This window comes from Bos indicus, chromosome 7 (genome assembly GCF_029378745.1).
Source record: "Bos indicus isolate NIAB-ARS_2022 breed Sahiwal x Tharparkar chromosome 7, NIAB-ARS_B.indTharparkar_mat_pri_1.0, whole genome shotgun sequence".
Lineage (NCBI taxonomy): Eukaryota > Metazoa > Chordata > Mammalia > Artiodactyla > Bovidae > Bos > Bos indicus.
In genome coordinates, this window is record NC_091766.1 from 21,449,925 (window position 1) to 21,687,072 (window position 237,148).

The 237,148-nt window shown below is 41.1% G+C and overlaps 4 protein-coding genes and 1 long non-coding RNA gene across 5 annotated transcripts; 2 read left to right on the plus strand and 3 right to left on the minus strand.

Annotated features, from left to right (window-relative positions):
- Positions 1-2,808: 2,808 nt before the first annotated feature.
- Positions 2,809-10,621, minus strand: IL4 (interleukin 4). Its single transcript, XM_019963604.2, has 4 exons — positions 10,444-10,621; positions 10,111-10,158; positions 5,232-5,357; positions 2,809-2,943 (listed from the first exon to the last, which is right to left on the minus strand). Exons 1-4 carry the CDS (start codon positions 10,576-10,578, stop codon positions 2,845-2,847), a joined length of 408 nt encoding a protein of 135 aa, XP_019819163.2. The 5' UTR covers positions 10,579-10,621; the 3' UTR covers positions 2,809-2,844.
- A 17,418-nt stretch (positions 10,622-28,039) lies between these two features.
- On the minus strand, positions 28,040-31,011 carry IL13 (interleukin 13). Its single transcript, XM_019963605.2, has 4 exons — positions 29,865-31,011; positions 28,858-28,911; positions 28,511-28,615; positions 28,040-28,173 (listed from the first exon to the last, which is right to left on the minus strand). The coding sequence occupies exons 1-4, from the start codon at positions 29,994-29,996 to the stop codon at positions 28,066-28,068; spliced, it is 399 nt and encodes a 132-aa protein (XP_019819164.1). The 5' UTR covers positions 29,997-31,011; the 3' UTR covers positions 28,040-28,065.
- On the plus strand, positions 28,147-69,430 carry LOC139184112 (uncharacterized). The gene is made up of 2 exons (XR_011567582.1): positions 28,147-28,286; positions 68,527-69,430. It is a non-coding gene; the product is annotated as an uncharacterized lncRNA (long non-coding RNA).
- On the minus strand, positions 69,277-178,718 carry RAD50 (RAD50 double strand break repair protein). The gene is made up of 25 exons (XM_070793195.1): positions 178,288-178,718; positions 175,692-175,775; positions 142,944-143,095; positions 137,295-137,480; positions 136,753-136,957; positions 129,439-129,567; positions 129,057-129,222; positions 126,946-127,139; positions 126,333-126,539; positions 125,086-125,268; positions 124,127-124,284; positions 117,545-117,720; positions 116,824-117,061; positions 110,558-110,747; positions 108,062-108,188; positions 107,226-107,419; positions 104,890-105,000; positions 104,356-104,448; positions 104,158-104,271; positions 97,291-97,418; positions 95,170-95,394; positions 73,909-73,994; positions 73,217-73,359; positions 71,023-71,156; positions 69,277-69,622 (listed from the first exon to the last, which is right to left on the minus strand). Exons 1-25 carry the CDS (start codon positions 178,414-178,416, stop codon positions 69,436-69,438), a joined length of 3,939 nt encoding a protein of 1,312 aa, XP_070649296.1. The 5' UTR covers positions 178,417-178,718; the 3' UTR covers positions 69,277-69,435.
- Positions 178,719-192,841: 14,123 nt separating this feature from the next.
- IL5 (interleukin 5) lies at positions 192,842-196,075 on the plus strand. The gene is made up of 4 exons (XM_019963606.2): positions 192,842-192,979; positions 193,186-193,218; positions 195,242-195,370; positions 195,478-196,075. Exons 1-4 carry the CDS (start codon positions 192,842-192,844, stop codon positions 195,574-195,576), a joined length of 399 nt encoding a protein of 132 aa, XP_019819165.2. The 3' UTR covers positions 195,577-196,075.
- Positions 196,076-237,148: the final 41,073 nt, after the last annotated feature.

Consider the following 237,148-nt stretch of genomic DNA (forward strand, 5'->3'; position numbering starts at 1 on the left):
TATTCAGTAAGTATTTACTATCTACAGATGCCAGTTGGAGAGAGACTGTGCTCATAGTTAGAAGGCGGAGATAGGATCAGCCTGTGCCGTCAGTGTCACACATTCCATGTGTGGACAAGACGCACGTCCCATGGAGTAGGTGTGGGCTGTAGCTAAGTTTCCTAAGTGAGCGTGCTGAAGCGATTACATCTCAACTTTCACTTAATCCTGACGTTTCTCTGCTTGCCCTTCTTACGTGTGTCCTCCCCGGTTCACGTTCTCTCACTCCCTTGGTAAACCCCAGCGCTTACTGTTGGATATTTCCATCCATGACAGACAGATGTGCCTGGAGCCTACGTGCGACCCTTCCGTGGCCTGTTCTAACTCTTTGTTCCGACTGCCTTTCTTTTTACCATCCTGGCCTCATACACAAACTATAACCCACAAGTCATATCCTGTGGCAGACTACAGCTCACATTAGCCATTGAATGCAAATGAATTAAAAGTTTTCATTGTGGCCTTAGAAGGCTCCATGACTCTGTTAGTTACTTGTTGCCCTTGGCATGCTGGTATTTTATGTGGGCAGGGTGAAACTGGCTGTGGTCAGGGTGAGACTTTAAGCTTTTGATTTGTTCCCTTATTTTGAAAGGGTTAAAAAGATGTTACATGTTTTGGTATAATTTTAGTACTAGTATTAATTTTTGTCATATGTGTGTGAGCAAGAATGAAAAGAGAATGCTCATTCACTGTTACTAGATCCATATTCTTGCAGACATGTCTTTAAAGGCAAATTTCAATGACTTGACATTTGGTTTTTGCCCTTTAATTGCTTAAAATAGCAACTTTATTGAGATGTGTCACATACTGTAAAATTCATCCTTTTAAGTATATAATTTAGTGGGTTTTAGTAGTTTCACAGAGTTGTACAGCCATTATGACTATCTAATACCAAAGCATTTTCATTACTCTCAGAAGAAAGCCTGTGTCTGTTAGCAGTCATTCCATCTTCCTTCATCCCCTCAGCCTCTAGCAACCAGTATTCTTACTTTTTGCCTCTGTGGACTTGCCTCTTCTGGGCATTTCTTATAAATGAAATCATACCATATGTGGCATTTGTGTCTGGCTCCTTTGAATTAGCATAGTGTTTCCAGGCTTCATCCATATCGTAGCATATGCCAGTACTTTTCTTTTTACTGCCAAGTAATATTTGTATGGCTATACCATATTTCGTTTATCCATTCATCAGTTGATTGACAGTTGTGGTGTTTCTACTTTTTTGCTATAAATGAATAATGCTGCTGTGAACATTTGTGTAGAGATTTGTGTGTGGGCATGTTTTCAATTCTCTTGGTGTAGATGCCTAGGATTAGAATTACTGGAGTATATGGTAGCTATGTTTAATCTTTTGAAGAATTGCCGTACTGTTTTCCAGAATGGCTGTACCATTTTCCGATCATACCAGCAATGTGTGGTAGTTCAGTTTTTTCACATCTGCACCAATGTTTGTTACTGTCTTTTTAATTTTAGTGCTTTAACTTTTAAACTTTTATTTAATTTGTTTTAATCTTCTGGCTGCACCTCACGGCATGTGGGATCTTAGTACCCTGACCAAACTCAAACTCCGTGCGTTGGCAGTGCAGGATCTTAACCATTGGACTGCCAGGGAAGTCCTCTAACTTTTAAACTTTTAAAAGCATTTTCTTACTTGTGCACATGGTCAGACACACAGACTTCAAGTAGAAAGCCAAGAATCTCCTGCCCTTTCACTGTTCCTTATTCCAAGTCCCATCCTCAACAATCCACCTTCCCCACCTTTTTTTAGTTTCTCTGGTGGTTACCATTATAATTCCAAGGATTTCTTGATTTACTCACTATTGTCCCCCCCACACACAGACTTTTCATGTAAAAACTTTCAAACATGTAAAAGCAGAGTAATGCAACCAAACTTCACGTACCCTTCTCCACCTATAATGTTCATCAACTCATGATATTTTGTGTTGGTTCCTCCATTGAAAAATGAGAGTCTGCCTTATTTATACTACCCTTTTCAAATTTTTATAGTAAGCTATTTTTACCTCTTCTGTTACTTTTGCAATTTTGAATAAATATTTGACTTGTTCATGTTCCATCAACCTTTGACAATATTGCTAACCTCTCCCTGAGTGGGGGGTATTTGTGCCTCCACCTCTCTTTCTCTTCTTTTGCTCTTTACCTCTTAATCATTTTCAGCTTATTTTTATGTTGTCAGTTTGATAGCATTTACAGTCTGTTCTGTAAGCATAATTAAGTCTTCCATGTTTTGTCTATTGGTTGGTTCTAAGACTTGAGAATCAAAAGAATTTACATGATTAGGACTTTAACTCTTGTTTACTGTAGTGCCGTGTAGTGTGCTAGAATTATTCCCGCCACCCCCATGCTCGTGGACTAAATATAACAACCCTTGTGCCAATAGGAGAAGAACGTTCTAAGCATCCAGTTGACACCTTTTCAATTCAGAATTTTTCAATAATCAGTGTGACTTGTGGACTTAACCTGCAAGCTCTTTTAATTATCATTTACATCTTGTGTGGCCTTGTATTCTTTAATCATACCATGCGTTATGTCCCCAGTGAGAAAACTTGAGAGGAAAGTAGTGTTTCCTTTTTGACTCTCACATCAAGTCAAAAAGGAAACACTACTTTCCTCTCAAGTTTGGTCTCTTCAGTAAATTGGTTTTCCCAACAGTTGGCAAGGAAATATAGCCTATGCCATTAAAGTGACATAATGCATCAGACTCTACATATATTTTATTTTATGATGAGTTATAAATATATAAATATGTTTAAAATAAGGCTATAAAAAACTCATAAATTAAAATATTCAGCTTCAACACTTGGAGTATTTCTCCTTCATAATCGTCTTTAGCCTTTCCAAGAGGTCTTTCAGCGTACTTGTGCTCGTCTTGGCTTCATTCACAGAACAGGTCTACAAAAAAAATATTTCATTAGTTTGCATTGCTAAGTATTTGAATCTTGCTTGTGCCAGTCTACCCAGGTCAGCCTGCGCTTGCACTTGCCACTTGCCACTTGAACAGTGATCAAACCAAGGCTGCCAGTCTGGCTTGACTCTGCTGCTAGGCTAACAGGGTTTAGCTGTTTTTCGTGCATGCTACTTACATTCCAGAAATGGCCACTGTAAATCCGTAACTGTCTACCTTCAGGGTGTGGCCATCCCTGGACAGATGTGTCACAGCTAGGTGCTGCGCAGGGGCATAACAGGGATGTGGAGGCTCAGACCTGCCCACTGCCGTCTTGGGCCTTTTGTGTGGCCACCTGGACTACTGAGAGACAGGTTCAGTCCATTTGCCATCCTGCCCATTAAACAGCAACATAACAGGTTGGCCGCACTTCAGTTGGGAAGGATTCCTGCTGCCTACCACCTGGCCACTGCTTCAGTTTGAATCTCAGCTCTACCAATTTATTAATTGCATTGCTTAAGACAAACTACTTAGTTTATAAAAGTTTCAGTTTCCTCCTTGTATAAAATGGCAACAATAGTGCCTACTAAAGATCATTAGGAGGGTCAAAAGAGACAATGAGTGTAATATCTGCTCCCTGTTCTGTGACCTTATAAATAAAGCAGCGTGCCCAGAGAGAGGATGAACGTCCCCAGTTCCTCTACTTGGCATTAGGTAACATCCGCTCTTGGCTCTGCCACTTTTCCTACATCATCAGTTCTCCCCTCTTACTAGGTCATTCCCACTAGGTGTATTGACATGCTCCGTATAGACCTCATCTAAAAGAACTTCCTTCACTTCATACCTGCCTTCAGCTATTGTTCCGTTTCTCTGCAATCCAATAGAAAAATACCCTAAAGCAGTTTTTCATACTCAGTACCCCTTTCTTTTCACTCCTCCCCACACCTGGTCTCTATGGAACCCACTCTCCTCAGACTTTCATTCCCACATCTCGATCTGTGTCAGCACCATCAGTAACCTCCATCACGCCGAGTTCAATGACCATTCTTAGTGTTCATCTTACTTGACCTTTCGGTACATTTGACACACTCCCTCCTCCTTAAAAGAGTTTCCTCACTTGCCTTCTGGGATACCGCACACTCTTTGATTTCCTTCTACTTCACTGGCTACTACTCGGTCTCTTTTGCTGGCCCCTCCTCTTCCTGACTCCTATATGAGTGCCTCTGGCTCAGTCCTTGGATCTTGTCCTTTCTCTGTGTCATTCAGGTCTGTGACTTCAAGATCTTTCTGAGAACTCTTCACTTAATACCATAAGTTCTGACATCTCCCTTAAGCTTCAGACTTTTTCAACAGTCCTGTCAGTATCTTCACAGCCTCTAGCCTTGATCACCCCTAGTCTTCCATATCTGTAAACAGCACCAACCATCCACCAAGGGGCCCAGGTTAGGAACCAGGAGGCCATCTTCTACTCTTTCCATTACCCCGCACCATAGATCTGTCAGCAAGTCCTTCTGGCTCGATTTTTGATCATAGCCAAAATCCAACAATGTCTGCCACTCTTACTCTGCAACACCCACCATCATCTGCAGCTGGAGTACTGTGGTAGCTTCCCAACAAGCCATCTTACTTCTGTGCTTACCCCTACTCAGTCTGTTTACCACACAGAAGCCAGAATGATCATTTAAAATCACATAAATCAGGTGGTAGTCTCTGCCCTGCTCAGAACCCTGTGGGAGTTTCCCACCATGCGTGGGGCAGAATCCATAGGCCCTGTGTGGTCTCCTCCTAAAAGCCCCTCACTTACTCAGATCCAGCCACACTGGCCCTCCTGTTGATCTTTGAACACATGAAGTTCATTTCTACCTTAGGGCCTTTGTACAGCTGTTCCCTCTGCCTGGAATGTTCCTTCCAAGTTAGTGATGTGGCCAACTCTCTTGCTTAATTCAAATAGCTGCTTAGATGATGTCGCCAGCTACTATATCAGCCCTCTCCCTCTTGACCCCTATGCTCTTTACCCCTTTATTTTTCTTCATAGCACTTATCACTACTAGACATCATGCTGTATGCTTGTTTGCTTTTCTCACTGACCCATTACAACATTCTCTGAGAGCAGGAAATGTATCCCCAGTGCCTAGAACAGTACCTATAAGCAACACGCACAGAGTCTCAACAAATAGAATTTGTCAAATGAATGAACAAGCTGATTAAAAGTGTACTGCTAGTCATAAGGAGGAATATTTTAAGAAGTAGTACTGCCATCCATTGGAAGGCAGGCTGTTGCCATAGCACAGCTTACCTTGCTTGCCAAGCTGTTGAGATTCCTGTCAAGTCCGCCCAGGAATTTGTTCAAGCACGTGTGGCTCCTGTAGATACGCCTAAGCTCAATTCCAACCCTGCAGAAGGTTTCCTTCTCAGTTGTGTTCTAGAAAGAGAAATGCTACAGATAGCCATTGGCCAGCTCGATTTTGAACACTGGAGAGAGAGATTTCCTTTTGATTTCTTCTTTCCAGGGGGACAAGTGGAGAAGGTGAGTTTGCTCACCTGTGGTCCAGCTATTCAGGTATTCCTGCCGTGTGAATGGAGGCTGCACAGTAAACAGCCTCTCCCAGTTACTTGCAAATGCAGTAGGCTTTTACCGAAACCTCCCAATGTCTTTTCCATTGGAGGGTTTTATCGAAAGGGTACCTGAAGCAAGTCACTCAACTAAGTTAATGAGAGAGTGGGGTTTGAATGCAGGGTTACCTGTCTATAGCCCATGTCTATTTCTTTACCCCATGCAAGCTGTTCTCTCTGTGGAGGGAATCTTAGGTACATGAGCTCATAATCAGAGTCTGCTCTTAACTTCTGTAATTTATAGTTTTTGAATCTAGGTTTCTCTGGAAATCCCACATGCTTACTAAGAAAATGAGTGTCCATCCTTTAGCCTGGACAGTGCTGCTTTAGCCTCAGCACTCTCCCATTTAGCCCTCCTCCTGAAAGGTAGCCGTGTGAGGAGACAGACACGTCCCCACACAGCTGGAGGTGAGTTCCTGGATCAGGGCCAGGTGCCCCAGGAGGTGGGCCTGGGAAGATGAGGGGCAGCTTCTGAGAAGAGTGCTGGGCCTTGGACAGAGTTTCTCTAAGGGGCCTTTGGCCTTGAATGTGCAGGGTCAGAACCTCTTTGGAATGCTGGCAGCTCTGATGTGGGTCTGGCCACATGGTTCTTCTTTTTTTATGAACCTGGAAGAGGGAATATGTCTCGGCCGGGTCAGGCCTGGTGTGTCCTCTCATTCTCCTGTAGGACAGAGTCATGGAGCCTGGATGGTGTGTCTTAAGCTTGAGCCCAATCCAACTCAGATAAACCTGTCTTCAGCCTCTGCCAGGACCTGTTCTCATCCCTTGCCACTCAAAGTGAGGTTCGTGAAGCAGCAGCAAGGACATCACCTGGGAACCTGTTGAGATGCAGAATCTCAGGCCTCCCTCTGGACCCACTAAATCAATCTGCGTTCACAGGATCTCCAGGGGATTTATATGAGGAGCTCTGTCCAAACAGCTTTTTTGGTTCTCCCATATTTTTTCTGATTATCAAGGCTGTTTACTATAAAGGTTATATGCAGTCAACAAAAATGGATTTTTTTTCATTAACCATCAGCCAGAGAGAACTACTATTACAATTTTGGTAACTATATGTCCAGATTCTTTTTAATACTTTTTTTTTCTTCAATAGGGACCGACTAGTGATATTCTTTTCTAACCTCTTTACGCTTAACATATAGTACTAGCAATTCCTTAAATCATTCAGTAGTATTTTAGAACATGAGATTGAGAGCTGTGGAGGAACGTAGGGCATATTTGTGCCACAGCTGATCAATCCCCTACCTTTGCATTGTTTTTACTTATAGCAGTACAGGAGCAGCAAGTCATCTGTATAGATCTTTGAATTTATCTCTCATTTTTTCAGGCTGAGTTCCAGGAGTGCTGTTGATTTTTTTAGGGTTTTTCTAGGAAAACCTTGACCCAGACCGAGGCACCAGAATCCCAGACTACAAAAGCTTCCTCTTTGCACTGTGGAGCTTGATGGCCCGTGGTCAGGGCCTTTAGAAGGACGTGTATATAATGAAGAGCCGTGAACTCTCCTGGGTCCCGACTCTAATTGAAAGTTTAAGAGTAGCACCAGTGTCTCTGGGCTCTGGGAGTCAAGAAACCTCCCATAAATCACCATATCTCTGTGGAGCGTTGTGGGTGAACAGAGGTGATGAGGCCGAGAAGACAGACACCAGCTGTGTATGCAGTTGGAGGCAGATGCCTGTGTTGTTGGGGACAGAACAGTGAGGTTCAAGAATGTCAAAAGGAGAAGAGATCCTTTGCTTATTTTTCCATCAGAATCTAATGAGACTTTTCTAAAACTTTGACTACTTTGACTAGGGACTTAGAACTTAACACTGCCTCGGTTTTGAGAAAACATCTTCTAAAGAACTTTCAAACGATTTCTAAAGATGATTAGGATAAGTATAGAAAAGAGTTTGAATCAAATGGAAAACCTTTAAGAGAAGAAATTCTAAAGGCAGTTTTAGTTAAAGGCCTTAATGTTTTAGTTCCATTGGGATTGTAGCAATAGGATGACACTCTGGACTGCCTGCTTTTTCATCTGTGTATCCAGCTTTCACAGCCTTGAGTATATCTTTGGTAGTTCAGGGGCCACACTTTGAGGAGCCATGTGGACTCTGCAGTTTAGAACTGCTCAGGAAAGAGGCTCAAAGGGAGACCTGGTTTCCTGCCAGAAAGAAGCCTGCCCCTCCTGGGAGTGTGACAGTGGTGGCACACCATTCGGGAGATGTCTGTGCAGGGTTTCGGCCAGAGTTCTAACTAGGGTCTTGACTAGCTTCTCTTTGGGACAGACAGATCTGTCCTATATGTATTGTATCCATTATCTCCACTTATGCACAAATTTAATCAGCCAGTGCTATATGTGGAAAAAGTCCTCTGCTTTCACTTTTGAAAAAAGACTTGATGTTTGGCATAGAGCTCTCTGAAAAATTATAAACTTTTGCACCTTTTGGTAGTAGAAAATGCCTCCAACTAATAGTCCACCAAAGAAGTCCTTCCTAGACCTGCCAGCTTGCTTGCTTTCTACCTCGCTCACCTTACTTCAGAGACACTGGAAACACTGCCTGCGGAACCCAGCATTTAGATAAGCACGTTGTTCCAGCATCTGCCAAGAGCAGGATGTCACCTAACTTGAGCATAATGGACCTCTGGATCTCTAAAAGCACTAAAATTAATATGCTCGATTTTGGAAAGATATTCTTGAGAACACAAGAAAGTAACTTTTCCTCCCATATAGCACCCTTGTGGGTTTTGAAAATAACAACCTTTCTTTGTTCTGAAGTATCTTGAAAGGTAAGTAAGCAGTGCTGAGTCTTTGAGGAAAAGAGAATGGAAAAACGAGATTGTTAATCCAGGAGGAATAGAAAGCAGTTCAGGAAGGCATGAGATAGGTAAGAGTGAAGGAAGGTAGTGGGAACTGACCTGCACCTTGGCTGGGGAGAGGATTGGCTGTCTTCTAGAGCAGCCCAGAGTGGGGTTGCCCTGGGCTCACAGTCATGGAGAGTTGATGATTTCAAACCCCTGGCCCCTCTCTCTTAGAATGATTGCTTCTCTACAACCAGTTTTTGCCTTTAATCAAGAGTTACATAGTAACATTTTCCACTAACTCAAGAGTTGGATTCCAACCAACTTTCAAAATTGCTTTCATATCTTCAGATGTAGAAACTGAGGCACAGAGAGGTGTAGAGGCTTGTCAAAGGCCACACAGTTAATAGCAGAGCTGGGGCTAAAGCCACCAGCTGTCTCCCTTCCAGCCTCACGGTGCTTCTGCTGGGCCTTGCCCTTGGCTTTGATAGCACCCTCTCAGCAGTGAGCCACCCACTGGAGAACCCAGAGCATGACTCAGTGACTCTTGGCTATTTTATTTCTCTATATATAAAATATTAAGATAGATAAAGCATTATATATAAGATATATACATAAAATATTAATAAATGAAATATATAAAGTATTATACACTAGATATGAAATTTTATATATACATATATATGAAATCCTTCCAACCTGCTGTTACAGGATGTCTGATACAGGATGAGATTCTGAAGGATAAAATTATACAATATGTATTATACAGTACATATGTTTATATTATATGCTATTATATAATTATTATATTTCCGACTCCTGGAATAATCTTTAATGAAAAATGAGATAGTCTGGATAAAGGCCCAAAGAATAGTTTTGCTCACGAGCAGGACAGGCCTACGCTCTGGCCCTGGCCAAGTTACCCTCTGGTATACATGGAAAGCAGGTGGTTAGGAGACCACTGGTAAATTGAAGCTTTGGGTTTTTCATTCTCACTTGTGTGTTTCCATGAAAACAGGAACTGATGTGCTGAAAGCTATTGATATGGCTGTAGTCATGTGTTTGTCAGAGAAAATGCACTATCAGCTGTCAAATCTATCTCCTCCCACTGAAGATCGGGGGGCGGGGGTGAGGCGCAGGAGGAGGAAAGGTGAGATGCCCTGGCAGGAGCAGCCGGAGGCAGGGATATGTTGGCCCCTGTCTGACAGGATGGTTCTGGACTGGCCAGAGGGGAGTTTGCAGGACAGAGAAAGCTGAGGGTCTCCAGACAGCCGTGCCCGGAGCTAGTGGGCTGTTAGGTGACCAGGCTGCGGAAGAGGAGGGGCTCTGGCAATACATTTTCTGTTGCCATAGGAAGTCTCTTAGACAAAATGAAAGCTCTCTCAACCTGTAATCTCAATATCTGTTTTTGTGAGAGTATTTGGTTTTTCAGAAATGTATGGGCCAGAAAAATTCTCTCCTTCAGCAGCATTAATTGAGTGCCTCCTATATTCCAGGTACTAGACCTGGGTTGGGTAAAATCTTAAAGAGCTTTTCCTTGATTGAGGTCTAAATTATGACTATAAAACCCAAGCTTTCTACTATATATCTTCTAAGTCAAGTGAAACTAGAAACACTAAAATGCATTTGAGAATAAAGATCAGAATTCTCAGTCTTTGAAAATATTTCATACATTATAGTTAGGTTGAGCCTGTTTGCTTTCTGTTAAATTTGTTTAAACACTTGTGATTGGCTCTCTTCACCAAGTCACCCATCTGCCAAAGTAGACCCAAGACGGCTCTTACCTTTGGGGCAGCAAAGACGTCTGCTACAGGCAGCTCCATGCATGAATTCTTGGCCCAGGCAGGAACAAGAGAACACGAGAGTGAGTTACGTTCAACTGCACAGGGTAAGCCATGCTGAACAGCTCTGACCCTCTCAAACTAAGAAAACTTCCTACAGTCCCTCAGGGGGAAAAAACAAAAAACAAAAACACCAGGAGGAAAATCTCCACAGTGCTCACCATCCTACCACCAACCACCAAGTCTCTAGGAGCTGTTGTGTTCTTTTCACAGTCTAAGAAATAGGCACAGCATCACCAGAACATCTGGAGAGATGGTGCCAGATAGCTTACTCACCTTTCTCGTTGTGAGGATGTTCAGCGTTCTGATGATCTCTGCTAAGGTAATATCACACTTGTGTCCATGGACGAAGTGACTGGTACATACCAGTAAGCAGACCAGCACTGGGATCAGCTGGGAGGTGAGACCCATTAATAGTATCTCTATTTGCACTGACAATGTGAGACAATTAGTTTACCAGGAGACGCTAACAATGCAATTCTGATAAAGATATCTCTATATATAGATTTTAAAATTGCTGAAACTGAGGGAAAATAAGTTTACATTGGAAATTTTCATTACACCAGGTTGTCAGTCATTTGGGGCCAATCAGCACCTCTCTTCCAGGAGAAAAAATGCCTCACAAAAACAGGTAAAATGTTCCTGTGAAATCAGACCAGTAGGAAAATGAAACCTTTTTTTAAAATTAACTACAAAGTATCAGCATAGGAAATTACACCATAATTTTCTCTTTAGATTAATCTTATCAGCTTGGGGTTGCTGCTGGCTTTTTACTTTGCATAGAAGGAAGAGGCCACAGGTGTCCGAGTTTGTTTTAGTGCAGCCCTCCTGGGGAAAGATAGAGTAATATCAAGAAAGTTTGACTTGATTAGTATTTCACCTTGGCTTCTTCCAAGTATGGGTGGCATCTGGGAAACTCTCCTTTTGTGGAAAAGCTGATCTGTGGTTCTTTTCTCTGGGTAGAAGGAAAGTAACGGGCACAGATTCTCTCCTGTTGTAGCACTTAAACATGCCTTTCTTCCACATTTAGGATTTTGGCCAAGGACATGTAATACATGGTGGAGCTTCATTAGGACCATGTCAGGTCCATAGGTCTTTAACAATAAGGAGGCTCTAGGCAAAGTATGCCTATCCCGAGGTTTCAGGAATGACTCCTTTGAGGGACTTTCCTGGCAGTCCAGTGGTTAAGGCTCTGCACTTCCACTGCAGAGAACGTGGGTTCAATCCCTGATTGGGGAACTAAGATCCCACATGCTGCTACTGCTACTGCTAAGTCGTTTCAGTCGTGTCCGACTCTGTGCGACCCCATAGGCGGCCTCCCACCAGGCTCCTCTGTCCCTAGGATTCTCCAGGCAAGAACACTGGAGTTGCCATTTCCTTCTCCAATGCATGAAAGTGAAAAGTGAAAGTGAAGTCACTCAGTCTACTGTGCGGCAAAAAAATAAATAATTTTTAAAAAAGGAATGATCACTTTGAAAATGGATTTGAAATACAACCTCAGCTAATTAGGGGAAAAGAGTGATATCGAGGTGCTACCACTTGCCCTGGCACCTCACTGTAATTCCTGTGGGTGCTGCACACCCCTACCACTGACTCAGATGCCTGCGTCCCAGCACACCACTGGTTATTCCTCCCTGAGCCCTTCTCTTTCCTCTCTGCTTCCTTTCTGTTGGTTTCTCACCTTCCTCTCCAATGATTTCCTCTGGAAGGTCATACAGAAATGATGACTGCTAAGGTCATTCCTGAACTTTGGCTTTTATTTGTGGTGACTTGTAGTCCATGAAAGAATCTGGACAATTGTAACAGGAAGGTCCTTGGACCATATTTAGGATCCTTCCATTGGGACTGTGCAGTGAATTTGCCGGGCTCAGCGCAGTGACGTCTGACAGCAACTGCATGAAGTCGGGCCAGGCTTCCAGGTTAAGGGCACCGCCTCCACAGTGCTGTCCTCACTTCATCACTGGCTGATCATTCAGGGGTCCCCATTCCACCTTCACTTTGTCCAACTGGCTGCAAAGTTGAGTCCCCACTATCCTCTCGGATTCATAATTTGCTAGAATGACTCACAGAAATCAGAGAAGCACTATATGTAAGGTTATAGTTTTATTACAGCAAAAGGATACCAGTCAGACTCAGCCAAAAGAAGAGACCTGGAGATTGAGGTCTAGGAGTGTTGCAGATACGAAGCCTCCTCTGTTCTCTCCCTGGAGTCAGAACGCATCGCTTCCGCAGCACTTTGATGTGTGACTCCACACAGATCGTGCCAACCAAGGCAGCTAATCAGAGCTTTGGTGTCCAGCTTTACTGGGGTGTCATTCAGTAGACGTGACTGATTGAATCCATGGCCACTTGGTTGACCTCATCCTCCAGCCTCCTCCCTGGAGGATGGGCTGATGACTCAACAGCTTAATAGTGTTACTGGTCTCCATCTTGAGTGGCCTTATTAGCATGAACTGTCAGGTTCTGCCACAAATAGCAAAGACACTCCTGTAACTTGGAAGATCCCAAGGATTTACAGCCTACCTCCAGGAACTGGTGACAAAGACCTGTCAAATTCTTTATTCAAAGGTTTTAGAGGTCACCTCCCAAGAGCCAGGACAAAGGTCAAACTTCTCTGGGTAAGTTTTTTTTTTTTTTTTTTTTTTATAATACATCTTTTTTCTCCCAGTTTTATTGAGATAAATTGACATGTCACTGTATAACATAATGATTTAAATTATATATATCAATATATTGTGAAATGATTACAGTAAGTTTAGTTAACATCAGTTCTCTCATATAGATATAAAAAAAGAAAAAATATTTTCCCTCATGATGAGAACTCTTAGGATTTATACTCTCAACAACTTTCAAATATTCCATACTAGAGTATTAACTATAGTCATCATGTTTTATGCTATATCCCTAGTTCTTATTTACAGCTGAAAGTTTGTACCTTTAAAAAAATTTTTTTTTTTTTCTTTCTTTCTTTCTTTGGGCTTCTCTGGGTGTTAGTTTTGGCATGTGGGATCTAGTTCCCTGACCAGGAATAGAAGCCATGCCCCTTGCGTGGGAACTTGGAGTCTTAGCCACTGGACCACCAGGGAAGTCCCTAGTTTTTACTTTTTGATTCCCTTCATCCAATTCCCCACCCCTCCTCCCCCCACCTATGGTAACTAAAAATCTGATCCCTTTTTCTTTGAGTTTTTTGTTTTTAGATTCATAGTGAGATTATATAGCATTTGAGTTTTCACTTCAGCATCTATCTCTGTTATCATACATGGCAGGATTTCCTTTCTTTGGGTGAATAATATTCCATTGTATATGTACTGCAACTTTTAAAAGTCATTTGTCCGTGATGAACACAGGATGTTTCTATGCCTTAGCTGTTGTAATAATGCTGCTTTGAATATGGGAAGGCAGGTATCTTTTTGAGTTAATGATTTTGTTTCCTTTGGATACATTCCCAGAAGTGAAATTGCTGGATTATGTGGTAGTTCTTATCTTTTAATTTCTTGAGGAACCTGTATAACTGTTTTTCATAATGGCTTTGCCAGTTTGCGTTCCCACCAACAGAGCATGAGGGTTCCCTTTTCTCCACATCCTTGGCAATGTTCTTGTCTTGATGCTGTTGTAATAGGTGTGAGGTATTTGTGGTTTTGATTTGATTTCCCTGATGACCAGTGTTGTTGAATACCTTTTCCTAAACTTGTTGGCCATTCATATATCTTCTTTGGAAAAGTGTGTATATGAGTTTTAGACATTATAAAGTTTGATTATTTGTGTTTTTTTTCTAGGGTATGTTTATTTTTTGCTACACAAATAGGGGGAGTTAATGAGAAGGGCAGACTTCCTTCTAGAATAGATAGAGACTTCAAATCCAGATTAGCTATCATTTGGAGTAAAATGGTAGTCCTTTTTTAAGAAAAGGTTCGAGGGGTGTAGAGCACACCTCTAAAGCCTTGAGGTTTGAGGCAGAGCTGGAGAGGAGGAGAGTTCACCAGAATCCCAGCATGTGTGGGAGGCAATAGAAAAGCTGTCTATATATTGAACAGTTGTTTGTTTTTTTAACCTTTGCTGAGGGCCAAACTTTGGGCTTGGGGTTCTGGGATTAAAGATGTGAGTCAGAAAAGGAATATAATTTAGTATCCATAGCTCAGAAGCAGAATACAGCTTCTTCTTTGCTGTTTCAGTGGTTGGATGAGGCCAGAGAAAAAAAGGATAAACTCTCTAGACTATCAGGAGTGACCAGAAAGTCCCCTCAAACAGTGGCAGTTAAAAATGGTCACCCTGCCTGCAGGGTGGAACCATGGCAGCTATGCATGTGGCTGGGTGTTCAGAAGCTGGGAAGGTGGGGACCTGCATGTCAGAGACAGCAGCCAGCACCTAGCCATGTGAGACAAGGGAAGCTTTCCCAGCCTGCGGGAGCTATGGGGCAGGATGGTGAGGCAGGTGGGGCAGCACTGGAGTGCCATGTTCCAAAGGGCAGCATTTGAATCTGCACAGGCTGGGGAATCTGTCTGCCTCCCCCAGTGTTGGGGGAGCCATTAATGCTGTGAGTGGACAGAGGTTGTGCCTTGCAGGTCTCAAAAAGAAAACAAAGTCGAGAGCGAGAGAAAGAAAGCAAGAGTGAAAGTTAGTTGCCTCAAGCCAAAACTGGGCGAAGCTTGCAGGTTACCTTGACTTCCTGAATTCCTAGGTTTCGGCACCAAATATGATCTCAGATGGCATCAGCTTGCAGCAGCTTGGAGCCAAGCTTCGGTTTCCCACCAGACTGAGGTCCAGTCTTGGCAGTGAAAGCATCAAATCCTAGCCGCTAGACCCAGTGGTCAGTGACAAGGCCCTGGCCATTTGGCTTTTCAGAAAAAGAATTCCCACAGAGATGGAAAGTAGTGAAACAAGTCAAGTACTTATTAGGAGGAAAAGAAGTATAGTATGTGCAGATAGACACACAGGCGGTCTCAAGAGTGAGTCGCTGAGTCTTGCCCTTGTGGTAAAATCATTTACCTCAGATTGGTACTTGAACCTATGTGCTGGAACTCTAGCCCAGCCAAATCCAGTTTGGGACTTGAATCCACATGACTGGGACTCGAACCTGGCCACAACCCACAATCTTCCAATGAAGATCACACACCTGGTTTCTGGACTTAATAAAGCTCAGGTTCTTTGTGTCTTAGTGCATAAAGAATTTAACTAGAGGCAAAGTGATAGGCAAGAAGTAGATTTATTAATATAGGATGCTTGTAAGAGATGCAAGAGGGCAGGCGAGGGAGCTATGCCCTGAGGATTAAGTGAGCTACAATTTTATGTGTGTGCTTAATGCTCAGTCCAGTCCAACTCTGTGCAGCCCTTTGGACTGTAGCCTGCCAGGCTCTTCTGTTCATGGGATTTTTCAGGAAAGAATACTGGAATGAGTTGGCGTTTTTTTCCTCCAGGGAATCTTCCCAACCCAGGAATAAATTTTATAGTCAAAGGAAAGTGGGGGAAGGGAAAAGATAGTCTTCTTTGAGTAGATGTGAGGCTTAAATTGCTAGCTTCTCCTTCATATCAGGCAGGAAAGTATCTGACCCTGTGAGGTCAAACTAGGATTTTCATAGTATTTATTTGAATCAGTAAAGAGAGGGTAACATTTTTCTTTCACTTAATGGCCTGAGGCATATCTCATACTTTTTATAAGCAGGCTTTACAGTTAAGCAAGCCTGCTTCATTCAGTGACATTCCAATAGATCATTAACTTACAGTAGTCTCCCAAAGTTTCTTAGGTTTCCCTCTATCTACAGTCCCCTACTGGGACTTCTACAGCTACCTGCATAATTGACCTATCCCTGTCAGAGATGGTTTGAATTCCTTTTATGGGGCATTTCTTTCAGGTTTTCTTTGGCCAATCATTTTGATTTGTCTGGTTCAGAGTCCATATTTGGCATATCTCAGGATCTTCCCACCTGTGCACACACACCAGTTATCCAAAGAGGCCTGTGGGTAGTCTGGCATCAGTTAGCATCACTCCTCTTCTGACCTCCAAGGAGGCTTTCTGCTGATGTGTAGTTGGGGAGGTCTCCTGACTTCGAGTGAGAAAAGTGTTTTTGGAAGGGCCTAGCCTCCTCTCTCAGTTGTCCTGCTATTCTCATCTTGGAGTTTTGGCCCATGGGGGATGAATCTCACGTCAGTGTACCCAAGTGAGGGGCTGGTGCCCATCTTCCTGCCTCTAAATAGATTAGAGAAGCAAGGGCTTAAGGTCAGTAAAAGACTGTTATAATCAGAGGCTCAAGCACAGGTGGGAATCTGGTTGTACAAGGTCAGCATATCTTTGTTATTTTCAGGCTTTAAAATTTAGTATCTATTTCTATTTCTATAATAGAAGATCTGAACCTATTGGTCCCAGACCTCATTCTTGGACTGAAAGGTCTTAGTGCAGATGTCTGAGAAAAGAGAGGGTTATAAGAGAATGGAAACCTCCTCTCAGAAAGTTTTTAATACCTTGTGGGATCCAGGAAAACAAGTTAGAGAAACCATTTTCAATTTCCCCACCCATATTGATTGGGTGGATTGGTGGTGAATTGTCTGTTGAAGCCAGGTAGCTTGCTGTCAAATTTTTTCCATGTCAATCTCTACCTGGGAAGGAGTGTTAACATATGTACAACAAGAAGTGTCAACAGCTGCACAAATGGTCAACAGATAATCCAGGGCCAGACAGTTGTCAGGTACCACCTTGACCAGCGAATCTAGAGACTTCTGTAAACTAGTAAGAGAATTAGCTGTAGCAGTAAGAGAAAAGTTTTGAAGAACATGTTGGTGGGGGTGTACTCCCCACCATGGTAATGAGGTGTACCCAAAGAGATAGGCATGTCCATCTGGGATACCAACAGGTAAATCTCGAGTTAGTTGAGTAAACAGTTTAATGAACTTGCCCATTGCTTGGATTCATTTAAGGAGTGGATTGAGAAAGGAGTAATCAAGGCTCCTAGCATACACTGTGTGGACATGGAGTTATTGTGTAGGCAATTAGTGGCCCATGGTTTCTTATCTATTTGGCATATGTTTGCTGGCAGGGCTCAGCAGACTAACTAATGGGCTTAAGAATTTAAGACCTAGCCATCTAACTGGACCTAGCCAACTCATTGGAAAAGACCCTGAAGCTGGGAAAGATTGAGGGCAAGAGAAGGGGGCAACAGAGAATGAGATGGTTGGATGGCATCACTGAATCAATGGACATGAGTTCAAGCAGACTCTGAGAGATAATGAAGAACAGGGAAGCAAGGCACGCTGCAGTCCATGGGGTCACAAGCAGTTGGACACGACTTAGCGACGGAGCAACATCCATTTCTATTGTTATGGAAATGTTTTCCAATCATATACTCAATGTGTTCCATCCATGTCCATCCCAATACCTGTTCCTATAAGGTGGATCCTTCTTCCTTTGTTCAGGTTGTGAGTTAGAATTTGAGACAAATAGGTTGCTGGAATTCTGACTTAGGAGGATCCTTTATAAAGTGCTGGGGTGCTTTAATGCCAGTTCTTCATCCTCCCAGTTTGATTTCATGTTCTTCTGTTGCTAAGGGGAGGATTAGGGAAGAGGCATTAGAATTTTCTTTAGTAGGAAAATGAACAGTTCTAATCCTGTACATTACTGCTTCAAGCCTTGGGTCTCTGGTAGAACCAATTTCCATCAGGAACTTGGCTAAAATTCCTCATGGGATAGACAGGTTGCCATGGCCCATGATGAACTTAACTCGGCGTAAACAAATCCAGCAGTCAACCAAGTGGAGGAAGCGTGAGTTTGTGCAATGTGAAGTAGAGAGTTGTATGTCCGTCCTATAGGTTAAGGGAAATAGGCGTAGAGATGCTAAGGCAGTTAGTAGTTTCATAGTAGCACCAGTCAGGGTCAGTCAGTCAGATAGTAGCTATGGGCACTTAGCCTAGGGTCTCAGAAGTATTTTTTATCCTTTTTGAATAGTAGCTTCAAGTCTTGTAGTGGCTCACTCATCTGCCTGGAACTTTCAGGCTCTTCGGGGTCCTCTGGATCCTGTAGAGACTTGGAGGGCGGGGTGGATTCACAGGGATGGCTGGAATGTGGGCCTTGAGGTTCCTGTAATGTATCAGTGGAGACAGGTTTGATCCTGGATGGATGAACCCGGTTGGTGACCCCCTGGAGTTTGACTACCGTAGAGGTGCTCAGCAGGACTTGGTAAAGACCCTTCCATTTTGGGAGTCGCTGGTCACCTGGGAACTCATTTTTCCAGGTCTTTAAAAGTGCCCAATCTCCAGGTTTTACAGCAGGGTAACTGGGACTGTCATCTGAAAAGGGCTTTATTACTCTTCTGCCATATTCTTATATAGCCTTCTGGACCTGGCCTAAGTTTATAATGTATTTAAGATGAGCCTTGGTTTCTGGGTCAGCATATCTAGAGTAAGGAATGGTCATCTGTATGTCATTTTGAAAGGGGTTAATTTAGTGGTTATTTTAGGAGCTGCCCTGACCCTTAAGAGAGCTGTTGGCAGCAGGCAGTACTGCAACCCTGAGGCAGGAGGTAGATGGGCCCTGCTTCCGTGGAAGAATGATAGGACATTCATCTCCTATGGACGGAAATTCCTCAATGAGAATAGCAGGGCAATTGAAAGAGGAGGCTGGGTCCTGCCCAGGCCACATATTTATTACTCTCGGAGTCAGGAGAGCTCCCAAACTACACATGGGCAGAAAGGCTCCTTGGAGGTCAAAAGGGGAGTGATGCTCAGGCTACCCATAGGCCTCTTTGGTCAAATCCATCTTGGCTAAGAGATGCGTACACACTCATGGGAGGGCCCTGAGATATGCCAAATATGGACTGTGACCCAGGCAAATCAAAATAATTGGCCAAAGAAAACCTGGAAGAAATGCCCCATAAAAATAATTCAAACTGCCACAAGGGCACAGCTCGGCGACTCTCTCTATGAGCCCACCTGTGTGTGCTGTACTCTGTTTTCCTCCTAATAAGTACTTTACTTGTTTCACTACTTTGTGTCTTTGTGGGAGTTCTTTTTCTGCAAAGTCGAATGCCAGGGCCTTGTCAGTAACCTGGTTTAGTGCCTAGGACTCTGTGCTCTTACCCTACGACCTGGCCTCAGTCTCTGGTGGGGAGCCGAAGCCCTGCTTCAAGCCGCTGCAGGCCGAGGCCACCCGAAATCAACTCCATGAAGGGTGGCTGTTCTGGAGGCCCCCAGAGCACATAGTGGGTCAACTCTGGTCCTGTTGGTCCTGGCTGCTCTGCTTTCTTGCTGTGTGGGCTTAGGCATGCCCCTCAGCCTCCTCTGTCTGGTGGGGATCATAGTGGAACTTGTCTCTGAGGTTCTTCTGAGGAATAACTAAGTTAATGTTTTTGAAGTAGTCAGATTAGTACCCAGCGCCTAGTGAGTGCCCTTAATTAATGTTAACCATATCTTTGGTCATCTGGACAACTGTGGTACTTTTACCTGTTAGGCAGACTTGAGTCCGAACAGCACCAGTGGAGGTTTCGCCAGTGGTCACTTCCCTACCCATGTCCCTCTTGGATGCGTCTCCTCCTTTGAGGCTCCATTCCTGTTTGGAGAGTCACTCCTAGCTGCTCCACTGTGGCCCTTAGGATTATTTATCTGGATGCATTACAGGAAACTAATACTGCAGTGGCACCTTATGCAGAAAGCTTGAATGCAGGAAGGTAGGTATTATAAAAATGTTGGGAGGTTAGAGGGAGGGCTCCAGGCTGAGTTCAGAACTCTAAAGAGATGGCCCGCAGGGAGGACCACTACCCGTGAGGCTGCCATTACAGGCTGGGAGCCCAAGAACATCCTCGGGCTGCCATCCAGGGATCCTAGGGCTGCAGCCTCCACTGCCTCCTAGCACCCACAAAATCCTCCATGGGGACCCTTACCTCCCCACCCCTAGTCCAAGGGAATGGAAAATGGTGTCTGCACATACCCACCCCCCACCTCTCTCTAGGAGAGCAGTTACACCCAGACTCTCACTAACTTCAGGGGTGTCTGAGATCTGTAGTTGTGAACATTCAGGGGAAAGGCATGGAGGGTGAGCAGAGTAGCCCTGTCTCTCTGGACCCTGGCTGGTGATTCCTGCCTCTCCCACCATCCTCATGGCTCATCCCACCCCAAGCCCTGCTCCTCTTCTGTCAGCTGTGCCGGACAACACCCACAAAAGCCCTTCCAGCTCCCCATGGGCTTCTTCCTGGAGACAGGTGATACTCTTCCAAGGGGGTGATGCTTAGTAGAGACTGGAATACATAGGGGACTGGAGTGGGGGAGGGTGCTAGGGCAGGGGTAGCAGTGAGAGGCCTACCAAGGCAGTGGCAGCGGGCGGGGCGGGCGGGGGAGCCAGTTAGAACACTGCAGTCATCGTGAGGGAGGGAGCCAGCGTGGAGGGTGAGACAGTGAGTGCTGTGGGTCTGGGGTTACTCAGCAGCAATAGAATATTCTGGACTCAGCGGGACCCAAGTCTCAGCTCTGTCACTTATTCTCTGGGTGACCTTGGGAAAGGGTGACCCTGTCCAGGCTTCTCTGTCAAACCGGGAAGATTATCTGAGGTAATAAAGTGTTTGGTGTGCCTTCTATGTGGGAAACCCATAGATGCCAGCTAGCATTGTAACCTTTATCATTGTTATCATCATCATCATTACTATTAATAGCACTTAGAATTGGCTGAATATGGGGAAGAGGAAGAGGACCCCAGGATTCTAGCTTGGGGAACCACTGTTTGCAGAGATGGCCATTGAGGGAAGGTGGGTGGGAGGTGGCCGTGGATTGAGGCCCCTGCCGCTGGGTCTGCAGCTCTGACCTGAGGAGGGGCTGCATGGTAGACAGAGAGTGAGGGGATGCCAAGGGGACAGTCCTGCCAGGGTGGGGCAGAAACGGAAGAGAGGGAACTAGAAATGACTGTGGCACTTCAGTGACTCTGGAGGGAGGGAAGGAAGAAGAGAAGTTAGGCAACCAAGCACCCTAGAGGGAACCCAGGCATGAGGGCCTCGGAGGACAAGTGAGAGGTCAGCGGTGTCGCGTGTTCCTCAGGGCCAGGTGAGATAGGGCAGAAGGGCTTCTGCTAGATTTAGTGATGGGAGATAATCAGTGACATCATGGAGGTGGCTTCTGGAGTGTGTGGGCTCATGAAATGGAAACAGCAGCGTGGGTACATTCTGGAAGGTGAGCTATGTTGGGGTATTAGCTGCGAGGGATGGGGGACAACACATGATCAGTAGTTATTTTTTTAATGGGGCCACTTGAGCACAGGCCTCCTTTGTAAACGGCAATTCCATTCTTCAGGGTGGTTGTGTGTGTGCGCATGTGTGGTTATGCATGTGTGTGAGTTGCTCAGTCATCTCCGAGTCTGTGTGACCCCATGGACTGTAGCCTGCCATGCTCCTCAGTCCATGGGATTCTCCAGGCCATTCCCTTCTCCAGGGGATCTTGCCCACCTAGGGATGGAAGCCAGGTCTCCCACATTGCAGGCAGACTCTTACCGCCCCCAGGGTGCTCATACCCTGGTGCACACCTGCTGTGCCCTACACCCACTTTGCCACCAAAGCCTTCAGACTGCAGTCAGCATTGAATGATGTGCTGGCTCAGAAGTGGGACAGGCAGGGCAGAGATAGATGAGTTGATAACTTTTTTTCCCTAAGGTTTATTTATTTAATTACCTTCGTGGGTCTTCGTTGCTGCATGCTGCCTTCTCTAGTTGCAGAGAGTGGGGTCAACTCTTGGTTGAGACGCGTGGGCTACTCACTGTGGTGGCTTCTCTTGTTGCTGAGCGCAGGCTCTCGGCACACGGGCTTCAGTAATTGAGTGTGTGGACTCAGTAGTTGTGGCTTGTGGGCTCTAGAGAGCAGGCTCAGTAGTTCTGGTGCACAGGCTTAGTTGCTCCACTGCATGTGGGGTCCTCCCAGACCAGGGATCGAACTGGTGTCCCCTGTGTTGCAAGGGGGATGCTTAACCACCGGACCACCAGAGAAGCCCATGAGTTGCTAAGTGTTGAAGTTGGGCAATGGATATCTGAGAGTTACTTTTGTATATATTTGAAAATTTTCTATAGTAAAAGATTTTTAAACTTTTTATGGATAGAAAAATTAAATATATATTTAACATATACAATTATGTACTATATAATATACATGTATTTATACTGACTATATCATATGTAATATAATATGTAAATGATATATACAAATAAGTATGTATCAGTGTGTATCTGACTCTGACCTCCCCTCACAACATGGTAGCCCCTGCTTGCCCCCTAACTACTCTTTTGCCCCTACAACACTCACTGCCCCCTGCATGTCCTGTGTTCTCTTGTTTGTGCATCCTGTCCCCCCAGTAGAAGTAACCTTGTTTTTTTCACCATGAGTCCCCAGCTCCTAGAAAAGTGTCTAGCACCTAATAAAGGCCTCAGGAGATCTTTGAATGAATGGAGCTCCATTTCACAGAGGGGCAGCTGAAACACTGCCTAAGTCACAATAGGGGAAGTCAAGGGCACAGCTGGGACTTGAAACCAGGGCTCTTTGGATGCTGAAGTCATTGCCCTGAACCCTTGAAGAAGGTAAGGGGGATGGGGTTCTGGGTATAGACCCAGGAGGACCCCTGACAAGGGGACAAGGAAAGGAGGGAGGCAGGCTGTGGACTTGGTCTTTGCCAAGCAGGTGCTAAAGCAGTCCCTTCTGAAAGAGAGGGAAGCCGGCTGAATTACTGAAGCCAGCTCTAGGCACACGGCTCAATTACTGAAGCCCGTGTGCCGAGAGCCTGCGCTCAGCAACAAGAGAAGCCACCACAGTGAGTAGCCCACGCATCTCAACCAAGAGTTGCCCCCACTCTCTGCAACTAGAGAGCTGTCCTGCAGGAGCTGTCCCTCTGCCCCCAGGGCACCTCAGTCTCAGAGCTGGACTGGCAACCCACCCTTTCCTCTCTCTTCCTGCTCTGATCCCCTTGGCCCCACCTCCAGGCAGGTTGGGCTAGGTGAAGATTCCCAAGAATAGGACATCTTCCTCTCTGTTTGGCAGTATAGGATCTGATTGGTTCAAGAAGATCCAGCCTATGTGGGGAATAGTGTAGGACCTCCTGCGTCTCGGCCCCTACAGAAGGCCCCCTCCTCTCTCGAGTCAGCTGACCCTAGGGAGCAGTTGGACCTGAGTGGAGGGGTCCTGGGCTCTGCCTTTCATGTGCACTGCTGGCCCTTCCCAGCCCCAGTTTTGATCAGCTCCTTCATGGACGTGGCATCAATTCCATGTTCTGTTGCTTTATTTTTCTAATTATATTTGTCTTTGTCCCCCAGTGGGAAATGAACGTATGCTCATTATTCATAGAAAATGTGGGAAGACAGATTAGAAGAAAGAAAAGGCAATGAATGAGAAACTGCTTTTCTAGTACCATAACCCCTTCTGGCCCAGGGCCCTCTGGCCCACCAGAGGCCATCAGCTCAGCTCTACAGGGGTCGCTACAGCCAGCTCAGGCCTTTCCACCCTCGTAGGTTTCAGGAAGAAGCCCTAGGGCCCCCACGCTGGTCTAAGTGATGCAGAGAGCGGAGCTGATGAGAGTTGCTATATTTAATTTTGGCGTCTGCGTCACTGGTGACCACACAGCAGCATCTGCCCAGGCAGCGCGGGCTGGGGGCGTTTCTGAACGATGCTTTGAGAGAATCACTTTCCACAAGAGAAGACACTCAGGAGGGGAAGGGAGAGAACGCAACAGAAAGTGAGGTCGTAAGTAGAAAATTGCTTCTGGGATTTCAAATGGCTTCGTCATGGGGCCTTCCCTTGCTGCTGAGAAATCACTTGATCTGGGAAAGTTTGTTGCAAACCCTGTGCTCTGTTGCTTTTGGGTGGAGCCGAGAAATGAGTGAAGATAATGAGGCTTTTTGACTTTTATTTTTCAGAGTAGGAGTGGGCAGCGTGTGTGGGAGGGGTGATACAGCCAACAGTTCTGACACCAGCTTGGACCTCTGGAAAGGCTGGCTCCCTGGCCTGTGTATGCCAGGCCAGGCCGCCCTGGCTGGACACAGTCAGCCTGGACTTGTCCAGGTCTTCTTAGAAGGGAGTCAGCTCAGGGGAGGAGTGGGTTTTGAGTTTGTTCAAACTGACCAGCAAATTCAGATCAAGAGCAGAGGGCACTTCCCCATTGATCATAATGAAAAAGTGATAAGCTGATGGATTCGATAAACCCCAGCCTTCAAGCTTCTTGGTCACAAGGAGACAAGATGCAGGCCCTTGTCCCCCTGGGTCCTGAGCAGCTCAGACGGCCAGCCTCAGAGAAACCCCCAGGTGACTCGGAATGTTTCCTGACACCTCATCTGAGCAGCAAACAGAGGTGTTTGGCACCAAGTTCACTGGAAACCCGAGTGTGTGTCTCACTTCTCACTTGAGTCCCAGCCCCTCTTCTAGTGAAACCTCCCAGGCCTGGGGTTCCTGGGGTGCCAAGGGGCTCCCCACCCTGGGCCCCACCACTGCATCTCCCTCCCACTCACCAAGCATTCTATCTCTTCCGATGCCCCTTGTCTCTGGGCCCTGCTTGGGGTTTACCTTGTGCATGAAAGATGTGAGACCACATGGTTAGAGAAAACTTCCAGCAAGTACCCAGCGGGTCAGTCCCCAGGTGGTAATGCTCCCAGCCACAAGAGCTGACACATACCTTTTATTTCCTCTTCCTTATCTCATTCCTGACTGGCCCACCTTCCTGTTGCCCGCAGCAGAGACTTGATTCTGTGGCTCTGTGAAGTCTGTCATCCCTGGAAGCCCCCAGCCCCCTCCGGCTCACCACGCACCCCTGGAGACCACAGGCCCTTCTAGGAGGTGCAGGCAGGGAGCTGCGGCGGTTGAGGATGTGGCGCACTGTGGACCCCTAGTGGTGGGGTCCAGGCAGGCCTGTCGGGACTGTGCATCCCACAGCCGGGCCCTCCTGAGTTATGTGGTGTGGGAAACCCTAAGGGGTCCTCCCCTATGTCAGCCTCTGTTCCAGCCTTTGCTCTCGAAAAATTCACGTGGAATTTTCACTGGAAGTCTTTTTATCTTGGACAGACAGTACAATGCCCTGCTTGAGCAGGGATGATGTGGGTCAAAGGTGATGCCACCAGAGAATGGATCACTAAGTATTGTGTTAAAAAAGAAAAAGAAAAAAAATTACACTGGAGAAGGAAATGGCAACCTGCTCCAGTGTTCTTGCCTGGAAAATTCTATGGACAGAAGAGCCTGGTGGGTTAAAGTCCATGGGGTTGCCAAGAGTAGGCTGCTATCAGCACATACTGTGATGTATTTGTATTCCTACCAGAAGAGTTTGGGGCTTCCAGTTCTTCCATATCCTTGCCAATATGTTTAGTCTTTTTTAAACTTTCAACTTTTAAATAAATGTGTAGCATTAAAAAGGTCAATCTTCCATAAATAATACTCTTTTGACTTTAAAATCTTCAAATTTCTGGATGAAGGAGGGTGGCAGAGATCTCACGCCTACTCCCACTCTGACGTTTGCACTACCCGCCCCCCCCCCCGCCCCAGGGTAGAGCACCCTCCTCCAGACGCCGTTGTTTTGTTGTTCCATTGCTCAGTTGTGTCCGACTCTTTGCAACTCCATGGTTTGCACCCCGTTCTTTAAAGACTTATTTCTGCTGCTAAGCTTTGAGTATGTGTGGTGTCTTGGTCATCACTGTCCCAGGCTGGGGAGGTGCAGGCCTCAGGCAGTCCTCCGCAAATGTGGTGGCTCTTGACAGGTACTGAGACCTCCTGGGCGCAGAGACTGTCAGTTCCCACCTTGGACAGCCCATGAGATACTCAGCTCCTGTGCCACTCCTAGGTCTTCCCTCTCTGGGCTGAGCATCCCCAGGTCCCTGCACAGTTGACTGTGGCTTCCTCCCTCACCTCTGTCTGGGTGCAGATGAGGGGTTCACTCTATTTGAGAGTGGTCCCCGAAGCAGTGCACTGTGGTCATCTGCACCCTGGACAGGTCCTGCCATGGTCTCTGTTGCCTGAATCACGCACGGCATAAACTCTCACTGCTCCTGAGTGACTGTCTCCACTGACTTGTGAGCATCACTGTAGATGTTCCCACAGGGTTCTGGGCTCCGCAGGAAGTGTGCCTGCCTTCCACTCAGCATCTGAGACTGGTCTCTGATGACCCACCACCTATTGCAAGAAGCATCCTGTGCTTCCAAAGATACACAGTGGAAACCATGGCTGATGGGTATGCCCATTAGCTGTGGCTTGCTGTGGCTGGCTGCTTCCTGCCTTCCATGTGCTGGCCTTGACTGAAGGAGAAGCAAACAGACCTGCTTAGGGGAGCAGTCTGACCTTGGCTCTCCACCCCGGTCACTCCACAGTCCAGGGGCCACAAGTCAGTGGTGCTGTGTTCACAGAGGTAGTGAGTGTGCACTGTCTCACGCCAAGAGGTGTCCAGACATTGAGTGGGCTGCCCCCAGAGAGTAAGTGGCCTGAATCCACGACCTTTATGATATTGTCACCAGCTTGTGTGGGCCCCTCCCCTGACGGGTAATTCATTACTTACTCTTAATTACTGAATTACCCGTCAGGGGAAGGGCCCGCACAAGCTGGTGACAATATCATAAAGGTCGTGGATTCAGGCCAGATGGCATTTAGACAGAGGAAGGCAGGGTAGTTAAATGTGTGAGCTATGGAGTTGGAGTAAGTTTGGGGTTCACACCCTGGCATTGCTCCTGCCAGCTGTGGGACCTTTGGTAAGCCACCTGCTCTTCCCTGAACATCATAGGGTGATACCAGAAGGCGAGTGGGTGGTGCCAGACACAGGCTGGCCACCCATCAAGAGCTGTGGTCATAAGACCACTTCCGAGGTCTCTGCCTGCTCCAGACATCCTCTTTGAACCCCGACACCCTGGCCCATGCTTCCTCCGCCTCCCTGTGGGTGGTGGTGGCGGGGAACTTCCTCCTGGCCAGGTCTCCTCTCCCCAAGGGGTCTGCTTCTTTTCTTTCAGCCTAGGTCTCGTCCCTTACTCCCCCTCCACTCTATCCTAGGCCCCCTCCTCCAGCTGGCCTGCTTCCCGGAGAGCTGCTCAGAGTTTTAAGAACACAGGCCAGTATCCCCAAAAGGCCAAAATAAAATGCAAACACCATCAGGTCTCTTGTCATCATTTTTATTTTAGCTTTCAGCTTGACAAAGTCAATGAAACAGTTTCTTCAGTGACCCCCCCTCAGTCCACACACACCATATGCAGTGTTCTAGACTTCTATATATTATTAACTCTTTGATAACATATTTTAATACTTAACTTTAAATACTAGGAAAAATAATAAATTATTTGGCTGAGGGCCCACTGCTGGCTATCAGACAAGAGTGGCTACTCTGGCTCTCTCTCCTGTCCCTTGCCTTGGCCCCAGGACCCTAGTGAGGTAGCAGAAGTTTGCATACAGTACTTACTGCCAGGGATTCCTAATGCCCACTGCTTTAGTGCTGGAGCCCCAAGTCTCCAAGCCCTTGGCTCCAAGTTCTGGCAGTAACAGTCCCTCCTAACCCCAGTACAGACAAAAACACTTGTTTAAATAACACACAATAATAAATAAGGCCAAGAAGGAATGTGCCTGGGCTGCGCTCTGCCTCAGTTGCCCCTGTGTAAAGCAGGTGTCTCCTCCACCAGGTGTCTAATAAACACTACAGTTTGTTCTGAGGAGGGGAGGTCATGTGGGGCAAGGTCCACCCTTGTCCACCGAGCTCGGATTCCTGGATGGAGGAGACCTGCTGGGCTGAGTCCCAGATATCAAGACACAGGGCAGCTGAAGTTGGCTAGGCTCAAGGAAGGCAGCGCAGGCTCAAGTCTAAGCTAAGGACATCTTATCCCCCCTCCCTAACCCTCCTTTAGTCTCCCCAAGAAATTTCTGACATCTGAAAGAAAAATAAATCTGCAACTTAGATGGTCAGGATCTGCCTCTGCAGATAATAATGCTAGCTTTTCATGTTTCAGTTGAATCTTTCATTGCGAAAAACGATCCTTGAATGTCTGAGCAGGTCTTTTAAGAACTGGGCCACTTCAATTTTGGTGTCTCGGACGTACTCACTGGAAACCTGCTGCAAGGCAAAGAGGCCAGCATGTTGGTGGGACGCCAGAGTGAGGACGATCAGCATCCATCAGGGGCTTCCCACTCACCAGCTGGTTCATTCTTCACAAAAGCCCCCATGAGGTGGGTACTGCTCTCACCCACATTTTACAGATGTGGGACTGAATGAAGCTCAGGTAGGAGTTGGGAGCCCCCAAGCCCATGTTTTGGAAATCCCAAAGCCATGTCTCTGCTTCCACAGTGGGCCCACCCCTTTGTGGACACATGTCTCAGATGCTCTGGGGCTCCCAGGGTGAGCCCAGGGCTGGCAGAAGTGGGTGCCAGGTCAAAGGACAGGGGGGCCTTACCTTAGCTGAGGGCTTGTGAGGACAGAGTGCATTCAGCATCCTCTTGGTCCTTTGGATGACACTGCAGTTGGAGATGCTGATCAGGGAGTCCAGGGCTGCACAGTACTGTGGGGGGTGGGGGGAAACACCAGGGAGTCAGGCAGCACGTTCAGTGAGTCTGTAGGAGGAGGGGAACTGAGCGGCCCGGCGGAGACAGGTCTGGGTGGTGGGGGAGACCAGATTATGAGGGGGCAGAGAGTGGCTCTTAAAGCTTGCTTGGAACCCCCCAGTTGTGTGAGTGAGGCTCAGACACGACCTCAGAGGGCTGCAGCCCTGGACGTGTCCCCGCAGTGTTGGGGGGTCCTCACCATGCTGCTCGTCAGGTTGAGGCTCCACACCATGCTGCCATTGCACAGCGGCACCTGAGGGAGCAAAGGACAGCGAGCTAAGTGCTGGCAGGGTCTCAGGCCAGGCCTCCACAGGGATCAGGCCCCACAGGCATTCCCAGGACTGCAGACCTGGGACCTTCAGTGTTCCCGAGCTTCATTTTCCACTCTGCACAGTTGCGGAGACCCACTGTCCAGGGGCTTAGAACTGAGAGAGAAATACTGAGTGCCACAACCAGTAAGGGACAGCCTTGTGTGAAGCTTGCCAGAGCCATAGTGGGAGGGCAGGTGACACTGGCTGACAGGGGGCCTGCAGGGAAGGCCCAGGGCAGGGTGGCCAGGCCAGTCTGATGGGAGGTGATGGGAGTCTAGTCTAGAAACAGCTTGCCTTCTGAATTGGGGATGCTGCAGTTCAGAGCATGGGCACTCTGGTGTCACCCAGTACTGGCTTGAATCTGACTTTTGTCATTTAACCTCACTGATGTCAATAAAATGGGGTATCGTACCTGTCTCTTGAGGTGGTTGGCAGCGATGTTATAAGATGTAAAGCCCCAGAAATGGGCCTGGCACATTATAGTGCTCAGAAAGTGTGGGCCGTCACCACTGGGGAGAGGAGCTGACCCCACTCATGGATGCTTCCATAAGAATGGGCTTAACTAAGATGCTGTGAATAATGGCTCCATTATGGTGTTCAGATCTAGTTGGCAAATGCCAAAATAGTTCTAGGAGGGTGCCAGCTCTTCTCTTCTTTCCTCTGTTCCAAAACCACTGAGCAGGAGCTGACCATGGCAGGCAGGGCCAGGCCAGGGGAGCAGGTGGTCGCTGGGGGCTCTGCCATATTCCTTCATGGGTCCATCCATACTGCTGCACTTCACCCCTGGCTCCTCTCCCTCAAAGCCAGACTCACCTTGCAGTCCTCAGGGCTTCTTCCTTGAGACCCCCTCACCCCTGCACCCTCAGAGCTGGGACCCTGGCCCACAGGCACTCACCTTCTGGTTCTGGGTGATATTAACCAGCTCTTCAATGAGCTCCTTGAGGGCTGTAGCAGAAGGCACAGGGCTTGGGGAGGTGAGGCCACCAAAGCAGATAAGAACAATGACCGCGGTCAATAAGAGCGCCATGGAGCCTAGAACAGCACAGGAAGAAATTGAGGAGCAGACGCATAGGCTGGCCTAAGCTGCGTGTCTTGTGGCCTTAGGCACTTGTGGCAGCTTTTATAGGCCCAAGTGGTGACGCCTCACACCCTGGTCTCTGCTTTGTCGGGCACTATCTACAAACCACATCTTTACTCATCTTAATTTTACTTTGTGGAAAATCCAGTGTCGCATAAAGGAAAGAATTTGATTTCTTGTGGACTTATTACTGAGAAGGGTCTAGGGCAGTTTCGAGATCTGGATGAACTTACTGCAGGGGTGAATGAGAGGACCCCGAGGGCAGCCCGATGTCAACTATGCCAGCTGGAACTCCAGCACTTTTAGCGAGTGCTCACCCAGCTCCTGTCCGCAGATCCCTTTGGGTCACCAGAAATGCTGGAGAGACAGTGCTCTGATCACAGTCTATCAGATGTGGGAATCTGGAGGGATTATTTTTTCATTGAACAGTTCTGTTACATTACCAAAACAATGCTTGCTCTGGATACAAAATTCAAACAGGATAAAAGAAGAGTGATGTTCATGTCTTTTAACCCATCTGGTTCCCTGTTGCCCCAGTGTGGGAAGGACTGTGGAATTTCAGATTCCCAGGTCTCCATTGAAAGATCCAGTCAGATTCAGGGATCCTTGCAGGAGCTTTCCTTTGGAAGGTTGTTTTGCTGATAACTCTCAGTATGTGCAGCCTGAACACTGAGTGCCACACCCAGCCTTCACTGTGGGTTCATCTTGCTGGGAAACCTTCAGAGGGCAGCGCTGGCAAGAGGTGGACCCAGCCTTCGCCCTGGAGAGTAGCTGTCCCCACTGCCACTGAGACCTGGGGCGACCCCCTCTCTGCATCATTATCTGTGAGACCATCCTGTGCTCTCTGAGTCATCAAGTTTCCCTTGCAGACTGAAGGCTGTGGAGGGTGACTCCTGGGCCTGCCCCCACTCCGGGGTCCCCTGTGGGCAGCCCACCCCCTGAAGGGACACTGGAAGGGAGCCACTTCCCTGTTCTCCCCTCATTTCTCTAGAAGTCCTTCAGAAACTTGGCCAACCGAGGCCCCAGTATTTGCCTATCGGGTGCTGATGTCAAGCTTGCTGCTTCACCCATTTCCTCCCCTAAGCCTGTGCCTCCCCCACTAGGCCCCCTCTCTGTCTGCTCTGGCTGCCTCTCTGTCCTATGCCAGTGGGGCTTAACCTCCTCACAAGTGTCCTCTAAGGGACACTGGGGCTACCGCTCCTGCTCAGAAGAGAAAGCCCAGCCTCACCCACCCTCTCCTCTCACTGGTAACATGGTTCTCACCCTCTCTTCTCTCCCAGCCCCAGGCTTCCCGGCATAACTGCAGACCCTAAGGCCTGGAAGCCAGGCCCTGCATTTTGTGGCTCGCGCATGCCTGGAGTGCTGCCACCTGCTTGTGAGACCTCAGTTTCTTCCTCTGCAGAACAGGGTCAATAGCATCTCTTGGCGGAGGGTGGGGGGGGGGGGGGGTCTCTGTGTTGGGGGAAGGAGTGGGGAACCACCATGGCCTGCTCCAGGATGAGTGGAATGCCCCCTCCCCCCTACGAACAGCACAACCAAGCGGGGAGCGGTGGGCAGGGGCGCCCCCGCGCGTGGGAGAAGGCCCGCGGTCGCAGCGATGCCCCGGAGATAGGCGCCGCCTTATGTAATGGGAGATGGGGCTGATAAACGGGATCCGCGTAGCTTGGGTCCCCTCTGGCTGCAGATGTCGGCCGGTGAAGGAGGGAGGGGTAGGAGTGCAGACTTGCTTCTCCGCGGAGCCGCGAAGCACCCACTCCTGCCCCCGGCCCTGGTCCACGCGTGTTGGAGGCCCGACGAGAGAGTGGCAAGGGTGGGAGCAAGCGGACTGAGCGCCAGGCTGGGTCAGGGTGCCTGTGCGCACCAGCTAGGGGATGGCGCCTGTGTCCCCGGGGCAGGGGATCTTGTGGGGACACAATCGAGCTGCCCGCCCCTCCTAAGCTGGCTGGCCCTCAGCCCCCGGCGAGCCCCTGCTGGTCAGTCAGTCGGTCAGTCAGTCGGACCGTGATGCTGTTTTGTTTTCAGCGGCGCTCGGTTCACATCCCAAATCGTTGCAATAAACACAACTACAGAAGTGCTGCTCCGGGCACTTGACACAGGCGGCTTGCAACTCTCCACCAGCCACTGCGTTGGGCCGCCAGGTCGGCTCTTACAGGAGCAGAACCCCGCGCTCAGGGTGTGTAGGAGCCAGCCCAGATCCGTGGCCAGGAAAGGGCAGGCTCACGAGCCTCACTGCCCTGCTCTCGCCACAGATGGGACTGATGGGGTTGCCTACCCTGCGCGAAGTTTTGAAAAACTTCCTTTAACAATCTCCACTCCCACCCCCCAATTTTGGTTCTGCGTTAGTAGGAATAAGGGTTAGGCAAGTTGTTTTAATAATGTAAAACTCCTAACTTAATAGATTTTCTTTTTTATGAAAGTTATATGTGCATGTAATTTTTTTAATCAAACAATTTGAGGAGGTTTATTGCGAAAAATGGCACTTTGGAGAATTTCCCCATTGGTCTGCACATCTGGTGAGTGAGGCACTGAGTGCCCTACTTTGTTCCCTGCAATCTTTTTAGAAGTGTTTGCATAGCTAACAAGCTTGGAAGAGATAGCATCTTCTGAAGCAAAAAGCAGGCAGGCTTAAATATCCATTATTAGCAATTCAGGTTGTCTAAGCTCAGACTTCTTATCTTGTAATGCAACTCACTGTGTGTACAGGTACCATATGGCTCTCTTGACATTACTCTGTGAGAACTGGGGTTCAGGTAACCTAAAAAAGATAATACTCTAGGAACTTCCCTGGTGGTCCAGTGGGTAACACTCTGCCTTCCAATGCAGGGGGTGCACATGCCTTGTGGCCAAAAAACCAGAACATAAACCAGAAGCAATGTTGTAACAAATTCAATAAAGATCTTAAACATAGTACACATTAAAAAAAAAAAAGATAATACTCTAATACTTGCGCTTCGTCTAATAAACTGTTCTTTGTCTCTGATCTGGGAGTCTTGTCTTCTGCCAGCCTCCATGAAACCATGGCAGGCTGACTGGTTAGCATGCAAGTGGGATAAAAGTCTCAGAGCCGCCAGTTCTGACAAGCAATTCCCCGCCGCATCGTTGGCCTCCAGAGGAATCGTGACCTTAACTATTTCTTTTGGTGTTTCCCTCCTCCATGTTTCTAGATTTCTTGGTTTTTAGATGCAGGTATTATCTGTGGTTTACAGTGAATATTTAATTCTTTCTCCTCCTTGCCATCTTCTTCCATTGCATCATTCCTTTTTTTTTTCTCATTATACCAGGATACATAGATCATAATTTGGGTTGGTCAGAAGTTTTCTCGTTTACATAATTATGCTAATATATTCTCTGCTAAAGCATATCATTAAGATTAATTTTCTCTCAAAACTTTTTTTTCTAATAATAATAGTCTTTGTCCATTTGCTTAGTTTGCATAATGTCCCTCTCAGTGATTTAATCTTAAATTCTCAGCCACTTAAATAAATCTCCTTGCAAAAGATTTGGGTAAATCAGTTATTCTCACAATTTCATCTTCCCAAGAAAGTCTCCTCTAGAGCCTGCTGACCTGCCCTGACGTGGACACTGCCATTTGCAATGGGAATTCCCTTCTCCTGTTTCCTTTGTGGCTCTCCTATTCCTTGTTTCCCTGGTCTTCCTCTTTCTTGGGAGGAACACATCCAAAAAAACCACAGAATTTCAGAAAAGTAATTTTCCTTTAGAATTTTGAATACCTGTGCTATTGTGTCTTAGCTTCCAATATTGCTGTTCAGAAGTCCAATAACATTTTGAATCCAGATCTTTTCTAACTCTCCTTCTGGAAATTTGTAGGAAAATTTCTTGGTTCTCATGCTCCAAATTTTACAATGATGTTTCTTGATGTGGCTCTGTTTTCATCTGTGATGCCAGATATAGTGGGCTCTTTCAAACAAACATGTCACTAAGTTTTAGGAAATTTTCTTTCTTTAAAATTTTTTTTAAAAATTGATATAGTTGATTTACCATATTTGGTTAGTTTCAGATGTGATTTGGTTGTACATATAACCTGCTTAAAATCTTTTCCATTATTCTATATTTAAAGATATTGAATATAGTTCTCTGTGCTATACAGTAAATCCTTGTTGGTTATCTAATTTATGTATAGCAATGTGTATCTGCTAATTCCATACTCCTAATTTATCCTTCCCTATCCTTCCACTTAGGTAACCATAAGTTTGTTTTCTGTGTCTGTGGGTCTGTTTCTGTTTTGTAAATAACTCATTTGTACTGTTTTTTAGATTCCACATTTAAGTGATGTCATAATATTTGTATTTCTCTGATTTACTTCACTTAGTGTGATAATCTCTAGGTCTGTCTATGTTTCGACAAATGGCATTATTTCATTCTTTTTAATGGCCCAGTAGTATTCCATTGTATATATGTACCACATCTTCTTTATCCATTCCCTGTCCATGGACACTTAGGTTGCTTTCATGTCCTGGCTATTGTAAATAGTGCTGCTATGCACATTGGGGTGCATGTGTCTTTTCAAATTAGCTTTTGTCTTTTCTGGATGTATGCCCAGGAGTGGGATTGCTGGACCATCTGATGACTCTATTTTTAGTTTTCCATAGTGGCTGCACCAATTTACATTCCCACCAACAGTGTAGAAGGGCTCCCTTTTCTCCACACCCTCTCCAGCATTTATTATTTGTAGACTTCTTGATGATGGCCATTCTGATAAGAAATTTTAAACCTTTTATTATTTTACTTTTTAAAATTATTGTAAAGCCATTGCTGTTTTGAAAAATAATTTTATTTTTTAGAACAGTTTTAGATTCTTGGCAAAATTGAGTAGAAAGTATAGAAAGTTTCTGTATACTCCTTAATCTCACACGTATGTCACCAACATCCTCCATCAGAGTACGTTCATTACAATTGATGAACCTACAGGAACACATCATTATCACACAGAGTCCGTAGTTTACTTTAGGGTTCACTCTTTGTGTTGTACATTCTATGGGTTTAAACAAATGTATAATGTATACTCACTGCCACACACACAGATAGTAGTTTAATTGCACTAGTCACCCTATCTTCACTCTAACCCCTGGCTACCACTGATCTCTCTACTGTTTCTATAGTTTTGCCTTTTCCAGAATCATATAGTTGGAATCATACAATATATAGCCTTTTCAGATTGTCTTCCTTCACCTAGTAATATCCTCCAAGTCTTTTCATGGCTTGACAGCTCATTTCCTTTTAGCATGGAGTAATATTCTGTGTCTGGATGTACCAAGTTTATTTATCCATTTATCTACAGAAGGATATCTTGGTTGCATCAAGTTTGGCTAAATATGAATAAAACTGCTATAAACATCCACCTGCAGACTTTTGTGTGGACACAAGTTTTCAATTTATTTGCGTAAGTACAAAGGAATGAAGTTACTGGATCATATGGTAAGAGTATGTTTAATTTTGTAGGAAACTGTCAGAGTGTCTTCCAAAGTGGCTGTACCATTTTACATTGCCACCAGCAGTAAATGAGAATTCCCATTGCTTCACATCCTCATGAAAATTTGGTGGTATCAGTGTTTTGGATACTGACCATTCTTATGGGTATGTAATGGTTCAGTTCAGTTCAGTTGCTCAGTCGTGTCCGACTCTTCATGACCCCATGGACTGCAGCACGCCAGGCCTCCCTGTCCATCACCAACTCCTAGAGTTTACCCAAAATCATGTCCATTGAGTTGGTGATGCCATCCAACAATCTCATTCTCTGTTGTCCCCTTCTCCTCCTGCCTTCAATCTTTCCCAGCATCAAGGTCTTTTCCAATGAGTCAGCTCTTCGCATCTGGTGGCCAAAGTATTGGAGTTTCAGCTTCAACATCACTCCTTCCAATGAATACTCAATAGCAGTCCTTCCAACGAACACTCAAGACTGATCTCCTTTAGGATGAACTGGTTGGATCTCCTTGCAGTCCAAGGGACTCTCAAGAGTCTTCTCCAACACCACAGTTCAAAAGCATCAGTTCTTCAGCACTCAGCTTTCTTTAGAATCCAACTCTCACATCCACACATGACTACTGGAAAAACTATAGCCTTGATTAGATGGACCTTTGTTGGCAAAGTAATGTCTCTGCTTTTTAATATGTGTCTAGGTTGGTCATAACTTTTCTTCCAAGAAGCAAGCATCTTTTAATTTCATGGCTGCAGTCACCATCTGCAGTGATTTTTGAGCCCAAGAAAATAAAATCTGTTACTGTTTACACTGTTTCCCCATCTATTTGCCATGAAGTGATGGGACCGGATGCCATGATCTTAGTTTTCTGAATGTTGAGCTTTAAGCCAACTTTTTCACTCTCCTCTTTCACTTTCATCAAGAGGCTCTTTAGTTGTTCTTCACTTTCTGCCATAAGGGTCATCTGCATATCTGAAGTTATTCCAACACAATGAAACTATGAGCCATGCCGTGTAGGGCCACCCAAGATGGTCAGGTCATGGTGGAGAGTCAAAATATAGTCCACTGGAGAAGGGAATGGCAAACACTTCAGTATTCTTGCCTTGAGAACCCCATGAACAGTATGAAAAGGCAAAAAGATAGGATACTGAAAGAGGAACTCCCCAGGTCAGTAGGTGCCCAATATACTACTGGAGACAGTGGGGAAATAACTCCAGAAAGAATGAAGAGACGGAGCCAAAGCAAAAACAATACCCAGTTGTGGATGTGACTGGTAATGGAAGCATGGTCTGATGCTGTAAAGAGCAATATTGCATAGGAACCTGGAATGTTAGGTCCATGAATGAAGGCAAATTGGAAGTGGTCAAACAGGAGATGGCAAGAGTGAACATCACCATTTTAGGAATCAGCGAATTAAAATGTAGTGGTATCTCCCTGTTTTAATTTGCATTTTCCTGATGGCATATGATGTGGAACCCTTTTCACAGGCTTGCTTGCTATATGGGTGAAGTGCCTATTAAAGCATTGACCTCTTTTTAAAATTGGGTTGTTCATTTTCCTGTGTTGACTTTCAAGAGTTTTTTGTGTCTGATGTCTTTTTTTTTTTAATTGAAGGTTAATTGCTTTATAATATTGTGTTGGTTTCTGCCATACATCAGCATGAATCAGTTATAGGTGTATATATATATCCCCTCCCTCTTGAATCTCCCGCCCCTCTTCCCCTCATCCCACCCTTCCAGGTTGTCTCAGACCCCTAGTTTGAGTTCCATGAGTCATACAGCGAATTCCCACTGGCTGTCTATTTTACATATGGTATTGAGTGTGTTTCCCTGCTACTCTCGCCATTCGTCCCATCCTCTTCTCCCTGCCTTCCCATGTCCGTAAGTCTGTTCTCTATGTCCGTGTCTCCATTTTTGCTCTGCAAATAGGTTCCTCAGTACTATCTTTCTAGATTCCATTTATGTGTGTTAATATACAGTGCTCATTTTTCTCTTTCTGACTTACTTCACTTTGTATAATAGGCTCTAGGTCCATTCATCTCATTAGCATTGACTCAAATGCATTCCTTCTTATGGCTGAGTAATATTTCATTGTATATATGTGCCATGGCTTCTTTATCCATTCTGTCAATAGACATCTAGCTTGCTTCCATCTCCTAGCTATTATAAATAGTGCTGCAGTGAATACTGGGGTACATATGTCTTTCAGTTATGGTTTTCCAAGGGTATGCCCAGTAGTGGGATTGTTGAGTCATATAGTAGTTTTATTCCTCGTTGTTTAAGGAATCTCTATACTGTTTTGGCCACCTCATGCGAAGAGTTGACTCATTGGAAAAGACTGATGCTGGGAGGGATTGGGGGCAGGAGGAGAAGGGGATGATAGAGGCTGAGATGGCTGGATGGCATCACTGACTCGATGGACGTGAGTCTGAGTGAACTCCGGGAGTTGGTGATGGACAGGGAGGCCTGGCGTGCTGCGATTCATGGGGTCGCAAAGAGTCGGACACGACTGAGCGGCTGAACTGAATAATGAGTGATGTTGAGCATCTTTTCATATATTTATTAGCCATCTGCATGTCTTCTTTGGAGAAATGTCTGTTTAGGTCTTTTGCCCACTTTTTGATTGGGTTGTTTGTTTTTCTGGTATTGAGTTGCATGAACTACTTGTATACTTTGGAAATTAATCCTTTGTCAGTTGTTTCATTTGCTATTATTTTCTCCCATTGTGAGGGTTGTCTTTTCACTTTGTTTATAGTTTCCTTTGCTGTGCAAAAGCCTGTAAGTTTAATTAGGTCCTGCTTGCTTATTTTTGTTTTTATTTCCACTCTAGGATGTGGGCCATAGAGGATCTTCCTGTGATACATGTCATAAAGTAGTCTGTCTATGTTTTCCTCTAAGAGTTTTATAGTTTCTGGTCTTACATTTAGGTCTTTAATCCATTTTGAGTTTATCTCTGTGTATGGTGTTAGGAAGTGTTCTAATTTCATTCTTTTACACACAGCTGTCCAGTTTTCCTAGCATCACTTATTGAAGAAACTATCTTTGCCCCATCGTATATTCTTGCCTCTTGCCTTCTTTGTCAAAAATAAGGTGTCAGTAGGTGCGTGGGTTGTTGTATCTGACATCTTTTGCAGATATATTTTCCTAGTCTGTGGCTTGTCTTCATTCTCTTGACAGTCATCTTTTGCACAGAAGAAATTTTTAATTTTAATGAAGTTCAGTTCATTTTTTTTATGGCTTCTGCCTCTGCATGACTCTGGTGTTGCATGTAGAAAGTCATCACCAAACCCAAAGTCATATGTTTTCTCCTCTTCTAGAAGTTTTATAAATTTGTATTTTACATTCAGGTCTGTGATCCATATGTGTGTGTGTGTGTGTGTGTGTGTATCTATATCTATATATATTTCACTTGCAGATGTCCAGTACCAGCATTGTTCATTGAAAAGATTTTCTTTGCTCCACTGAATTCCCTTGCTCCTCTACCAAAGATCAGTTAACTGTATTTACATGTCTGTTTATGGGCTTTCTGTTTTGTTCCATTGATCTATTTTATTCTTTTGCTAGTACCACATTGTCTTAATTATTATAGCCTTACAGTAAGTTCTGATGTTGGGTAGTGTCAGTCTTCCAACTTTGTTCTTCTCCTTCAATATTCTGGAGCTTTTGCCTCTCCATATAAACTTTATAATCAGTTTGTTGATATCTGCAAAATAACCTGTTGGATTTTGATTGGGATTGCTTGAATCTATAGATCAAGTTGGGAAGAACTGACATTTTGACAATATTGAGTCTTCCTATCCATAAACATGGACTTTTTGTTGTTGTTCAGTTGCCAAGTCCTGTCTGACTCTGTGACTGTATAGACGGCAGCACCCCAGGTTTCCCTGTCCTTCACCATCTCCCAGTTTGCTCAAGTTCATGTTCATTGAATCAGTGATGCCATCCAACCATCTCATCCTCTGTTGCCTTCTTCTCCTGCCTTCTGTCTTGCCCAGCATGAGAGTCTTTTCCAATGAGTCAGCTCTTCGAATCAGGTGGCCAAAGTATTGGCACTTCAGCATCAGTCCTTCCAATGAGTATTCAGGGTTGATTTCCTTTAAGATTGACTGGTTTGATCTTCTTGCTGTGCAAGGGACTCTCAAGAGTCTTGAAAGCATCATTTCTTTGGCACTCGGCCTTCTTTATGGTCTAGCTGTTACACCTGTATATGACTACTGGAAAGACCATAACCTTGACTGTACAGATCTTAGTTGGCAAAGTGATATCTTTGCTTTTTAACACACTGTCTAGGTTTGTCAAAGCTTTCCTGCCAAGAAGCAATTGTCTTCTAATTTCATGGCTGCAGTCACCATACACAGTGATTTTTAAAGCCCAAGAAGAGGAAATCTGTCACTGCTTCCACCTTTTCCTCTTCTATTTGCCATGAAGTGATGGGATTGAATGCTATGGTCTTAATTTTTTTAATACTGAGTTTTAAGCCATCTTTTTCACTCTCCTCCTTTACCCTCATCAGGAAGCTTTTTAGTTCCTCTTTGCTTTCTGTCATTAGAGTGCTATCTCTCCATTTATTTAGTTCTTTCATCTCTCTCATCAGAATTTCGTAGTTTCCCTCTTATAGATCTCATACATATTTTGTTAAATTTATACTTAAGTAGTTCATTTTGGGGGAACTAATGTGAAAGTATTTCAAATTCTACTAGTTCATTGTTTGTGATCGACTTTCGTGTATTAAACTTGTGTCATGCAAGCCTGCTATAATCACTTATTTGTTTCAGAAGTTCCTATTGATTTTTTTGAATTTTATACTTAGATGATCATGTCATTGACAAAGTTTTCTTTCTTTATTCCTAATCTATTTTCTTTTTTATTTCCTTTTTTTTGTCTTATTACTTTAGCAAGGACTTCTAGTATGATGTTGAAAGCAGTGGAGGTATCCTTGCCTTGTTTCTGATCTTTGTGAGAAAGCTTCATTTCTCACCATGATGTATGATGTTAAGTATAGGTTTTTGTAGACATTCGTTATCAAGGGAAGCTCCTTTCTATTCTTAGTTTACTGAGAGTTTTTTTATCATGAATTGGTGATGGATTTTGTAAAATGCTTTTTCTGTATATATTACTATGATCATGTGATTTTTCTTCTTTAGTCTGTTGATGTGATGGATTATATTAATTGATTTTTTAAAATATTGAACCAGCCTGCCATATCTGGGATAAATCCCACTTGGTGGTACTGTATAATTCTTTGTATACATTTTAAATTTAGTTTGCTAATATTTTGTTGAGAATTTTTGCATCTATGTTTATGACAGATATTGACCTGTACTTTTCTTTTCGTCTAATATTTTTGTCTGTTTTTTTTTTGTTATGGTAATGCTGGCCTCAGAGGATGAGTTAGGAAGTATTCTGCTTCCATATTCTGAAAGTTATTGAAGAGAATTTCTACATTTCCTCCTTAATGTTTGGTCAAATTCACTGGTGAACCCATGTGGGTCTGGTGTTATCTGGTTTGGAAGGTTATTAATATTATTCAATTTCTTTGATAGATATAGGCCTATTCAGATTGCCTGTTTCTTGTATGAATTTAGGCAAATTATGTCTTTTAAGGAATTGGTTTATTTCATCTAGGTTATCAAATTTGTGGCCATAGAATTGTTCCTATTGTTCCTTTATTATCCTTTTAATGTCCATAGAATCTATAGTGATGTCTGTCTTTTTCTGTTATTAGTAATTTGAGTTGTCTCTTTTTCCTTGGTTTGCCTGACTAGAGGCTTATTAGTTTTATTGATCTTTTCAGAGAAACAACTTTTGATTTTATTGATTTTTCTCTATTGATTTCCTGTTTTCAATTTCATAGATTTCTGTTCTAATTCTTAATATTTCTTTTCTTCTGCTTACTCTGGATTTAATCTGCTCTTTTTCTAGTTTCCTAAGGTAAAAGCTTAGATGATTGATTTTAGATCTTTCCCTTCTTTTCTAATGTATATTTTCAATGCTATAAATACACTAAGCATTGCTTTCACTACATCCTACAAAATTTGATGTTATGTTTTAATTTTTATTTCAAAACATTCTCTTGAGATTTCTTCTTTAACCCCATATATTATTAAGATGTATTTTGTTTAGTCTCCATATTTTTGGGGAGTTTTCCAGCTTTCTTTCTGTTACTGACTTTTAATTTGATTGTAGTTTAAGAAGAGTAGGCATTGTATGCTTTCTATTCTAAATTTGTTAAGGGATTTTATGGCCTGAAATGGTGGTCTGTCTTGGTGAACTTCCTCTGTGAGTTTGAGAAGAACATGCATTCTGCTGTTGTTGGATGAAGTAGTATATAGATGTTTTTATATATGATGGTGCTGTTGAATGTCCTTATTGAAGTGTTACTTGTTGAATGTTTCTATTTCTGATAGATGGGTATTGACGACTCCTAGTTATAATACTGGATTCATCTATTTCTTTTTGTAGTTCTAACAGTTTTCACCCCATGCACTTTGATACTCTGTTGTTAGAGGCATACACATTAAGGATTGATATGTCTTCTTAGACAATTGACTCCTTCATCATTATGTAATGCCTCTTTTTATCCATGGTAACTTTCCTTTTTCTGAAGTCTGCTCTGAAATTAATATATTATTAATAAAGCCATTCCTTTCTTTTGGTTAGTGTTGTCATAATACATTTTTCTCCATCAGTATACTTTTATTCTATATGTATCTTTATATTTAAAATGGATTTATAGTTAGGCCCTGTTTCTTGACCTACTCTGAAATATTTGGTGCATTTACGGCATTGATGTTCAAAGTGATTATTGATATGCATGTGAAGTGAAAGTCACTCAGTTGTGTCTGACTCTTTGCAACCCCATGGACTATACAGTCCATGGAATTCTCCAGGCCAGAATACTGGAGTGGGTAGCCTTTCCCTTCTCCAGGGGATCTTCCCAACCCAGGGATCAAACCCAGGTCTCTGGCATAGCAGGCAGATTCTTTACCAGCTGAGCTACAAGGGAAGCATGATTATTGATAGAGTTGAATTAATTGTCGTTGAATTATAGTTGAATTAATCTATCATAATTGTTACTGTTTTCTAGGTTTTGCCCTTGCTTTTTGTTGCTATTTTTGCCTTTCACTTTTTTCCTGCCTTTTGTGGTTTTTAATTAATTAAGCATTTCAGATGGTTCAATTTTCTCTCCTTTATTAGTAAATTAGTTATACTTTTAAACTTTTTTAGTGGTTGCCCTAGAGTTGGCAGTATATATTTACAATTAGTCCAAGTTCACTTCAAATAACACTATACCATTTCCTGGGGAGTGTGATAGCAAATAACAAAATAATCCTGATTCCTCTCTTCCATCTCGTTTCACTGTTGTCATTCATTTCACATATATATAAGCCTGTATGCTTATGTATGTATACCGTTATCCATCAGTATCCATCAATACAGGGGATTGGTTCTAGGACCTTCTCTAGATACCAAAATTTACAGATGCTGAAGTCCCTTACAGTCAGCCCTCTGTATTCATGGATGCAGAACTCATGGATATGGAGTGTGTATGTGTGTGTGTTTATCTATAACCGTATATAATCAAATACATTGTTGCTATTAATTTGAAGAAATTGTTATCAGATCAATTATGAGTAAGAAAAATAAGTGTTTTTATTTTATCTTCACTTATTCCTTCTCTGATGCTCTCTTTCTTTATGTAGATCTGAGTTTTATCATTTTCCTTCTCACTAAAGATTTCTTTTATCATTTCATACAAGTTTAGTCTACTAGCAGTAGATTACCTTAGTTTTCACTTGAGAAAGTTTTAATTTATCCTTCAATTCTGAAGGATAATTTTGCAAGGTACAGAATTTAGGTTGGTGGGTTTTTTTTCTTGTAGCATTTAAAATATTTCACTTTACTCTTTGCTTGCTTGCCTGATTTCTGAAGAGAAAGAGGTGTAATTCTTATCTTTATTCTTTTATAGGTAAGGCATCCTTCCCCCACCCCCAGCTTCTTTTAGAGTTTTTTCTCTTTTTTTTATTGAAGTATAGTTGATTTGGGGCTTCCCAGATGGCTCAGTGGTAAAGAATCCACTTGCCAATGCAGGAGATATGGGCTTCACCCTTGGGTCAGGAAGATTCCCTGGAGGAGGAAATAGCAACCCACTCTAGTATTCTTGCCTGGGAAATCCCATGGACAGAGGAGCCTGGCAGGCTACAGTCCATGGGGTTGTGAAAGAGTTGGACACAACTTAGTGACTAAATAACAATAGTTAATTTACGGTGTTGTATTAATTACTTGTATTCAGCAAAGTGACTTAGTTAAACATATATGTGTATATATATATTTTCATATTCTTTTCCATTATGGTTTATCATGTATATTGAATATAGTTCCCTGTGCTGTACACAGTAGGACCTTGCTGTTCATCCATTCTATATATACCAGTTTGTATCTGCTAATCCCTAACTCCCACTCCATCCCTCTCCCACCCCCAACCTTGGCAACCACCAGTGTGTTCTCTAGGTCTGTGATTCTGTTTCTGTTCATAGATAGGTTCCTTTGTGTGTGCTCCCCATGACTGGGCCCCCTAGAGTTTTTAGTCTCTCAGATTTGACCATAGTGAGCTTCCAGCAACTCATCAGTTATATTTTATATCCCATATATAAGTGAGATCATATGGTGTTTGTCTTTCTGAGTTCACATAGTATGATCATCTCTAGTTGCATCCATGTTGCTGCAAATGGCATTATTTCATTCTTTCTTTTATGGCTGAGTTGTATTCCATTGTATATATGTACCACAACTTTATCCATTCATCTGTCAATGGACATTTATATTGTTTTCCTGTCTTGCTTACTGTGAATAGTGGTTTTAATCTTTGACTTTCTGTATTTTGAAAATGATATGCCTAGGGTATTTGGAGAGAGGAGTTTGGGATGGGGCATTTATCCTGCTCTGTGTACTCGGAGCTTTCTGAAATTATGGTTTGGTGTCTGACATTAATTTAGGAGAATTTTTCCTTCATTATTGTTTCAAATATTTTTCCTGTTCCTTCTTTTCTTCTTCTGAAATTCTGATTATACATATGCTTCACCTTTAGTATTTGTCTCACAGTTCTTGGATATTTTGTTCTTTTTTCTCTCTTTTATTCTCTTTGCTTTTTTCAGTTTTTGGTGGTTGCCACTGAGCTATCCTCAAGTTCAGAGATTTTTTCCTCAGCTGTGTCCAGTCTACTAATAAGCAAAACAAAGGCATTTTTCGTATTGTTTTTTTATCTCTAGCATTTTTTGGGTTCATTCATGGAATTTCCATTTCTTTGCTTACATTGCCCATCCATTCTTGTATCTTGTCTATTTTATCCATTAAAGGCTTTAGCATCTTAATCATAATTGTTTTAAATTCCTGATCTGATAATCACAACATCCCTGCCATATCTGAGTCCAGTTCTCTTGCTTGCTGTCTCTTCTGTGTTTTTTTGCCTTTAGTATGTCTTATAATTTTTTTATAAGATAAAAAAGATAAAAAGAACTGCTGTGAATATGCCTTTAGTGATGTGATGCTCAGTTGTGTATGTACGGGGCTGGGTGGTTTTCTGTAGTCCTGAGAGTAGTGCCTCTTAGTCTTTTAGTGAGCCTGTCCCTCTGGAACTTCACATGTGCCTGTCAGTCCTCTCACCCTTCAGTGGGACAGAGTGCCTAGAGCCAGCTGGAGATGGGAATTTCTCTTCTGTTAAACCAGTTAGGCTCTGATAAAACTCCAGCAGATTAGACTTTGATGTTATAGAAAAACCCAAATGAGTTTTGGTTAACCCAGTAACTTTGAATAGGTATTCCATTCACATGGCTCAAAGTCAAAATGAAATATATGAAAAAATTAAATGAACTGCCTCAAACTCCCCCACAAATTTTGTTGTTGTTGTTCAGTCGCTCAGTTGTGTTCAACGTTTTGCAACCCCATGGACTGCAGCATGCCAGGCTTCCCTGTCCCTCACCATCTCCCAGAGTTTGCCCAAATTCATGTCCATTGAATTGGTGATGCCATCCAACCATCTCATCCTCTGTTGCCCTCTTCTCCTTCTGCCTTCAGTCTTACCCAGGATCAGGGTCTTTTCCAGTGAGTTGGCTCTTTGCATCAGGTAGCCAAAAGATTGGAGCTTCAGCTTCAATATCAGTCCTTCCAATGAATATTCAGGGTTGATTTCCTTTAAGATTGACTGGTTTGATCTCTTTGTTGTCCAAGGGACTCTCAGGAGTCTTCACCACCACCACAGTTCAAAGCATCAATTCCTTAACACTCTGCCTTCTTTATGGTCCAGCTCTCACATCCATGTATGACCACTGGAAAGACTATAGCCTTGACTAGCAGACAAATTGATGTCTGCTTTTTAACACACTGTCTAGGTTTGTCAACGTTTTCCTGCCAAGAACCAGTCACCTTCTAATTTCATGGCTGCAGTCACCATCTGCAGTGATTTTAGAGCCCAAGAAGAGGAAATCCGTCACTGCTTCCACCTTTTCCCCTTCTATTTGCCATGAAGTGATGGAACTAGATGCCATGGTCTTAGTTTTTTTAATATTGAGTTTTAAGCCGGCTTTTTCATTCTCCTCCATCACCCTCATCAAGAGGTTATTTAGTTCCTCTTTGCTTTCTGCCATTAGAGTGGTATCATCCACATATCTAAGGTTGTTGATATTTCTCCCAGCAATCTTGATTCCAGCTTGTAACTCATCCAGCCCAGCATTTCACATGATGTGGTCTGTGTACAAGTTAAATAAATAGGGTGACAGTAAACAGACTTATCATACTCCTTTCTCAATCTTGAACCAGTCGGTTGTTCCATACTGACAATGCGGGTCCATGTTCTTGACCCACATACAGGTTTCTCAGGAGACAGACAGGATGGTCTGGTATTACCATCTCTGTAAGAGTTTTCCATAGTTTGTTATGATCCACAAAGACAAAGGCTTTAGCATAGTCAATGGGACAGAGGTAGATGTTTTTCTGGAATTCCCTTGCTTTCTCCATGATCCATTGAATGCTGGCAATTTGATCTCTGGTTCCTCTGCCTTTTCTAAATCCAGCTCGAACACCTGGATGTTCTTGGTTCATGTAATGCTGAAGCCTAGCTTAAGGATTTTAAGCATAACCTTACTATCATAGGAGAGGAGTGCAACAGTCCAGTGGTTTGGACATTCTTTAGTACTGCCCTTCTTGGAAATTGGGGTAAGGATTGACCTTCTCTGGGGCTTCCCTGGTGTCCCAGCTGGTAAAGACTCTGCCTGCAATGCAGTAGACCCCGGTTTGATTCCTGGGTCAGGAAGATCCCCTGGAGAAGGGAATAGCTACCCATTCCAGTATTCTGGCCTGGAGAATTCCATGGACCGTATAGTCCATGCGGTCACATGGACATGACTGAGCAACTTTCACTTTGACCTTTGCCAGTCCTGTGGCCACTGCTGGATTTTCCAAATTTGCTGACATATTGAGTGGAGTACTTTAATAGCATCATCTTTTAGGATTTTAAATAGCTCTGCTGGAATTCTGTCACCTTCACTAGCTTTATGGCACCAGTACTTCCTAAGGCCCCACAAATAACTAGTTTTTATTAGTTTTTTGGTGTATCCTGCATTTACATAAATATAAGCAACTATTAATATATGGCTTTATTTTTCTCTTGTTTGTACACAAGAGGTAGCATCCTACAAAACCTTTGCACCTTGCTTTTTCTCACTTTTTATAAGAATATATTTCTATATTCAAACTTAGATTAGGATATTTTAAAATGCTTTATAATTCTATTATCTCTCTTCTTTCTTATTGAATCTACAAGTTTTGATGATATACCTCTTGGACTGGTACTCTAATTTTATCTTTCTCTTATTTTTTTATTCAAAATTTTCTCTTCTCTAGGGTATTTCCATAACATTATCTTCCATGCCAAGGGTGTTATACTCTTCTCTGAATATGTATATGTCTAATAGCACTAAGTTCTTATTTTCATTGATGACTGTCTTTTCTTAGCAGTCTGAAATGTTTACTGATAATTGTATTTTTTTAAAGTTTCTTTCTCCATACGTAGTCTCTATTTCCTCCATGTTTTTTAAGTGTGTTTTGATTTTTTCCTTTCATGTTATGGAATTCCCTGATCATATTTAATAAGAGTGGAGGTCTAAGAACAGATTTAAAGCCTTCAGTGTGTGTGTGTGTGTGTGTGTGTGTGTGTGTGTATGTATGTATGTATGTATGTGTGCTGGTGGTGGCAGTGTTCACTAGAGGGCTGTTGGCTTGTTTCATTGGGGGCCCTCCCATACCAGCTTCTTAAGGTCATTTTGTGGGAGGTGGGGCAGCTTCCCCAGGAAAATTCACCATGTCTCCAGCTTGGCTGACAGCATTTTGGCAGCCAAGGGTGGGTAGAGGGCTGCACCTGGGGGGTCCCAGTTCAGTCACTCAATTGAGTCCAACTCTTTGCGACCCCATGGACTGCAGCACGCCAGGCTTCCCTGTCCATTACCAACTCATGGAGCTTGCTCAAACTCATGTCCATTGAGTTGGTGATGCCATCCAACCATCTCATCCTCTGTCATCCCCTTTTCCTCTTGCCTTCAATCTTTCCCAGCATCAGGGTCTTTTCCAGTGAGTCAGTTCTTCGCATTAGGTGGCCAAAGTATTGAAGTTTCAGCTTCAGCATTAGTCCTTGCAATGAATATTCAGGACTGATTTCCTTTAGGATTGATTGGTTTGATCTCCTTGCAGTCCAAGGGACTCTCAAGAGTCTTCTCCAACACCACAGTTCAAAAGCATCAATTCTTTGGTGCTCAGCTTTCTTTAGAGTCCAACTCTCACGTGCATACATGACTACCGGAAAAACCATAGCTTTGACTAGATGGACCTTTGTTAGCAAAGTAATGTCTCTGCTTTTTAATATGCTGTCTAGGTTGGCCATAGCTTTTCTTCCAAGGAGTAAGCGTCTTTTAATTTCATGACTGCAGTCACCATCTGCAGTGACTTTGAAGCCCAAGTTAATAGTCTGTCACTGTTTCCATTGTTTTCCCATCTATTTGCCAAGAAGTGATGGAACTGGATGTCATGATCTTAGTTTTCTGGATGTTGAGTTTTAAGCCAAACTTAAAACTTTGTTTAAAGATTTAAGGTTCCAGCATCTGTTAAGGAGGTCCCAGCATCTGTTAATTTTTCACTTAATGCCCTGATTTCAGCAGAGCTAGGGCACACTCAGCTGTGCCTAGTGTTTCTTGGTTTAGATACCCTCTCCACAGAAAAATGTTGGTGTGGCATCACTCAACTTTGAGGAGTGGAAATGGGAATTTAACTGTTTCTTTAACCAAGTTCTGACTTATTTTCACCACTCCCTGTCCAGAGGTACTTGGTCTTCTGTCTGTTTCTGAGCATCTGAGGAATCCATACATCAGAGTAGGTCTCATCTTCTCTGTGGTTGGTTTAGGATTCAGTATTTTGGGGTCAGCCAAGTAGTGTGTCTGCTTCAGTTTGGTTTATACCTTCAAAATGCTGTTGTTGTTACTTTCTCCCATTTTTGTGGGTTTAAATCTTTTAAAAATTCAGTTACTGTCAGCTTACTGGATTATCAGGTGGGAGTTTTAGGTGTTCGTTCCACAGTTTTTATTTGGAATATATGTTTTTAAAATAGAGAATTTAGTAAGGACACAAGCAATGAGTAGGAGACACTAACCCTGCACCTTTTTGACCTGGCACTGATAACACCTCAGTATCTATTAGCAGTCCTTTTTCTGTGCACATTTATATTTTGTTACAAAAATGGGATTATATAATTTTTGCATTCTTTTTTCAGCCAAAATATATGAAGAGCATTCTCCAATATCAATATTCTGTATTTTAGAAAATACACAAAATACTGTGTAAAGTGCAGGTTGCAAAGAAAGAAAAGTCCCCCATAATCTCAGCATCCAGCATCACTGTAGTCATTCTATGGGTGTATGTGTATATGAGGAGTACCTCACTCCTAAACTAAAAATGAAATCTTTGCCTTTGTAAATATTCAGCCTAGTGTGGAAGGCATGTTTTAAGCATATAAGTCACACAACAATGTATGTGTATGTCATACTGTACAGAATAATCATAGTGCAGCTGTAACAAAAATTAACATTGGTTTACTATTATCAAGAAACTACAGACCTTATTCTAATTTCAACAGTGTTCTCTAATGTTCTTTTCCTATTCCAAGATGTAACCCAGGAGTCCATACTGCATTTAGTATTAGTTCTTAGTCTTCTGTGTCTGTAACAGGTCTTTAGTTTTTCTTGTCTTTCATAATCTTGACACTTCAGTATTGATCAGTTATTCTGTCAAATGTTCCTCAATACCACTCTTGATGTTTTCTCAAAACTGAAATAAAGTTATACATTTCTGGCAAGAATATCACAGAAATGAAAGTGTGTCCTTCTTAAGTACATGTCATGGAGTTCATAATGCCAGTATGTCTTATTATGGTGGTGTTGACCTTGATCACTTGGTTAAACTGGTTTCTACCAGGTTTTTCCACTATAAAGTTACTTTCTCTTCTTAGTTAATAAATATATTGAGATAGTTTGAGACTGTATAAATTATTTTTCTTCAAATTTGTGTCCACTAATATTAGCACTCATCAGTCATTGGGTTGTTGTCGTTCAGTTGCTCAGTTGTGTCTGGCTCTTTACGACCCCCATGGACTGCAGCATGCCGGGCTTCCTTGTCCTTGACTACTTCCCAGAGTTTGCTCAAACTCATATCCATTCAACCAGGGATGTCATCCAGCCACCTCATCCCCTTCTCCTCCTGCCTTCAGTCTTTCCCAGCATCAGGGTCTTTTCTAGTGAGTCAGGATCTTGTTGGAAATAATTTTTCCTGTGGTATTTGCCTAATGGTGGTTTTTCTATTTCCCTCTTTCCTTCTGCAATTGTCATTTGTAATTCTGCTATAAAGAAGAGCTGTCCCTTGTTCCTCTTTTCATTTATCTAGTTAAGTACTTTATATCAGTATGACCTCATGACTTCAGTTCATTTGGATATGGATCCTGAAGTGAAATTGCTGGATCATATGATAATTCTGCTTTTAATTTGGGGGAACTGTTGTAGTGGCTACATCATTTTACATTTGTATAAATACTGCCCAAGTGTTTGTTTCTCCACATCTTCATTAATACATTTTCTATTTTTTTGATAGCCATCCTAATGGATGTGAAGTGATACCTCATTGTAGCTTTGCATTTCTCTAAAGATTAGTGATGTTGAATATCTTTTTATGTGCTTATTGGCCATTTTTATATTCTATGGGTTGTTATATAAGCATCCTACTCTTGGTACTTATTTCTATCTTAACTGATTTGGGCTGCTGTTAAAAAAAATACCATAGACTGGTATTTTTAACATTAGTGAGTGACTTAAACAAGAATAGCTTATTTCTCAAAATTGTGGAGGCTGGGATGTCCAAGGACAGGGAATTGGCAGATTTGGTACGTGGTGAGGGCCAGCTTACTGGTTCATACATGGCCATCCTCTTGCCGTATCCTCACATGGTGGAAGGAGCAAGGGAAGCACTCTAGGATCTTTTATATAAGGGCACTAATCCGATTCACTAGGGCTCCACCCTCATGATCTAATAATCTTCCAAATGCACCACCTCCAAATACCATCATACTGGTGATTAAGTTTTAACATACGAGTTTTGAGGGATACAAACATTCAGTGTGTAGTAGGAAGGTTAGGTCACTGATTTGAGATCAGTTTTTTCTTTTGAAATGTAAGCATTTACAGCTATAAATTTACCTCTAAGCACTGTTTTCACTGTCTCCCATAAATTTGGGTGTTGTGTTTTCATTTTCATTCATCTCAAAATCTTTTGTCTTTTCCCTTGCAATTTCTTCTTTGATCTATTAATTATTTAATAGCGTGTCTTTTAATTTCCACATATTTTGACTTTCCCAAATGTCTTTATGATTTCTAATCTCCACTGTGGTAGGAGAACATATTTTTTACAATCCCAATCTTTTCAAACTTATTGAGACCTGTTTTATGGCATAACATATGATGTATTCTGGGGAATGTTCTGCATCACTTGAGGAGAATGTGTATCTTGCTTTTTTAGGATGGAGTATTCTATAGGGGTCTGTTTAGTTTGTTTATCGTGGTGTTCAAGTCTTCTGTTTCCTTGTTGATCTTCTATTTCTATCCATTACTGAAAGTGGGTTAATGAAGGCTCTAACTCTTACTGTTGAAATGGTCTACTTTTTACTTTAATTCTGTCAGTTTTTATTCATACATTTTCCATTCATGTATCTATTGTTACCTGCATATATGTTTGTAATTGCTGTGTCTTCCTGATGGATTAGGGCTTCCCTGGTGGCTCAGATGGTGAAGAATCTGCCTGCAATGCAGGAGATGCAGGTTTGATCCCTGGGTCAGGAAGATCCCCTGGAGAAGGGAATGGCTACCCACTCCAGTATTATTGCTCGGTGAATTCCATGGACCAGAGGAGTCTGGAGGGCTGTAGTCCATGGGGTTGCCAAGAGTCAGACATGACTGAGTGACTAACACTTTACCTTTTCCTGATGGATTTACTTTTCATCATTATAGAATGCCCCTCTCTGTTTTTAGTAGTAATTTTTATGTTAAAATCTATTTTTCCTGAAACTTCCCTGGCAGTCCAGTGGTTACAACTTTGTTTTCATGTGGGTTTGATCCTTGGTTGGGGAGCTAGGATCTCATATGCTTCACAGCCAAGAAACCAAAATATGGGACAGAAGCAATGTTGTGGCAAGTTCAATGAAGACTTCAAAAATGGTTTACATAAAAAATATTTTTTAAAAATCTATTTTTTTCTTTTGAGTACTGTTTGTGTGGAATTTCTTTTTCCATCTTTTATTTTCAACCTATTTATATAAAACATCTAAAGCATGTCTCTTACGGATAAGGCAATGGCACCCCACTCCAGTACTCTTGCCTGGAAAATCCCATGGATGGAGGAGCCTCGTGGGCTGCAGTCCATGGGGTTGCTAAGAGTCGGACACCACTGAGCAACTTCACTTTCACTTTTCACTTTCATGCATTGGAGAAGGAAATGGCACCCCACTCCAGTGTTCTTGCCTGGAGAATCCCAGGGACGGGGGAGCCTGGTGGGCTGCCGTCTATGGGTTCGCACAGAGTCAGACATGACTGAAGTGACAGCATTAGCAAAGCATGTCTCTTATAGACAGCATATAGTTATTTTTTAAAAACTCATTCTGCTAACCTTTGCTTTCTGATTGGAGTCATTAGTCCATTTAGTGTAATGACTGCTAATATATGATTTATGTCTTTCATTTTGATATTTGTTTTTTGTCTCATGCTTTTATTGCTTTTCTTAGTCTTCCTTAACTGTTTTCTTTTGTGTTAGGTAGATAAATTCAAGTACACTGAAGTTCCTTTTTTTCTTCTGCTATAGGTTTTTTGAATTATTTTCTTAGTGGCTGCCTGGGGGTTGTAAATTAGCATTTTAGTTTAGATGAATACCAACTTAATTTCTATTTCAATAGCTTCTGTATAGCTCAGTCCTTCCCCTTTCCCCTGTACGATTATTGTCATATAAATTACATCTTTATACAGTATAAGTCCATCAGCACAGTATCTAAATTTATTCTTTTAGTTTTTTAAAATCAAATAGGAAAACTGAATTATAAACCAAAGTACATTTATACTTGTATATTACCTGTGTATTTACCTTTACTGAAGCTATTTTTCCATGTGGATTTAAGTCTAGTTTTAGTTCATTTCAGTCTGAAGGATTCTCTTAGTATTGCAGGGCCAAGTCTGATGGAGACAAATGATCTTAGTTTTTGTTTATCTAAAAATGCCTTATTTCCTTGTGTTTTTGAAGGATAGTTTTACTGGATATAGAATGCTTGGTTACAGTCTTTTTCATTCAGCCATTTTAGTATGTCATCCCAGTATGACTTTTGGTTCCCACTGTTCCAAGGAGAAGTCAACTGTTAATTTTACTGAGGCTTCTTCACTGCTTTCTCTTCTCTTTCCAAGATTCTGTCTTTTGTTTTTTGACACTGGCTATAATGCATCTAAGCTTAGATCTCTTGAGGGGTTTTTTTTGAGGTATAATTGACATATAACATTGTATTAGTTTCAGGTGTACAACATAATGATTCAAAAGTTGTGTATTTTGCAAAATGATCACCACAGTAAGTCTAGTTAAAATCTGTCACCATATATAGTTACAGTTTTTTTTCTTATGACAAGAACCTTTAAGATCTAGTCTTTTAATAACTTTCAAATATGCAATACAGTATTATTAAGTATAGTGGCTATGCTGTATCTTACATCCTCATGACTTATTTTACAACTGGAACTTTTTATCTTAGACTCTCCTTCACCCATTTCACACACACCTCCATCCTCTACCTTTGTCAACCTGAAATCAGGTCTTTTTATCTATGAATTAATTTTTGTTGTTGTTTTTTTTAAATAAACTCTTATATTCTATTAAACATTTTTTGGCTGTGCTGGCTCTTGTGACATGTGGGCTTCTCTGGTTGTGGCACTCCGTCTCCAGTGTGTGGCTCAGTAGTTGAAGGGTGCTCTCCTGTTGTGGTATGTGGGCTTGGTTGCCCCACAGCATGTGGGATCTTAGTTCCTGACCAGGACTGAACCCATATCCCCTGCACTGGAAGGCAGATTCTTAACCACTGGGCAACCAGTGAAGTGCCTGTTTTCATATTTTAAGATTTCATATGTAAGTCAGATCGGTATTTGTCTCTGACTTATTTCACTTAGCATAATGCCCTCAAGATCCATCCATGTTGTTGCAGTAGCAAGATTTCCATCTTTTTTATGGCTGAATTACACACAAACACACCCCACATTTTCTTTATCTGTTTATCTGTTGATGGAGATTTAGGTTTCCCTAAATAAATAAATGTCTTTATTATAAATACAATGAACAGTGAACAGTGGGGGTACATATATCTTTTCAAGTTAGTGTTTTTGTTTTCTTCAGATAAAATACCTAGGAGTGGAATTGCTGGATCACACAGTAGTCCTATTTTTAATTTTTAAAGGAACTGCCATACTGTTTCCCAGTGGCTGCACCAGTTCACATTCCCACCAACAGTACTCAAGGGCTCCCCTTTCTCTATATCCTTGCCAACACTTGTTTCTTCTTGTCTTTTTAATAACAGTCATTCTAACAGGTATCAGTGATATCTCATTGTGCTTTTGATTTGCATTTCCCTGTTGGTTAATGAAGGGCTTCCCTGGTGGCTATTAGGGACCTTTTCATGATCCTTTTGGGCATCTGTTCTTTGGAAAAATATCTTTTTAGATTATCTGTCCATTTTTAAAATTAGATTGTTTCACTGCTATTAAGTCTTATGTGTTCTTTGTATATTTTGGATATTAACCCCTGGTCAGATACATGATTTGCAAATACTTTCTCACATTTACTAGGCTGCCTTCTCGTTGTGTTGATGGTTTCCTTTGCTGTGCGGAAGCTTTTTAGTTTGATGTAGCCCCACTTGCTGATTTTTACTTTTGTTGCTTTCACTTTTGGTGTCAAATCCAAAAAATCCAAACTGCCAAGACTGACATCAAAGAACTTACTGCCCATGTTTTCTTCTAGGAGTTTTTGGTTTCAGGTCTTACGTTCAAGTCTTTAATCCATTTTGGGGTCATTTTTTGTATGGTGTAATAGAGTCCAGCTTCACTTTTCTGAATGTTGCTGTACTGTTTTCCCAGTACCATTTACTGAAGAGACCATCCTTTCCCCATTTTATATGCTTGGCGCTTCTGTCATAAATTAACTGACCATATATGTGTGGATTTGTTTCTGGGATGTCTATTCTGTCCCATTGATTGATGCATCTTTTTTGTTTTTGGCCATGCCACGTGGCATGTGGGATCCCAGTTCCCCCGCCAGGGATCAAACCCACGTCTCCTGTGTCGGAAGTGTGTAGTCTTAGCCACTGGACCACTGGTGAAGTCCCTTGATACGTCCGTTTCTGTCAATACCATACTGCTGTTTTGATTACTATAGCTTTGTAATACATTTTGAGATTAGGGGGTACATGATGCTTCCAGCCTTATTCTTTCTAAAGACTGCTCTGACAATTAAGAGTTTTTCATGGTTCCATACAAATTTTCGGATTGTTAGTTCTTTTGCTATGAAAAATGCCTTTGGAATCTTGATAGGGAATACATTGAATCTGCAGGTTGCTTTGGGTAGTATTTTAACAGTATTAATTCTTCCAGTTCGTGAACATGGAATACTGCTGCATTTACTTGTATCAGCTTCACTTTTGTTTTGCCAGTGTCTTATAGTTTTCACTGTAAAGATCTTACATCTCCTTGGTTAAATTTATTCCTGGTCATTTTATTCCTTTTTACTGCAATTGTAAATTGGATTGCTTTAGTTTCTCTGATAGTTCCTATACAGTCCATGGAATTCTCCAGGCTAGAGTACTGGAGTGGGTAGCCTTTCTCTTCTCCAGGGTATCTTCCCAACCCAGGGATCGAACCCAGGTCTCGCACATTGCAAGTGGATTCTTTACCGTCTGAGCCACAAAGGAAATCCAAGAATACTGGAGTGAGTAGCCTGTCCCTTCTCCAGCAAATCTTCCTGACCTAGGAATTGAACTGGGGTCTCCTGCATTGCAGGCGGATTCTTTACCAACTGAGCCATCAGGGAAGCCCTGGTTCCTTATTAGTATATAAGAACGGCACAGATTTTTGTTTACTGCTTTTGTATCCTGCAGTTTACTGATTGATTAGTTCTAAGTTTTTTAAGTGGTGTTTAGTGTTTTCTATTATTATACGATCCGCAGATAGTGACAGTTTCACTTTTTCCTATTAGATTTGGACTTCCAATATTATGTTGAAAAAAATCAGCAAGAGTGGTTACCCTTGTTTTGTGCCTCATCTTAGATGAAAAGCTTTTAGCTTTTCACTATTGTGATGTTAGCTGTTGGGTCTTTGAGTTTATTCTTCTTGGAGTTTGTTCAGTTTCCTGGACATGATGATTAATGATTATCATAAAAGTTCAGAACTTTCTGGCCACCAGTTCTTCCAGTGATCTTTCTGCCCCTTTCTCTGTGCTCCTTCTGGGATTCCTGTTAAGCTTGGTGGGCTTGCTATGTTAGTATGCTTGACAGTGTCTCATAGGTCTCGAATTTTCTGTTCATTTTTCTTCATTTGTTTTCTGTTGCTCAAACTAGATAATCTCAGTTGAGCTGTTTTCCAGTTCACTACTGTTCTGTCAGTTTAAATCTGCCATTTAGCTCCTCTAGTGTATTTTTATTTCAGTTATTATATTTTTGAATTCCATAATTTCTATTTGGTTCTTTTAAAACGAATTTTACTTCCTTAGTAGCAGTCTCCATTTGGTGAGACATCATTCTCATTAGTTTATCAGTCGCTCAGTTGTGTCCGATTCTTTGCGACCCCATGGACTGCAGCACGCCAGGCCTCCCTGTCCATCACCAACTCCTAGAGTTTACCCAAACTCATGTCCATTGAGTTGGTGATGCCATCCAACCATCTCATCCTCTGTCATCCCCTTCTCCTCATACCCTCAATCTTTCCCAGCATCAGGGTCTTTTCTGGTGAGTCAGCTCTTCGCATCAGGTGGCCAAAGTATTGGAGTTTCAGCTTCAACATCAGTCCTTCCAATGAATATCCAGGACTGATTTCCTTTAGGATGGACTGGTTGGATCTCCTTGTAGTCCAGGGGACTCTCAAGAGTGTTCTCCAGCACCAATTCTCCAGCATCAGTTCAAAAGCATCAATTCTTTGGTGCTCAGCTTTCTTTAGAGTCCAACTCTCACATCCATACATGACTACTGGAAAAACCATAGCCTTGACTAGATGGACCTTTGTTGGTAAAGTAATGTCTCTGCTTTTTAATATGCTGTCTAGGTTGGTCATAACTTACCTTTCAAGGAGCAAGTATTTTTTAATTTCATGGCTGTAGCCACCATCTGCAGTGATTTTGGAGCCCCCCAAAAATAAAGTCAGCTGCTGTTTCCACTGTTTCCCCATCTATTTGCCATGAAATGATGGGGCCAGATGCCATAATCTTAGTTTTCTGAATGTTGAGCTTTAAGCCAATTTTTTCACTCTCCTCTTTCACTTGATCAAGAGGCTCTTTAGTTCTTCTTCACTTTCTGCCATAAGGGTGATGTCATCTTCATATCTGAGGTTATTGATATTTCTCCTGGCAATCTTGATTCCAGCTTGTGCTTCATCCAACCCAGCGTTTCTCATGATGTACTCTGTATATAAGTTAAATAAGAAAGGTGACAATATACAGCCTTGACTTACTCCTTTTCCTATTTGGAACCAGTCTGTTGTTCCATGTCCAGTTCTAATTGTTGCTTCTTGACCTGCAATTGTGCGGTAGTTTGAGCATTCTTTGGCATTGCCTTTCTTTGGGATTGCAATGAAAACTGACCTTTTCCAGTCCTGTGGCCACTGCTGAGTTTTCCAAATTTGCTGACATATTGAGTACAGCACTTTCACAGCATCATCTTTCAGGATTTGAAATAGCTCAACTGGAATTCCGTCACCTCCACTAGCTTTGTTTGTAGTGATGCTTCTTAAGACCCACTTGACTTCACATTCCAGGATGTCTGGCTCTAGGTCAGTGATCACACCATCGTGATTATCTGGGTCGTGAAGATCTTTTTTGTACAGTTCTTCTTTGTATGCTTGCCACCTCTTCTTAATATCTTCTGCTTGTTAGGTCCATACCATTTCTGTCCTTTATCAGGCCCATCTTTGCATGAAATGTTCTCTTGGTATCTCTAATTTTCTTGAAGAGATCTCTAATCTTTCCCATTCTGTTGTTTTCCTCTATTTCTTTGCTCTGATCACTGAGGAAGGCTTTCTTATCTCTCCGTGCTATTCTTTGGAAGTCTGCATTCAAATGGGTATATCTTTCCTTTTCTCCTTTGCTTTTCACTTCTCTTCTTTTCATAGCTATTTGTAAAGCCTCTTCAGACAGCCATTTTACTTTTCTGCATTTCTTTTTCTTAGGGATGGTCTTGCTTCCTGTCTCCTGTGCAATGTCATGAACCTCTGTCCATAGCTTATCAGGCACTCTGTCTATCAGATCTAGTCCCTTAAATCTATTTCTCACTTCCACTGTATAATCATAAGGGATTTGATTTAGGTCATACCTGAATGGTCTAGTGGTTTCCCTACTTTCTTCAATTTAAGTCTGAATTTGGCAATAAGGAGTTCATGATCTGAGCCACAGTCAGCTCCCAGTCTTATTTTTGCTGACTGTATAGAGTGTCTCCATCTTTGGCTGCAAAGAATATAATCAATCTGATTTTGGTGTTGGCCATCTGGTGATGTCCATGTGTAGAGTCTTCTCTTGTGTTGTTGGAATAGGGTGTTTACTATGACCAGTGTGTTCTCTTGGCAAAACTCTATTAGCCTTTGCCCTGCTTCATTCTGTACTCCAAGGCCAAATTTGCCTGTTACTCCAGGTGTTTCTTGACTTCCTACTTTTGCATTCCAGTCCCCTATAAGGAAAAGGACATCTTTTTTGGGTGTTATAAAAGGTCTTGTAGGTTTTCATAGAACCGTTCAACTTCAGCTTCTTCAGCGTTATTGGTTGGGGCATAGACTTGGATTACCGTGGTATTGAATGGTTTGCCTTGGAAACAGAGATCATTCTGTCGTTTTTGAGATTGCACCCAAGTACTGCATTTTGGACTCTTTTGTTGACCATGATGGCTACTCCATTTCTTCTAAGGGATTCTCGCCCACAGTAGTAGATACAATGGTCATCTGAGTTAAATTCACCCATTCCAGTCCATGTTAGTTCACTGATTCCTAGAATGTTGACATTCACTCTTGCCATCTCCTGTTTGACCACTTCCAATTTGCCTTGATTTATGGACCTGACATTCCAGGTTCCTATGCAATATTGCTCTTTACAGCATCGGACCTTGCCTCTGTCACCAGTCACATCCACAACTGGGTGGTGTTTTTGCTTTGGCTCCATCCCTTCATTCTTTCTGGAGTTATTTCTCCACTGATCTCCAGTAACATATTGGGCACCTACTGACCTGGGGAGTTCCTCTTTCAGTATCCTATCTTTTTGCCTTTTCATACTGTTCATGGGGTTCTCAAGCCAGGAATACTGAAGTGGTTTGCCATTCCCTTGTCCAGTGGACCACATTTTGTCAGAACTCTCCACTCGTCCATCTTGGGTGGCCCTACACGGCATAGCTTAGTTTCATTGAGTTAGACAAGGCTATCGTCCATGTGATCAGATTGGCTAGTTTTCTGTGACTGTGGTTTCAGTCTATCTGCCATCTGATGCCCTTTCAGTGCCTAGTGGGGTTTCTCTTACCTTGGACGTGGGGTATCTCTTCATGGCTGCTCCAGCAAAGCACAGCTGCTGCTTCTTACCTTGGACGTGGGGTAGCTCCTCTCGGGTGCCGCTCCTGACCTTGGACATGGGGTAGCTCCTCACAGCCTCCACTCCTGCCCTTGGACGTGGGGTAGCTCCTCCCGGCCTCCGCGCCTGCCCTTGGAGTGGGGTAGCTCCTCCCGGCCTCCGCGCCTGCCCTTGGAGTGGGGTAGCTCCTCCCGGCCTCCGCGCCTGCCCTTGGACGTGGGGTAGCTCCTCCCGGCCGCCGCGCCTGCCCTTGGACATGGGGTAGCTCCTCCTGGCCGCCGCTCCTGCCCTTGGGCGTGGGGTAGCTCCTCCCGGCCCTCGCTGCCCCGGCGTTGCGCAGCCACTCCTGTGGGCGCTGCCCGCCCGTGTCCGGGACGTGCGAGTGGACGCTCTCAAGAAAATGCTCCAGTAGCAGTGCTGCTCCAGCCGATGGGCCACGCCGTCTGGTACAGAGTTCGAGCTGCTGAAGTTCCGGCTGATTCTGAAGTCAGCAGTCTTTCCCTCCTAGTAAAAAAAAGAAAGTCTTTAGTTCCTAAGAGGACCAAAGCGTGGGAAAGCACAGGGCCCACTAGCCAAGTAGACTAGTGGCAAGCAAGACTCGCCACACTTGCCCAGCGTGCCCTCTGAAAATCTCATTCTCATACTTTAATTCTTTAAAAAAGAGTTATTTATTTGGCTGTGCTGGGTCTTAGTTCCAGCATATACAGGATCTAGTTCCCTGACCAGGGATTAAATCTGAGCCACCTGCCTTGGGAGTGTGGAGTCTTAGCCACTGGACCACCAGCGAAGTCCCTCCTTCAGTTCTTTAGACATGGTTTTCTTTAGTTCCTTGAACATATTTATAACGCTGATTTAAAGTCTTTATCTGGGCTTCCTGAGGCACAGTTCCTATTGATTGCTTTTTCTCTTGTGTATGGGCCCCTATATTCCTGTTTCTTACCATGTCTTATAATTTCCTATTGGATATTTAAACAAATATAATGTATTGATTCTGAAAATCAGTTTACCTTAATCCCCAGGGTTTGTAATTGTTACTGTTTGTTTAGTGACTTTTCACAAAAAGTAAAGTTTAGTGACTATCAGTTCAGTTCAGCCGCCCAGGCATGTCCGACTCTTTGTGACCCCATGGACTGCAGCACACCAGGCCTCCCTGTCCGTCACCTGGAGCCTGCTCAAACTCATGTCCATCGAGTCGGGGATGCCATCCAACCATCTCATCCTCTGTCTGTCTCATCCTCCCACCTTCAATCTTTCCCAGCATCAGAGTCTTTTCCAATAGTCAGTTCTTTGCATCAGGCGGCCAAAGTATTGAAGTTTCAGCTTTGGCATCAGTCCTTCAATGAATATTCAGGACTGATTTCCTTTAGGATGAACTGGTTGGATCTCCTTGCAGTCCAGAAGACTCTCAAGAGTCTGCTCCAACACCATAGTTCAAAAGCATCAGTTCTTCAGCACTCAGCTTTCTTTAGAGTCCAACTCTCACATCCATACATGACCACTGGAAAAACCATAGCTTTGATTAGATGGACCTTTGTTGGCAAAGTAATGTCTCTACCTTTTAATTTGCTGTCTAGGTTGGTCATAACTTTCCTTCCAAGGAGCAAGCATCTTTTAATTTCATGGCTGCAGTCCCCATCTGCAGTGATTTTGGAGCCCACAAAATAAAGTCTGTTACTATTTCCATTGTTTCCCCATCTATTTGCCATGAAGTGATGGGACCAGATGCCATGATCTTAGTTTTTTGAATGTTGAGTTTTAAGCCAACTTTTTCACATTCCTCTTTCACTTTCATCAGAGGCTCTTTAGTTCTTCTTCACCTTCTGCCTTAAGGGTGGTGTCATATGCTTATCTGATGTTATTGATATTTCTTCTGGCAGTCTTGATTCCAGCTTGTTCTTCATCCAGCCTGGAATTTCTCATGATGTAATCTGCATATAAGTTAAACAAGCAGGGTGACAGCGTGCAGCCTTGACGTACTCCTTTCCCAGTGTGGAACCAGTCCATTGTTCCATGGCCGGTTCTAACTGTTGCTTCTTGACCTGCATACAGATTTCTCAGGAGGCAGGTAAGATGGTCTGGTATTCTCATCTCTTGAAGAATTTTCCAGTTTGTTGTGATCTACACAGCCAAAAGCTTTGGTGTAATCAATAAAGCAGAAGTAGATGTTTTTCTGGAATTCTGGACTTTAAATAGTGACTTTTAATCACTGACTTTAATTAGTACATTAGTGACTTTACTTTTCTTTAAAGCTGTATTCTTTCTCATGTGTGGTCACAGAAGTCTTAGCTTAGTGGTATATTGATGCTTTGACAGAGATTTCTTTTAATGCCTTGAACTAATAAATTCCCAAGCTTTTGTTGGAGGGCTTTGTCTGTATGAGACGGTTTGTTCAGTCATGTCTTCAGTGCTGCAGAAGGTAAATTACAACTGGGTCAGTATTCTTGCTTGGGAAATCCCATGGATGGAGGAGCCTAGCGGGCTATAGTCCATGGGGTCACAAAAGAGTGGGACATGACTGAGCAACTAAACAACAACAACCTCACCTTCACTTCTTTTTTGTAAAATACATGTATCTTACGAAATTGTTAAAAATTTGGTTGGCTGCTTCAAGTCTTAGCTTCAGCACATGGAATCTTCAGTCTTCCCTGCAGCATGTGGGATCTAGTTCCCTGACCAGGGATCGAACCCGGGCCTCTTTGCATTGGGAGTGTGAAGCCTTGGCTACTGGACCATGAAGGAAGTCCCACTGCCTTCGCTTCTTGTATAAGTAGTCTCAAGGTCAATCAGAGGTCAGAGCTTAGGGTCTTCTTAGGTCTTTCCTGAATGTGCACAAAGTTCTGACATACACGTGAACTTCTAGACTCCTAGGAATTATGTTCAAGCTTGTTGAAGCCCCACAGACATGGCCTTTACGTTTTTTGGTTACTCTCTTGTTGGTCCCAATTAGTAATGCTGCCTTGGCAGCTGCAATGTCAGCCAATCATCACTGGTTGACTACAGCAGGCAGGGATGTTTGCAGAATGAGCTGGAGTCAGACTGAATAAAGAGTGGAGATTTTCAGTAAGCTGCCAGACAGGTCAAACACTGGCACTTCTGTTCAGCTGAAGATTTTGGGGAACTCCGTATCTATTCTGCTCTTTCCGGTTGTTGCTGCTTTCACAGGTACTGAAGTTATGGGGCTTTTGATCTTCAAAGCTACCACAAAGACAGGGCGAGGGGAGTGGGTTTAGGGCAAGTTAAAATGCCACTGGCTTTTCTCCCTGAAATTCAGCTGTTTTCCTTGAACAAACAATCCTTGGCTTGTTGCAAGCCTTAATTTCCAAAATTCTGAAAAAGTTTGACAGTTTTTGATAGGGTTTTCATTGGTTTTATGGAGGAGCAGAGTTTTGGCAGACCTTACTCTTCCATTATTCTCCCTACTTTCTTCCCAGTTTCCCCTTCCATCCCTGAAGAAAACAGAACTCTTTTACTAAAACCATACATTTATACTGATACTTCGGATTCAATGCAGCACTATAGGGTTCTTTTTATAACCTTCCCCTTTCTTGATATGCAAACATCTTTCTCTAATAGTGAGAAACTCAATTATCTACAAATGTGTATGTATTTATTTTCGTATGTAAAGTGGTTTCAGAATTGCTAACCCATACTCCAGTGAGAAATGCATTTACTTTTAAAAAGATGACTGACTGACTGCTGTGTTAACAAACTGTGAGAAGAGGGCCCAAATCAGCAAGAACAGCTAGGTGACTCCTGATTATTTGGCTTAGACGGTGATGATGGCTTGGACCAGAGCAGTGGTGGTTTAGATGGTGAGGCATGGTCAGATTCTGGATATAATATTAAAGTTGAGTCCATAGTATTAAGCTCTGATGGGTTGAATGTGAGATGAGATAAACAGAAAAGGGAAGATGTCAAGATTTTTTCCTAAGTAGTTGCAAGACTGGAGTGGTCATTCCTCCAAGGCTATGGGAGCTGCAGGCTCTCAGGGAAGGCCTGGGCCGTTTTAAGTTTCAGGTGTCTATTAGATGTCCATCCAGGTGCAACCAGATATCCAGTTGTTGTTCAGCTGTGTAGTCATGTGTGAGTCAGGAGTTTAGACCACTTTGGACTGGAGGCAGATCTCAGGATTCAGCTCCACAAGACTATCAGAGGGGCAGCCAGCGCCCGCCCTCTGTGCCAGCAGCACCCAGTGTGCTCTGGCCCGCTTCCAGATACTGCTGTTCTCTGTATCTCTGTCAGAAAGCTTTTTTCTCACCCCCCTTTTTTTTAAACTGTGGAAGGCAGCTCTGTGGAAGATGCATATGGAAAGCCAGTAGCTTAACAGGCCCTGAAATAGCCCTCAGCTAGTGATTCTTGGGAGTTGGTATATAAATACCCCAGCTGTCTTGCTCCTGGGTTGGGATAATTCTGAGGTGCACGCTTTGCCAAATTTCCCACTCTGTCTGTGGGATTAAACCCCAAATTGCCTACTATGGTAGCTGTTTTAAGAACACACTATTCGTTGGATGCTTTCTCCTCACTATATATTGTGATTCCCCATCTCCTTCTGTTGGACTATAAAGCTGAGTGCCGAAGAACTGATGCTTTTGAACTGTGGTGTTGAAGACTTTTGAGTCCTTGGACTGCAAGATCATCAAACCAGTCAGTCTTAAAGGAAATCAGTCCTGAATATTCACTGGAAGGACTGATGTTGAAGCTGAAGCTCCAATACTTTGGCTACCTGATGCAAAGAACTGACTCATTGGAAATGACCCTGATGCTGGGAAAGATTGAAGGCAGGAGGAGAAGGGGATGACAGAAGATGAGATGGTTGGATGGTATCACTGAATAGATGGACTTGAGTTTGAGCAAGCTCTGGGAGTTGGTGATGGACAGGGAAGCCTGGAGTGTGGCAGTCTATGGGTTGCAGAGTTGAACATGACTGAGCGACTGAACTGATCTCCTACTGTTAACTTTGCTTGAATCACTGTTTCAGGTTTTACTTCTGGGAGAGCTCAAACTAAGATAATTTTAAAGCTGTGCAACTGGATGATGTCACCAAATAAGTCAGTATAAGAAAAGAGATGCAGATGAAGAGTGAGCTCTAAAGCAGGGCAGCACTAAAAGGTCAGGGAAATACAGAGCCAGCAGAAGAAACTGCACGTGCAGGGTAAGGGAGAGCCCTGTTTTGCCAGGGTTAGGTACCGTGAGAAAAACTTGTGGACGGAAGAGGGAAAAGAAAGTTGAGTTTTTATGCAAGACAGTGATACTAGGATGGACCATGGAATTTAAAGACCATGAAATTACGGGCATGAGGGAAGTGAAGAACCGAAAAAGTGGTAGAATCAATGGACTGAAATCCTGGTGGGCTTCCGGTGCACCTTTCCAGCACGGTCCTTGTTAAGAATGCTGGCAAGGACACAGCTGGGACTTCATTGAGCTTCATGAACGGTTTCGTGTGACCTCTCTTGTTTGTGCATGCTTGCTAATAAATGTTTTATGGATAGCAGAAAAAGAAATCTTGGTGGGCTTAAAGAATTGCTGGAGTTGGAGATCCCAGGAGTGAACTGAAAAGATACCAGAGGTTACTGTAGATGCTTAAAATGGAAATATGGAGAGTTGTGGTTATTGTTGTTAAAGGGCTGGACTCTGGCTAAAACTGTGGAGTATCCCTCACGGAGGAAACAGCAAGGAGCTGAGAAGTCTAAATGTGTTAGACCATCATTTGGATTCTGAAATCACCAATGGTCATGAAATTAAGTTTGGAGAATAATTCTCAACTGAGAGCTAAAATTGTTGCTAAGTGGGGCTGGGGCCTAAAGATAACTGCAACAAGGTGATGGTTCTTTCAAATACATACACACTTACTTATGTGCCAGGGAGTTCTAAGCAGTTTTAAGTCGCTTAAAACTCATACCACCACCACAAGATAGGCACCATTTCAGCTACTTTTACATATTAGGAAACAGGAGCAAAAGAGGATAAATGACTTGCCCAAGGTCCTAAAGCTAGTCTGGCTCATATTCTTCACTTCCATATTGTGATGTCCATTCATCTTCAAGTGTGTGTGTTTGTTTAGGGGGTAAGGGGTGGAGAACAATGTAGAAGCAGCAGTGAAAAGCTTAAAAAGGGCACCTACGCGACCTCCAAGCCCAGTGACATGAGGGAAATAGGACAGAAAGTCACTCAAAAGGGCTGTGAGGGAAGTCACATCCTCAGAAGAAACCAGACTCGAAACTGGGAGTCCTGTTTTAATTTGTAAGTAACTTTGTTTCATTGGCTGTATTTATTTTGTGTTGCCTTTTTATTTGTTTCAATGACTAGAGCTTTCAAAAATATGTTGATGGAAGTTACCTGGTATTTTCATTTAATGGAAAATATTTCATCTTTTACTATTAAGATGACTAAACTAACTCAAATTACACTAAGAAAATATTCTTTTATTCTTTGCAAAACTGAGTTTACTAAAGCTAAGAGGTGTTGAATTTTATCAAATAATGGTCAATGTTGGGTATCTTATCACAATTTTTCCCCTTTGGCTTTATTGTGGTAATGATTTGTGACAAGAGTTATCCTCTGAAATATCCTTACATTCTTGGGATAAAGATACCTTGGTTATTACATATGTTTATTTTAAAAGATAACTGGAATTGCTTTGTTCTTTCTTAATTTATGAATTCTTGGATGTGTCCTCTGAGTGAGGATTGGTCTGCTGTTCTTTCCTCATGGTACCACTCTTGATATCATGCTAGCCTGGCTAATATAGTAATTTTAGCTTTTTAAAAAAAATCTATTTAATTAGAGGCTAATTACTTTACAATATTGTAGTGGTTTTTGTCATACAATGACATGAATCAGCCAGGGTGTACATGTGTCCCCATCCTGAACCCCCCTCCCCCCTCCCATCACTCAGGGTCATCCCACTGCACCAGCCCTGAGTACCATCTCATGCATCAAACCCGGACTGGCGAGCTGTTTCACATATGGTAAAATACATGTTTCAGTGCTATTTTCCCAAATCATCCCACCCTCGCGTTCTCCCACAGAGTCCAAAAGACTGTTCTTTACATCAGTGTCTCTCTTGCTGTCTCGTATACAGGGTTATTGTTAGCATCTTTCTAAATTCCATGTATATGTGTTAGTATACTGTATTGGTGTTTTTCTGGGTTACTTCACTCTGTATAACAGGCTCCAGTTTCATCCACCTCATTAGAACTGATTCAAATGTATTTTTTTTAATGGGCGAGTAATACTCCATTGTGTATATGTACCACAGCTTTCTTATCCATTCATCTGCTGATGGACATCTAGGTTGCTTCCATGTCCTGGCTATTATAAACAGTGCTGCGATGAACACTGGGGTACATGTGTCTCTTTCCCTTCTGGTTTCCTCAGTGTGTATGCCCAGCAGTGGGATTGCTGGGTCATAAGGCAGTTCTATTTCCAGTTTTTTAAGGAATCTCCACACTGTTCTCTATAGTGGCTGTACTAGTTTGCATTCCCACCAACAGTGTAAGAGGCTTCCCTTTTCTCCACACCCTCTCCAGCATTTATTGCTTGTAGACTTTTGGATCACAGCCATTCTGACCGGCGTGAGATGGTACCTCATTGTGGTTTTGATTTGCATTTCTCTCGATTCTAGTTTTTCAAAGCTAACTGGGATGACTGCACATAGTGGACAAGCAGCAGGTGGCTGGAGTGGAGGTTCTGCTCGGCCCTTTCCTCCAGGGATTAAGCGAGGATCCAGACCAGACTTCCTCAGACAAGGTTCTTTCTGTGAACCACAGAACAGAAAATGAGTTTTTCATCTGAAAACTGAAACCTTTTTCAGTTTTCTCAAGGTAGTATATAATCACCATCAGATGCACAGAAATTGGTTCTCTACAGTGGATACTGTATTAGTTCCTGTTGCTGCTGTACCAAATTAGCACAAAATTAGCAGCTTAAAACAAGTATTATTCTCTTACGTAACTCTGAAGGCCATAAGTCCAAAAATCAGTTTACTGGACTGAAAGTGAGGTGTCGGCAGGGATGGTTCCTTTTGGAGGTTCTGAGAGAAGAATGTGTTTGCCTTTTTTCAGCTTCTGTGGTTGCCCATATTTCTTGGTTTATAGCTGGTCCTCCACCTTCAAAGTGCATCACTCCAGTCTCTGCATGTCTCAATACAGTCAGGACCTTCTCTTCTGCCACCCACTCTCTGCCCGCTCCTTACTAGGATACTTGTAATTACATTCAGCCCACCAGGATCATTTCCCCATCTCAAGATCCTTAATTTTAATCATATTTGCAAAGTCCCTTTTGCCATATTACTAGGTAACATTCACAGGTCCCTGAGATTAGAACCTCAGTATCTTCAGAGGCCATTATCCAGCCTATCACAGATGCTGAAAACCTTAGGGCTTCTTTTCTAGACTTGTGTTGAAAAAGGCTGTCTGTACCATATGCTCATTAGAGCTGCAGATGGCACAGAAGTGACTGTGCCATGTGACTGACACTCTGAAAGTCTACTTCAGAGTGCGTGATTCGGTAGCACTCTCGTGGCCTGCTTGTGACAGGCTTCAAGTTGTCAGCTCGTAGTTCCAGGGAAAGGGTATGACTGGGCTCGTATTAGAAACAACATCTGGAATGAAAACGGGGCCGGCTTTTCCAGGGTTGCTCGGATCCCGTCAGGAGCAACTGTGAACTCAGAGCAAGCCCTGCTTCCTGTCCCCACCAGAGCTGCACACTGGGAGAGCAGTCGGGACACACGGTAAGGCTAAGCTGATGAAACAGCACAGACATATGAGAAAGTTAGAGCTCCTGCAAGAAGGCGGGTCAGGTCCCCAGTGAGGAGGCGGCCTTGCTCTTGGGCAGAGCTTTCCAGAAATGGATGGTGCACAGTGGGGAATGTCCTGTCTTCAGACAGCCCAGGTTTGGGGACTACCTGGTAGGGATATGTGGGGATGGAATAGAGTGGGCATGGAAATTAAATTAAGATTCCTTTCAAACTTTGAAGCCCCCATTTGACTACTGCAAATTTTAGTTGGAGAAACTGAGGTCCCAAGAGGAAGAGGTCACTTACCTAGATTTATAAAGAGCAGAGCCAGCTATTAATAATCTTTCATCTTCAGATATTAATATTGATAACTCAGTTTTTAAAACCACATCCAACAAACTAAATTTAGAGGTAAATCTTAACACTGACTTTTTTTTTTTTAATGCCCAAACTGTAGTTTCCAGGCAGAGAAACTACTTCTCACTAATGCTTTGGGAAGTGAACATTTAGTAAGAAGCTTCAGGCCCTATAGACTCCTTCATTAGTGCTAGGGAGGGGAGCAGGGAAGCTGAGCATATCTTCGCTGCTCTTGAGGCTTGTCAGATGCTGCCTGGAGAGGAATGAAGTTCAGAGAATCAGCCCAAATTTCATGTGAAACACTTTTAATGATTTTTGAACCTCTTAGACATTAAAAACGCTAGACACAAGGCTCATTTGAAAGAACATTTTCATATTGTCTCAATACCAGAAATAAGCAGTTGCCAGAGGATCAGTGTTTCTAAAGTATGTAAGTCTTGAATGTTTTTAATGAACATAAGATCCTAGGGAACTAACACTGCATGTCACAATCTGTGAGCACTGCTCAATGTTCTTCTTAATCCTGTAGAATTTCTCCACATATTCAGAACGCCCTAGGAGCTCCACAAAATCTTCATCATGAGTGATTACCAGAAGCTGGAAGTTCCGCTGTTGTGAGCGACTTTTTATTATCCTGAAACAATATAACATTTTATTACTAAAGAACATACATGACTCTCTTCTTTATTTGCAAAAGCCACTGAGAACCCTGTCAGACACAAAGTGTGTGCTGTGTGTGATGACCAGGCTTTTCCTGTGTCGTGTGAGTATCAGGGCCCCTGACAGCCCTGCAGGAAGTGGCAGGGGGGAGGGGTGGGTGGATCCAGGCCTTCAGGTCAGCCAGGTTGCAGTCTCATCTCCTCGCTAGACAGTGGGGATGCGTAGCCTGACTCTTCGCTGAGGTCTGGCTTAAAGACTGGTGAGAATACATGAAGAACTAGTTTTATTCTTAAAGCAGGTAGAAATGTTTTATTGCACTTTCTTTAATAATCTGTGCCACTCAACTTTAGGAGTCTGACTTATTCCTGGGGTTTTCTTGACCTGATATTAGTTTTCTCTGGAAGAAAACTATTTAAAAAGCCTACAGGCAAGGGGAATAACACTGTGAGCCCCACTGCCTTCTCAGGAGCTGGGTCTACTTAGAACTCTGCCACCACCAGTCACTAGATGCATCACTGGTATGACACAGGGGGCCTGAGTGGGCGTACTGAGAACGTTTCTGCTTGTTATCTATATGCTGAGGTAACTAGTTATGAGTCTGAGACTTAAGACTTTTTCTTTAAACTAACCGCTTATTTATCCCTTGCCTGGAGCTGGATGCACTTAGGTTTCACAAGCACCAACCCTTACTTGTGGGTCACACGGGACTACTGGGAGAGATGGCTGGAGACAGCTGGCTCTGGGGCCACTCAAGTCTCCTATCACAGGAAACGTTCTCTCTGCTAGGAAGAGTCTGTCTGGAGTGAAGACCCCCCAGAAGAGCTTCTCTATCTCATGCAGACTGCCCGTCCTCTGCTGGACCGTGCAGAAGCAAGGGCTCTCTACCCCCAGACCTGCACCACCCCAGCGGTGAGCTGTGATAAGCATGTCTGCAGTCTGGAGCCTACCTAACCACACCACTAATACACTTTTTGAGTAAGAGCCGTCATTCCTCATAGACGCTGACACATGTGAGCAGCTGGGGAGAGAGTTTAAAACCCACTGTCACCACCTAGAATGCTTTAGTGGAGCACGCTAACTCCTGTCTGAGACACATGGGCCCCTCTGGTGGGTTTACAGGAAAACCAAACCAAGCCAGGAAACCCTCACTGTGAACACTCTTGGGGAGATGTAGGATGTGTCTGGGGCATGTGTTCACCAGGTAGTTCTTTTTTTAAGCATCTGAAAAATTACTATCAAGGTAAAGCCTAAGGTCTGGTAAAACCAGTTTCCCCAAGGAGGACCCACCTACAGAGGATTCTATTTTCACCATAGAATTCTCTTAATCTTCCTTTAAAAACAATCATAACTTGGCCCCAAATTTGAGATACTTACTCAACCAGAGCATGTGCAAGAGATTCAATGTTTTCTCGGTCAAGATTTGTCGTTGGCTCGTCCAAAGCAAGGATGCCACAGTTTAAGCAGAATGTTTCAGCCAGGGCTAGGCGAATGATGAGTGAGGCTAATACCTGGAAAAAGGGTGCCAGAACTCAGCTGCACTGCATACGTTTCTCATTCACCTGAGGAAAACAGGCAGACTGGCACACTGGCTTTTGAAGGGAAAGGTGGGGCAATCTCACAGGATCACTGACCTCAGGTGTACATCATTAAAATGCCAGGCCACACCTCAAATCAGCTATAACAAAGCTTCCAATTAGAGACCTGCATCAGAAATGCAGTTAGCACTTATCTAATGTTACTGACAATTTTAATAGTGGTATAAGATGAACAACCGTAAAAATTCATAATCTGGCTATTGTCCTGATGATGTTAGAAAACTTGGATATAACACGTTTTCCAGAGCCTCACAGACACCTTTTCCCTTGGAGACTCTCTCACTCTCTCTGTTCTGTGGAACCGAAGTGGCACCATCGCTCTAACCCGAACTTAAATGTCTGTGTGTATGATTCTGAGAGGGAGGGAGAGGAAAGCTATGAGTACACAAGTATGGTTCTATTTAAGCTTGACTGTGGAAAATCCAAGCAACCAAAACTATGAGGAACTTTTGTGGATAACAAACCTAACGCTGAGACCGCCACTGAAGCCCTCTGCGGGCACAAGGGCCACAGAACCAAGAGGGAGGGACGAGTCCAGGAAGATGCACGACTTCTGTGGGGGCTGTGATGTCCCCTCCACCCCCAGACTTGTGAGCAGAGGTGTGTCAGTGAGTGAGCGAGTGATCTCAGAGCACTTCATAGCTTTTCTCTGATGCACAGGGCAGGCTGGCAGATTGAAGATGCCAGGGCCACAGGCCAGCCCTGCTCTCCTGCTGCCACCATCACCCATTCAGAGTGGAGTCGGAATGGAGCTCCTGGCCCACTTTTACACAGCATCTGTCTGTCCTGTCACTCAACATCAAGGAAATGCTAGCACTAATTTTTGTAATTTATAGTAGCTACAGGAAATCCGCTTTTGTTCAGAAAATATTTTTAATCCAAATAGACATGTTTCAAACTCAAGGGATATTGATTATAGATCACAAATTTGTCATTTTTGCAATCTGATTAAGATAATAATCTGCAGATGCCTTATAAATTGGTATCAGCTATCTGGGTTGATGACAAAAATACATGCATAGAGTGTCTTTAAAAAACTGCAAACTTTTTTATGTGAATGACTCTGATATGAGCATCCATTTACAGAATTATAAAATTTTGTTAAGAATCAGGGGTCCAGAGGTAATATTGATAATATTCTTCTAATCTGCAAAGGAGGAAGACCAAAAATCGATAACATTTTGGGGACAAACCAGTGCACAGTGAAAGAACCCAGCACCGTTCCCAAGGATGCAGGTCCTACTTCCCAACTTGTTGATATGAGTCCTCTATGCATCCAACCTCAGCTTCCTCAGAGCTCCCTGCAGAGCCAGGTGGCCTGGCCCAGCACTGAGTCCCTGTGGTGGTGGGGGCAGAGGCCCTGTGGCTTTCACAGCCTTTGACTCTGGCAGGCCCGCTTTCACACGGTCCCCAGGCCCCAAGGCTAGGCTGGGGAGTGGTGGTGGGGACTCAGTCCTATGGCGAGAGACTCTTAGTTACTGTAATGCCTCATGTGGCTCAATCTAGGGTCTGGTTTGCTAATACTGTATGTCACTGACTGTAAAACATACCGTTCCTTATCCTTTGACTTCTCTGAAATCAAGATGCAGCTTAGAATTACTGTTGAATTTTTTCTCTCTTGGTGGCACATAAATTAGTGTGGGTCTATAACTGATGATCAAACAACCTTATTCTCATAAGGAATGCCATGAAACAATGAATGGCCTTCAGCTTTTTGCTCTACATTTAGGCTATCCTGTCAGACTGTTTCAGGCCCTTCTAAAAGCCTACTTTACATAATGTTGCAGGAAATGCTGGTTAGAATTGAGAGTATAATGAGAGTAACTGAGCCCGGTTCACTTCATGTGGCAGCAATGATGCTATAAGGAGCTTCCCACCATTCAAGGGCACCTTGGGTGCTTCCTCTGCACTGACAATCATTTCTCCGTCAATTTTCTGTGTACAAGTGGTTTTACGTTCGTGAAAATACCTGCCTTTTGTCCGGCGCTGCAACGCCCTCTCATATCCAAGGCTGTGTCTCCCTTTAGCATCACCACTCGGTAGTTGTAATTCCTCCTTTTATCAGAGGCTGATACATTTTCATCGGCATCTGATCGAATTTCTATGTACTCAATATCTGATACAGAAAGAAGAAGATTTTAGGAACCTATACTCTGCAGCCTTTTGTCATTTGCAAACCTTATCAAAGAACGTTATAAGCAACATGCGAGGCTGACATTCCCAGGGGAAACACTGGGTGGTTTGGAAACTTTTCCCTGGTTATGAGAATCCCTGGTCAGAAGCAGCCAGATACCCAACCAACCGTTGCTCTCAGCTGTGCCCTTTTCTTAGTTCCCCTATTAAGAATTTCCTCCTAATGGTGTTCTTCTTCTTCTTATCTCATTTCAGCTTATCCCTATCTGCACTTTAACAGAACCTATTATGTCATCAGCTAAATATAATGTGTATCATAGCCAAATTTGTAAGTCCTGTCAGGCTTTGGAATAGAAAACTTTGCATTTTTTTCTTTCTAAAAGATATTGTCAAGATAAGAATTCTTAGAAAATCTGAAAGAGATGTTCAGAAAGGGGTCTAGAGGCAATACTGGCATGATGAGAGGTCATATGAAGCAAGAGCTTGACACAGGGCTTTAGAAAGAGCATTCATGTTACACCATGTTAATTACCTTGTCCACGATAGGTACTTCGCCAAAGGTCACGAATAATTTTGTTGATTTCTTCCATTTTCATACTGTGAAATTTCATTATTGCTCTGGAAAAAGAATCCACTGGTAAAGGTAACATAATATTTAACTGGAGTGGGTTGCCCATTTCCTCCTCCAGGGGATCTTTCCAACCCAGGGATCGAACCTGGGTCTTCTGCATGGCGGGCAGATTCTTTACCATCTGAGCCACCAGGGAAGACCAATATATTTAACAGTATATATTAAAAATATACAAAATGTTTAATAATATATATAGTAAGTAACATCATAACAATGAGATAACTTCCCCCATATTAATAATAAAAGTAGAATATAGTATGGAGAAGGCAATGGCACCCCACTCCAGTACTTTTGCCTAGAAAATCCCATGGATGGAGGAGCCTGGCGGGCTGCAGTCCATGGGGTCGCTGGGAGTCGGACACAACTGAGTGACTTGACTTTCACTTTTCACTTTCATGCACTGGAGAAGGAAATGGTAACCCACTCCAGTGTTCTTGCCTGGAGAATCCCAAGAACCGGGAAGCCTGGTGGGCTGCCGCCTATGGGGTCACAGAGAGTGGGACACGACTGAAGCAACTTAGCATCAGCAGAATATAGTAAGAGCTAGAAAAAAATAAATACAACCAAAACCTTGCTATTGGCTAGTATTGCAAACTGTCAGGCATATATAATTCCAGCACTCCAGGGTCCTTATCCTTCTCCACTTTCACTCTCTAGATCAAACCCTGGTCTCCTGCATTGCAGGCAAATTCTTACCATCTGAGTCACCAGGGAAGCTCCATGATAAGACAAACATTCCCTTAAATGCTTAAGTACTGTGAAAACTTCTGAAAAGAGTTTTTTATGAGACTTTTCCTTAGGTTTAACAGAAGCGCTCTTTCTACTGATACCAACTGGTTATATACGAAGCTCTGCTGAACGGATGACAGTGAGTTAAAGAGGGGATAGAAGGTGTACAGGGTCCCTTAATCCACGGGAAAACAGGTGAATCTCTGGAACTGCTGTCTTTTTTTTCCTCTTCTATTTTATTACAGTTTACCGAAGTCAACCTCTGAAGCTGCTTTTGTCTCAGATCTGTGAGCTTTTTACCAACCAGAAGTGCTGGTTCAGAGAGGAGGATATAGAGACTTAAGCTCACCTGAACTTCAAAATTTTATTTTCCCTTCCTAAAGATTCAAAAATCCTAACTCCAAATATGTGCATTAACTTTTGTGCATCCCTCTACCCCCCCCAACACTCTTGAAATACTAGCAGTTTTGAAATACGAAAAAGAAAAGAAATGTGTAAAAACAAAAGTAGCCTGTCAAAATCTAACATCGTTTTTACTATAGTCACCTTTCGCCAAAAAGCCCTTAGGTTCTTTGGAAGTGGGTTTATGAATTAATAAATGTTGCAACAGTCACAAAAAGGCAAACATCACTGCCATCACCATACAAAGGATGTGAGGCGGACATACTTCCATTTGCAAGTCTCTTATCTGATATATACAAAAAAAGAAACTGAACGTAATGCTACTGCCTCTGCAGAATCATTTCATGATCTTCTGGTTTACCAGCAAAAGAGAAAGAAATGACTCAACATAAATACATTTTAAATATCAGATGAAGGATTTTTAAGTATAAAGCCCGGAAAAAAACCATATTCTGCCTGTTGATGAGAATGCAACAAGTCTCTATTTTCTACTTTTATATATTTATCTCAGATTTTATACTTCTTTCAAAAGGACAGAGACACAACTTCTAAGTATTTGTTTAAAACCAAAAAACCTCAGAGAATGTTCTTGAGATGAATCATGTGATCCTTAGCTTTATACGTTATGATCTTGATTCTTCAAATGACTTTTAAAAAACGTCATCTTTCCATTCAAGTTAAAAATCGTCCATAATTAACATAAATAAGCACTCTCAACATGGAGAACAAGCTCCAGGTGGGGCACACATGTCCAAGATGCATACGTATGGTCTACACCATGGCTCCCTGGGACATCAGAGGTGGCGCATCCTCACCCATGTGTAGGTCTGCTGAGAGGAAAAACTCCAGTCCTCACACTGACCAATGAGTGTGGCAGACAGAGCTGATGTCAACAGTAGTTGGACCATTCACTTTGTATCTTGCATGCACGCTCAGTTGCTCACTCACGTCTGACTCTGTGGCTCCATGGACTGTATGTAGCTTGCTAGGCTCCTTTGTCCGTGGGATTCACCAGGCATGGATACTGGAGTGGGTTGCCATTTCCTACTCCAGGGGCTCTTCCCAACTCAGGGATCAAACCAGCGTCTCCTGCATTGACAGGCGGATTCTTCTACCACTGAGCCACATGGGAATCCCACTTTGTATCTTCTCTCTCTGTTAATATGGAGTTTATAGCCCCACTATGCAAGGATTACAGTAACTACATGGGTTTGATCCCTGGTCAGGGAATTAAGATCCTACAAGCCAGGCAACATGGCCAAAATGAAAAAAAGAAATGGAAAGGTAATCTCTATGTTCATGATTGGAAGGATTAATTATGTTAATACTTCTCAAAGCCATGTATGTAATACAATGCAATTCTTATCAAAATTCCAATGGTAGTTTTTATAGAAATAGAAAAAACACTCTTGAAACTTACATGGAACTACAAAAGACCCAAATAGCCAAACAAACCTGAGAAAACAACAAAGCAATGGTACTGTATTTCCTGATTCCAAGTTATACTAAAGCTATAGTAATTAAAACAGTATTGTACTCCCATAGACAATTAATCTATGACAAAGGAGGCAAGAATATACAATGGAGAAGAGTCTCTGCAATAAGTGGTGCTGGGAAAGATGGACAGCTACATGTAAAAGAATGAAATCAGGACATTCTCTAACACCACACACAAAAGTAAACTCGAAATTGGCTAAAGACCTAAAGATAAGACTGTACACTGTGTAATTCCTAGAGGAAAAACAGGCAAAACACACTTTAAAATAAATTGCAGCAGTATCCTTTTGGATCTATCTCCTAGAGTAATGAAAATTAAAAACAAACAAAAGGGACCTAATTAAAAAGCTTTTGCAGAGCAAAGGAAATGATAAATTGAAAAGACAACCCACAGAATGGGAGAAAATCTTTGCAAAAGAAGCAACCAACAAGGAATTAATCTCCAAAATATACCAAGAGCTTACACAGCTCAAAAAAACCCAAAAAAGACAACCCATCAAAAAATGGGCAGAAGATCTAGACATTTCTCAAGATATACAGATGACCAAAACACACATGAAAAGATCCTCAACATCTCAAAGAAATGCAAATCAAAACTACAATAAGGTATCACCTCAAACCAGTCAGAATGGCCATCATCAAAAAGTCTACAAACAATAAATGCAGGAGAGAGTGCAGAGAAAAGCAAACTCTCCTATATTGTTGGTGGGAATGTAAAGTGGTATGACCATTATGGAGGACAGTATGAAATTTCCTTTAAGAACTAAAAATAGAATTATCATATGATCCAGCAATCCCACTCCTGGGCTTTCCCAATCCAGGGAAAACAAAACTTGAAAAGATACACGCACCCTGATGTTCACTGCAGCACTGTTTCAACAGCCAAGACACAGAAACAACCTAAATGTCCATCAACAGATAAATAAGATGTGGTGCATGTATATAATGGAGTATTAGTCAGTCACGAAAACGATGAAATGATGCCATCCATTTGCAGCAACCTGGATGACCTAGAGATTTTCATGCTAAGGTGAAATAAGTCAGACAAAGAAAGACAAAGATCATATGATATTGTTTATATGTGGAATCTGAAAAAAAAAAAAAAGATTAAAATAAACTTGTTTAAAAAACAGAAATAGACCCACAGACACAGAAAACACTTATAGTTAGCAAAGGGGAAGAAGGGAGGAGGGGGATAAATTAGGAGGTTGGGCTTAACATATACACACTACTATACATAAAACAGATAACCAATAAGGACGTACTGTATTGGCACAGGGAATTATACTCAATATTTTGTAATAACCTATAAGGAAAAAATCTGTAAAATAATATATACATATATATAACTGAATCACTGTGCTGTACATCTGAAACTAACATGACAGTGTAAATCAACTATATTGATCAGATCAGATCAGATCAGTCGCTCAGTCGTGTCCGACTCTTTGCGACCCCATGAATTGTAGCACGTCAGGCCTCCCTGTCCATCGAGTCGATGATGCCATCCAGCCATCTCATCCTCTGTCATCCCCTTCTCCTCTTGCCCCCAATCCCTCCCAGCATCAGAGTCTTTTCCAATGAGTCAACTCTTCACATGATACTTCAATATAAAAAGAGACTTAAAAAAACCTAGTATGGCAGTGGCATAAAAAGACAAATAGACCAACAGAACATAATCGACAGCCCAGAAATTAACCCAGACACATAAACTAATATTTGACAAGGGAACCAAAAACACTCAATGGAGACAAGACAGTCTCTTCAGTATGGTGTTGGGAAAACGGGATACTCACATGTAAAAGAATGAAACCAGATCCCTATTTTAATCACTCGTAAAATGAACTCTAAATGAATCAAAGGCTTAAATGTAAAACCTGGAAGTATGAAACTCCCAGAAGAAAGTTCCTTGACATGGGTCTTGGTACTGATTTTTGGAAATCATAGCTAAAGCACAAACAATAACAACAAAGTGGGGGTCTGCATTAAACTAAAAAGTTTCTGCACAGCTAAAGAAACAAAGTAAAAAGACAACCTATGGGATGGGAAAGAATATTTGAAAGCCATGAATCTGATAAGGAGTTAATATCCAAAATATATAAAGAACTCATACAACCTGGGGGAAAAAAACCTCAATTTAAAATTGGACAAAGGACCTTAATAGACATTTTTCCAAAGAACATACACGAAAGGTCCATGACCTTTTAGCAGCTAAAAGGTCCACGAAAAAGATGCTGACAGTCATTAGGGAACTGCAGATTAACACCACAATGAAAGAGCACCTCATACCTCTTAGAACATCCATCACCAACAAAACCTAACAAATGATGGCATGGATGTGGAGAAAAGAAAACCCTTGTGCACTGTTGCCAGCATACACTGTAAACTGGTACAGCCACTGTGGGAAACAGTATAGAGTCCTAAAAAACTAAAACTACAAGTAACATATAGCCTAGTAATTCCACTTTGGGGAATGTATCCAAAGGAAAGGAAAACACTAACTTGAAAAGTTATCTGCACCCTCCTCCCCCATTCACAGCAGCACTGTTCACAACAGCTAAGACAGAAACAACCTATGTCCATCATGGAATGAACGGATAGAGAAGATGTGAGATATATATCTTTATACACATATACATATCATATCTATACACATACACATTTACACATATAATGGAACATTATTCAGCCATAAAAAAACAAAGAAGTCCTACCATTTGGAACGACGTTGGATGGACTTTGAAGGCAGGTTAAAAGAAGTCAGAAAAAGACAAATACTGTAAGATCTCACTTACATGTGGAATTTAATTTCCGCTTATAAATATGTACTAGGTCTGTAATATACAATATGTTAACTATACTGCTGTATGACATAAGACAGCTAGGAGAGTAAAGCCTAAGAGTTCTCATCACAACATGTTTTTTTCCTTTTTATCTACATGAGATGATGGATATTAACTAAACCTACTTTAGTAATCTTCATAATATGTGTATATCAAACCATCATGCCATACACCTTAAACATATACAGTGATGTATGTTAACTATTTCTCAATAAAATAAAACAGAAGCTGGGGAGAAAACTGAGATTTAATCAAATTAGTAATGTGCTCAAGATCAGAAAAATGGGATATTAATAGCCCTTGAATATAATCAAAATTATTTGAACAGGCAGTCAAAATGCCATCTTTCAAGCCATCAGGCTCAGATAGTTTTACAAGTGAATGTTTTCATATCTTCAAGGTACACCTAGTTCCGAAGTATGTAAATACTACATAGCAAGGAGAAACATAAGAAAAAAAAAAAGGATAGGCTTATTTTGCTTATAAATACAGATTCAAACATTCTAAATAAAACCAAATTTAGGGCTGAGCATATTAAAACCAGTGTATTACAACCAAATAGTGTTTATCTCAAGAACCCAAGAATGGTACAACAGAAAATTAAGATAATTCACTTCATTAAAAGATTGCAAGAAAATATTATTTAAACAGATGTCAAAAAGTATAATACTGAGTTTTGATAAAAACTAAATACAGAGAAATAGAAAAATTTCTTAATTAGACAAGATGACTATCAGATACCCACAGCAAGCATCAAACTTACTGTTAAAATATACAAAAGTGTTCCTCTTAAAGCTAAGAACAAAAGAAGGAGAACTTTTATTATTGCTACTCTAAAATAATGTCCTGGAGATCCCTAATAACTGAGCAAGACAATAAAGAGAAATGAAGACTAAATGAGGGGAACAAAAATTAGAACTTGCTATCGTTTCTGCAGATGATATAACTATACACTCAGAAAACCTAACAAATCAACTGACAAACTATTAAAGACTGATAAGTAGTCAGAAATAAACATACATTACTGTGGCAGAATTCAATATGAAATATAATAGACAAATGGGTCCTATTCATGATGGCAATAAAAACTAAGAGATACGAGGAGAAAAAAGGTACAGAATCTAAATGAAAAAGTTATAATACTTTACAAGAGAACAAAACCATCCTGAATAAATACATTACAGGACTCCAATGGGAGATTCAATATTAAAAACATTTTCCCTCGAGTAATCCGTAAATTAAATGCAATCCAAACAAAACTCCCAACAAGATTAAATAATTTTTTAAATAAAACCCACAAGATGACTCTAAAGTTCATATATGAGAGATAATGTGATTGAATAAAATCATGGAGGACAAGAATAAAAATTAAACCAACTATATACAGAACTTTATAACTGACATTTCAAGTCAATGGGAAAGGTTTTAATAGTGCTTAGAAGAGGGAAAAATTAAAATTATATCACTATCTTTTATCAAATTTCAAATGAAGTCCAAATAAAAGATTAAAAATAAGTAAGGCTATTAAAAGAAAAATTTTTGTAATCTTAGGATTGGGAAGGCCCTTGTAATTGAGAAGTCATACATTAAAATTCCAAAAATTTATTGACCTAAACACTAAGCTACAAATAAATAATACCATCAAGAAAGCTAATGGACAAGTGACAAACTAGGAAAAACTCCTTGCGCTGTATGTGAAAAGGATTAATATCCAGAATCTATTTTAAAATAATAACACAAATCACTTAGAAAAAGACAACCTAATAGAAAACTTGGCAAAGAGATATGACTGGACAATTCCTGGAGAAGAAATACAAACAGCCAACATATGAAAAGACATTTAACCTCACTATTAAACAGGGGAATGTAAAGTGAGAACATTTTGTGTGTAAGACTCAAAAATTTTAAAAGTTGATAATGTGTAAAGCAGACATAAAGAAATGTCATACATTTAAGTAGGTACTTTCATACACTACTGGTAGAAACAGACCTTGTGCTTCTGGAAGGCACATACCCTCTGACCCAGCAGCTTTATTTCTAAGTAGCCATCTTTCTGATGTATCTGCACAAGTGTGAGAAGACATACACTGTAGCACTATCTGCAGTAGCAAACATTTAAAGGCTTCCAATATGTCTATCAGTGGTCAAATAAAGTAGGTAACATCCACCTTATAGAATATTATGCAGACATTAAAAATAATGAGGTATTTACCTATACAAACATGAATTTCATCACATGGTAAACTGAGAAAAAAAAGTATCTACAATGTGATACTATTCACACAAAGCAAATGTGTACATAATGCAAAAGCACTGTGAAGACAATGAAAAGGTCTCATCAGTGTAATTCTACTGAACTGCTGAATAAATGTCAGAGCCTGTCAAGGGAATTTCAAGTCCCAATCTGAACCATGTTCTGTAATTTGCAGAATAATGATACAGAGGAAATAAAGATATCTGTGATACAAGGCTGAATGGGTTAAGTGGTACAAATATTATGATATACAAAGGAAGAAATTACAGCACTTGTATGTTACAGGGAGTTAACACTTAAGAATCACCTTGAAGGTCCATGACATCTAGTAAACTCTGATTCTGCTTAGGCAAAGATATAAATTTCATGGGCTGGAAACTACTGTAAGTAGATGTCATTGGGCTAGCTGCATCAGCCCCACCTGTGCCTGGAGTGTGCCTGTCACTCAGTTAAATGCATATAATACTGACGCATGTTATGTGTATGTTTTGTGAAAAATGATTTCCCAAAATGAAAAGTTCTAAGAAAACAGTGATTTATAAATCAATCTTATATTGAAATATTCTTGGTAATCTGAAAGATTGTCTTGAAAATCTCAGTAACAATCTATTGCATTTTATGAGGACAAAGGATGGTTTTAGTGGTATTTAAATTCTAGTGATCCATGAAAGTCTTACAATGTGACCCTCAGAGATGACAAAGGCCTAGCATATTTACTGTTTGAAAGGGGGCACAATGAGGCCAAAAGACAAAAGGACTCGTACAGGTGAAACTATTCCATATGATACTGTACGGGCAGTTGTTCTTCAGTCGCGTCCAGCTCTTTGGGATCCCATGGACTGCAGCACGCCAGGCTACATGGCTAGTTACATGTCATTAAACATTTGTCTAATTGCAGAGAATGCAGAACACCATGAGTGAACCCAAATGTGAACTACAGATTTTGGTGAGTATGATGTTCATCAAATGTACCACTCTGGTCAGGGATGATTGTGGGATAGGCTATGGTCAGGGAAGGCTGGAGACAGAGGTATATGGGAAATCTCTGTATTTTCTGCTCGATTTTACTGTGAACCTAAAACTGCTCAAAAAATAATCTATTGAGAAAGACAGAAAAAGGAGTATGAACTAATGTACTCTGTAGAGCTGTTTCCATACATGTCCCTCTTGCTTCTTCACACACACAACTCTGAATGCCAAGCTGACCGTCCTGTCCGTCAGCACCTCTTTGCACTATGGCTTCTGCCCCAGCAGTTTCTAGATGATTTTCCTTTTTGTTCTAAGCTGTCAAACTGTCTCCACTCTTGGGCCTTTAATAAAAAGCTTCTGTAAGCCTTGGAGCTGTCTACTTTCTAAGCACACATGGGTTCTCAATGTCACAAGTGAAGCATGTTAGGCATCCCCAGGACAGTAGTTCAGAGTTTTTGCTGCTGCTCTCTGGCCACTTTTAAAATCATCACAGGACTTGGTCATTAGCAGAGAACTGAATGCCTGAAATGGAGTGGTCAGAAAACAGGTAGACTAAAACCTAACCTGCCAGACAAACATCTTTTCAAATGTTACACCTTTCATATTTAAGCCATCTCCAGGGCTCCAACTACCGACGAAGGTTAGTTACCATTTTGCTATTCAAAGTCAGAAATGCATGTACAATGGCAAATTTTGAACTGGATTTCCCCATAACTCAAGCTATTTCAGTAAATATTGAAGGGGTCAAAGACGAGCCTTCCTAATAAAAGCAGAGAAAAGATAATACTTACAAAGACTTTTTCCAACAATACTATTCTCATCCTCGCACATAAAATTGTACCAAATGGAGGAGGAAATGGCAACCCACTCCAGTATTTTTTTTAAATTAAGAAGTTGAAATATTTTATTATTAAATTGTTTCTTATTCTCCTGCAAGGCTGTTGCTTCACTGTGTAAAAATAGCACCAGCAAACACAGTGTATTGCAAAATTAAGATAGTAATATTCTTTACTGGATGCTATACAACAAACAAACTTTTCTCTCCTGCCAGTTATTTCTAGTGGGAAGATAATTCTGACCCAAATCCAGGGATGGCTGTAAGCAAGTTACAAAATTATATAAGGCTTAAGATAACTGTGTTATCCTTGAATTACATAATTTTTATAACTAGTTTTACCACAGATAATTTCAGGAGTTTTGAATATTGTAACTGGCACCTAGCCTAAAAATCATAGGGTGCTGTCAAAAAGATGCAGTGTTTCTCTGAAGTTATTAGGAAGTTAAGGGGTATTTTCTTCAGGAAACATTGTTACAAGTGGTTTCTTTTCCTAAAAGTTGCTTTTAAATACATATCCACCCCTAATTTTAAGACAACTATGCTAGATTAAGTTGTTTCAAACTAGTTTATTTAGGGGTTCCATTTTCTCTCAATAGATTTTATGTATTTCTCATATGCTTCTTCACTTATTAGTTCCACACTCTGGTATTTCTGCCCGGAGAATTCCATGGACAAAAGAGCCTGGTGGCTACAGTTCACAGAGTTGCAAAGAGTTGGACACGACTGAGCACCTTTTACTTTGCTTCGCTTCACTTCCTGAGATATACAGGTTGCCAGAAAACTGGCTAAGATCAATTTTGTTGTTCATTATTATATTGAATACTCTTCCCTACTGTAGTTACCACCATGAGAACTTCCTGTCTTCCTACATATAGGCCAGCGGAAGCCCTCTAGTATAAGGGAAATGATATGATGAGTATCACATTCTACTGAGTATTGTGTTCCAAACTAGCAGTGAGTTTTATTACTTAGCACACTTTAAAATCCCTAACTTGCCAATCCTAAGCTGCACATTTATAAGAAAAATGTCCTCTTTTTCTAGAAAAAACCTTTAAGACTATTAAACTAATTTCCTAAAACCCTTGAAATTATTGAACTGCTGTAATTTCCTTTGACCAGACTCCCAAATATCAGCTTTTAAAATTCAGGTAATGGGTCAACCACTATTGCTACAGTGGTTGATAAATATTTGGTTAAAAAACCTGCAAGTCATTGTGAAATGCCACTAGCTATCATTGGGTTTTATAATCTACTTGTTTGATGCTATGGGGGCTGATGTGAAACCGTGCTGTATTTAAGATAAGAATGAGAATGATAGCCATGAGGTGAGTCCTGCATCAAGCCCTCATTGAGTGTAAGAAGCCGGGTTCTGAAGAGACTCAGAGAGAGTTGGCTGCCCTGGATATAAAACTTACATGTCTCCACTGAGTCTCAGAAGAAGTATGACTTAATATTCAACACTCCACATTTGGGGGAAAATAGTGTAACATTTTGGGGATAGGGCAGAACAGTGTACTTTGAATGATATATTCCAAAATCACTTAATTTTAATTGATGGCTCTTTTAAGGGAGTGGATAAGGGACAGTAAATTCTGAATAATGGATGTTTTCCCCTTGTCGAGTGTGTCTCTGACCACTGGTAATGCTGACAATCAGTGATGGTTTTAGATGATTACTAATAACAGATGGTAATCAGCTTTTCTTGAAAATGCACTGTTAATTTCCTGTGTTATCTTAAATAGATAGATGAATGCACAATTACGACGACTGCATGCTTCTTCTAAGAGGTGAGACAATGAGGGAAATTTTGGACCTTGCTTTCTTCTTCTAGGTGAGAAGGCAAATTTAAGGCTCCTAATATAAACCTTAAGAAGAGTTGCAAGCATAAGCCCACAAACACTCAATTTTGGGGAAATCTGTACCACTTCTTTTCTGCTCATTTAGAAGAATCCATCTAATTGCCAGACAACAGGACTCAGTAAACAGCCTGCCTTTGTTTCTGAGGCAAGCCTAAATTGCTGGGAAGCACCCCTGTACCTCCCCAACCCCACAAGCTCCCACATATGCCCGCCCTCTGCTCAGTGTGATGCCTCCATGATTGAGGCTCTTTTCTCTACTGAAATGCCCTTCCTTCATTATTCATGGCCCAGGTCAATACAGCCTGTGGACCACCTACCATGGTCTCCTACTGAGCAGTTACAACTTTACAGGAAAAACAGGGCATATTTCTATCTCCCCAGAGAGAACAGAACAGGGATTTTTTTTTTTTCAATCAACAGGTGCCTCACTGAGGGAATTTTTGTTCCTGCTGTCAGTGCTCTCAGGGTCTTGCAGGGTTAGCTGGAGGGCTTCTAGGTACAGTTTTCCATTCAGTTAACATCTATGAAACCCCAGGTCTGCAAGCCAGTGTACTAAGAGGAAGAGCTACTTTGTAGCAGAATTACCTAAACTTAAGATTTAGGATTAAAAAAAAAAAAAAAAGATTTAGGATAAAAGCAGTCTACATACCTAACCCCGTTTTCCTGCTACTCTTCACAACGAAGTTGTTTTTTTTTTTTTTAATAAAGAGTTTACTGTACTCACTGTCTTCATCTCTTGCCACCTGCTGTCTCCTCACTCAACTCTAAGGCTTCAGTTCCAACCATGCCACTAAGTTTGTTCCTCAAAGTCATGAACATTCTCCATTTTATCCAAATCAAGGGTTACTTCTTGGTCCTTATCTCATTTGATCTCTCAATAACATTAGATTCCTGAAATAGTTTCTTTCCTTGGTTTTCAAGCTACTATGCCTTTTAATTTTTTTTTTTCTTTCTTTCTTCATCAGCTACTTCTTCACTCCGTTAGTAAACATGAGTTTTGGGACCCTTCCCATCTCTATCCACAATTATTCCACACTTAGTAATCTCATTCCATGGCTTTAAATACTACATCAGTTCAGTTCAGTCGCTCAGTCGTGTCCGACTCTTTGCAACCCCATGAATCGCAGCACGCCAGGCCTCCCTGTCCATCACCATCTCCCGGAGTTCACTCAGACTCATGTCCATTGAGTCGGTGATGCCATCCAGCCACCTCATCCTCTGTCGTCCCCTTCTCCTCCTGCCCCCAATCCCTCCCAGCATCAGGGTCTTTTCCAATGAGTCAACTCTTTGCATGAGGTGGCCAAAGTATTGGAGTTTGAGCTTCAGCATCAGTCCTGATAATTCCTAAATGTATAGCTTCCCCTTGAACTCTAGACTTTAAATTATAGATCCAACTGCCTGCCTGACATTTCTACTTAAAGTGCATCTCAAACTTCAAGTGTCCAAAACACTTTCTCCTCCCCAATCCTGCCCATTTCAGGGAGTGGGAATTTGCTCCCCCAACATCCTCAGTTCAGTTCAGTCGTTCAGCCACGTCCAACTCTGTGACCCCATGAATCGCAGCATGCCAGGCCTCCCTGTCCATCACCATCTCCTGGAGTTCACTCAAACTCACGTCCATCGAGTCAGTCATCCCATTGCTTGTGAAAAAATATGTAGGATCAGTCTTCCTTTCCCCGCCTCTTTCCTCCCCTACATTCAGTTCAGAAGCAAGACCTGTCAATTCTATTTCCAAAACAAAAATTGAGCCCATCTACTTCTCTCCATTTCCACTGCTACCATCCTAGTCCAGTCCACCACTCTCTCCTGGGTGCCTCCACAATCCATTCTCCACACAGCAAGTGTGATTTCTTCCAATTATGAATCAGGTTATACTACCTCCCTGCTTCAAACACTCCAGTGACTTCTCATCACACTTAGAATAAAACTGAACTATTAACCAAGGCTGCAAGGCATGGCATGCTCTGGGAACCATTCCCCTCTGACCTGATTCCCCTGCTCACTGTAGCCAGGCACGCTTGCCTGCTTCCTATTCCTTGAACACCTCATGTTTGTATTGGTCTTAGGGCCTCTGCATGAGTTATCTCTCCATCTGGAATGCCTGCGTCTCCGCTTTCTGCATATCTTGCATGAATCACATTCCAGCTTAAATGTCACATTCTCAAAAAAGATCCTGCCTTAGAAAAGGCCTAAAGTAGACCCTCAGTTATTCCCATCATCATGGTTAATTTTCACCATTTACGGATTTATTCCTGAACTTTCTGTTTCTTCATCTCTACATACTTAGTACACAACATCTAAACCTTACCAAACGTACAAGCACTCAAATCTTAATTGAACAAAGTCCTAATGCACACGACAAGACATATTTTGCACATACATATATACACAGTTTGCTGAGGAGGTATAAAATATATAAATTGACTATTGTGGCTCTTAACCAATAAGTGTGAGTTAAGTAAAAGGAAAATTCTTAATATAAATATTTGTTTTTTAAAGGTTAAAAAGGGGGGGATGGATGGTGGTAGCACAGCACAGTGGGAATAGAAAGGCCTTAGTTCTGAGATCTAATTTTATCGCTACCAATATTTTGGTAATTTTGGACAGTCTGCTTGATCTCTCTGATGAATACTTACTCTTTACAGGTCTATACCAGTAGTTCAGTCGCTCAGTTGTGACTGATGTTTGCAACCCCATGGACTGTAGCATGCCAGGCTTCCCTGTCCACCACCACTAACTCCCAGAGCTTGCTCAAACTCAAGTCCAAGAAGTTGGTGATGCCATCCAACCATCGCATCCTCTGTCATCCCCTTCTCTTGCCTTCAGTCTTTCCCAGCATCAGGGTCTTTTCCAACGAGTCATTTCTTTGCATCAGGTGGCCAAAGTACTGGAGCTTCATTCAGCTTCAGCATCAGTCCTTCCAATGAACAGTCAGGACTGATTTCCTTTAGGATTGACTGGTTTGATCTCCTTGCAGTTCAAGGGACTCTGAAGAGTCTCCTCTAATACCACTGTTCAAAACCATCAATTCTTTGGCACTCAGCTTTCTTTATGGTCCAACTCTCCCATCCAAAACTGACTACTGGAAAAACTGTAGCTTTGACCATATGGACCTTTGTCAGCAAAGTATTGTCTCTGCTTTATAATATGCTGGCTAGGTTGGTCAGAGCTTTTCTTCCAAGGAGCAAGCGTCTTTTAAGTTCATGGCTGCAGTCACCATCTGCAGAGATTTTGGAACCCAAGAAAATAAAGGCTGTCATGGTTTCCACTGTTTCCCCATCTACTTGCCATGAAGTGATGGCTTTCTGCCATAAGGGTGGTATCATCTGCATATCTGAGGTTATTGATATTTCTCCCAACAATCTTGATTCCAGCTTGTGCTTCATCCAGCCAGAATTTCTCATGATATAACCTGCATATAAGTTAAATAAGCAGGGTGATAATATACAGCCTTGACATACTCCTTGCCCAATTTGGAACCAGTCCATTGTTCCATGGCCCGTTCTAACTGTTGCTTCTTGACCTGCATACAGATTTCTCAGGAGGTAAGGTGTTCTGGTACTCCCATCTCTTTCAGAATTTTCCATAGTTTGTCGAGATAGAATTCAATTAAATTATGGCTAACACAGATGACACCACCCATATGGTAGAAAGTGAAGAGGAACTAAAGAGCCTCTTGATGAAGGTGAAAGAGAAGAGTGAAAAAGCTGGCTTAAAACTCAACATTCCAAAAACAAAGATCATGGCATCTGGTCCCACCACTCCATGGCAAATAGATGGGGAAACAATGGCAACAGTGATAGACTATTTTCTTGGGCTCCGAAATCACTGCAGATGGTGACTGAAGCCATGAAATTAAAAGATGCTTGCTCCTTGGAAGAAAAGCTGTAACAGACATATTAAAAAACAGAGACATTACTTTGCCAACAAAGATCTGTAGAGTCAAAGCTATGATTTTTCCAGTAGTCAGGTATCGATGTGAGAGATGGACTATAAAGAAAGCTCAGTGCCGAAGAATTGATGCTTTTGAATTGTGGTGCTGGAGAAGACTCTTGAGAGTCCCTTGGACTGCAAGGAGATCCAACCAGTCTATCCTAAAGGAAATCAGTCCTGAATATTCATTGGAAGGACTGATGTTGAAGCTGAAACTCCAATACTTTGGCCACCTGATGCGAAGAACTGACTAGCTGGAAAAGACCCTGATGCTGGGAAAGATTGAAGACAGGAGGAGAAGGGAACGACAGAGGATGAGATGGTTGGGTGGCATCACCAACTCCATGGACATGAGTTTGAGTAGGCTCTGGGAGCTGGTGATGGACAGGGAAGCCTGGCATGCTGCAGTTGCAAAAAGTTGGAAACAAATGAGCAACACATATTAAATATTTAATTACTATTAGTATCTCCTCTGCACAGCCCCTGCCTGAGAAATTTAGTCTTAAAGCACGTTTAGATAGAAACATACGCTTTAGATAAAACCTACGCTTTCTTGGTCAAGTTCCTTAGTGCCCTTAAGAAATAGAGAATTTAACAATATACATTAAAGACTGTAACATGACAAGGAGAGCCGGACTAAATGGCCTGTGAGTTTCCCTTTTAATTTTGACTCTACAATGACTGCTATAATGGACTTAAAAAAATTCCTGTTTTATAGATAAGAAAACGGAAGCTCAGGGTATTTAAATAATTTGCTAAATGTCAAGTCACATTCAGATAATCTCTAGAGACTAGAGACAATACTTTTAACAAATTATGGATTTTTTTTCAGGCCTCGAAAAGGTACAATTTATCAACTTTTATACAAACAGTTCTTGCTGTTTAAGACTCAGCTTAATTTTTTCATCAAAACCAAGTTAAGTTATCCTATTCTGTACAGATTTTTACTGATAAAAACCTGTTTCGATTTTTGTCTCTTCAAATAAACTTGCCAGTAAGGATTGGGTTTCCTATTCCTTAGCACTCAACAAATGTTTGGAACGTTTACCACACACATAGCATCAGCTGTTAAAGAATTCAAAAAGTAAAAAGCCTTCTACAGGCATATATGCCTAAAGCTGGATATACTAAAAAGAATTATGGAAGTTTTTTTAAAAAAAGACAAATGTTGTATATGTAATAGTCTACCAGGCAAGGACTCTTTAATAATGTCCTGCATTTGCTCTTATTTCAGAACATGAAATCTCAACAACTTAAACTGCTGGACCTAAAAATCTAGGGGAGATTTCAATATTTGAAGATGTTAAAACCAAAAGTTCCTAGTTGGTACAGACATACATATCCATGAGCCTTTCTGAACCCAAGGAGCATTGTAATGTTAACCTATTCGCTCACTGAGAACGAGGACAAAAGATGTGTTCCTTCATTACAGAAGCCGAACTTAATCCAACAAAAACCTTACTAGTATTTATTTTTAAAAATGACTAACATAATTGGCTCAGTTCCAGTTTTCGCTTATCTTAAAAGACTGTGTACTCCCCAAAACCTGTACATGCCAGAGTTACAGCTAAGTGATTCTGGGGCCACCCTTGCTATCATCATCAACTAGAAGAATCCTCATACTGAAAAGTGGGGTGTTCCTGTCCTCCTGAGCCTTGTGGTCTGATTCCCAACGCTGAGGCTGGTCTGTTCACTAGGCTCTTTCCAGAAGAAGCCTTAAAACATAGAAGATTCTATCGAGGAGGATATATTCCTTTTTAGAAAACAGTAACAAACAAAATCTAAGGTAACTGCTCATTCTCTTGATAAAATACTTAGAAATCCTAGACAAATTTAGAACAAAAATTATTTTACAGTATAGCTCAGTTTACAAGAAAGGCAACTCTCTATGTGGTGGAAACAGAGAACTAAAAACCAGAATGGTCAGTGTGTGATATGATAACTGCAGCTGAATTTAGTTATTATTTTCATAACCCAGGGTTTAGGTATTCTCACCTAGGACAGAAGATGAGGTATAGGGCCCAAGTGAGGCAAAGACAGGTGACTCCCAACATAAAGGCTGAGACTCTTGAATAGTAACTTCAGTGAAAAAGTGGAAAATTAGTAATCTGAGAGTTCAAAGTCCTGGCAAATCCCTTCCAAGAGTTTAAGGTCCTTTATTATACCACCAGTGTAGTTCAGGAACTTCCAAATTGAAACATTAACATAAAAACTAGATTCAGACCAGTGTTAGCCCTAGAGTGCCTAATAGATAACAAAACAACCAAGTGGAAGGACATCCACATAAAAAAGTCACAGGGGCGCTTCATAGAGGAAAAAAAGTCACCATTAAAGATGACTTTACAATTAAATACTACATGAAACATAAGAAATAATTCCCTAGAGCTAGAGTCAGCACAGAATACAGCAGAAATAGACTCCTAAAAGTGTGAAATAAAAAAATGACTGTGAAAAAGAATATAATCTATATTTAAAATGAGTCCGACTCTTTGCGACCCCATGGACTGTAGCCTCCTACGCTCCTCCGTGCACGGGATTTTCCAGGCAAGAGTACTGGAGTGGGTTGCCATTTCCTTCTCCAGAGGATCTTCCTGACCCAGGGACTGAACCCAGGTCTCCTGCATTGCAGGCAGACGCTTTACCCTCTGCACCAGCAGGGAAGGCCCAAAAGACATACGAGAAGGAATCAAAACACTAAGGAGAAAATACATTAAGAAAAATAAAAATTTCTGAAAATGAGTAAAATAAAACTTACAGAATTGAAAAATGTCTTGAAATATTGAAATGAAAAGCAGATTAAAAATGGACACCTCAACAGGCAGTATAAGCAGCAGCTAAAGAATCTGTGCACTGGAAGGTCTTCATCAGGGTGTTACCCAGGGAATTACCAGTATATGCAAGAGGCATTAAGCAATGTGGAGGAAAGAATAAGGTTTATTTATGTCCAATGACAAATGAAGGAGGTAAGAAATAGTTAAGAAATGGGGAAAGGATAATATCTGAAGAGAGAATACATGAGAATTTTCCAAAATTAATGAAAGGTATCAATCCTCAGATCAATAGGCATAATTCTTAAATAGAACTAGTAAACCTACATCTAGACACACTCCAAAAAAATGCAGAATACAAGAGATAAGGGAAAACTCTTAAAAGGACCAGAAGAAAAAGGCAGGTTACTTCCAAAGGAATAATTAGAATGATTTCTCAACAGCAATCATGGAGATCAAGAAGAAATGGAATATTTTCAAAGTACTGAAAGAAAAAAACATCCTTTCAATCTAGAACTCTGTGCTCACCTAAAGTATCAAGATTGAGAGCAAAGATTTTCAGACTGAAAAAGAATTTACTACTCACAATTCTTCACTGAAAAAACTATTAAAGGATATACTTCAAAAAAAGAAAGAAACTGAACCTAAAGAAGGAGGGAATGAGATTTGTAAGAAATTGGTAAACATGTGGGTTTATGAATAAGCACTGACTATGAACCACATTAATTATTTTCTAATCTGACATATAAAAATGAGGTTAAATGAAAATACCAGGCAATAGAAACACAGCAGATAGGAGAAATGAACATTTTGGAAGAACGTAAAGCAAGTCATATCAGAGCCATGGTTCTTAAACTTCGATGTGCATTGTAATCACCTGGAAGGCTTGTTAAAGCACGGCGTGCTAAGCCTTGTCCCTAATATTTCTAATGTAACAGATCTGGAGTGGAGACTGAGAATTTTCATTTCTAGTAAGTTCCAAGGTGATGCTGGTAATGTTGCTCTAGGACCCCTTTGGGAATCAAAAACACTTGATTTTTAGGTCGAATATGAATATTAAAAAAAAGTAAAGGGAAACATAATAACTAAAGCATATTATTTACAACCCAAAGAAGGGGGAAAAGATGAATAAAGAAAAATAAACCAATCCCATAGAAGTCAGGGAAGTAGGAAAAAAACCAAATAAATACAACTAAGTAATCAATCACAATGAAATGAATGGACTAAATTCACTAGTTAAAAGACAAAAATGAGTTGATTCACTTTGTTGTACAGCAAACACAACACTGTAAAGCAACTATATTCCAAAAAAGACAAAGATGGACAGACTGAATAAAAAATAAAATTTTCCCATGCACTAAAATATACTGTAAAGTTATAGTAATTAAGACAATCTTGGTAACGGCACAAATTGACCAATGAATTATGAAACCCAGAAATGACCCATGCAACACATGGTATAGTAGCCAGGAAACTGGTATCCATAGGAAAAAAATGAAATTGGATTCCTACCTTATACTGTACACAAAATTCAATTTAGAATTAGATACTTAGATGTATTTGAGTGTGAAAGCAAAACTTTAAAACTTTTAGAAGAAAATATAGGAATAGGGAAGGATTTTTTAAAAAAGACACAAAAGAGCTAACCTAAAAAGATGAGTAAATGTAACTACCTAAGAATTAAATCTGTTTATTAAAAGACACTATAAGAAAGTAAAATGATAAATATAAAAAACCTGATAATTATAACACCTATAACAAAAAATTAAAATTCAGAAAAGATAAAAGAACACATGCAGATCTGTAAGACCATCAATAATACATTAAAAATGGGTACAAAATACAAATATTTCAAAGAAAAAACATGATCAGAGATGTTCAGCATCATTAGAAATCAAGGGACAGCAAGGCTTTCCTCGTGGTTCAGTGGTAAAGAATCCGCCTGCCAGTGCAGGAGACACAGGTTCAACCCCTGGTCCAGGAAGATCCCAGAGCAGTAGAGCAACTAAAACCCATCTGCCACAACTAGAGAGCCTGTGTGCCACAATTACTGAGCCTATGCTCTGGAGCACAGGGATGGCAACTCCTGAAGCCCACACACCCTAAAGCCTGTGCTCTACAACAAGAGAAGCCTACGCAATGAGAGAAGCCGCACAACACAACTGGAGAGTAGCCCTCCACTCCCCACAACTAGAAAAAAACGCCCCACAGTAATGAAGACCCAGCAAAACCGAAATAAATTTTTTTTTTTAAATCAAGGAACTTACAAATGAAGACTATAATGATTTATCATTTAAAACCCATTAAACTGCAAAAACAAAATCGGCAAAATCAATGTCACAATATACATCAAAGGTAACTATTATATCCTGTTAGTGGTATAAATCATTAAAACTACTTTGGAAAATAATTTAACATTATTTTGTGAAACTGAGCATACCCTGCAACCCAGCAATTTTACTCCCACGTGTACTCCAGAGAATCTCTTCATTTTTACTCCACAACACGACAAATGCTCCTGGCAATAAGGGTTAGATTAGCAAAGGCCTGGCAACAACCCAAACTCCATCTACCAGAAAATGGATACATTACGGTATATTTCCACAACAGAATTCTGTACAGCACTGAAAATGCATAAACCATAGCTATAAGCAACTTAATAAAAGCAAAACAAAACAAAATCATTTTTTAAAAAAAGCTAAAAAAGTGATACACTTTCCAAAATTATTTTTTTAAAGGCAGAGATAGGAAAAATCTGTGTCAGCAGTTACGGGGAGTGGGGATGACAAGTGATTGAGATGAGGAGGAGCATCTCAGTGGACAGTAGTTAGTGATAATGGTAGAGTTCTCAGATTGGGTATGGGGGTGGGATCATGATGCTCGTTAATATTAATATGCCTTATAACTTAATTTCGTAATTTAAGTAAGCATGCTTTACTTAACATACATACATATATTTTTCTATTCTCTGCTAGGTATGAAATACATTAAAAAAGTTAAAAGGGAGTGGTAAGACTAAATTATGCTAGTTGATACTGATTGCAGTAGGAACCAAATCCCCAGTACTTACTGGTCAAGGGTCTTATAATAGATGTCCAGATCCTTGTTCACAAGCTCTGTTGTTCTCATAATAATCATCATTTCCCTGTACTTTTCCTCAGCATCCCGAAATTGAGGTTCTCGAAGTTCTTTCTTAAAATGAATAATTTCTTCCTCATAACCTTTCTGTCGTCCTATTGCCAAACTGTGATTTCTTTTTATATTGTCTATTTTTTCTTCCAACTTCTGATGTTCACTAGGAGGGAAAATAACAAATGAGGACCATTTTTAGATTTTAGCAGCCTACAGTAGAAAAGCCCGATTTCTTCAGCTAGATCAATAAACCATCCTCTTTGCAGCCAGAATACAGTCTTCCCTTGCTTTTTCTTTACGGCTTCAGTACCACAGAAAACTTTCTTCTTTTCACGTCTCTGAAGCATCCAGGTTTCTAAATAGCTGATTTGTGTGTGCTGAATAAAGTACTCTCATAACACGTGAACACTGAAAAAGTTCCTGATGTTTACACATTAACCTAAGTAAAGTACTTCTGGCGATTAATATTGCAAGTTTACGAACTTCTCATTGTGAACTAAGTGCACAACTCTGAGCAGTTACTAACAGGTTTCATCAGTTTGTTCACAGTATGTTAGACAAAATAAAATTTTATCTCAAACTATTAATTTATGCAGTAATACTACTAATAGTTTATTTTCCTCTATGAAAACAAAATTTCTCTTACATAAGTATAAAAAGCATCACACTGATCAAAAAGTAAAATACTTAAACTTTTATCATAACTTGGTAGGTAATGCAGATTTTAACATATGCTTTAAAAATTTTCATTCAACAATTACTTATTAAATGTCCTCTTATTTGCCAAGCACGCCTCTCAAGTTTATGAATATACTTAAAGAACTGGCCTGATTTCTGTTTTGTTGACACTGCTGTTGTGTCCTGGTTGAAGACAGGTTTGAAAAAGAGCAGTTGTGCTTAGCAGTCTGAATGAATGTGAAAAGCACTTTTATGTGCCAATTACAGAAGGAATTATAAAAATATCTGATTTTGGTCTTTAGTAGCAAGGAATATACGGTTTCATTTAAAGGCTTTTTCTATAAGCTTTCCCCCCGCCCAACTTGGCACCAAGAGCACCAACATTACAATGTTAAATAGTGCAGCCTGGAAGCTAGGATATCTGGGTCATGTTCCTGGCTTTCATTCTAATTTCCTATTATCTTTTTTTTCTGGGTCTCAGTGTCCTAATGCATAAAAAACAAACAGGCTGAAAGATAAAGAGCTCTTCTAGTTAAGTCTTATTTCCTTGATATATGAGATTGAAAATGGCCAAACTAAGAGAACTTACAATAACACAGGAGTAAATATTTGTTAGGTTTTAATAACTAAATTAAATTTCAATTTATTATATCTTTCAGAAAAACATAAGCATTCTTTGATCCAGATTTCTTTGTGAAGTCAAGAAGAAAAATGAAAATTCCATAAGGAATGGCTGAATGAATGAGTATATCTAACCAGCTGAGGTGGGACCAAAAACTCTGGCTAGTACAACCTTTAACACCAGACTAATGCCTCAGCATCAACCAGCTTCCTACAGAATTCCTAAGGCAAAGAAACCAAGAATAAAATCTTTTCTGCTGTAGCAGGAAGATAGCAACTATAGTAAGTACCAACAAAACCAGATGAAAGAAGAATCTAATTAATCAAAGGCTCTGGCTGGCACATAATTATACCCGGGACCATGTACAATGGGTCACCAAGGACAAAGAACTGGCTGTAGCTCCACTAGCAATTACAGAATGCGTAAGCACTGACCCAGGCAGGGTTCAGAGGCCAGATAGTCTTTCTATCATTAACTTGTGAAGCAGGCTTGCTAAAGTCTGTGAAGTAGGTATTTTTAATACTGGCTATCACTGCATAGTTACAATGTGACTATAAATTCTGTGTTACTACTTCTTCAGTAATTTGGTTTATAAAGCCATTAAACATATTTGTATGCAAGTGCCCACCTTCTTTCAAGTTTGAAAGGACACTTCGGCCACAGGTTTAAATTCTTTAAAAAAAAAAAAAATGCATTGAATATATTTCACATGTCAATAATAAGGACCTTTATTTAAACTAAATATTTTTAAAAACGTACTTTTTCATTTGTAAAACCTGCATTTGACCCATTTCCTTCAAATGTTGTTTTCTTTCTTCTTCAACTTCTTTTAGTTCTTCATTTCTTTTTCTTAAAGTAAGGTTATCCTGTAGCCACCTTTCTTGTATCTAAATGTAAATATTAAATTCATTAACAAAAACAATCAAGTTACCAACATGTGATTCATAGCAGGTAACACCTGCTATGAATTCTGAGTCTAATGAGTCTAATTCTGCCTTAGACTCACGTGTAACTCGGCAGAGGGAGAAGCCAGTGTAAAGGGACCTCCAGGCCTAGACAAATCTGGAAGGCCCATATACACACAAAACAGACATTTAAATGATGAGAGAAAACGCTACAACTAGATCTTCAGTATTTCATACCTAGGCCCCATAGGATCATCTTTCCTAAGAACCTCAAAATGGAGCCCACTGATCTAAGAGATACAAGAGAGCAAGACTACTATCGAAGACTCCCCCACTTTTTTTCCCTAGTTGTATTTGTCTACTAACATGTGCCAAGACCATTATATACTGTATGTCCGATAAGATCTTTACCTTCAAGCTGACAAGGCAGTAAGAAATTTCACAAAAATAGTATGTCTATATACTTGAAGACATTTTTTTCTGGCCACTGAATGGAACTGAAAAACTTTAAATTTAGCTGTTCTTGTTGAGTAGTTTTGTCCTTAAAAAGCAACCATTAAATCATCTGGTGGCAGCACCACAATTATTTCAGTAGTTTCCCTGGTGATTATAATGGACTATGTTGTCAAGAGATGAACAGAATACAATTTATAAGTTGACTCTTTGCAGCTTAGGGAGAAAAAGTCTTCCTGCAAAAAAATGGTGGCTTGGCCCAAAAGAGCCTGAATATAAAAAATTTACCTTAAGTTTGGAGTCAGGCCTTTTCAAAGAAGACCCTTCTACAGCAACCTGAAAAAAACTCAGTGTGGAGGGAAGTGGGGGTGAGGGGAGGAGGCAGATCTTTGATAACATTTTGTTGCCAAAGTAATGACACCAGAGTCACCACGGTTTTGGGAAGTGGGAGATCAGAAGGGAAGCCACTTCTCTCACATGCTTAATGTTCACATCCAATCCTGCCCATCTATAAATCACTATTCCGAGTTTTGCTGGTTTTTTTTTTTTTTTAACTTCATTAAGGCTCCTTTCAGTCTTCCTAGAACTAATAATGTAAATTATACATATCTATTAAAGGCATCATTATAAGCTAGAGACGACGAAAATGATATAGTTGTAAACTACCTTTTGTTGCCAAGGCAACCTAATGTACCACCACAGCTGCTATGACTCCCTAAGATTCTTCCATGGGGGACTATGCTTATACTTCTTCCTTATTAGGAACAAAAGAATGTGGCATTGCTTGCTTTTATCTAACAGAACAATGGAATTTGCTTTCATGAATACCTGAAAGGATTCTCTGAAGGGCTATCACATTCTTAGGTGAGACTGATTTTTTGCGTGAAATAATGTTCCTGGTCTGTTAGCCTGCATGGTCACCAGAAAGCTAGAGATTTCTTTCTTTCAGGTCAGCTTCTGATTGCTTTTTCATTCAGGAAGACAGTATACAGCACAGTAGTTAAAGAGTATATAGGCTTTGAAGTCAGGTATACCTAGGCTCAGATCTCAGCATTGCAACTTTCAAACAGGATGACTCGGGCAAACTAGTTTAAATTCTCTGAGCCTCAGTTTACTTGTAACATAGGGATAATAATACCACCTGTCAAGAGAATTACTTTGAATATTAAAATAGTTATCGTATATAAAAAGTACTAAATACAGTGCTTAGCTCAATAAGCTAGTGAAATATTTTTTGGGTCCAATCTGTGCTGTACTTTAAGCAGTAAAAATTCCAGTTACAGTCTTCAAAATATAAAATATCAGAGGAAGGAGATAAAGTATCAGAGAAAACTAGATGCAGTCATAAAACTGTTTTTCCATTATACTAGCAATTTGACAATGTAGGGTCAACTTCGACTCTGTTACTTTTATGACCTTTGGCAAGTCAGGTCACCTCCAGTTTCCTTCATCTGAAAAATGAGGAAGATTATTAAACTTCCAAATTTTTAAATTCTGTGGAGTAAATTAACAGGGCTTAAGTACATAAATATGCTGTTAGGTTCTTCAACTGTTTGATAGTAATCCCAATCACTCAGTTCAGAGAGTAGTTAATGCATAGGGTTTGCCACCTAAAGGAAACATGAAAATTAGCTGCATTACAGGTACCTGTGATAGAGTCATATGCTGAATAAACTACATTCCAAAATTCACCAAAAGTCTAATTGGGGAAAATGTCACTTATAGAGCAATTTCCTGAAAGCTATACAGTGCTCTGACTCAGGAATTGATATATAGTTAATGGGATACATCGGAACCCCTGAGGACCTTTAACAATACATGCCTCTGCCCATGCCCCAGAGGTTCTGATTTACTGATGTGGAATGGAGACAGATGTGTATTTTCAATAACCCAGGTGATTTATTTTTTTTAATTGAGGTGTAATTCATATACCATAAAATTTGCCACTTTAAAGTGTACAATTCAGTGGTTTTGGTGTATTCATAAAGTGCTAATTCCAGCACATTTTATTGCCCCCCCCAAACTCCACACCCATTAGTAGTCACTCTCTATTCCCTTTTCTCTCCTTCCCAAGCAACACTAATCTGTTTTCTGCCTCTATGATTTGCCTATTCTATACATTTCATGTTAATAGAATCATACAATATGGTCTTTTGTGACTGACTTCTTTCATTCAAGCATAATGCTTTCAAGGTTTGTCCAGATTAGAGCATCTGTTATTTCCTTACTTTTAATGGTTGAGTAATATTCCATGAGGACTTCCCTGGTAGCTCAGACGGTAAAGCGTCTGTCTACAATGCGGAAGACCTGGGTTCGATCCCTGGGTCGGGAAGATAACCTGGAGAAGGAAATGGCAATCCACTCCAGTACTATTGCCTGGAAAATCCCATGGACAAAGGAGCCTGGTAGGCTACAGTCCATGGGGTCACAAAGAGTTGGACACAACTGAGTGACTTCACTAATATTCCATGACGGTTAATTTTATATGTTAACTTGACACCACAGGGTGCCTAGACACTGGTCAAACATTATTCTGTCTATGATTCTGGGTGAGATTAAAATTTAAATTGGTAGACGGAATAAAGCAGACTGCCCTTCCTAATGTGGATGGGCCATATCCAGTCAACTAAAGACCTGAACAATCATCCTGCCTGACTGTATGAGCTGGGATGGTTTTTTTTTTTTCCCTGTCTTCATATTTAAGGTGAAACCTTGGCTCTTCTTGGATCGAGAGAATATTTTAGCTCTCCTAGTTCTCAGGCCAGAACTACACCATCAACTCTCCTAGGTCTCCAGCTTGCCAACCACAAATCTTGGGAATTCTCAGCCTCCACAATCACTTGAGTTAATTCCTTACGATAACTATCTTTGTCTATATCTTTATCTGTATTTATCAGTCTCTTATTGGTTCTGTTTCTCTGGAGATTCCTGGCAAATATATATGAATATACCACATTCTGTTCATCCATTCATCAGGTGATAACCACTTTGGGCTGTTTTCCATATTTTATGCAAATATATTGGAGCGGGCAATGGCAACCCACTCTAGTACTCTCGCCTAGAAAATCCCATGGATGAGAAGCCTGGTAGGCTGCAGTCCGTGGGGTCGCTAAGAGTCAGACACGACTGAACGACTTCACTTTCACTTTTCCGTTCATGCACTGGAGAAGGAAGGCAACCCACTCCAGTGTTCTTGCCTGGAGAATCCCAGGGACGGGGGAGCCTGGTGGGCTGTTGTCTATGGGGTTGCATAGAGTCAGACATGACTGAAGTGACTTAGCAGCAGTGGCAGCAGCTTGCAAATATATATTTTAAGTTCTTGGTTATATACTTAGGAGTGGGGAAAACCCATGTGATTTTGATAGGTGCCTATAGCTAACTCCAATACTTTGGCCACCTCATGTGAAGAGTTGACTCATTGGAAAAGACTCTGATGCTGGGAGGGATTGGGGGCAGGAAGAGAAGGGGACGACAGAGGATGAGATGGCTGGATGGCATCACCGACTCGATGGACGTGGGTTTGGGTGAACTCCGGGAGTTGGTGATGGACAGGGAGGCCTGGCGTGCTGCGATTCATGGGGTCGCAAAGAGTGGGCGACTGAACTGAAATGAACTGATAGCTAACTTTTGCTCTCCAAACACTCTAACGTTTATTTTAGGCTCCAAGCATACCACCTTCTACAGAACCTTCCTCAGGGGATAATAAAGGTACTGAAACACACTGTAAAAAAAAAAAAGGCCTCATGAAGTTTGTTGAAGACCTGGTTTCCATTAATCTATACAGTGTCTTCCTTTCTTTCCATGAATGCCTACAGAGACATTTTTCTCTGGTCTCAGTCCAAGAAACTGGTTTGTTTTTAGTTTTGAGACAATGTGAATCTTAATTATGACTTTCTCTTTTCATGTGACTACTGAGATCTTCAGCAAGCATATCAGATTTCATGGCCTACATTTTATATACTTAGTACTCTCCTGCTTCACTGCCTTCTTCTTATCCTTATTTCTACACTGTTTCATTTTCTCATTATTACTTAGCATTGCTTTATGTAAATAATTAGTAAACAACTTCTAAAACAAGGTAGGTTATAAAAGTAAACTAATTTAGTCACATCTACTAAATTTAGACCATCAACTTGAAAAGGGTCACAGACTGGTATTATCTTAATTATCTCTATATAGTTGTATGGACTTTATTTATAGATTGTGATCTTAAATAGAAAACACACATAATAAGCTAATGGTAACTATTATACATGCAACATGAATTTATATAGCATTTATTAGATAGCAGAGATTCGATTTACCTCTGACTGATACTCATATGGGAAGGACTGATGCTGAAGCTGAAACTCCAATACTTTGGCCACCTGATGCGAAGGTCTGACTCATTTGAAAAGACCCTGATGCTGGGAAAGATTGAGGGCAGGAGGAGAAGGGGACGACAGAGGATGAGATGGTTGGATGGCATCACCGACTCAATGAACATGAGTTTGGGTAAACTCTGGGAGTTGGTAATGGACAGGGAGGCCTGGCATGCTGTGGTTCATTGGGTCACAAAGAGTCGGACACGACTGAGCGACTGAACTGAACTGATACTCATATTTAACATTCCTGGCACTATGGCCAGAGAATCTGTAGATATGGCTAATCTTTAAAGAGATTTTAACCATTATTTATAACCAAGTGTTTAAAGCATTCAAACATCAAATTTTGTTCAAAACAGCAAGAACAGAGAAATGGTATAGTTTTTAAGGATATTAACCATTATGTTCATATAAGACATGTTGAAAATTTTCTTCTCAATGTGATTTTAATTATACAGTAGAAATTAACTTCTTTAATAGAGAAAGCAAATAAAGGAATCAAATGAAAAACAATATAGTCTACTTACAACATTTAAGAATAACATAGAGAAGTGAGACTGTCAATTGTCAGCAGGGGAGGGAGACTTTTATGTTTTTATGTTTAAATTTTTACCAAGGAAGTCTCTTACTGAAAACAAAAAAGGAAAGAAGAAATCACGATGTTATTAGAATTGCTTTTCTCAGGGAACCCTCCTACACTGTTGGTGGGACTATAAATTGGTGCAGCCACTGTGGAAAAATGGTATGGAGGTTCCTCAGAAAATTGAAAACAATTACCATATGAACCAGCAATCCCACTCGTGGGCATACATCCCGATGAAATTATAATTCAAAAAGATACATGCAGCCCCACCTTCACAGCAGCACTATTCACAATAGCCAAGCCATGGAAGTAACCTAAACGTCCACTGACAGATGAATAAAGATGTGTACATACATATGGAGTATTGCTCAGCCATTAAAAAGAATGAAAATAACTATCTGCAGCAACATGGATGCCACTAAAGATTACACTACCTGAAGTCAGAAAAACAAAGACAAATACCATATGATATCATTTATATAGAGAATCTAAAATATGATACAAATGAACCTATGGTGGCACAGTGGTAAAGAATCCGCCTGCCACTACAGGAGATGCAAGAGACGCGGGTTCAATCCCTGAGTCAGGAAAATCCCCTGGAGAAGGAAATGGTAACCCACTCCAGTATTCTTGCCTGAGAAATCCCATGGACAGAGGAGCCTGGTGGGCTACATTCCATGGGGTCACAAAGAATCAGACATGATTGAGCATGCATGCACACACATGAAACAGAATCATGGACACAGAAAGACTAGTGGTTGCCAAGGGGGAGGGATGTGAGAGAGGCTGGGGACTGGGAGTTGGGATTAGCAGATGCAAACTGGTATACAGAGAATGGATAAACAACAAAGGCCTACTGTACAGCACAGGGAACTACATCGATATCCTGTGATAAACCATAATGGACAAGAATATGAAAAAGAGTGTGTATGTAATACATAACTGAGTCACGTCACTGTACAGCAGTAACTGACACAACATTGTAATCCAAATATAGTTCAATAAAAAAAAGAATACAATCAGAAAAAAAATGTTATGCTCAAAAAAATCACAATAACTTAAGTTACACCAAGTATACTTTTTTTAAATTTCCTTTTACAAATGAAAATGTCTCTTTTTATCATGCCACAGGAAAATTTGCTTTGTCTCTTAATAACGTAAAAGAGAAACATATTTTTTATATAAATATATACATAATAATTGCTTTTCCCTACTGTTTTCATATCTACTCAATGCAAGTATTGAAGAGTAAAAAATAAAGAAGATAAGAATGTTACTGGTATAAAAACCACCATAAATCATCAGCAAAAAAAGGACCTACCTTCTGTGTATCAATATCTTGTCTCATGATTCCCATTTCCTTATTAATCTTTTCTTTGTGTTTATCGCATTCACTTAGTTGAGCTATTACTTTATTAAGTTCAGTTTCTTTTTGCTACAAAAAAGAAAATTTAAGTATAAGAAATAAAAATATAAACAAATCATTTTAAATTATATTCAATTAAGTAGTTTTAATTACCTTCTTATAGTCATCTTTTCCATCTTGAATATAATTCTCAATGTCTTTCATGTAACTGTGAATATTTTTAACCTTCTCTTTGATTTCATTTATCTGTAGAAAAATGTTTATTAAATATTGGGCGTAGGCATTTAGGAAGATTTATTTCCAAGGAATATCTTATATTAAGGTAACAAAAACTTAACAGGAGCATACAGTGAAACATGGGCTTGGAAGTTAGAAACGCTGGGTTCCAGTTTCCATCACTGACACATTTTATCTCAAATCAAATTTTATGACCTCCCTTTATTACCTATGGGATTAGATTAAAAGCTCTCAATTCTCAAACTTCTATTAATAGTTTAAATCAAGAAGCAAAATAATACCAAAAAAGTAAAATAATTTACAATTAATCCTTATTTAAAAAAGATTATGTCACAAATATCATTTTATCATGCTTTTAATTTCATGTGAAATATCAGTGTCCAACTTGGTGCTTTTAATATAATAATTAAAAAAATGTTTTTGATAAATATATAATAAACAAAATCTTACTTTATCTTGTGCTATTCTGTGGCTTGTATTTTTTTTGTTGATTAATTCTTCTTTCTCCTGCTGAAATTTTTCCAGTGTTGTTTCCAAAGGGCTTAGCTGCTCTTTAGCATCCTAAAGATATAAAAAATATAAGACCTTATATAATAGCATTACATTATCATATTTCACACTTCATAGTTATAATAAAACCACTTTCTATGTACCAGGCTTTAAAAATCATTTAAAAGATTAAATCATTCATTTGCTCCTTTCAACAACCCTATGAGAAAAGTACCATTATTTTCATGCTAAATTTCAGATGAGCACAGAAATGATTTGTCCAGGGTCCCCTAAACCAGTAAATGAAGGAGCCAGGATTCAAATCTCATTCAACTCCAGAGTCACTCTTTTAGCCACTATGCTATACTGTGTCCAGCAAGTATATATGCTATACTGACTTCTTTTTTTCTTTTCAAAATTTTAATTTTGTCTTGGGGTATAGCCAATTAACAATGCTGTGACAGTTTCAGATGAACAGGGAAGGGACTGAGCCATACATGTACATGTATCCATTCTCCCCCAAACTCCTCTCCTATCCAGGCTGCCATATAACACTGAGCAGAGTTCTGTGTGCTACACAGTAGGTCCTTGCTGGTAATCCATTTTAAATACAGTGGTGTGTACATGTATATCCCAAACTCTCTAATTATCCCTTTCCCTCATCCCTCCCCAGCCCGGCAACCATACGTTCTTTCTCTAAGTCTGTGAGTCTCCTTCTGTTTTGTAAGTTCATTTGTATCATTTCTTTTTAGATCACTGACTTGATTCTTAATCTATGCTATGTGCTTCCAGTTATGAGCATGTGGCTTCAGGTACACATTTTCCTGAGTTTGTAGGGGTCCATATCAGCTCTGTGTAACTGAAGAACAGGAAAGCTCTTTCAGTTCAGTTCTTTCTTTCACAGATGGAAATATGATCATAAAGGAACTTTTGACATTAAGCTTAGCTTGCTGAAGCTAAGTAGATATTTTATGGTAATTTTAAACCATACTAGTACATTGATGTAGGTGTGTCCTGACTTATTTTGGAAAGAAAGGGGTTTTCAAAAAACTTTTAATCAGAAGACCACATCATTTGGCCTTGCAACATCTCTATAGCATAATATAACCATTGTTCAAAACCCTGATCCTCAAAAGATCCTGAAGTACCTAGTGAATTCATAAAGGTAGAAACAATTGTTCAGAATTAGTTCAGTTGTGGTATATTTTATATTAGGAAGTGGTTAGGTATGGTAGGAAGTCCAATGTCTTACATATCATAAGATATATACCAGTAAATTAACTCTGTCTCCTTCTAACTGTATGAACTTGGACAAATCATGGGATATCTGGAAGTCTCAACTTCTTTTTCTATAAGAAGGAAATTTTGTCACATTTACCAAAATGATACACTGAATGCAAAATGAGATACAATAGTTTACATGTCACAATGTTTATTTTTTATAAAAAATAAAAAAGGTAGTACTACTATTTATACGATCCTCTAAGCCTCTGATATTCTGTAATCTAAAACTACTTAAGAAACATTTATAGTAACAACAGATTCAGTAATATACTTAGTTCTTACTGAATGTGCATGGTTATAAACCTAGATAAGACTATTTTTTATAAAACTGTTCAAAAATTTAATTGGCTGAGTCTTAGGTTTGATTGGGGGCTTCCCTGGTGGTTCAGCTGGTAAAGAATCCACCTGCAACACAGGAGATCTGGCTTCGATCCCTGGGTTGGGAAGATACCCTGGAGAAGGGAACAGCTACCTACTCCAGTATTCTGGCCTGGAGAATTCCACGGACTGTAGAGTCCGTGGGATCGCCAAGAGTCGGACATGACCAAGCGACTCTCACTTTCACTTTTTACTTAGGTTTGATTAAACTAGATGAGGGATGCCAATTAGGTTCCATTCCATGTGTCAACTCAGTGCCTGCTGATTGTAGTGGGAAGTACGCTGAAATTACATCTGGAATCAAAAGAGTGCTATGTCTGAGAGGCAGTAGCTGCCATCCATGTGGGATTTTTAGATAAGACAAATCTCCAGTACAAGTAGGAATCCTTATATGGAGTTAGCAGCCACCACCAGACCACCCCCAGTAATAGGAAGTTTACTACTTAACCAGGCAGCCAGTTCTTTCTTATTATGGCCAGTAAATCTTCTCCCAGAAGTCTTTTCCTATTAGTACAAGTTCTGTATACCATTTTGATTTGATTCTCACAATAACCATATTTTGGCCATTGTCCCAAAAAGAGCATTTCATATATCTGAACTAATTTTAAAAAACAAATATATATGAATGCTTTTACCTTTATTTCTCTGTGTAAGGACTGAACTTCAGTGGATAATTCCACAGTCTGTTCCTCTAGCTGCTGACGACGTTGTAAATTAGTGGATATCTGAAGTTTCTCTGATTTAAGTTCATTTGTTGTGCTTTTTAGGTGTTGAATCTGTTCCTGCTGGTCCTGTATAAGCTTACGGTTCAATTCTATCTTACTAGAAACTGCATGAGAACACATCCATACAGTGATTAGTGGAAGGGCACAGAAAATACTACAAGTAACATCTTTCCCGTTTATAGGTCTGTGGCATTCACAAAGGCTGAGTTTCTGTGGGTTCCACCCACTGCAAGAAAAATGCCAGAACAATTTATCCAGCTCCCAAACCCGCCTGCTGCCCCAACAGTCATGCGTGAGCTCACAGGACAGGTATGACTGAGAAAGAGAACAGCTTATCTATTATTTGGGGTTTCCTTGTGGCTCAGCTGGTAAAGAATCCGCCTGCAATGCAGGAGACCTGGGTTCAATCGCTGGGTTGGGAAGATCCCCTGGAGAAAGGAAAGGCTACCCACTCCAGTATTCTGGCCTGGAGAAATCCATGGACTCTATAGTCCATGTGGTCACAAAGAGCTGGACATGACTGAGCGACTTTTACTTTCCATCTATTACTAATTATTTAAAAGTTCCTATTATTCAAAGTCTGTTCTGGACAGAAAGGAAACAAAGAAGTGATGCTTTTGAGAAAAGAAAGTGACTATACCATTGACTGGAAGACTGTTCCTTGTCCACATAATAGTTATAAAATTAGTGGTAAAAACCATATGCTTGGAATGTTGAAGTCTTTATAAAGAAACACACTCTATTACCTGTATCTAATTTGTGTTGTTTTTCTTGTTTTTCCTGGTTTACTTGCTGAACACTTCGATCCAAATCTAGTCCTTGGAGTTTAGCTGCTTGCTGTGCAATTTTTCTTTCAACATCTTTTAGTTCCATCTTAAGAATAAATAAAAGTTATTTCCTTTAGGAAATTTATGGCATTATCAGTATTCAAAATCTTTAAAAATTAACTGCTTTTAATTATTTTAAAAATCTAATTTGTAACTGTTCTCAGACGTAATTTTAACAAATTTTAATACAATAAAAATGAAATTATTTTTATGCTTCAGTCAGTCAGTTCAGTTGCTCAGTTGTATCCAACTCTGCGACTCCATGGACTGCAGCATGCCAGGCTTCCCTGTCCACCGCTAATACCTGGAGCTTGCTCAAACTCATGTCCATTGAGTCGGTGATGCCATCCAATCATCTCATCCTCTGTCGTCCCCTTCTTCTCCTGCCTTCAATCTTCCCCAGCATCAGGGTCTTTTCCAGTGAATCAGTTATTCACATCAGGTGGCCAAAGTACTGGAGTTTTGGCTTCAGCATCAGTCCTTCCAATAAATATTCAGGACTGATTTCCTTTAAGATTGACTGGTTTGATCTCCTTGCAGTCCAAGGGACTCTCAAGAGTCTTCTCCAACACCACAGTTCAAAAGCATCAATTCCTCGGCACTCAGCTTTCTTTATAGTTCAACTCTTGCCTTCATACATGATTACTGGAAAAACTACAGCTTTGACTATACAGACCTTTGTCAGCAACGTAACATCTCTGCTTTTGAATATGCTGTCTAGGTCGGCCATAGCTTTTCTTCCAAGCAGCAAGCGTCTTTTAATTTCAGGCTGCAGTTACCATCTGCAGTGATTTTGGAGCCCAAGAAAATAAGGTCTCTCACTGCTTCTCCATCTATTAGCCATGAAGTGATGGGACCAGATGCCACGATCTTAGTTTTTTGTATGTTGAGTTTTAAGCCAGCTTTTTCACTCTCCTCTTTCACTTTCATCAAGAGGCTCTTTAGTTCTTCTTCACTTTCTGCCATAAGCGTGGTGTCATATGCTTATCTGAGGTTATTGATATTTCTCCTGGCAATCTTGATTCCAGCTTGTGCTTCATAGAGCCCGGAATTCCTCATGATGTAATCTGCATATAAGTTAAATAACAGGGTGACAGTATACAACCTTGACGTACTCCTTTCCCAATTTGGAACCAGTCCATTGTTCAATGGCCGATTCTAACTGTTGCTTCTTGACCTGCATACAGATTTCTCAGAAGGCAGGTAAGATGGTCTGGTATTCCCATCTCTTTCAGAATTTTCCACAGTTTGTTGTGATCCACACAGTCAAAGGCTTTGGTGTAATCAATAAAGCAGAAATAGATGTTTTTCTGGAATTCTCTTGCTTTTTCGATGATCCAACGGATGCTGGCAATTTGATCTCTGGTTCCTTTGCCTTTTCTAAATCCAGCTTGAACATCTTGAAGTACAGGGTTCAGGTACTGTTGAAGCCTGGCTTGGAGAATCTTGAGCATGACTTTGCTAGCAGGTGAGATGAGTGCAATTGTGCAGTAGTTTGAGCATTCTTTGGCATTGCCTTTCCTTGGGATTGGAATGAAAACTGGTCTTTCCCAGTCCTGTGGCCACTGCTGAGTTTTCCCAATTTGTTGGCATATTAAATGCAGCACTTTCACAGAATCATCTTTTAGGATTTGAAATAGCTCAACTGGAATTCCATCACCTCCACTAGCTTTGTCCCTAGTGAAGCTTTCTAAGGCCCACTTGACTTCACATTCCAGGATGTCTGGCTCTAGGTGAGTGATCATACCATTTTCATTATCTGGGTCATGAAGATCTTTTTTGTATACTTCTTCTGTGTGTTCTTGACACCTCTTCTTAATATCTTCTGCTTCTGTTAGGTCCACACCATTTCTGTCCATTATTGTGCCCATCTTTGCGTGAAATGTTCCCTTGGTATCTCTAATTTTCTTAAAGAGCTCTCTAGTCTCTTAATTTTATGCTTAAGTTAATTTAAATGATGAAAATAAAGGCACCTTCCCAGGTGGCTCAGTGGTAAAGAATCTGCCTGCCAATGCAGGAAACAAGAGACGCGGGTCTGATCCCTGGGTCGGGAAGATCTGTGGAGAAGGAAATGGCAATCCACTCCAGTATTCTTGCCTGAAAAAATTCCCATGGAGAGAGGAACCTGGTGTGCTACAGTCCATGAGGCCACAATGAGTCAGACCCAACTGAGGATGCAAATTAAAGGAAGCAGACTAAAAAAGAAAAATAAACATAATTCTCCTAACTTATAGATAAAAAGAACTAAACTCAGAAATGTAAGTTAAGCAGTTACTCCCTAAAACTACCTGATATTCAGAATACGGAACTCTAAACACAATCTGTACCTGAAAACTAGCTACTGAAACACTCACACGTCATTTTCAAACCACCATGAAACAAGTTTTATTCTGCGTTAAACTGCAGTAACTGTACCTGGAGCCTCTCCATAATTGTAACATCTGTCAGACACACTTTAGCACTTTCTTCCTCTGGTATAATTGCACCCAAGAGTGTTTCCTGTTCTTCTATGTCATTCTTGAGGCGCTGTATGTCTCTGTTCACATTCTGCAGTTTGTTTCTTAATTCTGGTATTTCCTTCTCCTTCAAATCAATTATGCTTTGCCTTCACAGAAAACACAATTAAAAATAAGCAATGTAACGTTTCTTCATAAGGAAATGGAGGTTACATATTTTTTGGCAAGAATACCATAGAAGTGATGTTGTATCCTTCTCAGGGCATCTTTAGTGGGCACATGATGTCAGTATGTTACTCTTACTTAGAAAAGACAGTGTCAGCCAGATTTATCCACTGTAAAGTTACTATTTTTCTCTATGTAATCAATAAATATCTAGGAGAAATACACTGAAGACAATGTAAACATTCTGTTTTTCCTCAAACCTTTGTCCACTGATTTTATTACCTATTGAGAGATCTTCATAGCAACAATTTTACCATGCTGTCTGACAAATAGAAAGATATTTTACAAATTACCAGACCATACTCATCAGAAGTGTCAAGATCATGAAAGACAAAGAACTATGGTAGACCACACAAGAGCCTAAGGACAAATATTAATAACAAGCATAATACATGCAATGTGGAGATCCTAAGTTGGATCCTGAAATAGAAAAGGGATATTAACAGAAAGACTGCTAAATCTCAAATGTGGTTTGTAGTTTAATAGAATTATACCAAAGTTAATTTCTTGATTTTGATAGCCATATTATGGTAACATAAATTGTGAACATCAGGAGAAACAGAGTGAAGGATATATGTGAACTCTCTGTACTATCTTTGTAAATTTTCTTTAAGTGTAAAATTACAGAATAAAAAGTTTTAAAAGTTTAAAACTTAAAAAAAAAAAAACTTTAAACATTAAAAAAATGAAGGATGGAAGAAAAGAGGAAGGAAGGAAGGAAACCACTCAGTCAAATGCTACATGGGTTTATGGTACAAAAGCTGTTGAACCCACTTTACTACTGCTACTCTAGCTGATGAGTTATCACCCCCGTGGCAGGTACTGGCCCCAAACCTGTTTTTGTTAATACCTCGGAAACAACAACACTTGTATTTAATCTGAAAAATAAAAAGCTATTAAGCTTATTTCAGAAAAGTTTTAAATTCTTAATCAAAATCAAATTAGTATGATAAATTAAACTGATTTCTAATGAGAATCTTGTAATAAACTAGAAACTCAAGCATTAGCTATTACACTGTTATTACTTAATGATTTTTTAAGTCCACACTATGACCAAGAAAAGCCAATCAACCAATCTGTGGTGACAAAAGCCCTGTAATCTTTTATATCAGAGCAATGAAAAACTTTCCTGAATAAATATGAACGTATTCAGATTATGAATAAGTCATGCTTACATTATTTCTTGATGTTATGGACCAGAAGTTTGTCTTAAGTTATGTGCCCACTACCTAAAAACTGACAAAGTTACAAAAGCCTAATGACAATCAAGCATTCACTTGACTGGGTCATCTTTGTGGAGAACTATAGGCATCCATTAAATTTTAACCCCATTTTTACATCTGCATACACACACATAGATGTGGTCTCTGTAAAAAAATAGCAGTAACACTATGACCAATAAAGGAGAAGGCAATGGCACCCCACTCCAGTACTCTTGCTTAGAAAATCCCCTGGACGGAGGAGCCTGGTAGGCTGCAGTCCATGGGGTCACTAGAGTCGGACGTGACTGAGCGACTTCACTTTCACTTTTCACTTTCATGCATTGGAGAAGGAAATGGCAACCCACTCCAGTGTTCTTGCCTGGAGAATCCCAGGGATGGGGGAGCCTGGTGGGCTGCCGTCTATGGGGTCGCACAGAGTCGAATACGACTGAAGCGACTTAGCAGCAGCAGCAGCATGACCAATAAAAAACAGAAGTAACACTATGACAGTTTCTGGGCCCAGGCCTTAACACATTTGCTCTTAGAATACTTTCTGTGGTAATCTAGCCACTATGCTTCCAAAAGCCCAAGACACAGGTGGAAGCCTCATGAAGGCATTCTGCGTGACAGCCCAGGTAAGCCTGTGGCCAACAGTCAGCATCACTGCCAACCGTATGAGTGAACCATCTGAATGCCCAGGCCAGCAGAGCCTCAGATGAGCTCCCAGCCAACAGTCAGCATCATCACCAGCCATATGAGTGAACTATACTGAATGTCCAGGCCAGTAGAGCCTTGAAATGACTGCAGCCAATATCTGACTGCAATTGCATGAAAATACTCCAAATAAGAACTACTTAGTTAAGCCCAATTATCCCACAGAACCATGGAAGATCATAATAAATCATTGTTGTGAGGTACCAAGTTCTGAGGGGGGTTTGTTATGCAGCTATAAACACAGTTACTACAGTTCTCATTCATTCAGCAAATAGTTACCAAACTTACAAAACACAAAGAATTATGGAGGCACAACAATGATTAAGATATATACCTTACTCTGACAAGGGGAGCTGTGTTGAGTGTTGATTTCTGCTCTTCATAATTTATCAGTTTAACACAGAACTACATGTACTTTCTACCAACTACTAATTTTATCTTTCACTTGATGTCTTTCTTTTTAAGATCCTGCCTTATTCCATTTCATTCTCAAATTATTGCTTTTGTCTCAATACGACATGCTCTCTGTAGCCCCTAATGATCTGGTTTTTATTCTTGATGATTATATTAGTTATCTATCGCTACATAACACAACACCCCAAAACTTAGCAGCTTAAAACACAATAGCACTTATTTCCCACAGATAGGAGGATTAGCTACTATCTGGGTATTTTTGACTCAGGGTGTGTTACTGAAGGTGCAGTCAAGCTGTGAGTTGCAGTCATCTGAAGGTATTACTGCTGGAGAATCTGCTTCCAAATGGTACATTCACTCATGTGGTTGTTCAAAAGCCTCAGGTCCTCACCAAGTGGGTCCCTCCAAAGGGCTGCTCACAACACAGCAGCTGGCTTCCCCCAGATCCAAGAGAAAGAAAAGGAGAGCAGGAAGCTACAGTGTCTTCTATAATCTGATCCTCGAAGGAACATGTGATCACTTCTGTTGTATTTTACTGGTTACACATCCTGGAACCCATCCTGGAACATGAGGGACAACCATGCAAGAATGTGAATGCCAGGAGGCAAGGATCGCTGGGGACCATCTTACAGGCTGGCTACCACAAAGCACATCTTCTTGCATCTTTCCTTCTCCTTTTCCTCGCACTCCTCTTCAGTTTTCCAAGTCAACATATCGTCCTTATTTTTTGCTTTTAGAGTTTTTCTCACTTTAATCTATTCAATGTAGGCTTTACAAATAGCTGTGAAAAGAGAAGTGAAAAGCAAAGGAGAAAAGGAAAGATATAAGCATCTGAATGCAGAGTTCCAAAGAATAGCAAGGAGAGATAAGAAAGCCTTCCTCAGCAATCAATGCAAAGAAATAGAGGAAAACAACAGAATGGGAAAGACTAGGGATCTCTTCAAGAAAATTAGAGATACCAAGAGAACATTTCATGCAAAGATGGGCTCGATAAAGGACAGAAATGGTATGGACCTAACAGAAGCAGAAGATATTAAGAAGAGGTGTAAAGACTACACAGAAGAACTGTACAAAAAAGATCTTCATGACCCAGATAATCACAGTAGTGTGATCACTCACCTAGAGCCAGACATCCTGGAATGTGAAGTCAAGTGGGCTTTAGAAAGCATCACTAGAACAAAGCTAGTGGAGGTGATGGAATTCCAGTTGAGCTATTTCAAATCCTGAAAGATGATGCTGTGAAAGTGCTGTACTCAATATGCCAGCAAATTTGGAAAACTCTGTGGTGGCCACAGGACTGGAAAGGTCAGTTTTCATTCCAATCCCAAAGAAAGGCAATGCCAAAGAATGCTCAAACTACCGCACAATTGCACTCATCTCACATGCTAGTAAAGTAATGCTCAAAATTCTCAAAGCCAGGCTTCAGCATTATGTGAACCGTGAACTTCCAGATGTTCAAGCTGGTTTTAGAAAAGGCAGAGGAACCAGAGATCAAATTGCCAACATTTGCTGGATCATCGAAAAAGCAAGAGAGTTCCAGAAAAACATCTATTTCTGCTTTACTGACTATGCCAAAGCCTTTGACTACATGGATCACAATAAACTGTGGAAAATTCTCAAAGTGATGGGAATACCAGACCACCTGACCTGCCGCTTGAGAAGCCTACATGCAGGTCAGGAAGTAACAGTTAGAACTGGACATGGAACAACAGACTGGTTCCAAATAGGAAAAGGAGTACGTCAAGGCTGTATATTGTCACCCTGCTTATTTAACTTATATGCAGAGTACATCATGAGAAACACTGGGCTGGAAGAAGCACAAGCTGGAATCAAGATTGCCGGGAGAAATATCAATAACCTCAGATATGCAGATGACACCACCCTTGTGGCAGAAAGTGAAGGAACTAAAAAGCCTCTTGATGAAAGTGAAAGAGGAGAGTAAAAAAGTTGGCTTAAAGCTCAACATTCAGAAAACGAAGATCATGGCATCTGGTCCCATCACGTCACAGGAAATAGATGGGGAAACAGTGGAAACAGTGGCAGACTTTATTTTTGAGGGCTCCAAAATCATTGTAGATGGTGATTGCAGCCATGAAATGAAAAGACACTTACTTCTTGGAAGGAAAGTTATAGCCAACCTAGATAGCATATTCAAAAGCAGAGACATTACTTTGCCAACAAAGGTCGATCTAGTCAAGGCTATGGTTTTTCCAGTGGTCATGTACGGATGTGAGAGTTGGTCTGTGAAGAAAGCTGAGCACTTAAGAATTGATGCTTTTGAACTGTGGTGTTGGAGAAGACTCTTGAGAATCCCTTGGACTACAAGGAGATCCAACCAGTCCATTCTAAAGGAGATCAGCCCTGGGTGTTCTTTTTGGAAGGACTGATGCTAAAGCTGAAAACTCCAATACTTTGGCCACCTCATGCAAAGAGTTGACTCATTGGAAAAGACTCTGATGCTGGGAGGGATTGGGGGCAGGAGGAGAAGGGGACGACAGAGGATGAGATGGTTGAATGGCATCACCGACTCAATGGACATGAGTTTGAGTGAACTCCAGGAGTTGGAGATGGACAGGGAGGCCTGGCGTGCTGCAATTTATGGGGATGCAAAGAGTAGGACATGACTGGGCGACTGACTTGAACTGAACATTAGATTAATTTTCCTAAAACACATTTTTCAATAAATCCCTGAGGATGGCTCCCCATCACCTAAAAGACAGAGGTGTAACTAGGAATGAACATAATGCAGCTCTGTCTTCCCTACTTATGGGAATCAGTCACTACAAACAGGTTCTCAAACTCCAGATAATGTTTCTACTACAGCACATGTCTCACTCTTCCCTGTCCTTTATACACACTGGTCTAATTTCCCTCTCCCCTTTCCTTCTCTTAAATGAATCAAATCTATTTTTCTATGCTTTACAGTCTTCCTTCCCTCAAAATTCTGTAGTCCACTGGCTTCTTTCTTCCTAACTAATGCATTTGTTTGAACCAATTAAGTTCTTTATCAAGTCTAACTTTCTACATCTAATTCTGAGAGCTTTTTTCCTTACAAAGATTATCAGCTCCATGAAGGTCATGTCTTATTGGTCTCTGTGACCATTTTTGTGCTCTATGTTCTGGGAAATACCAAGGCAATCTTCACATACTTTCTGACTTGATTTTATTTATAAATAGACCATCATCTGGATTTCTTATAGAAGAGAGGGAAAAATAAACAATAGAAATCATCTATAATTCATTCTTTCTGGAAATGAGAAAAACATAAGTATAGTTTAAAATTCGTCTCTTAAGGGGGGGCTTTCCAGTACTTTAATTCTTCTGCTGGTTTTAGAAAGTGACACGTCAGCAAATAGTCTGAAAATTTAGATTTAAAAATTTCTGCCCTCAACCCAAGTCTCAGGAATGAAACTCATACACACACTCACACAGAGTAAAGAATGTATCACCATCCTGTGAGTAGTTTAAGAAACAAACTTATTTTGAAACAAAACAATTCTTTCTTATCACATAAATTAACACGAGAATAACATTCCGGCTTAGATTCCCGACTTTAACCTCTATTCATTCAACTCTTGCTTACTGAATACCACCCTATGCTAGGAGGTAGACAGGTTATCTCTTACAGTGCTGCTATACAGGCACGGTAACGGGAAATTGCTATTCTCACCTCATGGGCACCAGTCCCAGCATTTCATCACGCCGCTTTTCTTTTTTCTTTAACTCTGATTCTGTCGACTTGAGCTTATCTGGAGCAAGCCTCAGCTTGGACTGCAAATCACTGATGACTTCTTGTAATTCAGCTTCTGTCTGAAAACCTCTCTGACAGACAGGGCAACACGACTGGTTTTCATCCGTCAGCTGAGTAATGAATTGGGAATAAACTGCTGTAGCTCCGGCCAACATGGCTATTTAAAAAACATATATATATATTCTCAGTGAGATGCACATAAAATATGGTTTTAATATATTTCTATCCTTTTCTGTAAATACATGATAGTCTTCTTGCTTTATAAACACACTATGAAAGAAATAAAAATTCTGACATTTAAATCTTCTCAAGGGCACAATACATTCAGATTTATATATTTTCTGGTAACACAAAAAGTATAACAAAACTTATAGAGAGTGTTACGTGCCAGACACTATAATCTCATTTACTCCTCCCCAACATCCTGAGGCAATTATGTCCTCAGGTAATGAATCTGGAGTATAAAAAGTTTTAATAATCTGTCCAAAGTCATAAAGCAAGTAGGTTGTAGAACCAGAACTGAAACTTGAGCCACCTGGCTCCAGCAGCAAGTTTTTAAATCTCCCATCCTTAATAGCTACCTGTGAACAAAAATTCAAAAACATGAAAATGCCCTGATAACGTAAAGATCGTAACTTACCTCGTTGTTTTGACGATTTTTCAATTTCTTCTTTAAGTCTGTCCAAGTCACTTTCAAAATCCTGGCTGCCGCAGACATCAAACAATTTGTCTTCATAGCTGGACAACTGCTCTTCCTTCCTTTTTAGCTCAATATTTATATGATTTTTATTTTGCTCAGCTGAAGCTAGTTCCTTGCTAAAATAAGAAAATAGATTATAATTTTAAAATATGAGAAATGAATTCAAAGTGTGAAGGCAGATACAAGATAAACTCTGCCAGAAAATACTACAAAAGTCTGCTGTGACCAGGTGCTTTTTTTTTTTTTTTTTTTTTACAAGTCATGGCAACAGCCCACTACTGCCTGCACTCTAGCCCTACAGTACACTGACGCACTCTGGTCAGACGCCGGCTCCCAGAAAAATGTGTACAGACCGAATTCTGCTTGGTTTGAGGGGGATCATGGTCTTAGATCTTGCATTAAGAACCTCAGCAAGGAGAACATGCTTCACAGATCTACTGGAGGGAGATTAGAAAAAAGGAGAGCATTCACTTAACTCTGTGTGAATCCTTTCAAAACTGTACTTCCATTCCTCCAGCAAAAAATGTTCCCTGTGTTCCCTCTTTGTTGCTGTCATCCAGTGAGTTGACCAAAAGGTTCATTTGGTTTTAAAGTAAAAATAAAAGACATTTTTCATTTTCACCAAGAACTTTACTGAACAATGTATTCACTGTTTTGTTCCACTACCTTCTGCCATTTTCTAGGCAACTCTTAATTCCATCTTCCAAAAACTTTATCTTTTTGAGCAAAGAACTAGTTGTTCCAGGTGCCTTTTATGGTCTTCCAAAGAACTGAAATTTTTTCCATTAAGAGAATTTCAGTTGGTCTAATTTGCAGCTGTACTTGTTGGAATTGTTTGGTTTTTTGGAAAGAGTTAATAGTAGAGGACTCACTTCCAATCCCACCATATACACAATATCAACTTCTTTGGATGAAGACTGGTCTTTGGTGTATGGTTGGTGGGTGTTCACTTTCCTTGACCCACGATCTCTTCCATTCCACATTATTGTACAGTATCCACTCTTCATTGCCTGTCACAATTTCTTTTAAAAATGGAACTTTTTGTTATGTTTAAGTAGAGAACTGCATGTGGAAATATGGTCAAGAAGGTTTTTTTCACTCAATTTATGTGGAAGCCAAACATCAAATCGATTAACACAACCAAGCTGGTGCAAATGATTTTCAGAGCTCGATGTGGATATTTTGAGTATGTCAGCTACATGCCGTATGGCATAACACGGACTGCTTTCAACCAGAGTGCCTTCTCTATATTTGGCACAAATCTTTGTGTTTCAGGTGCATTTTTACTTTTCTTGAAGTAACAAAGCATAATATGTGAAAATGTTGCTTTTTTCTTTCATCTTCAATTCTAAAATGGCTACACAAAATTCACCAAGTTGGGGACGTTTTATTTATTTATTTTAAAAAGCATGCTGACGGGACAGCTGTCATAATACAATCGAACAAAACTGCTCTGAATGAAGTTAAAGACAACTAGTGCTGCCAGAGTCACCTTAGAGGAAAAACCGAACACACACCTTGGCCAAACCAATTTTTACAACCTGATCACTCATTCCCTCTCATTCATCAAAGACTTTGCTCACTAGTACAATTAATTTTCACTCCAACTCTTAAATATCATCCTAGCCAGCCTCCATGCCCATACAAATCAGGGGTTTTCGATTTCCAGGTTTTGATACATTAGGTAAGTCATGTAATCAATTTAATGTATCATATTCAGCATATTTTAAAAAACTGAACATACTATGTAGAATATATTGGAGTGGATTGAGCGTAGTTAGTATTGGTACTATTTTAAGAAATCTGTTTCAGATAAATATGCATGAGTGCACACATGCCTCATCTTGATACTTTCCATTGTGAGTTGCAGTAAAAATTTGGAAAAAAAATAACATGCAGATGATGCTTTCACCATTCTAGCCATCGAGCACTGCTCATTAAGATCACTATTTTAACAGCACCACATACATGTGGGCTCCTCCTTGGAAGAATATTTTCTCAAGGCAAACCAGACAACACTCCTCTCTTGCTCTCACCCTCGCTCCCTGGGCATCTGGTTCTCTTGCTCCTCTTCCTCTGCTTGCCTACAGTTTAAATGTTGATGTTTTCCAGGATTTCACTACAATTCTTTTTCTCTTCTCTTTGAATAACTCCAAGTTGACATGTACTACTGACGCCAATATCATTTGCAAAGCAACAACTTCCAATCTACTAAACCTCAAACTCTAATATCTTATTCCCTAACAGACATTTCCACAAGAAATACAAATTTAACATGGCCAAATTCACCATCTTCCTCAAAAATGTGTGGGATTTTTGACCCTCCTATCTAAACACCACTCAAGGTGATATTTCAAAAAAATTGATCACTTTTTTTAAACTGTGGAAAAAACAAAATTTAACACCTTACGCATTTTAAATTGTATGGCATGGTGGTGTTAACTGTATGCACATTTTTGTGTAACAGATCTCTAAAGCTTTTTCATCTTATAAAACTAAACTCTATACCCAATGAACAACACCACACCCCACCCCACCCCGCCCTCATCCTCTGGCTACTCTGAACCTCCAATATATATACTTTCTGTATCTAAGAGTTTGACAGCTTTGAATACTTCATTTAAGTGGAACCATGTAGTACTTTTTTGTGACTAGTATACTTCACTTAACTTCACTTAATATCCTCAAAGTTCATCAACACACAGAGGATTTCCTTCTTTTACAAAGATAAATATTCCATCATACATACACCAAATTTTATTTATCTATTCATCCATCAATAAGCATTCAGGTTTTCCACCTGTTGGCTATTGCGAATAATGCTGCAGTGAACATGGACTACAAATACTTCCTTGAGATCATGTTTTCATTTGAATATATATCCACAAGTGGAACGGCTCAATCATCTGGTTATTCTTTTCCTAATTTTTGAAGAACCTCCAAGGTTTTCTATAGTAATTGCACCATTTTACATTCCCATGAATAGTGCACAGAGTTCCAATTTCTCAACATCCTCAACACTTGTTTTCTGGGTTTTTTAAAAACTTATTTTATTTAATTGAAGTATAGTTGATTTACAATATGTTAGTGTTAGCTGCACAGCAAAGTGATTCTGTTATATACATACTGCTCTTTCATTTTCTATTATAAATTATAACACACTACTGTATTTCCTATTGTTTTGATAACTGTCATCCTAACCGGTGTGGAGTGCTATATCACCATGGTTTTGATTTGCATTTCCTTAATGATTAGTGATTCTGAGTATTTTTTTATATGCTTGTTAGCTAGTTGTATATCTATTGGAGAAATTGCTCTTCAAGTCCTTTGACATTTTTTAATCTGAGTATTTGTTTTTTCATTACCAAATTGTAGGAGTTCTTTATATATTCTGGATATTAACCCCTAATCATACTGTTCATATTGTTCATGGAAAAGGCAAAAAGATATGACACTGGAAGATGAGCCAATCAGGTTGGTAGGGGTCCAATACGCTACTGGGAAATAGTGAAGAAATAGCTCTAGAAAGAATGAAGAGGCTGGGTCAAAGTGGAAATGATGCTCAGTTGTGGATGTATCTGGTGGTAAAAGTAAAGTCTGATGCGGTAAGGAACAATATTGCATAGGAACCTGGAATGTTAGGTCCATGAATCAAGGTAAATTGGACGTGGTCAAGCAGGAGATGGCAAGAGTGAACATCGACACTTTAGGAAACAGTGAACTAAAATGGACAGGAATGAGCAAATTTAACTCAGATGACTGTTATATCTACCACTGTGGGCAAGAATCCCTCAGAAGAGATGGAGCAGCCCTCAGAGTCAACAAGAGAGTCCAAAATGCAGTTGATGTTGGTGTTCAGTTGCTCAGTCGTATCTGACTCTTTGCAACTCCATGGACTGCAGCATGCCAGGCTTCCCTGTCCTTCACCATCTCCTGGAGTTTGCTCACACTCATGTCTATTGAGTTGGTGATGCCATCCGACCATCTTATCCTCTGTCGCCCCCTTCTCCTCATGCCCTCAATCTTTCCCAGCATCAGGGTCTTTTCCAATGAGTCAGCTCTTTGCATCAGTGCAGTACACGGGTGCAATCTCAAAAACAACAGAATGATCTCGGTTTGTTTTCAAGGCAAACCATTCAAGATCACTGTAATCCAAGTCTGTGCCCAACCTCTAATGCCGAAGAAGGTGAAGTCGTACAGTTCTGTGAAGACCTACAAGACCTTCTAGAACTAAAACCAAAAAAAAAGATGTCCTTTTCTTCATAGGGGATTGGAATGCAAAACTAGGAAGTCAGGAGACACCTGGAGTAACAAGCAAGTTTGGCCTTGGAGTACAAAATGAAGCAGGGCAAAAAATAATGGAGTTTTGCCTAGAGAATGCACTGGTGATAGCAAACACCATCTTCCAACAACATAAGAGATGACTATACACATGGACATCACCAGATGGTCAATACCAAAATCAGATTGATTACATCCTTTGCAGCCGAAGATGGAGAAGCTCTATACAGTCAGCAAAAACAAGACCTGGAGCTGATTGTGACTCAGATCATGAACTCCTTATTGCAAAATTCAGAAAGCAGGGAAACCACTAGACAATTCAGGTATGACCTAAATCAAATCCCTTATGATTATACAGTGGAGATGATAAATAGATTCAAGAGATTAGATCTGGTGGACAGAGTCCCTGAAGAACTATGGATGGAGGTTTGTAACACTGCTAAGTCACTTCAGTTGTGTCCGACTCTGTGCGACCCCGTAGACGGCAGGCAGTCCACCAGGCTCCCCCGTCCCTGGGACTCTCCAAGCAAGAACACTGGAGTGGGTTGCCATCTCCTTCTCCAATTCATGAAAGTGAAAAGTGAAAGTGAAGTCACTCAGTCGTGTCCGACTCTTTGTGACCCCATGGACTGCAGCCTACCAGGCTCCCCCGTCCATGGGATTTTAACACTAGTGGTGACCAAAACTATCCCAAAGAACAAGAAATGCAAACAAGAAATGCAAGGAAGCAAAATGGTTGTCTGAAGAGGCCTTACATATAGCTGAGAAAAGAGAAAAGAAAGGCAAAGGAGAAAGGGAAAGATATTTCCAATTGAATGCAGAGTTCTAGAGAGTATCAAGGAGAGATAAGAAAGCCTTCTTAGGTGAACAATGCAATATATAAAAGGAAACAACAGAATGGGAAAAACTACAGATCTCTTTAAGGAAACCAGAGATACCAAGTGAACATTTCAGGCAAAGGTGGGTATAATAAAGGACAGAAACAGCAAGGTCCTAACAGAAGCAGAAGAGGTGTCTAGAATACACAGAAGAACTACAAAAACAGGTCTTAATGATCCAGATAATCACGATGGCATGGTCACCTAGACAACGTATTAAAAAGCAGAGACATGACTTTGCCAACAAAGGTCCATACAGTCAAAACTGGTTTTTCCCTGGTGGCTCAGATAGTAAACAGTCTTCCTGCAACACAGGCGACCCAAGTTTAATTCATGGGTTGGGAAGATCACCTGGAGAAGGGAATGACTACCCACTCCAGTATTCCTGCCTGGAGAATTCCAAGGACAGAGGAGCCTGGCAGGCTAGTCCATGGGGTCGCAAAGATTCAGACACAACTGACTGACTTTCATCATTTCATTTCATAGTTTTTCCAACAGTCATGTATGGGTGTGAGAGTTGGACCATAAAGAAGGATGAGTGCTGAAGAATTGATGCATTTGAAATGTGGCGCTAGAGAAAACTCTTGAGAGTCCCTTGGAGAGCAAGGAGATCAAACCAGTCAGTCCTAAAGGAAATCAACCTTGAATATTCATTGGAAGGACTGATGCTGAAACTGAAGCTCCAATACTCTGGCCACCTGATGCAAAGAGCAACTCACTGGAAGAGACCCTGACGCAGGGAAAGACTGAGGGCAGGAGGAGGGGGCAACAGAGGATGAGATGGTTGGATGGCATCACGAACTCCATGGACATGAGTTTTAGCAAAGTTCGGGAGATAGTGAAAGACAGGGAACCCTGGCATGCTGCAGTTCATGAGACTACAAAGAGTTGAACATGACTTAGTGACTGAACAACAACCCTAAACAGATATATCATTTGCAAATGTTTTCTCCCATTACGTGGATTGCCTTTGCCCTCTGTTGTGTAGCAGTTTTTAAGTATGATGTAGTCCCATCTGTCTAGCTTTGCTTCTGCTGCCTGTACTTTTGGGGTCATAACCAAGAAATCATTGCCAATTTCAACATAATGAAACTTGTCCCCACATTACCTTTTAGGAGTTTTGTATTTTCAAGTCTCACTTTTTACAGAGGAATATTTTAATTCTTTCTCTTAGTTCTGCAAACTTTTAAGGAACAAGAAGCTCAAATCACTGTTGCCATTTTACTTAATTTGTAAAATAGAGGAGAATCAAATTCAATCAATAAGACATACCATTTCATGACAATAAATGATTTCAAAACAATTAAAAATGAAAGCATGACATGAGACTTCTACTACAACTTCAAATGTTATAACTACTTACTTCAACTTGGCAAGTCTGTCCCTGGTCTGATTAATTTCTTTTGATTTACTATGAAGCCAGTCTTCAAGCTGTTTTTTGTTGGGAAAATATCCTAACAACGAAGTTAATTCATCACTATGCCTATATTTTATTTTTCTGATTTGTTCATCTTTGTCAGCCTAAAGGGAAAAAAAAAATCTTTTAAAAATAAAACTCAGTATCTCCACGTTACATAAAGAATAAAACCAAATTTTAGATTGATTACAGCTCTAGGCTTAAAAATAAAACTGAAAATGCAAGGAGAAAAAGAAAAAAAAAATCATTTCTAATTCTGGCTGTGCTATGCAGCTTGTGGGATATCTCAGTTGCCTCACCAAGGACTGAACCTGGACCATGGCAGTGAAACTACCAGTAATACTTGGCCACCAGGGAACTCTTGAAAATTTCTTACAGTATTAGAGGAAAGAATAACAGGTCTGATGACACAAAAATTAAAACTTCTGTACGTGTATGCTCAGTCTCTCAGGCACGTCTGACTCTTTGCAACCCCATGGACTTTAGCCCGCCAGGCTCCTCTGTCCATGGAAGTCTCCATGGAAGAACACTGGAATAGACTGCCATTCCCTTCTCCAGGGGATCTTCCTGACCCAGGGATCGAACCTGAGTCTCTTGGGCCTCCTGCACTGGAAGGCAGATTTTTTACCACTGAGTCACTTGGGAAGATCAAAATTTCTGTATGATATATGATAAAAATTAATAGAAATGTACACGTGTGTTTGTGTAAACACTTTTGTACACTTTTTGTAATTAGAGTACAGTTTTTAAGCCTGAAAGTTTATTTTATAGAGCATAAAGCTCACTTAACCCTTAAAATATAAAGCCAATACCAACTAAATACTTCATAGTATAACAATTATGAATGTAAGATAAACTGTTTTAAACACCAGAGAGTATAATTAGAATAAAAAGAAAGGTCATACTTTGTCTTTGGTGAGCATCTCCATCTGGGTACGTGTTGCTGTATGATGGTTTAATTGCTCCATCTCCTGGTCCAGTTTACGCAGGGTCCTGTCTAGGTCTGCTTTCTCATTTTGAAGGCTTATTACTTCTGTTTTTAGAGTTTCTACATTGCTGTTTTTCTCAGCCTTGCTTAGCTCACGTTCCTTATTGATAATTCAAACAAATGAACAGGTTTATACGTTTTGGGTTAAAATGATGGCAGAAATTAGAAATCAGCTACTCCTCAGAATGGTCAAGATATTAGTTTGATTTTATTCAACAACAGAAAAACAGAAGGAATAAACTTTTTAAGAAATATCTTACAAAGTTACCTTACTATAAGAATAGAGACTTAGTAAATAAATCTACAAGAGTCCAACAGGAGTGAAAATGAAAATTAGTGCAAAATCAAGAAAAATATGCCTAAGTATACAGTTCAGTGACTCTTCAGTCAATAATTAAGCATTTATCAAGGAAGTATGTAACTCACTACACATTGCCTAGCATACAGAGAGTGTGATGTGGTCCCTGACCAGTATCTCTCCATCACAACAGAGCAATATTGTGATCAAGGGTTAAACTGACAAAAATATACGCCACTGTTAAGTTTGGGAGCAAAAAGAAACATTTAAATTATCCAGATGGGACCTAAAGGGGGGATTTACCAAGTTTTAGGATGCTTATTTTGCTAACAGAGACGCGAGGGAAGGGAACAGATTAGGAATGGAGAAGAAATTTTGGAAATTCACGGAAGGAAGAAGTGGGCTAAGAAAGTTTCTACCACAGAAAAAGTGGTAGCATGGCAATAATCATATATCTAATCAATATTTAATCATAATATCTACAGTGTGTGGAACCTAGCAGGAAAATACTACTTTTTGTAAACTGAGACAAGTAGTTCTCAACTAAGGTACTCGTAAGAATCACCCAGTTCTGTTTTGAACACACATTTCCACATCCCACTCTTAAGAGACTTTTATTTGGAAGGTTTAAGATGTAAGCTTAAGTATTTTTTTTAAACTTTCCTTAGATGATTCTAATTTTCAGCACACCAGGTTTCAGGATTAGAGATGGGTGATTAAGACAGTCAAATAAATTCATTTTATAGGAGACTGATAGACAAGGTTGACATTTTTATTAAAATGCCATAATCTTAGGACCAGCAAAAGATAAAGTACTTCCAAATATCTTACACCTTAAAATTATTGGATTACACAGAGTATCTTACAGCTTTTGTGAGCTCCTGGTCCAGTTCAAGAATCCTGTCTGAAGAGCCTTCCAACTGCTGTAGTTCGTACTTCACATTTTTCAGCTCATTCTGCTTCTTAGTTAGGATTTCTGACTTTAGCTCAATTATTCTTCCCAGTCCAGTTTTCTTATCCCTTATCTCATCTATTTGTTTTTGTTTCAGAGCCTCTTTTCGTACGAAGTCATTCTAAATACATAGCAAGAAGCATAAGCATTAATTTTTCACAAAAAACACCACTAAGGAAAAGCTTCTTTGATGCAAAAGCAATATAATTTGAGGAAAATACAGAAAAACATAAAAAATGTAATGATGATCATTCAGAGATGATTATTATTAACTATGAGCAAACTTTTTCAAAATTAAAGAGAATTTTTACCTAAAATCAAATAAGCAATGTAGGTCTGTATTTCCTTTGTACTTTTACAATTATAAAGTTTACAAAATTTGTTTCCATAAAGGTTTTAATTTTACCTCATAGCTAATTTTAATGGATAACATTAATCCAAAAATATGACAAAATAAGATCCGCTCAAAAATTAAAACAATTCAACTAGACAATGTGATACAAACAAAAGAAAATAACAGTATTTACCAACAGTTGGCTGGCAGTTTCTGCTTCCTTTTCCTGCCTCTCTCTCACAAGCCTGTGAAAATTTTTTATCTGTCTTTCACTGAATGGTCCAAGCTCAAAGCCATCCAATTCTAGCTGTGTTGCCAGAGACTGAATTAATGAATCTCTAGCTTGCATATGTTCCTGATGACGATCTGCTTGTAGTTGTAGGCGGCCTTTAAAAAACATAATCATAGTAATTCTTTTATCAGTTGATTCTTTTAAAAAAATTGAAATAATTGTACATTACATGCAATTGTAAAAAAAATAATAGAACAAGATCTCATATCCTTTGCTCAGTTTTCCCAATGGTAACTATATTATTGAGATACAGTAAGAAATCCATATTTGGTTTTGTCCTTGGTTACTGATAGTGAAGTGAAGTGAAGTTGCTCAGTCGTGTCTGACTCTTTGCGACCCCATGGACTGCAGCCTACGAGGCTCCTTCGTCTGTGGGATTCTCCAGGCAAGAGTACTGGAGTGGGTTGCCATTTTCTTCTCCAGGAGATCTTCCCAACCCAGGGATTGAACCCAGGTCTCCCGCATTGCAGGCAGACGCTTTCCCATCTGAGCCAGCTCCAAAAACTCTTAGAATTTCCCAGTGATAGGGGTGAGAAGAGTATCTTTGGTTATTCATTGTAAGCCCTTTTCAACTTTACCTGAGTTTATTCTAATGAGGTGACCCTTGGAGGATGGGACGTGGTCATCAGAGGAACCAACTATGTGATTAGGGAATCCAAAGTTTCAATATCCACCCCTCCCATTTCTGGGGAGGGGCTGAAGTCTGAGTTCAATCACCAATGGCCAGTGACTTAATCCATCAGGCCTACGTAATGCAACTTATAAAAACCCTAAGCAATGACACCCTAAGAGCTTCCATTGAGGTGCTAGGCAAGTTGCACATGTGGAGAAGGCATGGAAGCTCAATGTCCCTCTCACGTATCTTGCCCTATGCATCTCTTCCATCTGTTTGTTCCTGAGCTCTATTCTTAATAACCTGGTAATAGTGTTTCCCTGAGTTCTAGGAAGAGTTATAGAAAATTACTGAACCTGAGAAAGGAGTTGTGGAAACCTCTGATTTATACAGCTGGTTGGTCAGAAGTACAGATGCTAGACAACCTGGGACTTGGGGAGTGGCATCTGAAGTAAATTGAGGGACAGTTTCATGGGACTGAGCCCTTAATCTGTGGGGTCTGTGCTAATTTCGGACCAGGAATGTCAGAAATGAATGAAATTACAGGACACCTGGTATCCACTGATAACTGGAAAATTGCTCGGTGTGGAAAAACCTACACATCTGATGTCAGAACTGTTGCTGAGTTGAAAAACAATGTTCTCTTTTAGTAATTCTGAAAAACTATAGTATATCACAATAAGGATAATGAGACTAATACAATCCATCAATCTTTTATTTCCCCAGTTTAAATTTCATCTCTGTGTATAAGTTTATATGATTTTATCAGCTGTGTTGGTTCTTACATTCACCATGACAGTCAAGATATTGAACAGTTCAAATACCACAAGAACCCTCTTCTTTGTTTTAAAACCATAACCAGGGCTTCCCTAGTGACTCAGTGGTAGAGAATCAGCCTGCCAATGCAGGAGACATGGGTTTGATCCCTGACCTGGGAAGACCCCCATATGCTGTGGAGCAACTAAGCCTGTGTGCCACAACTACTGGGCCGGTTCTCTAGAGCCCGGGAACTGCAACGATTGAGCCCACATGTCCTGGAGCCTGTGCTCTACAATAAGAGAAGCCACCTCAATGAGAAGCCCAGGCACAACTAGAGAGTAGTCCCCACTCTCTGCAACCACAGAAAAGCCTGTGCAGCAATGAGGACCCAGCACAGCCAAAAATGAATAAATAAATAAATACAATTATAAAACCATCATCATGCTAACCCTCCTCCCATTCTTCCTCCTACTGGGTAACCCTGGCAATCATTAATCTAATCACATAAAATGGAAACATATGATATATAATCTTTTGAGACTGACTTTTTTCACATGGCATACTTCCCTAGAGATTCATCATTCATACAGAAAATGCATAATATTATAATACAGAAAAAAACAAGTAAACACTGTCCTACCCTGTTCCACAAGTAGTTCTGATTTTTCTTGATTGAGAAGCCTAGATTCTTTATTTAATTTTTCCAGTTCACGCTGACAGTCTACCAATCTCCTTTCTTTCTCCCTTACTGTTCTCTGGTGATTGTGATATAAATCATTTAGTTGCTCATCAGACCCTTGAAACACCTGTGTAGAACCAAAATAAAGTATAACAAGGTATCACACTGAGGTACAAAATATGAACCAGAGCTTATTCAATATCCTTCCTTTTAACATAAACATGGAAGTACCACAAACATCAAGATTTCTAAGTTTGGAAATGAGTGACAAAATGGGATCAAATGAGGTTCATTACAATAGTCTCAAAATTCTGAAGTAGAACAAAATTCCACCACCACAAACCTTTTCCATTTTCTGTTCCAGTTCACTATTATCTTTTTCCATTTGCTTCTTTCGGCTTTCCAAAGCTTTAATTTCATTGTCGAGTCTCATTATTTTAGAGAGATTTTGTTCAATTTCTTTTAGACGATTCTGAAAATAAACACCCTACATAAGTAAAATTCACTGTAGTTTACACTGCAAATAACTGAAGATAAATAATATGTCCCAGGGCCAGTCACTTAGTCACATTGCTATAAAGAGAGCACAGAGAAACTGAGGATTTTAGACATTAAGTAACTCATGCAACTCCTTATAGCTCATAAAGAAAAGAAGAAAATAAACTCCCTTCTAACTCCAAAGCCCATGCTCTACCTTCAACACCTCTCACAAAAGTCATTCACTCACTGGGTAACTGGAGTCACATTATGTAAAGTACCACATTTTAAGAACTTAATCCTTAAAAGGCTATTTATTAAAAAAGAAATTAGAACTATTGAGTGGACTAGAAACTCATGCTGCATCACAAGTGAAATGTGACAAATGATCTCAGGGGCCTGCTTCTAGCAACAGCTGGCTGCCTCAACTCCTAGGAATATGGGTGACCTGGCTCAGAAAATTCCCTCCTTGGATGATGCTGGGGATATTCTCCTGGTGTTTTCCTCTACAATTCTAAGGCTGACCCATTTCTCTTCTAAGACACCTTTTAAACTAACATATTATGGGTATCAACTGTAAGCTTCCATACCTGTACCAAAATACATCCTCAACTTCATTTGCCTGCAATGCAGGAGACCGGGTTCAATCCCTGGGTTGGGAAGATCCCCTGGAGAAGGGAACGGCTACCAACTCCAGTATTCTAGTATTCTGGCCTGGAGAAGGACATGGACTGTGTAGTCCATGGGGTCGAAAAGAATTGGACATGACTCAGCAACTTTCACTTCACTAATACCATATCTTATGATTTATGTATTAGTAGGTAATGTTATCATCATAGAAACATCATTCACTTTGTTCACCAACGCTTCCCCAGCACATGTAACAAGTGTTTAGTATGTTAGCTGAATGAGAGATTAAAAACAATTATCAGTAACAGTCAAAGCTATCAGCAATTGAAGACTTGCTATATTGCAGACCCTTTACTAAGTGCTGCTATATATTCCCTCTAATCATTATGACACCTCAGGCAAAGTGGGTTCAGTTCCAGACCACTGCAATAAAGTGATTATTGAAATAAAGTTAAGTCACACAAATCTTTTGGCTTCACAGTGCATATAGAAGTTGTTTACACTACCATGTAGAAGTGTGCAATAGTATTACGTCTTAAAAGAAAACAATGTTCATATTTTGATCTGTTCCCATGAATCATGAATATTCTTAATGGCATCTAGAATGGTAAATCCTTTCCAGAAGGTTTTCAATTTACCCAGAGCCATCATTGGAATTACTGTCTATGGGCAACTACAGCCTTATGAAATGTATTTCTTAAAAAGACATGAAAATGAAAAATGACTCCTTGATCCATGAGCTACAGAATGGGTGCTATGTTAGCAGACATGAAAACATAAATCTCATTGTACATCTCCATCAGCACTCTTGGCTGACCAGATACAAGGTTGATGAGCAAAATTATGGAAATTTTGAAAAATAAATTTTTTTCTGAGCAGTAGATCTCAACAATGGGTTTAAAATATTCACTGAACCACATTGTGAACAGATACACTGTCATCCAGGTTGCTCCATTTATAGAACACAGGCATAGTAGATTTGGCATAATTTTTAAGGGCTCTTAAGATTTTCAGAATAGTCAATGAGTACTGGCTTCCACTTAAAACTCACATGCTATGTTAGTCCCTAACAACAGTCAACCTGACCTTTGAAGCTTTGAGGCCAGGCATTGACTTCTCCTCTCTAGCCATGAAAGTCCTAGATGGTATCTTCTTTCAGTATAAGGCTGTTTCATCCACAGTGAAAATCTACTGTACAATGAAGCCAACTTCACTCATGGTCTGAGCTATGTCTTCTATATAACTTGTAGCTTCTCTATGAGCATTTGCTGCTTTACCTTGCACTCTGAAGTCTTGGGAGACAGCATCTTTCCTTAAACCTTAAGAATCTCTGGCTACTTTCAAACCTTTCTTCTGCAGCGTCCTTACCTCTCTCAGCCTTCACAGAATTGAAGAGAGTTAGGACCTGGCTCTGGATGAGGCTTTCACTTAAGGGAATGTTGTGGCTGGTTTGATCTTCTATCCAGACCACTAAACTCTCCACATCAGCAATAATGCTGTTTCACTTTTTTATCTTATGAGTTCACTGGAGTAACACTTTTATTTCCTTCAAGAACTTCTGCCTTTGCATTCACAAGCTGGCTAACCACTTGACATATGAGACCCAGCTTTTGGCCTATGATGGCTTTTGATATGCCTTCCTCACCAACCTTAATCATTTCTAGCTTTTGATTTAAAGTGAGAGGATGTATGACTATTCCTGTCTCTTAAAAGATGTGAGAGGCCCTTACAGGGTTAATAACTGGTCTAATTTCAATAATGGGTGTCTCAGAAGAAGAGGGAGAAAGGGGAATCGACAGTTGGTAGAACAGTAACAACACCTACAACATTTATTGATTAAATGTGCTGTCTTAAAAAAAGAAATTTAATGAAGTACAACAATAAAATTTGCTGTCTTATATGGGTGTGGTTTGTGGCACCCCAAAACAATTACAGTAGTAACACCAAAGATCATTGATTACAAAATACCATAATAATACAACAATGAAAAAGCTTGAAATATTGCAAGAATTACCAAAATGTGACACAAAGTGAGCAAATGGCGTTGGTGATACAGTGGTGAGCACAGCTGTCTTCCAAAATGAGCAAATGCTGTTGGAAAAATGACACTAACACACTTGCTTGACATAGAGTTACTACAAAAAAATCAATTAAAAAAAAAAGCAGTTATCTACAAAGCACAATAAGGCAAAGTGTGCCTGTACATGTCAAGTACAGTAGGAGACTCAGAGGACTTGTATAGAGTCCCATACTTAAAAATGGGAGATGACACTGGGAGGCAAGGTGGTATAACAATTAAGACCGTAGCCTCTGGGAGCTGGAATGACTGGACATTTATGTAAAGAAGAAAATCTCAACCTCACCTCATACCGTATTAAAAAATTAACCTGAAATATACTTAAATATAAGAACTCAGACTATAAAACTTCAAGAAGAAAATTTTTGTGACCTTGGGTCAGGCAAAGATTTCTTAGATAGGAAACATAAAGCAAAAACTGTAAGAAAATGTTAATTTTTATGAAGTAAAAATCTCCTTGGAAGAAAAGCTATGATCAACACAGCACATTAAAAAGCAGAGACACTGCTGATAAAGTCCATATAGTCAAAGCTATGGTTTTTCCAGCAGTCATGTATGGATGTGAGAGCTGGACCATACAGAAGGATGAGCACCAAAGAACTGATGCTTTTCAACTGTGGTGCTAGAGAAGACTCTTGAAGTCCTTTGGACAGCAAGATCAAATCAGTCACTTCTAAAGGAAATCAACCCTGAATATTCACTGGAAGGATTGATGCTGAAGTTGAAGCTCCAATACTTTGGTCACCTGAGAAGAGCCCACTCACTGGAGAAGAGCCGACTCACTGGAAAAGACCCTGATGCTGGGAAAGGCTGAGGGCAAAAGGAGATGAGGGCGACAGAGGATAAGATGGTTGGATGGCATCACCAACTCAATGGACATTAATGTGAACAAACTATGGGAGATAGTGAAGGACAGGGAAGCCTGTCATCCTGCAGTCCGTGGGGTCGCAAAAAGTCAGACAGGACTAAGTGACTGAACAACAACAACAGCAATCAGACATTTATTTTAATGGCTAAAATAAAAAACAGTAACACTAAGTGCTGGTAAGGATGAAGCACAACTACACTCTTAAACATTGTTGTGGGACTACCAAAGTGACACTCTGAAAAATGGTTTGGCAACTAAGGTAAAATACACACTTAATATATAACCTAACAACCCACTCTGAGGGAGTTACCCAAGAGAAATGAAAACGTATCTCCAAATAAAGACCTCTACACAGAAGTTTACAGTAGTTTTATTTGTAATAGCTAAAAGCTGTTAACAATGTAACGTCCACCAACAAGAGAACAGATGAACAAACTGCAATATATCCTTAAGATGGAATATCCTCAGCAATAAAAAGGAATGAACTACTCAAACATGCAACAACATAGATTTTAAAGCATTACGCTAATAGTCAGACACAAAGGCTACATAATGCACGATTCCACTGTGCATTATGCCACATTCCAGAATGTGGCGTTCTGGAAAAGGCCAAAACACAAAACAAATTAGTGACTACCAAAGGCTGGGAGTGGAGGTAGCAGACTGACTACAAACAGACTTGAAAGAACTTCTGGGGGTGATGGAAAGTTTCCATATATTGACTGTACTAGCAGTAATACTGCTACTAGTATGTATTACTGTAGCATACAGTAATACTGCTACTGTATGCATTTGTCCAAACTCATCAAATAGTAATTTCAAAAGTGTGGATTTTATTAAAAGTAAACTATATTTTGATAAATCTGACCAAAGGAGAAAAGTATGGGTCTGGGAATCAGAGAGGCCTGGAATTAAATCCTTACTTCCAGTATGAATACCTGTTTTTCTTGTCTGAAAAACTTCACAGGGTTACCACGGGGCTTGTATAATATGTTTTAAAGCATTCTGATCAGTGACTGGGCATACAGAAAGTCCTTCATGAATGTGATCATTCATATCAATTGTGGGGAAAAAACTATTCAGAAAATATATTGAGCAGTCTAACAAGAAGAACTGGATTAATTCTTAATGGCAATAAACAGGAATACCCCTGTTACTGTAAAAGAGGAGTTTCTACTTCTCAGAAACTTGTCGGCTTCCATCAGCGTTTTCACTGTGCTGTGGCAGCATTAACATTATCTTGGCTGGGGCTTCCCTAGTGCCTCAGTGAAGTCTGCCTGCCAATGTATGAGGTGTGGGTTTGATCCCTGGGTCAGGAAGATCCTTTGGAAAAGGAAATGACAACTCACTCCAGTATTCTTGCCTAGGAAATATCATGGACAGAGGAGCTTGGTGGGCTACAGTCCAAAGGGCTGCAAAAGAGTTAGACACAACCTAACGACTAGACAACAACAAGAAGGATTCTTTATATATTCCAGATAAAAGTTCCTTGTTACATATGTAACTTGTAAATATTTTCTCCCATTCTGTGTGTGGTCTTTTTGCATTGTTGATGGTATAGTTTGCTGAACAAAAGTTTTTTGTTTTGATGAAGTCCAATTTATCTATTTTCTTTTCATTTCTCAATTGTGCCACAATCACCATCTTCAAGCTCTTAACCTATGTTTAAACTATATCATTCACATTGCTACAGCTCTTCATTTTACTTCTCTGTAATCCTAACTATTTTTCAAAATATATTCTTTCTCTAACTAGACTACTAGATCATTAAAAACAAAGTCTAAGTCTTTGGCTTCCCTATCCTCAAGAGAACAGGGCTCCAAAATCAATACGGACGGTGACTGCAGCCACAAAATTAAAAGACACTTGCTCCCTGGAAGAATAGCTATGTCAAACCTAGACAGTGTTTTAAAGCAGAGACATCACTTTGCCAACAAAGGTCTGTATAGTCAAAGCTATGGTTTTTTTCAGTAGTCACGTATGTCTGTGAGAGTTGGTCTATAAAGAAGGCTGAGCACTGAAAAATGGATGCTTTCGAACTGTGGTGCTGGAGAAGACTCTTGAGAGTCCTTTGAACAGCAAGAAGATTAAATCAGTCAATCCTAAAGGAAATCAACCCTGAATATTCATTGGAAGGACTGATGCTGAAACTGAAGCTCCAATACTTTGGCCACCTGATGCGAAGATCTGACTCATGGGAAAAAACCCTGATGCTGGGGAAAACTGAGGACAAGAGAACAAGGGGGTGACAGAGGATGAGATGACTAGATGGTATCACTGACTCAACGGACATGAGCTTGAGCAAACTCAGGGAGATAGTGATGGACAGAGAAGCCTGGCATGCTGCAGTTTACGGGGTCAAAAGAGTTGGACATGACTTAGCAACTGATCAACAACAACAATCCTCAAGAGTACCTAGCACAGTGTTATGCTCAAAAGAATAAATACTCACTAAAGGATGCATTCATGTCAATAGGCACTGGGACAGAAAACCAAGCTATTTTCAGATTACAATTCAAATATCTATACCAGTATTTATAAGAGTTTTAAAAAACCAAATAATTAAAAAAAATTTTTTTTAACTTTCCTCTATCTGCTACTTTAAAAAGCCATTAAAAAAACTGTTTTTTTTAGACCAGTAATACCTTAAATGGGAAGGACACTACTGTTGTTCTCTCTGCACCTGTAGCTCCAAACATAGTATACCCTGACACACTGGAAACACTTAATGAATGCTTGTGAAACGAGTGAATGGGATTCCGTTAAAGTCTTGCTTACCAATCACAGAATATAGAAATCTAACTCATTTGTAAATATATCAACACGCTACACATCAATTTCAAATTTTGCACAATGTCGAGAACATCCTACAAATTATAAAAACTGCAAAGAAAGACCTGTTAATTAAAAAATAATCTCTTTTGGACTTCCTTGGTGGTAGAGTGATTGGGAATTCACCTGCCAATGCAGGGGACATGTTCAATCTCTGGTCCGGGAAGATCCCACATGCCACAGAGCAACTAAGCCCACACACCACCACTACAGAGCCTGTGGTCCAGGGCCTGAGAGGCGCAACTACCGAGCCCACGGCCACAGCTACTGAAGCCTACCCGCCCCAGAGCCCACAGCTACCAACTACTGAACCTGCATGCTGAACTACTGAAGCCCATGCACCTCCAGCCTGTGCTTCGCAACGAGAGAAGTGACCGCAGTGAGAAGCCTGTGCGCTGCAACAAAAAGCAGCCCTTGCTCACAGCAACTAGAGCGAGCCTGCATGCAGCAACAAAGACTCAGTGCAACTGTAAATAAATGATTAAAAAAATAATCTTCTGAAGAATACAGAACTGTAAGGTTGAGTCATTACACTGTTAAAAACTAGTGACATGACTCATTAATACAATACTACAAATTCGTTTACCTTCAAATGCAAGATCTTCAGGCAACTTTAGGACTATCTTAACACAGACCTAAGACATAACCATAACATACAGTCTCTGATCATTTTTTCAAGAAATACACACACCATTCACAGAAAAATAAGTACTTTTAGGGTAAGAGATAGATAAATGGTGACCTTCTCCTCAGCATACGAGAGATCAAATTACCTTCAATGGATCAAGTTCATTCTCATAGGATTTGACAATTTCCCTCGAGGATGTTAACTGGGCTTCTTTACTAGTAATCTGATCACGAATCTCACAAGCTTTTTCTTTGTTTTGCTTCAGATATTTTAGTTCTGTTTGACATTCTTTTACTTTCTGACCTTGTGTCTGCCGTACCTGCCGAAGTGTTTCCAAGGCTTTTATGTACCTTTGAAGATATTAAATAAAAATCAAATTTCTTGGTAAGCATACTATAGTATATTCAAACAATGGAAATTATGCAGTCATTAAGATAACATTCACAAAGAGTTTTTAATAACTCAGAAAATGCTTATGACATAATAGTAAGTACAAATGTTACATATATTCTGTCAACCAAGTGAATAATGATGCAAAGAAAGAAAACTGAAAGGAAATATGCCCGCTGGTTTCCACTGGATAAGTGGTATGATTGCTTGACTTTCTGTTTAGAAAAAGAAGCATCCAAATTGCAATTCTGGCTCAATAACTTAATGGACTACAAAATCTAATTACAGGTTACAAACCTTGTTGCTGAAAAAATCTCATCAAACTTTTGCTTCAAAGCCTTTCCTTCACTTAAAGGCCAATTGGATTCTTCTTGGTGACAGAAAATGACATTATTTAGCACAGATTTGGAAACCCCAAGAGAACTTATCATCTCTCGGTCAATTTCTGCACACTTGGAGCTGAGACTGACCTTTTCACCATGCCTGCAGAAAAGGAAAATCAAGAATTTATGTAAAATGGCGTTCAACTGTATCTAGTCTGTTACTTAATTAAATCTTCGTGCCTGTACTTACAAAAAAGCCAAAAAAATCCCCCTCATCCATCCCCAGTGGATGGCCTTCTAATACTAAAAAGTACAACTCTCAAATGTTTCAGTATGTAAAAGTGAAATGAAAAAGTATGTAAAACAGGGTGGTAGGGAACAGGTGCTAGAATTGTTTTTTTATGTAGTTGGAAAACATTTATAGGCAATACATACACGAAAATAAACTATCTTCCATCCTCAAAATTTTAAAATACGGAAAATAAGAGACTCAAAAGAATAAAGCATGATAATACACAGCAGACAGGCAGAGGTACTTAAAAAAATATTGATACTGTGCCGGTTAGATAAGGGACTGTTTAGTAAAAGACACAATAAAAAGAGTATAAAGGCAAACCTTAGTGATGCCCATCCAAATAAATCCTAGGAAGATTCCTAATCAACAGATCTAAGTTCTAGGGTCACAAGGACAGAACAGTCAAAACAGGATTGCCTCAGGGCCTTTTAAGTAAGTTCCCTATTTCATTACACCTGGGGCCAGGAGCATCCCTAGCCTTGGATTCCAAGTGGTTTCTCAGTACCTTTCTTCAGAAGGGTAAACTGACCATTTTCCTTCAAACCTTCTGTCTTGTATACAGTCAGTAGAGGTAATGTCTGTCTTTACTGTCATTTCTGTATGTATTCTGAAAATGTTGCACTGAATGTACTGAAAATGTTTTGTAGGGGGACAGAATGGACAAAGACAGATCAGGACGTTGTAGGCGGCTTTCTAACAGGGAGCCAAGGGGGAAAGGATCATGAGCTTGGTTTTGAATACGTTGAAACTGAGGTTTCTTTGGAAGAACTGGTAGAAAATGAAAGAGACAGCTCGGTACATGGGTCTGGAATCAGGGGTCTACTCTGGAGACATTCACGTATGAGTCACCTACAAATATATATGAATATGTTAGGTAGTTAGAATAGGAAACAGGAGTCCAAAATGGCGGTGGCTAAAAGACAAGGAAGGGAAAAGCCCGTGAAAATAGAACAAAGGAAAGTCAAAGAAAGGTCAGAGGACCAGAGTGAGGACTTCAGGTAGAACAAATAGCACTCCTGGCTAGCCCAATTTGCATAGGGCAGACCCAGGGGGAGGGAAAAACACATAAAAAGAGGGGCCAAAGGGCGCTCTCTCTCTCTCCCTCTCCTGCGCACTGGCATGCTTCCCCACTCTCTTCTCCTCATGTCTTTGGGTCGGCACGCCCTCACACCTTGAGGATTCTCTTGCTATTTTCTAAATAAAATAGAGCTGTAACAATGATTTGTCTAAGAGCTATAACACAGTCTGTCCAAGACCCGAGAGCTGTAATGCGCCGAGGGTTTTAATGTCCGTCACTCCAAATCTTTGTTGTGATGAGACAGAACCGAGCATACACACTCACCTGACAAATATGTACAAATAAAATGAAGAAGAATGAGAATGTAGAGCAAAAACAGGAGAGGATCTAAGACAGAGCCTATGGAACTCCAAACAACTGACTGGGTAGGATGTGAGTGAGGGAGAGAAAGAGGCAAAAATATTGTGTTATAAAATGGCAGTCTAGAAAAAAATTTTCAAGAAGTGATTAACAGCTACCATTTACTGAGTTATACACAGACCCTCCAGGATAGTTATATTCTAATTCCTGGAATTTTTAAATGCGTTAGTTTACATGGCTAAGTGGACTGTTCCTCATCTGACTTTATTTTTGGAAACTGATGTTAAGTGTATTTTATTACAATTTTAAATATTTTAAAATATTTTCAAATTACTCATAATAAACTTCACATATTAAAACTGTACAATGGCTTTTACTTTTGACATATGCATATAATACTTTGATTTTAAGCCAGTGAGATCCGATTTGGCTAAACTACAGAACTATAAGTTTGCACTGTTTTAAGCCATTAAGTTTGTGATTTGTTGCAGCAATCACAGAAAACTAATACACAAGTCCCAATGACACATTAAGCATTTTATGTCCTTTACTTCAACCCCTAACGTCTTTCTAAGATATCTACAGTGATAACGAAGCCATATTCTACATATTAAAAAATAGAGACTCACTGCAAGGTCTATCTGGTAAAGTGAAGTGAAGTGAAGTCGCTCAGTCATGTCCGACTCTTTGTGATCCCATGGACTGTAGTCCACCAGGCCTCTCTGTCCATGGGATTCTCCAGGCAAGAGTACTGGAGTGGGCTGCCATTTCCTTCTCCAGGGGATCTTCCTGACCCAGGGATCAAACTCAGGTCTCCTGCATTGCAGGCAGACTCTACCCTCTGAGCCACCAGGGAAGCCCAATAGCATTATTCTAACTAATACAGAGGTTGTGACAGTTGTAGCTGTTTCAATACAAGAATGGGGGAAGAGAAGGAGTCAGGAGGAAGTGAAGAAATGGAGATAGTGAGTATCAATAACTCTTCTGAAAAAAAAAAACTGACCATAAAGGGGAAGATGAAGACAGACTATAATTGAAGTAAAACGAAACCTGAGCTTGCAGGAGAGACCTGAGTGTGTTTAAAAGCCACCTTCTCTAGCACATAATAGGTGCTACACATTATTGGTTAACAGATTATTTAATTAGTTTAACAAATTAATAAATGAAAGGGATAAGATGATAAATAATTTGCTCAATAAGGATAAAGCTTTGAACTCAGGGCGGCCTAATTCCAACATCCAAACCCATTACAAGATGATACCTGCCCTTAACAGAATGACAACAGCTGAAAGGGACAATATGCTTTCCTACCTGTCTGCTTACCTCATCTTTCCCTATAGACATGATTACTACCACTTTTCACTCATTCAATCTATATTTGAGTGATTATGCACCTTCAATTCAGCAACTGTCCATAAATTTACTCAAAGGAATGGACCATTATTACTAAATCTTTAATGGGATCACTCTGTTTAACTGATAAATAGTATAAAATAAAAAATTAAATGATGATAGTGGATAAGGCTGTGCAGGTGTAGAGACAGGATGAAACTCTACTTTCTGCTCAGTTGTGCTAAGAAACTAAAACAGGTTTATGCAAATCAAAACCACTATGAGGTACCATTTCACACCAGTCAGAATGGCTGCAATCCAAAAGTCTACAAATAATAAATGCTGGAGAGGGTGTGGAGAAAAGGGAACCCTCTTACACTGTTGGTGGGAATGCAAACTAGTACAGCCACTATGGAGAACAGTGTGGAGATTCCTTAAAAAACTGGAAATAGAACTGCCTTATGATCCAGCAATCCCACTGCTGGGCATACACACTGAGGAAACCAGAAGGGAAAGAGACACGTGTACCCCAATGTTCATCGCAGCACTGTTTATAATAGCCAGGACATGGAAGCAACCTAGATGTCCATCAGCAGATGAATGGATAAGAAAGCTGTGGTACATATACACAATGGAGTATTACTCAGCCATTAAAAAGAATACATTTGAATCAGTTCTAATGAGGTGGATGAAACTGGAGCCTATTATACAGAGTGAAGTAAGCCAGAAGGAAAAACATAAATACAGTATACTAACGCATATATATGGAATTTAGAAAGATGGTAACGATAACCCTGTATACGAGACAGCAAAAGAGACACTGATGTATAGAACAGTCTTATGGACTCTGTGGGAGAGGGAGAGGGTGGGAAGATTTGGGAGAATGGCATTGAAACATGTGAAATGTCATGTATGAAACGAGATGCCAGTCCAGGTTCAGTGCACGATGCTGGATGCTTGGGGCTGGTACGCTGGGACGGACCAGGGGGATGGTATGGGGAGGGGGGAGGGAGGAGGGTTCAGAAATTAATAATTAAAAATAAATAAATAAATAAATAAATAATAATAAAAAAAAAAAAAAGTACTTGACAATCATCTCTGGATAACAATATGTCTATATATTATATGTATAATTATATATATTGTATATCTATACATTTGGATATATTTCTAGGAATAGTACTAGGGACAGAATTAGTGATTGTAGTAGGAAAGAAAATTTTGAATACCTTATAGAGAGTATAACCCAAAACAGTGTTTATTTGTCCCAAATGGTTAAAGCAAATCTTGCCTCATGCATTTTATCACCAAAAAGCAATATTGTCCTAAAACCCCTACCACTTAAGTATTTATGTCGATTACAGGTCTCTTTTATTATTTAAAGAAAACACATATATTATATCCTAAAGAGTCTCTTCTCATAAGAACTACTTAATTTTTCTAACATTGAAACAATATGGTATTACAGATAGACTCCTGTCATGTAATCTGTCTTAATACAAATACACATACAGCTCGTTTTCATGTGTCCTTTACAAATTACCAACTCATTTTATACACAAGCATACAAACAACAATAATAATACAGTTACAATCATACAGTATAGTCTTAATTATTCTTCTTTCCAAGGAAATGATTGCAATGCTTATGTGAACTAAGGCGGATGCTCTAGCCTCCCCACACTTCCTCTTCAGGGGTTTGCTTCTGACAGAGAATATGTCACATTGCCACATCAAAAATAACTATATACACATAAACATACAAGCACAACAAACGTTAAATCTGCATCTTTCTCTCTGGTCTTTTCGATATTTTCATCTTCTAGTTTGGAGGAATTAATATTCTTATATAACATCATATTTTGGCTCTCTGTTATCGTTCACGGTTCCCAAATCAGGAATCGTGAAATGACGTCCTACTGTTTCCTATACTCATTTGTAGTTGTAGTCCAGCTAATTTTCATTATGTTCAAAACAAACAAACCAAAAAAGAAACAATGGTTCCATCTTCCTTTTTTTTTTTCAACTGTCAACCTCTCATCGACAAGTTATAATACGTTGGGCAAGCCAGCCTCTCTGGGCATCAGCTTCCCCTCTATAAAACAGTGGCTTAAATTAAATTAGACTGTGAAATGCTGTGTTTTACCCCATAGAGTCCGTTACTCTTAGAACCTGTTCCTGAGGATGATACAAAAATGGAGTTACTGTACCCTGAGATTTTCACTGCTTCCTTTTGAACTGTTATCTTAAACCGACTTGCATGCTGTTTCCCAAAAAAAAATAAATAAATAAATAAATAAATAAAACAGGTTTAAAGATACAGTCTGTTAAAAAATTAATAAGTTCCATTTTGAATAGATTAAAAAACCAGACTGCAAATCCTTTGGTGCTTTTTTTTTTTCTTTTCCAAGCAAACCTTGTACCAGGACTTTGGTCCAAATTGTGTATTCTATTAACCCATATGAGTGTATTTCTGTAAGCATAGTTATGTTGAAATATTTTTAAAAAGCAAAAAAATAATAAGTTCCCTTAAACTTAAAATGTAGAATAAAAACATACAGGTTTGTAGACCGAAAGACAAAAAGGATCAGACATTCAAATATAAAATAAACACCTACTTTGTTCTAGTAATGACTCCTTCCAAGGTTTTAAATTCTGTCTTTTTGCTTTTTTGAGTACAAAGCATAGATCTCTGCACAGCCACAACTTCTCCATTGACATCACGAAACTGTAGACGAATCTGGGCTCTAACATCTGTTTCTTGAGCAACCTTTGAAGGTAAAAAGAGGAAAATCATGCTACGTTAATAAGTATCAGAATATTACTTCTGAAAAGAAAATATTCAAGCAATTTTACTTATCAAAAATTTTAAAAAATGAATGAGATTATTATATGCTATTCAAAATATAGCAAGACCACAAATAACCAAAGAATACTGAGAAAGAAAAACAGAGCTCCCTGACTTCAGACTATACTATAAAGCTACAGTAATCAAAACAGTACATAATGACACAAACACAAACTTACACATCAAGTGAACAGGCTAGAAAGATCAGAAATAAACCCACATACCAACGGTCAACTGGCCTACAACAATGGAGGCAAGAATATATGATGGAGAAAAGGCAGTCTCTTCAATAAGTGGTACTGGGAAAATTAGTGTGTGACATGTGAAAGAATGAGATTAGAAGATTCTCTAATACCGTACACAAAAATGAACTCAAAATGGATCAAAGACCTAACTGTATGATCGGATACTACAATACTCTTTGAGGAAAACTGTTGCAGAACAATCTTTGACATAAATCGCAGCAGTATCTTTTTAGGGCTACCTCTTAGACTGCTAAGTCACTTCAGTCGTGTCCGACTCTGTGCGACCCCCTTGACAGCAGCCCACTAGGCTCCTCTGTCCCTGGGCTTCTCCAGGCAAGAATACTGGAGTGGGTTGCCATTTCCTTCTCCAGTGCATGAAAGTGAAAAGTGAAAGTAAAGTCGCTCAGTCGTGCCCAACTCTTAGTGACCCCATGGACTGCAGCCCACCAGGGTCCTCCGTCCACAGGATTTTCCAGGCAAGAGTACTGGAGTGGGGTGCCATTACCTTCTCCGACCTCTTAGACTAATCAAAACAAAAACAAATGGAACCTAATTAAACTTCAAAGCTTTTGCAGAGCAAAGGAAACCATAAACAAAAGGAAAATTCATCCCACAGAATGGGAGAAAATATCTGCAAATAATGTGACTGACAAGGGATTAACTTCCAAAATATACAAACAGCTCATGCAGCTCACTATCAACAAACAACCCAATCAGAAAATGGACAGAAAATCTAACTAGACATTTCTCCAAAAAAGACATACAGGGGAGCCATCAGGATGGAAGAATAGTAGGACTTGAAGTTTACCTTCTCCCACAAACATCAAAAATAAATCTACATGTAGAATGATTCTCACAGAGTATCTATTGTAAAGCTGGCAAAAGACCTCAGACTTCTGAAAGGTTAAGAAAATCTCCACATAACCAGGTAGGAAAAAGGAACAAAAAGAAAGAAGAGAAAGGAATCAGGATGGGACCTGCACCTGTGGAAGGGAGCCATGAGAGAGGAAAGGTTCCTGCACCCTGTGAACCTCCCTCACTGGCAGGAGATTGGCCAGGACATAAGGGGAGTTTCTGAGTCTCAGAGAAGAATGTGCAGCTCATTTGTATAGTCAGGCCAGAGGGAAAACCGCACAGATGGTCGGTGCTGCCAACCTGCACTCCCTAGCCTCAGATGCTCTTCTGTTGGTGCGGACAGGGACTGAGTGCTGACAGGCGGGCTTCAGAGATCAGAACCAAAGAGAACTGCGGTTGGCCCTGCAGAAACATCCCGGAGCGTGGGGCTGGAATCCAGTCTGAGCTCAACTCAAAGGAAGCCTGGGCAACCTCAGAGGCTAGCTGCCATTGTTTAGGGGGTGCAACGAGAAGAGGGGTAGGACCCGGATTACAGCCCTTTCCCCAGTGTGCGTACTAGCAGCGGGCAGGACACTGCCTGCAGCGTGGGCTTCTAGTGCTCTTCAGCCCCCACCACTTCCATTCCAGACATCAAGAATGGTTGCAAGCCCCCACCACCTCCCTCCCAGAACCCAAGAGCAGTCACAAGCTCCTACTGCTGCCTGAACAGACTCCAGAATAGTCACGAGCCACATCCGTTCCCATCGCCTGCCCCAGGGGTGCCCCTGGGCCACCACGGCAAACCTCAGGATTGGGCAGTAAGCTCCTGCATATGTACACTCCCATCAAGGGGATAAAAACCAGTACACACTGAAGAAAGAGGCTCTAGGCATCCATACTAGCAAGTGCCCTCATATCAAATGTATTAATCCTAGACAAGCTACAAAGGGACAACCTCACATATAAACAGCCCTACAAGGCCACAGTACATAACTAGTTTTCCTAAACTTGAGTGAGAAAAGTATAAGTAAAATGAATACGCAGAAGAACCATTCTCAATTAAAAGACCAAGAGAAATCCCCCAAAAGAACAATGAAACAGACCTCTTTTAATAAACATCAACTTCAAAAAGGAGGTAATGAAAATACTGAAGGAATTAAGAAAGGCTATCAACAGAAATGCAGACTACTGTAAAAAGAAATAAAGGACTACAGAGAACCAAGAGCAATTAGAACATTTATTTGCAGAGATGAAGGCTGAGCTAAAACCAATGAACAGCAGAATAAACAATGCAGAATAATGAATAAGTGCCCTGAAGATAAAATAACGGAAATCACTCAATCAGGACAGCAGATAGAAAGCCAAATGAAAAAAATTAAAGCAATATAAGAGACCTATGGGATAGTATAAGGCATGCAAGTCCACCAATAAGATGGCTACCAGAAGGGGGTCTAAAATTATCTGAAGTAATCATGGCTGAAAACTTCCCAAACCTATAAAAGGAAACAGATATCCTGCTCTGTCCATGGGATTCTCAAGGCAAGAATACCAGAGTGGGTGGTCATGCTCTCCTCCAGGGGATCTTCCCAACCCCGAGAATGAACTCACATCTCCTCTGACTCTTGCATTGCAGGTGGATTCCTTACCCACTGAGCCATCTGGGAAGCCCTAACAAGAAGCACAGGAGATCCCAAATAAGATAAACCCAAACAGATCTGCACTAAGACATACATAAAAATGGCAAAAGTTAAAGAGAAAATTCTTAAGGCAGAAAGAAAAAAAGATTTAATTATAAGCAGCCCTCATAAGGCTGCCGTCTATGGGGTCACACAGAGTCGGACACGACTGAAGTGACTTAGCAGCAGCAGCAGCAGGTTTATCACCTGTACAGAAACACAACAGGCCAGAAGGGAGTGGCAAGATACAGTCCAAGTCTTGAAAGGGAAAAATTCACAACCTAGAATACTCTACCCAGCAAGATTATAATTTAGAAAAGAAGAAGAGATAAAGAATTTCTCAGACAGGCATAAGCTAAAAGAACACAGCACTACTAAACCTATCTTAAAGGAAATATTGGAAGATCTTCTCCAAATCTTTAAAGAAAATAAGAATCTATAAGAGAAAATCAAAACTGGAAAGTAAATCACTTAAACCATTACACATATAAAAAATTTTTTTAAACTTCTATTAAAGTGATGATAACACAATGAAGAACAAAAGAATGAACATGAAGATGTAGAACGGGACATCAAAATCATAACATGTGGACGAGGAAAGTAAGTAAATGTAGTTTTCTTCCTAGGATATCTTTCAGCCTATATGACTACCAGTCTAAGAGAAATACATAAGGAAGGGGTTGACATACTTGAAAAAACAGAGTATCCACAATCAAAAACATAAAATAGATTCACAAAAACCAAAAAGAACATACGTATAATACAAAAAAAAAAAAAATCACAGCACAACAGGAAAAACAAAAAGGAACAAAGAAATATAAAATCAAGAGGAAAATGCAGTTTAAAATGGCAATAAATACATATCTATCAATAAGTGGGGGCAATGGCACCCCACTCCAGTACTTTTGCCTAGAAAATCCCATGGATGGAGGAGCCTGGTAGGCTGCAGTCCATGGGGTCGATACAGTCGGATACGACTGAGCGACTTCACTTTCACGCACTGGAGAAGGAAAGGGCAACCCACTCCAGTGTTCTTGCCTGGAGGATCCCAGGGACGGGAAGTCTGGTGGGCTACCATCTATGGGGTCGCACAGAGTCGGACACGACAGAAGCAACGCAGCAGCATCAATAATTACCTTAAGTGTCAATGGACTAAATGCTCTAATCAAAAGACAGAGTGGCAGATTGGATTAAAAAAAACAAGAGCCTACAATATACCTAAAGATAACCACTTCAGGGCAAAGAACACACACAGATTCAAAGTGAGAGGATGGAAAAAGATATTTCATGCTAACAGAAATGACAAAAAAGCAGGGATTACAATACTTGTATCAGACAAGACAGAATTTAAAACAAAGGCCACAGGACTTCCCTTGTAGTCCATGGGTTAAACACTCATATGTCAATGCAGAGGACAAGGGCTTGATCCCTGGAATGGGAAGACCACACGGGCTGCAAGGCCATTAGGCCTATGTGCACTGCACATACTGAGTCTGTAGCTCTAGAGCCCAGGCTCTTCAACAAGAGAACCACTGAATGAGAAGCCAATACACCGCAACTGGAGAGGAACCGCTGCCCACCTTAGACAGAGAAAGCCCCCACACAGCAATGAAGACCCAGCATATCCAAAAAGAAATAAATGCATGTGACTCAATTCCTTTTAAAAAAGGGCCATAAAGAAGATAAAGATACTATACAATGACAAAAGGATCAATACAAGAAAAGGATTTTACACAACATATATGCACCTAAGATACAAGCATCCAAATACATAAAATAAATACTAACACCCATACAGGAAAAAACTGACAGGAATACAATAATAAGAGACTGTAACACCACACTCACATCAATGGACGGATATTCTAGACAGACTCAGTAAGGAAACAAAAATCCTACGTGATACAATAAAACAGACATAATTGATATTTTCAGGACATTACAGCCAAAAAAATCCCAGAATACACATTCTTTTCAAGCGCACACTGAACATTCTCTAGGATTGATCACATACTACGACAAAAAACAAGCCTCAGCAAATTTAAGAGTACAGAAATTATCTCAAGTATCTTTTCTGACCACAACAGCACGAGACTAGAAATTAACCACAGAAAAAAAAAATGAGAAAAAAAAAATTACTGGAGATTAAACAACATGCTACTAAAAAACCAATGGGTCAATGACAAAATTATAAAGGAAATTTTACAATACCTTGAGACAAATGACAATGAAAACACAACCATGCAAAATCTCTGGAATGCAGCAAAAGTAGTTCTTAGAGGGAAGTCCATAGTGATACATTCCTTCCTCAAAAACAAGAAAAATCTCAGACAAACAACCTAAACTACCACTTTAAGAAATCAGGAAAAAAAAAAGGAAAAGAAAACCTAAAATCAGCCAAAAGAAGGAAATGATAAAAATCTGAAAGAAAGAGTAAAATACAAATTTTTTTTTTAAATATGAGAAAAAAAAAAATTCAATAAAACCAAGACCTGGTTCTTTGAAAGGATAGACAAGACTAACAACCTCTGGCCAGCCTGACCAGGAAGAATAGAGAATCCAAATCAACAAAATAAGAAATGTCAAAGGAGATGTAACAACTGATACTGCAGAAATACAAAAAAAACCTAAGGGAATACTATGAACAATTACATGGCAGCAAATTCGACAACCTAAAAGAAATGGACAAGTTTCTAGAAACATATACTCCACTAAAATTGAATCAAAAAGAAATAGATCAATCACTAGAAGCAAAACAGAATCTGTAATTAAAAAGTACTCTATACGGCTTCCTTGGTGGCTCAGAGGTAAAGAATCTGCCTGCCAATAAAGGAGACGGGTTCGATCCTTGGCCCAGGAAGATGCCACACGCTGAGGAGCAACTACGGCTGAGTACCACAACTAGTGAGCCACAGCTACTGAAGCCTGCACACAGCAACCAGAGTAGCCTCCACTCACTGCAACCAGAGAGAAGCCCAAGCAGCAACAAAGACCCAGCACAACCAAAAATAAATAAAATTATTTTAAAACGAAAAAGCATTCTACAAAAGTCCAGGACCAGACAGCTTCACAGGAGAATTCTATCAAACATATAAAGAACTTACACTGATCCTCTTCCAGCAAATGGAAGAGCAGGAAACACTTTCAACCCTGATACAGAAACCAGACAAAGACACCATCAAAAAGAAAATTACAGGCCAATGTCTTTGGTTTCGGAGAAGGCAATGGCACCCTACTCCAGTACTCTTGCCTGGAAAATCCCAGGGACGGGGGAGCCTGGTGGGCTGCCTCTATATGGATGCAAAAATTCTCAACAAAATATTAGCAAACTGAATCCGACAACCCATAAAAAATATCACACACCACAATCAAGTGGGATTCATCTTAAGTTTATAAGATTGGTTCAACAAAAGCAAATCAATCAATGTGATAGAAGACACAAACAAAAGAAAAGACAAAAACCACATGATCATCTCAATAGATGCAGAGAAAAACATCTGACAAAAAGCAACATCCATTCATGATAAAAAGTCTTACCAAACTGGATACAGAGGGAACACATCTCAAGACAATAAAAGCTATTTGTGACAAATCCACAGTTAATATAATACTCAGTGGTGAAAAGTTGAAAGTCTCCCTGCTAACATCTGGAATGAAATAAGGATGCTCACTCTCATCTCTTTCATTCAATACAGTAGAGGAAAACCTAGCCATGGCTTATCAGTAAGACAAAAATAAAGGGGGGGGGGAGTATCCAAATTGGAAGGAAAGAGGTAAAACTGCCATTGTATGCAGATGATATGATATTATATATAGAAAACACTTTGGCATTGCCCTTGTTTGGGATTGGAATGAAAAACTGACCTTTTCCCATCCTGGAAAGGTTATGCTCAAAATCCTTCAAGCTAGGACTCCTCAGTACATCAACTGAGAACTTCCAGATATACAAACTGGATTTAGAAAAGGCAGAGAAACCAGATGAAAGGTTGTTGTTGAATCACGCAAAGACACCAGGATTCTTGGCCCCCAGAGGAGAAGAATTCAATCCGGGGCCAGAGACGAGGCTTGATCGCTCAGAGCTTTTGTGTAATAAAGTTTTATTAAAGTATAAAGGAGATAGAGAAAGCTTCTGACATAGGCATCAGAAGGGAGCAGAAAGAGCACCTGCTTGCTAGTGTTAACAATGAAGTTATATAATCCAAAGAATGTCTGGAGGTTGTAAAGACCTCATCAGACCTACTCCCATAATTTACATTTTAAGATAACAGAATTAGCCAGAAGGTTTAATCCAGAGACTGTCCTCAGGCAGGATACATTATTGTTATATAATCCTAAGGAATGTGGAGAAAGAAAAAAAGTTTGTCCTTTCTTCCTCCTTGAGAATTCCAGACCCCTCTCTCCTTGGGGACCCCTAGACTCCTTATCAACCTGCCTAGGAAGTGACTCTCTCACAGAGATCAGATCACCAACATGGGTCATACTGGGTCACAGAGAAAGCAAGGGAATTCCAGAAAAACAGCTACTTCATTGACTACACTAAAGCTTTTGACTGTGTGGATCACAACAAACTATGGAAAATTCCTAAAGAGATAGGAATACCAGACCACCTTACCTGTCTGAGAAACCTGTACACAGGTCAAGAAGCAACAGTTAGAACTAGACATGGAACAATGAACTGGTTCAAAATTGGGAAAGGAGTACAAGGCTGTATATTGTCACCTTGCTTATTTAACTTATATGCAGAGTAGTACATCATGGCAAATACAGGGCTGGATGAATCACAAGCTGGAATCAAGACTGCCAGGAGATATATCAACAATCTCAGATACACACATGATACCACTCTAAGGGCAGAAAGTGAAGAAGAACTAAAAAGCCTCTTGATAAGGGTAAAACAGGAGAGTGAAAAAGCTGACTTAAAACTCAACATCCAAAAAACTAAGATCATGGCATCTGGTTCCATCACTTCATGACAAACAGAAGGGGAAAAAGCAGAAGTAATGACAGATTTTATTATTCCTAGGCTCCAAAATTACTGTGGATGTTGACTGCACCCATGAAATTAAAAGATGCTGGATCCTTGGAAGGAAAGCTATGACAAACCTAAACAGTGTATTAAAAGCAGAGACATAACTTTGCTGACAAAGATCCATATAGTCAAAGCTATGGTTTTTCCAGTAATCATGTATGGATGTGAGAGTTGGACCATAAAGAAGGCTAAGTGCTTAAGAATGAATGCTTTCAAATTGTGGGGCTGGAGAAGACTCTTGAGACTCTCTTGGAATGCAAGGAGATCAAATCCTGAAGGAAATCAACCCTGAATAGTCACTGGAAGGACCGATGCTTGAGGTTCCGATATTTTGGTCCCCTGATGCAAAGAGCTGACTCATTGGAAAAGACCCTGATGCTGGGAGAGATTGACAACCAAAGGAGAAGGGGGTGGCAGAGGATGAGATGGTTAGATAGCATCACCAACTCAATGACCATGAATCTGAACAAACTCCAAGAGAGAGTGATGGACAGGGGAGCCTGGCATGCTGCACTCCATGAGGCTGCAAAGAGTTGGACATGACTGAACAATAACAGTAACATAGAAAACCCTAAAGACTCACACAAAAGCTTCTAGAACTAAAAAAAGAATCCAGCAAGGTAGCAAGATACAAGATTAACAGACAGAAATCAGCTGCATTTCTTTACACCAACAATGAAATCTCAGAAAGAAAACTGGAAAAGAAAATACTTTTTAAAACTGCAATCTCAAAAATAAAATACTTAGATATAAGCTTCAGCAAAGAAGTGAAAAACTTCTACACTGAAGACTATAAAACATTAGTAAAGAAAACTGAGGTTCCGGTCAAGATGGTGGAATAGAAGGACGCGTGCTCATCTCCTGCGAGAGAAAGCAAAACTGTAACTATCTGCTGAATGACTGCTGACAGGAGGTCCCCGGAGCCCACCAAAAGAAGATACCCCACGGCCAAAGACAAAGATGCTGCAGTAAGACGGCAGGAGGGCCGCAATCGCAATAAAATCAAATTCTATACCTACTGGGCGGGTGACCCACAAACTGAAGAACAATAATACCAAAGCTCTCCCACTGTTGTGAAGGTTCTGAACTCCACATCAGGCTTCACAGCCTGGGGATCTGACAAAGGGACTGGGAATCCCCTGAGAATCTAACTTTGAAAGCCAGTGGGATTTGATTACTAGACTCCAACAGGACTAGGGTAAACAGAGACTCCAGTCTTAGAGAGCACGAACTCTTGTGCCCACCAAGACCCAGAGGAAAGGAGCACAGTCTCCCCACAAGAGACTGAACCGAAACTACCTACTAGTGTTGGAGGGTCTCCTGTGGAGGCATGGGTCGGCAAGGGCTCACACAGGGAAGGGGGCACTGGCAGCAGCAGTCCGAGAAGGTACCCCTTGGGCGTAAGCCCTCTTAGAGGCCACCATTAACCCTACCATAGAGCCCACAGACCCCAGGGCTGGGTAGCCTCAGGCCAAACAACTATGAGGGAGGTCTGACTGCAACCCCACCAATCAGCAGATAACTGGATTAAAGCTTTACTGAGCAAGGCCCTGCCCACCAGGGCAAGACCCAGTTTTTTCTACCACCAGTCCCTCCCATAGCAAGCTTAAACAAGCCTCTCAGCCTCCTCCATCGGAAAACTGACAGAAGAAGCAGGAAAAAGCGCAGACCCCACAGCAGCTAAAGCAAAAACCACATTAGAGAAAGTTATATCAGGATGAAAAAGCAGAAAGTTATGTCCCAGATGAAGGGACAAGATAAAATCCCAGATAAACAACTGAATGAAGTGGAGACAGGCAACCCTCCAGAAAAAGAATTCAGAATGATAGTAAAGATGACCTAGGATCTTGGGAAAACAATGGAGAAGATGCAAGAAATGTTTACCAATGACTTACAAGAACTAAAGAACAAACACAGATGAATAATATACTAGAAGGAATCAATAGCAGAATAACTGAGGCAGAAGAACAGATAAATGACCTACAGGACAGAATGGTGGAAATCACTGCCACAGAAAAGAATATAGAAAAAAGAATGAAAAGAAATGAAGTCAGCCTAAGAGACCTATGGGACAACATTAAGTGCCTCAACATTTGCATTATAGAGGTTCCAGAAGAAGAGAGACAGAAAGGACCTGAGAAAATATTTGAAGAGATAACAGCTGAAAACTTCAAGGAAATAGTCATCGAAGTCCCAGAAGCAAAGCCTCAGGCAGGATAGACCCAAGGAGGAACACACCAAGGCACATAGTAATCAAACTGACAAAAATTAAAGACAAAAATAAAATATTAAAAGCAACAAGGAAAAAACTGCAAAAAACATACAAGGGAACTCCTATCAGGGAACTCTCAATTGAAACTCTACAAGCTAGAAGGGAATGGCATGAAAGAAAAGAACCTACAACCAAGAAAACTCCACCCAGCAAGATTCTCATTCAGATTTGATGGAGAAATCAGAATCTTTCCAGACAAGCAAAAGTTAAAAGGAGCTTCTCTAGGCAGGAAAACAAGAGCAGGAAAAGACCTACAGAAAATAAACCTAAAACAATTAAGAACATGGTGAAGTGAAGTCACGCAGTCGTGTCCGACTCTTTGCGACCCCATGGACTGCAGCCCACCAGGCTCCTCCCTCCATGGGATTCTCCAGGCAAGAGTATTGGAGTGGGCTGCCATTTCCTTCTCCAGGGGATCTTTCCGACCCAGGGATCAAACCTGGGTCTTCCGCATTGCAGGCAGACACTTTAATCTCTGAGCCACCACAAAAGCCCAAGAACACGGTAAAAGGATCATAATATTGATAATTACCTTAAATGTAAATGGATTAAATGCACCAACCAAAAGACACAGACTGGCTGGGCAGGTGGAAACACGTGCATGTGTGCACTTCCACTTACCACACCACTCTGCGTGAGCCCTCAAATTGTACGTGACTAGTTTATATTGCTAGGTTAATCATGTTTCCATTATGGCTTACCACTGTAATTATCTTTTTTTTTGGTCTGGGTATTGACTGTGAAAACTGATAAATATCTTTTACTATTGTGATCATGTAACTATTACTCCCTTAATACCACTGCATCATGATTGGTCAACAGGAAAATAATAGAATTCAGTATCACCAAAACTACCATTTAACAGAAAAATCTGTAATCACTTTTTAAAATCCAGATGCATATCAGAATTATCTTCGAATTTTTTGAAAAATACAAATGCCCAGATATTGGCGGTTTTTTGGCCAGAGCTCCAGATATATTTCTAACATGCAACCATATTTAAACACAACTGGACTATACGATGATCTTTTACTTTTATCTAGTTTCACTTTTTCTATTACATAGTCAGTGCTCCTATCTCATTTAGTTTATGTTTTCCAATTTCTCCATCTTTTTTTTTTTTGGATGTTCTTTCTGAAAACTTTATCAAGCATAGTAGAAAAGCTTTTGTATATATATGTATAAATAATATATATTAGATATATTTTAGAAAACTTATGAATGTTTCTCTACCTAAAACTTTTACGATATTTTTATTCCACTTGTTTAACTTACAAATAGAATGCTAGATTTCCAATTTAAAAAAACAGATATGCAACAAGCAACAAAGGTTTACTAGATAGCACAGGGAACTATAGTCAAGATCTTTTAATAACCTATAATGGAAAATAATTTCAAAACTAGTATTTGTGTATATGTATAACTGAATCACCTTACTGTGCATCTGAAACATTAAGTCAACTATACTTCAATAAAATATATATATTAAGAAAAAAAAAAGAAAACTTAAGATGATGCAGAGAAATGGAAAGCTATCCCAAGCTCTTGGCTTGGAAGAACTATTATTATTAAAGTGTTCATACTACCCAAAGCAATCTACAGATTTAAGGCAATCCCTATCAAATTACCCATGACATTTTTCATAGAACTAGAGTAAGTTATTCTAAAATTCATATGGAACCATTAAAGACTAGTATCACCAAAGCAATCCTGAAGAACAAACCAGGAAGCATAACCCTCCTAGATATCAGACAACACTAACAAAACTACAATAATCAAAACAGTGTGGTATTGGCACAAAACCAGACATGGATCAATGGAATGGAATAAGACAGCACAGAAAAATCCACACAACTATGGTCAATTAATTGACAAGACAAGAATTTACAACAAGAAAAAGACTATCTCTTCAGCAAGTGGTGTGGGCAAAATTGGAGAGCCACATGTAAAGCAATGAACTTAGAACACACATTCTCACTATACACAAAAATAAACTCAAAATGGCTTAAAGACTTAAGTATAAAACATGACACCATAAGACTTCTAGAAGAGAACATTAGCAGAAACATTCTCTGACATAAATCATACCAATGTTTTCTTAGGTCAGTTTCCCCAGGCAATAGAAATAAAAGCAAAAATAAACAAATGGGACCTAGTCAAACTTACAAGCTTTTGCATAGCAAAAGAAACCATAAACAAAATGAAAAGACAACCTATAGAATGGGAGAAAATATCTGCAAACAATGTGATCAAGGGCTAATTTCCAAAATATACAAACAACTCATACAACTCAACAACAGAAAAAACAACCCCATCAAAAAATGGGCAGAAGACCTAAACAGACATTTCTCCAAAAAAGACATACAGATGGCCAACAGGCCCATGAAAGATGCTCAACATTGCTAATTATTAGAGAATGCAAATCAAAACTACAAGGATGTATCACCTCACACTGGTCAGAATGGACATCATCAAAAAGTCTACAACCAATAAATGCTGGAGAAGGTGAAGAGGAAAGGGAAAACTCCTACACTGTTGGTGGGAATTTAAATTAGTACAGCCACTATGGAGAACAGTACTGAAGTTCCTTAAAAAACTAAAAATAGAACTACCATATTATATATTCCTGGACATATACCCAGAGAAAACCATGATTCAAAAGGATACATACACCCCAATGTTCACTGTAGCACTATTTATAATAGCCATGACATGGAAGCAACCTAAATGTCCATCAACAGAAGAACTAATAAGGAAGATGTGGTAATATATACAATGGAGTATTCATCAGCCATTAAAAAAAAAAAAAAAAGAATGAAATAATGCCATTTGGAGCAACATGGATGGACCCAGAGATTATCATACTGAGACAAAGAGGAATATGATATCACTTATACATGAAATCTAAAAAAATCTTATTTATAAAACAGAAAGATTCACAGACTTCGAAAACAAACTTATAGTTACCAACAGGGAAAGGCTAGGGGTGGAGGATAATTATGAGGTTGAGATTAACATACTACTATATATAAAATTAGGCCTTCCCTGGTGGCTCAGATGGTAAAGCCTCTGCCTACAATGCAGGAGACCAGGGTTCAATCCCTGGGACGGGAAGATCCCCTGGAGAAGGAAATGGCAACCCACTCCAGTATTCCTGCCTGGACAATCCCATGGACGGAGGACCTTGGTTGGCTACTGTCCGTGGGGTTGCAAAGAGTCGGACATGACTGAGCGACTTCATTATCACTCTCACTATATATAAAATACAGGACTTGCCTGTAGGTCAAATGGTAAAGAATCTGCCTGCAATGCAGGAGACCAGGGTTTGATCTCTGGGTCGGGATCCCTGGAGAAGGGAATGGCAATGCACTCCAGTATTCTTGCCTGGAGAATTCCATGGACAGAGAAGCCTGGCAGGCTACAGTTCGTGGGGTTGCAAAGAGTTGGACACGACTGAACAACTAACACACACACATATACGAAATACACAATCAGCAAGGACCTGCTGTAGTATCATAAGAGCCTCTAGTCAACATTCTGTAATATTGATTAGGAATAATCAGGGAAAATAATCTGGGGGAAAAAAGAATGTGGAGGAAAAAGAATCTGGGGGAAAAAAAAGGCGTATGTATTGTATAAGAGAATGATTTTGCTGTACACCTGAAACTAACACAACATTGGAAATCGACTATACCTCAATATGAAATTAAAATTTTTTAAAAGTAAATTAAGGGACTTCTCTAGTGGTCCACTGGCTAAAACTCTGTACTCCCAATGTGGAGAGCTCAGGTTTGATCCCTGGTCAGGGAACTAGATCACACGCCACAATAAGAATATGAGTGTTGCAACAACAACAACAAAAAATCCCACATGCCACAACTAAGACCCAGTGGAACCACATACATAAATTTAAATAAATTTTAAGTGAATTAAAAAAATACATGCATGAGGAAAAGTACAGTTCAATTTACCAGAACTATATTATCTACTGACATTATTTTTAAAATAAATGAATTTTATCTTTTTAAGAACCAAGTGTTTGTTTTTAATATTTTAAAAAACAATCACAAGCTTAGAGAAAAATGGAAATACAATATACATCATGACTTTTCCACTCAAACCACCTGAGAATGAATTGCTGATCTGACATCCAAACACCAGTATTTTCTACGAAACAAGGGCATTTTTTACTGTAAAAATCAGGAAATTGAGAATGATATATTACTACCATATGGTCCTCAGTTCCCATTCAATTTTGCCAACTGTCCCAATATGTCCTTTACAATAACAGGATCCAGTTCAGAATTACACATTATACTATGCATTATTCAGAATTACACATTGTTGTCATGTTTCTTTCAATCTGGAACAGTTCCTCAGATTTTCCCTGACTTTCATGACTGATAATTTTAAAAATTACAGAACATTATTTTATAGAATGTGTCCCCAAATTTATATTTTTCTAATATGTCTTCAGGACTAGAATCAGATTATGCCTCTTTACAGCAATACTGGGCTTCCCTGGTGGCTCAGATGGTAAAGCATCTGCCCACAATGTGGGAGACCTGGGTTCCCCTGAAGAAGGAAATGGCAACCCACTCCAGTACTCTTGCCTGGAAAATTCCATGGACTGAGGAGCCTGGCGGGCTACTATCCTTGGGGTCACAAAGAGTTGGACACGACTGAGCAACTTCACTTTTCTACAGCAGTATCACAGAAGTGATGATATATTCTTTACATTGCATCTTATCAGATGGGCACTATTTCAATTTGTATCATTACTGAGAATGTAACCTTCTATCTCCTGGTAAAGGTGGTATCTGCCAGGCTTCTCCATCATATTATTTTTTGCTTTGCTGTCAATATTTGGGAAACAGATACATTGAAACTGTGTAAATGTCTCATATCTCATCAAGCTTTTCCTTCATCAGTTTTAGCACCTCTATTAATGTTTCTTGTATGAATTATTACTGTGATAGCTATCAAAGAATAGTTTTCTAATTCCATTATTCCTCCTGTATTTATTAAGATTCTACTATAAGGAAGGGATTTATCCTTCACACCCTGCCCCGCACCCACCCCCCCTGCAAATGCCACCTTGATTTTCATTTTTAAAATATCACTATGGACTAACACATTCTTCTCTTGGGCTCTGACTCCCAATCAGGATTTTGTGGATGTTCTCCTCCTACTACTAAATTCTGGACCTCTGTCATAGTGTATGATCTTTATGTATACAATGCTGAATTTGACTTGCTAATATTTTGTTATGGATCTCTGCATTTGTGACAGTTACTCATCTGTAGTTTTCTTGTAATGCCTTTGTCTAGTTTTTGGTAACACAGTAATATCACCTTCATAAAATGAGTTGGGACATATTTCCTTTGCCTCTTTTCTGAAAACAGTTCGTGTGGAATTGACACTATTTCTTCCTAAAATGTTTTTTTACAATTCACCAGTAAAATTATCAGAACCTGAAACTCTTGGTGTAAGGATTTTCAGTTTCTTCAGTAGGTATATTTTTTGAGTAAACTTTGGTAGTTTATGTTCTTAAGAGAATTTGTTCATTTCATCTAAGTTGCTGAATTTACTGGCATAAACCTCCTAGCAATATTCCCTTATTACCTATATAATGTCTGTAGGATTCACAGTGATGTTGTCTCTTTCATTCCTAATATTGGTAATTTGTGGCTTATTTATCACTTTGCTTAGAGGTTTATTCATTTTATTGATTAAAAAAAGAAAAGAACCACATTCTGCTTTCACTGATTCTATTGTCTCTGTATTCTTTTGCTCTTATCTTTATTTAATTTCTCTCTTTTACTTAGAGTTTAATTAGCTCTTGTCTTTCAAGTTTCTTAAGATAAAAGCTCAAGTCATTAATTCTAGGCATTTTTTCTTTTCTAATATAAACATGTTATCCTATAAATCTTTAACCATTACTTACCTGCAGTCCACAAATATTTATATGGTATGCTTTCATTTTATTTAAAGTATTTTTCAAATTACTTTCATGATTCCTTTTTTGACCCATGGGTTATTGAGAAATGTACTGTCTAATTTTCAAGTATCTGGAGATTTTTTCTTATTGACTTCTAGTCTAATTCTAGCATGGTCAGAAAATATATTCTGTATGACTTTAATCCTTTGCAATTTATTTACACTTGTTTTACAGTTCAGCATATTTGTGAATGTTTTAGAGTGATTAAAAATAATGTGTGCCCTAGCCGAGCCCTGTAGACTCACTGCAGACTCACCAGGAGCAGGAGTGGATGTTGTGAGCACGAGCTGTGGGTGAGGATGGTGCTGCTGTACATTGGCAGAGATCACGCTCTGAGCCTTTGGAGTGGGAGCACTGCCTCCAAGACCCTAGACTACCAGAGAACTAATCCTAGTAGTGTTAGTGTTAGTCACTCAGTCCTGTCCAACCCTTTGTGACCCCATGGACTGTAGCCTGCCAGGCTCCTTTGTCCATGGGATTCTCCAGGCAAGAGTACTAGAGTGGGTTGCCATTCCCTTCTCCAGGGGATCTTCCTGGCCCAGGAATCAAACCTGGGTCTCCTGCACTACAGGCAGATCCTTTACCATCTGAGCTATGCTAAGTCACTTCAGTCGTGTCTGACTCTGTGCGACCCCATAGACGGCAGCCCACCAGGCTCCCCCGTCCCTGGGATTCTCCAGGCAAGAACACTGGAGTGGGTTGCCATTTCCTTCTCCAATGCATGAAAGTAAAAGTGAAAGTGAAGCTGCTCAGTCGTGTCTGACTCTTTGCAACCCCATGGACTGCAGCCCACCAGGCTCCTCCATCTATGGGATTTTCCAGGCAAGAGTACTGGAGTGGGGTGCCATTGCCTTCTCTGACCATCTGAGCTACAGGGAAGCCCAAATAGTGAGAATTCACATAAAGGAAACCACTAGAATACAAGACCCAGCATCATCCAACCACCAATAGCACCCTGTGCAGGATGCCTCATCTAAACAGCAAACAAAACAAAAATACAAATCCAATCATTAGCAGACAGGATTACCACCTCACTCAGCCTTGCCCATCAGAGGAAAAACAAACAAACAAACAAAAACTCAGCACAAATCTCACTCCATAAGAAGCTTACACAAACCACTGGTCCAACCTTTAGGAAGGCAGAAACCAAAAGAAAGAATTCAACCTTGAAGCCTGGGAAAAGGAGACCTCAAACACAATAAGTTAAAAAATAATAATAATAATGAAAAGGCAGAGAAATACTACACAAATGAAGGAAGAAACTAGAAACACAGAAGTCCAAATAAATGAAGAGGAAATAGGCAAACTACCTGAAAAAGAATTCAGAATAATGATAGCAAATATGATCAAATCTAGAGCTGTTGCATCCTCTTGATGATCTGATTCTTCTATCATGAAACATCACTTCTTACCCCAATAGCATTACTAGTTCTAAAGTATACTGTCTGATGTTAATATAGCCAATTCAGTTTTCTCTTTATTAGCTGGCATATTTTAGTACATTTTCCATCCTTTTATGTTTAATTTATCTGTATTATTATATTTAAAAATAGTTATTCCCTCTAAAAAATAATACAAATGAATGTATATGCAAAACATAAAGAGATATATAGAAAACAAACTTGTGGATACCAAAGAGGAGGGGAAAGGAATAAATTTGGATAAAGGATTAACAGATACAAGATACTACATACAAAACAGGTAAGCAACAAGAATGCACAAGGAATTATACCCATTTTCTTGTAAAAACCAATAATGCAGTATAATCTGCAAAAATACTGAATCGCTACATTGTACACCTGAAAGTAACACAAAAATGTCAATCAACTATACTTTAGGAAAAAAACAACCTACTGGTATTCCTTTTTTTTTATTGGGGTCTTTTTGTAAGGGAATGCAGAAAAACATTTACTTCTGCTTCATTGACTATGCTAAAGTATTTGTGTGGATCACAACAAACTGTGGAAAATTCCTTAAAGAGATGGGAATACCAGACCACCTTACCTGCCTCCTTAGAAACCTATGTGGGTCAGGAAGCAACAGTCAGAACTAGACATGGAACAACAGACTGGTTCAAAATTGGGAAAACATTTTGTCAAGGCTGTGTATTGTCACCCTGCTTATTTAACTTATATGCAGAGCACATCATGCAAAATGCCAGGCTGGATGAATTACAAGCTGGAATCAAGATTGCCAGGAGAAATATCAATAATCTCAGATACACACAGGATAACACTCTAATGGCAGAAAGCAAAGAAGAACTAAAGAGCCTCTTGATGAAAGTCAAAGAGGAGAGTGAAAAAGCTGGCCTAAAACTTAACATCCAAAAAACTAAGATCATGGCTTCTGGTCCCATCACTTCATGGCAAACAGAAGCGGGGAAAACTTCAAGTAGTGACAGATTTTATTATTTTCTTGAGCTCCAACATCACTATGGAAGGTGCCTGCAGCCACAAAATTGAGATACTTGCTCCTTGGAAGGAAAGCTAGAATCTCTATTCAGTTTACAATCCCACTTCTCAACCCCAGTAGCTGTTCTCTGCTAGTCCTCACTGAATCTCATTCTAAAGCACATGCAGCTTAGTATCTGGCAAAAGACTCATGGGTTCCTTATGAAGATTTCTGGGGTCCCATCTCTACACAGCAATCCCACCCCTGAACCTTGCCTCACAATTTACAACCACCTCAGCAAACCCAAACTTCTTTGTTTCATCTGCCGAGTGACTACTGCTCTCTGTTGGATTCTAATTCTATGCACTGAAGTTTGCAAAGTGTCCCTAGGTAGAAAGCTAGAATAAATGTGTCGTCACCACATATATTTTTCTTTTCTTAGATATCACAACCCAGCATCTATTGTCCAATGCCTGAAAGAGTTGATTCAAATATTTTTTCCAGTTTTATAGTTGTTCATCTTGGGAGCACAAGTATGATACTCATTATTCTGTTGCAACCAAAATCACAAACTCCGGGTTTTGCCTTTTTAAAAAAACCGTAAGTAACTTTTGTTGATCTTTCAATGACTTTTTAGCATAAATTTAACTTTCATATTCATCAATTGTTTAACAAATATTTATTAGGCATTCATTAGCTTTCATGCATTGGAGAAGGAAATGGCAACCCACTCCGGTGTTCTTCCCTGGAGACTCCCAGGGACGGGGAGCCTGGTGGGCTGCTGTCTTTGTGGTTGCACAGAGTCGGACACAACTGAAGCGACTTAGCAGCAGCAGCAGCAGCTTTCATGTGTTGTCTTGGTTCAAAAATGACACTTTTTCCTTTGGTGCATGGAAGACAGAGGGGTTAAACAAAAGGGTAGAAAAAGGAATGTTAAGCATCATAAGAGAAGTACAAGATGCTCTGGGAGCACAGAGGAGAGGCATCTAACTTACCTAGGAGAGTACTGGGAAGGTTTCCCAAAAGAAATGAATATTTAAATAGAAACCTGACAAAGATAAGCAGAAGTAAGCAGATGAAAAGATCTGAGACACTGAATGGCTAAAGTAATTTCAGAAAGTTTTCTGCAGAAAGAAGGGAAAAGGAAAGTAGAGACAGAAGATAGTTTCACCAATTAAAAGCTTTCTGAAACATGTTAAAAGAGTTTTGGACTTAAAGCAATGGAAAATCATTAAAGAGTTTTATGATTTTTAAAGGAAAACCATGCAGTAGATAATGCATTTTAGAAGAATCATTTTGTCTTCAGGGTAAACAGACTGGACTGAGGCAAGATAAGGAGCTGAGAGTAATCCAGGAAAATTTAGATACAGACATCTTAGTGAGGAGGTGGCAAAAGATTAATATTCAGCTTTGCCCAGGGACTTGATCCTATCATTTTATCCCAAGGAAAGTAGCTATTTTAGTCGCTGACTTGTGTCCGACTCTGCAACCCCACGGACCATAACCTGCCAGGCTTCTTTATCCCTGGGATTCTCTATGCAAGAATACGGGAGTGGGTTGCCATTTCCTTCACCAGGGATCTTCCCGACCCAGGGATCGAACCTAGGTCTCCTGCATTGCAGGCGGATTCTTGACTGAGTTAGGAGGGAAGCCAAGGAAAGTAACTACTGAGATTTTAATCCATGGCAGTTAAAGGATTTTTCACATCTATGTACCAGAAAATGAGTTAAATTGTTTACAATATGCCTGGTTAGTTACAAATAGCCTGGTTAGCCAAATACATATTTTTTCTCCTGGCATCTACCTGTCAATAAGGCGTATTTTGTAGCATTTCAAGCACAATGCTGTTGTTGATGCTCTTCAAAAAGTAGGGGCTTCCCTGGTGGCTCTTCCTCAGTAAAACTAAGTAATTTATTAAGGCGGAGAAACATATATTACACTTTAGAAGAATTTATATCCAAAACAAAAAAATATAATAAGCCCTTTTCTTTCCAAACAATCTAGTTGTAAAACCATTAGATGGGGCAGAAGAAGGTACACGTGCATGCTAGCTGGGGTGGGGGGACATGGTAGCTCAGCACGGAGCAGGCTGAATGAGCTTGAGTAGGCTGACAAGGGTACACACATGGACAGACAGCTTGGCCCAGGGTTTCCAAAGTCCAAGGGTGTCAATTCAAGCAGGCTCAAAGGGCATCTGTGAGTAGGGATGACCAAGCTCAGGAGAAGGACGATGTCTGTTCTAGGGGAAGGCATACTGTGGGGATGCAGAGCCTGACAACACTGAGGAGGGAATCCACATGGGCAGGGGGGAGCCTGGGGGGACAATTCAGATGCTAGATTAGAGACAGCCACCCTACAAGAGGCCTCGAGGTAAAGAGTATTTGTGGCTGAGAAAGGTAAACAAGGTGTTCATGGGTGGAAAATGGGAGGTAGCCTAGCATGGAAAGTCAGAGCCCAGGCGGAATGGGAAAACATCCACATGAGGGTCCAGCGTGAGGAGTTACAGCCCAAGCAGGATGAAGAGGGTTTGGACATGGTGGGTAGAGTTGGTCCAGTATGCAGTGTTTGAGTTCTGGTGCACCAATAGGAGATTCATTACATATAAGGGGATTGATCAAATAAGTAAATCTATTGAGAACATAGTTGGAAAAAAAAAGAATATAGTAAATTCCTTGCCTCTTACTCCCTTCATTTTATTTACCAGGCAAACCCTCAACCTTGATTAAATCCAACTTTGCAACTCACTCAGTGTCTGCCACTGAGCAGCTGAAGAAAACTGAAAACACACAAACATAATGGTTGCTCTCCCTATAAATTTTCACCCACAAACCTCAAGTGACCCCTTGACACCGTCACGTAACGCTTTAACACTTCCCTAATCAAATTACTCTGAAATAAAGACTACCTTTTAATTTTACTAGCTTCAATCATCCCCTTCTCCCACTCTCAGCTAATGATTTCACTTCTTTTTTCCACTGAGACTACAGAAACAATCAAAAGAGAATTGGTTCATTCTCTCACTACTAAATTTACCATATGTACTCTGCCTGCCATCCTTTTACAATGGATAAACATTGTGTACTCTCGTTAACTCCTTCAGTTGAGCAATGGATCTTATCTTTTCTTGCCTATGCAAGGATTTTGCTCTATAATTGTCCCCTCCCTTAGATCAATTCCCCCCTCTATCCAGTGTCATTCCTATCAATTTATAAATGTTCTAGTATCTCCCACTTTTAGGAACGCAATATATGACCGCAAAATGGGATAAAGAAACTGCTGAGGAAACAAGCATCCAGAAAATTTACAGTATCAGCCAGAAGCAAAACAAACTTGATGAGATGCAGACAACAGAGAAATGAGCTTCTGAGGGTCCAGGTCAACTGAAGAAATGCAAATTAGGCAGAAGAAGAATGGATGTACTTACGTAGCTGAAAGTTTGAAAGAAGTAGAGGAGAAAGGTGTGAAGTTAGGCAAGTAGAGCAACATGGAAATCAAAGTACCTAAAAGATAGAAACAACTGAACACAGGTAAGAAAAATTACTGAGAAAAACCAGAAGAACCCAGGCATTTGTTTAAGATAAACAATATTAGGTGCAGGGTCAAATTACAACAGGGAAATAGAAAGACAAGAGAAGCTGAAGATATAAGAGGGGGAGAGAAACTGAAATGTTGAGAAGAACATAGCATATTGGGAAAACCGAGGGGATGTGGGCAATTCAGGTGAGGGGAATGGCTCCACCCACAGTAGGAGGTGTGAGTGACTCAGGAGAGAAGAGTTGATGAACAAGTGTGGGTGGGAGCTCAGAACTGGAAAATGAGAGCAGCCGAAAAGCGGGTAATAAGTGAAGAGAGCTAAACCACCATAGCCAGAAGAACCACAGACAGGACATAAGCAGATACCTGAGAAAAACAGCTCTAAAAAGATGAAAGCAATTGGAAAGGGGGTGGGTGATAGATGAGACTGGCAGAGATACTAGAGCATCAATCAACATGGAAACATCCAGAAAATACACACATATGTAGAAAAAACAGGAACAAAAGCCAAAAAAAAACTCTTCTTGATCCTGCAAACCTTTTCAGTTATTGCCCCATCTCTTTCCACTTATAGCAAAACTCATAAAACAATTCTACCCGTTTTACTTCCTTACCTCCTGTTTTCTCAGATTACTAAAATTGGTTTTGTCAAGATCACCAATGACCTTCACATAATCAAATCTGCTTCTTGATTGAGCTATCCACATACCTGACACAGCTGATGACTCCTCTTTCTTGTGACACTATTCTTTTGTCTTCTAAGACACCATTCTCTATTTTCCTTACTTTACTAGTTGTTTTTTTTTTTTAGCATCTTTCACTGGCTCCTCCTCTTTCTTATTTCTAAATGCTAATATGCTTTAGGCTAGGGTTTTCTCTATATTCACTTCCTAGCAGATCCCATCAGGCTTTAAGACTGACTATATACATATGTTGCCATTTCCTCCTCCAGGGGGTCTTCCGACCCAGGGATCAAACCCAGGTCTCCTGCATTGGAGGCAGACACTTTAACCTCTGAGCCACCAGGGAAGCCTATATACATATGTAAGTGTACGCATCAATGATTCCTAATTTTAACTCAAACCTCCCCTCAGACATACTTCTATTTACCTACCGGACATCTCCTTTCAATATCTAACAAACATAACAAACACCCCAATTTACATGTGGGTTGTTTTTTTCCTCTTTTTTAACTGCACCACTCGGTTTGCAGGACCTTAATTCCCTGACCAGGGACTGAACCCGGGGCGGGGGGAGCAGGGTGGTGGGCCCTGGCAATGAAAGCACCAAGCCCTAACCCTGGACTGCCTGGGAATTCCCATTCCAATTTATACATTTAAACCAGAGGCCCTCAAACGTCCTTTTCCAGAGTTTTCCTCATTACTACTATTTTATCTATTTGCTAAAGTCAAAAAACTTTAAGTTCTGTTTGATGCTTCTATTTTTCTCATACACCACTACCCAAATCAATAGCTAATCGGCTGGTTCTACCTTTAAAACATCCCAAATCCAAGCATTTGTCATATTTTCTACCATTACCACTTAATTAAGCCACCAATATTCCTCACCTGGATTACCACAAAATGCCCTTCATCAGTCTTCACCCTTCTACCCTTGCCGTTTATAGACAGTCCTCTCACAGCTAGACTGATCACTTTAAAATACAAACTATGCCCTTTTCCTGCTTAAATCTTCTAATGGATTCCTATTTAAATTAGAACCCCAAATCCTACAGGATCTAGACCCTTCAACTATTCTAACTTAATTTTCTACTAGTCTTCCCCTGATTATTTTGCTCCTCCCCTTGTGATTCCTTGAACACACCAAATATGATCCTACCTCACGGACTCTGCAGTTAGTATTAACACTGACGGGAGTGTTCTTTCCTCAGACTTCAAAAGACCCACTCCCTGTTAAATGAATGAATAAATATTTAGAGATAATTTGTTGCTATTAGAAAAGAGATTCTTCTTTTCTATAGAAAAGAATTTCAATAATGAAGCAGGAGGGACTTCCCTGGTGGTCCAGTGGTTAAGACTTCACATGTCCACTGCAGGAGGAACAGGTTCAATCCCTGGTTGGGGAACCAAGATCCCACATGACACAGCCAGAAAAAGAAAAGAATGAGTCAGGAAAACAAGTTTACAGACTATCAGAATAGTTCAAAGGGAAGAAGGTGGTGGCTTGGACCAGGAAAACAGTAGGGATGAAATGAAGGGACATATTCTGGACATACTGTAGAAGAGTACATAAGAACTGCTTATGAATTAGAAACAAGATGAGATAAAGGAATCACTAAAAGAATGACAAACAGGTTTCTGCATGAGCAAAGGTGCAGATGACATCATTTATTAAACTGCAGGGTGCTGATGCTGAGGTAGTAACAGGCTTGAGAATGTGAGAGGAATGGGGGAACAGGGAACCAAGAGTTCTATTTTCAGTATGTTATATTGGAGATCCCCATTAAATACTTAAACAGCTGGACATATATGTCTATAGTTTAGGAAAGAAGTTAGGACTAAATACAATATTTGGGAATTCATCAGCATGTAACTGTACAGGGAACCACTGACCCAAACTGCCTGTCAAGGCCAGGCCCTATAGTAACCATCTGCATGGGTTATCTTACAACAGGAGTTCTTGGTAAAGAATGTGGAACTAACAAGCTACCACCAACCGGAAGAATTTGCGAAACATCAAAAGGAGACAGGAGACATTAATCCATGTGTCCTACCAATCTCCCAGAATCCTTCTCACTGGAATCTATCCTGGACGAGCAATGAGAACAGCACCAGGAAGGACCCTGAGTCAGAATGATTGGCCAGAGATAACCTGGAAAGTAACCCTATTAGCATAAAACCTGAGACCACGAGTCACACGACAGAGCAGTTCTCCTGAGTTCCCTTACTCTGCTGCTCTTTGCCCGAGTACCCCTTCCCAATGAAGTTACTTGCTTTTTCAGCACATGTCTCCTCAGACAATTCGTTTCTGAGTGTTAGACAAGAGCCCACTCTTGGGCCCTGAAAGAGGTCCCTCTTCCTGCAACATAACCAATACTTAAAGCTGTGAGAATGAATATCATCCAAGAAGAGTCAGGCAAAAGTAGACTCATTAAAGGAGACTAAAGGATGGCCCATCAAAAAAGAGGTATGAGATTATGGTGTCATGAAAGCCAAGAGAGCAATGTTTTAAAAAAAAAAAGAGGAAAACCAATTATTAATACATCAAATCTGCAGAGAAAGTATTGAGAACTAGAAAATAACCGTTTTGAAACTTTCCTGGTGGTCCAGTGACTAAGACTCTGTGCTCCCAACACAGGAGACCCTGGCCAGGAAACTAGAACCCACATGCCACAAGATACAAAGACAAAGATTCTGCATGTCACAACTGAAAAAAGAGAAGATCCCACATGCCACAAGATCAAAGACCCCCACGTGCCACCACAAAGATTTGGCATAGCTAAACAAATATTTTTTTTTTAAGTTATCTGGCAATATGGAGATTACTGGTGACCTTACAAGAGCAGTTTTAGTGAGGGGGAAAAAAAGAAAATCTAAACAGAGTAGGCTGGGGAGAAAAGGGGAAGCAATAAAGTGAAAACAATGAGTACACATAACTCTTAAGAATTTTGGTATAAACAGAACAAAGAGTAGTAGCCAGAGGCTGAACTGGAGTAAAGGGAGAGTTTGTTTGTAAACTGATGCAACCTGACCATGTTTATCTGCTGACGTAAATGATACCCTAAAGAGGGAGAAACTGAATGCAGGAGCAAAGACAGCTGAAAGGCAAAATGCCTGACTTGACAAAAGTGACTGATATTGGATCTAGGTTCCAAGAGGACTTAATTGACCTTAAAACAAATGATAAACAATGTACCCCTATCACAAAGGTGAAAACACTACAGATATATATGCAGGGTAGTTTGGTAGATTTAATTATTGGAAATGAGGACTTTCCATCTGATTCCTTCTACTTTCTCAAGAAAACACAAGGCAAGATCATCCATCAATTGAACAGAGTACATTTTAAGTTTAAGAGAAGGTGTGAAATAGTCATTGTAGAAAAGGCTCAGTAAATGTAGTAAATGATTTACTATTTCTAAAGAAAAATTAATTCCTTTGTTGGGAACAATTAAATCATACTAAGGATAATTAGTAACACTAGGAGTACACAAAAGTAGTATACAGAAAATGACCTGGATAACCACGATGGTGTGCTCATTCACCTAGAGCCAGACATCCTGGAGTGCAAAGTCAAGTGGGCTGTAGGAAGCATCACTACAAACAAAGCTAGTGGAGGTGATGGAACTCCAGCTGAGCTACTTCAGATTCTAAAAGATGATGCTGTTAAAGTGTTGCATTCAATATGCCAGCAAATTTGGAAAACTCAGCAGTGGCCACAGGACTGGAAAAGGTCAGTTTTCATTCCAATCCCAAAGAAGGGCAATGCCAAAGAATGTTCAACACGCGGCACAACTGCACTCATTTCACACGCTAGCAAAGTAATGCTCAAGATTCTCCAAGATAGGCTTCCAACAGTATATGAACCAAGAACTTCCAGATGTTCAAGCTGGATTTAGAAAATGCAGAAGAACCAGAGACAAATTGCCAAATCAGCTGGATCATAGAAAAAGCAAGAGAATTCCAGAAAAACATCTGCTTCACTGACTACACTAAAGCCTTTGTGTGGATCACAACAAACTGCAAAATTCCTTAAAGAAATGGGAATACCAGACCACCTCTCCTGAGAGACCTGTATGCAGGTCAAGAAACAACAGTTAGAACCAGACATGGAACAATGAACTGGTTCAAAACTGGGAAAAGAGTAGTTCAAGGCTGTATATTGTCACCCTGCTTATTTAACTTATATGCAGAGTATATCATGTGAAATGCAGGCCTGGATGAAACACAAGCTGGAATCAAGATTGCCAGGAGAAATATCAATAACCTCAGATATGCAGATGATACTACCATTATGGCAGAAAGCGAAGAGGAACTAAAGAACCTCTTGATGAAAGCGGAAGAGGAGAGTGAAAAAGCTGGTTTAAAACTCAGCATTCAAAAAACTAAGATCATGGCATCTGGCCCCATCACTTCATGGCAAACAGATGGGGAAACAATGGAAACAGTGACAGACTTCATTTTCCTGGGCTCCAAAATCACTGCAAATGGTGACTGCAGCCATGAAATTAAAAGATGCTTACTCCTTGGAAGAAAAGCTATGACAAACTCAGCATACTAAAAAGCAGAGACATTACTTTGCCAACAAAGGTCTGTATAGTCAAAGTTATGGTTTTTCCAGTAGTCATGTATGGATGTGAGAGTTGGACCATAAAGAAAGCTAAGTGCTGAACTGATGCTTCTGAACTGTGGTGTTAGAGAAGACTCTTGAGAGTCCCTTGGACTGCAAGGAGATCAAACCAGTCAATCCTAAAGGAAATTAGTCCTGAATATTCATTGGAAGGACTGATGCTGAAGCTCCAATACTTTGGCCACCTGATGCGAAGAACTGACTCACTGCAAAAGACCCTGATGCTGGGAAAGACTGAAGGCAGGAGAAGGGGACGACAGAGGATAAGACGGTTGGATGGCATCACCGACTCAATGGACATGAGTTTGAGCAAGCTCTGGGAGATGGTGAAGGACAGGGAAGCCTGGCATGCTGCAGTTCATGAGGTCGCAAAGAGTCGGACACGACTGAGCAACTGAACACCACCACTAGGAAACCAAGCTGAGTGCCTTGTGGATAATTTCCCTTAAAGATAAGGACTGGCACAAAACAAAGTCAGACAATCTGGGATATACTGGGTTGTACCTAATACAAATTCTTAAGTTCTTACTTATGACCTTAATAATACTGTTAGCTATATTATTTTTTTACATTGCCTGTTTTATAAGATTGTCATTTCTTGCATTTACCATTGTGTGACTGAGTCTCCAACAAAAATATATAGTTCTATATGAGGTCAATGACTATAACAGTGGTACTCTTATGAGAAGAAGCTACAAGAGGGAATTTTTTCCTAGACCGTAAGAACCTAGTAATTAATACAGGTGGTATAGAAATTTATGGCTACTGTTAGTAAGGCCTAGTCCAATAATAGCTCACTGAGCAGCCTAGCAACAAAATTTCACCAGACCCAGGAATGAGCATTCCAAGCACCATGGGATGAAATGGTTATGAAAGGGCCCTTTTTATGACCATAAAATTTATGACCATAAAAGGGCCCTGACAACTGGAGACTGGCACTTGCCACCTACCGCTGTAGGTTGGTGGCAAGGATTAAATCATGAGCCGCTGCAGCTGCTGACCTTTAACACTCCCTAAAAGAGGTTCAGGGTGGAGATCAGTAATGAGGCACTCACTCTGTGCTCTGGGAAAAACTGACAAAACAGGCCTTCAGATAGATATTTTCAGGAGATTTTATGAGCCCAAATTCTTGCATCTTCTCATACCTAGAGAGGTACTAACATCATTAATGGCACCATGTGCTTTGACTATTACGGAGAAAACCACAATTAAAAGTCAAAATAGAGTAACTACGCTTTTGACATCCAAGGCAATACTAAGTGACACTTAGTACTGGGTGTGATTTCAGACAAGTCCTTATATTGTTGAGAACTTAAGTTTTCTGAGTGGTATCAGTCTTGAGATGCCACCAGCCATTCTCAAAACAGTGTCTGCTAACAGCTGGCAACTACAACCTTACTTTTTAAAAGTCTCCTCTTATAACTATTACATTTTTTAGATATTAAAATTGCTTTACAAAATAACAAAAAGAAGACATGTATGATGATCAACAGCTTATATTATTTATGTGTTAATATCACATCAAAGGTTAAAACCTAGTTAGATTAAACTAGACAACTGGCTACCTGGTTACAAGTCTCCCCAAAGCACTAGGTCCAAACTGGGTTTAGGCTTATTTTCCTGAGAAGAAATGAGATCTGTTTTGTCTATTAATGTCAGGTTATCCAACCGAGTCTATAACACCCACATCAAATCACACTGGGCTAACAGAAGCAGACATCAAAAATATGTAAGATCATGCCAAATGGCTCCATCCCTTCTGACAGGGTAACCCCAGTACTGACTCTATATGGACCAGGATCAAAATTGCTACCATATATAACCTGGTTCTTACTCCTGCTTGGGCCCTGGTTATAATAGTTCATTTATTGATTTTTGGCCCCTGCCTTTTTAATCTACTTGTTAAGTTTGTCTCTTCCAGATTACAGTAGTTTCATATCAAGACAATGGCGATGTGGAGATGCCAGCCACTCCTCAGAACAGATCCTGCTGGTGTAACAACAGAGGTCATCCTGGGCCCTTTATTGAGACAGGGTGAGAGCTCTGTGACCCCAACTAGGTAGGCTTACAAGCCCCATGCCAGCCCCAAAGACAGACCTTCACCCTTTATCCTCCCAATAAAGATTTCTTGGGGTTCACATCTCTCAGGGGGGATTTGAGACAGGAGATAGATGTGCCCCGGGCTGAGCAGCTGGAGTTTGCCCCTGTGGACAGATACTCCAAGACGAAAATAACAGCAGAAGTGAGGAGGACCTGAGCCCTGCCCAGATAGAGACCACATATTTCTCATTCTTGAGGTCAAGGAGACATTCCCAACAACACATGCACAGAAACGCTCCTAAGGGGCCAAAAAAATGGGGGAACCACCCCATGGTAGATGATGTCAACCTGCCCATAGGCCTCTTCACTAGAATCCACTTTGGCTGAAAAATGTGCGCTCACACAGGGGAGGACCTTGAGTTAAATCAAATACAGGCTCAGAACCAGGCAAAGTAATATGACTGGCCAGAGAAAACCTGGAAGGAATGTCCCATATAAGTGATTCAAACTACCTCCAGGGCATGATTCTCTGAGGCTGTTCATGTGAGTCTATTCATACATATTCTTTTTCTTTCAAATAAACACTTCACATGTTTCATGACTTTCTGTCTCTGTGGAAATTAATTTCTACAAAACAATGGGCCAGGGCCTTGTCAGTGACCACTGGCCCTGATGGTCTAGAGTCTAGGATTCGGTGCTCTATTGCAGCCTGACTTCAGTCTCTGGCCAGGGAGCCAAAATCCTGCTTCAAGCCACTGCAGGCCAAGATTGCCCGAGATCACTTTCATAATCAGTTATCTTTAGCCATATAAAAGTGGAAACAATTTAAAAGACTATCAACAGTGCATCAGTTAAATAAGCTAGAGAATATAAACTCAATTGAATACTATTAAGTAATTAAAAATAATGAAAGTGAAAGTGAAGTCGCCCAGTCGTGTCCAACTCTTCACGACCCCATGGACTGCAGCCCATCAGGCTCCTCCGTCCATTGCATTTTCCAGGCAAGAGTACTGGAGTGGGGTGCCATTGCCTTCTCCGAAAAATAATGAAACAAAAGCATATATATCTTAACGTATCTGCAGGTGGCGCAGTGGTAAAGAATCCATCTGCCAACGCAGGAGACACTGGTTTGTTTCCTGGGTTGGGAAGATCCCTGGGAGAAGGCAACCCACGCCAGTATTCTTCTGGGAAATACCATGGACAGAGGAGCCTGGAGGGCTACAGTTCATGGGGCCACAAGAGTTGGACATGACTTAGCAACTAAAAAAACAGCAACAAAAATATCACAAAATAAATACTTGATTTGTACAATAGTCAAAATAAAATTCTATTAATGTACTAAAATATTTATGTGAGTGTATTTGTATACAGAGGTTTTTTTTCCATAAACATACAAAAAAGCCTGGAAGAAATACACAACAAACTCTTGGGAAGCAGGGGTAACGAGAGGCACAGGACCTCACTACACATACGCCAAAGTAAAACCTACTTCGGGAAGAGAGATAAATCAGGAGTTTGGGATTAGTAGATACATAGTAATATATATAAGATAAGCAAGAGTGATTTAACACAGGCAACAATATTGTATATCTTGTAACAAGCTATAATGGAAAATAATCAAAAAATACACGCATATCACTGAATCACTTTTCTGTATACCTGAAACTAATGCAATATTGTGAATCAACTATACTGCAATAAAAAAAAGGAAAAACTATAAACCAAAATGTATATAGAAAAGTCTATGTCCTAAACACACACTAATAGTTAAAACACCATAATTCAAAGATTCATACACAGACTTTCATCATGGTACATTTTAATGAAAAACTAAAAGCAAGGCTAAATATAAGAAAATGATGCAATCATTAAAAATGTTCATAAAAGGTTAGGTGTTTTAAGTAGAAAATATTTCAGACAAAGAAGTACAAAGATTTAAAAAGCACCTATGTACATATATACAATAGAGTATTACTCAGCCATTAAAAAGAATGCATTTGAATCAGTTCTAATGAGGTGGATGAAACTGGAACCTATTATACAGAGTGAAGTAAGTCAGAAAGAAAAACACCAATATAGTATACTAACCCATACATATGGAATTTAGAAAGATGGTAACGATGACCCTATATGCAAGAGAGACACAAGATGAGAGACACAGATGTGAAGAACAATCTTTTGGACTCTGAGGGAGAAGGCGAGGGTGGGATGATTTGAGGGAGTAGTGTTGAAACGTGAAGCAGATCGCCAGTGCAGGTTCAATGCATAAGACGGGGTGCTCAGGGCTGGTTCACTAGGATGACTCTGGGGGATGGAATCGGGAGGGAGGTGGGCGAGGGGTTCTGGATGGGGAACACATGTGCAGCCGTGGCTGACTCATGTCAATGTATGGCAAAAACCACTACAATATTGTAAAACAATTAGCCTCCAATTAAAGTAAGTAAATTAATAAAATAAAAAGCACCCATGTACCAAACACCCAGACTAAGAATTTAATATAGTTTTTAATAACACAGGACTAGATGATAATGTTAGATGGAAAAAAAGCTCAGAATACAAAATTAAGAGTATGACTTCAGCTACTTAAGACAGTACGTAAAGGAGAAGAAACACATGAAAATGTCAACAATGGCTATCACTCACTGACTGTACATGAGTGACTTTCATATCTCATATTGTTCCACTGCCAAGTTTTCTACAATGAGCTATCACTTTTATCATTATAAAAATTTTATTAAAAAAATGTTTCTGGAGTAGGAAATAGCAACCCACCCCAGTATTTTTGCCTGGAAAATCCCATGGACAGAGGAGCCTGGTAAGCTGCAGTCCATGGGGTTGCAGAGTTGGACGTAACTGAGCACGCACATACAAAACAGAAACAGACTCACAGAGAACAGACTTGTGGTTGTCAAGGAGACGAGGGGAGGAGGAGGGGTGGACTGGGAGTTTGGAGTCAGCAGATGCAAACTATTATATTTAGCATGGATACACAACAGGGTCCAACTCTATAGCACAGGAAGCTACATTCAATATCCTGTAATAAACCATGATGGAAAAGAATATGAAAAAGTATATAACTGAATCATTTTGCTATGCAGAAATTAACACATATTAACACAATCAAATCAACTATACTTCAATAAAATTAAAAAATAAAAGAAAAAAAAATTTCACTGGCATCATTACCTTGGGATCATGAACAAATGTATTTCCTTTGGTTCCAGGAGGAAAATCTCCAGTACAAATATATTTTAGACATTCAATGATGGTCTAAAGAAATAGAAAATTATATTATTTACTTATTAGAAAACTGCAGAATTTAACCATAAAACGTTAATTCATTATAAATGTTTATAAAAAAGACTATAAAATACATGATTAGGTAAATTTTGATATTATAAAACCTGACATATAAATATAGAAAAGCTATATAATTAAGCAGGCATACTGAAATAAAAAATAATTATTATTTTGGGAGGAAAATTTTCTATTTCTTATTAAACTGTTTTTAATAACATTGGCTTAAACAGCTCACCATAGCTGATTATACTATATTGTATAAATGAGATTTATTGAGAGTGAAACTTAAATATTCTCACACACACACATAAAAGGATAAAAAGTGAGGCTGATACCCTGCAGGGCCCTGTGGGGCTCCTGGGCACAAGGACTTTCTGTGTTCCCCATTTCTTTGATTATAGGAAGCAGCCTTCATTCACCCTCCATGACCTTCCCTGAGTTCCAAAGGGCAGATTCATGCAATAAAGTTATTTAGGGGAGGGAGGAGATGAGACCAGAGAGAGACAGTCAAGAGCAGCCTTGGGGTAAGGTCCTGTTTCCCTACCAACAGATACACACACTATCACAATATCTTTGAGCTACTCTGCAGATACGGACGGAGAAGGCCCTGGCAACCCACTCCAGTACTCTTGCCTGGAAAATCCCATGGACGGAGGAGCCTGGTGGGCTGCAGTCCATGGGGTCGCTAAGAGTCGGACACGACTGAGCGACTTCACTTTCACTTCTCACTTTCATGCATTGGAGAAAGAAATGGCAACCCACTCCAGTGTTCTTGCCTGGAGAATCCCAGGGATGGGGGAGCCTGGTGGGCTACCGTCTATGGGGTCGCACAGAGTCGGACACAACTGAAGCGACTTAGCAGAAGCAGCAGCAGCAGCAATACCGAAACCCCTCCAGGTGGGATGCTGCCCAGGACATGCAGACCCCAGAGTAAATTACACCTGAGGGTTGATGATGTTGACTCCTACTTCCCTCACCATCAGAAGAACGGCCAGGAGCTAATCATGCTGTTACTAGAAAACTTGTCACTATATTCCCCAGTTGGGGACACATGGTTTGGAGGGCATGAGCCCGCTGTGTCCCCCTTTCCGTGGCAAAGCAATAAAGCTACCCTTTTCTACTTCACCCAAAACTGTCTCCGGGATTTAATTTGGCAATGTTGTACAGAGAGGCTGAGCTTTCTGGTTCAAGGTGATAGATATTTTAACTAACTAGAAGAAGAGAAACCTTTTGGGGAACACATGTTTGTCAAATCACCATGATGTATACTTTAAATAGCCTACAATGTATATGCCATTATACTCCAATAAAGCTGAATTTTTTTTTAAAGTTGAAACAAAACAAGTGGCTAGTATTAACCTTATGTGACGGGTACTGTACTAACCACTTTTACATACATTAAGCATTTAATTCTCACATTAACCCTAGGCCATAGAAACTATTTTTAACATCCATTTTATAAATGAGAAAACTAAGGCAAAGAACATTTAGGTCACTTTTGCCCAGTCACACAATAAATGGAGAAGCAAAAAAAAAAAAAAAAAATTCTGTATTCAAGCAGCTAGGGCTCATAAACACTAAACATACTAACCTCTCCATCAGTACCACTTAATATAGTGCTTAGGTACATAAAAAAGCATCAGTAAATAATCTTTCTACATAAACAAATAAACAAGAGTCTGGCATTTAACACCAAACCTTGTCTTTCTCTATGCTTTCCACTTCCTCTTCTCCCTGTTACAATGATACCACCTTGCTTTTCTCAAACTACCCTTTCAGACCAGAGAGCTGCTTGGCTACACTTCTTTCATAATTGCATACCATTCCAGGGCTCAACTCAAATTTCTAAGTATTTCCAGGGTTTTAAAAAGTCACAGTATATATGCTGTGCTCTAACCTTTATTTGAACTAGGTAAGAGCACCCCAACAATAAAATGGTTTCTCAATTTAACCAAGCCCCAATGGATGTTTCATTTTAAAACTGTTATTTACCTAGTCATTATGCTTAGTCAGGATAGTCGGTTTTCTTAAAGTCATACATTTATATTTATATTTTATAACAACAACAACAAAAAAATCCCGAACGGGGACAACTACCAGGAAATGAATGCTATGCCATGAGAATAAAGAGAATTAAGAAAACATGAATATAGACAAAAAAAAAAAGTTCCTGTGGGGCTGTGAGCTCCTTAAGCTCACGCAGTTAGCTCCCGGCCTCTCGGGATTCTCAAGAAAACCTTGTCCACTGGGCAGCAGTGGACAAAAGTCTGGTCGGCGCCTCAGGTGACAGACACCTGAAGGCCACACCAAGCCATTATCCCGGCACGGAAGTCAGCTGACGACCCAGGTGTACCCTGGGGCCCCAGGAGCTGAGTCATATTGACTCCTCTCACCCTAGAGTTCCGAACTCTGCAGATATTCTACTCCAGATTTGTAACACGTGGCGACCCATAAACTGAAGGCGGCTCCTTAGAGGACTTACCGTTTTCCCCGCCCCATTGGGTCCAACCAAAATTGTAAGGGGACTGAAGAAAGTGATAATTTGTTTATCTTTATCCTCTATTCCAAAACTCCGCACGCCCTGAATGCTCATCTTTTCGATCCGGGACATGTTTGCAAACGTTTCGTTTCTCAACAGCTGGGGTCTAGATCCCGGGGCCCACCAAAGTTTAGCAGCGAGGCCGGAGCACAGCAAGAACGGGTCGTAAGGACGCCAGCGTCTTGGAAGGCTCGAGGTGGGACCGTCCCTCCCACAGTGGCTTTCTTCCCTGCTGCAGGACGAGAGCGGGGGTGGGGGCCAGCCCGGGGCTGCTCACGACACACGCGGGCAGCACCCCAGGCCCAGGGAGCCCGCGACCGAGACACTCACAGACTCCCGCCTTGGCTACGCCGCGGGTCAGGTGGGTTGCTGCGCCGGCGCGCGTTTACGCCGCAGGCGCGGGGCACGCCGGGAAGCCGGAAGCTAGGTGCGCGCGCAGGTTTACAGTCTGAGGCGGTTGCGTGCCAGGTCTTGAAAGCGGCTTGTGTCTCCTAGCTGCGGACCGAGGGAGGAGAGGCGAGAGGGAGAGGAGGGGAGGGGCAGGGGTGAGGCGCCTCTCAGTTCAGTTCAGTCGCTCAGTCGTGTCTAACTCTTTGCGATCCCATGGACCGCAGCAGGCCAGGCTTCCCTGTCCGTCACCAACTCCCGGAGCTTGCTCAAACTCATGTCCGTCGAGTGGGTGATGCCATCCGGCCATCTCATCCTCTGTCGTCCCCTTCTCCTCCTGCACTCAGTCTTTCCCAGCGTCAGGGTCGTTTCTAATGAGTCAGTTCTTCGCCTTAGGTGGCCGAACTATTGGAGTTTCAGCTTCAGCATCAGTCCTTCCAATGAATAGTCGGGACTGATTTCCTTTAGGATTAACTGGTTTGATCTTGCAGTCCAAGGGACTCTCAAGAGTCTTCTCCAACACCACAGTTCAAAAGCATCAATTCTTTGGGCTCAGCTTTCTTTATAGTCCAACTCTCACATCCATACATAAGTACTGGGAAAACCATAACTTTGACTAGATGGACCTTTGTTGACAAGTAATATCTTTGCTTTTTAATATACTGTGTTTATCATAGTTTTGATTCCAAGGAGCAAGCGTCCTTTAATTTCAAGCCTGCAGTCACCTTCTGCAGTGATTTTGGAGCCCCCCAAAATAGTCTCTCACTGTTTCTATTGTTTCCCCGTCTATCTGCCATGAAGTGATGCGACCGGATGCCATGATCTTAGTTTTTTGAATGTTGAGTTTTAAGACAACTTTTTCACTCTCCGCTTTGACTTTCATCAAGAGGCTCTTTAGTTCTTCTTTGCTTTCTGCCATAAGGGTGGTGTTATCTGTGTATCTGAAATTATTGATGTTTCTCCCAGCAATCTTGATTCCAGCTTCAGCTTCATCCAGCCTGACATTTCATATGCTGTACTCTGCATATAAGTTAAATAAGCAGAGTGACAATATACAGCCTTGACATACTTCTTTCCAGATTTGGAACTAGTCTGTTTTTTCATGTCTGGCTCTAACTGTTGCTTCTTGACCTGCACACAGATTTCTCAGGAGGCAGGTCAGGTGGTCTGGTATTCCCATCTCTTGAAGAATTTTCCACATTTTGTTGTGATCCACATAGTCAAAGGCTTTGGGATAGTTAATAAAGCAGAAGTAGATGTTTTTCTGGAATTCTCTTGCTTTTTCGATGATTGTATAGATGTTGGCCCTTAGATCTCTGGTTCCTCTGCCTTTTCTAAATCCAGCTTGAACATCTGGAAATTCACAGTTTGTGTACTGTTGATGCCTGGCTTGGAGAATTTTTAGCATTACTTTGCTAGCTAGTGTGAGATGAGTGCAATTGTGTGGCAGTTTGAACTTTCTTTGACATTGCCTTTCTTTGGGATTGAAATGAAAACTGACCTTTGCCAGTCCTGCCCACTGCTGGGTTTTCCAAATTTTCTGGCATATTGAGTATAGTGCTTTAACAGCATCATCTTTTAGGATTTGAAATAGCTCAGCTGGAATTTCATCACCTCCACTGGCTTTGTTTGTCGTGCTGCTTCCTAAGGCCCACTTGACTTTGCATTCCAGGATATCTGGCTCTAGGTGAGTGATCACACCATTGTAGTTATCTGGGTCATGAAGATCTTTTCTGTATAGTTCTTCTGTGTATTCTTGCTACCTCTTCTTAATATCTTCTGCTTCTGTTAGGTCCATACCATTTCTGTCCATTATTGTGCTCATCTTTGCATGAAATGTTCCCTTGGTACGTCTAATTTTCTTGCGATCTCTGGTCTTTCCCATTATATTGGTTTCCTCTATTTATTTGCATTGATCATTAAGGAAGACTTTCTTATCTCCCCGTGCTATTCTTTGTAATTCTGCATTCAAATGGGTATATCTTTCCTTTTCTCCTTTGCCTTTAGCTTCTCTTCTTTTCTCAGCTATTTGTAAGGCCTCCTCAAACAACCATTTTGCCCTTTTGCATTTCTTTTTCTTGGGGATGGTCTTGATCACTGCCTCCTGTACAATGTCACGAACCTCTGTCCATAGTTCTTCAGGCACTCTATCAGATCTAATCCCTTGAATCTATTTGTCACTTCCATAAGCCTCTTGTCCTTATCCATGAGGGCAGACAGAATGAAAACCACAATCACAGAAAACTAATCAAACTGATCACATGGACTACAGCCTTGTGTAACTCAATGAAACTATGAGCTATGCCATGTAGGGCCACCCAAGACAGACGGGTCATGGTGGAGAGTTCTGACAAAACGTGGTCCCCTGGAGAAGGGAATGTCAAACCACTTCAATATTTTTGCCTTGAGAACCCCATGAACAGTATGAAAAGGCAAAAAGATAGGACACCGAAAGATGAACTCCCCAGGTTTGTAAGAGCCCAATATGCTACTGAGAAGAGTGGAGCAATAATTCCAGAAAGAATGAAGAGATGGAAGCAAAGTGAAAACAGTGCCCAGTTGTGGATGTGACTGGTGATGGAAGTAAAGTCCGATGCTGTGAAGAACAATATTGCTGAGGAACCTGAAATGTTAGGTCCATGAATCAAGGCAAATTGGAAGTGGTCAAACAGGAGATGGCAAGAGTAAACCCTGACATTTTAGGAATCAGTGAACTAAAATGGACTGGAATGGGTGAATGGAATGGATGACCATTATATCTACTACTGTGGGCAAGAATCCCTTAGAGGAAATGGAGTAGCCCTCATAGTCAACAAAAGGGTCAGAGGTACAGTACTTGGGTGCAGTCTCAAAAATGACAGAATGGTCTCTGTCCATTTCCAAGGCAAACCATTCAATATCATAGTAATCCAAGGCTAAGCCCTAACCAGTAATGCTGAAGAAGCTGTAGTTGAACAGTTCTATGTAGAACTACAAGACCTTCTAGAACTAACACCCCAAAAAAGATGTCCTTTTCATCATAGGGGAGTGGAATGCAAAAGTAGGAAGTTGAGAGATACCTGGAGTAAAAGGCAAATTTACCCTTGGATTACAAAATAAAGCAGGGCAAAGGCTAACAGAGTTCTGCTAAGAGACTGCACTGGTCATAGCAAACACCCTCTTCCAACAACACAGGAGAAGACACGACACATATACATCAACAGATGGTCAATACTGAAATCAGATTGATTATATTTGCAGCCATTGGAGAAGCTCTATACAGACAGCAGAAACAAGACCGGGAGCTGACTGTGGCTCAGATCATGAACTCCTTATTGGCAAATTCAGACTTAAATTGAAGAAAGTAGGGAAAACCACTAGACCATTCAGGTATGACCTAAATCAGATCCCTTACAATTATTCAGAGGCAGCACTGAGAGACACTAACACTAAGGGATGCGAAGACTTGAGATGACCAGGGATTCCCAAAGTGTGATTGTGTGGTCTCGGGACACCTGGAGTGGAATGGGGGGTATGGTGTCCATTCTGGTCAAAGCTGTTTTTCTAACAAAACTAAGATGTTATTTGCGTACTTTTGCCTGGAGAGTCCCATGGACAGAGGAGCCTGGTGGGCTGCAGTCCATGGGGTTGCTAGAGTCAGACACGACTGAGCGACTTCACTTTCACTTTTCACTTTCATGCATTGGAGAAGGAAATGGCAACCCACTCCAGTGTTCTTGCCTGGAGAATCCCAGAGACGGGGAAGCCTGGTTGGCTGCCGTCTATGGGGTCGCACAGAGTCGGACACGACTGAAGCAACTTAGCAGCAGCAGCAGCAGTGCACTCTCAGTGGCTATTAATGTACTGTGTTTTAGTAATCACGTGATGTCAGAGACACCATCGAAATGATGATTGATGGACTGTATGCATGTATGTTCTTGTGACTTTTTTAAAACTCAGATTTAGCTCCTAATTGAGTAAATATTAATAATTATAACTCATATAAAAGCTCTTTTGGATCCTCAGTAGTTTCTACAAGTGCAGACAGGAATTTAATACCAAAAAATTGTAAACTACTATTGTAGACCAAAAGCTGTTATAAGACTCTCTGTGTTTCCACTCAGTTGCTCAGTTGTGTCCCACTCTTTGTGATCCCATGAACTGTATCCTGCCAAGCTCCAGTTTCCATGGAATTTTCCAGGCAAGAATACTGGAGTGGGTTGCCATTTCCTTCTCCAGGGGATCTTCCAGACCCATGGATCAAAACCTATGTCTCCTGCAACTCCTGCACTGGCAGGCAAATTCTTTACTATTGAGCCACCTGGGAAGCCCATGTTATAAGACTATAAAATTACACAAATATGTGTAAAGAAAATCCACTTTTATCAGCAAAACTAATTGGTGTTGTTTGGGCGGGGGCTCTAAAGAGCTCTGGTACCATAGTCCTTTATGTCTCAGCACAAAGAAGAATTCATCCAGAGCTAAGTGATAAGAAGTGATTTATTAGAATAGGACACTTTCGAGGCTTACATGCTGGCGAGTGAGTGATGCTGCACCCTGAGAATTTACTGGACTACAGTTTTATAATCAAAGGAAAAATGCGGAAGGGAAGAAGGGCTTCTTTGTCTCTCTTGAGCAGATGTCATGCTTCCATCATCAGTTCCTTCTCCAGATTGAGGAGGGGAGTTTTCTTGTCCCTACTGGGTCAAGCTAGTTCCACAGATTATTGTTGTCTGTGTGTGCAGAGAGCATGTTGTAGGGAATCTTTAATTTTCTGAGCTCACTGGGCAGTTTGTGGGTCTCATGCCACAATTATTTCATTGTTTTGGGGCACGTCACGTGCTTCTGCTGCATGGTTTTGTTGCTAAGCAAACGTGCTTGGTTTTGTGGTTAAGCAAACCTGTTTTCTTGAGTAATCATTAACTTACGTACCTATCATTAGCATACATATTTTTTTCTACTTACCATCCCCTAGTGGGATTAGCAATGGCAACCCACTCCAGTGCTCTTGCCTGGAGAATCCCATGGATGGGGGAGCCTGGTGGGCTGCAGTCCATGGGGTTGCTGGGAGTCAGACACGACTAAGCGACTTCACTTTCACTTTTAGCTCTCATGCATTGGAGAAGGAAATGGCAACCCACTCCAGTGTTCTTGCCTGGAGAATCCCAGGGACGGGGGAGCCTGGTGGGCTGCCATCTATGGGGTCACACAGAGTCGGACAAGACTGGAGTGACTTAGCAGCAGCAGTGGGATTAGATATTTAATTACCTACTTTGTCCCTTCACTCTGTCCCTATCATAAGTACAACCACAAGAAAGGAATAGACACCTTTAAAATAAGAGGTTTTGTTATGCAGGATGAATACTGTACATCATCATGGGTATTTTTAACAACACTATATTGTATACTTAAAAATTTGCCTAGATGGTAGATCTTGTGTTAACTGTTCTTATCACAAAAAATATATATAATAGAAAATAAGATGAGAAGAAACTTTTGGAGGCGATGGATATATCAATAGCATTGAACATTTGGACAACCAGACATTATATGTCTCCTGCTGTGGTCTTAATATAAAGTAGCCCACATTACCTTTTATGAAGTTAGATTAAGAAAAAATTTAACTTGAATCTTTAGCACCTTTAGATTAAGCTTCTTGTTTATAAGAAGTATTAATAATAACATGAGGATGAAAAAGGCAAATCTGGAAGGCAGAATGTGTTACAAGACATTGCCCCAGACTCTCAGATTAGTGTCATTAAAATAAGGAGTTTTGTAGATTCTATAAGACTGTGGAAAACTTTAGCCAAAAAAAATAATCAGAGAAGTAAAAACAGGCAGAAACAAAGAAAAACAACAAAGGAGACCAAATAATAATGTGGTCATTAAACATAGTTGAGGACCTTCAATTTCTTCTCAAGGGCCGTAGATAATACTCTGAGCCATATCCTGTGAGCTGTCTTACACAAATATGGAAACCTCCACCAGGTGGAAGACGGTAACTACATGATGATCAGACCATAGCCATGACGTAAGGTGCCTCAATTCCAAGAATTAGTCTCAAGGAAATGGGAAAAACTGACCATGGAACTGAAGATTAACTGTATCCAAAACAATCAAGATGATGCTCGTCAGGCTACCAGTGACCGATTTCAACATGAATGCCAGAGCTGACTGTGCTGTTTCCGCATGTTGCCCCTCCCTCTGCCTATAACAGTGCTTGCCCCCTGATTGAGGGAAGGGGGAGGGGGCAGCTTTTGGACAGAAATCCATCTTTCCTCCACCTCTGCTGCTCCTGTTGCTGGCATCCAAAATAAAGCAAGCCGCCTTTTCCACCAACCTGGCCTCTTTATTGGCTTTTGAGCAGTGAGCAGCCAGACCCCACTTTTGCTAATGGTAGGAACCTATAGAATCTATAAAACTAAGATAACAACTGTAGGAGGAGGGGTGGAAAGATGTGCAATAAAAATGATTAATTTTTAAAAAGACTAAAAAGTCAGATCAGTCAAGTTCCCAGTTCTCAGTAAGCTACTACTTAAAAATGTTGCTTCACTTATAATCAATGAAAGGGAAATCTTCATTATAAATAAAATACTGTGAAATACCTGTTAGTGTACCTATTAGTAAATCTCTTTATAATACTTTCTGACAAAACCTTGTCTTTTTCTGATATTGATATCAGTGTACCAGCTTGCTTTTATTTGTGTATTTATTCTATTTATTTATTTATGGCTGTGCTGGGTCTTTGGTGCATTGCGCTGGGTTTCTTGAGTTCTGATGAGTTTGCTCTAGTTGTGGTGTGTGGGCTTCTCATTATGGTGATTTCTCTTGTTGCAGAGCACGGCTCTAGGGCATGCTGGCTTAGTTACCCTTAGACATGTGAAATCGTCCTGGACCAGTTACCAAACCTGTGTCCCTTGTGTTGGCAGGCAGATTCTTAACCAGTTGACTACCAGGGAAGGTCTATCAACTTGCCTTTGATTAGTATTTGTCTAGTGTGTCTTTCTGAGGCTTCCCAGGTGGCTGAATGGTAAAGAATCTCCTGCCAATGCAGGAGAAACAGGTTGGGCCCCTGGGTCAGGAAGACCCCATGGAGGAGGAAATGGCAACCTGCTCTAGTATTCTTGCCTGGAAAACTCCATGGACAGAGGAGTCTGGCAGGCTATAGTCCATAGGGTTGCAAAGAGTGAGATACAACTGGGCACAAATGCACGCACGCAATGTGTCTTTCTATCCTTTGATTTTTAAACCCTTTTAATGTCATTTTAGGCTTCAGGTGGCTCAATGGGTAAAGAATATGCAGGAAACACAAGAGACGCAGGTTCCATCTCTGGGCTGGGAAGACCCCCTGGAGATGGATATCCTTTGGAGAAGGCAACCCACTCCAGTATTCTTGCCTGGAGAACCCCATGGACAGAGGACCCTGGTGGGCTATAGTCCATGGGGTTGCAAAGAGTCAGACACTACTGAATTGATGGAGCACAGTGTCATTTTGCATGAAGTGAACTGTTATTCCTGATAAATTTGATTGTATTTCTCATATTTTGTGCTTTTTCCTTCTATTTCTCCTTTCTAGGTTTCTGGATTGGCGGAGTTTTCATTATTCTCTTGTTTTATTTTACTGGTTTTGAAGTTGCACATTCTATTTTGATTCTTTTAATAGCTATCCTTGAATTTTTCACCTGCCTATTTTGAAATCTGAAGTTAATATCTTAAGTATCCTTTCAAACAGTATAAGAACCACTGAATTTAATTCCATCTTAAGTTTCCACATTATCAGTGTTTAGAATATTTTTCCATATTGTCTTGAAAGACCCAATCTATTTTCTAAACCAGGATTATTTATGTTTACCAACATATTTATCAACCTTTTTTATTAGAACTTCTTCTTTGGTTCATTTCATAGCATTCCTTTTTGGTTCATTTCTCTCATTATATTCTAGTGCTAAAGAACCTTGAGGGAAAGAAATCCATCCCACAGAGCTGATATCAAGATTAAACAAAGTTATTTTGTGAAAGTGCTTTATAAATGGTAAAACACAGGCTTCCCTGGTGGCTTAGAGGTAAAGAATCCACCTGCCAATGCAGGAGACATGGGTTCAATCCCTCATCCAGAAAGATGACACACAGCTAAGCCCATGCACCACAACTATTGAACCTGTGCTCCAGAGTTGGGGAGCCACAACTTCTGAAGACTGCGCACCCTAGATCCCATGCTCCACAGCAGGAGAAGCCCGTGCACTGCAACTATAGTAGCCCCTGCTCGCTGTAACTAGACAAAAAAGGCCGCACAGCCATGAAGACCCAGCATAGCCAAAAATAAATAAAGTTGTTTTTTAATGGTACAACACTGTAAAAATATGATTTATTTTTTGTGCATTGAATATTTTTACAGGGTTTATCTGGTAAAATGTAACAAAGCTATTAAAATGAGCATGTAAGTTTCTCAGCATAAGGAAATATTTTTTAAAATTATACATAGAGCTTTTTAGTAGCATTATTTGTAATCGTGGAATACTAGCAACAACCCAAATGGTGAGGTAAACTGTGGTACACCAATTCCATCTAACTTTAAAAATGGCTTCTCCAGTGGCTCAGTGGTAAATAATCTGCCTGCCAGTGCAGGAGACACAGGAGATATGGGTTTGATCCCTGGCTTGGGATGATCCCCTGGAAAGGAAATGGCAACACACTCCAGTATTCTTGCCTGGAAAATCTCATGGACAGAAGAGCCTTGTGGGCTGCAGTCCATGGGGTCACAAAGAGTTGAGCACAAGTGAGCACATAGGCATGCAACCTTTAAAATACTACATGGAGGAGAAGTATTAATAAGCAAAAAAAGATAAAATTCCACGTCATTGATTATAACTCTGTAAAGCTGTCTTAGTAAAGACTGGAAGTGGTCAACAAAAATCTGATAGTTGCTATGCCAAGGGGAAGTTGTTCTGTGTTTATTTTTCTATGATGTTATTCATTAATTTAAAAATTATTCAAAAGATATACTTGGAGATTGAAAGGATGAGAGTTAGAGTAAAATCAAGAAAAAGAGATGCTATCATTTTACATTTAGTCACTGCAAAAAAAAAAAATGTGGCAGCATGCTCTGTTGATTGATTAGAATCAGTTCATAGAAAAGTCATTTGACCTTAATGACTATACAGTTAGTTAAAAAAAAAAAAAAACACACTTATCCTTATCAGTTTTTAAAAACCATGTTGCCAATTTGGAAGCCACTAATAGAGACAAAGGGCTTCCCTTGTAGCTCAGTTGGTAAAGAATCTGCCTGCAGTGCAGGAGACCTGGGTTCAATCCCTGGGTTGGGAAGGTCCCCTGGAGAAGCAAATGGCAACCCACCCCAGTATCCTTGCCTGGAAAATCTCATGGACAGAGGAGCCTGGTGGGCTGCAGTACATGGGGTTGCAAAGAGTCTGGCATCACTGAGTGACTAACACTTACTTACTTCCTTTCTTACTAATAAAGATTTTAGGAAAACAGGATGGGTGCTGCCTACTAGTACAACTTTTCAACAACAAAGTCCTTCTTCTAGACTATAAAATTATTAGTAATTCTTTAAAATTCTGTGTACTGATTGCTAATTTCTTTCTAGTCTCCTAAAATAACGTGGGTTTTTTGTAAATGACATGGTAGTTGACATTGACTTGTTCTCTATCGATGAGCTTACAATTTTGCTCTATCCTTTTTCCAGGAGTCCTACCAAAGTTTCTGTCATCAGGCTCTTAGCCCCAGGGAACAGACTCCTTCAGTTTCTACAGTATTCACATTAATGTGTTCATCTAACACAACCATGTTTGTTGTGTTAGTTGCTTAGTGTGTCCGACTCTTTGCAACTCCCTTGACTGTAGCAATAAACACAACTAAGGGTCTGATTGTTTATTCAATAAACACTGAGTGTATACAATAAGCTGCTCAATGAGGATAAAGAGATCAATTAAATAAAACTCTTATTCTCAAGGTGTTTACAATCTAGTGAAGTAAAGAGTTCCCAAGTGCATGACACTTACAGGATACAAAGTCTTTTTACCTAATAATAATAATATAAACAATCCTTAACTTCTTTTCAACTTGCAAGGTTATTTTTAATAACCTTTTTATTTTATGTAGCCTTAGATTTGCAGGAAAGTTGCACGATTATAGAGAGAGTTCTGAGGTACTCTGTACCCAGTTCCCTCTTTTGTTCATGTTATCATAGTAGCTATGTCACAGCTGGGTAACCAACACCGGCACATTACCAGACTCCACCGTTTTGAGAGGGTTTTCTTAGTTTTTCCTTATCCTTTGTCTGTCTGGGACCTCATCCAGCATACTACATTGCATTTAGTCATCATGTTGTTTTAAATTACTCTGAGCTGTGACAGTTTTCAGACTTTACTTGTTTTTGATCACCTTGACAGTTTAAGAGTACTGGTCAGGTATTTATTCCTTCAGTTTGGGTATGTGTAGTATTTTTCTCATGGTTAGATAGAGGTTTTGAGTTTGGGGGGAGTAAGACCACAAAAATAAAATGCCCTTCTCATTACATCATGTTAAGGGAACACACAAGCAACATGACCTTTGACTGCTGATGTTGACCTTGATCACCCAGCTGAAGTTTGCCAGGTTTCTCCATTGCAAAGTTACTCCTCTCGTAATCCCCTTTCCAGACTGCACTCTTTGAATTGTATCCTACACTTATCTTAAGTGTATCCCACACTGAAAGGGAATTATACTCCATTTCCTTGAGGCTAGAATATCTACAAAAATTACTTGGTTATCCATTTCAAATAGAGCAGAGTGTACACGTTGGTCCCAAACTCCCTGTCTTCTCTTCCTCCATTCTGCCCACCGCCCCCCCAATACTGAACCCCGGCAACCATAAATTCATTAGCTAAGTCTGTGACTCTGTTTCTGTTTCATAAATAAGTTCATTTGTATCATTTCTTTTTGAAATGGATAACCAACAAGGTCCTACTGTAGAGCACAAGGAACTCTGCTCAATGTTGTGGGGCAGCCAAATGCCAGGGAGGTTTGAGGGAGAGTGGATATGTGTATATGTTTGGCTGAGTCCCTTTGCCATCCATCTGAAACTATCCCAACATTGTTAATCGACTATACTTCAATATAAAATAAAAAATTTTAATTACCTGGAATTCTGCACAAGAGATTAAAATGATTAACTTTTGTTTGAAGTTTTACATTAATAAACCTCTTTCAAATACATTATTTTATGGTCCCTGCTCAGAGAGAGTTTGCAATCAGGTTGGGGAGATCAGACTAACAGGGGAATAGTTAATGACTTATGACAATATTATAAGAAATGTAATACTGTACATTCATGTTCATAATGGCATTATTCACAATAGCTAAAAGATGGAAGCAACCATAAATGTCCATTGATAAATGAATGGATAAACAAAATGTGATATATACTGCCATGGCCTGAGTTTAACCCTGATTGTGGAACTAATCCCACAGGTGGTGTGGCATGATCAAAAAAAAAAAAAAGAGGAAGGAAATTCTGCCACATGCTACGAGATGGATGAACCTTGAGGACTCTATTCTAGGTGAAATAAGCCAGTCAGTAAATGACAAATACTGTATGATTCCACTTATGTGAGTTACCTAGAACAGTCAAATCTGCAGAGACAGAAAGTAGAAGCGTGGTTGCCAGGGGCTGGGAGGGAGCGGCGAAAAAGAGAGTTGTTTAATGTGTACAGAGTTTCAGCTTTGCAAGATAAAAAAGTGTTCTGGAAATGGGTTGTACAACATTATGAATGTACTTAACACTAATGAACTATATACTTTAAAATGGTTGATGCCACATTTTATGTCACATGCATTTTACCACAGTTTTTAAAAGCTTTCAGGTATCTAATTTTGAATAAGAGGATTTTTAAATAACTTGCCCTCCAATAGGGACCCATGGTTATACTATAGATCAGAGGCTGAGAAACAGCACCCTGTATGGTTTTGAAAACTATGAATTGCCAAAATTTAAAAATCAGGAGATTGTACATGATACTCAGGATTTCCGACTTCTTTGAGAAATTGGATGATTTGGCAACATAAGCCCAAGGATGTCATATGGCAACAGTCAGCTGGAGCTGAGCGGCGCTTGCCACCTGGAGACAGACCACTCTGCTGCAGTTTTCTGCAGCCCCACCATCTGTGTTGGGTCACACCTGGCCCATTTCACTCATTTTTGTAACCAGCCAGCATGACTCCCCAAAAATGGTGGTTGGTGAGCTTTTCTCCTGCTTTAGTGAATACTACTACAGTGGTATCTTAGTCCTCCACCACCTAGATTCCCTGTGCAACTCTATAACAGGGAGAAGTTTAAAACTCAGAACTTTGTGTATTTAAGGTACTAAAATAACAAGTAACATGGCAGGTGCTCTGAAACCTTCATCTAAGCCCACACTTTCTCGGCATAGCCCGTAGAAGTCAAGGAAAAACAGCAAAGTCTCTGTGAAATCTTCTGGGGAGAGAAGGCTCTGCTATAATCAGCTTTGGTTTTGAGAGCACCATTTTAAGGGCACCATGACCTAGTCCATTGTGATTCCTACCTCACTACCTCACTCCTGAAGTCTCAAAAAAAAAAAAAAAAATGTTTTTCGAGTGTTCAAACAGAGTCCAAAAGTTTAGCACAAACAAAACCAGATGTGAAGGCTGCCACTGAACTCCCACACTACTTTTACCCTATCTGTTCAGAGGTGTGACTACACACACAGGGCATCGACACGGAACCACTTTGGGAGGCTCACTGAAATTCTCCATCACAAGCCATGGCTTACACCTCCATTATGTGTGCTCAGGCCAGGGAAGAAGGAGGAATGTGGTCTAGAAGAGGGCCCCATTTTACTCCCTCCCGGAATTATGTGGCCTACCCAGGGTGTGAAAGGATTTCCCCTCACTTTGTGGGATGTGAATGTGATGGGTATTTTTGGTTTCCTTCCTAGGATCTAGGTCCCTCTTACTACTACCTAGGACCCTAGATTTCTCAGCTATGCAATTCAAGTGGGATGAAGCCCACCTCCAGCTACATGGAGAGCTAATCAGTATATCACATAGCCCTGGCCACAGTTTAGGGGGGAACATGGGATCAAGGGTGAATAAGGCTGAATTCTAGAACTTATAATTGAGCAATCAGAAAAACACAATTTGCTTTCCTCTGTGGCTCACGAACAGGGTACATATAGATTTAAAAGTTTGGACATCATATTGGGTCTACAGTGACCCAAGGAATGGGTCACTGGCTGAGAATGGAGACAAAAGTCCCTGAGGCAAGCAACGTAAAGGAGCCTCCACCCTGGATCATTTGACTGTATGAGATAACAAGTCCCTCATTTGGCTTCAACCAGTTTGAGTTAGATTTTGATTACTGGCAATAGAAAGAAAGTGAAAGTTAAGTTGCTCAGTTGTGTCCAACTCTTTGCGACCCTGTGGACGGTATCCCACCAGGCTCCTCCATCCATGGGATTCTCCAGGCAAGAATACTAGGGTGGGTTGCCATTTCCTTCTCCAGGGGATTTTCCCAACCCAGGGATCGAACCCAGGTCTCCCACATTGCAGGTAGATGCTTCAACCTCTGAGCCACTAGAAAGGATCCTAATCAAGAGTGCAGTGAACACAACCTGACTGCTAAGTTTTGATGGTCTCTAATCACCATCTTCAATCACCAGTATTTTCAATTTCTTTCTTACAACTGCATTAGAGTTTACTTGATTTGAAAATAACTTCTCAGTATTTACGTATTTCAGCATAAAATTCTATGTAGTGGTTACATTATACTTCTTTTTATACTCATCTTTTAAAAGGAAATTCAATCTTCTGACTTCAAGACATGCAAATGTGGGGCAATGATATATCAGTCTAAGGATTTTCTTTGGTAACAAGAAATGTTTTTAAAGGGGAAAAATAGGGATTTTGATTATTATTAAAAGATAAACGTAAAACTATAAGATACAGGCATTGGAAATATTTAGTTTCATGATATGCCACTATTAAGCATTCTCTATCTGATTGTTAGAAATTATTCATTTCCTCAAAGGGAGAGAATAAATTGGTTGGGTATGCAATCTTGTACTATGCACTTTCTTTGCCAAGGCAAACGCTGAACGTTTCAGTCATGAGAATGCATCTGCATTTGACTTTAGTAGCTCTTGGAGCTGCTTATGTTTGTGCCAATGCTGTAGAAAGTACCATGAATAGACTGGTGGCAGAGACCTTGACACTGCTCTCCTCTCATCGAACTCTGCTGATAGGTGATGGGGTAATTTTCTTTTTGATTCCTACAGCCTTTAAAATATATAGGTAATCATTTGTGGTGGCTAATTTTTAAAGATCTGTCATTAGTCATGAAATTATGAGAGAGTTAATACAAATATAATTGATAACCATACGACTAGCAAGCATTTTTACTAAAAGTTACGAGTGTTAGAGTGCTTTTAAAATGAATGTATTTCCTTTCCTTTTCAGAACTTGATGATTCCTACTCCTCAGCATACAAATGTAAGTTAAATCATGATTTGATAAATGATTGAGTGAATAAGTGAATTTCATATTTTAAGCTATAAAGCAAAGTTATCACTGGAATGATTTACTTTTCTCCATTTTGTTTTTATATGTGTAAATACAAAAGTATGTACTTAAAAATAATAGGAATGTCTTTATAACAAGTAAAATCCATTAAATAAGTGGATCAGGCCCTCTGGTGATGTCAGTTCTACATTTCAAAGAGCCTCGGGTCAGGCATTCTTTTTTTTTTTGGTATTTAATGTCTTTTTTGCTATACTTTAAAAATTAATTTATTTTTTAAATTGAAGTATAGATGATTTACAATGTTGTGTTAATTTCAGGTATACAAAGTGATTCAGTTACATGTCTGTGTGTTTACATATACATTATTTTATATATATTGTTTTTCAGATTCTTTTCCCTCCTTTCCATATGTTATTATAAAATAGAGTGATAGGTGATACTCAATAGGTCCTCGTTGTTTATCTATTTTATATAGAGTAGTGTGTATATGTTACTCCCAAATTCCTAATCTATCCCTTCCTTCTACCTTTCTCCTTTGCTAACCATAAGTTTGTTTTCTATATCTGTGACTCTGTTTTGTAAATAAGTTCCTTTGTATCACTTTTTTAGGTTCGACATATAAGTGATATATGATATTTGTCTTTCTCTGTCTGACTTACTTCACTTAGTATGATAGTTTCTAGATCCATCCCTGTTGCTGAAAATGACATTATTTCATTCCTTTGATAGTTGAATAATAGTCCATTGTGTGTATATATACACCACATCTTCTTTATTCATTCATCTGTCAATGGACATTGGCTATTGTAAATAGCACTTCTTTCTACAAAAATCCCATATTCAGTGAGAGGAGCCTCCTAGTCTCCATTCCACTCTGACCACCCATGACTTTCCTCACTTTTATGTCCTTCTGAAACGTGAGCAAGTTAGGGTTATACTTTTAGAATCATGATCAGTAGACATTAAAACATACAATGAATGCCCTATATTAATATGTGTGCCATTTCTACATATTTAAATTATTATGATTATATAAAGGAATTGCATACATTTAACGGAGAAGGTGATGGCACCCCACTCCAGTACTCTTGCCTGGAAAATCCCATGGACGGAGGAGCCTGGTAGGCTGCAGACCATGGGGTTGCGAAGAGTCGGACACGACTGAGCAACTTCACTTTCACTTTTCACTTCATGCATTGGAGAAGGAAATGGCAACCCACTCCAGTGTTCTTGCCTGGAGAATCCCAGGGACAGCAGAGCCTGGTGGGCTGCCATCTCTGGGGTTGCACAGAGTCGGACACGACTGAAGTGACTTAGCAGCAGCAGCAGCAGCATACATTTAAAGTAAGTCATGGTTGTATTAAAATGTAAAATATATGATTTTATTGCTGCTGCTAAGTCGCTTCAGTCGTCTCTGACTCTGTGAGACCCCATGGACTGCAGCCCACTAGGCTCCCCAGTCCCTGGGATTCTCCAGGCAAGAACACTGGAGTGGGTTGCCATTTCCTTCTCCAAAGCATGAAAGTGGAAAGTGAAAGTGAAGTCGCTCAGTCGTGTCCGACTCTTCTCGACCCCATGGACTGCAGCCTACCAGGCTCCTCCATCCATGGGATTTTCCAGGCAACAGTACTGGAGTGGGGTGCCATTGCCTTCTCCCATATGATTTTATTAGTCTAACTAAAATAAAATTACCAGCTAGAACTACAAAAGGAAACTCATGTGAGGTCAATCAGTATTGTAGTTACATTATACTTCCTCAACATTTTAACTTTGGTTAAGGAGTTAATTTATATCATTTGTAAAACTCCTCAGTTAATTACAAAAATTTTATCTACTTTTGGAAATTATATCTCACTGTGAAGTGGTCTGGAAAAGGAACAAGTAAAACATTCTTTGGAGAACGGAACTCATGTAAACAACACAACTAACTTCTGGGACCAAATTTTTATACCTTGTCTTGATCATTTATTGTTTTTAAATCTTCCTCATTTAGCACCAACTGTGCATTGAAGAAGTCTTTCAGGGAATAGACACATTGAAGAATCAAACTGCACAAGGGGATGCTGTGAAAAAAATATTCCAAAACTTGTCTTTAATAAAAGAATACATAGACCTCCAAAAAGTAAGCTAAAAACATTTAGTGGAAACTGAAGTATACTTGTCTGGCTCTGCCTACATTTATGGGGATTGACAGTTTCCTACAATGCTTATTGTCTGTTCTTTTCACAGAGGAAGTGTGGAGGAGAAAGATGGAGAGTGAAACAATTCCTAGACTACCTGCAAGTTTTTCTTGGTGTGATTAACACAGAGTGGACAATGGAAAGTTGAGATCTACCTCTTTCACTGTAGTGAAAGTTTCTGGAGGAGGAGAAGGAGGTTTTAATGCAACAAGGATGAGGGCCAACCAATGGTGGAGCCTTAATATTCAGTGTAATTAAACTTCAGAAGCAAAGTAAATATTTTAGGCATACAACAGTTTTACCTCACACAGGCAGAAAGTGCATAAAAACAAAAAATTTAAGTTGTATTTCAGATGTCAGAATCACTGAAGTATTTTCCACCAGTTTGCTCCAGGCAAAATAGATACATATATATATATATATACTTTCTATCTTATTTAACATAACATTTTGTAAAATGTCTGTTAATTTAATATTATTTATGAAATAATTGAGAACTTAGAAAATTAATATTTATTTCACCTTAAGCTATGTTTCAATAAAACAAAAATAGACAACCCTAGTTCAGTTTGTTGCTGGCCTTTGTCTTACTCCTGAAGTGAGCACAATCTGGGTGAGACCATGCTGAGTTTGGAGGTCTTTCCCATCTCCTGGGTGGCAGACGTGGCAGGTTGCTAGGTGTACTGTGGGTGGATGTGACCCAGTGGGACTGAATGGGGAAGGAGGCAGCAGGGACACGGGCAGAGGCTGAAGCCTGGCTTCTGCTCCACTATGCCCAGAGACTAGGATGGTGCAGGCTAAACGGCAGGTGAGGCATGAATGAGTGAATGAACGAATGAATGATTATGAGGGCTGGCCAGAGAATTCAAATGAGTTTCACCACTTCGCTAGGAGAGGAGGGCACTGTAGGAATCTGTATTTACGTCTCTTTCCAGTCTATGAGAAGCACGTTGCAGACCAGTCGCACTGCCAGTGTGGGGAAGGGGCTGGAAATGCTCTTTGTGGAGCCCGGAGCACTGTGGACCTTGGGGAGTTTTTCACCACACCTGACATTGTGGCCTAACAACGGGCAGAGAAGCACTGGTAGGCAGTTATAACGGGAAGACTCTGTTCTAGAGGTGCCCACCGTCTATATTCCCAGGGAAGAACAGCATTAGGCAGAACAACAACCCAATCAGCCTGTTTACCACTATCGGTACCATATTTGAAAGTTCCTCTGCTTGAGGAAATTTCTGAAGGATTCAGAAAATATGTGTTTTAAAGATGTACTTTAAAACTGAAATCTGGGGTTCGATCTCTGATCTGGGAAGATCCCACAGGCCACGGAACAACTAAGCCCATGTGCCACAGCTACTGAGCCTGTGATCTAGAGCCTGGGAGCCGCAATTACTGAAGCCCACATGCCCTGCAGCCCATGCTCTGCAACAAGTCACAGGAATGAGAAGCCCTCCAACCATAACAAGAGCACAGCCCCCGCTCACCGCAACTAGAGAAAAGCCTGAACAGCCAGAAATAAATTAAAAACAAAACAAAACAAAAACCTGAGACCTGAAGGAGAGGCCCAGTAACAACATTTATTATGCCACTAATTCCTTCCTTCGTTTACTGATCACAGGTCCAGTACAGTGAGCTGGGAGAGCGCTGCGCAATGTTCTAGAGGGGCTTACAGATGGTGCCCTTAACCTGGCGTTAGCTGCGTGGATTGCACATGTTGTGCTCCACTGCTTGTGTGACAGAACTACTCCTGCTGTTTCTGGGAGTGGGAGAGGGGCCAGGGCCATCACACACAGACTCCCAGTGGGAGAATGCAAGTCCTTTTGTGCAAGAAGACGCATTTGCCTTCCAGTGCAAACTCAGGCAAGGTGGTCAGCACTCTGCTGTGGCTTAGGTTCCCAATCTGTGCACCCACTAAGCTCCAAGAGCTGGGGCTGAGCTGATTAAGAGATGTCAGCACAGCACCACGCTGAGTACTCTCGAAACTGACAGGAAACAGGAAACTCAATTTGAGAAGAGACTGAATGTCAGTTTAACTCAAGTCAGCAAATATTTATTGAGCTCCCATATGTTCCAGGATTGTTCTAGGAACTAGGATTCATCAGTGAATAAACAGGACAAAATTCCCTGCCCTTGTAAACGTATGTGTCTGTGTTAAGTTGCTTCAGTCATGTCCTGTTCTTTGCGGTCCCGTGGACTGTAACCCATTAGGCTTCTCTGTCTATGGAATTCTCCAGGCAAGAACACTGGAGTGGGCTGCCATTTCCTCCTCTAGGGGATCTTCCTGACCCAGGGATCAAGTCTGTATCTCCTGTGTCTCCTACATCACAGATTCTTTACTACTGAGTCAAACAGGGAAACTATACATACATATATATATATATATATATACATTAGTTTATATATACATATATATGTATATGCTGCTGCTGCTGCTGCTAAGTCACTTCAGTCGTGTCCAACTCTGTGCGACCCCATAGACAGCAGCCCACCAGACTCCACTGGGACTCTCCAGGCAAGAACACTGGAGTGGGTTGCCATTTCCTTCTCCAATGCATGAAAGTGAAAAGTGAAAGTGAAGTCGCTCAGTCGTGTCCGACCCTTAGCATGGACTGCAGCCTACCAGGTCCTCCGTCCACGGGACCTTCCAGGCAAGAGTACTGGAGTGGGGTGCCATTGCCTTCTCTGATATATGTATATAACTCTCTCTATATATATAGCTAATGGAATACTACTTAGCCATAAAAAGAATGAAAATTTGCCATTTGTAACATGGATGGACCTGGAGGGTATTATGCTTAGTGAATTAAATCAGACAAAGAAAGACAAATACTGTGTGTTATCACTTATATGCAGAATCTAAAAAATTAAACAGGTGAATGTAACAAAAAAGAAACAGACTTATGGATATAGAGAACAAACTGGTTACCAGTGGAGAGGAGCCGGCAGGGGAGGCAATATTGAGGTAATGATTAAGAGGCACAAAGTACTATGTATAAAATAAATAAGCTACAAGGATATGTTATACAGTACAGGGAATACAGTAAATATTGTATAATCATATAAGTGGAGTATAATCTACACAAATTTTGAATCAGTATATTGTAGACCTGAAACAAATAATATTGTAAATCAACTGTACCTCAATTTTTAAAATAAAAATAAAATTAATTTGGCAAGAAAAAACTGTCATTTTCCCACTTCTTTATCAAGGTCCAATATAGTTATTGTGGATTTAAGGCTGGAATATCCTATCTAAAGTCCTACTCATCAACTCTTACCAATCTACCAGTCTCAGAGAAGCCAAAAGCTATAAGGGTTGCATGGCACTCACAGAAATGGAACTTCTTACACCTACCAAGGATTTTTAAGGTGGAAACAATGATTCCCCAGCTAAGTCTGTAAAACAATTCCAATCAGGTGGCCCCTGGTCAGGGATAGGGGGACTCCTATGAGTTATATGAACCACTTCCTCACCTAGGCCTGACTACTGTGGGGCTCCAGAACCCAGGACAGCAGAGGAGAGGGCCTGGCAGGCTCCAGGTTACAGAAGGACTTGCATGAGTCTTGTTTGCCCTCTCAAAAGCTTATTCCAATAAAAGAGCATCTATTTGCTCTCTGCCTTAATGACGCTGCTGTTAATGGCCAGTGGGAGGCACCAGATTGAGACATCAGGCTAAGTTTTGGAGGGACACAGAGGAACCTTCCCAGAGAATACCTTAACACAATGCGTTTAAAACCAAAGCCCCCTCTCTGTCATCCATCCCCATCTCCTCAAAGCTACTGCTGCTGCTCTTGCTTGTCCTTCTTTGTCCTTTTCCTTTGAGGTTCCCTACGTGGCTAATACAATCATGACTACCTTCGTATTTAACTTATATTTAGAGTACATCACGAGAAACCCTGGAAGCACAAGCTGGAATCAAGATTGCTGGGAGAAATATCAATAACTTCAGATATGCAGATGACACCACCCTTATGGCAGAAAGTGAAGAGGAGCTAAAGAGCCTCTTGATGAAAGTGAAAGAAGAGAGTGAAAAAGTTGGCTTAAAGCTCAACATTCAGAAAACTAAGATTATGGCATCCGGTCCCATCACTTCATGGCAAATAGATGGGGAAACGGTGGAAACAGTGGCTGACTTTATTTGGGGGGGGGGGGCTCCAAAATCACTGCAGATGGTGACTGCAGCCATGAAATTAAAAGACACTTACTCCATGGAAGGAAAGTTATGACCAACCTAGACAGCATATTAAAAATCAGAGACATTACTTTGCCGACAAAGGTCTGTCTAGTCAAGGCTATGGTTTTTCCAGTAGTCATGTATGGATGTGAGAGTTGGACTCTAAAGAAAGCTGAGTACCAAAGAATTGATGCTTTTGATCTGTGGTGTTGGAGAAGACTCTTGAGAGTCCCTTGGACTGCAAGGAGGTCCAACCAGTCCATCCTAAAGGAGATCAGTCCTGAGTGTTCATTGGAGGACTGATATTGAAACTGAAACTCCAATACTTTGGCCACCTGATGTGAAGAGCTGACTCATTTGTAAAGACCCTGATGCTGGGAAGGATTGAGGGCAGGAGGAGAAGGGGACGACAGAGGATGAGATGGCTGGATGGCATCACCGACTCTATGGACATGAGTTTGGGTAAACTCCGGGAGCTGGTAATGGACAGGGAGGCCTGGCGTGCTGCAGTCCATGGGGTCTCAAAGATTTGGATACGACTGAGTGACTGAACTGAACTGAACCTTCCTATCATCCTTCTGGAAGACTCCCTGACTTTAAACCTCTGTGCCCTTCCATCAACCATTCAGCTTCTGGAATGTCTCTCTGATTCCCCGTCTCCATCGTGCCTCAGTTGAGGCCCTCACCTGTCACCTAGACTAAGCCATCACCAGCTCCCTACTTCAGGCTCTTCCCACACCTGCCAAGTCAGGGCTGTTGATAAAATAGACTCATGTCCACATGTCACTGCTGCAAACAAAACCCTCTGGCTCTCAAGTCCATTTTCTTTACAGGTCATACCATTGTCCCTTCCAAGCGCTACCATTCAGAAACACAGGCATCTCTCATTAAACATTGCTTGAAAGAAAATGCTGAACAGAGGCCTCATTACCATCATTTTAAATGGGAAAACTTTTCATGCATTACATCTTAATCCAAAATCCTCAACCAATTTTCCAAAACATAAAACACAGTAAAATGCCTGTGTATAACCAATAAGCTGACATATTAGGCTGTAAAATATTTTAAGGTTTATATTTCTGTATTTGTTTGTTTAATAAATTGTAGTGAAATAAGAATGTAAAATATTTAAAACTGTACTTCCTGATCATGAAACCATTACTATGGCTTCTTTATCCTAATAATGTGCTACATGTCCCCTTAGTTGACATTCTGAGCCTTTCCAGTTGTTTTCTGTGAACTTCAATATGCTACCAATTATATTGGGAATAAACCTAAAGGTTTTCTCTGTTGAGCTCCCTGCCTCATCACTCTGTTTAAAAATGCATCAGGGTTGGGGGACATATACATAGTATTGTATTTTGAAAGGCATATGTGTTCTATGAATAAATGTTCTATGTGGAAAACTGGGAAGAAGTTCTGTAGGGAACGCAAGCTCTTCCCAGCATACCCGGGACTTTTTTCACCTCTGTGCCTTTACTCACCCTGTCTCAGTACGTCTGTCTTTTCCTACGCAGGGAACCTGCAATTATCCTTTGGATGTTTTCATTCATCCCTCTATCTCCACTCTCACAGCCAGGCTCCAATACTAGCTAATTACACTAATTAGTTACACTAATATCTTTGATTCTCTCTCTGCCTAGCCCAGCAGTATTAGATGCCCTGCATTACTTTCGGCATTCCTCTATCAGAGACCTTGTTTTTATTTTATTTTTTTTGGCTGCATCTCTACAGAACAGCTTGTCAGATTTTGGCTCCCTGACCAGCAATGGGACCTGGGCCCTCAGCAATGAAAGTGCAGTCTTAACCCCTGGACTAGCCAGAGAATTCCCATTTTAGAGCTCTTGTTTTTATATTGCAGTCTTTCAGATCCATCTTATACAACTCTGAATATGCATCAGTCAGAATCATCTAGAGGATGCTAAAGTAATAAATTACCTCTGGATCCCAGCGGAGGGAGACAAGGGGAGTTTCTTTCTTAATTGCACTGTGGGTGTCAACTGGACAGCCCTGCACAGCAGCTGTCCTCCATGGGTTGGCTCAGTGTTCAGGACGCTTCCATCCCAGGGTGCTGCCATACCAATAGCTGCCGGCTGTCCAATGGTTAACCACTGCAAGGGGCATGGGTCTGATCCTTGTTCAGGGAACTAAGATCCTGCATGTTGCGTGGTTTCACCAAAAAACAAAAAAACAAAACAATTGCTTTTTTCCATTATCTTTGGAGAATCACACCTCAGTTCTAGAAATCATACCATCACATGGAGGCAGGAAGACACACATCAAGTCTCAGCAAGTATGTCTGCCCATCACATCCTGCAGAAGCATTGAAAGGAGAAAGAATACCTTAGAACAGTCCAGAGAAAGGGCAAAGGAGAGGGGAGCTGATATGCTGGGCTCCCTTTTCTCTCCCATACCCCATTAGTCAAGGTTTACTCTACCGGAGCTTCCCTCCCTGTACTTTCAAGTCACATCACCTGGTCGTCAGCAGCCACACGAGAGGCCAGACCTCATTTCACAGTGTGACATTCCATCTACATCTGCAAGAGAGGGCATACAAACATGTGTCCTATTCCAGACAGGAATTCCCAAAACTGATGCCAGAAGGCAAAGGAACCCAGAAGGGTTCTACAACCAATAAAGAAATCTGATCAATCATCTAAAATCTTCCCACAAAGAATACACAAAGGCCAGAGAGTTCTCTTGGTAAGTCTCCACAAATTTCCAAGTCAACATGTAATTCCAAACATACATAAACTTTTACAGAAAATAAAATGGAATACTTTACAGCTCATTTTATGAAACTAATACATACTGTAGTAAAATCTGAGGGGGATTGTATAAGAATAGAAAATTATGATCCTAAACTCATGAACATGGATGCAAAAACTGTAAACAAATGTTATCAATTCATGTCCAGTACGTATAAAAATATATTGTGTAATAAACTAAGTTGAATTTATTTCAAGAATTCAAGATTAACTAGATTACAAATCCATTAATATAATTTACCACATTAACCAAAGAGATAAACTGCATTATATTGATGAAATAAAACAATTACTGAAATTTAAAATCCATTTATTGTAACTACTTTCAGCAGGGTTGAAATAGAAAGAAATGTCTTTCAACTGATAAGCTTACAGCAAATACCACACTCAATGGTGATGACTAAATGTATTTCTTAGAAAGTGTGGACCATGCAAGAAAACCTGTAGGACCACTGAAGGTAGGTGTGAACTGCACAGTCAGCAGGAAGCACCGTTTATATCACAGACATTGTAGATTGTAGATTTGAATATGAATCATGAGGGTTTCCTAGTCTCTAGGAAAGACGGTGTGGCCAGTATATTACATCATCTTCCTTCACGTCTTTCTTACCTCACTTCCCCGTTCTCCTCAGCATCACCAACCTAGGCTTATAACTGCCAAATAAAGTGTCAGCTCTCCAATCCTTGCCTCACGTTCTGCTTTCTGAGGAGAACTGGGCCATGACAATCGGTATCAGGTGTGATGAATCCTTGGAATGGAATTTTGGAGTTGGATCACTCACCTCTGTAGAATAATAAGAGCTTTTTTTGCTGAGAATACGTGGACTGGCAATAACTTCTGATGTGTAGAGGCTTGGGAATGTCTTAAGCTTTAAACTCTGGCTAATTTGGGTGAAGGGAAAATGGAGAACAAGGCAATGGCAGTTAAAGTGGCCGGGAACTTATGGGAAACATGTTGTTAATAATTACAAGGATTGCAGAGTACTCACCTGACCTTACCAAAAGAGAATGAATGATGGGTTCAGGACAATCCAATTTCACTCTAAGATATGCTCCAATTGCTAGAATATTCTATAGCAACTTTAAAGGAGGCCCTTATCTCCTACAGTCTCAGGGCCAATAATCAGAGTCAGATCTCAGATAGCCTGTATAATTTAAGGCCCAATTAGAAGACAGAAAGTGTACTGGTTACTTTAATAGAATTGAATATTAATAACCGTTAAGCAGGTATTTGAATACAGGGAGCGCAAAAAGGGAACAAGAAGGTATTTCATGAAGCTAGCGGCTGTTGGAAGCAGGTCTCACCCCTATGGCTGGGAGTCGAATGGAAGGAGTAGAAATATTAAAACCTAGAACCTTGGAGGGCCTGAAACTCAGGCCCCTGGAGGAGGGGCACTGCCCTACTGACGGTAGTATTTCTGAGCCAGGGGAGAAAAGGGGTCTCTGGGGATGGGATCCAGACCTCTGAGAGGGTGCCAGGTGGCTGGTGCTGGGATCTCAAAGGGAGATGAGTTTGTGCCGAGGTTGGTTCTATGAATGTTGGAAAACCTGCAAAGTGTAATCACTTGCTGCTACCGGAACAAACTGCTACAGCCAGGGTTAACCTCAGGGTTAGGAATACGAATATCAAAGATGCGAGTAGGAAGCAAAAATAGGACTAGGAAACAAACAGGAAGAGGCAAGTCCCTTCTTCCTCCAGCTTCCTTGTCTAGCACCCGCTATCGACAGATTCTAACAGAAAAACAGCTGGCAAAGAAGAAGTTGGTCTGCGGAACCCAGTCCTAGCCGAGCATAGAAGGCAGGTGTGAAGCTGAAAGGCAAGGGCTTCAAAACTGACATTCAGTCTTGGCAGGGAAGCAACAGGCCCGCAGAAGCTCACTAATATGCGCTGTCCAAATTCAGAGCACAGCGGACCTAAGGCTCTCAGTCTAGAAGAATACAGAGTTGAGCAGGGCTGAGTTCACTGACAATGCGGGCTACTCACTGTGACTCAGGATTTAATGTTTTGGCAAGAACTCTTGGAGCCGATCCTGACAGTTTGCTGGAATGGCGCTTTGAAACCTGACCTCGATGATGGCCTACGAAATAGTGAAGCCAGAACTTCCTTTCTGTAGTGTTGAAGCTCTATGTTCCCTAGACTCTAGGGCCTAGGGAACACAGGGGATGCTCTTTCACTAACACAGCAATAGTAACTTCACTAACACTAGTGAGGAAAACAGGCATCATGACACAGCTTGGTAGTGGATGTTCTCTGTAAGCTGGGTGGAAGGTGGGGGATGCCGCCATTGTCACGAGCTTCCTAATATCAATGGGCGTGATGGGATCCCTGGAGTGGCAGTGGTCAGTTTGGGAGTACATGGTCATCAGAGGCAAGGTGGACATCATTCTACAACTGGCAGCCAGGCCATAGTGGCAGTCAGGGTCCCTTGATCTTTGACTCTCAGGGATTTATTGTGATGGCTATTACATTCAGTTGCTCTTAGAGCAAGAAAGATGGATTATCAAATGCCATTCAATGTACAGTCATCCCTCAGGCTTAAGCAGACCAGCTTTCACAAACTAGCCCTTTGGCTGTAGCCCACCAGGCTCCTCTGTCCACGGGATTCTCAGGCAAGAATACTGGAGTGGGTAGCCATTCCCTTCTCCAGCGGAATCTTCCCAATCCAAGGATGGAACCCAGATCTCCTGCTTTGCAGGCAGATTCTTTACTGTTTGAACTACCCAGGAAGCCCTAAAAACAATTAGGAAAGTTGGTTAAATAGTTTTTAAAATCTCTTTTAAAAATCAGAGCACAACAAGGCAATAAAGACTTAAAATAGCAAAGCCCAGAGAGAGGGAAACTTAGAAGTAAGCCAGTCATGGCATAGTTTTTAACTTGAGGCATTTACTGACTAATAAGCATTGGTCATACTCAGCTGAATGCAGAGGTCCAGAGAATAGCAAGGAGAGATAAGAAGGCCTTCTTAAATGAACAATGGAAGTAAATAGAGGAAAATAACAGAATGGGAAAGATTAGAGATATTTTCAAGAAAATTGGAAATATCAAGGGAACATTTCATGCAAAGATGGGCACAATAAAGGACAGAAACAGTAAAGAACTAACAGAAGCAGAAGAGATTAAGAGAAAGTCACAAGAATACACAGGAAAACTATACAAAAAAGGGGGTCTTAATGACCTGGATAACCATGATAGTGTGGTTACTCACCTAGAGCCAGATATCCTGGAGTGTGAAGTCAAGAGGGCCTTAGGAAGCATTACTATGAACAAAGCTAGCAGAGGTGATGAAATTCCAGCTGAATTACTTAAAATCCTAAATGATGATGCTGTTCAAGTGCTGCACTCAATATGTCAGCAAATTTGGAAAATTCAGCAGTGGTCACAGGACTGGCAAAGGTCAGTTTTCATTCCAATCCCAAAAAAGGACAATGCCAAAGAATGTTCAAACTACCATACAATTGTGCTCATCTCACATGCTAGCAAGGTAATGCTCAAAATCCTTTCAGCTAGGCTTCAGCAGTGTGTGAACTGAGAGCTTCCAGATATACAAGCTGTGTTTCAAAGAGGCAGAGAATATGTGTGTGCTAAGTCGCTTCAGTTGTGTCTGACTCTTTGCAACTCTATGGAGTATAGCCCACCAGGCTCCTCTGACCACAGGTTCTCCAGGCAAGAATCCTGGAGTGGGTTGTCATTTCCTACTCTAAGGATCTTCCCAACCCAGGGATTGAAACTCTGTCTCTTATGTCTCCTGCATTGGCAGGCAGATTCTTTACTGCCAGTGCCTCCTGGGAGGGAGCGGAACAAGAGATCAAATGGCCTACGTTTGTTGGATCATGGAGAAAGCAAAGGAGTTCCAGAAAAACATCTGCTTCATTGACTCTGCTAAAGCCTTTGACAGTATGGATCACAACAAACTGTGGAAAATTCTTAAAGAGATGGGAGTACCAGACCACTTTACCTGTCTCCTGAGAAACCTATTTGCAGGCCAAGAAGCAACAGTTAGAACCAGACATGGAACAATGGACTGGTTTCAAATTGGGAAAGGAGTACATCAAGGCTGTATACTGTCACCCTGCTTATTTAACTTATGTGCAGAGTACATTATACGAAATGCTGGGTTGGATGACTTACAAGCTGGAATCAGGATTGCCAGGAGAAATATCAACAACTCAAACACGCAGGTGATACCACTCTAATGGCAAAAAGTGAAGAGGAACTAAAGATCCTCTTGACAAAGGTGAAAGAGGAAAGTGAAAAAGCTGGCTTGAAATTCAACAGTCAAAAAACTAAGATCAAGGCATCTGGTTCCATCACTTTGTGGCAAATAAAAGAGGAAAAAGTGGAAACAGAGACAGATTTTATTTTCTTGGGCTCCAAAATCACTGTAGACAGTGCCTGCAGCCATGAAATTAAAAGACACCTGCAAAAAAAAAAAAAAAAAGACACTTGCTCCTTGAAAGGAAAGTGTCCAAAAAATATGTTAAAAAGCAGAGACATAACTTTGTCCACAAAGTTTCATACAGTCAAAGCTATGGTTTTTCCAGTAGTCATGTATGGATGAGAGAACTGGACCATAAAGAAGGCTGAGTGCTGAAGAATTGATGCTTTCAAATTGTGGTGCAAGAGAAGACTCTGAAAGTCCCTTGGACTGCAAGGAGATCCAACCAGTCAATCCTAAAGGAAATCAACCCTGAATATTTATTGGAAGGACTGATAGTAAAGCTGAAGCTCCAATACTTTGGCCACCTGATGGAAAGAGCTGACTCATTAGAAAAGATCCTGATGCTGGAAAAGATTGAAGGCAAAGGAGAGGGAAGCAGCAGAGAATGAAATGGTTAGATAGCATCGTCGACTCAATGGACATGAATCTGAGCAAACTATGGAGAGAGTGAAGGACAGAGGCGCCTAGTGTGCTGCAGTTCATGAGGTGGCAAAGGATCGGACATGACTCAGAAACTGAACAGCAAACCATCAGTCTAGAGATTGAGGAGCTGAGCCACAGAGACGCTAACAGAAGAGCTATGGCTGAGGGGCTGTGGATAAAGCAGAGTTTTATGAAGTCTCATGGGTAAGGGGAACGAAAATGGGAGTTCCGTGCCCACCAGGTAGGAACTGTTCCTGTAAGTACTGCCATTTTCAGCTGGGACCCTTGAAGATTTATACTCTCAGAATAAGAACTAACACTAACTTAAAATAAACCAGTCTTTTAAAAACCAAAACCCACAACCAAGAAATGGGCAGATCTAAATAGACATTTCTCCAAAGAAGACATACATATGGCAGAAGCCCATGAAAAGATGCTCAACATCACTAATTACTAGAGAAATGCAAACCAAAACTACAATGCGGTATCACCTCACACCAGTCAGAATGACCATCATCAAAAACCGCATGAACTATACAGTCCATGGAATTCTCCAGGTCAGAATACTGGAGTGGGTAGCCTTTCCCTTCTCCAGGGGATCTTCACGATCCAGGGATCAATCCCATGGTCTCCCACATGGTGGGCAGATTCTTTACCAGCTGAGCCACAAGGGAAGCCCAAGGATACTGGACTGGGTAGCCTATCCCTTCTCTAGCAGATCTTCCGGACTCAGGAATCAAACCGGGGTCTCCTGCATTACAGGCAGATGCTTTACAGGGGAGCTATCAGGGAAACCCTCAAAAAGTCTGCAAACAATAAATGTTGGAGAGGGTCTGGAGGAAAGGGACACCTGTGACACTGTTGGTGAGAATGTAGATTGGTGGAGCCACTGTGGAGAACAGTATGGAAGGTTCTTAGAAAACTAAAAATGGAACTAATGTTGTTTAGTCGCTTAAGTCGTGTCTGACTCTTTGCGACCCTGTGGACTGGAGCTCGCCAGGCTCCTCTTTCCAGGGGATTTCCCAGGCAAGAATATTGGAGTGGGTTGCCATTTCCTCTGCCAGGGGATCTTCCTGACCCAGGGATCTAACCTGCATCTCCTGTGTCTCCTGTATTGGCAGGTGGATTCTGTACCACTGAGCCACCTGGGAAGCCAAAAGTGAGAACAGGGTGTGGGAAAACCGTGAAGGAAAATGCAGCCCCTGAGACTAATCACAGGAGCTGCAATGAGAGAGAGAATAGTATCTACAACTTTGAGCTCCAGAGGGCTGTGTGGAGAGGGTCACTGGTAGGAGCCAGGACCCTCAGCCAAGGGACACAGCCATTGCGTTGCACAGTGCTTAGCAACCTTGCAAGATGGGAGCTGGGAGGACACGTATCCTACCTTGACTGAACTCCCAGCCAAACCCAATGGGGGGCCTTTGAGCAAAGAATCATTTCCGGAGTCCACACTGGTATGCCTCCCAGGACACAGGCTAAAGAAGGGTGGCGAGGGCATCTGAAGGGGCACACAGGTGCTCTCCAGCACCAAGACAAAGATTTTGCAAATAAATCCCTAAAGTAGAGATTATTAAAGGAAAGATGGATACAGTTGACATTTCTCAAATGTACCATAAGGAGGGGGAAAACACAAGCCACAATCTAGGACAAATATTTGCATCATGTATAAAAGACAAAGGATTCATTTCTAGACCATGTAACAAAGCCCTCATAATCAATAAGAAAAAGATAAATAACCCACTACAAAAAGAAGGTAAATGACATGAATAAGCACTTCTCAGAACAGGAAACTCAGATGGCCAATAAACATATCAGGAGATGTTCAACCTTGTTAGTAGTCAGGGAAATGCAAAATTACACCGCAATGAGATAACATTTCACACCCACCAGACTGGCAAAAATGAAAAAGTCAAATATTACAAGTCTTGCCCAGGGTGTGAAGTAGAAGGAATTCTTACACGTTGTAAAGTATAAGGGTAAGCAAGAGTGTAAACTGGTACTTTTGAAATGTAGTGCCCAGTAAAATGGAAGATGGGTGCACTCTTGGACCCAGAAATTCGATTTACTGTGTATTCTACAAAAATTCTTGCATGTATACACCAGAAACTATAAGTTTGTGCATAACAGCACTGGCTTTTTAAAAAATAAATTTTTATTTTAGTTTTAGATTTACAAAAAAAATTGTAAATTTTGTGAGGAGAGTACAGAGTACCCCACACTGAATTTCTCCTATTATTAACATTGTATATAAGTAATGCAGTGCTTCCCAGGTGGCACTAGTGGTAAAGAATCTGCCTGCCAATGCAGGAGACGTAACAGACCTGAGTTCGATCCCTCAGTTGGGAAGATCCCCTGGAGGAGGGCATGGCAACCCACTCCTGTATTCTTGCCTGGAGAATCCCACGGGAGGAGGAGCCTAGCAGGCTACAGTCCGTAGGGTTGCCAAGAGTCGGACACGACTGAAGCGACTTAGCCCGCGTGTGAGTAATGTACATTTGTCACATTGATGAACCAATACTGATATGTTATTATTAATTAAAGTCTATACCTTATTCAGATTTCCTTATTATTTATCTAATCCTTTTTGCATCGTTGTTTTTAATAGCGAACACTTGGGACTTCCCTGGTGGCCCAGTGGTAAAAAATCTGCCTGCTAATACAAGGGACATGGGTTTGACCCCTGATGTGGGAAGATTCCACATCTTAGTTGTGGGGGCAACTAAGCCTGTGTATCACAAATACTGAAGTCCACATGCCAAGAGCCTGTGCTCTGAAACGAGAGGAGCCACCTCGACATAAGAAGCCTGTGCACTGCAATAGAGAGAATGCCGCCCTCCGACTCGCCGAAACTAGGGAAAGCCGTCTGGGACCAATAAAGACCCAGCACACCCAAAAATAAGCAAAAAATGAACAAAAAACATTTTTTAATATAAAAGTTGAGGGGAAATGTAAATAAATTGTGGTTTATCCACTCACCGATTATAGTAAATACAGTAAATAAATGTACAGTTATATGGGTCAGCATGGATGAATTTGAAAACATTTTGTTGAGCAGTAAAAGCCAGTTTTAAATACCGATTCCATTATGAGAAGTTCAAAACCCAGCAAAACATAATCATATATAATTTGAGGCTATTTACATATGTGATAAAACTATAAAGAACAGCAAAGAAATAATTACCAGAAAATCAAGATAGTGGTTACTTCTGGTGGGGACTGAGAGGGACGCTGTGGAGGAAACACATTCGACGGGGATAGGGTGGTGGGCACACGGGTTTTTATTTTGTTAAACTTTAAATTGTCCATGTGCACTATATTTTATATGTATGACACATTCATAATAATCACTTTAAAGCTCTTTACCCTTCTGCTCTTCCCCCCCTCCCAAAGCATATTTTCCACACAGTCCTCATCCTCCAGAATTCTGGTTTAAGGGAAAAGGTGATGCGTTAGAGTCAGAGGAAACAGGAACCCCAGCCCTCCATGCCCAAACCAGAGACATGTGATTACGTCTCTTATCGTCCTTTCAAACCCCACCACACATCATGATGCTTCCTGTTTCTCAGAAGTTAAAAAAGGTGCTGACATGATGTAATGAGTGGAAGCCAGGCTGCTGTTTATACAAATCCATTCGCAACCCTGGGTATCAGGCTGGACAGGGTTGGACAGGCTGGACTCCCAGCTGTGGTCAGGAACAAAGGCCAAGCGGAGGCCCCTCATTAGGGAATGACCCCCAGTTTGAAGATTGATGACCTTTGTTGTAAGAGCCAGCAAGGTCACGTCCGTCACTTACCCTCAGAGAAGACTTGTGCCACAGTGATGGCACTGGGCTCTGGGCGTGGCCTCCCGCTGGGGCCTAAGACGTCTGCCACCACCCGTGCCCTCAATTCCTCCACATCCATCCCTCCCTTGTCTGGTCACATGGTTGACTATCCATATTGGTGAGAAAACACTCACCGAGCACGCATGATGCACCACACTGTTCTCAGTACTGGCGACGTGGCAGGGAGCAGGACCCTGGCCTGCTCGAGCACCATTACACCAGCAGAGGGGCCAGACAACAGGCAGACCGAACAACTAAACTGTGGTGAGTGCTAGACAAAGGTGGAGGAAAACATCCGCCAGGTCAAGGTGTAAGTGTGAAAGTCAGGCTATGTGCTAAGTCGCTTCAGTCATGTCTGATTCTTTGCGACCCTACAGACTGTAGCCCGCCAGGTTCTTCTATCCATGGGATTCTCCAGGCAAGAATATTGGAGTGGGTTGCCATGCCATCCTCCAGGGAATCTTCCCGACCCAGGGATTGAACCCGTGTCTTCCTGCGCTGGCACGCAGATTCTTTACCACTAGTGCCACCTTGGAAGGCCCGAAAGTCAGGCTACCTGAGTTCAAATTCTACTGCCCATTCTTTGGGCAAGTTAACCAACCTTTCTAGGCCTCAGTTTCCTTTTCTATAAATTGGCAGTGATAATCAAACTTACTGTATAGAGTTGGCTGAACAGTGATTTGTTCAAAAACTATTTACTGAGCACCTCTATGTGCCAGGCTTCCTTGGTGGCTCAGATGGTAAAGAATCTGCCTGCAATTTGGGAGACCTGGGTTCGATTCCTGGATTGGGAAGATTCCCTGTAGAAGGGACTGGCTACCCACTCCAGTGTTCTTGCCTGGAGAATTCCATGGACAGAGAAGCCAGGATGGCTACAGTCCATGGGGTTGCAAAGAGTTGGACACAACTGAACGGCTAACACTTCCCTGGGCCAGGCACAAAGCATCAGTTGTGAAGATGACAGGCAAGGCCTGCCCTCAACATGCTTACATCATAGTGGAGGAAGCCAGTGGTTAAGGAAAGGACATTTCAGAGAGTGGTAAGGGCCGGGTACTTGATGTGACGGAGGAAGACTGAGGAGGTTGTGGGGAGTGAGGGCCACCGTACGTATCAGGGAAGGCCTCTGTGCTAATGGTGAAAAGGAGCCAGCTCTGTGGACGGCACAGCCAAACAGCAGGAGCAGCAAGCAGGAGAGTCCTGAAGCGGCGTGAACTTGGTGTGGCTGAGGAACAGCAGGAAGGCAGAGACACCAGAGCGTGTTAGTTGGGGGTCTGAAGACAAGGCTAGGGAGAGAGGGAGGGCCTGTACAGGCCATGGAGAAGACTTAGCATTTCTTCTACTGTGGTAACTCACTGAATGTTTCAAGCAGAAGAGGGACATTATCTGACATGTTCTTAAAAAAAAGAAATTCTTGCTTCTGTGTAGAAACAGATGAGGGTACTGTTTAATCAAGGAAATCAGTTAGGAGTCTATTGCTCCACTGTCGGTGGCTTGAATTTGGGTCTGTGATACAGGGGAATGGTGTGGGATGGACTGGTGGGAGCAGAATCCCATCATGTGGGAGCCTGATCTCTGTCTTCTTCTACCCCTGCGGCTTCTTCCGTGGACCTAAGGTCCCTGCCCCCTATCTCCCCACCAGCTGCTTCATGGCCCGGGAGCCCTCTCCTGTAACTCAGAGATGAGTGAATGCTAGTCTGGTCTGGCTCCTGAGACCTGGATGAGCAGGCTTCAGCTCCCATCTGCCCACCCACAGTCTTTGCCAAGGTAGCCGCAGGTTCCAGGGGCTTGTGTTCGAATGATCATCATTGGCTCCCTGCTCCTGCAATTTGTGGTCTATCCAGATACTCTCTGAGTGCTGCTCCGAGCATGCAGCCCTTTCCACTGAATCCTGTTCACACAGCAAAGCTCATCAGCCACCCAGACCTCTATGACAGAAGCAGTCTCAAACTGAGCACTAGTGTTCTTGGTCTTTGAAGTCGTGTGGTGGATTTTCCGCTTCTCCATCTCCTTTTTCACGATCCTCGTCTCCAGCCTCGTGCCGTCTTGCCAACTCCCCTTCCCTACTCACCCAATTCCAGTTCGTTTGTTATACAGAGCGATTTCCTAGAGGTTTGGGGACCTCAGCTCTTTTCACCCAGGGACCCACCACCTCAGCCTCCTGGCTCCCTCTACTGGCTGATTTGGGTATTTCCCTAATAATTCCTACTGAAACCGGATACGGTGACTGGCTGCAAGGCTGCCATTGAAGCCCCTGCACATATAGTGGTCCTAAGAGTTTAAGGTGCTTTAGACATCAGGAAACAAATTTAAACTGTCTGATTCTGACACGGAAATCTGGGCTAAAGGAAACCAAGCTCTCTTTACTGTTCCCTGGCTGAAGGACAGTTTCCTGGCGTATTCACATGACCCAACACTGCCCTCTGGTGGCTGACAGATGTTAATTCTAAAACCCACTGTTCCACCTCTTACCGCAAAGCCTTCCCTAACCTTACGCGGATCGGCTCACTCCCTAGATGGAGACAGAGACAAGTCCTTGGACCAAGTTCTGTCTTCTGCGAAGGGGCCATTATATTTCTGGGGGCCTACCCAGTTGAGTCTCAGCAGTTATCTGAGTTCAGTCAAGGGAAGAGGTCAGGTGGACCTTGAACCTGAAAGGCCAAGGGGAAGTAGAGGTGATCCATCTTCCATCTCAAGTCCTTCTCTTGACCACTCCCTATCTCACAGCTTCTTGATTTCCACCCTAAACATTGGCTCGGTGGGCAGCGAGAACAAATCCAAGGGACAAGGGTGAGTATGGCCAATGGCCTAGCAGCAAATGCACTGACAGAACTAAAATTGTGTCCAAGCATCCCTTTTTCTCTCCTCACCCCTCAGGCTTGTGTCAGTGCTAGCTCAGTGGCGGGGAAGGGCCTGCCCTACTCCCTCAGATCCCAGCACAGTGCTGGCAATCCACAAGTGTTGATGGCAGAGTGATCAGATGCAGGGAATGAATGTGTATGATGAGCCTGGCTCATTCGTTCCCTCCTGCCTTCTCAATAGCTTCCCACTTCACCATCTCCCCTGCTTTCCCATCTCCAGCCCCCAAGTGACAATTTTTCTGGTTCTTCTCCTGGCCTCGGTCCCCAAGATCCGCCCTTGTTGTCAGAACACTGAGCTAGGTGTCTGGACTCCCAGCTCTGCTGTCAGTGACCTCTCGGAGGCTCTCATGGCCCCAACCATAACCAAAATGGGGCACTCCCAGCCCTAGGAAGTAAGTGGGATGAGAAGGTACCCAACCTTCCTTAGGACTGTGCCGTCCTAACCCAGAGTTGCAGTTCTCTTTTTTTCTGCATCAAAAGAGTTATATGCATGGTGTAAATATATATATATGTGTGTGTGTGTGTGTGTATGTGTGTGTATTCATGATGTATAAAGCAAGATTTTCCCAAATGTATCCTCCAGTCAGTTAGGGATATGTTTCTACTTTATAGCCTTGGTCTTTTTCACTTTGCCAGGTGGGCACTTTAATTACCCATCTTTCATAGGTGAGGAAAGTGAGGGTTAGAGAGTCCAAGTAACTAGCTCAAAGTCACACAGCTTGTGAATGGTTGGGATATGGAATGAGGACAAAAGATACGTGCTGGGAGAGCAATCTGAAAAGAGGAAAAGTTTTCTCATGTGTTCAGCTTTACCATGAGCTGGCCTGTGTTTTCTGTCACTCAGGCTGTGGATGCAAAGTTAAAGTGTTAGCGGTAACCAGCTGCAGGAGGATGTCTGAGTTGGGTGGGGATTGGGGTGGGTGGGGGTGTTTCAGCTTTGGGCTCCCACAGTTTCTATTCCTGTAACTCTGGGTCACAGAACTGTCAATTTCCTGGACACCGGAACCTGTGCTCCTTGAGGGCAACCACTGTATTTTATTCTACGGCTTTACTGAGGTATCATTAACAAAGGAGAAACTGAACTTAGTTAAATTGGGCAATTTAATAAATTTGGAATATGTTTGCATCTGTGAAACCATCACCATAATCAAGAGACTGAACAGATCAATCACCCCCAGAAGTTTCATTGTGCCAGTTAGCAATCCTTTCCTCCACTTTTTCTTTTTGGCCTTCCCTCCCCCAGGCAGTCATGAATCTGCTTTCTGTCACTATAGATTAGTTTGCATTTTCTAGAATTTTATAAAAATGGGATCATTCTCAGACTGGCTTCTTTGACTTGGCAGAATTACTGTGCGATTTATCATATTGTTGTATACATCAACTTTGGCCACCTGATGTGAAAAACTGACTCATTGGAAAAGACCGTGATGCTGGGAAAGATTGAAGGCAGGAGAAGGGGATGACAGAGGATGAGACGGTTGGATGGCATCACTGACTTGACAGACATGAGTTTGAGTAAGCTCTGGGAGTTGATGAGGGACAGGGAAGCCTGGCGTGCTGCAGTCCATGGTGTCGAAAAGAATTGACATGACTGAGTGACTGAACTGACTGACTGTATACATCAGTAGGGCTGGCTTTTGAACAGCCTGGGTTTGAACTTGGCAATAAATCCGCTTAACGAAGATTTTAAAAAATAAATACGCATATGCGCTGTAAATGTATTCTGTCTTCCTTACTATTTTCTTAGTAACATTACTTTTCTCTAACTTACTTTATTCTAAGAATATACTACATAATACATATAGAGAATATGTGTTAGGAAATTCCCTGGAGGTCTAGTAGTTAGGACTCTGTGTTTCTACCGCAGGGGGAAGAGTTTGATTCCTGATTGGGGAACTAAGATCTCACAAGCTTCCAGGTGCAGCCAAACAAAAACAAAAATATGTGTGTGTGTGTCTGTGTGTGTGTGTTAATCAACTGTTAACTGTGAGGCTTCCAGGCAACAGTAGGATATTAGTAGTCAAGTGTGGGGGCAGTGACAAGCTATATTCATGTTTTGGCTATATGGCGGAATCGGATCCCTAACCCAGCGTGGTTCAGGGTCAACTAGTTTATTCTTTGTTTATTTTTATTTATTTAGATTTATATTTAAATTAACTTACAGTAAAACAAAAAACTTTTAAAATGCTGCTGCTGCATCAGGTCTCAGCTGCGGTGCACAGGATTCTTACCGTGTCATGTGGGATCTTTTTTGTGGTGTGTAGACTCTCTGGCTGCAGCAGTAAGAGCTTAGTTCCTCCGCCACATGTGGGATCTTAGTTCCCTGACCAGGGATCGAACCCGTGTCTCCTGCTTTGCAAGGCGGATTCCTAACCACTGGACCACCAAAAAAGTCCCCCACGGGAAAAAAAAAAAACCCAACCTTTTGGTGAACAGCTCTATGAATTTTAACATGGGTATGGATTTGAGTAACCAACACCACAGAATCAGAATACAGAACAGAAAACTCCTTGATGCTATCTCCACCCCGAATGTCTGGGAACTAATGATCTGATCTCCATCAACATAGTTTCATCTTTTCAAGAATATCATTTTAGTGGAATCAGTAGCCTTCTGAGATCAGTTTCCTTTACTCAGCACGATGACTAAGAAATTCACCCAAATCGTGGGTTCATTTCTCTCTTTCCTTCCTTTTCTTTTCTTTCTTTTTCTTTCTTCCCTCCCTCCCTTTCTTTTTTTGAAGAGTAGTATTTCATTGCATGGGTGTCTGAGTGTGTTTATCCATTCACTCGGTGCATATTTGAGTTGCTTCCAGTATTTGACAGCTATAAATAAAACGGCTATAAACATTTGTGCACAGGTGTTTGTGTGGACATGTAATACATCTTCATCTATCTAGGATAAGTACCTAGAAGGAGGATCGCTGGATCATAGAATAAATGTTGTTTAACTTTATAAGAAACTGTCAAATTCTTTTCCAAAGTGGCTGTATCATTTTGTATTTCCATCTGAAATGTATGAGAATTCCAGTTGCTCCATTTCCTCACCAGTACTTGGTCTTGCCAATATTTTTATTTTATTCTAATAGATGTGTAGTGGTACCTCATCATAGTTATAATTTGCATTTATCTAGTAGTTAATGATGCTGAAATATTTGCATCTAATTACTGATATATTGTGGCTTAAATCTTCCTTTTTTTTTTTGTTCATTTTCTGTTCTCTCATTTCTTTGTTTTCTCTTTCTGAGTTCTTTATACATTAGGTATGTCTTTTGCCTTCCCTGGTGGCTCAGAGGTTAAAGCATCTGCCTGCAATGCTGGAGACCTGGGTTCAATCCCTGGGTTGGGAAGATCCCCTGGAGAGGAAATGGCAACCCAGTCCAGTAGTCTTGCCTGGAAAATCCCATGGACAGAGGAGCCTGGTGGGCTACAGTCCACAGGGTAGCAAAGAGTCGGACACGACTGAGAGACTTCACTTTCACTTATCCAATATAGGATTTCAAATATTTTCAAATCTTAAGCTTAACTTATCATTTTCTTGATGATGTCCTTTGAAAAGCAAAAGTTTTGTATTTTGAGGTCTAATTTGTCAATTTTTCGTTTGTGGATTGTGGTTTTAGTAGTGTAACTCAGAGCTCTTTGCTTAAAGATATTCTCCTGTGTTTGCTTCTAAACATTTTATAGCTTTAATTCTTACAATTATGTCTATGACCCATTTTGAATAGTTATGTGAGGTAATTATATAACTTCTTCATGAATGTAGATAATCAACTGTTCTAGCACCATTTGTTGTAAATACAATTGAATTGTCCTGACAACTTTACTAAAAACGAATTGACTATAAATGTAAGAATTTGTTTTAGTACTGTCAATTCTGTTCCAAATATATATGTGTATAAGTTTGAATAAGATATGTGTTATCTTTTGATTACAGTAGCATTATAGTAAGTTTTAAATTTTTTATTTTCATTGAGTTATATTTGAAACACAATACTGTATAAATTTAAGGTGTACGATGTATTGATTTGGTACAGTTATATTACAACATAATTGCCATAATAGCAGTTATTTTATTGTTTTGATGCTATTGTGAATGAGACACTTTCTTTTGCAGACGTTTTAGTGTATAGAAAAGCAGCTTATTTCTGTGCATTGATTTCATATCCTGCAACTTTACAAAATTCATTGATTAAATCAAGGATATTTTTAAGTTGAGTCTTTGAGGTTTTCAATATAAAAGATCATATAACCAGTAAATAGCAATAACTTTACCTCTTCCTTTCTAATTTGTATGCCTTTTATTTCTTTGTTTTGCCTGAGTGCTCTAGGTAGAACTTAGCATACTATGTTGAATAAGAGTGGTGAGAGTGGGCACCCTTATCTTGTTCCTTATCTTACCAGAAAAGCCTTCCATTTTTCTCTATCAATTATAATGTTAGTTGTGGGTTTGTGGTATATGGCCTTTATTACATTTAGGTATGTCCCTTCTACATCCAACCAATTGAGGGTTTTTATCATGAAGGGATGCTGAAGTTTGTCAGATGCCTTTTCTGCATCTATTGAGATGATCATATGCTTTCTTTCATTCTATGAATGTGAGATATCACATGTATTGACTTGCATTTGTTGAACCATCCTTGTATCCCGGGGATAAATCTCACTTGGCCATGGTATATAGCCTTTATAGTGAGTTCTTCAACTAAGTTTGCTAATTTTTGTTGAGAATGTTTGCATCTATGTTCACCAGGGATTTTCGTCTATAATTTTCTTTTCTTGTGGTGTGCTTATGTGGCTTTGGTGTCAGGGTAATGCTGGCCTCGTAAAATGAATTTGGGAGTGTTCCCTCTCCTTCAGTTTTTGAGAAGAGTTGGAGATGGCTTGGGGTTCCTCTTTAGTTGTTTGGTAGAATAATCCTGTGAAGCCATCTTGCCCTCGAGATTTCTATATTGGGAGGTTTTTGATTACTGGTTAAACTTCCTTACTCTTTATTGGCCTGTTCAGACTTGCTAGTTCTCCCTGGTTCAGTCTTGCTAGGTTGTATGATTCTAGGAAATTATTCCTTTCTTCTAGGCTATCTAATTTATTGATGTAATACAGCTATTCATAATAGTCTCTTACGATTGTATGTGTTTCTGTAGTGTGAGCTATTGTTTCTCGTCTTTCATTTTTTATTTTATTTGAGTCCTCTTTTTTTTTTCCTACTAGTCTCACTAAAGATTTGTCAATTTTGCTTATCTTTTTAAAAAGCAGTTCTTAGTTTCACTGATCTTTACTATTGTTTTTCTGATCTCTATTTCATTTATTTCTATTATTTTCATTTATTTTCTACTATGATCTATTATTTTTTTCCTTCTGCTAACTTTAGGCTTTAATTTGCTCTTCTTTTCCCAGTTTTTTGAGGTAAAAGCTAAGCTTTCATTTACAATGTTTCTAATTTCTTTTCTTTCTTTCTTTTTTGAATGAGCACTTTCTCTCTTTCTTTTTTATTTATTTACTTACTCGGCTGTGCCAGGTCTTAGTTGCAGCCTGCAGGATCTTTAGTTGTAACATTTGAACCCTTAGTTGCAGCAAGTGTGGTCTATTAATAGTTCCCTGACCAGGGATCAAACCCAGGCTTCCTGCACCGGGAGTATGGAGTCTTAGCCACTGGGCCACCAGGGATGCATCCTTAACAGTTTGGCGCTCAGTTGTGTCTGACTCTCAGCGACCCCATGGCTCCTCTGTCCATGGGATTCTCCAGGCAGGAACACTAGAGTGAGTTGCCATTCCTTTCTCCAGGGAATCTTCTCGACCCAAGGATTGAATCTGGGTCTCCCGCATTGCAGGCAGATTCTTTACTGTCTGAGCCACCAAGGAAGACTTGACTACCAGCAAAGTCCCTCTAATTTCTTCATACAAGCATTTATCACTATAAAATTCTCTCTTAGAACAGCTTTTGCAGAATCCCATAGGTTTGGGTAAATTGTGTTTCTATTTTCATTTGTTCTGAGGTGTTCTTTGATTTCTCTTTGATTTCTCTTGGTTGTTCAGGGGTGTGCTGTTTGGTTTCCACCACGTGTAGTCTCCAGCTTTCCTTGTGTTGTTGATTTCTAGTTTTGTACCACTGTGGTCCAACGGCAAACCACTTCAGTATTCCTGCCTTGAGAACCCCATGAACAGTATGAAAAGGCAAAAAAGATAGGATATTGAAAGGGGAACTCCCGGGTTGGAGGTGCCCAATATGCTACTGGAGATCAGTGGAGAAACAACTCCAGAAAGAATGAAGGGATGGAGCCAGAGCAAAAACAAGACCCCGTTGTGGATGGGACTGGTGATAGAAGCAAGGTCCGACGCAGTAAAGAGCAACATTGCACAGGAACTGGGAATGTTAGGTCCATGAATCAAGGCAAATTGGAAGTGGACAAACAGGAGGTGGCAAGAGTGAACATCAACATTCTAGGAATCAGCGAACTAAGATGGACTGGAATGGGTGAATTTAACTCAGATGACCATTATACCTACTACTGTGGGCAGGAATCCCTTAGAAGAAATGAAGTAGCCATCGTGGCCAACAAGAGTCCGAAATGCAGTACTTGGATGCAATCTCAAAAATGACAGAATGATCTCTGTTTGTTTCCAAGGCAAACCATTCAATATCACAGTAATCCAAGCCTATGCCCCAACCAGTAATGCTGAAGAAGCTGAAGTTGTCTCTTTAACAAGTGTTGCTGGGAAATCTGGTCAACCACTTGTAAAAGAATGAAACTAGACCACTTTCTAACACCATACACAAAAATAAATTCAAAATGGATTAAAGATCTAAACATAAGACCAGAAACTATAAAACTCCTAGAGGAGAACATAGGCAAAACACTCTCCGACATACATCACAGCAGGATCCTCTATGACCCACCTCCCAGAATATTGGAAATAAAAGCAAAAATAAACAAATGGGACCTAATTAACCTTAAAAGCTTCTGCACATCAAAGGAAACTATTAGCAAGGTGAAAAGACAGCCTTCAGAATGGGAGAAAATAATAGCAAATGAAACAACTGACAAACAACTAATCTCAAAAATATACAAGCAACTCCTACAGCTCAACTCCAGAGAAATAAATGACCCAATCAAAAAATGGGCCAAAGAACTAAATAGACATTTCTCCAAAGAAGACATACAGATGGCTAACAAACACATGAAAAGATGCTCAACATCACTCATTATCAGAGAAATGCAAATCAAAACCACTATGAGGTACCATTTCATACCAGTCAGAATGGCTGTGATCCAAAAGTCTACAAATAATAAATGCTGGAGAGGGTGTGGAGAAAAGGGAACCCTCTTACACTGTTGGTGGGAATGCAAACCAGTACAGCCACTATGGAGAACAGTGTGGAGATTCCTTAAAAAACTGGAAATAGAACTGCCTTATGATCCAGCAATCCCACTGCTGGGCATACACACTGAGGAAACCAGAAGGGAAAGAGACACGTGTACCCCAATGTTCATCACAGCACTGTTTATAATAGCCAGGACATGGAAGCAACCTAGATGTCCATCAGCAGATGAATGGATAAGAAAGCTGTGGTACATATACACAATGGAGTATTACTCAGCCATTAAAAAGAATACATTTGAATCAGTTCTAATGAGGTGGATGAAACTGGAGCCTATTATACAGAGTGAAGTAAGCCAGAAGGAAAAACATAAATACAGTATACTAACGCATATATATGGAATTTAGAAAGATGGTAACAATAACCTGGTGTACGAGACAGCAAAAGAGACACTGATGTATAGAACAGTGTTATGGACTCTGTGGGAGAGGGAGAGGGTGGGAAGATTTGGGAGAGTGACATTGAAACATGTAGAATATCATGTAAGAAACGAGTTGCCAGTCCAGGTTCGATGTGCGATACTGGATGCTTGGGGCTGGTGCACTGGGACGACCCAGAGGGATGGTGTGGGGAGGGAGGAGGGAGGAGGGTTCAGGATGGGGAACACATGTATGCCTGTGGTGGATTCATTTTGATATTTGGCAAAACTAATAGAATTATGTAAAGTTTAAAAATAAAATAAAATTTAAAAAAAGAAAAAAAAAAGAAATAAATGAATTGTAAAAAGTAAAAAAAAAAAAAAGAAGAAGAAGCTGAAGTTGAATGGTTCTATGAAGACCTACAAGACCTTTTAGAACTAACACCCAAAAAAGATGTCCTTTTGATTATCAGGGACTGGAATGCAAAAGTAGGAAGTCAGGAAACACCTACAGTAACAGGCAAATTTGGCCTTGGAATACAGAATGAAGCAGGGCAAAGGCTAATAGAGTTTTGCCAAGAGAACACAATGGTCATAGCAAACACCCTCTTCCAACAACACAAGAGGAGACTCTACGCATGGACATCACCAGATGGTCAACACCAAAATCAGATTGATTATATCCTTTGCAGCCAAAGATGGAGACACTCTATACAGTCAGCAAAAACAACCGGGAGCTGACCGTGGCTCAGATCATGAACTCCTTATTGGCAAATTCAGACTTGAATTGAAGAAAGTAGGGAAAACCACTAGACCATTCAGGTATGACCTAAATCAAATCCCTTATGATTATACAGTGGAAGTGAGAAATAGATTTTAGGGACTAGATCTGATAGACAGAGTGCCTGATGAACTATGGACGGAGGTTTGTGACATTGTACAGGAGACAGGGATCAAGACCATCCCCATGGAAAAGAAATGCAAAAAAGCAAAATGTCTATCTGAGGAGGCCTTACAAATAGCTGCAAAAAGAAGAGAAGTGAAAAGCAAAGGAGAAAAGGAAAGATATACCCATCTGAATGCAGAGTTCCAAAAAATAGCAAGGAGAGATAAGAAAGCCTTCCTCAGCGATCAATGCAAAGAAATAGAGGAAAACAACAGAATGGGAAAGACTAGGGATCTCTTCAAGAAAATTAGAGATACAAAGGGAACATTTCATGCAAAGATGGGCCCAATAAAGGACAGAAATGGTATGGACCTAACAGAAGCAGAAGATAGTAAGAAGAGGTGGCAAGAATACACAGAAGAACTGTACAAAAAAAATCTTCACGACCCAGGTAATCACGATGGTGTGATCACTCACCTAGAGCCAGACATCCTGGAATGTGAAGTCAAGTGGGCCTTAGAAAGCATCACTACGAACAAAGCTAGTGGAGGTGATGGAATTCCAGTTGAGCTATTCCAAATCCTGAAAGATAATGCTGTGAAAGTGCTGCACTCAATATGCCAGCAAATTTGGAAAACTCAGCAGTGGCCACAGGACTGGAAAAGGACAGTTTTCATTCCAATCCCAAAGAAAGGCAATGCCAAAGAATGCTCAAACTACCGCACAATTGCACTCATCTCACACGCTAGTAAAGTAATGCTCAAAATTATCCAAGCCAGGCTTCAGCAATATGTGAACGTTGAACTTCCAGATGTTCAAGCTGCTTTTAGAAAAGGCAGAGGAAGCAGAAATCAAATTGCCAACATCCTCTGGATCATAGAGAAAATAAGAGAGTTCCAGAAAAACATCTATTTCTGTTTTATTGACTATGCCAAAGCCTTTGACTGTGTGGATCACAATAAACTGTGGACAATTCTTAAAGGGATGGGAATACCAAACCATCTTACCTGTCTCTTGAGAAACCTGTATGCAGGTCAGGAAGCAACAGTTAGAACTGGACATGGAACAACAGACTGGTTCCAAACAGGAAAAGGAGTGCGTCAAGGCTGTATATTGTCATCCTGCTTATTTAACTTTTATGCAGAGTAGATCATGAGAAACGCTGGCCTGGAAGAAGCACAAGCTGGAATCAAGATTGCCGGGAGAAATATCAATAACCTCAGATATGCAGATGACACCACCGTTATGGCAGAAAGCAAAGAGGAACTAAAAAGCCTCTTGATGAAAGTGAAGGAGGAGAGTGAAAAAGCTGGCTTAAAGCTCAACATTCAGAAAACTAAGACCATGGCATCTGGTCCCATCACTTCATGGCAAATAGTTGGGGAAACAGTGGAAACAGTGTCAGACTTTAATTTTGGGGCTCCAAAATCACTGCAGATGGTGACTGCAGCCATGAAATTAAAAGACGCTTACTCCTTGGAAGGAAAGTTATGACCAACCTAGACAACATATTAAAAAGCAGAGACATTACTTTGCCAACAAAGGTCCATCTAGTCAAGGCTATGGTTTTTCCGGTAGTCATGTATGGATGTAAGAGTTGGACTATAAAGAAAGTTGAGCACAGAATAATTGATGCTTTTGAACTGTGGTGTTGGAGAAGACTCTTGAAAGTCCCTTGGACTGCAAGAAGATCCAACTAGTCCATCCTAAAGGAGATCAGTCCTGGGTGTTCATTGGAAGGACTGACATTGAAGCTGAAACTCCAATACTTTGGCCACCTGATGCGAAGAGCTGACTCATTTGAAAAGACCCTGATGCTGGGAAAGATTGAGGGCAGGAGGAGAAGGTGACTACAGAGGATGAGATGGCTGGATGGCATCACCGACTCAATGGACATGAGTTTGGGTAAACTCCAGGAGTTGGTGATGGACAGGGAGGCCTGGCGTGCTATGGTTCATGGGGTTGCAAAGAGTCAGACATGACTGAGTGACTTAACTAAACCGAGTGATCCAAAAGATACTTGGTATGGGACTTCCCTGGTGGTCTAGTGGCTAAGACTCCTCGATTCCACTGCAGGGGACACAGATTCCATTTCCAGTTGGGTCAGAAAACTAAGATTCCACATGCCACGTGGCACAGTGGGGGAAGAAAAAAGATACTTGGTATAATTTTAATCTTAAATTCACTAAGACTTGTTTTATGTCTTACCATATGATTTACCCTTGAGAATGTTCCCTGTGTAGCTGAAAATACAGATCAAAACAAACAACCTCGATTCCTTCAGAACCCAGCCCATTCTGCTCCCTCTGGTACTAAGAACTGAACTGAGAATTCAGGCTGCTGTCTTCAAGGCCTTCACCAGGCTGAGGAGAGAGGACTGGGCCTTGGTAAGTTAAAACACCACAAAATTCTCCTATCAGGATTCAGCATTTTGTTTTTGTTTTGTTTTTCTTGATGAAGTATTTCTCTTGCTTGCTTGCTTAGTCATTCAGTTGTGTCCAGCTCTGCAACTCCATGGGCTGTGGCCCACCAGGCTCTCTGTCTGGAATTTTCCAGGCAAAAATACTGAAGTGGGTTGCCATTTCCTTCTCCAGGGGATCTTCCTGACCCAGGGATCTAACCCAAGTCTCCTGAGGCTCCTGCATGGCAGGTGGATTCTTTACCACTGAGCCATCAGGAAGCCCAGGCGTTTTTCTAGTTGCTGTAAAATCTTGGTAAGTATCCAGAGTTCCAATAAAGCCAGTTCTGACAGGTTTGCCAGTTTGGTGAGGGACAGGGAGATGTCCAGGTGACGGACAGGCCACTTTTGTGCCATCTGTCCTAGTCTCTTTACACTTTTTGTAATTATTGATATGGTTGGGTTTATGCCTAGAGATTTTATTATTTATTTTCTGTTTTCCCTCCCTCTGTTCCCTTTGTCCTGAGTATGTCTGGATTGTTTGAACATCTCTTTAAGCATTCCAGTTAAATGCATCTGTTGTGTTTTTAACTACCGCTCTCTTTTTTTAGTAGTTACTCTAGGGATTACAAGATACATATTTCCTTTTTTAGGCTTGCTTAGGATAGATATTTTTTACCATTTTAGAATGAAAAACTAGCCATCATATAGCTTCCTTTATTCTCCCTTCTTTCTGTTGTAGTTTTCTTACATATTACATATACCTACATTGAACATACCATCAGAAAATGTCACAATTTTTGTTTTAAATATACATTTTTTTAAAGAACTCAAGAGCAAAAGAGTAAAATGTTAAATTAACCCATATTTTACCATTCTGTTGGTCTTCCTTCATTCCTGATACTCCAAGTACGCTTTTGGTACTATTTCCATTCTATCTGAAAAAATTCTGAAAATTATTTTAGAATAGGTCTGCTGTCAAGAAAGTCTCTCAGATTTCCTTCATATGAAAATTTCACCTTCACTCTTTTTTATTGGATACAGAATTGTATCTAATTCTGGTTGATGGTTCTTTTGCTCTTATACTTTAAAGATGTGATCCTCTTCATTTGGGTTTCCGCAATGAGATATTTTCTTCTGGCAGATACATGTCTGTGTGTGTATGCATATACATATATAAAAATATATACATATTTTAAAGTATTTACACACAAATACATAACATATAACACTGCGGATAGTGACTGCAGCCATGAAATTAAAAGATGCTTACTCCTTGGAAGAAAAGTTATGACAAACTTAGACAGTATATTAAAAAGCAGAAGGCTGAGCACCAAAGAATTGATGCTTTTGACCTGTGGTGTTGGAGAAGACTCTTGAGAGTCCCTTGGACAGCAAGGAGATCAAACCAGTCAATCCTAAATATTCATTGGAAGGACTGATGCTGAAGCTGAAACTCCAACACTTTGGCCATCTGATGTGAAGAGCCGACTTAGACCCTGATGCTGGGAAAGATTCAGGGAAGGAGGAGAAGGGGATGACAGAGAATGAGATCCTTGGATGGCATCACTGACTCAATGGACATGAGTTTGAGTAAGCACTGGGAGATGGTGAAGAACAGGGAAGCCTGGCATGCTGCAGTTCATGGGGTCGCAAAGAATTGGACACAACTGAACAACTGAACAATAAGAATAGTGAAATACACACATACACATATATGTGATGTTATGTATTCTTAAGTTTTCAACAGTTTCGTTATGATACATACAGGCATGAATTTCTTTGGTTTACCCTATTTGGGACTTGCTGAGATGTTTGAATCCAGAGGTTTATGTCATTTGTCGTACTTTGGAAGTTTTCAGTCATTATTTTTGCCTTCATTGCACTCTTTCTCCTCTCTTTATGGAACTACAATGATAGACTTTCTGGGACTTTGAGGCTCTTTTCATTTAAAAAAAAAATCTTTTTCTCACTGTTACCCAAATTGGATAATTTGTACTGGTCTACCTTCAAGTTTACTTACTGACTTCTCTGTCATTGCTATTCTGCTCTTGAGCTTATCTAGCGAGTACCTGATTTTGGCTCATATTTTTAAGTTCTAAAATTTTAGTTTCTCTATTTATCTTTTATTTATCTGTTAAGACTTGCATTCATTTCAGGAGTGTTAGCCTTTACCTTTTGGAGCATTTTCATTATAGCAGTTTAAAGTCTTTGTCACTTAATTTTAATATCTCACTGTTGGCCTCTTTTGGTCATATTTTACCACGCAAGTCCAGGTTTTCCTGGATCTTTGTATGCCAAATAATTTTAAGTCCTGGACATTTGAATTTTATGAGAGTCCGGGTCTATTTGAATACTATGGAGAACGTTGAGATGTATATTTTAGCAGGCAATTGACTGCTGGGCTTGAGCCACCAATCTTGATTAGCCTTCTGTGGATTGTGGTTTCAAGGCAAGATCCATTTTCAAAACCTTTCCGGTGCTGTTTAGATTTGTCCTGTACGTGCACCCTCTAGTGGTAATTCTGAGAACAGGCGGTGGTGGTTCAGTTTTAGTCCTCCAGTCTTGGGTGTGCTGCTGAGCATTGAATCCATGCATGCTTTTCTTGCGGGTGAGAGCACAGTTCATAAACAATTTTATGGAATTAATTGCCCAAGGGCCTTCTCCACAATTTCCTTGGTACTTTGGGGCTCTCTGGGGCTCCTCTTTTTGATTCTCCTTTTGGTTCTTCAGTTGCTTTGCTTTGTTGTGTACTTCCTACAACGGTGCCCTCACCCAGGGCTAAGTGGCAAAAGAATGGAGAAAAGGGAAACAGAGCGAGTGAAAGAGGAGAGCAGTTAGATTTGTCCCAGTCTCTTGATACACCTGCAATCAGAATGAAAGTGTCTCTTCCTTAGGAATTTTAGGTGCCTTAATGCCTCAGATGTCACTGTAGCAGGAATATTAGGTGGTTGGGGCATGAAGACCAGAGAAAAAATTTTAAAGGGGTGTTTCTTCACTCACTCTGAACATTAGGAGTTCCTTTCCCATTCTTCAAACCCAAACTAGAAGGGTTCTCCTAGAGTTTTCACTGTCTATGGCCCAGTTGCCCACTTTCACCTGAAAGTTCCAGGCTGCGTTGAGTCTGGCCAGGGAATGTTGTTGTTTAGTTACTAAGTCGTGTCCAACTCTTTGCAACCCCATGGACTGTAGCCCACCAGGCTGCTCTGTCCATGGTATCTTCCAGGCAAGAATACTGGAGTAAGTTGCCATTTCCTTCTCCAGGGGATCTTCCTGACCCAGGAATCCAACCCGTCATCTCCTGCATTGGCTGGCAGATTCTTTAGCACTGAACCACCTGGAGAGCCCAGCCAGGAAATACTGGAGGGAAAACAGGAAACTCATCCCCATGTCAATGGTACTCCAAATTCTGTTTTTCTGCCCCAGTTCACCCACTATTGATATTTACTCTTTTTTCTTACAACTTTTTAAAAAACTTTTTTTTTTTAATGTGGACCATTTTTAAAGTCTTTATTGACTTTGTTACAATACTGCTTGTTTTTCGTGTTTTGGCTTTTTGGCCCCAAGGCATGTGGGACCTCAGCTCCCGGCCCAGGGCTCAAACCACAACCCTGGCACTGGAAGGTGAGGTCTTAACCTCTGGCCTGCCAGGGACTCCCTGATATTTACTCCTGAAAGTCTTTCACACCTTCAGTCTAGGTTTTAATGTTACGTTTACAGGGAGAGACAGGGAGGAGAATGTTCTCTCCATGTTACCTAGTTCATTCCTTCTTTCTGCCAAGTGGTATTTCACTGGATAGATATCTTAATATCTTTTTATCAATTCTCTTATTAATGGCCATTTTTGTTGTTTCCAGTTTCTGGCTTTTACAAACTAAGCAGCCGTAAGCATTCATGTACAAGTCTGCGTGGACGCATACTTTCATTTATTTTGCAAACATACCGAGGAATGGAAAGCTTAGGTTATATGGTAGGTATACGTTAACTTTTTAGGAAAACGCCAAAACATTTTCCAAAGTAGTTGTATCATTTTACATTCCCGTCAGTAGCTTAAGAGCATTCCATTTGTTCCATATCATTGCTCACACTTGGTACAGTTTTTCCATTTAGCCTTCCTAGTAGATGTCTGGAGAAGGTGATGGCACCCCACTCCAGTCCTCTTGCCTGGAAAATCCCATGGATGGAGGAGCCTAGTGGGCTGCATGCAGTCCATGGGGTCTCGAAGAGTCGGACACGACCGAGCGACTTCACTTTCACTTTTCACTTTCATGCATTGGAGAAGGAAATGGCAACCCACTCCAGTGTTCTTGCCTGGAGAATCCCAGGGATGGGGAGCCTGGTGGGCTGCCGTCTATGGGGTTGCACAGAGTCGGACACGACTGAAGCGACTTAGCAGCAGTAGATGTGTGGTGGTATTTCATTGTGGTTTTAGTTTGCATGTTTCTTTTACCAAAGAAGATGTAAAACAGCCATTCAAATCTGACCATTAGAAAATGTATTGTCTTCTTATTATTGAGTTTTAAACATTCTTTGCTTAGACTTATATTCTACATGTAAGTCCTTTATCAGACATAATTTGCAAATATTTTCTCCCATTCTGCAGCCACTGTGTTTTGTTTAGCTCTGTTTGGCTTTCCCTCCATACTCTGCCTGGACCCACTCCTTGTTCTTTCCATGGATCCCACCACCGCCCTTGCTCGTCTCTCCTGGGTCGTCCTCCTCCTCTGGCCTCCCCCATGGTCTTCTTGCTTCACACTTGCAGAAAGACTTGGATTGGACCACAGTCCAATCTGCAAATGGACTGAGCAGTCACTGAGCATTTAAAAATGCACACTGAATCATTTCTCCTCTATGCATAACATCATAAAAAGGCTCTCTCTTCCCTTGGCATAATGCTAAAGCCCCAAATGCCCCACGCTATCTGACCCTCGCCTATTTTACAGGATGCTTTTTCTGTCATTCTCCCCTTGGCCGCCATGCTGGAGTCACAAGAATCTTTTTCCTTAAACACACTGAGTTTGTTCTCTTCCCAAGACCTTTGCACCAGCTATTCCTTCTGCCTGGGGTGCTCGTCACCCTGTTTTGCACATTGCTGCCCTCTCTGTCATTTAGAAAGTTAAAATATTAACCCCTTAGAGAGATATTCTTTGAACACAAAACCTAAAGTTGCTACCTCCACACTGTCTTGACCTCAAGCTATTTTATTTCTCTGCAGAATAGTTACCACAGTGTGACACTTTCCTTGTTGTTGCCTGTCTTCACTAGAATATGTTTCATGGGAGCAGGGACTTGATCTCATTCATTTCGATATCCCTAGTGTCTAGAGCCATGCTTGGCACATAGTACAGGCTCAATAAATTCTTGTTGAATGTCTGTGCCCATAGCACCTACCTCTGTGCCTGTCACCTGGCTAGAAAGCAAGTGTTTGCTGTCTGAATTTGTCAAGTAATCCACCCCCATGGTACCAGTGATCAAAAAGCATCCCTGGGCTAGAGGAGGGAGAGAAAAGACACATATTTAGGAAAATGACCAGAGAAAAATTGCAGAGAAGCTTGAGAGAAAATTAGTCCCTCTAGAAATGTGTGGGGAGTTTCATGACAGAGTTGTCATATCACTGGCTTTGGTATGGGCTTCCACCCAAGGGAGGCCTCTACCTTGGTTGCTGGTGCTATTAGGCCCACCCATAATGCACACGAGGTAATGGTGCAGTTTGCAGGCACAGCCCAAAGGCCTGCACGAGGCGTGCTTGTCAAAGGAAATTAGACCCTTTGACCTAATCCACTGTTCACTCTGCTCCTCCACTTCCTGGAGTCTGCACGGTAGTTTTCCCACTCCACAACCCTCAGCATGGTGGGTGAGCTCCCCCATGAATGGGTGATAGCTCACTGCTCCCACGGTCCCCACTCTCTCTCAGGCCATTTGGCACCAGTCCTATTGGCTGAGCCACGGAATTAAAAAATGCTTGCTCCTTGGAAGAAAGTCTATGACAAACCTAGACAGCATATTAAAAAGCAGAGACATTACTTTGCTGATAAAGGTCCATCTAGTCAAAGCTATGGTTTTTCCAGTAGTCATGTACAAATGTGACAGTTGGACCATAAAGAGGGCTAAGCGTTGAAGAACTGATGCTTTCGAATTGTGAAGCTGGAGAAGACTCTTGACAGTCCCTTGGACTGCAAGGAGATTACACCAGTCAATCCTAAAGAAAATCATCCCTGAATATTCATTGGAAGGACCGATGCTGAAGCTGTAGCTCTGATACTTTGGCCATCTGATGTGAAGAGCTAACTCACTGGAAAAGACCCCGATGCTGGGAAAGACTAAGAGCAGGAGAAGAAGGGGACGACAGAAGATGAGATGGTTGGATGGCATCACCGACTCAGTGGACATGAGTCTGAGCAAATTCTGGAAGATAGTGATGGACAGGGAAGCCTGGCGTGCTGCAGTCCATGGGGTCACAAGGAGTCTGACACAACTTAGTGACTGAACAACAGCAATGAACAACTGCTGGGTGAGACGGCACCTGGTGTGCTAGGCAGCTTTAGCACACAGCATCATTCTCTTCTCTGCAAGGACCCTCCTCTAGGGCTCATCTCTCCCCAAGAACCTGGTAGGTGAATGCTCTGAGGAGTCTCTGTGAGGAGCTTACCTCGAGCCACTGAATCAGGATGGCTGCCAAGGCCACGCCTGGGCCATGGAGAGCAGCTGCTCTCCTGAGCACTAGGCCCCCTCCAGGGCCCAGTCCCAGAGAGGGCAGCAGACATCCTGGCTCGGCCTGGGAAACAAGTTTCCTGGGGGGTCAAGACTGCTGCCTGGGCTCCAAGGAGCCAGGTGAGGCCTCGGCCTTCACTCTAACGAGAGTCACAATGTAGACAAACTCCCAGCAGCTCCTTACCAGAGGTGGGGGCTCCAGATGCCAGGGTCACGGGAGGGCACGACTCACTGGGGAAAGTCACCTTCTGGGAAGTGGCTGCCCAAGGTATGGCCCTAATTGTGGACTTCCTGGCTCAGAGATGGGGGGCGGAGGTGGCGCCTGTGGGGTCCTCCCACCCCTCTGTCCACTAGGCATCTCACTGCACTCCAAATTGGACTGGGACTCCAGTCCCAGGCACTGGCCTGGGGCTCAGGAGGGAAGTGAGTCCAGATAAGGTTTGAATCTGAGAAGCCAGGCAGCTGCTCATGGACTCTGTGACAGGCCCTTGTCTCCATTCTCAGCCAGGATTGGATGGTTGGGCAGGAATTCTGTCTGGGGATGACTCTTCCTCTTTTTAGAGTGCCTACGGCACTGTCTGTTCCCTCCCAGGCCTAACCCTTGGCCCTCAGTCCCAAGACAAATCACTCTAGGGATCAGAGGGGTTGCTCTGGGAGAACCTGATGGGGTTCCTGAGCCCACCTGAAGAGATGTGTGCTCAGCCTAGGTTGCGGGCCTTCTTGGGCCATGACCCCGGGGAGAAGACAGGATCCTCGTTCTCTTGCCTCCCCCAGAAGTTACCTTCAGTTCAGTTCAGTTCAGTCGCTCAGTCGTGTCTGACTTCTTGCGACCCCATGAATCACAGCACGCCAGGCATCCTTGTCCATCACCAACTCCCGGAGTTCACTCAAACTCATGTCCATCGAGTCAGTGATGCTATCCAGCCATCTCATCCTCTGTCTTCCCCTTCTCCTCTTGTCCCCAATCCCTCCCGGCATCAGAGTCTTTTCCAATGAGTCAACTCTTCGCATGAGGTAGCCAAAGTATTAGAGTTTCAGCTTCAGCATCAGTCCTTCCAATGAACACCCAGGACCGATCTCCTTTAGAATGGACTGGTTAGATTTCCTTGCAGTCCAAGGGACTCTCAAGAGTCTTCTCCAACACCACAGTTCAAAAGCATCAATTCTTCGGTGCTCAGCTTTCTTCACAGTCCAACTCTCACATCCATACATGACCACAGGAAAAACCATAGCCTTGACTAGATGGACCTTTGTTGGCAAAGTAATGTCTCTGCTTTTTAATATGTTATCTAGGTTGGTCATAACTTTCCTTCCAAAGAGTAAACGTCTTTTAATTTCAAGGCCGCAGTCACCATCTGCAGTGATTTTGGAGCCCAGAAAAATAAAGTCTGACACTGTTTCCACTATTTCCCCATCTACTTCCCATGAAGTAATGGGACCAGATGCCATGATCTTAGTTTTCTGAATGCTGAGCTTTAAGCCAACCTTTTCACTCTCTTTTTTCAGTTTCATCAAGAGGCTTTTTAGTTCCTCTTCGCTTTCTGCCATAAGAGTGATGTCATCTGCACATCTGAGGTTACTGATATTTCTCCTGGCAATCTTGATTCCAGCTTGTGCTTCTTCCAGGCCAGCGTTTCTCATGATGTACTCTGCATATAAGTTAAATAAGCAGGGTGACAATATACAGCCTTGACGTACTCCTTTTCCTATTTGGAACCAGTCTGTTGTTCCATGTCCAGTTCTAACTGTTGCTTCCTGATCTGCATATAGGTTTCTCAAGAGGCAGGTCAGGTGGTCTGGTGTTCCCATCTCTTTCAGAATTTTCCACAGTTTATTTTGATCCACACAGTCAAAGGCTTTGGCATAGTCAATAAAGCAGAAATAGAAAACCCCATCTCTTCCTTTTCTTGCAGTCGGCTAAAGGCTACTGACCAGGAAACAGGTGCTCTGTTTACCAGGTGGCACCTGCCTATCTCCCTTAGCCAAAGTCCACCCATAACTCCTGCTCATACCCTTTGAGCCAGCATTGTCTCTGCACCCTTTTTTCTTCCCTAGACTCCAAGAACGGAGAAGGCAATGGCACCCCACTCCAGTACTTTTGCCTGGAGAATCCCATGGACAGAGGAGCCTCGTGGGCTGTAGTCCATGGGGTTGCACAGAGTTGGACAGGACTAAAGCGACTTAGCAGCAGCAGTGAGCGACTTCACTTTCACTTTTTACTTTCATGCATTGGAAAAGGAAATGGCAACCCACTCCAGTGTTCTTGCCTGGAGAATCCCAGGGATGGGGGAGCCTGGTGGGCTACCATCTCTGGGGTCGCACAGAGCTGGACAACGACCGAGCGACTGAACTGAACTGAAAGTGACTTTGGGAAATAGATGGGGAAACAGTGAAACAGTGTCAGACTTTATTTTTCTGGGCTCCAAAATCACTACAGATGGTGACTGCAGCCATGAAATTAAAAGACGCTTACTCCTTGGAAGGAAAGTTATGACCAACCTAGATAGCATATTCAAAAGCAGAGACATTACTTTGCCAACAAAGGTCCGTCTAGTCAAGGCTATGGTTTTTCCTGTGGTCATGTATGGATGTGAGAGTTGGACTGTGAAGAAGGCTGAGCGCCGAAGAATTGATGCTTTTGAACTGTGGTGTTGGAGAAGACTCTTGAGAGTCCCTTGGACTGCAAGGAGATCCAACCAGTCCATTCTGAAGGAGATCAGCCCCAGGATTTCTTTGGAAGGAATGATGCTAAAGCTGAAACTCCAGTACTCTGGCCACCTCATGCAAACAGTTGACTCGTTGGAAAAGACTCTGATGCTGGGAGGGATTGGGGGCAGGAGGAGAAGGGGTCGACAGAGGATGAGATGGCTGGATGGCATCACTGACTCGATGGACGTGAGTCTGAGTGAACTCCGGGAGTTGGTGATGGACAGGGAGGCCTGGAGTGCTGCGATTCATGGGATCGCAAAGAGTTGGACACGACTGAGCGACTGATCTGATCTGATCTGATCTGAAAGTGACTTAGCAGCAGCAGCAGACTCCAAGAAGGGTGCTATCCAGCAGGGGGCGCTGCGGTCACAGGGTCAGCGCTTTCAGAGGGCTGGGGCTCGTGAGTAGAACACAGATGCCCTGGGAACACAGGTGGACTTGGGGGTGGACTCTGGTCCTGCTAGAGAGCAGAGGGATGATGAATTTATAGAACACCGCATCCGGCAGTGGGGCACCCTTATTCAGCTTTCCTGGCCTGTTGTACCCACACACCCAGTGTCCAAAGGGCAGGGCCAAACAGTGCTGGTATGTTGTTTAAGGTTCTGGCTGTGATCACCAGTGACCTGGGTATTCCTGGGACAATGTGTGAATTTTAATCACCTGTCCTACACTTTAGCTCAATGCCCTCAGCTCCCCAGACTCACAACCTGAGATCAAAGCAATAGCCCCTTAGGCAAAGTGGGGAATCTCCCTACTTTTCTCTCAGAATGGGGAACCTTGGGAAGGCCTGGGAGGGGTTCTACTCCAACCCATCTCACATCCGGGCCATCCACGGATACTGCGGTCAACTAAGCTGGCTTCTCTCCATCCCTTGTGGCCAGAGCCCCAATCCACGTGGAACGACCCGAGCTGCCTCCTATCCATTGCCCTGCCTCGGTTTGCAGCAGGGTCCCAGACAAGGGCAATGCAAGTAGGGTCCTGCGGTATGACATTCAAGGGGAGGCACTCACTCTCATGGTCATGTAAGAACAGGGTTGCGTGAGCGTCTCCTCCACAGACAGATTTCTGAAGCACAGATCAGACTCTCAGTTTCACCCTGCACAGCCAGGATCAAGTCCATACTTCTGAGGAGCACTCAAGCCTCTTCGTGGTATGGGTCCTGTGGGCTGGTCCAGCCTTAGTTCCCAGAGCGGCCATATGAGGCCACAAGGCCACACCACAAGCAGGATCTGTCCTGCAATTGGGAGCCTCCAGGCTTTTGCTTGGGCTGTGCCTACAATCTAAACATGCTCTCCCATGGCTAACTCATCACCCTTCAAGGCCCTTGAACGCCAGTTCCTCAGAGTGGCTGTGAACTCTGGTTGAGATAAATCGCTTCTGTCTCCACATCCCAGCATCTCTGCTCCTTCGCCTCATACTCCAGGTAGGATACACATCTGTCATTCTGCAATCAAGTGCACTTACTAATTGTCTGCTGTTTGTAAGGAATGAGCTGGGTGCCAGGGAGGGAGCTCTGAGGGTAATAACCCCATCATCTTTTGTCCCCAGAGAGCTCATATCCAGGGTAGCGGTGGGGACCGTGCCAACTCACTCCCAAGTGCCTCTGTATGGCTGGTACGGGCATGGGCCTGAGAAACATTGCGTGCCCATCAGATGCCCCTCTGTCTTCAGGCTTCTAGAGTCACCACTCAACTAGCAACAAAGAATACACGTGTGCTCCAGCCCATGAGGCTGTGGGATGTCTTCTCCAACATTCTTGAGAGTTCTTGAGGAAAGGACACTAACTTTTGTTTCCTGGCAGTGGTGAGTCACCAGGGGCCTCCTGGCTAAGAGCTCCTTCTCTCAGCAAACCCTGGTCTATTTTACCCCCAATGTGGACCGAGTCCTCTGAAATACTCTCAGAGCAGCAATCTAGGAGTTAGCTATCACAGTGGCTATCTGACCTGGTGACATGATCATTGTAGTCTCTCACTTGCCAAGCTGGAGGGCAGTCAGTCATGCTTTCTCCGGACTATCCAGGCAGGTGGGTCTCTGCTGACCCTTCATCCCTCCTGCCAGTCAGTCAGTCAAGAGAGACTTTCTTGATACTCACTTATGCAGAGAAAGGACTGGAACCTCTCATACTTAGCTGAGGTTCTATCTAAATTGAGCCCTTTGTGGACCTACCTTCTAGGAGAGGAAGAAAAACCCTACCTGATGTTAACATCCCCTTCCCCTCGTTATGTGGCTGGCTGGCCGATGTCACCGGACACCCAGTCTCTCTGCATGATTGGGAGAGGACACACGTGTGAAGACAACTGGAGAGGGAGCAAAGATCCTCTTGGAATGACAGAACCACACAGAAATGACCACAGTGATGCTCAGGAAAGCCATGTCCCTCCCTTCTTCCTTCCCACTGGGGGCACACTGCTAAGACAATCCGAATCCATCATCCATCCATCTATCCCCATCCATGCCACACCTCGCTCATAGCGTATCTGCTGTGCTCAGGCAAGGCTGGATCCTGGGGTTACAGCAGTGAACAGGACAGAGCACCTGCTGGGCCAACCCCCTTTTCTCCTGTCTCTTGCCCTGTTTTCCTTCTGTGAACATTCCTATAACTCAGCAGTTGCTGAATCCAAGCTACAAAGACATATTCTTGTTGATATTTTCTAGCTTAAGCTACATCTACTGTTTTCAAAATGAGACAGCAAATGAAGTCGGACGTAGACACTCGAAGACCTGGTCCTTCACCAAGTCCACTTTATGGGAGAGGATCAGGGATTGGGGTTGAGTTCTCTGCCTCAAAGAGACTGTTTGGA

What these genes read in the sequence shown, in the direction of transcription:
- IL4 (XM_019963604.2), bottom strand. Translation starts at nt 10,578, where the DNA reads ATGGGTCTCACCTCCCAGCTGATCCCAGTGCTGGTCTGCTTACTGGTA. An exon ending in ACATCCTCACAACGAGAAAG is followed by an intron (nt 10,159 to 10,443) that starts GTGAGTAAGCTA and finishes GCCTGGGCCAAG; the next exon opens with AATTCATGCATGGAGCTGCC. An exon ending in ACGTCTTTGCTGCCCCAAAG is followed by an intron (nt 5,358 to 10,110) that starts GTAAGAGCCGTC and finishes TTCTCTTTCTAG; the next exon opens with AACACAACTGAGAAGGAAAC.
- IL13 (XM_019963605.2), bottom strand. Translation starts at nt 29,996, where the DNA reads ATGGCGCTCTTATTGACCGCGGTCATTGTTCTTATCTGCTTTGGTGGC. An exon ending in TCAACCTGACGAGCAGCATG is followed by an intron (nt 28,616 to 28,857) that starts GTGAGGACCCCC and finishes CACCCCCCACAG; the next exon opens with TACTGTGCAGCCCTGGACTC. An exon ending in CTCACAAGCCCTCAGCTAAG is followed by an intron (nt 28,174 to 28,510) that starts GTAAGGCCCCCC and finishes TTTGCCTTGCAG; the next exon opens with CAGGTTTCCAGTGAGTACGT.
- RAD50 (XM_070793195.1), bottom strand. Translation starts at nt 178,416, where the DNA reads ATGTCCCGGATCGAAAAGATGAGCATTCAGGGCGTGCGGAGTTTTGGA. An exon ending in GGAGTCATTACTAGAACAAA is followed by an intron (nt 137,481 to 142,943) that starts GTAGGTGTTTAT and finishes CCTTTTCTGCAG; the next exon opens with GCATGGTGAAAAGGTCAGTC. An exon ending in AAGATATTGATACACAGAAG is followed by an intron (nt 97,419 to 104,157) that starts GTAGGTCCTTTT and finishes ATTTACATTTAG; the next exon opens with ATACAAGAAAGGTGGCTACA.
- IL5 (XM_019963606.2), top strand. Translation starts at nt 192,842, where the DNA reads ATGCATCTGCATTTGACTTTAGTAGCTCTTGGAGCTGCTTATGTTTGT. An exon ending in CTCTGCTGATAGGTGATGGG is followed by an intron (nt 192,980 to 193,185) that starts GTAATTTTCTTT and finishes TTTCCTTTTCAG; the next exon opens with AACTTGATGATTCCTACTCC. An exon ending in AATACATAGACCTCCAAAAA is followed by an intron (nt 195,371 to 195,477) that starts GTAAGCTAAAAA and finishes TTCTTTTCACAG; the next exon opens with AGGAAGTGTGGAGGAGAAAG.